The sequence below is a fragment of the Capra hircus genome, chromosome 11, assembly GCF_001704415.2.
Source record: "Capra hircus breed San Clemente chromosome 11, ASM170441v1, whole genome shotgun sequence".
NCBI classification, from domain to species: Eukaryota; Metazoa; Chordata; class Mammalia; order Artiodactyla; family Bovidae; genus Capra; species Capra hircus.
The window spans coordinates 63,319,745-63,608,102 of record NC_030818.1 but is presented as its reverse complement, the minus strand read 5'-3'; the positions used below and the strand labels follow the sequence as shown (position 1 = coordinate 63,608,102).

The 288,358-nt window shown below is 43.3% G+C and overlaps 2 protein-coding genes, 2 long non-coding RNA genes and 1 other non-coding gene across 5 annotated transcripts; 3 read left to right on the top strand and 2 right to left on the bottom strand.

The window, feature by feature from the left end:
* On the bottom strand, positions 48,317–75,976 carry LOC102180861. Its single transcript, XR_310384.3, has 5 exons — positions 75,549–75,976; positions 60,041–60,145; positions 56,861–57,062; positions 52,236–52,391; positions 48,317–48,610 (listed from the first exon to the last, which is right to left on the bottom strand). It is a non-coding gene; the product is annotated as an uncharacterized LOC102180861 (long non-coding RNA).
* SPRED2 (sprouty related EVH1 domain containing 2) lies at positions 76,092–199,470 on the top strand. Its single transcript, XM_018055430.1, has 7 exons — positions 76,092–76,172; positions 79,199–79,871; positions 165,794–165,971; positions 174,676–174,844; positions 177,638–177,702; positions 193,708–193,857; positions 196,131–199,470. The coding sequence occupies exons 2-7, from the start codon at positions 79,846–79,848 to the stop codon at positions 196,794–196,796; spliced, it is 1,254 nt and encodes a 417-aa protein (XP_017910919.1). The 5' UTR covers positions 76,092–76,172; positions 79,199–79,845; the 3' UTR covers positions 196,797–199,470.
* TRNAV-UAC lies at positions 187,312–187,384 on the top strand. Its single transcript has one exon. It is a non-coding gene; the product is annotated as a tRNA-Val (tRNA).
* On the bottom strand, positions 243,801–282,583 carry ACTR2 (ARP2 actin related protein 2 homolog). The gene is made up of 9 exons (XM_018055429.1): positions 282,312–282,583; positions 275,500–275,610; positions 269,762–269,977; positions 266,296–266,368; positions 262,649–262,785; positions 261,221–261,370; positions 258,171–258,316; positions 248,809–248,941; positions 243,801–245,498 (listed from the first exon to the last, which is right to left on the bottom strand). Exons 1-9 carry the CDS (start codon positions 282,357–282,359, stop codon positions 245,328–245,330), a joined length of 1,185 nt encoding a protein of 394 aa, XP_017910918.1. The 5' UTR covers positions 282,360–282,583; the 3' UTR covers positions 243,801–245,327.
* Positions 282,680–283,919, top strand: LOC108637112. The gene is made up of 2 exons (XR_001918754.1): positions 282,680–282,910; positions 283,663–283,919. It is a non-coding gene; the product is annotated as an uncharacterized LOC108637112 (long non-coding RNA).

Below are 288,358 nucleotides of genomic sequence, written 5' to 3'. Positions count from 1 at the left end.
ACCAAATAGCACCAACTCGAGTTTCTCTATCTATGCTGAACTTTTTGAAAATAAATTATAAACATCTTTCCAAAAACATATCCTGTCTTCTTTTAAACTCTTCATAAAATGTTTGACTTCTAATAGATGTTTAGTAGCATTGATAAATGAGTATGAGCCAAGTAAATTAAGAATGGAGGGTTTTTAAGGAGGAAGGAAGGGAGGGAGAGAGAGAAGAAGGAAGGAGGGCAGAAGGAAATAAGAATGGATGAAGGCTTCTAGCCTCCAGACCCTCCTTGTCTCTGAAGGTATAGACACTCAGCTCTGAGCTATGCCTCAGCTTCCAGCACTGCTTTTTGGGAGGCTCTAGGGACTGGTGGTTTTCTAAAACAGATCCAAAAATAAGGAAATGATGTGGTCTGTGAAAAGGCTAAGTCACCCTGTGTAAATAAAACTGGAAAATTTCTGGAGTGAAAAATAATTCCCAAAGGCTAATTAGCAGCCTAAAATTAGTCAAATTAGCCCATAGAAGCAAGGTTCCTCTAGGTCACTGAGTTTGGCATTTCAAGGAAGCGCCAATCCCCCACCCATTGCAGTCACCTTCCACGGCCTTGCTTCTACAAGACCAGTTCTAGTGGTCATGAAGCTGGAGCCACTCAGAGCTGAGCTCAAAGGCAGGAAGAAGTGATGGTGTGACTGGACACCGGGCCAGACATATAGCACCCTGCCACCTGCCGTTCTAACCACATCTAGTGTATCTTAATGGCTGCCTGGCACAGCTTTGGAATTCAAATCCTGGTCAGACACTCTCTAGGTCTATTGTCTTGGGAGAGTTACTTAGTGTTTATGAACCTCAGATTCCTCATGTGTGAAAACAAAAGCCACGGTAAAAAATGATCAAGCAAACGAAAAACAATCAAGCGAACTTCGTATGGCAGCCATCCAGTATTTTTCCTTGCCTGCTATCCATCTCCCTGCTTGCAACATGACTATTCATCTTTCGAGGGACATCTCCTCACTGCTCTAGGCCTATGTGGTTCTGATGAACCCACCTGCATTGAACGGGTTGGCACACCACCAAGATCTGACCCATCAGCATACCACCGCTCAGTTATGACTCCTTTACTCACTGAGACTCTGTCCTGAGACTCGTGTAGGAACCACTGGAAACAGATTTTCTCTCCTCTAAACTTGAAGTTGATAATGTGGGCCTAACAGTTCCGGGGTCACCATGGGGAGAGAGGCTGCCTGAATGAAGCCAAGGCAAGAAGACGACAGAGCACCAGATCCTGATGGCCTCAGTACTTGGACAGAATCGAGCCAGAATGAAGGCCTTACCCAGGGACTGGTTAGTTACAGGAGGGAATACGTTCCACTCTTAGCTCAAACCAGTGTGAGGTGGCATCTCTGTCATATAAAAAGGAAAATACCATGGACTCTGAATCATATGCTTGATTTAAGTTGTGACCCTGTGACTCATTAGCTCTGGGAATTTGGGTAGTTTATTTAATATCTGTGTCTCAATTTGCTTACTAATAAAAAGGACAGCAAGGCTACTGTGAGGATTGTATGAGTGAATATACATAAAGCACTTGTAACAGTACCTGACACCCTGGCACATTAAAAATATTGTATTGGTGTCAGCTATCTTAAAATAATAATAATAATCATGTATATTAATTATATAATAATGGCAACTGTTACTATTATGATTATTTTTATATCATAGATTTTTAGCATTTGGGGGAACATAGCCAATGAGCTTGAGTCAAATCAAGAATTGTTCTGGTTAGTCCTCACAAAGGAAGCAGTCTGAAATTTTATCCAACCCAACCTAAGGTCCAGTTAGCCTTATTGTCTTTTTTGCTAGACTGACTAGACTGATTGGGTGGGGTCATGTTAAAGAAGTATTTAGGATATACCTTAAAAAAAAAATTTTGTCAAGACCCTGATGATGTCTATGTAGGTCTATATAGATAAGATTATATCTATATATAGCTTAGATTGAGAATTCTGGGCCAAGGGACTTTCTTGGTGGCCCAGTGGCTAAGACTCCACTGTCCCAATGCAGAGGACCCAGGTTCGAGCCCTGGTCTGGGAACTAGATCCCACATGTCTCAACTAAGAGATCACATGCTACAGCTAGGGATCTTACATGCTGCAACTAAAAAAAGAAAAAAAGACTGCAGGTCAAGTTTAGGCAAGCATATTTGACTAACTAAGCCTCCACAAGAAGGTGAGATTTGAGCATGGTTTGGGGGAGTAGCAAGCATTAGTCTTGGGGCTTCCCTGGTAGCTCAGAGGTTAAAGTGCCTCCCTCCAATGAGGGAGACCCAGGTTTGTTCCCTGGGTCGGGAAGATCCCCTGGAGAAGGAAATGGTAACCCACTCCAGTATTCTTGCCTGGAAAATCCCATGGATGGAGAAGCCTGGTAGGATACAGTCCATGGGGTCGCAGAGTCCGACACAACTGAGCAACTTCACTTTCACTTTCAAGCATTAGTCTTGAAGTATCTACAGGAAAAGTTTCCCAGGAAGGATGAACGTTTTGCACTGAATTCCACCTAGCATTTAGGAAGAACAGTTGGATTAGAGTGAAGGAAGATGATTACCGTGGGAGATGCGGGCAGGGAGGCCAAACAGGGTCAGCTCATGTGGGAGCCATATACGCCATGATGAAGACTTCAGTTTTTACGTTGTGTGAGGTGGGGACCCAAAGCAGGTTTGGTATTGTGAGTAGACTGCCAGAGAGCAAGCATGGAGCCCAAGGAAAACAAGTCAGGAAGCTGGTCCGTATCCAGGTGAGAGATGATGCTTCTCTGAACATACTGGCTTTATCCTCTTAGACTAGTTTTCCCCTGATGAATAAATTATGTCTCCTGATTGCTTCAAGGCTCACATCATCACAGTTTACCACTAGAGAGCAAATGCCTCCTTCCCTTTAATTCTCCTTAATTCCCTTAAAAACACATAAGGGAAGTCTGGAGAAAAGCATTGCCCTTCTACACTACACTTGCCACTCTTTCCCAGGCATAGCACACAGTTGGCACTCACGGAGTGCATTTTGGAAAATAAATGAGAAGGATATAAACATGCAAATCTGCTACTTGATTGATTTTATGGGATGGGTTGTAAGGCACCATTTACATCCTCTAGACTTGTCTACTTTATGACCTCTGGCCATATGTGCAAAATGACCAGATGAATTTCATAAAGATGGCCAATGGCTATGAAAAGCATGTGGTTATACCCAGAGAACCGAATTCCTGGTTTCATTAACATCTTTTCATTGAGTTATTCTTCCCTAGACAAGTTTGAATCTTAGGCAATATGATAACACCAATGAAAGAAAGAAGCCACTTTTAAATAACTTACCAACATTATTATTCAAAACAGTGAACACAAAACCATCAAGGAAAGTGCAGAAGAGAACAAGAAGCACGTGGGAAAATGTAGAGCATTTAAATCAGACCCTGAAAACCAGAAGCCCAAGAAGCAGGCGTGACAGCATATATTGTTTGGGCTGCAGAGTAGCGATCCATTTATTGATTTTAATTTTTTTTAATTAGTGGCTCATATGTAAAAGTTGAGATATTTCATATGAATTCAGATCTCTAACTTTTCATTAAAATGGTATGCTATGTGGCAATGCTGAAATGCATTCCCTTAAGGGCCCTGGATTTCCTATAACAAGTTCCATCACTCCCAACACATGTTCTGCTTCTGAAATTTACAGTACCTCTCTAGTCCCCATTTTAAAAATTGAACCATCAATCTCTACTTTTTTTTTCTTTTTACAATCTCTACTTTTATTTGGTCATTTTTTATTTAGTTAGCTAGTTACCTATTTATTTTTGGCTGCACTGTGTCTTACAACAGCAGCTGTTGCACATGGACTTTAATTGCACAGAGCAGGGGATACTCTTCATTGAGTTGCTTGCATGTCTCATTTTGGTGGCTTATTTTGCTGCAGAGCATGGGTCCCAGGGTGCTTGGGCTTCAGCAGCTGTGGCTCCCAGGCTCAAAAGTCATGGGCTATTTGCTCCACAGCTTGTGGGACCTTCTAGGACCAGGATCAAACTCATATCCCCTGCACTAGCAGGCAGATTCTTAACCACTGGACCACCAGTTGTTATTGCTTTGTTGTGCTTAGTTGCTCAGTCATGTTTGACTCTTTGCAGGAAGTCCCCAATTTCTACTTTTAAGTGCATCTTCTGAGGAACCATACGAAGCAAAATCCAGTATAGTGTTCTAGAACTAACATGGTAAAAAAAACTCTCAAACCACGGAATGCAAAACTTATGAGTTAGAATGGAGAAGTTTTAAATTACAGGGCAAGAATGAAACAGGCTAATATGTTAATTTTGGTACATCTTTCACAAGTGGAACCTTCAGCCATACCAAATCACAGAGATAAATTTAGAATTATTCAAAGGCATTAGGATTATTAGTTCCTACATAGGAAAATCAGGATTAATAAACTCCTGCCTGTGCAGAAATCAGTTCTCTGGCCTATGTCTACTATTCTAAACCGTAATTGCAAAATTCCTACTGTGGATACATCATAACTAGGAACTGGAGGTGGCCCAAGTTATGAACCAAAAATTGGAAGAGATCACACTAATTTGTGAAACCCAGTACTGAACTGAAATCAAACACTATTTTTTCTAAACTGTGGACTCACCCAAAAAGATTTCTATGAAAATCAATAAAATCCTATTAAATGCATATAAACAATCATTGAGCCAATGTTTTCTAAAACAATTGAACCGAGAACTTTAGAATATTATCTAAGCCAAACCAGCATTTTTTTCTGTTTGCACCTCTTCTGATAATTATCTTTAAAGACCTGCACATTCTTGTTCTGGTTATTGTGCATATCAAAAGTACAGGAAACATTTTTATCAATTATTAACTCTTTTCAATTCTGGCAGACACGCTTTTCAATTCTTGCCAACCAAATACCCATAGCACCCTACTTCTTTAACACAACCCAGATTTATCAAGAAGACAATATACTCAACTTTCTTTTCCTAGCCTCCCTTGGAACCAAGTGGACCATTTGTCTAGGTTTCAAACTGTGAGATTTAAGCAAAAGTTGAGTGGAACTTCCAGGAAACTTTTTTGCCATGGACCCATTCAATATTCTTCCATCTTGAAATTCAAGTGTATCCAGGGCTGTAAGACCAATTTCAGGATGGATGCTGTGCACTAAGGAAGACAAACAGAAATCAGGAAACAGAGTTATCATGCTAGGGACTTCCCTCATGGTCCAGTGGTTAGAAAGTCGTTCAATCGTGTCCGACTCTTTGTGACCCCACAGACTGTAGCCCACCAGGCTCCTCTGTTCATGGGATTTTCCAGGCAAGAGTACTGGAGTGGGGTGCCATTTCCTTCTCTGTGCTTTCAATGCAGGGAGCATGGGTTTGATCCCTGGCCAGGAAACTTAAGATCCCATGTGCTGCACAGTTCAGCCAAAAAAAAATTTTTTTTATTTAAAGAGTTATTGTTGACATCCTATATGTCCATTGCAACTCTAGATTTCTTTCACATGAGAATTTAATAAATCTTCATTGTATAGGAATTGTTGCTTTGAGGATTTTCTGTTATATGTAGCTAAACCTTACCCTAACTTATAAAGTAAGCTAACATCATAGAAAACAGCTCAGTACATCACTTTATTCAACAAATATTCATTGATTATCTACTCTGCCTCAAGCATTGCATTAAGGATACTGATGTATTTAATGCTCTCATGGAACACAGAAGAAAGAAAAATTGGCTAGGCAATTACATCCCAGACCCAGCCCTGCTATTAACTAATGAAGTCTTTCAACCTGGAGAAGCCACTTCACTTTTCTAAGCCCCAGGCCCTTCCTATGTAATACAATGATGTCTGACCAGATTATTCTCTAAGATCATTTCCAGCTCTTCCATCATATGATTTAGCCGGTTTCAATAGAAAGCCAATCATTTCCTCACTAGCCATTGAAACTTGCCACAACCCAAGTTCCCAGAGGACAGTAAAATGACCCCAACCGACTCTCTCCACCCACAGTTGATAAGACCACAGCTAGACAATCACATTCTCCCTTCTGGGAATCTAAAATTGAAACACTGTGATGTTGAGTCAGTTACATGGTGCTGGGCACTTGAATTAAAAGAGTGTAGAATAGGGTAGAGTGTAGAATAGGGGTAGAATAGGGGTAGAATATGTAGCCTAGGGGTAGAGTGAGTGCCATGGCAAACCAGAGTCCTGAGTGAGCCTATGCTTGGGGAGCAGGGACACGAGGAAGCAGGGAAAGTTGCCTGCATGATGGACCAAGAATATGCAAAGGAGGAAAGTCCAATGGTACTAATTGGGCAGTCCAACAAGGCAGATAAAGTCTTAGCTGAATTTTCAATTAAACCACATTTTTAAAAATTTGGATTACTTGTCAAGATTTTTAAAAGAAGAAATTTTGCATGAAATTTTAAATTTCCAGCATCCCTGAATTCATGGATGATCTGATGATATGAGGCCACAGAGATTAGAGCAGGGTTGTCTGAACAAGATGAGCTATGTCAGCACCCACCCCTCCCTGTTACTTCGCACCAGTGCTCTGTATCATTTCTCCCCCCAGTAGGGGTCCTTGTGGGTATTTTAGTTTGAGGTCCTGCCCAAGGCAATGTAGACACGTGAGAAAATGGCAGCATAATCGTCTAATTTCAGTGTGTCCTGTGTATTCCCAGCTCTGTTTAGTAATGGTCCTAGAATTTTTATTAGATTTCAGAGCCAGTAGTGAGGAAAGCCAAGAACAACACAACTGATATCTTAGAACTCTCTCCCCTCTCAAAGGCTCAGGAATTGTCAGAACCAGGTAGTTCTAAAAGTAGAAGGTTAAGGTAGGACTCCCCTGGTGGTTCAGACAGTAAAGAACCTGCCTGCAATGCAGGTGACCCGGGATCGATCCCTGGGTCAGGAAGATCCCCTGGAGAAGGGAATGACTACCCCAGTATTCTTGCCTGGAGGATTCCACGGAGAGAGGAGCCTGGTGAGCTACAGTCCATGGGGTCACAAAGAGTTGGACATGACTGAGCAACTAACGCTTTTACTTTCAAGGCAGGACCAACAGGAATATCGATTAAAAGCAGTTGGAGGAGATTTCCCGTTAGGCCAAGATGGAGCAGCAGCAATCAGTTTTACTCCCTCAGCAGACACAATTGATAACACAGATAAAATATATGAACCAGTTGTTCTCAAGGCATTGGATACAAGGCAACAAAGTACAGCCATCCCTGAGAAACAGAAAAAAAAGATGAGCTCTATGACTGCCCCAGCTTACTGTTCTGAGATAGTTTTTATTTCCACCCCAAATTGGCCAGAACACAGATGACTCTTCAGTGTACACAGATCAGTTATCAAAATAGTCCCTACTCTGGGCCTATAAAACAAATCTTCATAAATTTAAAAGGACTCAAGTCATATAAACTACATTCTGTGACCAAAAGGAAATTACAACAGAAGTCAATATTAAAAATCTATCTCAAAAATCCCAAATGTTTGAAAACTAAAACATTAGTTAACGATTCTTAACCCATGAGTCAAAGAAGAAATAAAAAGAGAAATTAGAAAGTATCTGAACTGAAAGTGAAAACATTTTATCAAATACATCAAAATTTGTGGGTACAACTAAAGCAAAACTAAAAGAGGGAAATCTGTAGCACTAAACACTTGTTAGGGGAAAAAAAAGAAGAAAGTCTCAAATCAACAACTCAGTTTTCTTCCAACTTAAGAAACTAGAAAAAGAAGAGCAAATGAAACCCAAAGTAGATTAAAAAAATAATAATGACAATACCTAAAACTTAAGGAAATAATGCTAATTCTATACCAACTCTTATAGAAAATTAAAGAGGAGGTGAGGAGTCCTATGAGGCCAGTATTCAATGACATCAAACCAAAGGCATTGATTGCATGACACGAAAATGACACATCAATACTCCTCATGAACATAGATGCAAATTTCTGTTTTCAAAATTCTAACAATTGATATACAATATTATATTAGCTTCAGGTGTACAACACTGTGATTAGAAATTTGTAGGTGCAAACTTCTTAAAATTTTAGCAAGTCAATATATAAAAAGATTCACATAACCAAGCGGGCTTCATCCTAGCATTACAAGGTTAATTTCACATTTGAAAATCAATACATTTAATTCACTATGTCAACAACTTTAAAAAGAAAAACCCTGTGACCATCTCAATATATACAAAAAAGAAAATCTAACTTTCCTGCTAAAATTTTCAACAAAGTACATACCAGGAACTTCTGCAACCTGATAAAGAATATCTAGGAAAACCTACAGCTAACACCATATCAATACTTAGTGGTGAAATACTGATTGCTTTCCCAATAACATCAGAAAGAAGAAAGGATGTTTGCTCTCAGCACATAGATCCTAAACTGAACAGGCTCTAGCCACTGCAAATAAGCAAGACAAAGAAACAAAGGTATCCAGGTTGGAAAAGAAAAAGTAATATTGTCTTTATTCACAGATGATGTGATTATCTATGTAGAAAATCCTACACAACCTACAAAAATAGCTACTAGAATTAATAAATGAGTTTAGTAAAGTTTCAGTGTGTAAGAGAAATGTTAAAAAAATAAAATTATGGGAACTCCCTGGCAGTCCAGTGGTTAAGACTCCAAACCTCCACTGCAGGGGCACAGGTTCGATCCCTGGTCTGGGAACTAAGATCCAGCAAGCCAGGTGGTGTGCCCCTCTTCCTCATCCCCAAAACTCAAATTACATTACTATATACTAGCAACAACTTATAGGACATAGAATTTAAAATATAATATCATTTTCAATATCATTTAAAAATATGAAATACTTAGGGATAAATCTGACAAAAGCAGTGTAAGTCCTACACAATGAGAACTAAAAAACAACATGAAGAAAAATAAAGAATATTTAAATAAATAGGGAGATATACTGTTTTATTGGGTTGGAATGCTCAATGATGCAAAGACATAAACTCCCCCAATTTGATCTAGAGATGCACTACAATTTCAGCCAAAATCCCAATGAGTATTTTACATTACATTGTTAATTTTAACACTAAGAAGCTGATTCTAGAATCTGTTTGTAAATGAGAAGTATCTAAAATAGCTAATTCAACTTGGAAAAAAAAAGACTAAAGTAGAAGACTTACACTACCCAATTCAAGATTCAGTATAAAGCTGCGGTAATCAAGACAGTGTGGTATTGAATTCAAGAGAAAAAAGTAGAACAATGGGTCAGAATGGAGAATACAGAAACAAATCCTTGAAAAAGTGCAAAGGCAATTTATTGGGAAAGTGGAGTCTTTTTGACAAATGATGCCAGAACAACTGGATATCCATATACAAAAACCAGAAGTTTGATCCATACCTCACACCATATTTTAAAAATTCATTCAAAATGGATCACAGACCCAAATCTAAAGCCTAGAAGTATAAAACTTCTAGAAGAAAAGAGGAGAACGTCTTTGTGACCTTAGAGTAAGCCAAGATTTCTTAGGTACAACACCAAAAGATCAATGAATATAAGAAAAAGATCAATAAATTGGATTTCATCAAAATTAAGAACATTTGCTTTCTGGAAAACATTGTTAAGAGACTGAAAGGACAAGCCACAGACTGGCTATATATATCCTGCTTATTTTAACTTATATGCAGAGTACATCATGAGAAACACTGGGCTGGAAGAAGCACAAGCTGGAATCAAGATTGCCGGGAGAAATATCAGTAACCTCAGATACGCAGATGACACCACCCTTAGGGCAGAAAGAGAAGAGGAACTAAAAAGCCTCCTGATGAAAGTGAAAGAGGAGAGTGAAAAAGTTGGCTTAAAGCCCAACATTCAGAAAACTAGGATCATGGCATCTGGTCCCATCACTTCATGGCAAATAGGGAAACAGTGGAAACAGTGACAGACTTTATTCTTTTGGCTCCAAAATCACTGCAGATGGTGATTGCAGCCATGAAATTAAAAGACGCTTACTCCTTGGAAGGAAAGTTATGACCAACCTAGATAGCATATTCAAAAGCAGAGACACTACTTTGCCAACAAAGGTCCGTCTAGTCAAAGCTATGGTTTTTCCAGTGGTCACGTATGGATGTGAGAATTGGACTGTGAAGAAAGCTGAGCACCAAAGAATTGATGCTTTTGAACTGTGGTGCTGGAGAAGACTGTTGGGAGTCCCTTGGACTGCAAGGAGATCCAACCAGTCCATCCTAAAGGAGACCAGTCCTGGGTGTTCATTGGAAGGACTGAAACTCCAATACTTTGGCCACCTCATGAGAAGAGCTGACTGATTGGAAAAGACCCTGATGCTGGGAGGGATTGGGGGCAGGAGGAGAAGGGGACGACAGAGGATGAGATGGCTGGATGGCATCACCAACTCGATGCACATGAGTTTGGGTGAACTCTAGGAGTTGGTAATGGACAGAGAGGCCTGGCGTGCTACAATTCATGGGGTCGCAAAGAGTCAGACACGACTGAGTGACTGAACTGAACTGAAAGGATTTGCATCCAGACGATGGAAAGAAATCTTAAAAATCAATTTAAGAAAGAAAACAATCATATTTTTTTAATGGGCAAGAGACTTGGACAATTCCCCTTGTCCAAAGAGGATATACACATGGCAAATAAGCACATGCAAAGGTCCTCAGCATCATTAGCCATTCAGAAATGCAAACTTAAACCACAGTGAGATACCACTGCACAGTTAGTAGAATGTCTCAATTTAAAAGACCACGTGACCAAATCAATGTGCTGACAAGGATGTGGAGCAACTAGAATTTTCTCATCCATCGTTGATGGGAATGTTACAGAAACAGTCATGTAGGAAAACAGTGAGATGATTCATTTAAAGTTAAATAGACACCTCCTATGGCTCAGTCCAGAGAAGGCAATGGCACCCCACTCCAGTACTCTTGCCTGGAAAATCCCATGGACGGAGGACCCTGGAAGGCTGCAGTCCATGGAGTCGCTGAGGGTCGACTGAGCGACTTCACTTTCACTTTTCACTTTCATGCATTGGAGAAGGAAATGGCAACCCACTCCAGTGTTCTTGCCTGGAGAATCCCAGGGACGGGGGAGCCTGGTGGGCTGCCGTCTATGGGGTAGCACAGAGTCGGTCACGACTGAAGCGACTTAGCAGCAGCAGCAGCAGCAGCAGCCAATGCTGGGGACACAGGTTTGATTCCTGGTCTGAGAAGATCCCACACGCCATGGCGCAACTAGCCCCATGCACCACAACACCTGAGCTTGCTCTCTAGAGCCTGTGTGTCACAACTACCGAGCCTGAACGCCCTAGAGTCCTTGCTCTGCAAGAAGAGAGGCCTCTGCAGTGAGAAGCCCGTGCTCTGCAACGAGAGAGCAGCCCTGCTCACCGCAACTGGAGAAAGCCGCCCACAGCAACAAAGACCCAGTGCAGCCAAAAATAAATAAATAAACTCTAAAATATATATACACTAAGTGGGGGGAAAAAGCCAGAATCCCTCCCCCAAACAGCACAAAATGTATGATTATATTTATGTAAAATTTTAGAAATGCAAACTGATCTATAGCAACATTCAGAAAATCAATAGTTGCCTGGGGGTAGACAGAAAAGTGTAGGGGTGGTTAACATGCTCAATATATTTTTTAAAAATATTTATGTGTTTACTTCTATATTTGACTGTGCTGGATCTTAGCGGTGGCATGCAGGATCTTTAGTTGCAATGTGGGGGATCTATTTCCCTGACCAGGGATCGAACCTGGGCCCACTGCATTGGGAGTGTGATGTCTTAGCCACCGGATCCCCACAGAAGTCCCAATATGCTTGTTATCTTGACTGTAGTGATGGTTTCACAAGTGTGTACATTCATAAGGTATATACCTACTTATCAAATTGTACATTGTAAACAAATGCTATTTATGGCATGTCTATTATACCTCAACAAAGCTGTTTAAAAATACATATAATAGTTTGATCTTTAGGTTCCCTCCCCAACTCTGTGCAACTGGGAAACTGCTCTTCCATAATCTTGCTGTTAGACTCAGGCTATTTTCTAGAGGAAGGTAACAGAAGGCCCAGGACACAGCAGGTACAACTGATGGCAAGGGAATTATGACAAAACATGAAAGTCTATGTACTGAATACTGAGACTGTCAGCCCTCTAGCCCCACTTGGCTCCTGGAACCCTGGCAGCCAGGCCTATCTCCTCCAGGCAGAAGACTGGAAATCTTCTCTGAGCAATCCTATTGGCCCAAGAAGAAAGACTTAAACATCGTGGCACTGGCGATTTCCTAAAGAAACAGTCAGATAACCCTATGGTGAAGTCCACAATCAACAAGCCCCACTCACAAGATCAGAGCTTCTAATTGGCTTTAAAATATACTACTCTTTTACATGAGCAGTCAACTCATGACTATTAACTATTAGAATTTAACTATTCTGAAAACATAAAAGGCATAGAAAAACTACTTGAATGGGGGGCTGGGGAGCATTATTGGAAAGATAGAGAAGCGATTGTGTTCGTTAGGGAGCAGTCATTAGAAAATGCCCAAAATTTAAATTGCCCAAGAAGTAGCAATTTAAACCCATTATTAGGTCATGCAAAGCTAAATATTAAAAGAATTGGCTGAAAAAATTGAAAGTGGTTGCCTCTTGGGAAGGGAAAACAGAGATGGACGAGGAAATTGCTTCAGCAACAAGTCTAGGAGAATTAGGAGTGTCTCTATGTACATCTGTAACTTTTATAAAAACTGGGGGAAAGTCAAACAGAGAAAAGACAAATGTCATATTATATCACTTACATGTAGAATCCAAAAATATGGGTACAAATGAACTTATTTAAAAGACAGAAATAAAATTATAAATGTAGAAAATAAACATGGTTACTATGGGAGTAAGGGGGGATAAATGGGAGATTGGGATTGACATTACATACTACTATACATAAAATTGATAATTAATAAAACAGACAACTGTGTGGCACGGGGAACTCTTCTCAATACTCTGTAATGACCTATATGGGGAAAAAAATCTTAAAAAGAGTGGATATATGTACATGTGTAACTGATTCACTTTGCTGTACAGCAGAAATTAACATTTTTTTAAAAAAAGTTTATTTTTGGCTGTGCTAGGTCTTTGTTGCTGCTTTGACTTCCTCTAGTTGTTGAGAGTGGGGACTGCTCTCTAGCTGCAGTGCGAGCTCTTTTCTTGTTGCTGAGCACAGGCTCCAGGGCATGAGAGCTTCAGTAGTTGCAGCTTCCAGGCTTAAGAGCACAACCTCAAAAGTTGTGACGCACGGGCTTAGTTGATCCAAAGCATGTGGGATCTTCCCCATCAGGGATCGAACCCATGTTTCCTACATTGGAAGGCAGATCCTTTACCACTGAGCCACAGGGAAGCCCAGAAACTAACATTTTGAATAAGCTATACTCCAATAAATATCTATTAAAGAAAAAAAAAAACAGAGGAGAGAAAGAAATTTCAGTTCAGTTCATTTCAGTTCAGTTGCTCAGTCATGTCCTACTCTTTGCAACCCCATAGACTACAGCACACCAGGCTTCTCTGTCCATCACCAACAACTGGAGCCTACTCAAACACATGTCCATCACATGATGCCATCGAACCATCTCATCCTCTGTCGTCCCCTTCTCTTCCCTCCTTCAATCTTTCCCAGCATCATGGTCTTTTCCAATGAGTCAGTTCTTATCAGATGGCCAAAGTATTGGAGATTCAGCTTCAGCATCAGTCTTTCCAGTGAATATTCAGGACTGATTTCCTTTAGAACTGACTGGTTGGATCTCCTTGCAGTCCAAGGGACTCTCAAGAGTCTTCTCCAACACCACAGTTCAAAACCATCAATTCTTCGGCACTCAGCTTTCTTATAGTCCAACTCTCACAACCATACATAACCACTGGAAAAACCATAGCTTTGACTAGATGGATGTTTGCTGGCAAAGTAATATCTCTGCTTTTCAATATGCTGTCTAGGTTGGTCATAGTTTTTCTTCCAGGGAGCAAGCATCTTTTACTTTCATGGTTGCAGTCACCATTTGTAGTTATTTTGGAGCACAAAAAATATAAGTCTGTCACTGTTTCCATTGTTTCCCCATCTAATTTCCATGAAGTGATAGGATCAGATGTCATGATCTTTGTTTTTTGAATGTTGAGTATTAAGCCAACTTTTTCACTCTCCTCTTTCACTTTCATCAAGAGGCTCTTTAGTTCTTCTTCACTTTCTGCCATGAGGGTGGTGTCATCTACATATCTGAGGTCATTGATATTTCTCCCAGCAATCTTAATTTCAGCTTGTGCTTCATCCAGTCCAGCATTTCACATGATGTACTCTGCATAGAAGTTAAATAAAAAAAAAAAAAAGAAGTTAAATAAGCAGGGGGACAATATACAGCCTTGACGTACTCCTTTCCTAATTTGGAACCAGTCTGTTGTCCCATGTCCAGTTCTAACTGTTGCTTCTTGACCTGCATACAGATTTCTCAGAAGGCAGGTCAGGTGGTCTGGTAGTCCCATCTCTTGAAGAATTTTCCACAGTTGGTTGTGATCCACACAGTCAAAGGCTTTGGCATAGTCAATACAGCAGAAATAGAACTGTTTATCTGGAACTCTCTTGCTTTTTCAATGATCCAAAGGATGTTAGCAATTTGATCTCTGGTTCCTCTGCCTTGTCTAAGTCCAGCTTGAACATCTAGAAGTTCATGGTTCATGTACTGTTGGAGCCTGGCTTGGAGAATTTTCAGCATTACTTTGCTGGAGTGTGAGATGAGTGCAATTGTGCGGTAGTTTGAGCATTCTTTGGCATTGCCTTTCTTTGGGATTGGGATGAAAGCTGACCTTTTCCAGTCCTGTGGCCACTGCTGAGTTTTCAAAATTTGCTGGCAGATTGAGTGCAGCACTTTCACAGCATCATCTTTTAGGATTTGAATTCCATCACCTCCACTGGCTTTGTTCGTAGTGATGCTTCATAAGGCCCACTTGACTTTGCATTCCAGGATGTCTGGCTCTAGGTGAGTCATCACAACATCATGGGTCATTATCTAGCTCATATTCAATATTCTCCATTTATGTCATAAATGTCTTTTTACAGCTTGTTTAAATCAGGATCCAAACAAGATCCACACATTGTATTTGTTGGGTTTTTTTAAAGGTTTTTTAAACCAATTGTCTGCCCTCTCATACTTCCCCCAGACCTAATGTTTGTTGAAAGAACTGGGTCATCTGTACTTTTCGAATTTCCCAAATTCTACTTTCAGATTGTATCCTGCTGGTTGGTGTCCCTTAACATATTTCTCCATCCCATCAGGGAGTGGGTCTCTATCTGGGTCATGAAGATCTTTTTTTGTATAGTTCTTCTGTGTATTCTCGCCACCTCTTCTTAATATCTTCTGCTTCTATTAGGTCCATACCATTTCTGTCCTTTATTGTGCTCATCTTTGCATGAAATGTTCCCTTGGTATCTCTAATTTTCTTGAAGAGATTTAGTTAAAGCTGAATAAATCTCTTGGAAAGTCAATAGATAGGAGATGGCCATATATCCCTATTTGCCAAAGACACATCCGATTTTCAGCTCTTAAGAAGGCTCTCTCTTACTCTCCAGATACCTGTGTCACTAACTTGATAATGGGCTTCTCAGGCTGACACCTCCTAAACCCACTGATGGACATTCAGTTCAGTTCAGTTCAGTCGCTCAGTTGTGTCCAACTCTTTGGGACCCCATGAATCACAGCACGCCAGGCCTCCCTGTCCATTACCAACTCCCGGAGTTCACTCAAACTCACGTCCATCAGGTTGGTGATGCCATCAAGCCATCTCATCCTCTGTCGTCCCCTTTTCCTTCTGCCCCCAAACCCTCCCAGCATCAGAGTCTTTTCCAATGAGTCGACTCTTCGCATGAGGTGGCCAAAGTACTGGAGTTTCAGCTTTACCATCATTCCTTCCAAAGAACACCCAGGGCTGATCTCCTTCAGAATGGACTAGTTTTTAGCATCACTTTAACGTGAGTCAGAGTATCCCCCTCCTGATGTGACAGGAAGTTCTCAGCACTGCCTATGAAATATCCTTGCCTCCCTCACAAAAAAGAAAAAGAACTTGAATCTAATCAAGTCCCTCAGTCAGGGTTTCTCAAAATTCACACCTGGGGACACATAATTTCTTGTGTGTACAGGATGTTTAGCAGCTTCTCTGGCCTCTACCCACTAGATGCAAACAGCACCATCACCTGGTTGTGACAATCAATGTGTCTCTACACTTTGCCAAATGGAGGGAAGGAAGGAGGTGGCAATCTCTTCCAGGTGAGAACCATGGCTCTACATCTAAGTACCAACTTCCAGGAAATGGGATGGAGAAATATGTTAAGGGACACCAACCAGCAGGATACAATCTGAAGGTAGAATTCAGAAAATTCAAAAAATACACATGACCCAGTTTTTTCACAAACATTAGGTCTGGGGAAAGTATGGGAGGGCAGATAATTACAGTTTAAAAAACCTTTTTATAAAATCAACAAATACAACATGTGGATCTTGTTTGGATCCTGATTTAAACAAGCTGTAGAAAGACATTTATGACATAAATGGAGAATATTGAATATGAGCTAGATAATATCCGCCTGCCAATGCAGGAGAGTTAAGAGATACAGGTTCCATCGCTTGGAGTAGGAAATGGCAACACACTCCAATATTCTTGCCTGGAAAATTCCATAGGCAGAAGAACCTGGTGGGCTACAGTCCATGGGGTCGCAAAGAGTCGGATGTGACTGAGCACGCACACACACACACACACACACACACACACACACACACACACAGCATTATGGCACTAAGAGATGTTCTTTTTGTGGGTGTGATAATGGTACTGTGGTTGTGTTATTTTTAAAAGCTTTCTGTTACAGATACACACGGCTGTATTAACAGATCAAATGACATAATGTCTGATTTCAAAGGAGGATGTTGTGGATCAGATCAAACAAAAATATCAGACCACTAATGGTTACTGCAACTAAGTAATGGGTACCTGTGCATTCATTAAACTTGCTTCTCTACTTTTGTGTATGTTTGAAACTTTCCATAATATTGAGTTGACCAAAGAGTTCATGCAGGTTTTTGAAAAATCTGAACGAACTCTTTGGCCAACTCAGTAAAAACTTAAGAGAAAGAAAGTCCAACAAAGGAATAAAGCATGGCGTACTAGGAGGCACACGGTCTGGGAGTCCAGAACTTGGGGTTTTATTCCAGTTCCTCATTAAGCAGTCTGGTCATTTTAGTGGGAGAGTCACTTCTCTGGTCTACAGAATACAGGTCTTGAGTTAATAAGAGGTTTTCAGAGATTCCACAGCATGCCTTGAAAAGTGAGTTGAACAGCACCCCTGAGGACCCAAGTCTGAATTTGTAGTGGAGACCCTGGTGGTGTTCTGGCCCACGGCTCCCAGATTCCCTCCTCAGCCCCTCGACTAGTTTAGAAGTAGCGAGATCAGCTGTGCTGGAACATTCTGAATTAGAAAGTGCCTGCTGAAAAAGGCTTGCGTCAAACCCCTCTGAGCGGCTGGGGCTGCAGTGTGAGTAACTTGTCAGGAAAGTGTGAATTACAAGTCAGTATTACAAAAGTGTTTATTTTCAGCCTTTCCAAAAAACAGTGAGAAAGAGGAAGGCATGCATACTAAAGCAGCTGGGCATCTGAGGCCAAAGTTTGCTCTTTCTTCTCCCTCCCTCCCAGCCTCCCACCTAGCTCTTTCCTGTGACCCTGAGGGCAGCGAAGTGGAAGACGGTAGGTGGAGAGGCAGGGAGGAAGGAGGTACAGCCACTCACAGTAGGGGTGCAGAGCGCAGGGCGACAAAAGAACAACTCAAGCCCCAGTCTTCCACCCCCCTGCCGAGCCCTCCTGCCTCAAAGGAAATGATTAATGAGGGACTGACCGCCAAATGCCACAAAGGAAGACCTTTAGAGAAAGTTCTCTGAAACATCCCTGAAAATAGCCTCCAAAAGACCTCTGCCCTTGCTTTGAAGAAGACAGAAACCATGCCTTGCCACCATGGGTAGAGCATCACCCACGGTGAAAGGAAGCCGGGAGTTTGCGCCGATTCCCTCCCCCGTACTCTCTCCCCTGGACCCCAACTGAAATGTCAGCTTCCCTCCCTCAACCTACCAGAAAGGCCCCCCAGTGGTCTTTGGCCCCCAGAGTGACCCTTCGCAAAGGCAAACCTACCCAAGCCACTCATGCTCCTCTTTAAGCTGTTTTCACATACCTCATTTCTGTGGGCTTAAAATTCAGCATCTAGGACCTCCAGCAGACAGTGAGTGCTAGAGATTTAAAAGCACCCTCAGAAATCACAGGAGCCATAGAAGTCCCTGGATAAACCTAGAATGAACGTATGCATGTTTATAACATACATAAGCTGGCCTAGGTGCAGAACAAAGGAATCCTGCCCAGACACAGGGTTCTCGGCTCTAGGCCTGGTCCTAATGGCCTTTCCCACCCTGCACCTTTCCAATCTCCCCAGATCTCTTTAGTTACTGCCCTGCAGAGAGTTATGTGGGAAGGCTCCCCAAATCTGAGAGGCTGCAGGGGATGGAGCAGCTTCAGGAGGGAACAGAGGGTTTATTCCTAAACTGTTGTCCACATATATCACCAATCAAAGCAGTCCAGAGGAAGAGACAAACAAGGACCCGAAAGGTGGAGAGAGCCAGGGGAAGCCAGGAGGTGAGCCAGATCCATTCTGGAGATGAAGCGCAACCCCTGAGGGAGCTTCACAAAAAAATGCTCAATTATATCAGCAGCATAGGAATAAATTCTCCTAAGAAAATACTTAAACTAGTTCAGATTAAGCTACTGCATTGGTTGGCTGCGTGCTCAGCCAGTCAGTCATGTTCAACTCTTTGCAACCCATGGACTGTAGCCTGCCAGGCTCCTCTGTCCATGGGATTTTCCAGGTAAGAATGCTGGAGTGGGTTGCCAGCTCCTACTTCAGGGGATTTTCCTGACCCAGGGACTGAGCCTGTGTCTTTTGCACCTCCTGCACTGGCAGATGGATTTGTTACCACTGAGCCACCTGGGAAGCCCACTGCCTCAGTTGCTGCTGCTGGTGCTGCTAAGTCTCTTCAGTCGTGTCCGACTCTGTGCTACCCCATAGACGTCAGCTCTGCCTTAGATAGGATGTATTTAATTGTGTCAGAATGCTGACGCAACTGAAGTGACTTAGCAGCAGCAGCCTGCCTAACAGTGAGTTAAGCAATAAAGGAATTTAAATATCTCAGGCCACAAGAAGTTTGAAGAAGAAAAATATCTGCTTTGAAACACCAAGGTGTCAGTATGCCAGAATGAACTCCACTATTTTCCAAGTCTCTGCCTCATGGTCATAAGAGGGTTGCCATAGCTCCAAGCGTCACATTTTCAAACAACACCACTCTAAGACAGAAAGGAAGTACAGAAGCAGACTCTTTGTCCACTATATTTTCTCTTTGTTATGAGAGGAAAAAGTACTTGTAGAAGTCACCAGTAGACTAGGTAGCATGAAGTGAAGTGAAGTCACTCAGTCCTGTCCGACTCTTTGCAACCTCATGGACTGTAGCCTACTAGGCTCCTCCGTCCATGGGATTTTCCAGGCAAGTGTACTGGAGTGGGTTGCCATTTCTTTCTCCATGCCTACCGCTAAATAAATCACAGGGAAAGAGAAATGGTCTAAGTGTACTTGACTTAGATCAGCCATGCCTGGACCTGCCTTCCCTGAGTACGGTGTTGCCCTTTAATACTTGGATTGTTAGCATGAAAGAATGGGAGAGGGTAGGAAATGGCCACCACCGGTGTCTACCACAACTAAAGTCCACTTTGACCCCCCAACCTCTTCCTACCACCCTGGTGCAGTCTACTATTATCATTTGGACTGTAGCCTATCAGGTTCCTCAGTCCATGGGTTTTTCCAGGCAAGAATACGGGAGTGGGTTGCCATTTCCTTCTCCAGGAGATCTTCCCTGTAGGCAGATGTTTTACCATCTGAGCCACCAGGGAAGTCCATTCCAGACCTTAGGCTTGTGTGTATGCATATACACCATACACCATAATAAACAGTAGACTTAGAGCATTTAATAGATTTATCATAGTGTGTGAGTGTGTGTGTGTGAGAGAGAGAGAGAGATAAACACACCATCCACTCCAGGCATCTTTCTGCAATCTGCTTCACCATCCAAGGATACATCTCAGTGATCCATCCACATCGATATTTACTGATCTCTTCCATCCTTGTGACTGCTGTACCATGTTCCCTAGAATGGATGTGTTGCCGTTCATTTAGATACTTCCCCGCTGAGAGCCTCTTGGTTATTTTTAGAGCAGCTTCTACTCACTTCTGTGCACGCAGGCACTGGGTGTTCTCCATTTGGCCGCCCAGCCCCTTTCTCTACTCTGTGTTCAGATTGCTGACTGCTATAAATACATGAGCTGGCTCCCCTGTTCTCTGGCATCTGGTTCAGTGAAACTTAAGTGAGTGGCCCGAAATGAGTGTGTGCAAGAGAGAGGAGTTGGGGTGTTTATTCCCCTTGGTCATCTCAGTGTCTGTGATTCAGTGTTTGTGGTGTAGGATAGGCTTAGTGGCTCCATGGCATATGGAACATTCCCGGACCAGGGATCAAACCCATATTCCCTGCATTGGCAGGTGGATTCTTCTCCACTGTACCACCAGGGAAGTCCAGGGATCTTTAATTGGTTGTTTCCAAACAAAAGAAAGTATTTCCGGTTCTCATAGTGCAGGACCAGGAAAATGCCAATCGGCAGGAACACCCCCTCCCCACCCTGCCAGCCCCAGGATCATGATAAGAGCCCAAAGGCTCCCTCTCACTACCATGGGCTCTCCAGTAGCTCACCTCATGCCTTCTCTTAAATGCAACACCAAGTTCTCTACTTTAGACCCTAGATGAATTTAGCAACCAGTTAACATGTTTCCAGAGCTTAAGCACAGCAGCTAAGAATATAGGCTGTGAAGGTAGATTATTTGAGGTTCAAATTCTGACTCCACCGCTCACCAGCTGAGAGGCCGCTTGCCACTGTTCTGTGCCTCCGTTTTCTCACTGGAAGATTGAAATAACCCTATTACTTGTCTCATAGAGTTGTTTTAAAGATCACATAGTGACAGTTGCTCAGTCATGTCCAACTCTTTGGGACCCCACCGACTACCAGGCTTCTTTGTCCATGAAATTCTCCAGGCAAGAATACTGGAGCGGGTTGCTATTACCTTCTTCAGAAAGATTACATACAATCTATCTAAAAATACAACTAAAAGATCTCAACACAGAACCTAGTCTAGAAAGAGCCTTCAGGCAAGCTTATAGATAAGGCTGACTTGACACTATACATGTTGCTGTAGGAGGGGAAAGAAGTCTTATCCTCTCGTAAAGAATCTGCCTCCAATGCAGGGGACCCAGGTTCAATCCCTGGGTTGGGAAGATCCCCTGGAGTAGGAAATGGCAACCCACTCCAGTATTCTTCCCTGGATTCCATGGACAGAGGAGCATACCACATACCATCGGGCCACAACTAAGACCTGATGCAGGCAAAAATAAATAATTCATTAAGTTTAAAAAATAAAAAATGTGCAATTCAGTGGGCTTTTAAAATTTTTTAAATAAAAATAAAATATATCTAAAAGATCTCAACAAGAGCCTAGTCCAGAGAGAGCCCTCCACATGGTAATAGATATGACTCACTCAACACTATATATGTTTCTGTAGGAGGAAAAAGAAGCCATGGCCCTCGCCTCAAGGAGCCTGAAATCTGCTTTGTAAGTCACGAAGAGCCTTCTTATAATCATGGACAACACAGATGACCCCATGTTCAAAGAGCAGATTACCTGATATAAGTTCCAGTGCAACAGTAGTCTGGTGATCCTTTCACATATCTCACTTTTCACATTGCCTCACAGGTTCTTGTCTAGACAGACCTTTGTTGGAGAAAGCTGAGCACCAAAGAATCGATGATTTTGAACTGTGGTGTTGGAGAAGACTCTTGAAAGTCCCTTGGACTGCAGGGAGATCCAACCAGTCCATTGTAAAGGAAATCAGTCCTGGGTGTTCATTGGAAGGACTGATGCTAAAGCTGAAACTCCAATACTTTGGCCACCTCATGCGAAGAGTTGACTCATTGGAAAAGACTCTGATGCTGGGAGGGTTTGGGGGCAGGAGGAGAAGGGGCTGACAGAGGATGAGATGGCTGGAAGGCATCACTGACTCAATGGACATGAGTCTGAGTGAACTCCGGGAGTTGGTGATGGACAGGGAGGCCTGGTGTGCTGCGATTCATGGGGTCGCAAATAGTCAGACACGACTGAGCGACTGAACTGAACTGACTGAACTGAACAGGTTCTTGAGGTTAAATGCCAAACATTATTGTTCTTGTTATGCCCAGTGTTTGCACACAGTAGGCATTCAAACACGATTTATCTAAATACCCAAGGAATGCTTGGATAGCATATCAGAACAAGCACTTCTTTCTTTCCAAATCACTTTGAAACTGAAGCAACTTTTAATTCTCATAACAACCTTGTGAGGTCGTTACTACTATGAGCACCTGCATTTTCCAAAATAAGGAAAGGAGGGATCAAAAAAAGTAAAAAATTAGCATCTTGTTCAAGTCATACAGTCACTTTACCGTGGAGCTTGTCTGGACCCTAGGTCCTTGACCATAAACATAGAGCCTCATCTTCTACAGACCACAATAGTCCATCAGCTGAAGAAATATACCTTCTGTCAAGTGTCTTCTTCTGGCTTCTGCTGTGCTCTCTTTTAAGCTTCCTCTTTGTTCTCGCTAGCTGAGACAGCTGGCTCCAGTTTTGTTTTGTTTTTTTCCCCTTTAGCCAAAGGGAATCCAATTCATTAGGATTTCTTTTCAGGGAGGCAGAGACTCTCCTATTTATCCAAGCTTCTATCAGGCATATAAATGTATAATATAGTCATTAAACTCTGAAATTTATGGCACAGTCATAACCACACACAAGCTATTAAAAAGTTCATTACCTCCAGTGGGAGATATCACCATGCTTACTACTTCACAAGGCCAGAGAAAGTAAGCTCATTGGTTATGGGAAATCTTTGTTTTGTCAAGGAATCCTCCTAAAAGCAGTTATATTACTGATAAATCCTACTTTATTTGTGATGCATTTAAAGGCAATGTTTAAAAAAAAGCTTTTATCAAAAAAAAAATTGCTCTTTGAGAAAAAACTCAAACAATTCTAAAATGTGTAAAGTGAAAATTATCAAGAGAATAAGAACATAAGCCACAACCTGAGAGAAAATATTTTCAAAAGATGCATCTAATAGAGGGCTGATATCCAAAATATACAAAGAACTCTTACAATTCAACAGTAAGAAAATGAACAACCTGATTAAACAATGGGCCAAAGACCTGAACAGACACCTCACCAAAGATTTATAGATGGAAAATAAGCATGTTAAAAGATGCTCAACATCACATGTCAATAGGGATTGCAGATTAAAGCAGCAATGAGATACCACTGCGTTCCTATCAGAACGTGCATGTGTACGCGCTTAGTCGCTCAGTCAAGTCAGAGTCTTTGTGGCCACGTGGACTGTAGCCTGCCAGGCTCCTCTGTCTTCGGGATTCTCGGGACAAGAATACTTGGAGAAGTCATTCCCTTCTCCAGGGGATCTTCCTGACCCAAGGATTGAACCCACATCTCCCCCATTGCAGGCAAATCCTTTTACCATCTGAGCCACCAGAGAAGCCCCGCCGGAGCACAAATTCAAGTTGCTAACAGCGCCCACGGATCTGGAGCAACATGAACTCTCATTCATTGCTGGTAGGAATGCAAAATGGAATAGCCACTTCAGAAGACAGCTTGGCAGTTTCTTACAAAGTTATATTCTCACCATATGACCCTGCACTTTCATCCCTTGATATTTATCCAAATGAGTTAGAAACTTATGTCCACATAAAACCCTGTACACTGATGTTTATAGCAGCTTTATTCATAATTGCCAACACTTGGAAGCAACCAAGATGCCCTTCAACAGGTGAACAGATAAATAAACTGTAGTACATCCAGACAATGGAATATTAATTAGTACTGAAAAGAAGTTAGCTATCAAGCCATGAAAAGACACAGGTGAACTTTTAATGCATTTTACTAAGTGAAAGAAGCCAATCAGGAAAGGCTACATACTGTGTGATTCCAACTATATGACATTCTGAAAAAAGGTAAAGCTATGGAGGTAGTAAAAAGATCAGTGGTTATCAGGGGTTGTGGAGAGGGAAGGATGGATAGAGAGCCCTGAGGATTTTCAGGGCACTGAATATACTCTGCATGATACTGTAATGCTGGATACACATCAGTCAGTGTACACTTGTCAAAACCCGTAGAATGTACAACACCAAGAGTAAACTCTAATGTCAACTATGAGCTCTGGTTGGTAATAATGAGTCAGTGTAGGTCATTAATTGTAACAAATGTACCTCTCTGGTGGGAGATGTTGATGGTGAGAGAGGCTAGAGATATGGGGGAGGGAATGGATAAGCAGTATCTGCATCTTCCCCTCAGTTTTGCTATTCATTTAGTTCAGTTCAGTTCAGTTCAGTTCAGTTCACTCATTTAGTCATGTCTGGCTCTTTGTGACCCCATAGACTGCAGCACACCAGGCTTCCCTGTCCATCACCAACTCTCAGAGCTTGCTCAAACTCATATGCATCGAGTCGGTGATGCCATCCAACCATCTCATCTTCTGTCATCCCCTCCTCCTCCTGTCTTCCTGCTATTCATTTAAAACTGCTCTAAAAAATAAAGTATTTTTTAAAGTGGGTATGCCCCCAAACACACTCCCTATGTGTAATTGTTATTAAATGTTTAATGTATTTACTTCCAGTCTTTCTTCTCAGGCACACATAATGTATGTGTGCGAATTTTTTAAAGGTCAGCACAAGCTACATGAAAATGATTATACCAGTGTCTCCTTATAATGATGGAAATACTTAAAAGTATACAGTTGTTCAAATAAGGAATACAGTTGTCCCTCAGTATCCACAGGGTATTGGTTCCAAGACTCTCCCCCCAACCCCCTGACCCTCAACTCCCCTACCAAGAGTTGTCCCTCAGTATCCACAGGGTATTGGTTCCAGGACTCTCCCCCCTACCCCCCGACCCCCAACTCCCCTACCAAGACACTAAAATCCATGGATGCTCAAGTGCCCTTTGTAAAACTGTATGATATTTCCCTATAACCTATACATATCCTCCTGTATACTTTAAATCATTCCTGGATTATCTGTACTACCTACTATAATGTAAATACTATATAAATAGTTGTAAATAAAATGTGAGCTTCCCAGGTGGTAAAGAATCTGCCTGCCAATGCAGGAGACTCAAGAGACTCCTGTTTGATCCCTGGGTGGTGAAGATACCCTGGAGAAGGAAATAGCAACCCACTCCAATATTCTTGCCTGGAAAAGTCCATGGACAGAGGAGCCTGGCATGCTACATACAGTCCATGGGGTCGCAGAGTCAGACACAGCTAAGCAGCCAAGTGCAGTGTAAATCTATGTGCCATTACTGATGTGTGGCAAATTCAAGTTTTACTTTTTGGAACATTCTGCAATTAAAAAAAAAAATATATATATATATATATACACACATATGCATATTTTTTTGACCCATATAGTTGGTTGAATCCATGTATGAAGAACTCACAGGTATGAAGGGCTGACTCTAGTTGAGTAAACTATGACTTACTGCTAACTGAGCCCTGTACAGTGGAAAACTCGGAGACCACAAGGTAGTTAGAGTAGGGTAGTAGCTGTAGCAGAGTGAAACAGAACTGGATTTAAATTCCCATCTTGCGATTAAATACATATCTTAATTTTCATCTGTACCATAAAAATATTAGTGCTCCCCTGAAGGTTGTTTGTCTAGATTAACTTAAAAGTGAGACTGCTTTTGAAGTCCTCAGCAACACGCCTGGCACCTCAGTGTTCCATCGGCCACAGTCCCTCCTTGAGGGTAGACCCTTATCTCAGTGATCCTTGCTCCCCAGCAGCTTAACTCCAAGCCTGCACAAAGTAAGCAGTAAAATAAATGCTGGCTGAGTTGAATAAATACTTGGCTGAGTAGAATAGGGACTTCCTTGCGATCCCTGGGTCAGGAAGATTCCCTGGAGAAGGGAACGGCCAGCCACTCCAGTATTCTTTCCTGCAGAATTCCATGGACAGAGTAACCTGGAAGGCTACAGCCCATGGGGTCACAGAGTCAGACACGACTGAGCGACTAACACCAATGGTCTTACCATTGGGTAAGACTTCACCCTCCCAATGCAGAGGCCTGGGTTTGATCCCTGGTCAGGTAACTAAATCCCATATGCCCCAACTAAAAGCTCGCATTCTACAACTAAAGATCTGGAGTGCCAAAACTAAGACCCAACTCAGCCAAATAAAAAAAGTTTTTAAATTAATAAAATAAAGTCAATATTTAGAGACAAGCTGTGGGACTTGGGATTTCAAGGAAGACTATATTTAATAGAGAAAATGAAAGGCAGACATGAAGTTGGATGATATAGGGAAGTCGAGGTCAGGGAAGCCGCCACCGCCTGCATGATGTGGCAGCACCATCGCAGGTAACCTCAGGTCCTGCAGCACCTAGGAAGGGACTCCCAAGGGGCTGCCAGGACCTCGCAGACCTCCCCCTCCCCCAGCAATGAGCTCACCTCTGTGTCACAGCTGTCAGTTGACTCACTGAGACAGAGAGAGAGAAAGAGAGCCCAAACCTGGGCAAAGAAATGCAGAAAAGTAAATTCTGATAGGGGAGGAGGGAAGACGCTCATGACTCATCCTGCAGAATACTGCAGGAGCATTTTTTTAAAACTCAGAATTTAAGGTTTTTTTTTTTTAAATAATTTTATTTATTTGGTTTTGGCTGTGCTGGGCCTTCATTGCCATGAGGGCTTTCATCTAGCTGCGCCAGTGGGGGCTCCTCTCTTGTTGCAGTGCGCAGGCTTCTCACTGCTGCAGCATCTCTTGCTGTGGAGCATGGGCTCTAGGGCACGCACGCTTCAGTAGCTGCGGCTGGCTCCCAGGCTCTAGAGCACAGGCTCGGTAGTTGTGGTTCACGGTCTTAGCTGCCCCGAGGCACGTGGGATCTTCCTGAATCAGGGATCGAACCCACGTCTCCCGCACTGGCAGGCAGACTCTCCACTGCTGAGCCACCAGGAAAGCCCCAAGAACAACTTCAGTTTCATATTGCAAACAGCATTGCCCATTGCAGAGAACTCAGCCATAATCTCACCAGCCAGACAAAATCCCTGTTCTAACCATGGTCTTATTTTCTCATGATCTTTTCCTATATCTGCATGCATGTGTCATACATGTCTCAGATATGTAACATATTACCTGTGTATGTATGTGTTTTCCATATATTATACCCTTTTATCATGTCAGTAGACAACCATCCATGACATTGTTAATGGCAGAATAGAATTCCAGTGTCTGGCTAAACCATACTTTATGGAACCCATCATCAATTGTCAGACATTCGGGTCATTTCCAAAATCTTGCTCTCCTAAACAGTGCTGCCAGGAACTTAGAGCCGTGCAGTGACCGTCTGATCCTCTCTCACAGAGGGTGAAAGAGAATGACAGGCTGCCAAATTGACTTCAAGCCCAAACAATCTTCCCCTTCCTCCACCCCACCCCCATGATACCCGGTCCTTTGGAGCTCAGGTGTAAGAAGCCACAGTCAAGACCTTGGATTCCTGAGGATTTGGCCTCCTCCCAGAGGGGTATCTGAGCCTTTTTGGACCCACATAATTAGACACGAGGGCCCTGAAATCAGGCCAGGTCTCACCAATACTGGGAAGCAGATGGAGGAAGTCTTGGTTCCCCCTAACTGCCCTCCCTAGTATTGTCCAGTCTTTCCAAGAGGCACCTGCCCACTGCCTCACTGCCCCATCTCAGCATCTGACACCCTCATTTCTGCAGCTGCAACAGTAGTCAGGCTCTAAAAAGCCATACCTTCCAGTAATGTATATTTTTCAAGAAGTTCCTTTAACATGTTGGGTCAACCAACACGCTTTGAACTAAACACTGTCAGGGGCACAGGTGGGTAAGACATTAGCACTGCCCCCAAGCGGCTTATACTCTGTGGTACAGTTTGCTCAGTTCAGTTCAGTCGCTCAGTCGTGTCCGACTCTTTGTGACCCCACAGACTGCAGAGCGCCAGGCCTCTGCAGTAGTTTCCTACGGCTGCCATAACAAAGTGGCACCCACTGGGTGTCTCAGAACAATAGAAATTTATTGTCTTACAGTTCTGGAGGCTACAAGTCAAAAAGCAAGGTGTCTTCTTCCTCTGACAGCTCCCTCTTCCCCGTGTCTAATGGTTGCCAGCAGCCCTTGGCATTCCTTGGCTGGGAACTTCACCCCTGCAGTCTCTGTCTCTGCTTTCTCACAGCCTCTTCCCTGTGGATCTGTGTCTCTTTGTTCAAACCTCCCTCTCCTTACTGGACAGCAGTGGTATAGGACTAAGCCCACTCTTATTTAGTGTGGTCTCATCTTGCCTACGCACTGCAAATGGAGAAAGCCAGGGTGCAGTAATGGAAACCCAGTGCAGCCAAGAATAAAATAATAAATAAATTTTTGAAAAATGTTTTTAGGAGGATTACATGCTCAAGTTCTGGGTAGATATGGACTTTGGGGGAACACATTCACCTCAGGACACATTCTGATAGAAGCAATGATGAATACAGAAAAGTCATCACCACAGGCACAAAACTGCTACTACAGCTTTAAATGGACCAGGAAGGATCAGATGTGGGAGTGGGCACAGGGTGCAAGGATCTATGAACCTGAGGGTGCCCACGAGGCACCTTTAAGTCACTCTGTCTCACACGTCCTAGTCTGGCTATGCCTAGAAATTCTACTTGCTGTGAGCTCCCACTGGGCTCACTGAAGCCCTCCAGTGGATTAAGGAACCCTTCTTGAATTCTCTCCTGCTCTGCTCACAGCCCCTTTCCTTTGAACAATAGGTTCTGGAGAATATCAGGGGGAAAGACAGACCTAAATGAGGAACGTATAAAGGCAAAATTGCAATACCTTTCCCTCTAGAGTGCTGTGTTTTTACAGATCTTTTCCCTTTCCCTCTGCTATCTCAGGTCGTAAAAGCTAAGGGAGGGGCTGGAAGCAGCAGTCTCCTCTTGGAACCAATCAGCTCACTCTTTTCCTTCCCAGCTCACTCATTGCTTCCCAGGCTGTGACACTGCAGGGCCACCAGCTCTTGCGGAAACCACAAGAACTCAGCACTTCTCTAGAATTCCCAGAGCTGACCTTCAGTGCCAGAAGAGCCGGCAGAGGCTGAGATTTGAGCTTCACCTCAGCACAACCAATTCTTTGCAGAGGCAGCAAGGTTCTCATCAGAGGCATGGGCATCAGACCTAAACCTTCCCCTTGGACCACTCCAAGGAGGTTTATTAGCTTTCTCCACCAGCTCTTGTGACTAACAGGAGTAAACTCATCACAACTGCTTTCATCATAGCCCCCCGGCACATGGTCCCATGGGGGCGAGGACCCCTGAGCCCAGGCTCTCTTCTGCAGGCCTCCTAGCCTGAAAGCTCTCTTTGACTGCTGGTGGAGAGTAGTCTGAAAGCAGCAGGGAGGGAAGCCATTGGGAGCAACCCCCAAGCAATGAATAACAGGAGATGGTGAAGAACACCCCAGCTTTTTGCCCTTGAAGAGAGGCAGGGACAACTTTGAGCTGTGCTTTCTGCCCTTGCCCAGCAGGACTGAGCTTCTGATGCCCGCAGTGGTAACCTATTTATTAAAGTATCCTGTACTGTGGACTTTTCCTGGTGGTCCTGTGGCTAAGGCTCTATGCTCTCCATACAGGGGGCCTGGGTTCAATCCTTGATTAGGAAACTGGATCTCGCATGCCGTAACTAAAGAGCCCTCATGCTACAACTAAGACACAGTGCAGTGAAATAAATTAATTAATATTAAAAATAAAGTATCCTATATTCTCTCACTTCCCTACTTTCTTCCCAGTGCTTTCTGGAATCACCTCCCAAATAAACTACTTGCACTCAAACCCAGGATCCCAGCCCAGCTTCAAGGTGCCCAGCTTAAGACACCCCATGGTGTTAGTGTGCATTTCCCTGTTGAACAGTGATTTCCCTAAGGACAGGCCCCAAATCATAGTCCTCTGAGTACCTGCCATGCGGTCCTTGCCAAAGGCTATATATGCATTACCTCATCGCATCTGCCAAACAACCCTTATTATTTCTACTTTATAAATGAGGGAAGAGAAGCTTAGAGAGTTTAAGTCACTCTGTCCAAGGTCACACAGCTGAGAAGCAGAGCCAGCATCTGAACAAGGAGGTCTCTTTCTGAAGCCTGTACTGTTGATGACTGCTGTCAGGAATGGTATTTAGTTCATATTTAGGGAAGGAAGGAAGGAAGATGCTAACAAGCAACCTTGGAAAACACTGGTACAAAATGGTCACTATTTGGATCCTGAAGATAGGGCTGAAGAGCAGTCAATTTCCCCAACATGTTTAAGATCCAGTGAGGATAAAACCATAGAGCATCCACAATTTCCTCAAGTCCTTTTATCTATTTGTTGTTGTTGTTGATTCAAGAAACATTTATTGATCCTATGGTGTCTAAGACGCTAGAGCAGGCCCTGTGGAGGATACAAATTCAAGGAGTATACCATCTACCAGAGAGAAGGGAGAGTTCGGGGAGGTGTAGATAAAGATAAGGCAAAAATACCTGAAAAGATAAAGTATAACACCAGAGGTATCATTAGGCAGAAGTGAAGCATTACCAAGAGAGGTGATCAGCAGAGGACCAGGCTTTCGGAAGAGAAACTGACCTCTGGGAGCCAGGGCAGATGGACCACAGACAGCTGGAGGATTTGGGGCTTGAAGAATGGAGACAAATTGATGGCAGGAGCTGGGACAGGGAGGGAGAATGACGGGGACAGACAGGCGAGCAAAACCACTGAGCAAAGAAATCTAGGCGATTATTTTCAGCATTCTGCCCGGGCCCTTCCTTGAGTCAAAGCTAACTGGGGGGACGTCCCTGGCAGTCTAGTGGTTAAAAGGTCAGCTTCCACTGCAGGGGGTGTGCGTTCAATCCCTGGGAAGATCCTGCATGCTGTGCAGTGCAGACAAAATATAAAATAAAATAATTAAAGCAAAGCAAAAAAACCTAGGGTTCTCAAAAACAAAAAAAAAAAAGAAAGAAAGAAAGAAAGCTAAAACAAATTAGGAATGAAAGCAAGATGTTTGCCAGAAGCAAAACTGAGGTTACAGAGACAATCCCTGAGGACGTTAGACACATGGTAGTTCACAACTGCTTTTCAAGTCGAGACACGCATAGAGGATCACAGATCACATACACAGAGGTCGCCTTTCCTTCAGGTCTGAAGGGTGACTGAGAATGATGACGCATGTGCCCGCCACAGCTCCCTGCGGCAAATGCTTGGCACCAGAGGACACTGCCTCACTCCCAGCTCTCACTGTTGTACTTGGACCACACCGCCTGGAACCTGGGAGTCACGAACTCTGGGGGTTGAAGATATTTCCCTGAAGGCTTGGCAATCAGCACCTCATCTGCAGCTCCCAACTGTACTGGGGGAGGGTTTGTCCTTTGCTCGCCCTCACCTTCTCCCCAGTGAGGGAGTGGGCAGGGCAGATGGGCACACTGGATGAGAAAGGGAAAAGCTCAGCCAAGCAAGTACTCTGCACGGTTCTGTGAAGAGGTTGGGCATGAAAAGCCTTGTAGGCTCTAAGAACACAGGCAGAACTCACTCAGAAAGACCTCACCCTGGCAGCGGTGTCCAGAGCTCAGACCCCCCTTCCCAGCTATCCTACAACCACCCCCAATAAACACACAGTCTAGGTAAAAGCAACATGTGCTCTGGAAACACGGTTTCAAGACCTACCAGAGGGCTGCTCCCAGGCCTCTCCCAGACAGAAATTCCATGGCCACCCTTCCTGCCAGCTCGTGAGGGCAACTAGAGGTTTACAGCCAGGGTGCTAGGAAGACAAAGGCTGGATCCAGGTCGCAGGAAGTTCCAAAGAGCTTTGCTGTTTACTCAGCAAGAGCCTGAAGCTCAACCAACTCCGGCAGTGGCTAAAGTGACATTGTGCAGCCTACAGGCCTATGCAGGGATGGTTTTCCCCACATGCTGCCACAGACCATGGGAGGGTGGCGGTATGGAGGTTCGTGGGTTGCCCTCCAGCACATGGGATCAGAAGATACCTGTTTCTTCATCCTCTCTTCCCCCACCCGCAGTGTTCCTGTCTTGTATTTCACAAAGCCTCTCAGGAGATAGCCAATTCAGTAACTCATTCCTTAGCTGCCTCTCCCACCTTCTGTTTCACTCTCTAACAAAGAACTCACACATAAGCATTCCCATCAAGCTCTGCTTTTGGAAGGGCTTCCCTGGTAGTTCAGTTGGTAAAGAATCCGCCTGCAATGCAGGAGACCCCAGTTCAATTCCTGGGTCGGGAAGATCCACTGGAGAAGGGATAGGCTACCCACCCTAGTATTCTTGAGCTTCCCTGGTGGCTCAGCTAGTAAAGAATCTACCTGCAATCTGGGAGACCTGGGTTTGATCCCTGGGTTGGGAAGATCCCCTGGAGAAGGGAAAGGCTACCCACTCCAGTATTCTGGCCTGGAGAATTCCACATACTGTGTAGTCCATGGGGTCACAAAGAGTCGGACATGACTGAGCGACTTTCACTTCACTTCTGCTTTTGGAAGAACCTAGGCTAAGGAGCTCAGGAACCTTCCAAGATATCACTGGACTGCTGAAAATGGCTCCCTAGGGCACAGCGGAGTGGGTTTCCTCCATCCTTGCTCACGTTTTTCTCAAATGTGAACCTTTCTATCATAACCAAGCAGGCATTAACTCTGAGACAGGTTCTTGGCACACCCAGCCCGAAGAAGGAGGAGAAAATGATCCATCTACCCACACCGAGAAGGCATGGCAAGTGAATTCTTCTCACCAACTTTCATTTTGTCAGTTCACTAGAACCCATCTTGTGGGAGGGCCACTGACTCACCATGTAAAAATGGGAAGAGTGGTTTCATTAGAAGTGGGATGTTTCACACACTTCTTACGTACACACATCAGGACACAACGTGGGGTGACGTGGTTTGCCTGACATCTAAGTGTCCTCAACTTGATACAGAGATTTTTAACCAAATATAGCAAAGAGGCTTCGATTAAGAATCTAGCTTCTCTTCTGAGGCAGATGATGCATGAGAACTAGGGAGGGGGGTAGAGAAGTGGGGGAGAATGGGAATAGAGTTAAAATAAACCTGAAAGGAAAGAGCAGAATTCTCAAGCAAGGAGGGGAGGAAAACCTCATCTATATCTTCCATCTGATACCTGAATCTGACCATAATGCCTTTCGAAACGACATAGGAAACATCTAGAAATATGTATGTCATGGGCAGGGAGGGAGGTTGAGTTTTGTCTAGGACATGAGAAATAAGATTACAAATAGTGAAGAAAAAAAGAGTAGCATTTAGTTTTCCATACTCATCACAGATCTAAAAGTCACATTTTAATCTTAAGATTTTGTTGTGATTATAACATTATCATTTTTCCATATAAAAAAGTGCAAAGACTAAAACAAAAAAAATATTTTAGAGGTTTTTGGAAGGTATGATCAAAAGAAAATTTTTGCTCTCTGCCTTCTCCCCTGCAACAGGGGCTATCGCATCTCCAGGAGCCTGGATATCAAGTCCTAGAGCATCTTGGAGTCTGTCTAGAATCATGATCTGCGCAAATCCCACTCCTAAGTGTTTACTCAAGAGAAATGAAAATTTCCACTCACAAGAAAACCCATACACATATGTTTAGGCATCTTTATTCCTAAACCCCCAAACTGGGTACCCCAAATATTCTTCAACGAGTGAATGGAAACCAACGTGGTACATCCACACAATGTACTGATAATAATTGTACTATGTACTAATAAAAAAAAAAAAGGAACCAATAGCAGGTGTATGCAGCAATAGAAGAAATAATCTCTCATGCACTTTGCTAAGTCAAACAAGCCAATTTCAAAGGGCTATATGATTCCATTTATTCTGGAAAAAGCAAAATGGACAGAAAACAGATTATTGGATGCCCAGAGCTACTGGTAAATGGAAGGAGAAAACTGACTACAAGGGGGGCCAGGGAATGTTTGAGGGTGATTTAGCCACTCTAAATGTTGGTTGTGGTGGTAGTTTTACAACTGTATGCATTTGCTGCACACAGTTGTAAAACTGCTCATAGAATTGTACACCACTAAAAAGGGTAAATTTTACTGTATGTAAATTATTGTTGTTTAGTCACTAAGTCACATCTGACTCTTTTGCAACCCCAGCTTAAAAAAAAAAAAAGACATGAAGTGTGGGGTCCCCAGCCTGGGAAAAAAACCTCAGGTCCACCACTTTCTTTTGTGTGACCTTGGACAAGTTACTTAAGCTTTCTGGGTCTCAGTTTCCTCATCTGTACATGAGGGTTCAACAGCTCCTACTTCACAGGTTTGTTACAAGGATTCAGTGAGTAAACACACAGCCTGACACCCACTCAGCATCCTATATCATGATGAACATTCAGCCAGGAGTCACTGCATAAAGCCCGTTTCTGCTGGGTCCAGATAGCTCTTCACCAGCCCAGGCCTCCCACCACTTACCCTCTGTCCAGCCTGGACTCCTGGGGGAAAATTGATGCCGTCCCTTAAAACACTGGGAAGCAAGGGTTAGAATTTGGTGTTATTGAAACCTGGCTTTGAATCCCAACCAAAAAGCTGGCGTCTCTGAGGGTTTTAAAACCTCTCTCCTGCAGCCACTAGCTGTGTTCCTCAGAGCCAGTGAGTTCATAAAAGCCGTGGCAGGCGAAAGATGCGTGGGCTCTTGCCCCTGGGTTTGGGAATGGCAACCCATTCCAGTATTCTTGCCTAGAGAATTCCATGGGCAGAGGAACCTGGCAGGCTATAGCCCATAGGGTCACAAAGAATCAGACACGACTGAAGCACACAAGCATTGTTTGACTTCAGGTTCTAATACTTTTCTTTCTTTGCTGTGTGTGTGTGAGAAAGAGAGAGAAAGAGAAAGAGATCCTCCTAGCTAAAACTTTCTATTGTGTATTAATGAAAACCCTACTGCCCAATTAAACTCTTTTAAAGAACTTTAGTAGATTTTCCTAGCAGTCCAGTGCTGAAGACTCTACACTTCCACTGCAGGGTCACAGGTTCAACCCCTAGTTGGGGAACTAAAATCCCACATGCCACACAGCATGGCTAAAATATTTTAAAAAGATTTTCCTTAGTGAGGAAGTTCTATAGATCACTCCATTCACTACATTAAGTAACAAGATGTGCTGTGCTTAGTTGCTTAGTTACTCTTTGCGACCCCATGGACTGTAGCCCATCAGGCTCCTCTGTCCATGGGGATTCTCCAGGCAAGAATACTGGAGAGGGTTGCCATGCCCTCCTCCATGGGATCTTCCCAACCCAGGCCTCCCACACTGCAGGCAGATCCTTTACCATCTGAGCCACAACGGACGCCCTTAATAAGATGAATCCCCTCTAAAGAAGTTTTTATTGATTAAGATCAAGTAGGATGCAGTTCAGGGGCTGGACTGCACTGTGGGCAGGGTTTGTGTGCACTCATTCATTCACGGAGGCAGTCACGCAACATGCGTGCAGGCAGCAGCCCATCTATGCTAGGGTCCCCTGTTTGGAGGGGTTGGGGCTGGGGTGCCAGAGAAAGTCACATCCTTCCTTCCCAACTCTGTGTATACACAGGGGCAGCTACAGACACCTCACTCCTTGGGGTCCTGGGTTTCTCTGCTGTCATTTTTGATGCCCATTCCAGACCCATCCCAGAACCTAGACGAGGGTGGTGTTGCTGCCCTACAGAAGAGGAATGTTTTAAGGTTACCATTTCCTTCCCCAGGGGATCTTCCCAACCTAGGGATGGAATCCAGGTCTCCTGCATTGCAGGCAGATTCTTTACCATCCAAGCCACCAGGGAAGCCCATGTTTTCTAAAAGCAATGGCTAATTTACAAGTTTCCTTTTCTTTTACTGCTTTGGAACTGCTTTGGAACTCTTGTGGACTAGAGAGATACACAACCCCTCAGATGGGGTGGGGAAGTGAGGGGTGAGCATAAGAGGGCAATTGCTATTTATAAATTTTTTATTGCTTAAAAATTTTTTTAAAAATGTCAATGGTCCTAAATGATATCAGAATGTTAGGAGTTCATATTCATGAGTTACAATATACTCTGCACTTCTCATATGTTTGAAATATTTCTTAATAATTTTTTAAAGACATACTTCCTTCTTTTTTAAGTAACTGAAACTGTGGTGTGGGGCATTCTTTTTTTATCATAGAAATGATATTTCTGTGTTTACCTGAGTAATCAATCCTTCCATGCTGATTCTTTTGTCTCTCTGTCTCTCTCTCTCTCTTTCTCCTTCTCTCTGTCTCTTTCTGTCTCTCTCTCCCCTCCAAATATCCTATGGGGTGCTGCCTAAACAGCTTTGATGTTCAAACTGACTTATGACTTAAATCCTAACCGCCAGAAGCACGGTTACTTCAGTTCCTTTAAACGCTTCCTACTGGCGGGTCAGCTGTACCTCAGAATTCCCAGGGTCCTGGACTTCCTGCTGATGGTGCAGCTTTGAGCTCTCTTTGCTCAAGGACAGGTTTGGGAGAGAACTCTCCCTAGCTGGGCTGAAAACAAGAAAAGGACTACATTTCAAAGGAAAGGGGGAGGGGAGGGGTGGATCAGCCTCGCCTCAAAGGCTAAAAATAATCCGGCTTTGTAGACTTCTTCCTCCAACTAGCCTGGGCCGGAAATGGGGAGGGGGGAAGACAGGGTAGGATCTTGGCATCCTGTTAAGTGTGTGCTGGTCAGAAAAGAGTTAAACTGGGATCCTCCATCCCAGGTTTTCTCCCAAATCAGCCTCATAACTAGAGATCATCACTCATCTCTTGGATAATAAATGAAATTATTAATAGGAGAAACCAGGTGGTATTCTATCCATTTGTCCTGCCAGTAAGAGGAAAGCCTAGGCAGGCTGGGGATGCAAGACAGCCTCCCTGAGCCTGTATACTCAGCACACCTGAGCCTGGGCACCTGGCATCTCCAGGTATAGAATCTCCTCCTGGTAAGGGGTTTGAGGGCTAATGAAAATCCAACCCTCTCTTTCTCTAAAGGGTTTCATGACAAAAGAAATAATGGACAGCAACTGTTTTCAGCCTCCTCGAGGAAATCCAAGTGATGTTCCAGGCTACTTGGGTCAGATGCAAGCTGCCCCGTTAGCCTATCACGGATTTTTCTCTTCACTGGGTTTCATTTACTCCTGGAGTGTAAACTCTCTCAGTGAGACAAGGACGCCTTACTGTACAGGAGGCTTCTCCCCCCATACACATATCTGGGTGTTCTTAAACCTGCCCGATATTCTCTCCAGAACAACGACTTCCTTTACCAACAAAAGTTGGAGACATCCAGGAAGCCCAATAGCTGGTGGGCACTGGGGAGTGTGAAAGCTACAACCTGGACAAAGATTCTCGCTTGTCTGCACCTTAGTCATGATCCCGAACTGTGCACTTCCTTGTTACATCCAGTTTTGGCAGGAACCCTGCTAAGTCAAGTTTAACCAGAATGCTCCCCACCCTCAACATCTTATGGGGCCCCTCTTCCTCTACCATCCCCAGGTGACGCTTGGTCACCCTGGTCTGTCTTCAGCAAGAACTCTGTGAGGTCATTTAGCCAGAATCCCCATCACCCTTGATGTTTCCCATTAGTAAATTTTCATCTGCTGACCTCCATTCTGCTCCCTGGCTGTAAATTCCCATTTGCCCATGCTGTATTTTGAGTTGAGCCCAATCTCTCTCCCCAACTAGAAAACCCCATTGCAGTGGTCCCTATAACTGTCACGGTAGAACTGAAGAAAATCTGCCTCACCAACTTTAAGCATCACTGAGGGTTTTTTTTTTTCTTTACCAGTCTCCTCCTGGATCCCTGGGGCAGACATCCTTCCCAGGAATTATAGGCAAGGAGAATTTTCTGCTCCTTTGGATCCACCAGGTAAATGAACTACTTCCCTACAAACTAGTTTTTCTTCAGTGAGATGACCTGTGTGCGGAACCCCACACCACAATTGACTCCAGTAATTCTTCAACATGGGAATCTCACTTAAGAGGGCTCAAGGCTGCTATATAGCCAATTTCCCTTTTCATGGTTGGGAGACCCAGACAGTTCCATGCAACTTTTAAAAACTTGGACCTAGTTGATTTCCTATCTGCGGCCGCACTGGGTCTTTGTTGCCTTGCACAGGCTCTTTCTAGTTGCCGCGAGTGTGGACTACCCTTCAGCTGCGGTGCAGGGGCTTCTCACTGTGGCTTCTTTTGTTGTGGAGCACAGGTTCTAGGTGCATGGGCTTAGCAGTCATGGCATGGGCTCAGTTGCTCCATGGCGTATGGAATCCTCTCAGACCAGGAAATGAACCCGTGTCCCCTTCATCGGCGGGTGGATTTCTAACCATAACGTCACCAGGGAAGTCACTCGATGCAACTTCTGAATGAGGTAAGAAGGCTGTCGTTATCTGGATATGAATGCAAAAAACTGACAGGTTTCTGCCCTTAAATTTCTAAATGTATTCCCTTGAATCACTTAGAAGAAGGAATGTGAAGAGCTAACATTTTGAGGGTTTTCACATTGCCAGGCCCTATGCTCAGCCTTTGCAGAGATCATCTCATTTAATCCCTCCATTTACAAGGGTGGGACTAAAGTTTTAACAGGGACGTGAAATGTTCCATGGCCCCTTTAGCTTCACCAGTGGAGTGGGATTGGAGCACCCATCCCTTAGCTCTGCATCCAGGTCTCCCAACCATGACCTCCAGAAGGGCCCTTGTTGAGATGCAAGTGGTCCATGGGTGGCAAGTATACAAGAATAAACACTGGGATGACACAGGAGATAGATGGGTCCTGGGCTAAGCTGCAGGTATTTGTCCCGGTGTGGACAGATACTGCAAGATAGAGGAGGAGCTGAGCCCTGCCCCAATAAGAGACCACATATATCTCATTCTCAAAGTCAAGGAGGCCTCCCAAACTCTGCATGCGCAGGAAAGCTCTTTGGAGGTGAAAAGGAGAGTGATGTCAACCTACCGATAGGCCTCTTTGCTAGAATCCATCTTGGCTAAGAGATATATGCACACACATGGAAGGGCCTTCAGATAAACTAAATACAGACTCAGAACCAGACGAAGCAAGATGATTGGCCAAAGGGAACCCCAACGAAATGCCCCATATAAGTGATTCAAACTACCACAAGATCATGACCCTCTCTCTGAGCCTGCCCGTGTGTCCATCCACATGTACTCCTTTCCCTGTAATAAACACTTTACTTGTTTCACTATGTCCCATTTCTTTGTGGAAATTCATTTTTATGCAAAGCCATAAAGGCCAGGGCCTTGTCATTGGCTACTGATCTGATGGTTAGGAAATCCTGCTTCAAGCCGCTGCAGGCCAAGTCCACCCAAGATCAGGAAGACATGTGCTTGAACCTCTAGGTCACCTCCGAACTTTTTGTGTGATTGTGAGGAATAGTACAACCTCTCCTGGCCTCAGAGATGAAAACAGGAAATAATGGTATTAGGTCAGTTTCCTTCACAAGGGTGGTGGATGGGTTTTACTGCTAATCTCTAAGGGAGGCAGAAAGGGGTTAGGCAACACAGAAGGGAAGTTATCAAGATTCCTCGGGCTTGCCATGCTTCATAGAAAGCATCCCTTGGCCCCACTGCATTCCTCCTCTAGATGATACCTAGAAGACCAACCCTCCCCACAGCCTTCCTGGGTTCAGTAGATACAAGGGTGTTTAGGGGGGAAACAATAAACTTGAAATGGACCACTTAGACCCTCTTCCCCGGATCTCAGAGGCATCATTTACATCTCAAGGGAAGTCATAGGGGCACCCCTTTTCTGGGTGCTGGAGGCAACAAAGAGGAAATGACTTTTGAGGGCCTAGCAACACAGCCACTATCTTTGAAACAGTCCCAACAGATATGTCTGAGGCAGATCCTGAAGCGGCCTCATAACCAGCATCACACATCGTTGATGTTTGATCTATCTCTTTTAAAATATATGCAATGTTTTCATTCTAGTCCTACCATGCCCACTTCTCTTAATAAAAAAAGATACTTGTGAGGATGTCCCTGATGATCCAGGGGTTAAGACCCTGTGTTCCCAATGCAGGGGCCACAGTTTGATCCCTGAATGGGGATCTAAGATCTGGCATGCTGCACAGTGCAACCAAAAAATAAATTAATTAATTTTTAAAAATATTGGATTATTTAATCAAACTACTTCTCTCTCCCTCTAAAACCTTGAGTAACAGTGTTAACTGCTGAGCACAGTGCTAGAAACTTGACAGACATCATCTCATCTGAGCCTCACCAGAATCCTAATGGGAAAATACAACTACCCCTCCCCCTGCACAGAGGGGGAAACCGCTCTCCAAGTCACTGCTGCTGCGACCACGCAGAGGCACAGGCATTTAGCTGGTGGCCCTCTCTCCTTGGGTATTAGGGATGAATGCCTTCCCCTCATTAAGAGTCTTTGTAAATAAAGTCATCTTTTAAACAAAAGGATATGTGAGAATTATCAATATTACCCTAAACATAATTTCCTCAAACTACCCACTTCTCTACGATTAAGGAGCCCCTCCCACATCTTCAAAAGGCCTGAAATAGAAAATTGGCTTGGGTATTGCATTATTTCAGGTAAAGATTCAGTTTAATGCACTGATTAAGCTGCTTGGATTCAAAGCATGAGTATAGCAGTTACAAATCCCTACTAAGCCACCGTCCCCTTGTGTGATCTTGGGCTAATCATTTACTCTCAGCTTCATTTATTCACCCATAAATTAAAGATAATAATAGGACCCATCCATGGGTTGTGGGGAGGATTCAATGTGCTAAAACACACACACACACACACACAGTGTATCACAAAGTAAGTGATCGATAAATGTCAGATGTTTTTATTAAAGAGATTTTGGATGGAGATTGCTTTAAGCAATTCCTTTTAGTCAACAGTGCCTAAAACCACACTTCTGAGAGTGGATAATAGACTGCTATTGATTTCAAATTCATCTTCAGATATCAGACCAGATCTACTGACATTTGACTATGAAAATGTGATCCCTGAAGCAATGTCTGGAATTATGAGTGTGGCAGCGGGTGTCGCTGTAAAGTCTACTGACTTCTGTCACCCAGCTGAACTTCTTTAGGAATCTGAAATCCATCTACAGGGAAGAACAAATCCACAAAACGACCAGTTGCCTAAAATGGGGTGATCCCTCCAAGACCTTGTCAGTTTTGACTTAAAAATAAATTCACAACCTAAATGTTGAATTATGTTCTATTTGGTGGGAATTTTTAGGGCTTCGAGCCCAAGAGGTAGCATCTCAAGTAACCCTAAGAGAACTGCTCTGAGGAGGTGGGGGGGCGGGGGCAGGTAAGCCAGGATATATAGTTTTGAAACAAAGGGCAAATAGTCTGAATGTCAAAAATTATTGTTAATCAAAGAAAACCAGATATCTCAAGCTAAGGACTTTAGCATCATTCTATGCATGGGAAGATGCCAGAGTCTGGGCTCACTGACATCATTCCTTTGATATGCACCTCAGCCAGCTATCTGGAGCCAATATCCTCTATTTTCACATCCAAAGTTTTCTCAGGGCTCACCTTAGGGAGTGGTGGCAATCTGATAGCTGCTAGATTGCAGTCAATATTCCATTTATTGTCAGCACTAAGCCTTGGTGGCCTGAGAGCACAATGGCCTTGCTCGGGTGGTGACCCTAATCACCCTCAACCCAGACTGAACTGTCAGTGTCTGCGCCCCCCTCCCCTCCAGCCTATAGTCTCATCTCTCTGCTGGAGCAAGAACTCACAGAGACGGGGCCATACAGGCTGCAGTGGTGGGCATACTAACTCTGACACATGGAACGTGTCCTGTAAATCCTTTCAGAATGAATCAATGGGAGGCTATAAAATTCTCTCCACTCTTCCCTAGGATATATCTGTGTAAGCAGTGCCAGTACTATGGCCTGTATATACAGGTCAAAACAAGAGCTTTACAGGTCTTGCAGCCTTCTTTTTCCAGATCTGGTATATATAGTTGCCTTTCAGCTAAGCGTAACCTCAGAAAAAATCAGGTCATTCAGGCACAATCTTTATATTCTTTATGTATTTTTAAATATTTGTTTCTATTTATTCATTTATTGGGCTGCACTGGGTCTTAGTGGCAGCAGGTGGGATCCAGTTCCCTGACAAGGGATCAAACCTGGGACCCCTGTATTGGGAGGGCAGAGTCTTAGCCATGGGACCGCCAGGGAAGTCCCTATGTATTTTTTAATTTTAATTACATATGTATCTTAGTCTCCCTGGTATTATCTTTCTCAAATATTTCTTTAGCTGGACTAATTTAGACTAGTGAAAGAGAGTATTTTATGTTGATTCCATTAGCTTTGGTTTCTTGATCTAGTTTCTGAATTAGGAGAAAGATGGGGAAGGGGAACCTTTCCACAGCCTTCTAGACTTCATCCTCATGAGAGGACATAGGAGTTATGACTGTCCTCCCAACACTGTCATTAGAGTGTGCTCTTGTCTCCCCACTCTGATCCTCTATATGAAGACAGCAGAGAAGTAACACGCCAAATGAACTTAATAAGAGCTTCCCTCCATGGACTTCATGGAGCCTGAATCCCCTACCCATAAATAGATTAGTCTAGTGTCCTGACAGAGACCCTGGATTTATCATCATTGACCCTGCCTCTTGCTGGCTATGACATTTTAGATAACTATTTAAATTCCCTAGGCCTCAATTCTTCATTTATAAAAGCAGGAGCAGCCTCCAAAAAAAAATAATAATAATTTTTAGTGTTCTGTGTAGTACTAAAGTCTGGATCGCCCTCCACAAACACAAGGAATGATTAGTCTCCCTGGAAAATGCCCTCCATCCCCACAGCATGAGCTGGTGGGAGGCTTTAAGAAAGAAACTTCCTAGGGAAAGAGAGAAGGTACCAGCAGATCACAGATCATGTTCAGAACAAAAAAAAAGAGGCTGCAGAACTCCCTGAACTGTCTCCCCAAACCTTCATGAAGACGTGAGACTTTCTCCCTGAAAGTTGCCTTTCCCATGGGAACGAATAGAAGCAGCAGTTGTCCTGAAGTCCTACCAATGGAAACCTTTGGCTTGAACTAGAAGCTCCTAATATATTAACTAATGTAGGAACTAGCCCCCTCTGAAGGCAGAATATGTCCAGAGTTGCTTAAAGAACTAATAGTACACCCTGTGCTCTATAATCCAAGGCTGTTTGGGGTCTTATAAGTACAGTTAAAAAAGAAAAAAAATCAATGCTCTCAGCAGCCAGAAGTCATTAGAGTTACTCAAACTTTTCTTCAACATATGTAGCCATTGGTTCTGCTGGAGTCTGCCTATGGCATTTGGGCCTTGTGCAGACACCAAACTCTTCAGCCAGCAGACAAAACATAGGAAGCTCCAACCATCCAATCAAGAGACCAAGAAAATATGGGTCATAAATCTCTGATTCTTCCACCGCTCACCAAGGACACGATCTGGCCATCTTCTGACCTTGCTGATGGCAGCTTTGGGGAGCTGGGATGGCCCAGGACTGCTTTCCCTCCTCTTTCTCTTAGTTGTACCCTAAGACTGTGGTGCACAAATATCAGAGAACTTTCTTTTTCTTACAAGAAAGGTGTTCAGTTTTCTCAGAGTTACCTGAGAAGTTTTTACCAGTTTAATGCCTCAGCCTTAATCCTGAAAAGGCTCCATCTCAGAACTCTCTTTGCCTTTGGCCATGAGCAGGCTCCCGAGATCCCCCCATAAGTCTTGCCCTGCCCTCCGGTGCTGTGAGGGTTGGAGGTCACAGGAGCACGGCCTGCCTCTGAATCTGGGTTCCCCAAGGGTCAGCTCTGCGGCCGGGGCTCCCTGCAGTGAACTGGTAGAGCATGGGGAGGGGGCTGTGTTCTCCCAGCTGGTGACTGGCATGGTGTTCCAGGCCCCTCAGCCTCCATCCTGGCACCACTGGGTCAGAGATCAATAGCTCAGCATCTACAACTCATTCCAGCAGATCAATTGGGAAGCTCTGCTGTAGAGCCTCTGCCCTCTAACCCATGGTTTCCTCATCTGCAAAATGGAAGCATAACACCAACCACACTGGGTGCTTGAGCCCATGAGATTATTATGGAGGCAAAGTGCTCAGTACAGTGCCTGGCACACAGCAGGCAGTCACCAAAGCTGGTGCTTTCTCCTTGCCCCCTCCTCTATTTTGAAGTCCACTACTAAGGCCTGCAAGAACCATCTGATTTTCCAACTCTCAAATGGTATCATCTGTCAAACCTTGTAGAGAACTAGGATGAAGAGTGCCTTTCAGCCTTTCTTCTATTAAGAAAAAATTATCCTCTAAGGCAACGTTGCAAATCAGCTGTGCTGTGTGGTGTCGCTCAGTTGTATTCAATTTTTGGTGACCCCATGGACTGTAGCCCACCAGGCTCTTCTATCCATGGAATTCTCCAGGCAAGAAGACTGGAGTGGGTCACCAATTCCTACTCCAGGGGATCTTCCCACCCCGAGTCACTTGTGTCTCCTGCATTGGCAGGCAGATTCTTTACCACTAGCCACCTCGGAAGCCAGTAAGTCAACTACACCTCAATCAAAAAAAGGAGAAAAGAGAACATTATCTAACGCCCTTCCCATGTTGCACGACAGCCTTTCTAACAAGCCCACCTGCAGGTTATCCGATGCTCTACAGAGAGGTTCTCTAAGCGTGGCACCTGGATCAGCATCTGAACCTGTTAGAAATGCAGAGTATTGGGCTCTTCCCGGGACAGATTGAATCAGAAACTGAAGCTGGGGCTCTGCAATGTGTGTTTTATAAACTATCTAGGACTGCTGCACTGGTCTGAGGAAACATAACCTTGTGCTTACAAAACTGCCTGAGACAAGTAGCTATACAACTGTTGGCTGTCACAAATTAGCATATGTAAATCTAAGATTGCGGTGATATATACATTGGAACCAAAGCCTCCAATCAGAGATCCAGTCAGAGGACTGGAGATCTCATTTTGCTGTGCTTAGTCACTCAGTCGTGTTCAACTCTTTGCAACCCCATGGACTGTAGCCCACCAGGCTCCTCTGTCCGTGGGATTCTCCAGGCAAGAATACTGGGGTGTGTTGACCTGCCCTCCTTCAGGGGATCTTCCCAACCCAGGGATCGAACTCATTCATGTCCCTTAAATCTCCTGCACTGGCAGGTGGGTTCTTTACCACTAGCACCCCTTGGGAAGCCCCTGGAGATCCCTAGCGAAAGCCTCAGGGCTACCACCAAACAGGCAGACAGAAACCAGGCAGGCAGAGGGCGGCACAAGCCACATGTGGTTGATAGGCAGAAGGAAACTGGAGGCAAGTCTGGATGAGACAGACTCAGCTGCATGAGGCCTTAAGATCATACCTAGGAAGGCTCCAAGCCACTGGGACAGCTTCCGCCTTCTAGCTAAGACTCAGGTCTCAGGTGGGAAAGGGTGCAAAATAGGTGAAGGGGATTAGGAGGGACAAATCTCCAATTATAAAAAAGTCATGGGGATGTAATCTACAGCATAAGAAATACGTCGATAATAATGTAGTAACTTTGTATGAAGACAGACAGTTGCTAGACTTCTTGGTGATCGTTTCATAATGTATATTTCATAATCATTTCATAAGGTATCATTTCATTTAATAATGTATGCAAATATCCAGTCACTACATAGTACACTATGTAGAAACTAAATTAGTTAAACTAACTTAATTAGCATAACTTAACTAACTTAATAAAACTAACTTAATAAAAACTTAATAAAACTAACTTAATAAAAAATAGGGAATTCCTAAGGACTTTGACCTTCCACTGCAGAGTGCGTGGGTTTGAATCCCAGTTGGCGAACTATGATCCCACATGTCATGTGGCCAAATAAATAAATAGATAGATATTTTAAAAAACTGATCTCATAGAAACAAACAAACAAAAACGAAAGAAAACAAAAGCTAAACAAGAAGACTGATCTCCACTGGCTGACACTTTTAAGTCCTGAAGATCCCAGGCTTACCTGTCTGTCATGTGCTGTCTCTCCCAGGTTACTGGTTGAGGCTCACTTCCCAAGCATCTCCTGGAGAAATCATGTTAATAGAAGAATCACTTTCTTAATGCTATGAAAGTTGTGAGTTCATCATACTTCAAATCATTGCCAACTAATGGGCTTCCTTGATAGCTCAGTTAGTGAAGAATCCACCTGCAATGCAGGAGACCCTGGTTCAATCGCTGGGTCGGGAAGTTTCACTGGGGAAGGGATAGGCTGCCCACTCCAGTGTTCTTGGGCTTCCCCTGTGGCTCAGCCGGTAAAGAACCTGCCTGCAATGCGGGAGACCTGGGTTGGGAAGATCCCTGGAGAAGGGAAAGGCTGCCCACTCCAGTATACTGGCCTGGAGAATGCCATGGGCTATACAGACTATACAGTCCATGGGGTCACGGGGAGCCAGACACCACTGAGTGCCTTTCACTTTCAGTGAGCTAGCACCACCGGTACTCCTTTATTTGAAAAAATTTATAGATTGTTTTAAATTTTGATTGAGCTGGGTTTTATTATAGTGCACAGGCTTCTCTAGTTGTGGCACATGGGTTTAGTTACCCCCAGAATGTGGGATCTTAGTTCCCCAACCAAGAATGGGATCCTCGTCCCCTATATTGGAAGGCAGGTTCTTAACCAGTGGACCACCAGGGAAGTCCCCATTGGTGTTCCTTTTAACTGACTTTATTGTTCTGTAACCACTGAGAAGTATTTAAAAGTTTTTGATTATTTTTTTTAAGCACTGACTAGGCCAAGCTGGTAGTGTGGAAATGCGTTCTATTAATACTTGGTGAAAAAAGGGAGGGGAAATGGCTGAAGAGAGTGAGCCGGTGAGCAAGCCGGGAATTGTCAGGCACTGCAGCTGGGTACATCCTGCTTGGGCTGCCTGAAGGACTGACTGAGGAATAACTGGCAAAGCTCTGTGGGCTGAAGAGTATCTGTACAAAGCATGCATGATATATAAAAAGAGAGAAAGAAGGAAGCAGTAGAGACGCTCTTGAGGTTGTCTGGATTGGTATCGAGATATGGGTACCTATGAGAATTTGTGGAACAATCTTAAAAAGATCTTATAGTTTTCCAAATGCTTTTGTGTAACATTCCAGGGACAACACTTAGTGAGCTTTTGCTATGAGTGAGGTGTTAGGTCTACAAGGAGGACTTGAAAGTCCTCAAACAGCTCATGTTCTAGTTATTAGCATATAAACTCACCTGTATCTGGCCTATGGAATCCAAGTGAAATGTTTGCTGCAATCAGACTGATAGCATGTTGTAGATATATTTGCAGTGGAGAAGACTGGAAGATCAGCTTAATTTACCCTTTATAAAGCAGAATGCTGGGGGAAGCAATTGAGAGCACAAAGTCTGGAATCAAATTATCTGTTCATTAGCTGTGTGATCCTGAGCAAGGCATCTAACCTCTCTGTGCTTCAGTTTTCCTCATCTACAAAATGGGGATAATAATAGTACCTACCTGAGAGGGCAACTGTTCGAGTTAGTTAATAATATATGTAAGGCACCTTGGAGAGATCTTGTGCTGTGTGCTTGGTTGATTGGTCGTGTCTGACTCTTTGTGATCCTATAGACTGTAGCCCACCAGGCTCCTCTGTCCATGGGATTCTCCAGGCAAGAATACTGGAGTGGGTTGCCATGCTCTCCTCCAGGGTATCTTCCCAACCCAGGGATTAAACTCATGTCTCCCGCATTGCAAGCAGATTCTTTACCATCTGAGCCACCAGAGAGAGATCTTGACACTTAATGAACACTACTTGTGTTAGCCATCACTATCTTTAGTTTGTATCAATTTGGAAATCAACTTGAGAGGATATTTTACTCAGCCCTAGTTAAAGGAACGACAGCAGGGTGAGAAAATGGAGACGGCAAGGAGGTAGTCTTGCAAGGTCATTCAGTCAAGACATTGCTCTAGAAAAAAGTCCTGGTATCTTATGGAATCCCAGCACATCCTTTCTTGGTGAGTCAGAAACTGATTTTGGCGGGCTCTGTCCACAGGTTTATGTTCTGGCATGGTGCCTACACCTCTACCCCTTTGTGGTCTAACACCCCAGAGAGAAGTGGATGAACGCCATTCTCTAGACAAACCAAACCAGTAAGGAGCCATGTTAAGAAGCAAGTTTAATAAAACAACAATAACAACAAAACACACTTCATGGGGGAGCCCTGCAAATAGAAAGTCAGTCCTTGACAGCCATCCAGAGTGAGTTCCACAGCTGGGAGCCATCTGTCTGATAAGTCATTCAGAAAAGCTCCCCATCCTCAGGTCTTCAAAGATGAACGCCTGTCAGCAAGAATGGCCGCAGCTGCGTGCAGAAGCCTCAAGGCCCTGACTTCTCTTCCTGGCTCTGATGTCCCTTCTGAAGTCATCCAGGCAAGTCACTTAGCCACTTAGTTTCCCTATCTGGGAAAAGGATAAACCATTCAGGTGCCTTTTGTTCCTCCTTATCTCCCTAGGGAGTCTAAGGTATCTGTGTACCTAGGAATCCTATCTAAAGTGTCCAGTGTTACAGAAACCAACAAAATGCTTGGCTAATTGACCAACAAAATGCCTGGCTGGATTCATTGATGTTTCAGGAATTTGAATAACTGGAGGATGTGGGAGTACATGTTGGGTCTGGCCCAGTCTTGTGTGATACTCATCTAGTGATATAAACAAGGGAGAAAATCGTGAACCTATCCTTTCCAAAAGATACTATTCTGAAGTATTACTACTATCCTCTGGTTCTTGAACCTATACATGGCACATTCTTGCTCACTCCTAAATGGAAATAATTTCTCTCCTTTGCTCTACCCACTGTGCCCAGTAAGAGAAACGTGAGGCTGCTGCTGAAACCAGTGTGGCTTGGAAACAACCTTATTATAAACCAAGTCTTCCAAGTTTTGAAGCCACAGGGTGTGTCAACAGGCACCCACCCACGCCTTTTTACCACTTCAATGGAAAGCAAGCTTAGCCAGAATTAGAGGATTTGAAGCAACCAAAGAAAGTTAAAGCCAAAGAGAGACAGAGTGGGATTGTCTTAGTGGTCTGCTTTCAGACCTCTTTACACTCCTGCCTGATCAAACAATACGTCGCTTAACGATGATTCGGACTTTATCTGGCATTAGAGTTACCTGGCAGTGTAGCAGTGTTAGTCGCTCAGTCACGTCCGACTCATTGCAATCCCATGGACTGTAGCCCACCAGGCTCCTCGGTCCACGGAATTTTCCAGACAAGAGTACTGGAGTCGGTTGCCATTCCCATCTCCAGGGAATCTTCCTGACCCAGGGATCAAACCCGGGTTTCCTGCATTTCAGGCAGATTCTTTACTGTTTGAGCTACAAGAAAGACCTTCAGAGTTACCTGGGGAGCCTATTAAAATTCAGATTGCAGGGCCTACCTTAGTAATTTTGAATTCAGAAGGTCAGAGGGACCTCAAAAATTGCCTGTTTCCTACAGATTTGAAAGAGATGCTAGCACTGTCCATCCAGGGAATCACATTTGGAGAACCACTAGGTCAAAAGGTATATTTTTACAGGCAAAAAATCTTATGTTGTGTCCAATTAGGGTGACCAGGTGTCCTGGTCTTCTTGGGACTGAAAGTTTTCCTTGAATTCAGGACTTTTCAGTGATGAAAGTGGGATGCTTCTGAGCAAATGAGGATGGTAGGTTGCCCTAAAAATAGAAGAGATGCCGATGTCCTATCTTTTTAAAGTTTGGATTAATTCAGTAGGCTAACTAGTTAGTTAAGAATTTATACTAAGTCCCAGAGGCCACATATGGGGATATTAAACAAATTCAAGAGAACAGTTGTAGTTCTTGTCCTCAAAAAATTTCCAAGATGAGTAACACATTTTTATTGACTGCCTACTTATCTGCTGGGTATCGGCAGGGGGTGGGGATGGTATATTGGTACATAAGATAACACATTTCTGATGCTGGGAAAGATTGAGGACAGGAGACAAGGGCATCAGAGGATGAGATGGCTGGATGGCATCACTGATGCAACAGCCATGAACTTGGGTAAGCTTCAGAAGGTGGGGAGGGACAGAGAGGCCTGGCGTGCTTCTGCTCATGGTGTCACAAAGAGCAGATGTGACCGGGCGACTGAACAGCAGCAAGATACACATTTCACCTGCCCTCATGGAGCCGACTATCTAATGGGGAAAACAGTGAGCCCAGTAAACAAAGGTGAAATGGAAATAATTTGCACCCTGAAGTAGAGTTATAAGGCTTAATCGAGTTAATGTCTGCAGACTACAAAAGGGAACAGTATGTTACAATTATTATAATCACATGACCCAAATCTTCTGAAAAGTCCTGATTTATGAGATCATATTTCCCAGCGTTTTTTTTTTTTTCCCAGAGAGAAAAAAAGTGCCAGGAAGATAGAAAGCAGGAGAACTGAGACTTAGTTCTGGCTGGGCTATTCACTTCCGTTTGACGTTGAAAGGGTCATTAATGTCTTTGCTCCTCAATTTCCACGTAAGAATCGGATGAAATATTATTGTGGAAACACTTTCAATATCAACAAACTGATTTATCTGGAAGGCAATTTATTTGGAAAGATATCACATGAATTCGAGCATCACAAATTCCCTACTGCAGCAAAAGTATTCAAATCAGAATAATTATCAAGAACTGTGGTTCTTTTATGGGAATGTTTTTAAAAATATAGAGAGCCTTCTTGTTCTTTCGTTACCAAGTTGTGTCCGATGCTCTTGTGACCCCATGGACTGGAGCTTGCCAGGTTCTTCTGTGCGTGGGATTTCCCAGGCAAGAATACTGGAGTGGGGTGCCATTTCCTTCTCCAGGGGGTCTTCCTGACCCAGGGATCGAACCCAAGCCTCCTGTATGGCTGGCAGATTCTTTACCACTAAGCCACTATGGAAGCCTATATAGAGCCTAGGTGAGTAAAAGTTTTCACTTTAAAGGAAGGAGTTTCATGCTTTAAGAAGAGATTTTTCTGAGGACAAGGGGAAATTTTTTGAAGACTTGAAAATTTGCACCACTCTATTTGAATTCAAATTTCTAAAGCCAGAGATTCTAACAAATACCTAAGTAGAATTAGGGGGAAAAAAGCACGTCTAATGTGTCTTCTATTTTTTCATCTTAAAAAATGTGTTTTTTGTAAAGTTGAAAGCTATTTAAGTACATTTTCTAAGGCTTCCTTTTTTCTTCACTGGGTATACGTATGTGCAGGCATTCTAGGTATATAAAGATATATATCTGAATCATGTTATCCCCTGCTGTCAACAATTAAGTAGCTTCCCAGGTGGTGCAAGTGGTAAAGAATCCGCCTGCCAATGCAGGAGACACAAGAGAGGTACGTTTGATCCCTGGGTCAGGAAGATCCCTTGGAATAGGAAATGGCACCCCACTTCAGTATTCTTGCTGGGAGAATTTCATGAACAGAGGAGCCTGGCAGGCTACAGTCCATGGGGTCACAAAGAGTCAGACACAATTGAGCATCTGAGCATGGCCCTTAAATTAAGGATGAAATTACCCTGGACTAAGGATTGTCAACTCTGGCTGCTTTAGCTGGGGGTCCCTAAAAAAAGAAGACAACCAGTATACCTACCTAGTCCCTCCTCTGACTGAATCAGAACCTTTATGGGTAGTGCCTGGATACTACAATTTGTAAAAGCCACGTGAAAAAAAAGGTGGGGGTACTCCCCTGGTGGTTCAGTGCCTAAGACTCCAAGCTACCAACGCAGGGAGCCCTAGCTCAGTCCCTGGTCAGGGAACTAGATCCCACATGCCACAGCTAAGACCCGGGGCAGCCGAATTAAAAAGAAATAACTGAGAAGCCGTGTGATCTGGTGCTTGTTGCCTCTCTGGTTGCCCCTGCCACTGCCCTCTCCTCCCTGGCTCTGCTCAGCCTCCCTGGCCAAGTCCTCGACCCTGGACGTAGTCCAAGGCTGTTGCACCTGCTGCTCCTCCATCTTGGCTTAAGTTTTCCTTCCCTGACCTGCCAGCATCATACCACATGCTCCTAGCACTGGGCCTGGCCTCCTTAGCCCATCTCATGGCTGCCTTGCACACTTACCTGTGAGATCCTTGAGATCAGAGGCTGGTTGGTTTCTGCTCAGTATGTTTTCCCAAGCTCCAGTGAAGTGCTTGACAAAAAGAGGCGCTCAGTGCTGATATCAAAAGTGGAAGATGAATGATAGGATGGAAACAGTCCAATATTTTATGTCACGGGCTTTAAGAGATTAAAATATATATTATATAAATAAATATAATATGAAATATATATATTTTAAGTCATATGCAAATCTAAAGAAGTATTGTCATAAAACATTGAACTTCATTTAATCTTAGCTACAGCTTCCCCAGCCAAGCTTCAAAGACAAGCATCATTTGGAAAATAAAACTACAGAACTAATATAACGAGCCATATCCTGTTGAGAGTTATTTTGGGAGGTGCCTACAAAAGGAGGGTTGTCTGCTGCCTTTTCAAGGCCACGATAGGGATCCACAGTTTGAGGCCTCCCTTCCAGAGAGATTGTCTGAAAAAAGAGTTAGGCCTCACGGTAACTACATGCAAATCCCGGTTCTGCTCTCATCCTGCTTCCACGGGGGCCTGACTGTTAGTTGGTCAGTTAGTTCATAAATAATGTACGCATGCATCCTCAATCCCTCAGTCATGCCTGACTCTTTTGAGACTCCCTGGACTGTAGCCCACCACGCTTCTCTGTCCATGGGATTTCCAATATTCAGCAAGAATACTGGAGTGGGTTGCCATTTTCTTCTCCAGGGGACCTTCCTGACCCTGGGATTGAATCCAGGTCTCCCGCGTCTCCTGCATTGGCAGGTAGATTCTTTACCGCTGAGCCACTAGCTGTTCCTAAATCCAGAAATGCAAATTGACTGTGACTTCAGTTCACATATTCATAGCTTGAAACCTCAAGAGCTTGAGTCTGCCATAGCTGCTGCTGTAAGCCTCTGAAAAAAGCCAAAGCTGCTCATCTTAAACAATTAAACTGTTAAGCCACAAAACAGAGAACTGGGTTCAGATCCTACTTCTACCTCTAATTACCAGTGAAAGACTTTATGCAAGTTACTTAACCTTTCTCTACCTAGTTTTCCTTGTTCCTAAAAAGGGTTTAATATTAATAGTACCGTCTCTCATGGGATGGTTGGTAGGCTAAATGAATTAATACACATGACATCCTTAGAACAGTACCTGGCACATAGTAAATACTCAGTAAATATTAGTGACTATCCCTGTTGTTAGCATTTCAAGTGCAGCTTAGACGAGGAAGAGGTTCCTGGAGTGGGGGCGGGGGGGGGGGGGGGCGGCGCGGCGCTTTCTACCGCAAGCCAAGCCAAGCGCCTGTTCACCAGGGAATTTCAATCTGAAAGGAAAGGAAGACAATCTGTTTTGCTTGCAGCTACCAGGAGCAGAGCTCCAAACTGAAGGAGAAAGCCCCCAGGCTTTTAACTAGGGTAAATATGTGCCAAGAGAAATGCGTTTCACTTGGATTATGCCACCAGAAAAAAAGGGAGGGGGGATTATATGACCTACAGATGCCCTTAGCTTTTAGTCAAGATGAATGTGAAAAGGAAGTATTGATAAAAGCCATTTCCTGCAGCTCATCCCAACATCGATGCCTAGCATTTGTACCCCATTTTGTATAGAGCAGAGCTCTCTATTTCTTTTTATTTGCTTTGAGCAGAAGAGAAGCAATCCCACACAAAGGAAAGAGTGCCAAAGGGAAACCAGAGGCTGGAATTCCCGGTTTAGTGTGACACCCACCTTCTCTGGACCTTGGTTTTCTCATCTATAAAGTATAGAAGATGCACTAAATTCTCCCCAAGGTCCATTCCAAGAGCAAAAGAAAAATACTCAAAAAGACTTAAACTTTACAGGAAGGGGGATTAAGCTCTAGAAAAGAAAGCCAAGGTGAGTGGGGATGTGGGAAAGAGGGTAGGTTAGGGATACAGGAGTAGGTTGCAGGATCTCCTACAAAAGGAGTGTTGTCTGCTGCCTCCTCAAGGCCACAGCTTTCCAGCTTTCCCTATAGTCAGCTGCTGTGAGACACAGGTGTGGGCAGCATGGGGACGCTGGGGATGGAATGGGGGCTGGAGGAGCTCTGTAAAGTTCTGTTGTAATCACGCTGTTTTTTCTTTACCCTGCCATGATTTGTTATACATGCGTAACTTCGGGAATAAACTGCTCTCAGTTCTGACCCGCCTCAAAACTGAGAACAAGAGCTCTTGGCTCAGAATTTAGTCAAGTCCCTTCCAGGAAGTTCAGGAGGTAAGAAAGTGTCTATTCAGAGGTACCTGGCTCCTTTCTTAACCCTAGGATCTTGTATTACCTCTGAGAATTCATGCTTGTCTATAAGAGGGGAATGTGAAATGTGTGTATATGTCTGTATCTAGGAGATCCAAAATCACCCACCTACATTTATACAATGGAATATTACTCAGCCATAAAAAGGAATGAATTTAAGTCAGTAGTAGTGAGGTGGATGAACCTAGAGTCTCTTATACAGAGTCAAGTAAGTCAGAAAAAGAAAACAAACATATATTATTGCATATGTAAGGAATCTAGGAAAAAGGTACTGATGATCCTAGTAGGGAACAGACTTGTGGACACAGCAGGGGAGGGTGAGGGTAGGACAAACGGAGAAAGTGGCGCTGACATATATACACTATTGTGTGCAAAATAGATAGTGGTGTTGGTGGTTTAGTCACTAAGTTGTGTCCAACTTGGGAAGTTGCTAAATAGCACAGCGAGCCCAGCCTGGCACCCTGTGATGACATAGAGGGTGGGATGGGGGGAGGGAGGGAGACTTAAGAGGGAAGGGATGAAGTGAAGTGAAGTGGCTCAGTCGTGTCCGACTCTTTGCGACCCCATGGACTGTAGCCCACCAGGCTCCTCCGTCCATGGGATTCTCCAGGCAAGAATACTAGAGTGGGTTACCATTTCCTTCTCCAGGGGATCTTCCCGACCCAGGGATTGAACCCGGGTCTCCCACATTGGAGGCAGACGCTTTAACCTCTGAGCCACCAGGGAAGCTTATATATGTAATTATAACTGATTCACATCGTTGTACAGCAGAAACCAACACAAAATTGTAAGTAAAGCTATTTTCCACTAATTAAAAAAAATAAAATCACCCACTGAAATTGTCAGCAGAATGATGGGAAAAGCTAAATGTCAGCTTAGTGGGAAATGCCCATTCCCCACACAAACACCCATTCCCTGCACCTTGGACCCCAGAAGGAGAGACAGAGAACAGACTACATGCCCCAGGTAGTCACTGGTCCAAGGAGGATGAGAGACACATGAAACATAGCTGAATCCAACCTGGTGCTTGGATCCCAGAGTGAACAGCCAGCCTAGCTCAGTTAAGCCAAGCCAACCCGTAGACCTATGAGCATGCAAATAAAGGACTATTGTTTGAGCTTCAGGATAATTAGTTAGACAGCATAACTATGGTGTTAGCAAACTGATACACCACTTTATGTCATAGGAACCCAACTCTAGAAAAGGCGGGGGAAGGATAGAGGCTGACGCTTTGAAGTTACACAAACAGCTATCGTCGTTCAGTCGCCCAGTTGTATCCAACTCTTTGTGACCCCATCGACTGCAGCATGCCAGGCCTTCCTGTCCCTCACCATCTCCCAAAGTTTGCCCAAGTTCATGTCCATAGAATTGGTGATGCCATCCAGCCATCTCATCTTCTGGTACCCTCTACTCCTTCTGCCCTCAATCTTTCCCAGGATCAGGGATTTTTCCAGTTAGTCAGCTGTTCACATCAGATGACCAAAATACTGGAGCTTCAGCTTCAGCATCAGTCCTTCCAAAGAGTATTCAGGGTTGATTTCCCTTAAGATTGACTGGTTTCATCTTCTTGCTCATCTCCTTGCTGTCTAGGGAACTTTCAGAAGTCTTCTCCAGCACCACAGTTCTAAGACATCATTTCTTTGGCACTCTGCTTTCTTTACATAAGCAGTAGGTAACTATTTTATCTGGTAAGCTATGCTGATTCACTCATTCACTTATTCATTCATTCAAAAGATATATAATAAGCCACCTTTCTATTGAAGGACGGAGGAGAAGGGGATGACAGAGGATGAGATGGCTGGATGGCATCACCGACTCAATGGACATGAGTTCGAGTAAACTCCGGGAGTTGGTGATGGACAGGGAGGCCTGGCATGCTGCAGTCCATGGGATCGCAAACAGTCGGACACGACTGAGTGACTGAACTGAACTGAATAAGCCACCTACTATGTTTTACACACTGGGAACAAAACAGTGAATAAAATAGATGGAAATCCCTGCTCCATTGAGCCTGTATTCCACGGAGCGTGTATGTGTGATGCATTTCCTACAGGCGTCCATGAGCAGAGGAAATGGTTTCAGAGCGTCTCTACCTTGGCGCAGCCAACTCATTTACACTTGTTTAGCTATTACACCACAGGCTTTTAGCCATTCATGCCACCCAACTTAGTTCCCTTCTCTACTTCTCTTTTGAAAGGAGTGACTTGCCCTGAGTTCCTACTATTTGACAAGCACTAAAGCTACATCGCTTTTAATCATGACAAAATCTTTAGAGTGAGGTTAACAGTACAGATTTCCCCCACTCTCCAAAAGGAGAGTGTTCTGTGAAACCTTTCGTAAGTCGAAATGGTGTAAAGCAAAGAAGCAATTACCTTAGAATGCATCTTGCTAACAGATACAGAGTAAATGCTCAGAGACACAACTAAAAGCAGTGGGGCTGGATGCTGAGATGCTGAGAGTGGTTCCCAGGAAAGGAGCTTGGTGGTTTCACTGCTGCTGTTTGAGGTGCCTTGCCTCTCCGCTGGCTCCAGCAAAACCAATGTTGAATGCCTTTTTCACTTTTTACCTTTTTGTCTGAAAAATGAAAATCCTCTTCAGATTTCTTGCAGTTATAGAAAACAGTACTAATGTAGGTCTTTTGTAAAATTGAAGGGGCATAAAAGCAAACTTTCCGAAAGTAGAGGATACATGTATTCTCATTATCTGCTTCAGGAAAGAGATGAGAAAGGTCAAGTCACACAGCTGAGAAAGACCTGGGATTTGAACCAGCTATGGATAGCTACAAAGTCCTCTTTGGATGAACCTTATTGTCTCTCATAAGTCTGACATTGCCCTGGAGGGTTTTACTCTAAAAGAAAATGTTCTCTAATGTTAGATGGTGTAATGAAAATGGTGGTTTCTGGTGACACCTCTATGACTTCATCTTTTCTGACTAAATAAATTAGTTTCTTTTTTTCCGATTCATATTTCATGAGCACATGTGGTTTAAGCCAACTAGAAATTCTTGAAATGGCTACATATCTCAGAACATGGAATCCTAACTAGAGCTTCAAATTTCTGGTCCAGAATCTAATCCCAAACCCTACTCCAAGAAACAAAAACAAAATACAAAGCAACAGAAAACTGTTTGCCCTGGAATAATAATTTTAGAAGTCAATATGAATAATCAAATATTAACGATAATGGCTCTATGGACCAAATTTGAACATTAAAAACAGTGACAATAAAGGATTATAACACTGAACAAAACAATAAGGAAAGGAATCTAGAATTCAGAGTTAAACATTTTTAAAAGGTGGGATGGGATGCTTTTTCAACAAATAAATGATAGATAATAAGTGTAGAAGGAATGAAATAATCAGAATATTACCATTTTGCAACCACTGATGAAATAATGAATGCTTTGAGCAAAGATTATCAGTAGTTGCTAAGCCACTGGGTGAAATGTTTGGGGAGAACAGGATATTTCTTGGTCTCAGAGTACTACTTCTCTTTTATTCTTCATTACTGACAAAGGGTAAAAAGTACCTTTACAACAGAAATATCTGATGGGCACCACCAAAACCAAGCAGTCAAAATTAGCATCACCAATAACAGGGCAAATTGACATACACCTCCTGAGGACTTGCAATGGGAAATCCCCAAAATGTCCATGTTATGTTCTTGCCAAAAAGTATTTATCCAGAGTGCCTGATCACAAGGAAACAATCTGGCAAGTCCAGGTTTAAGCCATTCAAAAGGACAGCTGGTCTGGAATCTTTAAAAATGTCAATGTCGCGAAAGACAAACAAGAACAACAGATGAGGAGACTGTTCTAAATGGCAGGAAACCAAAGAGCTATGGCAAACAAGCGCAAAACAACGCAACAGTTGATCCTTGATTGGGTTGAGGGTGAGGGGCATGGAATGGGAAAGACTTTTAAAGATCTTTCTGGAACAACTGGAAAACTTGGGACTTTCAGATAATAATATTTCACTAATTTTAGATTTTCTGGCTGTGATAATGCGATTGTGTTTTATAAGAAGATGCTTTTCACCTTTTGGAAAAGCATGATGAAGTGTTTGCAGTGAAGTATCAAGTTGTCTGCAGTTTACTTTCAAAAGGTTTACCACGTATGTGGATGTGGATAGTGAAGGGGTTCAGAGCCAGCCTCCTCGAAATGCACCATTTCACCATGCAAATTATTTTGAGCTGAAGATAATGGATACCCAAAAGATGAAGGAAGAACTTTTTCCCTCCCCTTAACTGCCTAAAAGAATGTGGATAGAAGGCCTGGCTCAGAGACAGCAATTACCAGAGATAACGTTCATCTAAATGACCTATCTGTCCAGCATGTGTGCGTGCTAAAGTCGCTTCAGTCGTGTCTGACTCTTTGCGACCCTATGGACTGTAGTCCCCCAGGCTCCTCTGTCTGTGAGATTCTCAGGGAAGAATACTGGAGTGGGTTGCCGTGCCCACCTCCAGGGGATCTTTCCGACCCAGGGATCGAACCTGCATCTCTTATGTCTCCAGCACTGCCAGGCGGGTTCTGTACCACTAGCACCACCAGGGAAACCCATTTGTTTGGCAGGGCAACCACCTAATTGCCAAACATCTGCTCTTCTTGCTGTCCTGAAACTTACCCCCCTCCCTTTTGAAGTCCCAGGCCCCTATCCCATTACTTATCTCAGGGTGGCATCTAAGCTTACAACCACTCTTGCCCTCAGGTGTCAGATTCTTATGGGGGTCCCATGTGTATGTAATTAAATTCATTTTGCTCCTGTTAATCTGTCTTACATTAATTTGATTAGTAGACCAACCAAAGAATCAAGAAGAGTAGAGGAAAAATTTTTCCTCCCCAACATTAGATAGATAGATAAACAGATAGAGAATAGACAATCTCAAGTATGAAAGAAGAAAAGAGAAGGATAGAAAAGGAAAGCAAATGTTAACAACTGTTAATCTAGGTGAAGAATCCATGGATTTCATTGCTTTTCCGTTCAACTTTATTATGTTTTTTAAAATTCAGAAAAAAAATGAGGGGCAAAAAATAAAGCTGTTGGAACAGAAGACATCTCCATTCCTTACCTTGTTGGCATTTGAACAATGCCAGGATCTGAAACAGATCATCCTTGGAAGATGTGTTCCTGTCTGAAGCCCTGGGTCAGGTCAACTGTCCTCACTGCAAACCCACACTGAATGTCTAGCATTTTAGTTCTGTGCCCTTGAAAGCTGACCATAGGGCGCTGGCTCCTTCCTTGAATCTGGGTCATCACGATGATTGTCTGGGGCTGGCTTTGACAAGACAAGAGTATATTGGGCATTGCTGGGAGACTGTGAAGGGTGAGTCAGGAAAAGGAGGAGATGAGGGGGCAGAGAGATGGGATGTTTGCAGCCAGGAAACAGCTCAGGGAATGTGTGGGAAATGTGGAGGAGGGGAGTCTGGTAAAGAATGAAGGAGCAGAGGCTTATCTAAAACCACTTTGATACAAACACAGCAGCGGAAGGCTTGTTCAGTATTGTTTATTTACCTACCACAGGTTCCCACTGTGAAGTAGGCAGGCACCACTCACCTGCATGCATTTCCTCATCCTGCAGGTAAGCATAATTCCTTCCATATTCTTTCATCCAAGCCATCCTTTCCTTACAAACAGCTGGTCTTCTTCAAGTTAATGTGCCTAAAGGAAGGAACAAAAAACTTTAACGTTGGCAGATGTGTGGAGGCAGATGGTAGGAGGGCACAGGTAAAAACAGGAAGACCATTTTAGAAGTTTTACAGGTATCCCAGTGATGGGCAATGGTGGCCTGGACCAGGGGGTTACAGGAGAAGTGGTCTGAGGCAGTCAAACTCTGGATGCAGTTGCAGGCAGAAGTCAAGTGTCACACTGCTGCCTGGCCTACAAACATCACCAGCCCCTCCAAAGTCCCTTCAGCATCCCTGTCTCTGTGGTTTACATTCTTCATTAACTGAAGGGTTTGGTTTTTAGAGCCACAAAGGAATTGGAGTAGACAGTTGAAGACAAATCCATCTTTGATCCTGGAAACTCAATTCAAAGAGCATGCCTTCTGATAAAGATGAGTCAGCAACCTCAGAGGAAGTTGGATTCAGCTCAACAAAAGGTTCCACCTTCTCCAGGAAGCCTTACTTCGCAATGTGATGCCTGCCTCCTATGTCAAAGGCAGTCTCATCTATACCAATATCTTATCTGACATGAGTATCGTACTTGACCAACGTTTTACACTATTTGGAGAGGTCTCTCCTAACTCCTGGACTAGATCACACTCCCTGTTCTATTTTCCCATAGTGTCTTAGTCTTCCCCTGTTATAATTCTCACTATAGTTTGTTGTAGGTATTTGTTTAATTATCTGAGCTTCCCAGGTGGCTCAGACAGTAAAGAATCTGCCTGCAATGTGGAAGACCCAGCTTCAATTCCTGGGTCAGGAAGATCCCCTGGAGAAGGGAATGGCAACCCACTCCAGTATTCTTGCCTGAAGAATTCCATGGACAGAGGAGCCTGGTGGTCTACAGTCCATGGGGTCACAAAGTCAGACACGACAGCGATTAACACTGAATTTGCCTTTCTTGCTAAATTGAAAAGCTTTATGAGGAAAAGAAAATGCTATACCCCTGGGACCTAACATAGTGAATTCTTGAATTCTATTCAAGAATAGAATTTATCCCTACAAGTGAATGAATAAATAATTAGTAACTTTTAATTTTCAAAACAACTCTTGCCAGGTGGGTGTTATTGTCTCCACTTCATCAATGTGGGGAAGGAGCTATTGGAAGATGGTCATCACAAAGTTAGTTAGTGGAAGAACTAACTGGCAGTGGTAACCAGGTCCCAATCCTCTCCATCACAGTCTACTTGGAACCTACAAGAAACACCCATTCATTTAGTCACACACTTTTTGATTATTCCTTACATGTCAAGCTTTACTTTGGGACTATATGCTCATGGAGGACATACTAAAAGGAGTAAGATTCATGTTCAGATGTGGGAAACAAGAAGCAGAGAAATGGACATGCAGATACTTAATTGCATTATAGGGTAGTCAGTACCAAGGGCTCTCCTAGGAGGAATGTCTAAATCTGCCTGGGTGAGGGAAGGTTTTAATGGGTCCATTTCATTTGGGTTTGGGAAAAAAAAAAGTATTTGTCTAGGAACAGAGCAGGAAAGTTTATTAAAGGATAAAGCTCATCACTGGCATCTCCAAAGTTGAATAACTTCATTTCCAGCTCTGTTACTGACTCTCCATCCTACTCAAGTCCCAGAAGCTGGCTTCAGGAAACGGAGGAGTCAGTCCCAGGACTCTAGGCTTGCTTAACTCAAAAATAGTCAACACAACAGGAGACCCACAGTGCAGAGCCAGGGTGTGTTATAGGGCTCACCTACTTGGGCCAGCATACATAGATTAAAACATCACCTATATGAATGACATTTGTTGGATTCGGGCAATGCTCAACTCTCACCTTCACCCATGTGGCTCCAACATCTCATTTCAATTGATATATAAAATTTATTTTTGCTATAAATAAAAAAGTAGGTTATCAGGTCATCTGACATGGAATAAAGTGAGTTACAACTTGCTGTGAGTAATAGAGCACCAGAGCAAGGGAAGACCACTGGTTTATTGAAACCTAGGAAAAGTCTTCTCCTAAGAATATAACACCAGCCAGGGCAGTCAACCATCCTTCTGAGATGTGGCGCTGAAGGCAGCCGAGAGACAAAGGTTAATCTGTGAGCACTGTCATACCACACTAGGAATTAGGGACCAAGGGGCAGCTATTACCATAAACAGTTAATTGACAGGAACTTTTAAAATAAGAAGGCTTAGTGATCATATTTACATTTTAGAAAGATAATGGACAACAGTATGTTAGGGGAGCAAAGGACAGAGGCGGGGAGATTGTTGAGAAGGTTAATGAAAAAAAATACCATGAGAGATGATGAGGCATCTATCCGGTTAATGAGAATGAAGAGGAGGAAATGGATTCAGAAACTATTTAGGAAATACAGTCATCAAGACCTGGATGACTAATCACATATCAGGGGTAAGAAAATAGGAAGAGGAGAGGATGACTCCTAAGTTTCTGACTTGGGAAAGTATTTGAATGGTGGTTAGAAGAAAAGAAAGAGAGAGGGGGAGAGAGAAAGAGAATCCTTTGTGTGTGTATGTGAGTGTGTTCATCTTTGTAACTGTTGAAGTGATTGTGGACCACAGACATAGGTTTACAGTAGGTAGCTGGATATGTGATCTGCAATTTAGGAGAAATTACCTGTTTATGCCTGTGGCTGATTCATGTTGATATAGGGCAGAAACCAGCACAATATTGTAAAGCAATTATCTTCCAATAAAAAAAGTAATCATTTAAAAAAATTCACCACATTTACTTTATCTCTCATGCATATTTACTATTACATACTTTAGTATGAAATTGAATTGAATTGAGCATGGGCTGTAGCCTATCAGGCTCCTCTGTCCATGGGATTCTCCAGCAAGAGTACTGGCGTGGGTTGCCATTTCCTTCTCCAGGGGATCTTCCCAACCCAGGGATCGAACCCTGGTCTCCCACATTGCAGGCAGATGCTTTAACCTCTGAGCCCCCAGGGAAGCCCACAAAAAAAAAAAAAAATTCAACTTTCCCTTACGGTACTTGTTGATTATCGGTCTCGTGCCGGTATTTAGCCTTAGATGGAGTTTACCACCCGCTTTGGGCTGCATTCCCAAGCAACCCGACTCCAGGAAGAAAAATATTTATTTGGCTATGCCAGGTCTTAGTTGCAGCATGTGTGTCTAGTTCCCTGACCGGGGATTGAACCTCGGCCCCCTACATTGGGAGCGTGAAGTCTTAGCCATGAGACCACCAGGGAAGTCCAACAAATACAGGAAGTTTGCTTACCTCCTCTGTTATCCAGGCCAGAACACTGGAGTGGGTAGCCATTCTCTTCTCCAGGGATCTTCTCAACCCAAGGATCGAACCCGGGTCTCCTGCACTGCAGGAAGATTCTTTACTCTCTAAGCCACCAGGGAAGCCCCACTTTAGTATGTACTTCCTTAAAATAAGGATCTTCTCTTACATAACCATAGTATAATCATCAAAATCAAAATATTAACATTGATCCAATGTTATTATTTAAACTATAACTTTTGCCAGTTGTCTCACTCCCGGGCTTTATCACAAAGAAAAATATATTTTCCAGTCCAGGAAACCAGCCCAGAATCAAACATTGCATTTTGTTGTCATGTGGCTTTAGTCTGCTTTAATCTAGAAAGGTCCTCAAACTGTCATCTTTCATATCACTGACATTTTTGAAAATCATAGGGCAATTGCTTGTAAAACTGTATTTCGGTTTTCTGTTTTCTTGTGATTCTGCTTACATATTTTTGACTAGAATCCTACAGAAATGATATGATGTCCTCCTCTGGGCATCATTTTAGGAGGTGCATAATTTTGATATTAACTTTGATCACTTGGTTAAGGGAGTAAGATGATATTGGTCAGATTTCCCTTCTACAAAGTTACTGTTTCCCCTTTGATATTAAATTAATGAGAATGTGGGGAAGATGCTTGGCAACTCCAATGAATGTTGTGCTGCTGTGTGTGTGTGCTCAGTAGTGTCTGACTTTTTGCAACCCCATGGACTGTAACCTGCAAGGCTCCTATGTCCACGGAGTTTTTCAGATGAGAATACTGAAGTGGGTTCCCGTTTCCTTCTTCAGGGGATCCTCCCAACCCAGGGATTGAACCTGCATCTCTTGCATCTCCCACACTGGCAGGTGAATTCTTTACCACTGCACCACCTGGGAAGCCTATAAATGTCATGTTTCTCAGCAAATTTTCATCTGCTGGTTTTAGCATTCATTGACGGTGCCTGAAATAATATTAAGGTGCCTGCAAAACAGTGATTTTCTAATTCTGTCATTCATTCTGTAACTCACTACTTTTCTTTTTACTATATATTATATAGACCAACTTTTCTTCCTCCTCCATTTATTTGTTTGTTTCAGTCTCAACTCATGGATTCCTAGTCTATTCAGTGAGTTAAAGTCAACAACTATCTTTACATATTTTGATGCTCAAATTGTTGCAGGTTTGCCGTTACGGGCCCCTTTAAGCTGAATTCTGTGTCCTTTTGACATGTACCCATCCTTCTTTGAGCACTTTCCTTATTTGAGATGATTATTTTTAATAGGGCACAATTTCATCTTGATAAAATCACGCTTCTGTTTGCAAGGAACAATAGGAGAAATGGAGATTGTGTGGGCCACCAGTTGTATCTACCACACCTGGCTCCTCACCATGCAAGAGCTGGTGGCTTGAATCCAGGCCGACAGTCTTGCTCTGTTCTTACAAAACAAACTTGCACCCACATTTCAAAAAGAGCCTTGAGGCCTTATAATTTCATCCAAGCCTTTCCTCACTGTTATCCTTTACCACCATCCAAAATGAGTGCTCCTAGGGCCAAGGCCCTGTGTTGTACAGTTCCAGGGGTTGTCATTCATATTAGGGACTATGAATGACCTACCAGAGCAAGGGCTGACAAACTATCTGTAAAGTGCCAGATAGTAAATACTTTTAGCTATGTGGGCCATTTGGTCTTTGTGTAAACTACTCAGTTCTACTCCTGGAGTGTGAAGGCAGCCATAGACCATATGTAAATGAATCAGCATGGCTGTGAGCCAGTAAAACTTTGTTTATAAATACTGACATTAAATTTCATATAATTTTCCTGCATCATGAAATACTATTCTTAATTGTAATTTTACAAATGTAGAAACCATTCTCAGCTGGTGGGCTCTACAAAAATAGGCACCTGGTTAGAAATGACCGTAGTGGTCCACTCCCTGCTCTGCTCAGCCCAGAGCTGTCATAGGCAGTGGCCCTGCCTCCAGCCAGGTCTCTTCTCCCTTATCCTAATCTCTAACCTGCCACCCTGCTCTGGGTTTTCTTTCCAACTTCTGCCCTCTCCTTTCTCAGGCCTTTTCCTCTGTGCCCCAGAACCTCCATTCAATTATAAATAAACTTTCCTTTCACCTTTTAACCCTCTAGTTCTGTCCTTAACAGCATAGCCACTGTATTCCCTAAGGAACTTCCTTCCTCTGTTGAATTCTAGAACCGATACTATTCATTATCCCACGCCTGTGGGCATGGGAAGTGGTGTTGGCACTCCCCATATTCCTCATTCCTACTTCGAAAGCTTTTTTCTTCCACCCTCTCCAAAAACCTCTTCCTCAAATAATAGCTAACACACCCTGGGTCAGATTTTCCCAAACTCTAGCAGGTATGTACCATTATTATCCCCATTTTGCAAGGGCACAGAGAGGTTAAAGGTCAATCAGCAGGGCCAGGATTCTAATCCCACCAGTTCGCACTTACTACCAAGAAGTTACATTGCTATTTTTTTTTAATATTTATTTATTTGGTTGTGCCAGGTCCTAGTTGTGGCAAGTAGTATCTTTAATTGCGGCATGCAGAATCTCGTTACCTGACTAGAGATCCAACTCGGGCCCCCTACATTGGCAGTGTGGCATCTTAGCGACTGGACTGTCAGGGAAGTCCCTTCATCATGATTATGCACCATGTGGATAACTATCCACCATTCTAGCCCACTCTCCATTAGCAGTTTAGTGCATGGGCAGACACAGATGCACACAACTTAAGTTGTTTGAAGAAGATTTAACAGAGGAGCAATTTATAAAACGATTTATAAAAGTGTAGGGCAGTCTTCCTCAACGTTTTATCATTATCATCCACCCTAAGGAGAAAAACTAAATCAATTTACTGGTAACTTTACTAATTAACTAAATTAATAAAATATCCAGTTCACCCCAACCCAATCGATTCTTCCCACTACAGTGAAAGTTATCTAACTGGAAACTGTGGGTGCCTCTGGGACAGCGAACTGCGTGGTTGGAGGCGGGCAAGAGGAAGACCTTTTCAGCTTTTGAATGTGGTACAATAGTCATGTATCATCTAATTTTAAAATAAAATGTAATTTTAAAAATTGACCTAAAATGCAAATATGGTCATTCTTTCTCAGGCTCCCCATCTGCCTCCAAATCCAAATCCAAGTCCATTCACACGTCATATCAGGCCCTCCAGCATGCTTCTTTAGCCTCATCTGTACCACTTTCCACCTTAAACCCTGTGTCTAGACATGTGAATTACTGAAAAGTGAATGCATTCCCTAAGCAACTTTCTTCCTTGGCTGCCAGTTCTTTTTATATCAGGCATCCATTTTTTGTATGGGCTTCCCTAGTGGCTTAGATAGTAAAGAATCTGCCCGCAATGCAGGAGACCAGGGTTTGATCCCTGGGTTGAGAAGATCCTCTGGAGAAGGGAATAACTACCCACTCCAGTATTCTTGCCTGGAGAATTCCATGAACAGAGGAGCCTTGAGAGTTACAGTCCATAGGGTTGAAAAGAGTCTGACACAATTAAGCAACTAACACTTAACTTATCTGTTTTTGTATGCTTACAGCTTTTACATCTTTAGCACAAAAGGCCTCCCCCTTCCCACTCTCCTTCCTCCTGGTGAATTCTTCTTCATTCTTCAAGATCCAACTAAAAGAACTCCTCTGGACTCCCATGAGAATAGCTGCCCATCTTCTCCTCCAAGCCACCACTCTAGAGTAGGTGATTAAAAGCACAAGCTCTGACGTCAGACTTGTGTGGGTTTAGATCCTGGATTTGTCACATACCAGTTGGTGACTTTGGGCAAGTTATTTAACTTCAGTGCTTCCGCATCCTTGTTTGTAAAACGGAGATTAAAATACATAGTTCCTCTCTTAGAAGGAAAGTATTCATTCAGCAAATATTTCCTAACTATCTATCATACATCAAAACAGAAAAAAACTTCTGCTATGGCATAACTTAGATTTTAGAGCAGAGTTTGGCAAACTACAGTCCCTGCACCAAACTGAGTCACCTGTTTTGTAGAAAAAGTTTTCTTGGAACACAGCCATACCCATTCATTTATGTACTGTCTGTGGTCACTTTCTGTGCTATACTGGCTAAGATCAATGGTTGTGACATATATCACAGGGCTGGCAGAGCCAAAACTATTTACTTTTAAGAAAATATTTATTGCTAAGAAAAAGTTTTTTAGCTCCTGCTTTGGTGAAATTGAGTTCATATATGTAGTTTAAAATTTAAAATCATTGCCTGGCACTTGGGAAGCTCTCAGTAGATGCCAGCATTATTAACATTACTGCATACTCTTACAATAATGCTTAGCTGCTCAGTAACAGAGAAGTAAAGAGGAATCAGAAGTTGACAGCGTGGAAGCTGCTGGAGGAAGAGTTTTAAGAAGGTGGAAGTGGTCAGCTAGGTTAGGTTACCAATCAATACTGAAGAAAGATTGCCAGATTTAGCAATCAGATAAAGAGATCTAACCCCAGAGCAGCTTGGGTGAAGTTTTGTCGTTGTTTAGTTGCTAAATCATGTCCGCTTCTTTCTCAACCTGGTGGATTGTAGCCCGCCAGGCTGCTCTCCATTTCCTTCTCCAGGGGATCTTCCCAATGCAGAGATTAAACTTGCCTCTCCTGCAGCTCCTACACTACAGGTGGATTCTTTACCACTGAGCCCCCGGGCACCAACAACAATAAACCTCAGAGCAGCTTGTGTGAAGTGGTGAGAACAAAAGCTAGACTATGGTAGGTGTAGGAGGGAATGGAAATGAGGAAGAATAGATAGGAAAGTACAGATTATACAGCTACGGGAGAGCAAGCACGGAGATAAAAATGAACACATTTAATCTGCTACCAGCATTTTAAAAGATCTGCTAACCAAAAATATCAGGTTTGCTATGTTGGAGTATCTGATGGTTTTTCTGCTCATCCTTTACTATCTGAGCCACTGGGGAATCCGCTAAGATGTTTGATGTTGGGTAAAATGTTAATGGTTAAAATTTGAGTCCAGAACTAGAAGACAGACTTTAGGCAGAACCTTCAAGTCCAGGCTATTAAAAGATTTATGATGATGTTGCTGATGATAATGTTTGTTCTTATTGTGATGTTTATCATTGTGTTAACTGGTGTGAAATGAGAATTCCAATGCAAATGATGATGTAAGTTTGCTTACAGATTATTTATTGTTAATTGTGAAACAAAAATGATACAGGCTGTTTTTCATTTGTTCATCCTATAAATATTTTCTGAGTACCATGCGTGCCCTACACATTCCAACAATAGGTGTGTATAGAACTTAGCTAATTTGGTCACAGCTTTTCCTGTTCCCTCCAGGAACTTATGATTTAGTTGGTGAAAAAGGCCAGTTCAAATGGATTCAATATTTGTTATAAATGCTAGTTTAGGAGGGTTACAGTAGGGACTCAAGAATAAAATAATTTATACAAAACTATTATTCCAGCTGTCAATTATTTGCCAACTATTCTTACATCTATACATATGTGCATTAAGACTAAAGAGAATGATGTCAACTCATAGCTGCTTTCTAGAAAACATGTATGAGACATTTAGGGTTCTGAACATATGCATATTATCACTGAGGTTTTTGTTAAGAATCTACAAAAGAGTATGTTTAGTATGATCTTATTTTTGTTAAAATACATATTGTATTTTATTCAAATATATACTATATAAAGGAACAAAGTCTATAAAGATCGGAGAAGGCAATGGCACCCCACTCCAGTACTCTTGCCTGGAAAATTCCATGGACTGAGGAGCCTGGAAGGCTGCAGTCCATGGGGTTGCTGAGGGTCGGACACGACTGAGAGACTTCACTTTCACTTTTCACTTTCATGCATTAGAGAAGGAAATGGCAACCCACTCCAGTGTTCTTGCCTGGAGAATCCCAGGGACGGGGGAGCCTGATGGGCTGCCATCTATGGGGTTGCACAGAGTTGGACACGACTGAAGTGACTTGGCAGCAGCAGCAGCAGCATACCAAGGAGATAGGATTATTGAAATGTTATTTCCCTTGCAATATTTTTTTATACTTCAAATATTTGTACAGTGAACAGGGCTTACTTTTATAATCACAAATAACAAGGGAACAAATCATCACATGTTAAGAGCACACAACCTATCAGTTTAGTTCAGTGGCTCAGTTGTGTCCAACTCTTTGTGACCCCATGGACTGCAGCACACCAGGCCTCCTTGTCCATCACCAACTCCCAGAGTTTACTCAAACTCATGTCCATTGAGCCAGTGATGCCATCCAACCATCTCATGTGTACTGGTAAAAAGTAGCTTAAATAACAAGGATGTACTATTACACATAACATAGAGTCCAGAGATAGGTAAGTTCCAAGTCTGGTTAACTCAAGAGCTCAACAACTTCAGGATTCTTGGTCAGCTCTTCTTTGACTATTTTGGTTTTCACCTCCTGGGAGCGCTTAACATCACTGGTAGAGGGGAGCACTCCCTCTAACCATATATCTCTCTTTTGTTCATAGATTCAAATCTTTCCTGAATTTCCCTAGCAGACACCTTTCATTTTACTGGTCACCCTGTGACAGTTCAGTGTAAGGAAGAACAGGGAAAAAAAAAAAAAAAAACACCACCTAGTTGAAAAGAAGAAACCATAGCCACTCCGAAACCAAGAACTAGAGAAAGGGATTATCATCACTGCCCTAGACCAGCAGTGCTCAGTAGAATTTAACGTGAGTAAAAATGCAAGATAAAAATGTACAGCTCCCTGAGTAGTTTTTGGAAAGCCAAAAGCAACTTTTCATTTTCCCTTTTAGGAATGAGCTTCCACATCAATAAGCAACAATACCTCCCATCGCCATAACTAGAACTAAGTGCCAAGGGTACATCCTGTATTATTCCAACAAAGGCACCTTAGTTATGGAATTTGGACTTTGAGTTCCTGAAGTATGATTCTGGATTTGACCCTGACTATCTGTGTGGTTTTAACGGAGTCCCTTGGCTTATCTGATTTCCTGTTTCCTCATCTTAAACCAGGTGGTTCTTTAATGTTCTTTCAACTTGAGTACTCCATGATTTTATTAATATACTACTGTTCAACTGTGGACCTTCCCAGCCCCTATCTGAAACCAGAAAGCTAGGCCAGCAACACACAAGGAGTCACTCAGAAGGGCACTTTCTCTGATGCCATGGAACAAAATTCACTTTTAGAGGAAAAGAAAGAAGGCAAGACATGATGACTTATCATTCACTTACTCAGTAAGCATTACAGGGTACCCACTCATTAGAAAACATCCTGATGCTGGGAAAGATTGAGGGCAGGAGGAGAAGGGGACGACAGAGGAGATGGTTGGATGGTATAACTGACTCAATGGACATGAGTTTGAGCAAGCTCCGGGAGATGGTGAAGGAAAGGGTAGCCTGGCATGCTGCAGTCCAAGGGGTCACAAAGAGTCAGACGTGACTGAGCGACTAAACAACAATTGTAGCCAGAGTGACTACTGGATAGGAGAGAAAAAGATGTGTTCTCTGCTCTCCATGAGCTTGGGAGACAAGCAGATACCAAATTACAAAAGCTGTAAAGAGCTCTAGGACAGAAGATGATGAGAGCACACAATGGAGGAGCACCTCGCCCAGCTAAGAGGAGGGGACAGACGCTTCCCTGGAGCAAGTGATACTCAACTGAGGTGAAGAGTATTTGGTTTCCTCTCCTGGCATCATGGGAAATTGCCTGGCCTACAGGGCATCTTATCCTATCCTTTATCTGCTTCTCTTCTGTGACTTAACTGTTTTTTTTCTTTGCTCAGCTGTCTGTACATCTGGGATCTGGTGAGAGGTCCACAGGGAAACTTACAGCAAACTGAAGGTTTTTATTTCAGATCCTTCCACCACCATGATTTCTATAATCATCATAATCGCCTCCACTACCATCAATTCCACCACCATCATAATACCTGCACCACTACCTCTCAACTTTTCATCATCACTTCCCCATCAAGAGCACCACCTCTTCCAGCATCAGAAAAGTATACAAGTGAGCTCTGCTTTAATTCCAAAATGATGCATAAAATCTGAGTTAATATAATGAACAAATTAAGGGATGATTTTTGGCTTTGCCAAATTATTCCAACTATAGTAACCTTAAATAAAATTTCCCTAGTGTTTTTTATGTGTTTTGGTGGTTTTGCTTTTTTTAACAAACATTTCAATTATCTAGATCTCTTTAGGGATATACCTATTTTAAGAAGAAAGGCATATCAGAGACAGGCTTTTCCTGCTGAGGAAGAAGGGAAAAGTATAAGTTCATAAGGTCTCTCTTTATTTGCTAAATTATTGAGAAGAGTTTTATAGCATGCACAAATCTATTAAATATTAAGCACTCTTAGTCACTTAGCCATAAATCAATGATTCTAAAGGCAGAGGTTAATTCTATCAATGGTACTCCTATACATAAATAGGATACCTATATGTAGACATATAATACTTTTATTAAAAATATTTATTTAGTTGTATATTTTCTAATATATTTATCATATACTTGTATAAATCATTATAAATCATACGTGTGATCAATGTATATTATTATTATTATAAATATCCTTCTCTAATTGTGAAATTTGTGTTAGAGATTGAAGTAGACTATAAAAAGGTTACAGATTCCTCCCATCCTTGTATGCACATCCCTTGCCATGTGACTCCGCTCCTCTTCTCTTCAGGAAGGAGAGTCTATTTCCCTGGGTCTTGACTTTTGACTCTGGGTTGGCTGTGTGACTTTTCTGGCTAATGAGACAGTATTAACAAATGTGATGCAAGTAGAGGCTTGAAAAATGCATGCACTTTGGGGTTTGCCCTCTTGCTGATCTGGGAACCCTGCCACCCCCACCATGTAATCTAGTCTGGGCAGGCCTTCTAGAGGATAACAGATCGAGTGGAGCAGAGATGAGTTCCTCCAGCCCGACCAGTCAGCCTGCAAATCACCAGATATAGGAGAGCCCTTCCTGGCTCATCCAGCCCTAGCTAAGCTGGCTGAGGTTAGAGCAGTCAGTCACCCTGTTGAAAAACTGGAGACTCATGAGATAATAAAACGTTTATTTGATTTTTGGCCACGCTGCCCTGCATGTGGGATCTTAGTTCCACCACCAAGGATCAAGTTGGCACCCCCTGTAGTGCCAGGAAGCAGAGAGACTTAACCAGTGAACAGTGGGGGAAGTCCCTTGTGGTGCTTTGTTACACAGCAAACGCTAACTGGTAAGGGGACCATATCTTACTGAATTTTGTTTTCTTCTTTTCCTTTTACCCATTCCAAAAAGCTTGGGTAGAATGTTTGGTTTATTGGAGCCACAGTTGCTACAAACATATGATCTTTCATTTTCTTCCAATTCTACAAGATTATGTTCTTTTATATTATGAAACATCCTTTCTCAGTTATGAGCTTTACAGAAGAAAGGGACTGAGGAATAAAGGCAGAAAAATGAGGCATAAGTTTAAAAATGAGAAGGGAACTGGAGATGGGAAATAGGGTGGTGACAATGGGAAGCTGAGGCCAAAAAGAGAGGCTGGTACAAGTCATAAAATGTTGACTAACTTCCTGAGAGAAGTATGTTCTATTAAATCAGAATCTCTGTGAAACTCCCTGGCACTGACCCCAGATGTCCCTATGTTAAATTGCAAACATACATTCTAAAATTCCCTTATGTTCCATTCCTTAGTTCCTCTCAATCGTTTTCACTCTCCTAAATATGGCTTTCTATTTTGGTAGTTAGAATTATTTTGGCTGGAAGTGACAGAAGCCCAGCTTGATCTTAAAAGTCCAGATCATCCTCATGTTTGAGGTAAGGTTGACTCCAGTTGCTCAAATGATGTCCTCAGGGAACTGTCCCTCCATTTTTATGTCGAGGTTCTGCTTTCCTATTTTCTAGCTTCCCTTTATATCCCTCAATCCCCGACATACTTAGTTGATCTCAGAGTTGAATGGTAACAGCTGTCTGTTGGTGACCAAGCCCTTCTCCTTTTATCCCAATCATGTTAAAGACACTAAGATACATCCAATTTCCCAAGTCAATAACTTGGAAGTTATCCCAGACCTTTCCATTAGTCTCCATATCTAATAGGTCAGAAAGCCAACTCATTTCCACCCCACTTGTGTCTTTGGAATTATTTTCCATCTCCGTGGCCAATGCCACTGTGTTTTGTCATGAATTATTATTTCTGTCATGGAAGAAGAAAATTTCTCCCTAACCATCCTTTGCTTCCTGCAAACCATTCTCCATGCCTGGAGTAATCTATTAAAAGTGTTAATCTGAGTCTAGCATTCCCTGCTTAAAATGTCTTATGTAACTTATATATGCTGCTCCATAAGTTTGGGGTACAAACATTATTCCATTTGGGGAGTTTTCCAGTATATCACTTGAACCTCAGCTGCCCTGTTGGCAGAGATCTTGGGTTGAGTTCCCCAGAAACAGAGCCTGGGCTGGGGATAAGTGTTGTTGTTTTAGAGGCCTCATTGCCTCCCTGCCACTGGGCTCTGACTGAGCTCACTCTAATCCATTTTATTATTTGGCCTAATTTATAATAGTCTTGGAGTAGGAGATTGAAGATTGGTATCTTCCCTTCCGAGAGGCCAGGAGATCCTCATGTAAATCGCTGTGTACTTATTGCCAAGCTTGGCCTACTTTGGGTCTCAGAGTGGGGCCTTGATGCAGTCATAAAGGATTCTTTTATGTCAGAGTAAAAAACTCAAATGCCTACAGGAGCCAGAAGCCTGACAGACAGGCCAGCCACCATTCACCAAGAGTCAACTGTTACCAAGCAAGAATTTGGCACTCATAGTTCCTGCATCTTTGGAGTATTTTTTGAGAGGAGCCAAAAATCTTGATTTTTATGTGAAATGGTCTGATTTTAAACTGTTAGACTGTTTTTTTTTTTAAGGTATGCATAAACAGAATTTATCTGGAGCCTTATCTGATCGTGGGGCTATCAGTTTCCAAATCCCCAGACAATGGATGCCCAATGACTCTACGTTTGTGCAACCAAGGGCCCACTGCAAAGAGCTGGGACTGGACAAAGCTCAGCTGTGAACCTGCTACAAAAGATTCCAAGACTTCATGATCGTCCAACCTCCTTTAGCATGACCTCTGTTGCCTCCCAGACTCATCCTTCTCAGCCTGTTACCCTGGCTCCCCACCCTGTCACACCTTGGGGCTTCTGGGTTCACTGGGCTGTCAGTTATCTACACCAGCTCACCTTCCTTCAGGATGTGGCTAAGACACCCCTTCTTCTGGGGAGCCTTCCTTTCCCTGACCTCTGCTTTCTCTCCTGCTTACCTCATGTTTTAGAGGCATTAGCCATTGCCCTAATGCTTTCTGTATAGACTGTTGCCTCACCGGACAGAAAACCCTGGAAGGCAGGACCCTGGGTTCATGGTCCCCTATAATCCCAAAGCGTCACAAAGGACCTGGCATTTTAAACCCAGGTTGGAGCAATGAGCCTCTGGCTTGAAAAATAATGACCAGGCCACTGCCTTTCACTTACCAGAAACGCATTGGTGAAGAACCAGTCATTTATTTTGAGAAAATAAGTCGAAACTTGGTGTTGAAGAGCAAAGATTAAAAAGACAAAAAAAAACCTCTGCACACTATCATTTTTAAAACAACCATGTATTTGTGAAATACAGTTGGGAGGAATAAGTTTTTGTACTTCATCTTTGGACATAGCAGAAGCTTCTAAGAAACAAGAGAGTGACTAAACTGACCCGTGGCACTGCTATTCTTCCAGACCTCAGGGGTCCCCAGGGCTTTTACAGTCAGGGATGTCTGCTGCCTCCGAGAAAGGGAACCAGCTCCTCCGACTGAAGCAGCACTTCTCGGAGGCCGAAGGCGAGTGAGCAGCCCCAGCCGAAAAGACCCTTTGCATAATCTACCTTACAATGAGGCTGGAGAGTTGTAAACTGAAACTCCAGAGGCAAACCATCAGCGGTTACGTTTTCTCGATGAGACGGTGGCCCAGCCCTGTCAATCATTTCTTCTTGCTTTCTCTCCCTCCGGGACATAACACACATACACCCGAGGCTCGGTGGACCGCTGCCTTGACTCTGAGTCTCTCTCCTATACACACACACACACAGACACACACACACACACGAGGTTCGGTGGACCGTTGCCTTGACTTAGTCTCTCCCCTACCTGAAGTGAGCCATCAGGAAGCAGCGAGGTTTCATTCATAATACATGAACTCAAGGGAGCAGGGAAGCAGGAATGAGAGCCTTTCATCTCTGCTATTTAAAATCCCAGCCTTGCAGCTGAAAGGGAAAATGACCCGGGAGTGAATGCATCGGGGATGAAGTAGTCACGATAACGGGACCAGCGAGCTCGTCAGCGGCCCGCCCGTCGGCTATTTATACCGCGCCGATTATGCAATCGGGCTCCAGCCATTCATGCCGGGACTGGGACGCCGCGCCCCGCAGGGGCATCGTTCCCGGACGCCGGGTCAGTTTCTAAGTTTGCATCATCCCCTTCTTTTCGAGAGAGCTTGGGTTTCCATTCCGGCCGGCGGGTCTGGTGCGGGGGAGGGCGGAGCAGCCGGGCTGCACATTCGTTTGGCACACCCCGGCACACACGACTGCTTGTTTAAACAAAAAAATTAAGGCACCCGAGAGCCCTGGGCGCGGCGAAGCTGCGCGCAAGGCTGGGCTCCTGGCAGACCGGAAGGAACTGATAAAGCTGGCGCTAATGATACCCGCTCCCTCCCGGGTCGGAAGTGCCCTCCGAGCGCCGGTCATTGAGAAATACCGAAGGGGCAGGATGAGGGTGAGATGAGGACAGGCGGGGCGCAGCTGCGCACGCCTCGCGGGGCGGGGAGCGGGGGGCGCTGCGGCAGTGGGGGGGCTCCTGAGGGCCGCGGTCGGGCGGCACAAACCACCTTAGGGCACAGTGGAGTCCTCCCCCAACCACCCCCTACCCTGCAACCCCCCTAACTCTGGGGGAGGGCGAGGAGAGTCACTATCACCAGCCCACTCCCGAGAGATTTACACCAGCGCCCAGTCGGACCCCGACGGGCGAAAAGTGGGAGGACGCGAAGGACAAGAGAGAGCGGATTGTGGAGAAGAAAATGTCCGCTTACCCCGCGCCCGTGCGGGGCGGGAGCCGAGGCCGGCTTCCGATTGAAACTAGCACTGCGGGTCTACTGAGCATGCCCGTCCCGAGCCCGCCGAGGGTCGCTTGGGTTCCGGGCTTTCCCGGCGCCCAGCCGGGAGGATTCGGGAGGGGGTGCCCCCTCGCCCCGGACTCGGGTTCGGAGGCGAGTAGGTGGGGGTCCTACGGGAGACTCCGCTGGGTTACCCTGAAGTTGTGAGCAGATCGACATTACTTTTGACACACTGTACGAGACACCCTTGGCTTGCCTGCCCCTTGTTTTGCTGTTTGTCGGGGCGAGACACGGATGGGGGTATTTAGCTCTTTTCAGCAATGTCATTAAAACCCTGAATCCGTGATATCCCCAATTCTGGTAACTATCCAGAAGGCTTTGATAACACCCTGGTATTCCGATCAATAAACATCTGAGTTATTCAGTCAATGCCGCCATTTATTCTCGGAGCTGCCAGTCATAGTTAGCGATTGATGCGGGAGGGGTGACCTGCTTGGGACATTTTCATCAAAAAGATTCGTTTTGCGTAATGAACAAGGCAAAAATTGGAAGGTTTTCTTTACAGGAACATAAAGGACCAGGAGTGAAAGGGAGAGCATTTGATAATCCACTGGCTAAAGGGAAGAAAGTGTTGCCGTTAATCTCGTTTATTTGCAGTGTGCTTAACACAGTGCCTTCATTTTATAGCCATTTAATCCTCCAACAACTCTATGTTGTGGATATTACCTTGTTACTACAGGATAGTGTGAGGCTCAGAGAACTTAAGGACCTGCTGGAGTTTGGCAGCAGAACATCCAAGTTGGGACTTGGTGACTCTTGGACCTTGGAATGTTTTTTTTTGCGCCTGGGTTGGGCCAGTCATTCACTGTTATTAGCAGGGAGATGGATGAATGAGCTATAATGACACAGATTCAGCTTGCCTACCTGCAGAAAATAATCATCTCACCTGTAACCTTGTCATTTGAGTACTCTGAACTAGAGGGTGACGCCCATTGGGTGGATATTTCTGACAAGACAAATGTCCACATTCCTGGAAGTTCAGGAATGACTGAATAGGACTTCTTTCAAACATTGCTGAGAAAAGCAACAAATGGGCAAAGGCGAGAACTGGGTAGATGCCTTCACCTCATGGGGATTTAGATGCCACTGAGGTCTTGCTTTGTTCAGTGCTTTCTCATAGACCCTCAGTGGTCTCAAAGACTGAGAAGGACAAGTGTGGCCTTGGTATCCTTATTTTATAAAGAAACTGAAGAATTGCTAAAAGCCTCACTCAGGGTCTCGGGGCTGCTAGGAAGAAACCAGAACCTAGGTGTTCCTCCCCTGTCTAGTGCCCTTTTTACCACCACATACCAGCACTTAGCATGGAGTGGTTGATTGGGTTTAACCCCAATCTGTGTCCACAAAGATCATGGTTAAGATTAAACACAAAGCCTAGGGTAAACCACTAGTTTTCCCTTGACTCAAGGTGAAAACTCTTAACTTTCTTCAGAGTACTGTGACTCTCCAAATGCATACATATACCCTTTACCTATGCAACATTTGAGGCATATATTTAGTCTTCTCTAAATTGGTTCAGTGATTGCCATTAAGTTAAAATTTTTTGTGTAGTGTCTTGGGACATTCAGGAGAATATAAAAGTGCTTGGAGAGCAGGAAGGAACAGAGACTATATCTCTTGCTCCCTAGCAAGACCCCAGAAGGAAATATTCACTGGCTATGGAATTTCTGGGACCCCTGCAAAGTAGCAATGTGAAGCCCCTAGTTTAAACACCAGAAAGAATTTCAAAACTGCAACAGCAGAGCATCAAGCCAAGCAAAGATCCTGGCACAGGTTGCTTGCCCTTTGCCTAGACAGTGCTGTGTTAAAAAGTACGGGCCTATCCTGGCGCACGGTCCCAGGCCAGGTTAGGAAAATAATTTAAAAACAAAGGGGAGATAGAGCGGGAGCAGGGGTCCCCACCTCACTGTGCCAAAGCCCATGGGGCTGGCAACCTCTGGGCCAGAAACTGGCATTCAAGGGCCTAGGACAAGGACCATCCTCCACCAACCCGAGATTTACTTAGTAATTTAGAAACATATTTGGGTTTGCATTTTAACCTGGGAAAGTCCTTCATTTCTACTGGAATGCAAACGCTCCTGGCTTCTGTTGGATTTTTTTTTTTTCAATGTACAAATAATGATTCCTTAAAAACGCCCAAGCCCCTACCAAGAAAAGAGATCCTGAGATTCAGGTGAAACTGAAAAGCCTCTGCCGTTCAGAATCTTGGCAAATGCACCTGTTCCGCTCCCACCCTCCCGACCCAAGGCGGGGTTAGTTGTTCTTCCGAGGGCCAGCAACCCTCCAGCCACCCCCAGAGCTCCCTGTCTTCCCCCTCCTCCTCTTCCCTCCGATTTTTAATCCAGGGGTTTGGGAAGAGGGAGGGAACCAACCCGAGGCCAGATGTGTGCGAGTCCCCCGCTGCCACCTCCTCCCTCCTCTCGGGCATCTTAAAACCCGGAGCGCTAACGCGGGAGGATCCGGAGTTAAACGCGGCGCAAACAATTCCGCTCCGGGGCTCCTCAGGGAGTGGAAGCCGGGAGGGACTTGGGGGGGCGGGGGAGGGAGGGAAGGAAGTCGGGCATGCTCAGTAGGCCGGACAAAGTTTTTTTTTTTTTTTTTTTTCCTCCTTTTTTTTTTCGGTCGCAAGTAGGAAGCTTTTTGCACTCCACCACCTCTGGCCGCTGGGAAGACGTCATCGCTTCCGCCCTACTTCCTCCTCCTGTTGGCGGTGGTGAGAATCCAATATGGAGTAAATCGGTAGAGTCGAGAGATGGGGCTCGGACTGGGCGCCCTGCACCGCCTTCCGGGCGCACCTCCCCTGGCCGCCGAGCGCTCCCCGGAACCGTGATTGGCCCGGCCCCCCGGGGGCAACCCCGGGCCGAGCCCCCGCCCGCGGCCGGCCCTCTTCCCCTGCTCTCGGCAGTCCCCGCCGCTCCACCGCGCGCTTGTTTTTCTCCTCCTCTCCCCTACCGCCGTCCCCTGCCCAAATCTCTCCGCTCCGCCCGCTCCCGAGCCCTCGGAGCCCCCGCCCGCTTTTGCCCCTCGGCCCTGCGGCGCTCACTCCCCGCGAAGCTTGCCTGTGCACCCCTTCTCCAGACCTCACCCCACGCTCCGGTCGCCCTGCTTCCCTTTCTGCCTTCTGCGGCGCCCCCTTCATCTCTAGCAGCTCCCCCCAACCAAATCAGGCGATCTCCGGAGATGTGAAGAAGGGGGCGGGGGGGGGGTAGGATGAGCGGACAGGAAGATGAAGGGAGCAAAGCTGCCCGCCGCGGGACAGGCGTCTAGGTGAACAGGAAAATGACCGAAGAAACACACCCGGACGAGTAAGTTTGGCCACGGGGTGGGACGAGGGTGCCCCGCGAGGGCAGCGTGGGGGTCGGGGCTGAGGACGCGGGCGGGGACGCTGTTTGGGTGAACTTGGCTTGGGGTGCAGCGACTCGCTGGTCTATGGGGTGTGGGACACGAGATTTCCCCCCTTGTTGATGAAGTGAGGAGGGGGCGAAAACTGCTGCAGGCTGGAGGGGGCGCGCGTTGGGTCGGTGGGCTGGTGGCCGCTGCGGGGGCCAAGGGCGCGCGGGTGACCTCCGGGCGGTCCCCGATCCCTCTCTGGAGACTCAAATCACCCCTCCTCTCGAGATCCTCCGCGGCGGGAGCGGAACACCTGACACCCCCGCTCCGGCTTCCAGGGGTCGGTGGGTTTTGACCCGGTGACTTTTGTAACTCTCCCGCCCCCTCTGCTAGCCCCGCGGTCCCTTCGGAAGCCCACTGGGGCCCAGGCTCCGCCATGTCGTTTTCTTGAATCGCTCTCATTTGCATACCACATTTTCATTCATAAAAAACACTGCGGAGCTAAGGGAAGACTGGGCACGGGTTGCGCTAGGGTCTGCGTGCACCCGGGTCCCCGCGCAGGCCGGCGTGTTGGAGCAGCCCTGGGGCCCCGCGGCGCGTGTGCGTGTGTGTGCACGCGTTGGCCGGCCAGGGACAGGCGCCCCGCGGGGTCTGGGCTGTTCGGGGGGCGGATCCGAGGGTGTGCGGCGGGGGAGGGCAGGAGCCTGCGGGGCAGCGAGCTGCGGGGCCCTTGTGTGTATATCTCTGTGTGTCTCTGTGTGTATCTTTGTGTATATCTGTGTGTGCGCGCGTGCACAGGAGTGCGTGCCCGGCCCGCGGGCCCGAGGCGAACAAAGCTCGGGGCTCTTCGCTGGAGGGGCTCTCCGGCGCACCCACCTCCCCTCGCGGGACCCGTGTCTTCCTTCAGCCCCTGGCCGAGGTGCAGCTTTTTGTGGCCCTGCGGCCGCCGAGGCGGCTTTGCCTTTCTTCTGCCAGCGCCCGAGGCGTTTCCGATCGCGGGTGCGACTAGAGGTTGGGCTTCAGGGCAGGGTGCCTGAGATCGTCGGCCTCGGGTCCGAGCGGTCACCGCATCGCGGCGGCCGCTGCTGCTCAGTGGCTGTGCCCGCCACAGCCACTTTTTTTTTTTTTTTGTGAATAAGACTCTCTCCTTTATTGTCACATGATATCTCTCCCCTCCTCCCCTGCACATTCATAAATCCGGAGCCTGTCTCGGCTCCTTTCATTCAGAGCTGCCATTAGCCAAGGTAGCGGCGGCGCCGGCTGGGGCGCAGAGAGCGGGTCGGCAGCCACGGGAACTTGCCTAGAGGGAGGCCCAGCGTGTGTCTGCGCCGACTTGGGGGCTGCGGATATGCAGCGCCAGAGGTCTTTTGCCCCCGCGAGCATTGAGACCCGATGCAGAGAGGGGAAGTGACTCAGGGCTGGCCAGCGGGGAGGGCTTGTCTTGCAGCAGGTGATAGAATGCTGTGCTGTAAGCATCTACTCACTATTTTTTTTTTTTAGTGCCCCGTTGTCCTTTGGTGTCTGCTGTCGCCGGGCTGGGCGGGAGGGGGTGTCGGGAGAGTTGGTGTTTGGGAAAGGGAATTTCCTTTCTCTGGGTCCCCAGGGAGCTTTGGCTGCAGTAACCCCTAGTCTGCCAGACACCCGTCTTAGAACACCTGTCCCATAAGTAGCCTGAGAAGATCTTAGGTGGTGTGCATGTCCCATGTCCCACCACATCTGTTGGTCTTTCTATGTTAGACCTTTGCTTGGCTTTAATAGACTGTATCTTGAAATGGTAAAATGAAAAATGTTGCCCTTCTAGGGCTGAAATATGGGTGGGGTAAGGAATATGCTGGGCCTTGCCCCCTTTTGGACATGACTATTAATAATAAACAGGTATTTTTATGGGTCCTTGTTTGTCCCTGCACACACAATAGCAGTAGTAGCAGGAAGGGAATGTTGCCATGCTCAGGGCTTGCTGAAGATTGATTGGTTCATCACCCTAGATTGGGGTTCCTTGCCTCCATTCCTCAAGGATGCTGGCCTGGCTGCTTCCTTTCTAGGGCAGGTCAGCTTTGTATTCTATCCCATCTGATATCCAAAGCGAAGGGATTTCAGGTGGAATCACCAACAAGAAATAAATATTTTTCTTCCAGGCTTTCAGAGCAGTTTGGCATGGAACTGGCTGTCCCTACTGCTGTCAGAAGCCCAGTTGAGACAATGGATATTTGAGGATAGGTTCTGGTTTCACTTAGAGAATCAGAAAGCTGTGGCGCCTTAGCCTGCTGCAAAAATGGCCTTCTCTGAATTACTTTTAATGCAATGACCTTGTCATGAGACAAGAAATGCCTGGTAAGAAAATGGACTGCATGGGCTGTATAACTGCCATTTGTGGACACTGTCCATTATATTGTTCATCGTTCTTATGTAATGGCCCATCTGAAAAATTCCTTTTAAATGCTGGTGCCCGGAAGAATGTTTCTTTCAGACTTACAGGGCAATGCTGTGATTGGTTTTCTGTTTTGTTTTATTATTTACTACCACTGTCTCAAGCTCAGAGCTAAAATTTTTGCTTGGTTATGGTAGCCATATTAGCTTAGGTTTTTGCTAGATTTATTTACCACTCCTCTCTATGCATTTCAATCTATTTTCTGTTTTCTCTTCTAATGGTTTTTATGTTTGAGCTTCCTTAGATACCTTTTGGAAGTAGGCAAGGTGTATTATAAGGAAATGACATCAAACTGGAAACTCAAGGGAGATATATTTGTGTCTTAGGTAAAATAGATCTTCCTGATAGCCCACATATATTTAAGGTTTTTATCAAACAGTACAGGTATTTAAATATATTTAGCAATAAATCAGAACCTTGCAAGTAATAAAATCGTGCTTAATTTTAAAAAATATGTTTTGTCTTCTAATGTTCTTTTTTCTGTCATTTTAAAATTAAAGGTGGGATGATTTGGGAGAATGACATTCTAACATGTATACTATCATGTAAGAATTGAATCGCCAGTCTATGTCTGATGCAGGAAAAAAAAAAATAAAGGACAAATATATCTACTTATTGAAATACCAAACGCAAAAAAAATAAAAAAGTTTTAGTTCTAAAAAAAATAAAAATAAAAATAATAAAATAAAAAGATATGTAAAATAAAAAAAAATTACTCTCTAATGAATATACACACATAAATTTAGTAAAGCTCTTTTTGCTGATGGTCCTAAACAATAGCTTCAGTATAAAAAGTACCCTGACCCTTCTGTCCCTCTCCAGACAGAAATGCATGTTAAGATTTATAACTACAGATTTTTTTTCAGTAAGTGAAAATTAAAGATAATTAAATTTAAAAATTAAAGATAATTAAAATAATTCAATAAATTATTGAAAGTGACCTTTTGTACAAAGGAAATGGAAAAAATTTTTTTTAATCATGTGTGTTTCATCTGTATCTTTAAATCACTGGATCATGGCTATGAATGATTTGGAAATTTGCAGACAAAATGAAGAAACTCTTCTCAAGGAGCAGTAACTCAAGAGCCACTCAGCTACCGTTCAGCTTTCTATTTTGTTGCTGATCTCTTCTCGGCAACACACATCTTGCTGAGGATGGATTTATAACTCCTCCCTCACTCATACTTTCCCTAATGTTGAAAGGTTTCCCATTTGGAAAAAAACTTAAAAAGCTTAAATATTTTTTGCTGAACTATTTCAAAGAAATTAGACATTAGAACTGTTATATTCAATTACTTGAGCTTGCTTTCCAAAAGATGAGCATACTCTTATGTGAAACCACAAGACAATGATTACACTTCACAGAATTAAGAATAATTCCCTGAGGTCTTTACTCTCAGTCTCAACTGACTGAAAAATGTCTGATTGGTTATTTCAGCCAAAGGCCAAAGATCCTGCTTTAAATGCATTGTAACATATGGCTCAAGGCTTAGCCATTTGGTCACCTTCTGATCCAAGGCAAGTTACTTATGTCACCTTCTGATCCAAGGCAAGTTACTGATGTATCTCACTTTGCTTTTATCTGAGTGAATAAAATGGGAATAAAAACTGCTGATTTCGTGGAGTTGCTGTGGCAATTAAATGAGCTGCTGCTGCTGCTGCTGCTAAGTCGCTTCAGTCGGGTCTGACCCTGTGCGACCCCATAGATGGCAGCCCACCAGGCTCCCCGATCCCTGGGATTCTCCAGGCAAGAACACTGGAGTGGGTTGCCATTTCCTTCTCCATTAAATGAGCTAGCCTTTGTAAAGCTTACAGCACACACTAGGAATAACACAGGTTTCTGGTGTCGGTTCATCGCTGGACACCAAGAGAGGTTTTTTACAGTCTCACTTTCAAATAACCATGTGAGGGAGGTGTTACCACATTTAACCGATGAGGAAGCTTACATTACTTACCGAAGACAGCAAATATTTTTATAGGACTTTACTCCTTTAGTCTTTTCAACAATCTATGCTGTATATGGTTTTGTTTGCTGTGTAGTCGCTCAGTCATGTCTGACTCTTTAGCCACCCCATGGACTGTAGCTCACCTAACTTCTCTGTCCACAGGATTCTCCAGGCAAGAATACTGGAGTGAGTTGCCATTTCCTTCTCCAGGGGATCTTCTCAACCTGGGGATCGAACTCGTGTCTCCTGCATTGGCAGACAGCTTCTTTACCACTGAGCCTCCAGGGAAGCACATATGGTTTTATTACCTCCATTTATAGGGTGGGGTGAAATCAAGACACAAAGAGGTTAAATAAACCTAGTAGGCTGTCTCAGGAAGGACTGTATTTTCAAGCACCACAAGGTGCTATCTCAGAAGGGCAGAGGGTGGGTAGCTTTAGTCATTCTGACTTCAAAGCTCAGACCGTTTCTGCCAGTCATACTGTCCCTAATTCTTCTGAATTAGTGACATCCTGTCATTGCCATAACTTTTTTCACTTCCCTTAATCTTCCCTGAAAATGCTATGAGGCACATACTGAATTAAAGTGAATTTAAGTCAACTTGGAGTTGTTGCACCTTAAGATAATGGAAGGAATGTGAATTCAGAGTTGATTATTACTGAAATGTTAGCTCTATAGTTATTGAATTAAGAGTTGTGGAAATTAGACACAATGCAACAAGTATTGATCCCTTCTTTTTGCCTTAGCCTTAAAAAAGTAGGTGTGTTTCTCCTCGTGTTTCTACTCTACCAGAATAGAATGCTGGAGTCGACTAGGAATTGGAATCTTGGTCTCTTCCTTAGAAAATCTTAAAAGCAAAACAGAACAAAAAACTTGGAAAGACCTTTAACAAGCTTATAAGCCAGGACATTGTTATTGTGTAAAAAGACATTGTCATTGTATAAAGTTAAGGCCTCTACTACTACTACTACTACTGCTAAGTCACTTCAGTCGTGTCCGACTCTGTGCGACCCCATAGACGGCAGCCCACCAGGCTCCCCCGTCCCTGGGATTCTCCAGGCAGGAACACTGGAGTGGGTTGCCATTTCCTTCTCTGCAAGGTTATAGTCTTGGTAGCTGGTGGGCGTTCACTAACCTCCATCTGCTGAGTTTGTTTCCACAGGGATCTTAACAGATGCTGCTTCCTTTCCAGCTGTACCTGATTCCCTCTGCTTTCTGGTCCCTTTAACCAATAACATATATAAAAAGTGGATCAGTATCAATATGAAAACTGTTCTTCTCAATGGTCCACTCGCTCATGCTGTTTATTCCGGAATGTTCTTCTTTCCTTCTCCAACATGTGAAATTCTGCTCATTCCCTTACTACTAGCCCTGAGTCATTCGTCTTCTGAGGTCCTCCTGGACTTCCCCCTCCCTCACTCCCTAAGAAAAAATGGTGGACTCTTGATAGCACTTTCCCTCCATACTGTATGACAGTTCTCACCATTTAGAGTTGGGTTTGTTATACACAGCTACATCTGTCCCAAAATAGGAGCTTTTGGGATTCAGGGTTACCTCTCTCGCCTAGTTTTCTACTTGTTGGCCTAATACCATCGGGCACATTGTGGTTGCTTTTAATAAAGATCTATTAAGTTAAAAAAACGAATCTGATTATTTTAAAATGTTGTTTTGTCCCTGCTGACAAATGCAATAATTATAATTGTTGTATTTGGTTAACTTAGGGTGTGTGTAAGCCTCCTTCTGAGAAACTCCCATGTTTTGCCTGTAGCCCTTGACGTGTCTTGTGGAAACTGGTCGCAGAACTATCTGGTGTTGGTGATCTGTGATGAAAAAGTCAAAACCATTTTGATTCCAATCACTGTTGTGGGAACTGGGAAATGGAAGAGTCTAAACTCAATAAGCCGGGGCCTGTGTTTTGTGCCTCTTCAGGATAGTGTCTGCCGAGATCAAGATATTAACAATTTGCAATAACTACAGGGTTCTCGTGGAGTCTTAACACTTGAAGTTGGAGACAGCTGTGCCGATGAGCGCCACTGTTGGCAGAGTTCCTATGTTATGGGGTGGAACACAAATATACAGTCTAACAGCAGAATCCTCAGAAACTTGAACAAGATGATAATAGAGGCAGAGCAGGAAGTTTTTGCGTTTGGCTGTTTGTTTTGGCTTGTTTTTTCTTAAGTAAATTGGGCTGCTTTTTTTTTTTTTTTTAAGACCCAGCCATATTGATAAACTCGTTAACTATTGTAAATGTTTCTTTTTGATCAGTATTTTTTAAGGCATTGTCTAGGGCTTTTAGTCACTGGAGTAGGAGGAATATTTTGCACTGGTGGGCAGCATGCTCTGTGAAGCAAACTTGTGTTTTCTGTGTGCCTGCCGTGGTAGGCATGAAAGATGGTTACCACAGCTTGATGTGGTCCCTGTCAGGGGAAGGAAATCAGGCCAGGATCTTAGTAAAACGCTTGATATTAACTGGCATAGGACTTGGCTAAATTAAGGACCAACTGTTTAGTAATTACTCATTTCTCAGGTAATCTTTGTCAACAGTATGTTCACTTGGGGTATGATAGCAAATCCTGCTTATGTTATTTATGCTACTTTCAAAGGGCAGCTGAATATTTATTTTAAAACAGAATTTCTATGTTGATTGCCCCAAGAGCATACAGACAATAAAGAATCAACCTGCAATGCAGGAAACCTGCGTTTGATCCCTGGGTTGGGAAGATTCCTTGGAGAAAGGAATGGCTACCCCCACTCCAGTATTCTTGCCCAGAGAATCCCATGAATGGAAAAGTCTAGCAGGCTATAATCCACAGGGTCACAGAGTTGGACACGACTGAGCAGCTAAGCACACACAAGAGCATACAGGTGAAAAAACGAATTTTTACTTCACCCTGGCATTTAGCAGTTGTGATTGAAGAGATAAAAAAAGATATGAGCACCTTCAAAATGTATGGGTTTGGCTCCTCTTTGTAGAAATAACGATTTTTCAAATTGCGGTTCCATTCTTAGATTTATTTCCTGTGGTCCATTCATAGGTGCTTAAAACTTAATTATCAGGCTGAGTTGTTAAAATTGTCTTTCCTGGTTCATCCTTGTCTTTCATTTTCACTGTTTAGTCCTCTTACTTCTTTTTCTCATTGCTTTGGCTCTGGCCTCCAGTATTGATTTTTCTGATAAACACTGTTTATTTTGTATTTGCATCCCACCCTGAGAATGCACCCAGAAGCTTGGCCCATCTGCCCTTCCAGGTGTGGGAATAATAGCTTATTGACTTGTACACCCATCTTCAGGCAGAGTGCTAAGCCCATAGTAGGCTTTCTGCAAACATTCATTGATTGATTAAATGTTCATTAATTGAAAAAGAGTTTTACCCTATATAAAAAATTAAATGATTATTCATATTGTATGTACATCCAGAAAGACTTGAAGTTGTTTGTTTTTAAACACTACCAAGAGGGGCAGGGTGCCATTATGGTGGTGGCGGAAATGTGGGCTTTGGGGTCATTCTCTACTTCTTTCCTCTTCTGATGCTTACTGTCAGTTTGCTTACCTATGTAGTAGCATCCTTTGCTCTCTTGCTACCCCTGTCTGGTCTAGAACTCATATTATTAACAGCGTTCAAATTCTTTCTAAAACAAAGAGTCAGTAGGCTTGTGGGGGGAATGGATGAGGCTGAGAGTTCTCTTAGGAGTAAGCTGGCTTATGGCTTGTTTTGTCTATTTGTGTGCCATATTGGTGTTTGTGTTTATATTTCCATCCAGGGAATAAAGTGGAGGCTCGACCAGAGATTTAATCATCTACATCCCAATAAGTTTACTTTTTTTGGTAGAACTTTTAAAGCTGAATAAGTGTAAATACAGTCTTAAACAGAATAATTAAATGTCTCTCCTTTGTTTAATAGGTTAAATCAAAATCTGGGATTTTTCTCAGGCTCAAAATTCTGAAACAGGTCTGCTGTGCCTGGACGGTGTGCCCTGGCCTAATGCTACTTCTGCCCCTGAAGGCTAATACTTGTCTTTGCGTTAGACTGTGGGTCAACAAGTTTCAGGCTTCCCAGGTGGTGCAGTGGTAAAGGATCTGCCTGCCAGTGCTGGATACACAGGAGACTCAGGTTCGATCCCTGGGTTGGGAAGATCCTCTGGAGGAGGAAAGGCAACCCGCTTCACTATTCTTGCCTGGAAAATTCCATGAACAGAGGAGCCATGGGGTTGAAATAGAGTCATACATGACCGAGTACGCATGCACAGATTTCAGATTAGGAGTTTGCTCTTTGTGAACCAGTTCTGTTCTTACATGTCTTTTTATACCAAGGAAAAGTAGTGGATATCAGATGACAGGTGTCCATTGGAAATGTGGTATTCTCTGAATCTAAGGAACTTCACTTTAGAAAATACTTGGCCACCAATTGAAAAGCCATGTATAAATTATTTATTGGATCAAATAAATAGTAGTTAGGGTGAGACTGGAGGAGAGGGAGTGACTAGCAGCAGAGTGCCCTTCACTTACTTCACAGTGTTCCAGCCACCTTCCTACCAGACAGGACCCCAGCTGTGGCTCAGAGGGAGCCTCTGCCCTCGGGGAGCTTGCATTCTAGGGTGCAAGGCACTTCCTTGTGCCTAAAGGGTGTGATGGCCAGAGTTATCTGGATGATGGGCTGATGATGGACTGGCCAGAGGTGTTTCCCCTCTTCATCCTTTGCAGAGTTACCCCTCAAGCTGCAGGCGTTGGGATTCCCAGGTTTAGGGTACAGGGAACTCCTTGTCCAAAGCGTTAGAGGAGCTCCACACCCTTCCCAGATCCCCTAACAAATTCTTAAGTCATTTTTAGGGTGAGTGTGTGTTGTGTGTTCATACACATACACTCATGCACTCAGATGTGGATGGATTATGTCCATGAATCAACAGTGTCCACAGCTGCAGGCGAAGAAAAGATTCAGCCAGGTTAAGTATCTTGTCTGAGGTCACAGAGCAGGATTTGTTAATTTTACCCAGGTCCTTTGACTTCACATCTCGTGTCTGTAGAACAACTATTTATAAACAACTGCCTAGAGCCTCAGTTTTTGCAAAGAATTTGTTGCGTGTACAGTTTGACTTATATTACCATTGAGCAAATGAAATTAGAACTCTGTAAAGGGCTTCCTTAGTGGCTCAAACGGTAAAGAATCCACCTGTAGTACAGGAGACCCAGGTTCGATCTATGGGTCCAGAAGATCCCCTGGAGTAGGAAATGGCGACTCACTCTAGTATTCTTGCCTGGAAAGCTCCCTGGACAGAGGAGCCTGATGGGCTACAGTCCACAGGGTTGCATAGAGTTGGTCACAGCTGAAGTGACTTAGCATGCATGCACAGAATCCCGTAAATGCCTCAGGACAGTGAGGTGACATTTCTTCCTCGCCTGTTCAGCTCTGTGGAGCAGAGAACCAGTGCCCACAGAGATGGCATTTTCTGTACTGATACAAAGAGCAGTTCTACAGAGACCGCTTTTGGAAAGACAACCAGCCACCTTGCCCTTGATGGAGTGTGTGTGAGCAAGATAGTTAACGAAGCTTGCTGTTCATTAAAACCTGGTTTTAGCCTAGCTATTTTGAGAAGAGGATTAAACCTGAATGTGCAAGGGAATCTTATAAAATGAGGATTCTGGTTCAGGAAGGCCTGAGATACTGCATTTTTAACCAGCTTCCCGATGCTGCTGGTGCAGTTCCAAGGACCCCTGTTTGAGTAGCAAGAGCCTGCCTTTGTGATGACGGTGAGCTCCCAGCTGCCAGGTTTGTGTCTTCAGAGGCAACCTCACATACTTGGCATTTGAAACTTGCTGAAGAAGCTCATTGGTCAAGAAGGTGGTGTTTCCACGCAGAGAGATATTATCAAGGGCCTGCCTTTACCCATTGTTGGCAGGACTTTCAGCTTTGAGGTGTAGCTTGATCTTTAGATGGTAAGGTGCTGGAAGAATTTTTTCTTTTTTTATGACTTAAAAAGTTCTTGGTGAATGCCAGACAGCCCAGGAAATCCATCACTGAAAGAGAAATAGGAAGTCCCAGCACTTTGTATATAATGTCTGTCAGCTGGCATTCTGCACCTTCCAGACGAATCAGTCTCCTATGGAAAACCAGCCGCCCCGGGAGCAAGCACACTCAGCCCTAGAAGAAATCACAGGAAGTAATTAAACCAAGAAGGTCAGAGAAAGAGGAAGTGGTTGTGTTGTTTCTGATGCGAATAGCATTGTTGTCCTGGGGATCAAGATGATGATGTTTAAGTCTTCTGGAATGTGACTGCTTGGGGACTTGATTGTATTTAAATTGCAGCCCTTTTAGTTTATTCTTTTAGACAGCAATCTAGTTAGGAAATGAATTGCTGTTAGGTCTTATCAGGAATCCCCACGTGCCTAAACAGAAGTCTTAGGCAGCAAGTTGCTTATAGCTTAGCAAATTGCACTTAAATAAAATGAATGTCAAGACTATTAGAGGTTAATTTTAGGTGTCTGGAGTTCTCCCTAATTCTCCTGATTAAACACTTTAACATAATAGTTTCCTTAATTGGAATAATGATAGAATATTAGCATGCATATTAAACCATTTACCCAAATTTGAATAGGGTTAAAATGCAAATTATCCATCACTTGTCAGCGCTTACTCTTTAGAGATAATTCCTGGGGAGAAACTTAAAGTGGCTCTCTACCTGAGGCAGCATTGCCAGGAAAGCCAAGAATAGACCGGAGGACTAGTGTAAGACCCTTCTCCCCCAGAAAAGAAGTGCTGGAAATACCACCGCCTGTGATAGTAGTCAATACAACAAGAAGATAGATGGAATGAGAAATCTGAAGTGAGCTGACTGTGGACCCTCTCTGGTGGTATCTTCATTGGCCCATTGGTATATTTCAGAGGAAGGTGATAAGAGACTTAAGGTCCTTCCCCAGCATTTAGGGGCTTCCCTGGTGGCTCAGATGGTAAATAATCTGCCTGCTGTGCAGGAGATCTGGGTTCGATCCCCGGGTCAGGAAGATCCCCTGGAGAAGGGAGTGGCAACCCACTCCAGTATTCTTGCCTGGAGAGTCCCATGGACAGAGGAGCCTGGCGGGCTACAGCGCATGGGATCGCAAAGAGTTGGACATGACGGAGTGACTAACATGCACACCCAGCATTTAGGTATCCACTGCTGAAGTCTTGAACCAATGCCTCTACCCAGCAGTTGCCCAAATGGCTGGGGACCCATAAGCACTTCAAGTGTTGTTTGTGAAGCAAATATGTATATAACATCACCCAGTGGAGCAAATATGTATATAACATCACCCACATACGTGTATTACTCTTTTATGCTGTTGCATTTATAAAATAATAAAATATAACCTCAATAAAATACTACTGCATTCATGGTGGATGTTTGTCATATTTTTCTCAACTCACAGTTATTAAAAATACGGCTATAATTTCTGGGGGAAGAGCGCTGGTCCCCGAATTTTTCTGCCTTTGCATACTTACACTTAGTTGGGAATCATTGCTGTGACCCTCATTCTGTATGTAAGGACATGAGTGTGGTCATTCACGGGGCTTCCCAGGTGGCTCAGTGGTAAAGAATCTGCCTGCCAAGCAGGAGACCTGGGTTCAGTCCCTGGGTTGGGAAGATCCCCTGGAGAAGAAAAAGACTACCCACTCCAGTATTCTTGCCTGCAGAATTCCATGGACATTCACGTGGGATGCATATGCAGAGGGTGTGTTTATACTCCGGGCGGATTGAGGCTTGGGTGGAAGGTCTGAAGGAAAGCTGGAGGTCGGTGAGGGGAGTTGAAAATGAGTCAGGACCTTCCCCGACAGAGACTTGGTACAAAGTTGGGTCTTCTCGTAAGGAGGAGGGCCTGGGGGAGCTTGTCTTCTGTCTTCCAGCTTTCCCCTCTTTCTCCTCTTGCATTTATCGAACACCTGCATTGTACAGCACACAACTCTCTATTGTGGGAAAAAAGGATACACCCAACAGGAGAAGCTTTTGAACGGATACCAAGTAGCAGAGCAGATGGGGAGCAGTTTGCCTTGTGCAGCAAGTTCTGGGAGTTGGGAAACTTCAGTCCCCTTCACTTCTTTGCCACCAATGTACCCAAGATGTCAGGGGGTCTCTCCAGACTTGGCTTTCTCGTCTCTAAAATAAAGGGATTGAAGAGTATAGTAATAATACTGAAGAACTCTCGTAGTTCCAGTACTGTAGGAGAGTTCTTTTTTTTTAAAATTATTTGTTTATTTTTGGCGGTGCTGGGTCTTCGTTGCTGCTTTTCTCTCTGTGGTGCGTGGGGTTCTTGTGGTGGCTTCTCTTGTGGTGGAACATAGGCTCCAGGGCGCAGGGGCTCAGTAGTAGCAGCTCCTGGGCTCTTGAGCACAGACTCAGTCATTGTGACACATTCAGTGGATTCTTTACCACTGAGCCACCAGAGAAGCCCCAGAGTTCCTGTTTTAAGAAACCTTTTATAAGTATAATATTCTTTTTAAAAATAGAGATAAATGCAAAGAAGTTAAAGTACTTCTTGCTACGCTAGCCAAGGGGGGAGTTCACTTTCATCCAGGTGAGTCTTGAGTTTTAGCCGACTCAGGTAAGGATGGTGGTGGTGATAGTGGGGGAGGGGGCAGGTCAGGCAGGTTGGAGAGGAGGCATCCGGCGTCCAAAGGCTTCTTCCACAGAAATTCCACCCCTGGGTATATGCTGGGGGAACTCGGAGAAAGAGCTGGTCCAGGTAGGTGAGGCTAAATTTTAGGTTTATTGCATGCCAGGCTATCAAAATCCATCTTTGAGCTTTCGTTCTTTAGGTGGAATGGTGCTGTTTAAAGTTCTGAATCAAAGAAATGATAAAGTGGTTTACTGTTGGTAAATTCCAATTAGTTGGAGGCTACGGGCTAGGCTGGAGTCAGAGAGGCCTCTAAGAGCTGTTACCCCACTGGATCTGGGCAGGGCTTTCCTTCTGGCTGTAATGAACTGCAGCAGGCACTGCTCTAGGAATCTTTGTTCTGAAGAGGTTGTTATGTTTATTGGAAGATAGGGAAGCTGTGAAATTCAAACCAAAGTTAACCAACCTACTTTGTAGATCAAACTTTTAGGCTAGTAAGAAACCAAGTGAGGTTTTGGGTTTTTCTTTTTCTTTTTTTTTTTAATTATTGTTTTTACTACTTCTTGTATTTTTACTATTTCTTTTTTTTTTTTTTTTTTACTATTTACTATAGTTTTTTCACTATTTTATTTTATAGTTTAAACTTTTTTTTTTTTTTTAAGTATTGTTCCTCCTGCAGGAACACGGCACTGCTCAGTTGAAATTGCCCTTGTGAAGTGGAGTTGCCCTTTCTCAGTAAAGTAAAATGGTGGCAACTTGACCATAAAATTGTAGAGCTGGAGAGCAGCTTAGGACAATGCGAGCTCCCTTCTTGCAGTCCAGAGAGGTGGAGGGATGCACCCAGGGCCACACAGCTGGTTGGCTCTCTGGGATATGTAGGCAAGCAGCTGTCATCTGCCCTTGGCTCCGGGCCTGTTTTGGGTGTTCTGTCATTCATTCATGACACTTGTTACCCTGAAACATTGACCTCTCTGGACACCAGAAAAAGGTGACGGAAACTTGTTCAGTTTAAATAAACGTAGCCCGTGTTGCCGAGGAACCATCAACATTGAACAGGGTGCCAGCCTTGGTCAGCCCCTGAACACGTGGAGAATAAGGTGAGCTGCTGTTCCTGTGTGGTTCACCTTCGGGTGGTAGGGGGTCCCGTATGTGTGTTTCAAGAACAGGAGGGTAGGGAGTGGAGGCACAGGAGTGTTTCATTCAGCTCTCCATCCTGGGGAAGAAAAGATGAGGCCTTTGATGAGACGTTGACATACATGTGACCAAGGTTTTTGCACCTGGGCACTAGCAAAAATGTCTGAAACTTCGCTGACGCTTGTCCTTCCTCCCCACCTCCAGGGACTTCTCTCCTCCCCATGTGTTTGCTTTGAGGTTAACTGCCAAGGCGATGTGGTCATAGACAGCAGGAAGTAATATATGATATGCAGGTCTCAGGGGTGGGGGTGGGGGGTTGGTGGATACCAGCATGGGAAGGGTGCCAGTTTTGGCTCACTAGGGTGAGAGCTCCGAACATTTCTAAACCAACAGGTGCCTGTTAGAGCAAAGAGAGGGAGGGAGAGGGAGGGAAGAGTTGACGAGCTAGTCATATAATGTGTATTTTTAATGGTAGCATGTTTATTTTAATTTTTGTAAGGCTGCTGCCCTACAGGTTAACTCTGATAAAATTGGGATTATCCTCTTTACCGAATGAGATAGCTACTAAGTGTTATGACCGTGTAGAAACCTAGGCTTGAGGAAGAATAAAAATCTCCAAACCAAGACATACTCTCCTCAAGAGCCCACAATCAAGTACACATGCTGGGAAGCATGTGCCACCTTGCCATGATGAGACGATCCATTTCCCAGTCCTGCTTTGGAACTATAGTTCTCAGTCAGGGCTCCTCTTGGATAACAAGATTCATACTGCTTGTGTCAGATGGATAACGTGTACTTGGAAAAAAAAATTCCTTCTCTTGGTATTCTGCACCCTCCCCCTTTAGTCTCCATCAGCTGGGCATCCTTCTTATTCATAGAGTAAAGGATCCCTTGTGAGACCAAAGATTGCTTTGTGGGGTTTCAGGTTCCACGTCCCAGTGCTTTTGGATCATCCAGACCATCAGGGCGGTTTGCTTATAAATAATTTGCCCACAGATCCCTCCTTCCACAATCCTCTTGTTCCACATGGAGCAGTGCAACAGTGACCAGGAGATAGACCACTGTGGCCCAATCTACCCATGCCTGCAGCCTGAACCAGAACTCCTCCCCAGACTGTCCTAACAAGGGCAGTTTATCAGTTTTAACAAGAGGCCACAGGAGGAACATACCCAGCTTGGTTTGGCACACTTTCTAGGACACAACATCTGTCTGTCTTTCCACTTTCACCTTGCTCCTCCCTAGACCAACTGAATTAGAATTTCACCCTCACATCCTGTGTCAGTATTCCAAAAAATCTAGATTATACTGTGTCTTAGACTGATCAAGATTTGGAAGAGGGGAACACCCACCAAACCTAGAGGGCTATGACCAACTAAGATGGCACCACCCAAGCCTTCCTCTTTTGGAAGATCCCCCTGGATGATGGGTGTTAACCAGACTTTATTGTGATGATCATTTTTTAGGTATATACGAATAGCAAATCATGTACACCTGAAACTAATATAATGTTAAATGTCAGTTGTAGCTAAAAAAAAAAGTTCCCGTATCACTGCCCCTGAGTCATTTACTGAGTCATCTGTCATACAGAAGGGAATTCAAGTCACACACGTCCTTATCAGGGGAGGGGACCATTGCTGTTTTCCTTCCCGCTTTCTTCATGATTCCATCTCATTCATGTTAGTAAATCATCTCTTAGGGAGGAAGATACCAAACTGATATTACATGTAAAGTGAAACCATAAGAGACAATGCAAAATAAATTCTAATTGTTGATTCACGAGGCCTTTTTTTTAACGAACCCTCTAAAGCACACCAAAAAATCACCTACAGCTGTCCAAAATTACGACTGTTTTTTATTAACTTTTTAAAAAGTTTGACTGAAACTTTAAGAGCCCTAATAATTTTTTTCAGAAGTTTTCCTTAGTGATGTAATACAGATGCCTTTAGGATATGAATTTAGCTATTTTAATTAAGTAGTAAATACAGGAGTGTTTTTTTATTTTGTCTTTTGGTGGGGGGCAGGTAGTTGGGTAGAATGGGGCCAGTTATTTTACAGGAAACAAGAATAGTTCTTGAATTTGATTTTTGACAAACCTTTTGTTTTTATGAGACCGGCATCTGTTTGAATTTAAAGGAAAACAGATAGAGAATCATATGCTTTACCTAGAACTGAAAAATACATTGACTTAAAACAGATGTCGCTAACAAAACTGATGCCAGGTATTAAGATTGTAGCTTGTCATCTGGAACTGTGGCACTGGATGCAAATGTGGGAGAGGCTGAAAAAGTATTTTAATATCTTAGGAGAAAATGTGAAGGGCACTCTTAGAAATGGGATAGAGTCTTGCACAACAGTATGAACGTATGTACTTAATGTCACTGAACCATACACTTAAAAATGGGTCCAGTGGTAAATTTTATGCTGTGCATATTTTGCTACCACTGAAACAGGTTATTATTATTATATTTTTAATGGGACCAAGTCAACTAATGACTTCATTAGAAATGTCAGAGACTTCTTTCTGGAAAAAATGGCCGTCTGAGCACAACTGCGTGGCCTAGAGGGCCTCAGACATCAAATCAATTTCACATCCTTACCTGTAGGTTTCCAGCTCCTATCAATCTGTGCCTAGTTCCCTAGGCTCCCCTTTTCTGCCTCCCCCCACCGTAAAATAAAAGCTCTGCTCAAGAAGTTGGAGGCAAGATAGACTTTGAGATGAGGCCAATGGTGCTAAAGTTTGTGTATCGCCTAAAGGTTCTTGCAGTGAGTGTATTTCTTCCTAAACTGAGTCTTGAGAAAGGGTTGGAACCTCCCAGAAAGCTTTCAAGGTCCAGACAGCCTTGCAGGAGAGCTCACAGCAGAGCTGGCCTTGGGTGCGAGTGCTGTGGGTGATGAGCCCTTCCCAGGCAGGAGAACAGGATCAAGGGGAGGCTGGCACACTATTGACCAGGAAGCATCCGTGGGCGAGCACTTCACGTCCAAAGAAAGCCTCAGTGGTGACAGCCATATGGGACGACCGCACAAAAGAAGTAAAGAACCAAAGAGGTGTGTCGGCCCTTCTGCCTTTCCTCTGTTTGGAAACGAGAGGAGTCAAAACCTGGCAGGTGAAATTCATAATCGTTTAATTTAAACAAACGCAGGAGAACGAATGTGTGCTGAGGCCATGCCGATGAGAAAAACAACTCGCCCTTTGACCATGTTAGGCCCTTGTTTATGTAAGACTTGCTGTTTTCCTCTCTAAGTCGTTTTGCTAGTAGCCCATTGGTGGAAACTGGGTCCTTAGAGGTTCTGAAATGGCATACGCCTTGAGTGGGAATATTAGCAACTTCTATAACTTTGGTGAATTTTGCAATAAAAATACCAAATCTGTTTTACCTGCAGTTCCTCACTTTGGTTGTTGGAAACTATAGTCCTTTATGAACTGTTTGTAGATTTGACACTTTCTGGCCTTGGGAATACTCAAGTCACCACGTCTGACACTTAATTTGGCACTCTTCATGTTGAGTAGGAAAAAAGCAAATGCTGTCATGAACTACTTTGATAAGCTTTGGGGAAAGGGTTACTCGTGATTGAGGGCATATTTGCTCATGTGAGAGCACTCCACCCTCAACCCCCACCCCACCCCGGGGATGGGAACGCAGGGTCTGTGACGATCTAGTAAGTGCAGGGCTGGTAAGTAGGTGCTGTTCTGCTGCCCCAGATGGCCCTTCTCCCTCTGCCCAGATACTTCCAAGATAAGGGGCCCTCATGCCAGGTGACTTGGGTATGTGGCCCTGATCGTCAGCGAGCCCATCTGTGGAACTACTGTCCTCTGTGGCCACAACAGCCGGCTCTCTGCTGTTCTGATCCACCTGCTGATACATGAGGAGAGCTTCTGCTGCCAAGACACCGTCCCAGTGTCCTTATCACTGTTCACGTCCAGCCGTGTGTCTTATAAAACAGGGGTCCAGAATTGGAGGTGTTTCTCCAGCTGCCTCAGGCTCGTGAATGCTGTGGGTGTTGATGTCGCCCTGACATGGGGCCTATGGTCAGTGTAGACAGATAGGGCTGTATGTGTGGAAAATGTGGCTGCCTGTGCTGAACGTGCACCCTTGACTTTGTGGGTGGGTTTCAGCTGCTCTGGGGGAGCTGATCTCTGCCCCATTCAGAAGCATAAAGAAGGCTCTCCTGGTGCCAGCCCGAGAACTTGCTGGGGTCAATTATTGCTCTTGGATAAGGGGCAGGGGGAGAAAGGGAGTTCCCTCCTGCTTCAGAAGATCCCTCCACTGCTGAATGAAGGACTCTGGTCTTCTGTGTTCCCCAGCTGGTATTCTTTAGTGGGAATGAGGAAGAACAGGTAAGAAGGTGAGTGAACTGCTTATAGCACTGAATCGTAGTTTTTCAAAGCTGGTCCTGGGCCATCTACTCAGAGTAGGTAGTCTGGAGAGCTTGTTAGAATACAGATGTCAGCAGGCCACCCAGACCTCCTGGATCAGCCTCTCTCGGCATGTGGCCCGGAGAATCTGTATTTTTAAAAAGCTCCCCAAGTGAATCCTCTGCCTGCAAGCCAGAGTTTGAGATCTATTCCCTCAATCGTAATTACATCCTGGATGTTCGTTTTCTGAAACGTCCAGCTACAGAGTACTCAGGAATCTTAAAGGCCACCTTTGTGCCTTACTCCAGCCACCCAGCGCTTTTAATAGTTCCTGAGTGTGTGTTTATACAATCTGCATTTTATGAAGTCCATAAAGACATATTTACTCAACAAGTCACCAGCGCTCCAAAGGTCAGCTTCCCTCGATCTGTATGAAAGGCTCTTAACTCCAAAGTCAATTAACACCAAGATGGAAGCCAATTAAGACAAGGAAGTGAGCTGTTTAGGCTGACACTCCATCCCTAACTTTTGTCCCCTGTTGTAATTTAGTTTTACAAGTTCCTTCAGGCCAGTTAACTTTGCTTAGCTTATGCCTGTGTGGCCCGGTCCAGTGCACAGGTAAAGTGCCGTTTGACAGGTCATCATGTGAGAGTGCTGTTTGAAAGCACGTAATTAAAGTAACGATTAAATGATGTCGTGTCAGCACTTTGGCAACTGACCAAATCAGCCTACCTGCTTGCACGCTGCTGGGGTACCCTAGGAATGCTGGGGAAGGAGGGCAGGGAGACCCAGTCTCCCTCTGTGTGGCTTGTAGAGCCTGCTGTTGGGTGGCTTGCATGCCGCTGGGGTACCCTAGAAAAGCTAGGAAGGAGGGCAGGGAGACCCAGTCTCCCTCGTGTGGCTTGTAGAGCCTGCTGTTGGGTGGCTTGCGTGCCATGGGGTTACCCTAGAAATGCTGGGGAAGGGGGGCAGGGAGACTCAGTCTCCCTCCGTGTGGCTGGCTTGTAGAGCCTACTGTTGGGTGAGTCTTGCCTGGGCCCAGAGCTGAGTCATTCCTCAGAGACTTGCTGGAGGATTAAGTCAGATAACCTGGGTTGCGTGCTCAGCACAGTGCCTGGTACATAGAGCGCAAGCAGTTGAAAAAAAAAAGGCTATCTGCTACAGCTGATGTTGATGGTTATAACATAAAAATGGAAAACCTTGAGAGAACGAACACTTCAGGTTAGCAGGTGCAGTAGGTCAGGAACTTCAGCGGATAGGCGTTCCACGGTGAAGGTGGCCAGAGTAGGCAGCCTCTGGACCCCATCCAGATGCCAGCCAGCCAGGTGCACTCCCCTGAGACCCACTCCCCCAGGGAAAGGTATGGGCCACAGCGCCTTCTGATTTTTACTGTAGATCCAGTGCCTGACACCTTTTCCCTACCTTCTCATCTATGAAATTCTCATCCTCAGGAGCAAAAAGCTAGGTCCCCTTTTGATATGATTTGAGAACCATTTTCATCTATTGAGGTCAAGAACCAAGATGGTGAGTGCAAATAACGATAAAAGGGATACTGCCCGAGCACTGGATGAGAGGGGAGGTTGGGGGAGAACAGAGATGTATGTATATGCGTGGCTGAGCCCCTTTGCTGTTCACCTGAAACTATCACAACATTGTTTGTTTAATCGGCTCTACCCCAATACAAAGTTAAAAAGTTGAAAATTAAGTTAAATTTTAAATGGGAGACTGCCTGAGACGGAGGTGTGACCAAATGCCACGACAACGTTGGAGATCCTGGCACTGCAGGGACAAGGGACAGCCCTATCTAGGCTGTTTGCAGATTCTTTGACATCTGTATGTGAATTTATACTTTTTTTTTTTTCTTTGCATTAAAAATTACTCTTGAAGTCTTCATCAGGAAACAAAGGTTTTATTACTAGAGGTGAGACTGTTGAGGTGGATTTATTTTTTAAAGTATATTTTTTTATATATTTGATTGCGCCAGGTCTCAGTTGCAAGTGGAACCTTTAGTTGTGGCATTCGAACTCTTAGTTGCAGCATGCGGGATCTAGTTTCCTAACCAGGGATTGTACTCAGGCCCTCTGCATCGGGAGCACAGACTCTTAGCCACTGGACCACCGCAGATTAGTGTACAACGTGTAAATTAAAGAGTTGCATTACTGTAGGAAAGCAGGGAGGCAGTAGGACTTCTTAGTAAAGACTGGAGGATTTAGACAAGTGCTATCCAATGCAAATACCACAGGAACTGCTTAAGTGACATTAAATGGTCTGGGAGCAGTGTGTTTTAAAAAATAAGTAGGGGAGATTAATTTTAATATATTTTATTTATTTAACTCAACCTATCTAAATAGTTGTTTCAACGTGTATGTAATCAATAATAAAAAGTGTTATTGAGATATTTTGCATTTTGGGTACAACACCGTCGAAAGGCAGTGTATATTTTACACTTGGAGAGCATGTCGTTTGAACCAGCTGTATTTCAGGTGTTCAGTAGCCCCAGGGGCCTCCTTGTATCAGCACCCTTCTAGACTAAGGCAGGCCTGATGTCACCTCCTCTCTGTTACTTATTAGCCATGTGACCAGGGGTAAATCACCTGAACCATTCAAAACCTCAAGTAAAAGAGAAACCATAATATCTGCTTTCCTAGGCTGTTGTAAGTATTCAGTCAGATGATGTATGTTCCTAAAAGTAAGAGTCCACGAAGAGGTGCTCTGTAATTGGCGTCTATGGTTTTGAGATCTTCACTGTTAATTGCATGGTGGTGGTTTAGTCACTCAGTCGTGTGTGATTCTCGTGACTCCATGGACTGTAGCCCGCCAGGCTCCTCTGTCCGTGGGATTTCCCAGGCAAGAATACTGAAGTGGCTTGCCACTTCCTTCCCCAGGGGATCTTCCCGACCCCGGGATTAAACTTGAGTCTTCTGCTGTTGCGTAGGGTATGGAACAAAGGAGGAGGGTTATGATGAAAGCCAGCATCGGGGCAATATTTATAGGCTGAAGAAAAACTCCAGAAAACCTGACAGACTCCTGGGACTGGAGACTGGGATTTTGTACACAAAAGCCTTGGAAGGGGACTCGGGGGCTGGCAGAGCAGTTTGCCTGCAGTTCTACCACCAGTTTGCTTCCTAGGTGGTTCAGTGGTAAGCAGTCCGCCTGCCAATGGTGGAGATTCAGGCTCAGTCTCTGAGTCGGGAAGATCCCCTGGAGGAGGTCATGGCAACCCACTCCCATATTCTTGGCTGGAGAATCCTTTGCATAGAAGAGCCTGGCCAGCTCAGTCATAGGGTCGCAAAGAGTCGGACTCAGCACACGTGCACACATACTTTTATGGGCTTCTTCGGTGGCACTAGTGGTAAAGAACCCTGCCTGCCAATGCAGGAGACATAAGAGATATGGGTTCGACCCCTGGGTCAGGAAAAATCCCCTGGAGGAGGACATGGCAACCCACTGCAGTATTCTTGTCTGGAGAATCCCGTGGACAGAGGAATGTGGCAGGGTTGCGGTCCATAGGGTCGCAAAGAGTCAGACACGATTGAAGCCACTGAGCATGTACGCAAGGTGTAAACAGAAGGGACAGATCGTGCCCGTCTGTTAAACAGCCCCAGCGAGACAGGAGAAGGGCCCCAGGTGAGTGCGCATGGGGGATCTAGTGCCCCTCACCCATTTGGTTTATTGACTACCAAGATTCTAGACTTTGCCAAAGATTTGTGATGGTGCAAGTTACCCTAAGGGATTCTGACTGAGAAAGAAGTAGGAAAGGGGAGGAACAGAGGCCTGGCCTGGGGTGATGGCATGCTGGGGAGTTACCCTCCACACGTGGGCTATGTCATACATTCTGATAACATCTTTTTTTTTCCTGCCCTTTTAGTCCTCTGCTTCCTCGCCCAGCTTTTGATATTTTTATTGTTCGTTCTGGAGAGTAAAATTACGACCAGGGCGTCACACCGTTTTGTGTTAGTAGTAGTATTTTAAGACACTGCCAAGAGCCAAAGGGAGACTTGTTCTGGAACTGGAGTTCTGGGAAGTTACCTGTGCTCCCCAGGTGAAGCTTGAGCCGATACAGTGTCTTCACAGGTAGAAGAACAGCAGGATCCAAATTCAAGGTGATCTTTTGATTTAAGCAAAACAGACACCAACATCTAGATTTGCAGAGCACGTGCATTCAGGTGTGTGTGACAGTCTTGTGTACAGCAGGTCTCAGCATGGAGACTTCCCTGGTGGTCCCATGCTTAAGACTGTGCTTCCAACGCAGTAGGCACGGGTTCGATCCCTGGTCAGAGAACTAAGATCCCACATGCCACGCTGCATGGCCAAAAAATCTTCTTTTTTTAAAAAAAAGATTCAACATAAAATTACTTGAAATAAGCAGCATCCCTTTGCTCAACCTGGATCAGAGAGAAGCTTTGTGTGCCCTGTACCCACCTCTTTGATTTTACCAGCTTTTCTCCTGCAGCTGTGGCCACACAGCTTCAGGGTCAATCAAACCCCCTCTCGCTGAATCTTTACTTGACAAGGAGAATTTAAATGTCTCTAAAGATTGTCATTTGATGGGTTTTCACTGCATGGGGGGGAGCCATTTGTTGTTGAGAAGTCATTATGATTTGGGAGTTTTTCATTGTTAACATTAGCTGTGAGGTCAGAGACTGCATTGTGGGACAGTTAACCATGAATTAAGTTGCTGAATGCCCCATTTGAGAAAGAGATTCAACTTTCCACTGCCCCAGGTAGTGTCCAATGACTTGGAGCAGAAGCCTGCTTGAGCAGTGGGCGGGCGAGTGGCTGGTGGCAGGCCCTGCCTCACTCAGGTCTGAGTGCAGAATGGCGGATCTTATCTCTAAGGAAGTGGCGGCTCCCTTTATCTGGCCATTCTGGTGGAACAGGTTTGCTCCCAGCAAAGGAGAACTTGATGTTAACTATTTCTGACCTGTCACACCTGCAGCCTGGAGGGCTGGTTTGTCAAGCAGAAGGAAAGGGAAATAAAAACACACCCTGAAGTCTGTGTTGCCACCTGCCCCTGACCTCAATAGAAAAGACCCTCCCCAGAGATTAAAAATTCAGGACGTTTCAGGTGTGGTGCATAGAGGGTGTAGTGGTAGACTTGGTTTCCACGACCACTTAGCTCGTCCTAACATCACTGCCTCTCTAAAAGCTCCTTGACATCTTTGAGACAAGAATGGGTGCACAGATAAAATTGTGGGTTCCACTTTGCAAAACTAGGCTCTTCAATTTAGGGGAGGAGGAGGGGTTGGACACTGGTGTTGCTTTCTGCATTTTGAACATTTTTATTAATTATTCTTGACCGCCACGGAGAGTAAATTCTAAGGAGGTTGAAGGACTGCAAAGTGTGTGGGTGGAGCTTTGGGTGAGCAGGATTAGGAAGCCTACTTTCTCCTGTTTTCTCTGTGGGGCGCAAGCTGAGGGATTTACTGCCTCTGGGATGGTGTTTGTGGCTCCGGGCGTTTTGCCTGGGCTCTGAAGGGCTGGCGTCCACCCCTGGGCTGTTGCTCTTCCAACCTCCGGGTAGCATCAGGAGCTCCAAAGAGTGTTGATCAACAACATCTAGGCCGGAAGTACCATTTAACAGATGGGGACACTAAGGCTCCTAGGAAGTGGAGCCCAGGTGACACAGTGGGATAGCAGGAAGTCTAGGCAGCTTGGTGGCTTTCTGTCCCCACGGGGATCATCCAAATGAGTGCCAGGAAGAAAGGGTGTGTGTGTGGTCGGGGAGTTGCTGCCCATTGTAGGGGTCAGCTTGCAGAATTAGTTTTGAAGTGCAAAAAGCCCCTGTAGGAAAGTGAGGACGGTCCCTGGGCAAAGAGGTCTTCTCAGACAGCAGGGATCCGGGTAGGAGGAGGAGGGCCAATGAGTGTGAGGACTTGTGGAGGAGCTCAGATGTAGCTGCTTAAATTAGTTCAAAGTGAGAAATGTAATTACTATACTTGCTCAAACCAAATGTCTGAACATTGTTATAAAACGAGGTGTAATCACAGAAAAGAGGATTGCTCGCAGCGTTCCTCCCACAAAATCGCCTTTGTGTTCAGCAGAGCCCAACGGGTGCTGATTAATCTTCTGGGGGTGTTGAAGGCCCATTAAGTTCAGGTGTGTGTATTGGACTTAATTGGGTGGGGGAGTTTTCATCCTGCTCCTTTGGACAATCATTCACAGTTACTTTGCATTTGTAACAAATTCATGATGAAGAAAAAAAAAAATCATTTTTTAACATTTTAGCTCGGAATACTTTCGAGTCAGAATAAAAGAACTAAGCAAGAAGGAAAATGGGAATTTACAGCACTGGCCCTTGTTAACTGCTATTTTAGTGATAAAAGGAAAGATGAGAAGGATATTTCAGTAACTCCCTGAGAAACAGCTTTCTCTATCAATGTTTTTATGTCAATTCTGTACTTTCCTCCACCGAACTGAGACGTGCTATAAGAAGGCAGTTTTGAGTCCTGATTCGGCCATTTGTTAGTCAGGTGACCTAGAGCAGTTACATAAACTCTGAGCCTTAATTTTCTCTTCTGGAAAGTGGGCTGATGGAGGTACAGTTAAATATCAGTAGAACACCTGGCACGGAAGAAAATGTGTGGTAAACGTCAGCAAGGTGCTATTGTCATCCCCATCATTTCTAATCATATTTATAAGATTGTGTAAATACTGCACCAGAGATGGGAGGGAAGTGGGGAAAGAAACCAAGAAAGGTTTCCAGGCCAGTTGTTGGGGAGGGAAGGAGAGATTTGTTTGGCAGAAGGAAAAGGCTGATGTCCAAGTTGGGGACCTGTACGTGGGATGACTACCATGCCTGCATTTGCAAGAAACCAGTGCTGAAGCTGAAACTCCAGTACTTTGGCCACCTCATGTGAAGAGTTGACTCATTGGAAAAAACTCTGATGCTGGGAGGGACTGGGGGCGGGAGGAGAAGGGGACAACAGAGGATGAGATGGCTGAATGGCATCACTGACTCGATGGACATGAGTTTGAGTGAACTCTGGGAGTTGGTGATGGATAGGGAGGCCTGGCCTGCAGTGATTCTTGGGTTCTCAAAGAGTCGGACACGACTGAGCAACTGAACTGAATGCGCAGTTTCGTAGACCTACACTTGTACTCTTTGCTGCTCAGTGGCTTCTCCTAGATCTTGTGTCCCAGACTTGTGTGTGTGTTGGAGGGGATTGTTGACTCTCCAACTCCAGAGACCCCAGGTCCACTCTATCTGTGTACCCTAGGGTTTAGTTCCAGGAAGGCAGCGGGCAGTTTGCCTGTTTTGTTTGTTGCTTCATTTAGCGCCTGGTTAAGCAAGATCTGCCAAATGAATGAATGAGATCCAGTAGGAATGAGCATCTAATGTTAAATTATATGTGTTCCTTGAGAAAAATCCCCAAGAAAACTGTGTTTACTGAGACTTCAGCTGTCCAATAAGAGACAAACTTTTTAAAACAACTTGGTTTGGTTAAAGATATGTTGTATATACTTGTGCTTACTTAGTTCCCCTGTAATTCATTAATATATTTAATATATGTGGTTAACTTTGTGAGTATATGTGATTACAGCTTTTAACTTTATTTTACATGGTTGCCTGCCTACACACAATCCTTAGAACTCTTAATGGAGAATATAATTAGCATGAATGTACCTTTTTTTTTTTTTCAAACTGATAATACTGCTGCTTCTGGAATAAAGTGTTTAAATATCATATTCACCTAATTACTGTTCTGACCAGCATAGTGCGAGCAAGTGCCTTGAGGCCCAGGCCTTTTAGACCAGGGCTTGAAAGTGGGTGTGAGTCACCTGGTGGGGGGGTCTTGTTGAGATACAAGTTCCAATTCAGCAGGCTGCAAGCCTGTATTTCTGATGTTGACTGGGGGATTTTGCAGAAACTAATGCCTAGGGCCAGTGATTTGTTTTATAAGTGAATATTGAAGCACCCCTGTTTGAATATCAACAACTTTTTTTGCATGTAATGTATTTATTTGAAACATTGTGTATATCTTACTAAAGCGTTGTAATAATTCGTTAGACTGTGATAGGCAGTATAGCAGGCACCTCTGTGCAGGGAACAGAGTATCTATTACGGGTATGCTGTGTGCTTTACCCTGGAAGAGCAGATTGTGCTTTCTGGCAGCTTTTTAAGTCCTGTGGGTATTACTTCCTTTAGAATATGTTCTTTTATTTTACCTGATAGCGGACAAGGTGGATCTTTGTCCTTGTAGAAAGGACAAAGGAGGGCTCTTGTAGAAATGGGAAATTTCGTAATGTGTCACTTTTGAAAATTTTACAGTATTATACTTGCATTTATAATATACACAAGGTTGGAACAAAAATCTAATGGTGCAAAATGTGAATAATAACAATCATAAGTTGTACAATAAACCCTTGATCAGTTTTAAGCTCTAACAGCTTTGCACGGTGATGTTAATTGTATCACTCTCTCACATCATATTGGTACATCTCCAATCAATAACGTTCCTGTAGCAAAAGACATATACAATAATGTTCTAGTAGCAAAAGACATATATAATGTCTCCAGTCAATGATGTGTTAAGTTTTCTTGATGCTGCTGCAGGCTGCTCTTTGGACCAAATTTTGAGTAGCCAGGCTCCTCTATCCATGAATATTTCTAGGCAAGAATACTGGAGTGAGTATTCCCTTCTCCCAGGGATCTTCCTGACCCAGGGATGGAACCTGGGTCTCCTGCATTGCAGGCAGATTCTTTAAGCTACCAGGGAAGCCCCCTCCTATACTTTATCCTTTCTGGAAATAGTTGTTTCCTTAGGACGGCCATTGTTTGGTTTGTACAGGACAAACAGTACTGCCAAGTATAGCTGCTTTTTGAAACTTGGACGTTTCAGGATTCACTGTGGACCTTGAGTGAAGTCTGATGCTTTATATTTGGCTTCTGGGGATGTATTTGGGATTTTGGATGTAAATCAAATGCTAGTTGGTTCAGTGTTGGTTAAAAGTAAGGATTGTGCCAATAAATTCTTTGGCAGAGGTATAGAATGCCCCAAACATGGTAGATTCATTTCTGTTTCTGAGTTTGACCAAATGTGCTCATCAGCATCTAACCCTTTTTTGGTTACTACTGGTGCAAACTTTCTGCTGTCCTGCAAAGTAAAAACCTTACTTATGATTTTTTTGCATATCTATACCTTGCCTATTGATCTTAATAATTTCAGATGCAGCCGCTTTGTGGAATTAACATTGCTGTAATCCAGTGTTAGGTGTACACTTAACATCTGCTTTGTCTTAAGATGCTGTGATTGCGTAGTGAACTCTGATGGGAATTACTATGTGTTTATTACTAAGGCTTCATCTCCTTAGGTGCCGGAATGCGCCCCCACCCCCAGGCCTGCCTGGGTGCCATCTCGTCTATGGCTTTACGTACCATTCTGTGTACAGATGACTCAGGTTGACTCCTCCAGGCTGGCCATTCCCAGAGCTCCAGATTTGTGTCAGTATCGCTACATGGATGTCTAAGGTACATCTAAATTTAAATGCCCAAAACAGACCTTCTGGTCTCCTAGGGCTTGGCAGCCCGCTCAGCCAGTTCTCCCTGTCACTGACAAATGGCACACCGTTCACTCAGCAGTCCAACTTTAAATCTGGTAGGAGGTACCACTGTCTATTGATCTATATGTTCGTGGTCAGTCTGCCTGTACATGCGCAGGAACCACGTTGTCTTTTCTCTAGTGTATGCTAGTGTCACCTAGAAAGTACCTGAATTTCAGTACAGTAGAATCTTAAGTAGTTGTTAAATTAATGAATGACTTTATCTTGAATGCAAAGAACTTTAGCTTTCTGCCAACAGTTGCTATTTATTCATGACTGGGCAAAAAGTAAAATAACAAAAGGGAAAGTCGCTCGGTCTGTAGGACTCTGTGACCCCATGGAATAATCCATGGAATTCTCCAGGCCTGAATACTGGAGTGGGTAGCCATTCCCTTCTCCAGGGTATCTTCCCAACCCAGGGATCAAACCCAGGTTTCCCGCATTGCAGGCAGATTCTTTACCAGCTGAACCACCAGGGAAGCCCAAGAATACTGGAGTGGGTAGCCTATCCCTTCTCCAGGGGATCTTCCCAACCCAGGAATCGAACTGGGGTCTCCTGCATTGCAGGCGGATTCTTTACCAGCTGGGCTACCAGGAAAGCCCCCCAAATAACAAAATAAACATGTTATTCTTAAAGATTTTTTGCTTTGTTTTATTGTAAAGAAGTCTTTTTACCATGTTGGAAGGTACTCCTAGTAGTGGTCAAGTTGCTACATGTACCTTTAGAATTACCTAAGAAAATGAATGGATATTTATGTTTTAATATCCTGATTGCTTTACCATTTACAATCAGTGAGTGGTCTAAATGTCAGCATTGATTTAGTTAAATTATTGACCCACCATTACTGGCAAATACTTCTTGAGCTCCCACTACTTATGAGTCTTTGTACTTGATGCTAGAAGGGAAAAGAAAAAGTGGTATAATACATGGTGACTGACCTTGTAATTCTGTTTGTAAACATTCAGTCCTTGACTTCTGGTTAAACATAGTAAACTGAACAAGTATATGTATTTATATATCTGCTTCTTCCCGAAACCCTAATAAAATGACAGTGAGGAATGAAAACAGTATGAACCCAGAAACCTCCCAGAGAGATAGCAACCAAATCTTGCAAGATGAAATGCCAGTGTGTGAATGCTGGCTTAGCAGAGATAGCTGAAACCAGACTGCCTGCTGGGTGGGTGGTGCAAAGTTGGGGGTGGGATAGATGGCAGTTTCTGCTACAGAATTCAAAAGGCTAGGGTTCCAATGCAGTCCTGAACCAAAAACTGGGAGTGAAAGACCATTCCATCAGGGCTTGGGAGAAAAAAGAGAACATCACGCAATCCAGAAATCCAGCACAGAACAGAAATAGAGGAAAGAAGCCTCAGCCATGCAGCCAGTCCAGAGGGCGTGGTGCAGAATGGATGGTCCCAGGAGGGGTGGCACTTTGAGCAGAAATGCTTTTGATCCTATTGAGAGCACATTTTTCAGCTCTGGCCCAGGGTGTAGATAAAATAGTAATCGATACACTGAAAAGTAGGCAACCATTTTAAAAGAAGGCCTGTTTTAAATGTAGGAATAAAACAAAGCTTATAAGAAAGAAAACATAACCATCACATTTTACAAGGTCCACTTTAAATATTTATATAATCATACTAAAGTAAAAGTGTTAGTCGCTCAGTCATGTCTGACTCTGTGACGCCCGTGGCTTGGGGACTCCCAGGCTCCTCTGTCCAAGGATTTCTCCAGGCAAGAATACTGGAGTTTGCCATTTCCTTCTCAGGGGATCTTCCTGACCCACAGATCAAACCCAGATCTCCTGCTTTGCAGGCAGATTCTTTACCATCTGAGCCACTATTGAAGCCAATGCACACCACTGTCCCACCAAATCTTGATCTAATTAAAATGTCATATACTATTTAAGGAGGAGTGAGGAGTGAAATTGTGGAAGGTGATGTAAGAGAGCTAAGCCTGAGAAAGTCAGTGGATAATCACTAAAATTGATGACAGAAGGGTTGTGCACCAGTGGTTTCACTCGAAAAGTGTTTGCACCTATATATCCTCTGTGAGGCTGCAGATAACCCTGTCACATGCTTTGGAGGAGGTGACATGTCTGAAGAAGTCTAGCTAAGACTCCCATCTTCAAGAAGCTGGCAATCTGGTTAGAAAGGGCAGAGTCTGAATTAAATATAACTATGTCACCTTGTATTGTGAACAAAGGGTCAAAAAAGTGCCAAAAACATTGTAGAAATTTGATGGGAGAAAGGGGAGATTCATCTCTTTTTTAAAATTTTATTTATTTTTAACTGAAGGATAATTGCTTTACAGTGTTGTGTTGGTTTCTGCCAAACGTTAACACGAATCAGCCATAGGCATACATATGTCCCCTCCCTCTTGAACCTCCTTCCCAGCTCCCATCCCATCCCACCCCTCTATGTCAGAGCTTTACCTTGGTTTTAGGCACTTGAAAGAAGCTTCACAGAAGAGAAGGGGATTCAATTTTGCCTTGATAGATTGGTAGGGTTTGGATAAAAAGGAAAAGAAAGATATCCTAAACCACCTATGCCGGTTGCCAAGAAGGAGAGTTAATATATCTTATTTGTTCAAGAGGGTGGCCTCTGTTGGCTGACTTCTGGCCGGCCTGGGTCATCTTCAGAGTTTCCATCCATGTTGGGGTGAGGGTCTCATAGGCCAGGCCGTGTAAATCACATAAGTCTGGCGAAGAGAGGGTCAGGATATAGTGAGCATCTGTTTCTATATCAAAATTTTTCTCTGTCAGTATTTCATTCAAAACAAAGAAAAGCCAAGTCTTTCCCTTTTCTTACGGCCATGACTGAATTTTTCTTGCATGAACGGTTCTTGTGTTCTTATTTAAAAGAAGAATTTGGCATATGGCAGACCTCCTCAAGCTATCTTTAGTTGGTTGTGGGGTGTAAGTGATTAAGAATGCAGCTGTACTTGTTACCAGCATTTTAAGGAGTGAACTGCTAAGCAGACATGCCTGGTAGAAGTTTAGAATAGCCTCTCGGGATCCAAGATCTAGTTTTTCAAGTGCAGGATATATAAGTTCCTCCCCTCAGGACTGAAGCCTGGAGGGCTGTTTGTGCCCAGAGGCAGCGTGACTTATTTGTTTAAAATGGCTGCCACTCTTGGCTCTGGTAGGGGCAGCCAGGCTTCACTCGCCATAGACAGGAGGAGGCTGACTTCATTTTACTTTGTGTAGTTTGGCTTCAGTGCTCCTTTGGAATAAACCTTTCTTTACTTCTCCGGTGTGTCCCGGGACAAATTCATCTCTGTCCTGTTGCTCAGTTACACCATGGTGCTGGGTCCTTAGTCTTCAAAGCTTGGAACTCTCTCTTGCCTTTCCTCCAAAAATTTGTTCTTTCGCTCAGCAAATATTTACCAACGTTCTGCCCTATGCAGGACTGTGTGGCGAACACAAAGATGAATCAGGCGTGGGGCCTGTCCATAAATGTCGTCAGCCAAGTCCAGGGCATCTTACAGTGGGGCAGACACTCAGGAGCTTTCACCGTGAAGGGCCCAAGAGTAAGGCCACTTGCTGTAGATTTTTAGAAGGGGAAGAAGATTAGGTGGGTGGGTTTCAGGTAAACCCCTCATGGAGAAGGTGACCTCTGGGTTGAGCCTTGCAGGACAGGCTTAGCGGTGCAGAGAGGGAGGTGTTGTAGGTCTAAGTATTTAACACAGATTCAGATTGCAGAGCAAGAGGATGGACAGGGCTCAGAAGAAGAGTAGTCAGTGCTTACTGAGTGCTCCCTGCACTCCAGGCGCTTGACTGAGGCATCACCTTGGTTATCCCAGGTAATCCTCAGAGCAGCTTCTTTCCTGTGAACAAACTAAAGCCAAGGGACTTCCCTGGTGGTCCAGTGGCTAAGACTCCATGCTCCTGGTGTAGGGGGCCCAGGTTCTATCCCTGGTCAGGGGACTAGATCCCATGTGCCACAACCAAGAGGTCTCATGAACCAACTAAAGGTCCCTCATGCTACTGCTGAAGGTCCTGTATACTGCAACGAAGACTGAAGATTGAATGTGACGCCACCAAGACCTGGAACATCCAAGTAAATACGTAGATAAGACCTGGAGCACTTCAGTAATTTGCCCAAGGAAGCTCATAAGTGTTTAGAATGGAAATTTGAACCCAAGACAGTCTGATTCCAAATCTCAAACCTTTGGCCTCTAAGACAGAACAGGTATTGGCCAAGACATGTGAGAGGAAAAGGACTGTTTTGAAAGGTAAGATTTAAAAACAGTGCTTTGGGGCAGATGGAAGAAAACACCTTGAATGCGGAACTCACTCCTCTGCAAGCCATAGGGAGCCATGGATGGTTTTTCACAAGGTGGGAAGGGATTGCTACAGGACTGTAAGGCAGAGACATTTGAGTTTGACGCCAGGTGCCTGACAGCCTCTAATGTCTCACAACCTCTAATGTCTCGCAACCTCATAACAGCCCTTTACGATGGTGTTATCCATGCCCCCTACTACTGGTGGGGAAACAAAGTTTAGTGAGGCTAAGTGACTTGCTTCAAGTGGAATTGGGTAGTGATGTGCAAGATGGATCTGAGGTCAGAGGCAGAGAGATCAGCCAGACCCCTGTGGGAGCCTATGAGAGATGGTGGTAAGGACCGGCTGGGGAGGACAGGAAGTGCAAAGATGGGACACTTAGGGTGGCAGCTAAAGATGGGGTGAGTCCAGTGGCAGAGGTTTCTGATTTCTGTCTTACGGATGCAGTTGTTGGAGGAAAACTGGGGGGTGTCCTTGAGGGATGGTTGGGCTGGGATGAGTGATAGATGAAATCTGTGGAGGGTTAAAGTTGGTGAGAGAAGAGCTTGTGGGAGTGGGGAATGGGGCAACACTGGACACTTAGATCCCAGGTTGGACAAAAACCTAGGATGAAATTAAGGAAGTTGAGCAGGGGCACGTGGATGAGCGGCCAGTGGGCTGGACCCCTGGCAGGATCTGGTGATAGAGGGAAGTTGAAAGATGTGGGAAGCCCTGGTCACCAGACATCTCTGGGCCCCTGTGGCTAGAGTCAGCACCAACCTGAAGCAGTCTCATTTTCCTCGTTTAGAAAATAAACAAACATCACTTGGATTGGCATAAAGTTACCTAAAATAACACATGGAAGTAGCATCATATGAAAATGTAGTGGTTAAAAAAAAATTTTTTTTTAATTCATATAAAAGGACTATCCCTTCCACCTTCTTTGAGTCTCACTGTGGTCAGAACTGGGCTTGATGTGCCAGGAGATAATAAGCAAGACAGCTCAGGGCTCCTGGCAAGCCCAGTATCAGAAATGGACCGAAGACACAGAGGGAGGAGCCCCGCCCCCACGGGCATTCCGTAAACTCCACCCGGGCCTCCACCCGGGAGTGCGCTTCTCTCGGCAAGTTCAAGTGGGTCAGGTGAGGGTTTGATGAGTGTCTATGAAACATACTGATAAGAAACCAGTCTTCAGATAGTGTGTGTTCCTCCATCAGATTTGGCTCGAAGGTAGTCCTCAGTTCAGGGGTTTATTGAGGCTGCTTTAAAACAGAAGGTCCATTAAGCCCTGTTCGTGTCCATTCACAGCGGCTTCCCGACAGAGAAGCCTGTGCAGGCGCCAGCAGCCGCCTCCCGACCGTGACCCACCTCTAAAAGCAGCGCACTTTGCCAGACGCCTGTGAATGTTAAAAGCCGGGATTCATCTGCGGACTCATCTTGCCGAACCTAATGATGTGTAATTGTTTAGTTGTTGAGCTGTGGTTGATCTATTTCTAGCAGCATAGCTACCTGGGAGGAAATGAGAATTTAAATTATCTGCTGGACTTTAAAAAATTTACATCTGAGGAGACGACTTGTCCACAGATGCATATGACAGACGGAAAGCTTTTCCCGCCCTGCCCTCCCCACCAACCCCCCACCCCCGCCGCCGCCGCAGGTAACAGTCACTGTTGATCTTCATTTTACAGTTTTCTTGCCTGGGTACTTCTCCCACCTCCTTAGTAGTCCTCACAGCAACCTTTACTTGTGTGGTTTTAAGCCTATTTTAGAAAGGAGGTGCCCAGGTTCAGAAATTTTGTAGTTTATGCAGATTCCCCAGATGGTAAGTGGGGGAGCTGAAGTCTGGAACCCAGATCTTTCTGACTGCACCATGGCTTTCTTCTCCCTTTATCAGGAGTAGCCTGTCAGTTTGCAATGACAGTTGTTGAATGAATGAATGACTTCTTCAAAAAGATAGTCCATATGCTCCCCAGTATGAGAGGATATTTGAGGTCGTTTTTTGGAGAAGGGGGCCACAGACCAGGAGACATCAAAATCTCTTTTTTATATCTGGTAAATCCCTTTATTATGAGTATCACAAAGGCAAAAACTATGATTATTCAACAAACAGGTATTTAGTAAAACTAGTCTCCAGCTCTGGATTTGGGGTTGGAGGCCCGGGTGGAGGGGCAGGTTGGGGAGAGGTGACCATTCCCCACGTAGTGTGCTCCGCGCAACAGTAGTGCGTCTCTGTGCAGCAGCTAAGAGGGGGCTGAATGCTGTCCTCAGTGTTATTTTGGATAACATGATGCTACATTGTTTTGATCTCTATACCAATAACTTTGTATTAGAAAAATAGCTAGTTAATAGCTAGTTCTGTGGAGAAGGCAATGGCACCCCACTCCAGTACTCTTGCCTGGAAAATCCCATGGGCTGAAGAGACTGGTAGGCTGCAGTCCATGGGGTCAGACGTGACTGAGCGACTTCACTTTCACTTTTCACTTTCATGCATTGGAGAAGGAAATGGCAACCCACTCCAGTGTTCTTGCCTGGAGAATCCCAGGGACGGGGGAGCTTGGTGGGCTGCCATCTATGGGGTTGCACAGAGTCAGACACGACTGAAGCGACTTAGCAGCAGCAGCAGCTAGTTCCATGATCTTTTGCCTTTTGAGAAGGAGGCAAAGGAGAAATCGGTTTTAAACTCCTAACAGGCTCCTCATGGTTCCTTATTTTCTACTATGTAATGAAGGTAGTAGCATCTTTCATCCTTTGAGTTCTGAGACCAGAAGGGCCTGATGGATCATCCCCAACCCACCCATCTCATTGTGCTGCCCTCTGCTTTTATCCCTCAGCCTTTTCCTTCAGCTCCCAGCAAGCCAGACCACACTGAGGGAGCACAGGCCTGGGGAAGGAGGAGGACTGAGTGTCCCTGGCATGTTCTGATTAATCCTATTTATTGTCAAGTACAGTTTTTTAGTGAGCTAATTCACTACTGAGAGTAGGTCCCATGTAAATCCCGTTTGGATCCTGTGGATGTAATTTCTAAACAATTTCCCCATTTCACCATAACTCCATTGTACCACGGGTTTTATGATTTCCTTAGAACGTAGAGCCTCACCTCACATTTTATCTCAAAACTATAAAGTAAATATTTAAATAGTGAAAACCTTAAAATAGTAACCTAGAAGAACTCATAGGTAGATGTTTAACTCATCTTTAAGGGATGAATGATTGCCCACAAATAGAAGTATTGGAAGAAATTACACAGAAACTCACTGATACATCTCCAAACTTTGGATTGTGTGATATCACAAGACAATTTAACAGACATGAAAAGAAAAAAAAAAAAAGTGCCTTGCTTGTGATATGTAGAATTAATAGAACTCTGAAGAGTTCAGGAAATTACAAAAAGAGACACTAAGAAAACCAATAGAAAAATAGATAACTTAATATTTTAAAAAATGCTAAGCTAACTGGCTAAAAGAGAACAATAAAGTTGGTTAAACATGGAACAAAATAGTCATCCCAACAAATTACTAAAGTAATGCAGTGGAAACATAGTAGCAGTTTTATAGCAGTTATTCCCCAACTAATAAAGTAATGCAAATGAAACTATAGCCCTTTCAAGTGTTATTAAATATCAAATAGAAAAATATTTTTAGTACTGGCATGGCTTTAGTGAGGGGGCGCTTTTCATACACTGCTGCTGGAAGTAGAATTTAGTGTGCCCTTTCTGGAAAGCAACTTGGTGATATATATTACTAAGTTCATCTTGATTCAGATAATTTCTGTTGTCACATCCCCCTTTACAAAGGCATTTGTTGTCTTAGTCGCCAAATCGTGTCCGACTCTTTGCGACCCCGTGGACTGCAGCACGCCAGGCTTCCCTGTCCTTCACCATCTCCCAGAGTTTGCTCAGATTCATATCAGTTGAGTTAATGATGCCATCCAGCCATCTCATTCTCTGCCACCTTCTTCTCCTTTGCCTTCAGTCTTTCCCAGCATCAGAGTCTTTTCCAATGAGTCAGCTCTTCGCATCAGGTGGCCAAAGTATTGGAGTTTCAGCTTCAGTCCTTCCATTGAATGTTCAGGGTTGATTTCCTTTAGGATTGACTGGTTTGATCTCCTTGCAATCCAAGGGACTGTCAGGAGTCTTCTCCGGCACCACTGTTCAAAAGCATCAATTCTTCAGTGCTCCGCCTTCTTTTACAGAGACAGGGAGAAATTTGCCCACAGTCCGCACAGTTTTTGACAGAGTCTGGATGTGAACTCAGAGGTCAGGGTTGTAGAACTCCCTTTACTGCCCCTCTTGACGATTACATCATTGCTGCCCTCCACAGGCCACTGTATGGGCCATGTTAGACCGAGTGCTGCTTCTCTCCAGCCCCTGCTGTGGCCAGGACTGCAACTGACCTCCAGCAGAGGAAACACCTTCCCCCCATCCGGAGACTGGGGTGGGGATTTCCATAGCAGAGTCAGTGACCTCTGGAGACAGCGTTCTTTCAGTTTTGCCGCATGATCTTGCAGTGAAGGGCTGGGTCCAGGTGCAGCTTTGGTTATTTCAGGAAACACTTCTCCTTTTCCTTTTTTTTTTCTTGTCAAGTCTGGCTCACCAGTCATTCTCTCTGAAGGTGATTTTGGTTCCTCTCCCCAGACCATCAGACGTGTGTGTGCAACTTACTCAGTCGTATCCGACTCTTTGCGACCCCCCGGACTGTAGCCCGCCAGGCTCCTCTGTCCATGGAATTCTCCAGGCAAGAATACTAGAGTGGGTTGCCATTTTCTTCTCCAGGGGAGCTTCCTGACCCAGAGATCGAGCCCACATCTCCTGCTTTGGCAGTTGGATTCTTATCTACTGAGTCACCCAGTGTATCAGGATACCCGGCTGTATCCAACTAAGACTCTTGATCGCAGTTTGCTTTGTCAGCAGTAGTGTTCTCTAGGTGGTGGATCACAGGTAGTATATATCTTTTTTGCTTGCTTAAAATATTTCTTCAACAAACTTGCTTTACTTTCCAGATATTAAACATGTACTACATTTTTGTTAAACGTATGCAGTTTTGCTCCTGTAGAATTTCCAGCTCCTTTAAAATCTGTGCATAGCTGATAGCTTCTTAACTCTCATTCAAGTTAGAGCAGCTCCATTTCTGTACCTAAAAGAAATGCCTTCAGCCATTGTCTGAACTTGTACCTTGCTGAGAACCCTGCCAGAGTTTCTTGATAATTGTTTGTTTTGTCACATTAATTGAACAATGAGAGGGCACTGGTATTCCTCATCCCTGAGGCAGAAACACAAAATCTCCATTTCTTTTTAGGTGTTTGTTGAGGGGGAGGGATTTGTTTTGCTTTAGAATCTTAGAAATCTGTTACTTGACAAAGTTTTAGATACTTATGGAGACTGAGATCTTTAGGTTAAAACAAAGTTTGAAGTTGAACCCTGTGTTAATGTTTTCAAAGAATCTACCTGGAATCGCCCTCCTGCCTACTTTTTTAGGAGGTAAAAGGGAAATAAAGTAGCAAAGTTATTCTTAATTGTAAAAGTAGAGTGTCTTCAGAATCTTTTAAGTTTCAAGGGAAAGACTGTGTTTCCCAAGGCAAGATGTTCCCTTTAAAAAAATGAGACTAATCTATCTTTGTATTGCTGCCTCTGGAAGGGGTATGAGGCATCTGCTGGGACAAGAAGAAGGGAGAGTTGCCAAATGAATTCCTGACGTTGGGGCACAGCTCTGAGGCAAAGGGCCTTTTCACAGGGCCAGCATCCCTGAGGAGCTGTTAGAAATGTGGGGTCTCGTGTCCCCCTCCCCCATCAGAGGCAGCCCCTTAGACGATTGGCCTGCACTGCCTATGGACACTGGTTGAATTGATGGCTTGTGTGGTTGCTCAGGACAGCAGTTTACCTCTCAGCCAGGGACACGGTGGGGGAGCATGGGCTGGGCGCTAGACTGAGGGAAGATCATATGATTAAATTTATAATAACATATTCTCAATACATGATAAAAATACAGAAATTTGTAATATTGGACCATGTGCTCAAGAGTTTGGGTTTTGTTTTGGGGACCTAGGAAATAACCAAGGACAGACCAGAAGAGACTGTGTGTATGTAAGGGGGAAAATTGCTTTCTCACCACCCTCTCCCTCCACCCTGATTTTGACCCCTTGTCTGTGCTGGTGGAGTCTGCAGAGGACACCGAGGGACTTCCTGTGCCACTGATAACAGCCCCTAAGAGCACTTGATAAACTCCCCAGTGAGGGACACCAGGCCCTCCCAGACGCCCTCATCAAGGCAGACTGCAGAGCTGTTCGTGAAGGTCCTCACTGTTTGAGAAGTCTCCAGAAATGGAGTCACAAGCCCGTGGCCAGGACCTTGGCTAATCTGAGCACCTCCCAGAACGGATGGGAGGCGGGGGTGGGGATGGGGCGGCCCGCCCTCAAGGCGCCCTGGGCTGGCATTACCTCACTCACCTTTTGTCAGCACTGATAATGTCTCTGGCCCTACCCCTAATGGGAGACACGCGATCCTTGCCTCAAGGGCTCACATTCAGTTTTGTATGCTCTGGATTGACTCAGGTTAAACCTCTCCCCTCCAAACACACTGTTAAAGTATGGGCCTGCACACAGCTTCTGGGTAAGGCTGGCTAATGCACTAACCTTGGCCTTGACACCAGCCTGATTACTAACTCAGGGTGGCTTTTAGATGTTTGCTTTCCCTAGTTTTTCAGTGTTTATAGATTCGCTTTTTACCTAAAGTTATATGTTTAGGTTAAAATATGCATTTTTAGTTAATCAGTATCAGTATCAGTTCAGTCACGACCCCATGAACCACAGCACACCAGGTCTCCCTGTCCATCACCAACTCCCGGAGTCCACCCAAACCCATATCCATCGAGTCAGTGATGCCATCCAACCATCTCATCCTCTGTTGTTCCCTTTTCCTCCTGCTCTCAATCATCCCCAGCATCAGGGTCTTTTCAAATCAGTCAGCTCTTCACATCAGGTGGCCAAAGTATTGGAGTTTCAGCTTCAATATCAGTCCTTCCAATGAACACCCAGGACTGATCTCCTTTAGGATGGACTGGTTGGATCTCCTTGGCAGTCCAAGGGACTCTCAAGAGTCTTCTTCAACACCACAGTTCAAAAGCATCAGTTCTTCGGTGCTCAGCTTTCTTTATAGTCCAACTGTCACATCCATACACGACCACTGGAGAAACCATAGCCTTGACTAGATGGACCGGACCTTTGCTGACAAAGTAATGTCTCTGCTTTTTAATATGCTGCCTAGGTTGCTCATAACTTTCGTTCCAAGGAGTAAGCGTCTTTTAATTTCATGGCTGCAGTCTCCATCTGCAGTGATTTTGGAGCCCAGAAAAATAAAGTTAGCCACTGTTTCCCCATCTATCTGCCATGAAGTGATGGGACCAGATGCCATGAACTTAGTTTTCTGAATGTTGAGCTTTAAGCCAACTTTTTCACTCTCCTCTTTCACTTTCATCAAGAGGCTCTTTAGTTCTTCACTTTCTGCCATAAGGGTGGTGTCACCTGCATATCTGAGGTTATTGATATTTCTTCCAACAGTCTTGATTCCAGCTTGTGCTTCCTCCAGCCCAGTGTTTTAGTCTAGACAGATCCTGAATTGGAAACAACTCTGCAGTCTGTGTTTCCTAGGGCTCATTACTTTAATATTTCCAATTTTGATTAATTAAACGCTATAGTATCTTCACTCTTGAGTTTACATGTGCTGAATTACCAAACCTTTCTACCCTAAGTCCTGTTTATTTCAAATATAATTTGGAAGCACTTAACCCAGTATATTTGCAATTTTTGTATTATTTTTCACTCACTCATATTAGAATTGAGTATATTTAGCTGATACTGTCCGTTCAGTAAACTGAGAACTAAGTATGCTTGCCATCATTTTATGTGAAAAATAATTGACGAAGGTAATAAATTATTAGATAAAAAACTCAGAAGCCCCTGATGGGCTTCAACTCAAAAGCCCACTGCTTTTTCCATGGTCATAGCTGGAGAATGGTGTCTATATTCCTTACACAGAAAGTACAGCCAAGAGGCTGGAGCACAGACTAAGGAGGAGACTGTTCTGGTAGCAATTTGTAATTTCCATCTCCTGCATTCTGTACTGACAGCTGGGGAAACCAGCAATGAATGAGTCCTGACCACGTAACCCACCCTACAGAAGCCTTTTAGGATACTCCACAAAATTACCCCATCACAGTGGAGGGCCCTCCAGACCCCACTTAGAGGCTTTATTTTATTGTATTATTTAAAAAAAAAATTTATTGAAGTATAGTTGCTTTACAATGTTGTGTTTCTGCTGTGCAGCAAAGTGAATCAGCTATACATAAACCTACGTCCCCTCTTTTTTAGATTTCCTTCCCATTTAGGTCATCACAGAGCCTTGAGTGTAGTTCTGTGTGCTATACAGGAGGTTCTTGTTAGTTATCTATTTTATATATAGTAGTGTATATATGTCAGTCCCAGTCTCCCCATTCATCCCACTCCACCTTACCCCTGTAATATCCCTAAGTTTGTTCTCTATATCTGGGTCTCTATTTCTTATTTGCAAATAAGTTCATCTGTATCATTTTTCTAGATTCCACATATAGGGGTTTTAGATATTCAGAGTATTTGCTGAATACTTCACAATCGAGGTATTTTTCTTTAATATTGAAATCAGCTTCAGGTTAAAAAAAAACATATACCTCTTAAAGAGCCAACAGTGGGAAATGTTTGCATGGCAGGGAGAGCGGGGCTCTTGAGGGGGTGTTGTAAAAGATGGGAGGCCTGGAACTTCTGAAACAACAAAGTGCCCAACACCCACAGAGTGACATCCGAAGAGCCAAAACCTGCAGTGTCCTTCCTTAGACCCCCACCATGAACCTTGATTTCTCTTCCTCTCTAAACTGGGAACCAGACTGTAAGGATGGAGATATCCTCTTGATAAATCCATGGTGATGTTAAGACCTTACTAGGCTGGCAACGCAGTACTGGGTCTTGGGTAATCAGAGGTAACCTTCCATTCTTAAGAGGGACCTGCACGATAAAGAGGGGAACCAATAAATGAGGAAAGTATAGATGATCTCAATGCCAGGAGAGATGTGACTGAGAACAACTGGTCCAGCCCTCACCCTGTGATTAACCTGCTCATCAGTCATAGCTGCTGCTGTTACTGTGGTTACTCTTACTGAGTGACTTATTGGGAGAGGAGGTTCCTTGAAGATCTTTTAATACCAGAGGACACATATAGTTAATACTTGTGGTTTCTGATACAATATCCTTCCCTTCCTCAGCCTCATCGTCTCCCACAAGAATGATCAGGTGACAATTGCTGGAAAAATCTACCTCGCCTGAATATGTAGAAAGCTGTTTGGGATTTCCAATATTTTTCTTCTTAAAATTGGGTCACCCTTTAAGGGGTAGTGGTGATCATTGCCCCTCTCTTCTCCTCCTTATCTCATTCTGCTTCTTCACTCAGAAGGAACTTAAGGGCCCAAAAGCATTTTCCCTGAGAAGTTCATCATGTTAATGGAAACGAGAAACCATTTCAAGCTTTTAGGTGAGAACCCAAGTTTCTTGCTTTAACCTACTTCCCATTCATAGTTCATAGGGCATTAAATTAAACATGGCTCCCTCTCCCCTTGAGAGGTGGGAGGGTATGCTGGCTCTCCTGTTTCCTGTCCCTCTTCCATTCCTCCCCGCCCCCCTCCCCACCAGAGCTGGCTACTGCCAGCAGGGTGGTGAGATTTCTGCCTCTGTGCCAGCTGGGCCACTTGTGAAGCCACTGCCAAAGTCAATGTGTGCAGCCTTGGTGTCCAGCCAGGAGGTTTCATAACGGTGGTTAATGGAAGTTCCTGTTCAGACATCCTCAAAACTCGTGTGATTATTTCTCTGGAGAACCTAGGCATCTCTTATGGAAAAGCAAACCTTGAGGGAATTTTTTTAAAAAGTATTCCTTTAACAGGTCACTTGGCAAGGTCATAGAAGGCTTTGTAATTGGCTGTTAGAGGCAGAGGGCAGTATTCTAGTGGCTATTTAGTAGAAATTTGTAGAGACCTAGCTTCTCTGGTGGCTCAGATGGTAAAGAGTCTGCCTGCAGTGTAGGAGACCCAGGTTCGATGCCTGGGTTGGGAAGATCCCCTGGAGAAGGAAATGGCAACCCACTCCAGTATTCTTGTCTGGAAAATCCCATGGGCGGAGGAGTGTGGCAGGCTACGCAATCCATGGGGTCACAGAGAGTCGGACACAACTGAGCCACTTCACTTTTCTTTTCTAATATGTGTACCAAATTTTGTTCTGGAAAGGTGGGAGGGAAGAGCACAGAAATGGCTAAGCAATGAATGTGGAGCCCTGGGACTCTTGGCCTAACTCAGATGTGAAGGAGAGACAGGTAAATTAAACCATACTGTGAACCAGTGGAAGGGGCATCTGAGAGGAGGGAGAGGAGGGATGCTGGTCAGTGAGGGTGAGGAGGGTGAGAAGGGTTCTTAGTGGTGGCCATGCCCACTGCCTTCTGGGGTGGGTCTGAGGGAGGCGGGTTGGTGGGGGCCCGCCTCATGGATGTGCAGCCATTGCCACCACGTGGCACTTCAGCTTACAAGGTCCCCACCACAATTTAATGCTCTGCTCTTGCCATTCTAAAATCCTTAGTAATTTTTGAACAAATGGCCCTACAAATTAATTTCCATTTTCGAGGGTCCCAAATCACGTAGCAAGTCCTGCGTAGAGTTAGGGCTGTAACGATGGGCTGGACCAGACTGTGTAGAGCTCTGTCTCATCAAACTGGAAAAGATTTGGCTTTTCTTCTCAAAGCAGCCAGGAGCCATGGAAGGTGTGGTGACAGGGGTTATAGACTGAGAAACGGAGAGGCTGGTGGGGCCAGGTGGGCTGGCAGTCGTGGAGGAAGGCTGATCGTATCACACAGGAACAGATGTGGCAGAAGCCCGGAGGACCACCTTGGGGGAGATGGGACAGCCTCGAGCCCTGGGGACAGAGGCAGAGGGGTCTGGTGGCGATGGCCAGGCTTTCTAGCAGGAATGCGAGAGGAAAGAGGCCCTGAGTGGTGGCAGCGAAGCAGATGTTTTGCAGAAGTGGGGCGAGGCCCTTTCCAGAAAGACCCGGAAATCTCTGGTGGGACGGCTTGTGGAAACACACGCTGCAGCTGCTCCACCACAGCAAATGACCTGCAGATCAAGGTTTTTGTCAGGATCGAGAGCTTCACTAGAACAAATATTCATCCAAAAATAAACTTCCCGTTCTTCCTGTTTTTATAACTTGCCTATTTCCTCCGAGTTTGAGGCTGGTCTCCAGTTTTGTGGGTTATTAATCTTCAGAGGATCAAGACCTCTATAGAAGTATTTCCTGTACATGTTTATCTACCCAGCCCTAAATTATTTTCTCCAAATGATAAGAGAACTTTTCCATACCCGGTGTGTCAGGCTTTTCCTTTGAAGGATCTCGATTTAGGCTTCCCGGCGAGTAAGGCTAAAGCAGAAAAGCTTAACCCATGCTCTGGAAGCCCAGGTGACGATGGGACCTGCAGGGGATGTTGATGGGCATGGTCAGCCCACCTCCACCAGGTTAAAGGTGGCCTCTTTCTGGCCAGGGTCCTCAGGAGATGAATGACAGCTGCCTAGAGCCCTGTATGAGGACATTTAAATGCCCTGCTGGAATTTCCCTGGTGGTCCAGTCACTAAGACGCTATGCTCCCAATGCCAGGGGCCCAGGTTCAATCCCTGGTCAGGGAACTAGATCCCACATGTCGCAACTAATATCCCAACTGAGACCCAGCACAGCCAAATAAATAAATTTTAAAAAACAAACAAACAGATATTAAATGCCCTGCTGTGTATCCACTGCAGAATAATAGCTCTAGAAATATCTCTGCCCCCTTGAAGTGTTCTAAGTACCCCTCAGAGGACCATAATGTGTTCTTGCATCATTTTCCACCTTCCCTCTTCCTTTCACAGATGAGGTATACACAGTGTTCATGACTACTCAGAGAAAAAGAGAAGAGTCACATTGAAGCTTGGGGCCAAGCTCAGACCAGTAGACAAATTAGACCAGCTTGGTTCAGTAGGCCTAGGCACCCTACTCCTCGGCCCAGTGAGTCCACCTCTGGGAGGCTGTCTTTGGTCTCCTGTTTTTTGTGCTTACCAGTACCAAGCTAGCCACTGGTGGGTCTATTTTCAATGTAAGCCTTGTATAGTTCTTTCAGAGGGAAGAGGCTGTGGGGAGCAGGCTCTGTGGGTGGTGTCTTGCGCCTCAGCAGAACTTGGAGGATAGCCAGGGCCTTTCGCTGAGCCCTTCCCAGGTGGGGTTGGGGTGTCATGTTTTGCACCAGGCGCTGCCCTCTCCCCCTTGGCAATTCCAGTGACCAGATTGGGAACAGCCCACTGCTCTAGATCCACACTACCTTAGCTGATGGCCGCCTGGGCTGCTGTGCACTTGAAACAAAGCTGATGTGAACCCAACCTGGGCTGTAAGTATAAAATACACTTGGATTTTGAAGCCTTAGTAGCAAGGAAAAAAGGTGTAAAATACCTCATTGGTAATTCTTTCGTCTTGATGAGTGTCGAAACGGAGATATTTTAGATATACTGGATTCTGTCATCTCTATTTTCTAATAATGAGTTTTGCCACGGTTTCTTGCTTTTTTAGCGTGACTGCTAGAAAAACTTCAGTCACGTGTGGGGCTCATGTTACAATCTATAGGATGGAGCTGTGAGGTCAGCTGCCAGTTGGGGCTTTGAGGTGAATACAAGTCCCAGAAGCTCCTCTCCCTGGTGGCCTGGCTGAGGGGTGACCAGCCCTAACCTAAGACCGCTCAGGGCTGTGGGTGAGACACCCTCCTTCCAGGTAGAGTGTTAACAGCTTAATAAGCAGCAGCAGGAATTTTTTAAAATCCTTTCAAAAGCACCCCTCCTCACTGACTTTTTTCTCCTTAGGCTTCTGGGAAGAAGCCTTTTTTTTCCCCCCCCAAATTCACAGGTCTTCCTCTCTGTCGTCTTGGGACCTGTAAGGCATGGTGAGGTCAAGGGGGCTTATTTTTTTTTGTTTCATTCTCTTGTTTAGATTGTTCCTCTGCCCCCAGTTCAGGCTCCAGTAGCTGCCAGCCCAGGAACCCTCCAGATGGGCCCAGGAAGCCACTATTTTAGACCAGTCCCCAGGTCTGTAACACTCCCCCACTCCCTACCACCTTTCGAGTGGTTATTCAAGTGTAACATATCTTGGGAAAATGCGAAGTAAATGTGAAGCTTAGGAAACCCCTGCTTTGAGAAGTATAGAACCACAGCCAACCTCCTAATGTCAGGACAGCCTTTCAAGAGAAAAGGGGGAAATTCCACTGGTGTTTGAAAACCCCAAGTAATTCCCTGTTACAGGGAGGAGTTTCAGGTTGACTTCAGAGGTCCAGGAAGAACCTGATGGATTGTATAGTTATCATTTGCCAAAGGATATGACAGTCGAATTTCTCTGCTTGGGCACCAGTGCTAACCAGTGGAGTGGGGAGGAGAACCCGGCCCCGAGGTGCTCTGTGATTCTGACATCTTCGGTCTGCACTGCCTGTCGTATACTGAACCTTTGCTGAGAACTAGCGTTTATTAAGTGCTCACTCTGGTGTGATGCTCTTTATTACATGTACACTTAATTGGCATCACAGACTTTAAGATACCCCAGAGTAGGTGCCATTGTCTCTCCATTTTACAGATGGAGAAAATGCAGTTTAGAAAGATGAAATACGTTGTCTGAGAACTCAGCTAGAAATTGATGGGGCAGGGAGAGCAGCTTGGACTGTGCGACTCGAGCTCCGAGTGTTTAACCATAGGGTGTCTCTCAGCACCGCCCAGACCAGCCCATGGATGCGTTGCTCCATTCCGCACAAGCATTGGTTGGTTATCTACCCATCAGTGGTGCAGGCTGGGGCAGGACACCAGGGCAGGGTTCAGTCCTGTGTTGCTGAACTAGCCGGGCTGAGAACTGAATATGTGGGTGCTTCTGATCTTTGCTGGGAGGACAGCTGCTCACCCGGCCTTTGAAATGCTATGTGCTACACAACCTCCTTCCCATGTGTCGTGGTGGAAGGCCCAGGGCCGCCCTGATAGATGTTCTGTTTGCCTCTCCAGGATGCCCTGCCACTGTTGGGTTAGTGCATAAAGGGCAGCTCTGCTGGTGGCTGCTGACGGGGTAAGGTTTGGCAGTGTGCCCAGGGGTTGAGAGCCGTATGCTCCAGAGTCAGACCACTCTTGGTTCTGCTGCTCTGTGGCTTCGTAGGCTGGGTTCTCCATTCTCTGGGTGGCAGTCTCCCCACCAGTAAAGGGCGGATCCTCACAGGCCCTGCTTCAGATAACTGCTGTGGGGTTTCAAGAGGACACACGGAGGCACAGTGTCCTTGGCACGTCAGGTCAGTGTCAACTAACCTTTCATTGTGATTATTATTAATGCCATTTGCAAACTTCGGAACATACTGAAGGACAGGTAAGTCTGACGTGCTGCAGTTCATGGGGTTGCAAAGAGTCGGACAGGACTGAGTGGCCGAACAACAACGATAATGCCACTCGATGCTGCCTCATGGATTTTAATCACATAAAAAATGTACCATAAGATGTGAGCATGTAGCTTGATTTTTTGGTTGTTTTAAGGCAACTGTATCAGAGCATATACTTTTGTATCTGAGTATGTACCTTGGTACTTGGCATTTATCTTTCAAAGCTGTGATCAGGAGCCTCCATGCCCATCTCCATCTCCCAACCAATTCTTGAAACATTTTCAGAAACCTTTTTGGAACTCTTCAGAAGAAAAAAAAAAAAAAGATGATGATATTAAATATTTCTGTTGTAAAGGCAGGTAGATTTTGGAAATGGCCTTAAGTTCATCAGAGCTAAGTTTGGTGAATAAGTCAAGAATAAGCTTTAGTGGATGGATCTAATAAGAAATGATGCTTAGCCAAAAAGTAAGGATTGCTCTTTTTCTTTTTCTTTTTTTTTTTTAATGGCTCATTTATTGTAAGACTAGCCATGAAGGTAGTTTCAGAAGAAGGATTCCAGGCAGCTTTGGCTTACAGCATAAGCCAAACAATAGCATAGTCTTCTAGGACAAAATTTTAAAGGCAGGGGTTTGAGGGTGAGGGGGCACTATTGACTAAGATCTGTAAGGCAGTGTTTTAGAAGTAAAAATTAGTCTTACTTACACCTACTGTGGGCTTCTCAGGTAGCACTAGTGGTAGAGAACCCACCTGCCAATGCAGAAGACACAGGAGAGGCAAGTTCAATCCCTGGGTCAGGAAGATCCCCTGGAGGAGGACATGGCAACCCACTCCAGTATTCTTGCCTGGAGAATCCCTTGGACAGAGGAGCCTGGGGGCTTAGAGTCCATAGTGTCGCCAAGAGTCGAATACAACTGAAGATACTTAGCACACACACACACACCCCTACTATGTTAACTACCAGCTGAGTTGGCCTTGCCTTTGGCACTTGTGTAGCTTCTGATGGAGCTGGCTGGAAGCAGGAGGTTTCCCACATCCAAGGAGTAGAGGCCAAAGTCTGGCTTTGGCCCTGGGTTGACTTGTATTCCAGGTCTGTTTACCCTTTGTGATACACAGAATTCAAATCTGAAGGTGTGAGTGTGTGTCTGTGTGTGCGTGGGTGTTTCTCTAGGGGAGGGTCCTCAGCTTGGTGTTCTTCACCAGGACTCTAAAGCGGGGCATGTGAGAAAGACTCCTCTCTCCTTCTGGGTTCCATGGAGCAGCTGGTGAGTGGCTCTCAACTGAGGTTCACCAGGGCAGAGGACAGCTGCATGTTCCCGTGAAGTGACAGAAGAAAAGTTCAAGGATTTTGTATCTTTAGGCTCATGGTGACTCACAGGTTCATCCAGGAAGGCTGGGCCACCAAAAGCCTTTGGATTATTTCCTACAGGTGAGAGTGAGTGGGGCCATGAGCAGTTTATCTTGGAGGAGGTGGCTGTGGAAAAAGGCTTTGGAATTTGCTCTGCTGTCGATTGCCAGGCTGATGATGGTGTCATCGCGTTGCCTGGGCCTCATTTCTGTCCTGTGTAAAGAGGGGATACTTCAGGGTGGTCGTGAGGGAGGGTCAGAGGGTTCCCATCCATGAGGAGCATCCACAGATGGACGCCCCCCACCTCTTCCAGGGCCCTGAGAACGACACCAGAATGAACCCCATTGCCACAAGAATGTGGGCGCAGGCCCACAGTTGTAGAGCAGAATATGCCACCTGTTGCAGGAAAATTTCCCCAGTCCCTCTGTGAGGTGAGGCTCATACTCCCAAGAGGAGAATTGCCACTTCCTCTCTGCTTTGAATAAGGCCAGCTGTTAGGGCTCCATCGCCCAGCAGCTCACACCCATTAAGCTGCCTAAGACCAACCAGCCACAGAAGCTTTTCTGTAACGAACACAGTCTGGCATCAGCAGGACGCACGTTGGCCCTTAATGCCGGGTGGGTGAGGGCAGACAGTCAGTGGAACACTGCCTGTGAACTGCAAGCCAGATAACAGGTCCTCACTTGTCTGGATTTAAAGTAGGCCCAGCTTCTGGGTTTTATCTATTTGCCAAGTCCCTGTTTTGTTTTGTTTTGTTTTGTTTTTAACTATATAGCTTTAGTGTCATCTTTAATTGCACCAGTAATTCAGGGAAGCTTGGCCCGGACCCCAAACTTGGGGGCCCTGGAGAGATAACTGAGTAGACTAAGGGGGGGGGGGCGGCGGTCACAGGTAGACTCAAGCAGAGAGCAACCAGCTGTCCCATCCGCTCACATTTACTTCTGACCTTTTCCTTAGCCACTCTGTTAGGTTTCTGGAGCAAAGATTCTCAAACTTTGCTTGTCCATTAGAATTGCCTAAGTAACTGAAAAAAGAAATCGAGAAATCCAAACCATACCATGCCCTCAAACAATTACCAAAAAAAAGACAAAACCCACAGAACTCCCAACGTGCAGCCAGGTTTGAGAACCATGTCTTACTTGACAGGAAAAAGACTCTTCTGTTACAGGTACTTACTGAGTTGACTTGCTTTTGTGTGGTCACCAGCTCTTACCATCTGGGGCCGAGGTATCACCCCTAGGGGTTGAGCTGCCTGTTCTCATCAGTAGTGAGGTCTCAGTGGAATTTAGCCATTATAACAACCGTTTTCTTATAAAGTGATTTACATAATCTCAAAGATAAAGAAGGCAGTGTAATGGACACCATGTACTAAAGACTCAGCAGTCATTTATCACACACTTTTAGGGGGAGGGGCGGACGATAGGGTGGGGTGGGGTATTTTAAAGCAAATTTCATGCATCATTTCATCCATAAATCTTTCAATATGTATCTCTAAGAAATAATGACCTAAAAATATAACCATAATACTATGGTCACACCCAAGAAAATTAACAGTAATTATGTAATTTTACGTAATAGCAAATCCATCTTCAGTTTTTTTCCCCATTTGTTTTAAAAATGCCCTTATACATTTGGTTTGTTCCAATTAGGGCCCAAAGAAGCATAATTCATTTTTAATGTTTGACCATAACCCTGGGGTAATTAAGCCATCACTGTGTGCAAACACAGGTAATGATGCGTGTGACCTCTGCAAGAAGGTGTAAATGGCATTTGGTCTCTTCGGTACTTTTCTTAGCCCTTCTGGTGGGACCTTGACCTGTCATGGAGGAAATGCTCATTGAGGCCCCAGCCGCAACTACTTGTGTGCTGCTCTGCTTCTGCCTGAAGGCATGTTCCCTTTGGTAAACTTAGAATAGAACCTTCAGGATGCTTGTGAAAAGAGGATTATGAGTCAGCTCCATGAACAGCTTAGAATTTCCTGCTCCTGTGCTGGAGGCGGTGTCTGGAAAGGGCTCAGACTGCCCCTTGGGCTCTCTCTGGGCTCTGCTCAGGGTCCCGTTTGCTGTTGACTTTGGGGGGGGTTACCTGGGATGTAGGCTCTGATGCAAGGAGCAGCCTACGGCCATCCCCAGGGGTGCAGATGGCTCTGTGCCTGCACCTCCAGCCGGACCTTCAGGTTTGGGTTCAGATAATGACCAGGGACAAACAGGGTTGCTCTCCACTCTCTCAGGTAGCACCAGACACCTCATAGTCATTGCTCGGGCACAGTGTCTGTGAGATAGAAGGCTGTTAGAATGGTTGGCCCCTAGAATGAATGAATGGTGAGGCTTTGGGTGGGGGCTGGTGAGCAGGAGAAGGAAAAGAATGTAGAACAAGCAAGCTTTTAAATAATAATTGAATTCCATCTCACTCCTTCTGCAAATGTCGATGGAGTCTATATGTATCATACCAAATCAAAATGTCCTTTTATATACTTCCATAATTGTGTGTGTTTTTGCTTAAAGGGGCTTTGTCTTGATTTCAGATGGTTTTGCAGTTGTAAGATCTTCTTTCTATCTCTGTACCATGGTCAGATAGTTACAGAGCAGTAAGTAGGCATCTTAATGTATAAAGGCAACTCTGATATATAAAGTTGTTCATCACAAGATTGTTTTCAAGGGCAAAAGGTTCAGAAGGGCCTAAATGTTCGTTTTGTTCAAATGTAAAAAGGGAATGAATCAGTTGTCTCTGTTCCCATGTGGAGAGATCGCCAATTAACAAAAAGCAAAATCCAGAACATGTGAACGACATGCTACCTTTTTTGTGAGAAAGGGTGAGAAAAGATAAATTTGCATAAACCCTGGAAGGATACACAACTTTTAAAAGGTGGTTACTACAGGTTTGTTGAGTGGAAGAAGGAACAGGACAGATGGGATGTCATGGTAGTATACCTTTTTATAGTTTGATTTATGAATCATGAATGTTACCTAAGCAGAAAGTGAAAGTGAAGTCGCTCAGTCGTGTCCGACTCTTTGCGACCCCATGACTGTAGCCTGCCATGCTCCTCTGTCCGTGGGATTTTCCAGGCAATAGTACTGGAGTGGATTGCCATTTCCTTCTCCAGGGGATCTTCCCAACCCAGGGATTGAACCCGGGTCTCCCGCATTGTAGACAGACATTTTACCATCTGAGCCATCAGGGAAGTCTACCTAAGCAGAACAGTTAACTAAATCAAAAAGAATAGATACATCTATACTTAACATTGTGCAGATAAATTGATTACTTACTATGCCCTGGCTAATTTGTTTTACAGATTACTGTTACTTAAACAGGCCAGGTCTGTTGAGAAATCGGCCAGTGAAGCTCTGGCCAGCCCAGGGAATGTGTGCCATGTTCTTCCCATGACGCCTTGCTCAGCAGTAGATTATAAATATTTGGTGCTATTCGGCAGCCCATAGGCATTCCCCTTCCTCATCCTGAAATATAAACTGAGCCGACAAGATCCAAAGTTGAAATGTAGGGGACAGGGAAAGTAGGCTGCCTGTGTCCTCCTGCACAGTTAGCGGCTGTCGTCTAAGGAGGAGGCGTGGTGGGTAGAGCTGGGAAGGGTGGGCGTGGCTTCCCTTCCCATTCTAGTCTCTCTGGGTGTAATCTTTTGCAAACGTTGGCATCCTGTGCACCATGTTGTCCTTGTTTGTGTTTATTTTCAGCTTGTATTCAGTGGCAGCAGAATCCCTCTGAGCTGAACTGGTCCCACCCTGATAATGTGGAATGTTCTAATGTTAAGACTTGCTCTTCATATCCAGCACATTCTCTGTACCAGAGACAATTCCTCCGGGCCCGAAGGAAACAAACAAATGAAGTCCATGGAACAGTTTTCTCCTTGTTGAGTGGAGAAAGAGGAGCAGAGAGGATATTTGGGGCAACTTCAAACAAAGAACACATAGGAACAAACCTTGTTCAAAAGCACTCTGAAAGGCGAAATTCAAGGACGCGTAGGACCTATTCTTGGCTCTGCCACAAACATACCTTTTATATTTTATTCCAGTTTGTGCGTTTGGGGCTTACTTTCTGGTTTTTTGTTTATAAAGTAGGTGGGACCCGCATTCATTGTCCATTCTCCCTCACTGTTCCATCTTAGCCATCTGATACTTGTTTTAATAAGATTTGAAGGCTGTCCTTTTAAATGGCAACCAAGCGAAGAGAGTAAGTCCTCCTCTGTCCCTCTTCTTCCTCCGGGGAGTGCCATACTGAGTACTGTGCTAGGGATGGGTGCCCGTCAGGCTGAGGTTCAATCAGGGACATGTTATCTCTCCCATATGTCTCTTCCTCCTCTGAGTTGAGCTTTACACATGATGAAAATCACTCGTGGTCATAAGTACCCTTGACAGCTCCACAGGAGGCCAGCATGCAATAGTTTACCTCCTCCCTCCAGTCTTAGGAAGAAGGACCACTGCTTTGTTTTGTGTGGGTTTTTTTTTTTTTTCAGGACCACTGTTTTTATGATGGAGCAGGAAATGAGGTGGTCAGCTAGCATTTAGAGTCCATGTTGAGAGATGAATATGTACTGCATCTTTATTTTTTATTTCTATTTATTTTTTTGGCCACGCCACATGGCATGTGGGATCTTAGTTTCCTGACAAGGAATGGAACTGGTACCCCTGTGGTGGAAGCGCAGAGTCCTAACTGCTGGACCACCAGGGAAGTCCCTGTACTGCGTCTTTAAATACCAGAGTCACATCAAGCGGAGCAGTGGACCAGGAGACACACGTGGACGAAGGGTCCCCAGATCTCTGCCGACACTGGGGGCTGTGTTTCCTCCAAAGGAAGAGCCCCTTCTGTCTTTAAATATACCCAGCCTCTTGCTTCTGTTCTCTGGCTGAGCAGGTGCTGTTGAATTTGGAGGGTTAACCATGAATATGTGAGACTTCCCTAGAAGCCACCTTCACCTTAACTAGCTTCACCCGGAGCAGGGTCCTTTGTTTGGTGAAGTACTTTGAATTCTTTCCTCCCCTCTGCCAGCAGGTTTTATCGTGACCACTCTTGGGGTTCCTGGGAAAGGGAGACACCTGAAGCAATTTGTATGCTCAACGCCTGTGCCTTCCCTACATTGACCTCAAGAAATAGGTGCCTGTATGAGTGATCTGTAATCTTTATCTGATAGTTGCAGTACATTGACCAGCAAGTCCCAACTCAGGTTCACTGGCCCGGTTTTTAAATAATCAGAAGCACTTTACAGAACAATGAGTGACTTTGGCTAACCTGATGGTGATTTACTTAACCTGCCACCGGAGAATTCTAGTGCAGGGACGTATTCTGGACACTGTCATCTGCTTTTCTTGTTTTGGAATCATCTGATTGCATTTCAAAAACCGGAAGTCAACAGTGTGACAGAAAGTAGGGATGATTTGGGGTTCAGCCAGGTAGGTAATTCTCAGTAGGGAGTGATGAGCTGAGTGTCACAGGTCTCAGGCCCATTGCTTTCCTGCTGGTACAGCTATATCTGAATAAGAAATGTGGCTACTGGTCTTAGTTGCCTCCTCTGTCAAATGTGGCTGGTATAGAAGTAGATACCTCTGAGACTCATTTTAGAATTCTAGACTGCTTTTCTGGTTTTTAGTTAATATCTAAGGCTTGTGTGCATGCTAAGTCACTCAGTCACATCCAACTCTGTGATCCTATGGACTGTAGCCCGCTAGGCTTCTCTGTCCATGAGGATTCTCCAGGCAAGAATACTGGTGTGGGCTGCTCTGCCCTCCTCCAGGGGATCTTCCCGACCCAGGGTTTGAACCCACATCTCCTATGTCTCCAGCATTGGCAGGCAGATCCTTTACCACAAACACCTCTAAGGCTTATAAGGTGCTAAACCGGTAAATTACGTACTTGCCCTTTGGGGATGCTGAACTAAAATGGGGGGAAAAAATCTGGCTAAGCCCTGCACACATTATCTTTTGTGTATTTTTAAATCAGAAATGAATAAATAGAAAAATTGGGAAATATTATTTCCCAATTATTTTTTAACAGGATTCAGGTAGTGGCAAAGAATTTATTAAATTAGTAAACACGCATCACATAACTTTAGACGCAGGTAGTGCTCTTAAGTTCTACCACCTAGATGTCATCTCAGGTGAATGTTTTTCTTCGTATTCCCTAAATGCTCTGCAGTTAACCTAATACTTCTGTAAACAAGAAAAAAATACACATTTCAAGAGTTTGTCACCACCTTTCTGTCATTTCTTCCCTTTCTATAATCTTCATCTCCACCCTCTATTAAGCAATAAAGGATAGTGTGTCTGTTGAATGAATGAAAGAAATTCAATCTGCCAAGGGTTTACCATTTGCCATATGCTGAGCTACAAAAGTTAAAAAAAAAAAAAAAAAAGAAGGGGGAAAAAAAAATCTCAAGCATCTCAAGTCCAATGGCAAAGGTGACATGCAGATCCTAGAGAGATGCTGTCACTGTGGTGGTGATAGCCATGAAGATGAGAAGAAGTATGCTGGGCTGTTCCCCCTCTCCAGTCTGTCTGTGATTACAAGTTGTGTGAGATTGTAAGGCTTAGCACCTGCCTATAACACAAGCGTGGCTACTGCTGACTAAGGAAAAGTCAGTTCTAGCTTTGGCATGAGGTTCCCATCCTTTAAACAAGTGGGTTAGTTTAAGCTGGGCCTGAGATCCAGGGCCAGGACCACAGCTGTGCCCCCAGCTCCCCAGTCCTGACCCTCCGGATGGCCCAGCTCTGCACTCCTCTGCCTTCTCTGTTTGCTTGCATCACTAGGCAGCTTTCTGGTTCTCAGTCCATTCTCCGTACTACTTGGGAGCTTGAGAGGCTAAACTAGTTTAAGCCCTGAGTTTCCTACACAAGGAAGGGTCTCTGCATCCTGAGGTCATAAACTAATGCTAAAGTCAGGCCCAAGGTGTGAAGTGAAGTGAAAGTCGCTCAGTTGTGTCCGACCCTTTGCAATCCCATTTACTATACAGTCCATGGAATTCTCCAGGCCAGAATACTAGAGTGGATAGCCTTTCCCTTCTCCAGGGGATCTTCCCAACCCAGGGATCGAACCCAGGTCTCTTACATTGCAGGCATTCTTTACCAGCTGAGCCACAAGGGAACCTACTTGTGGCCCAAGCTACAGCTTCCCAATAGAATAAATTTGCAGGGTTTCTAATCCAAGTCATGTGTGCCATGTACATAGGCGGATGATTAAAAAGTTACTGTTAGTTCTCAGAAAAGATTTCTGTTTCCACAGCCAAATATCTGTGGAGCCATCTGACAAATAGGTGGCTACCATTGTCTTGGATAACTTTTTGGTGACCAGTAGCAATCAAGGTGAGTGGTTAGATTCCTCTTCTGAAGACTATCCCTGGAACTATACAATGTTTGAGCGGCTTCGCATCTAATTCTGGCTGCAAGTTAGGAAAACAGCAGGGTGGGCTGAGCTGAACTGATGGAGATTTGGGTCCAGTATGTTCAGTCTGTGCTGCGATCCTCATGATACAAGTGTACCTTGAGGAATAAGCCTCAAGTGTTAAGCAGATTTCAAGCACGAAGTGAAGAAGTGAAAAAGTGTTAGTTGCTCAGTTGTATCTGACTTTTTGCGACCCCATGGACTTGTAGCCCGCCAGGCCTCTCTGTCCATGGGGTTTTTCAGGCCAGAATACTGGAGTGGGTAGCCATTCTCTTCTCCAGGGGATCTTCCTGACCCAGGGATTGAACCCAGGTCTCCTGCATTGTAGGTGGATTCTTTACATCTGAGCCACCAGGGAAGCCTAAGCAGAGATTTCAAGCATAGACCTACCTCACTGTTCAGCCTGGCGGATGTCAGGCTCACTGGATAGTTACCCCTTAGGCACTCCTGTGTGTGTTGAGAGAGAGAATGTGTGTATGTGTGTCTTTCTACATCTTGAGGCGACTTCATCCCCAGAACTTAAACTTCCACCCCCTAGAAGCTTGGCTTCTGTCTCCAGCCCAGATCTCTGAGGCCAAGTCCTGTTGCCCTGTTAACTTAGTCCAGCCTGGAAGGTAACATGATCTGATGGACGCCTGGCCTGTGGCCCTACCATGGACCCAGACCCAGAATGCTTTTATCTATTCCTTGCTCATCAAGTCCATGGGACCTTCAGTAATTTTCCAGGGTGGCGTTCCCATATTTCTGATGTATTTCAGAGTCCTTCTTTTATCAGTCTTGTTTGTAGAACATCCTGTTCTGAAAAAAACTCAGACTGTCTAACCTAAGTCGACCTAGTCGCTCATCCCTCTTTTCCATACAGGCCAGGAACAAAAATTGTGGCTGTGTTGATATAGTCATATAGCACCCCACCTCAAATGGGCACTGGGTAAATGAGAGTTGCTGTTGCCTTTCCCTAAAGATACCTGGCTGAATCCACAGGGCTTCCCTGGTAGCTCAGACGGTAAAGCGTCTGCCTATAATGTGGGAGACCTGGGTTCGATCTCTGGGTTGGGAAGATCCCCTGGAGAAGGAAATGGCAATCCACTCCAGTATTCATGCCTGGAAAATCCCATGGACCAAGGAGCCTGGTGGGCTACAGTCCATGGGGTTGCAAAGAGTCGGACACAACTGAGCGACTTCACTTCACTTCTGAATCCATAAGCCCAGCTCTGAAAGGTTTTCACATCATGTGGTCTCTTTAAAAAAAAAATCTACTTAGGTTAATAGCTCATATGTGTTTAATCATTGCAGATCTTCCGGCTCTTACCAAAGAAATCCCTAAATTAACCATGAGCTTTGGAGAGAGTCTTTCTTTACCCCTGTGCTAGACAGTTACACTTTAAAGAACACAGCTGAACACTGACTTGGCGTCAAGGGATACATGTTGCTCTGTGTGCCATCTCTGAACTGCTGCTCTCAAGATGTAACAACAGAAACCGTCTGCCTTCCTTCTCTTCCTTGACCAGCCCCAGCCCAGCCGTCATCCTTCACTTTAGTATGTAATGCAGGCCATTTTCTATTGCACTGACCTCACAGGGATGTTGATGTTTGCCAGGAAGGCAAGTGACCTCCAGAAAGACTCTTAAGTGCACCCCAGATACAGTCTCTGTCCCAGCAGCTGGCTACGACTGCTTTTTTTTTTTTTTAATAAGATAACTAACTGAAAGCAGTGTGAATGGTTTCTTTTGTTCAGATTTCCTCTCCCAGAGACCAGTCCCAAGAGTCCCTTCACCTGTGTTATCCATTAATGCTGTGGGTTTATTTTCCCCAAATAAACAAGCATTCCTGCCAAAGAAAACAGGCAGCACGATGGATGCAGTGATACATCTTGGGACCAGCCTTTGAGACGTGTTCTTCATTTTTTCTGGGTTGGTCCACAGTCTCCTTACTGGACTCCTGTGGGCAGCGGCCATGTTGGAGCAGCCCCCCATTTCTGAAGGCCCCTCAGGCAGTATGAATCCCGCCCATGGCTATCCAGCCCTCTTGAAAGCACCCTTCATTTCTGTTGGCACAGCTTCCTGAATGCCTCTTCCAGATCATCTTTCACCTCTTGCCTGAGGCTCTGGGGACACATGTGGTTTCAACATAATGCACAGATGTGACTTGGGGGAGGAGAATTACAGCTGTGGACTCACATCAGCTGGGGTCACTGGACTCTGAAATAGGGGAGGTCAGGAAGGAGGGGAGGCAGAAAAGACCAGCAGACAACCTCAGGCTCTGTAGATTTCCCCACCCGCCGTGAGACAGAGTGCTATGGTGAGTGTTCTACATTGTAAGGAGAGCATGAGCTACACAGCTCATGTGGACCAGATCATCATAAATAATACTCGTGCATCTGGTTCTAAATTGAGATATTAAGCAGAATAAGGGAGCAATGACCAAAACTTCTATAGGGAAAAGACCTGGTTCTTTATCCACCCAAATTGTGGTCACAAGGGGGTCGAAAAACTTTTTCTGTAAAGGTCTGGATAGTAAACATTTTCAGCTCTGGGGACCATATGGTTTCTGTCACAACCACTCAGCTCTGCATTTATACCTCCGAAGCGGCCACAGATGATAGGTGATCAGACCAGTGTGGTGACTGGCCACGATGTGCCTGCCCCTGACAGTCTAGGTTCATAAAACTTGCAGACATCCTCATCATTGTTTGCATAAAGGAACGAGTGCTCTGTAAGTGGCCGGGCCATATGCTAAGGACTTGTTGTGTATGATCACATTTATCCCATTCAGAATGCTTCTCTGAAGTTGTTAATAGTATTATGCCCATTTTACAAAGAAGAAAAGGCTTAGAGAAGTTACTTAAGTAAGGGCCATACAGGATTTTGAACCAAGATCATTTAACTCCAGGCTCAAGCTTCCTGATATCTCAGCTGGTAAAGAATCCACCTGCAATGCAGGAGACCTCGGTTCAATTTCTGGGCCAGGAAAATCCCCTGGAGAAGGGATAGGCTACCCACTCCAGTTTTCTTGGGCTTCCCTTGTGGCTCAGCTGTAAAGAATCCGCCTGCAATGTGGGAGACCTGGGTTTGATCCCGGGTTGGGAAGATCCCCTGGAGAAGGGAAAGGCTACCTACTCCAGTATTCTGGCCTAGAGAATTTCATGGACTGTATAGCCCATGGGGTCGCAAAGAGTCGGACACAACTGATCGACTTTCACTTTCAAGCTCTTTACCACTACACACACAGTCTTTGGTACCTACATCATTGACATTCACATTTACTTTTATGCTTTTAAATCTTAACATTAACCAGTATTTGTACTTTAGCTACCACCCTCCCCATACATACATACACATAATTGCTAAAACTCATATAATTTAATATATTGCAAGAATTAAAATGTTCTTCCCAGTGAGTTCTGCTTCTTAACACCCCAAAATCAGTGCTGGGAGATGAATGTGTGAAGAACTAGGGGATTAAGAAGTCAAAGATTTCCAGGCTGGCTTTCCCATTCCAAGGCCCAGTACTGATAATGAGTAAGGTGAAGTGGAGCTGGGCCCACGCTGCTCCTTCAGATGTTCTTGCCCAGGGACTGCCCCCTCTTAACAGAAATACCAACACCCAGTGTGAGCCATCAGCCTGCCCTGCACAGGTGCAGGGTCCTCAACTGGCACGGACGGTAGCAAGGGCACCATCGTGTGGTCGGGAAACCTCCGGCAATCATCAGCATGTGTGTGTGTGTGTTAGTCCCTCAGGCCTGTACAACTCTTTGCAACCCCATGGACTGTAGCTCACCAGGCTTCTCTGTCCATGGGACTCTCCAGGCAGGAGTACTAGAGTGGGTTGCCATTTCCTTTTCCAGGGGATCTTCCCGACTCAGGGACTCTACTGGCATCTCCTACATTGCAGGCAGATTCTTTACCGTCTGAGCCACCAGGAAGTCAGCCAAATAGAAATCTCCATTGTAAAGCACAGAAACCAAGTCTGGACATCTATTTTGTTGTTACAAGTGAGGTGAGTTCTGAAGAAAACTTAAAGATTGGGAGGGGGAAGCATTCTGTAACCCATGCTCTACAGCAGTAGTTCCCAAAGTGCTTTCTTCAACTCTTAGGGATAGGAATGGGTGAGGGGTTCCTGCAGTCAGATCAGTTTGTGAAGTGCAAGTCTAAACAAGCAAACAATATTCTTGAGGATATAGTGTATTCCCAAAATGTGTGCTTGGGGGCCAGGGGGGTTGTTTAGCTTTCATTTTGGTTTTGTAACCTATTATTAAATTGTCTACAAGGAAGACCCAATGAGGGGTCCTAATCCAGAGGCTTTCCCAGTGTTCATTGTTGTTTAGTCACTAAGTTGTGTCCAACTCTTTGCAGCCCCTTGGACTGTAGCCCGCCACACTCCTCTGTCCATGGAATTTCCCAGGCAAGCATACTGGAGTGAGTTGCCATTTCCTTCTTCTGGATCTTCCTGACCCAGGGATTGAACCCGCATCTCCTGCCTTGACAGGCAGATTGTTTACCACTGAGCCACCAGGGAAACCCTTCCTAATGTTTACATTTAGGTCTAAGTTTGTTTTTTTTTTTAAATAGGCAAGGGTAGCAGCAGCAAAACTATGGTGGTTATTAAGTCCATAAACATCTTTTGGTAACAAGGGTTATATATTTTCCTGTGTTTCTGTGTTTAACTTTATTTTGGAGCTTGCAGCTTTTCTCTAAGTGTGAAATGGATAGTATGAAGAACTCCTTGATATCCAAATCTCCATTTGTTAACATTTTACCATATTTCTCATATTCTCATTCTGTGTCTCTGTGTTGCATTATTATTGTTATTACTCTTGTATTTTTAATTAATGGAATATGAATTCTACAGTTCTTTAATGAACTATGGATTTATTTCTTCACTACTCATGGAAACTCAGATTAGGCTGGAAGTTAATTCCACCCCCTCCCATTTTTACCTGTGGCACTAAGGTCAGTTTTACTTTGCAAGTATGTGAAAGGTTATTTTTAATCAAGGGGACCTTTTGATAAGCCTGTAGCTTACAGTCTAATTGAGGAAAGAATCTCAAAACTGGAAAGGCTTCAGTTCCGGGCCACACGGTTCTGAACATTTTGGATTTGTGAGGGTCGCGTGATATGGTATGGGGCCCATCATAACCGTTTGCAGCCAATTTGCAGCCCTCTTGGGCCCAGTCCCTTGAGGACTGGGTTGGCTGTTGTCTGAGGTGGGAGCCTCGGCCTGATCCTTCCTCCTTTCCTATCATAGGACCTCTGTCTTTCCAGTGTCCTGTGATGACTTGTCGCACTTTGAGAACGGACCTAGCAACACAGACGTCTTTTTAAACAGCATCTAGTTTCAAGAGTGATTTCCTGTAACATACATTGGAGCTTCCATATATGGGTTTTTTCTGGCCATAAAATCAAAGCTCTCTTCCTCCTTCTGGTGGTTTAAGTAATCCAATTTGAGCATAAAGTGAGTCTCCTAAACGTTGTGCCACCTGGTTGGTGCGAGAGGACTCAAATCAGATTTATATAACCTTTACTGGATACTTTCCAAAACCATATAAGGAAGCTGGCAGGTCACCTCTCCCTTGTAATGTCAACACTGAGCTCACAACGAAGCTGGGGCTTACATCCTCAAAGAAAGCGTGAGGAACAGCCACCAGACAGGCTTGGGAGGTGAAGACACCAGGCATTGGTTCAGGGAATGGGGGCAGCCCTCACAGTGGCCTCAGGACACGTGTATCATGCGGTCCAGCTGGGAGCCCCCACACCCACCGGGCCACATATGATGCCCCCATTGACATGTATGGTGAGTTCATACTAACTAGAAACGTGTCAGTACACTTAGACCACAGGAACTGAATTTCTTTTTTAATTTTTGAAAACATTTTGTTATGCAAAGTGTCAAAGATACTCAAAAGAAGAGAGAATAATGGAGCCGATTCCCATATACTCACTAAACAGATGCAACAGTAATCAAGATTTTGTCACATTTCTTTAAACTTCCCTTTTGTGGGGGGGCCAAAAATATTTCATAACAAATCTCAGATATTATAGCATTTCATCCCAAGCATACTTTTTCTTTAAAGTAGACATTTTGTAAACAAAGTGCCGCTACCCACCTAACAGCATTATGCCAGGGACAAAATTTTGACGTGTATCTTTTTTTTTTCCCACAAACTTGGTAACCTTACAGCATAAGAACCAAAATGCCTGTGCTAATTTCACTGACAGCTTAAAAGAGGAGGGGAGGGGTCTTTGCTTTCAATGCTAAACAAAATTATTTGGGGATGGGGCAGGTAAACAACTTGTACTTGTGGTTCTCTAGACTGTAGTCTTGGGTATTGAGCTGTGCCATTTACTCCCCTGGTCATTTCACAGTATCATCCATGATTGATCATCGTAACTTACAGGAATTTTTTTTTTAACAATATTTTAATTGGAAAAAGCATCTGTCAGCTGTCAGGCTTCCAGCTTCCACTTTTGAGAAGCAGGATGTTGAATGTGAGTAATGACACAACAGGCCTATAAAATGCGGACTAACCCTCGGATGACTCATCCAGTGCGATGCAGTATATTTGTCAAGGAGACTGAATCATATATGGGGGGAACCACTTCTCAAGCAGCCAGCTGGTTCTCAGGTCCGCAAGAGCTGATGCATTTTTATCAGAAGCGCTGTAGTAGCAATAATGCTAATATCCAGCACTTGGGCTCTACAATGTAGAGGAAATGGCATCACCCGCCAGGTATGTGCTTACTGTTTATATGAACTTTATTTTCTTGTGGTTTCTCCTCTGCCTAACCTTTCTGGTGTCTGCTTGTAAGATTTCTTAAGGGAGGGGGGAATTATTCTGATTTTAAGTAACTAAAGTGTGTGTGTGTGTGTGCGTGTGTGTGTGTGTGTGTGTTCGTGCCCACGTGCAAGGACAGACAGGTAACCACTGGTCTTTTAATCGACACAGATCTCTTATCCACTCATCTCCCTTTCTGAAAACAAATTTCTCCTTACATGTTCAGATAGAAATGGTGTTAACCCAAACCTTTAGTAAGCCTTAAATGATACTGCCTAGGAAACAGCAGGGGTGGTATATACCTTTTAAGGTGGGGAGTGGGGTAGCTTAAAACAAACACACGAAAGAATAAAGAGAAGATGCACTGAGGAGGTACTCTAGTGATAAAACTATTGTGTTTATTGTGTTGGATTTTTGTTTCTAATACTGTGCTTTTTCTTCTCCTCCAAGATGGATGACTTAGTGCCAGAAAGCTTTATTCCTCTACTAAGTGAATTATTTTTTTGCAAGTCAAAATTTGCTCATACTGAATTCATGCATTAACTTCTAGGTGGGAGAAAGGGTGGAGGAGATTGGTACCAACATTTAATTATAGCTTTCACATGATCTGAAGGATTGTTCTGCATAATTGGGAGGCTGTGTCGCCTGTCTGACCCTCTCTTCACTCACTAAATTTAAACAATGCCTGGCTAGTTAAGGCACATATCTTGTTTATTTGAGTGTATTAAACATTCCTATCTGTGTTGACAGTCCATTCAGCGTCTCCTCATATTTTATAAAAATACTTTTTGTATCCTACGTGTTAGGGACAGATGCTATGGTTAGTTTATAGCAGTACTATTTATACTTTTCTGGTCTGTCTGTCCAGAATGACTGGGTCAGGACCCGAAACACAACTGCCCACAAATTTGCCTAAGATTTAGTATTTGTAGAGCAGCCCTGTCTGTGGTGGTAAATTCTGTTATCACTTGGAGAGTGTTAAACAGATCTGGGGTTACCAAGCTGGAAAAAAAGGCAGTCTTTTTTTCTCTTCCCCTTTCTTGTAAAGCTGGTAATAATGACTTGTTTTCCTTGAGGTATGTGTAATTTAAACTGTCGGTAAATGTGTTAAATTTACTTAATACATTCAGGAATTGGGATGGTATGGTGAACCACCATGAAATGGGTCTGTTCCGTGTGTTTCTGTGTGTTTTGTAGGTTAGTTGTTGTTCAGTCATTCTGTTGTGTCCAACTCTTTGCAACCCCGTGGACTGTAGCCTGCCAGGCTCCTGTCTGTGAAATTTCCGGGCAAGAATATTGGGGTGGGTTGACATTCCCTTCTCCAGGGGATCTTCCCAACCGAGGGATCGAACCTGTGTCTCCTTCATTGGTAGGCGGATTCTTTACCACTGAGCCACCAGGGAAGCCCTTTGTAGATTAAGGGGTACACTTTTTTTAGAATGGCCAATTTGTTTCTGGAGACACGACCATCTCCAAATTTCATTAAATTTGTCTTCTATAAGCGAAAGCCACCTGTTAGGCTGTAACATGCTAATTATGGTGAGGACAATAATGAGGAGGAACAGTATTTGAAATATGTGGGGGTTTTGCTAAGAATTTTCCTGCCCACATCTGTACTGCTTATTTTTATGTGTATGTCTACACAGGCATATATAGTGAATATTTAATAATAGCACTTGGTGATATTAAAAAATACTTCAGATTCAGAGTGAGAGTCCTTTTCATTCCTTCTCATTAACTTTTTTTTTTAAGTTATGGAAGAAACTCTTCTTTAAAAATGTAGCTTGAGCTGAAGCCTGAGTTTTGCCATGTTTATAGCGAGCAGGGTTGTCTCTCCAAGCCTTGGTGGGATGCTACACTCAGCCCAGGGCTCATTTTGTTAAAAGTCTTTAGAAAAAAAATGTGACTTAATGTGAATTAAGGGGAGATTAGCTAATTTGTCCTGATTTTGCTAAGATCGTAGACTTTGATATCTTTTTTTTTCCCCTCTTGAGGCCTACAGAAAGTATTTTAGGCAAGTATATGAAAACATTTGCAGTTCTTGATTTATTGGTGTTTTTCTATGTCTGTGAAAAGGTCTTGTTCTCCTGTGACTGGTGCAGTTGAGACTAACTCAGGTCTTGTCCATGTTATTTCAGGGCAGCATAGACTTCTTTTGACGTCAGTTACTTTTTACCCTCATGGCATACTGAGCTCTACCATCCGCGGTGATAGTCATCCGTGCAGGTTCTAGCAGCTCTCGGGAGCCCCTGGGATGTTAAGCCCCATGAGCCTCGGTTCAAAGTGGCCACCTGGTTTTCAGATGCCTACTCTCCCTTTTGAGGGAGGGGGCGTACGGAGCACAGGTGGTACCTAGCGTCCCCATCCTTCAACGTGGGAGCGATTAATAGACATTGAATGAGATGCTGCCCTTGTTCAGAGCTCTGTGCTGGGTAATGTTAAATTTTAAAAGGCTGTGGTCTGGGCCTAGCCCCATCCTTGCTTTCATTCCCTCTTTGGTGGAGATCCATCATTACAGGCAACAGTTTCCTCCTGGGTTTACTAGAGTCCAGATTCTAAAGCCACTAATTGCTCTGTGTAGAAGCAACGTTTAGCTCTTCCCTTCTGATTCTTATGAATCTATCTTTTCTTGGATGGCTCTCACATCAGAGAAAGAACTGCCCTACTCAAAAATTCATTTGATAGTTTTGGTAGCTGTGTTTTCTGAGCCAAGTAGACTGATAGCCTTGGACAAAGAATTTTTTTCCCACTTCTTCCTTGAGGGGAGTGGCAGTCAAGGAGAGTGAATTCTCCAAGTTTATAACATCATGGATGTTCAAGTGGCACTGATTAGTAAACACCAGGGGCAATCTTTCCCAATCTTTGAATTTTAAAGACCCCTCCCCTTTTGAGCATCTATTAAAATTATATTCTAATGACTCAAAGCTATAATGAGCTCAGTAACCATTTAAAAATACTATAGATTATCTATCAAATTAAAATACTTATTTGTATTTAGAAAGACTTGTTCGGTGAGCCTATGGTCTGCTCTTGCAGTGCTTGGTGAATGATTTATGGATGTCGGGTTATAACTGTAGCCCCAGGGGAAGGCTGGATCTGCCTGTTGTCCATTTCCTGGTGTCCTTTGCTCACTGTTCTGCTATTACACCATCCTCCCCACATCCGGGGTTTATGGCCACTCTGCCCTCACAGTGGGTGGGATTACTAACTGCTGCTGCTGGTGCTAAGTCACTTCAGTGTCCCCATAGATGGCAGCCCACCAGGCTACCTCGTCCCTGGGATTCTCCAGGCAAGAACACTGGAGTGGGTTGCCATTTCCTTCTCCAATGCATGAAAGTGAAAGTGAAGTCACTCAGTCTTGTCCGACTCTTTATGACCCCATGGACTGCAGTTTACCAGGCTCCTCCATCCGTAGGATTTTCCAGGCAAGAGTACTGGAGTGGGGTGCTATTGCCTTCTCCGGGATTACTAGCACTTGTAGATAAATCTTCTATCGTTTATCTGGAAATATCGACTTTTCTGTGTGGCTCAGAAAAGCCAGCGACAAATACAGAACAGGCTAATGGCATCAACTCTGCTCTTAAGGACATGTGAATGGAGTGGATGACCACTCTGTTATCAGACCAGCATGGACTGTTAATAATCCTGAGCATTCTTCCAGGTATAAGTTTGCTGACAGCCTGTTTGCCTTGTCATCTATGCCCAGATTGACTTAGGATGGAGAAGGGACAGTTACAGAAGCTATGCCCATTCATAATTGGATTCTAAATCACCAGAATTTTTTTAAATTAAAATTTATTTTTAATTTTTGTATTGTTTGGCCACACTATGCAGCAGATGGGGGTCTTAGTTCCCCAACCAGGGATCAAACCCATGCCCCCTGCATTGGCACCGCAGAGTCTTAACTACTGAACTGCCGGGGAAGTCCTCCAGCATTTCTTCATGGCTAATGATCACCAAAGAGCAAGCACATGCCTTGACACCTGGGTGGCACTTCAGCCCTCAGAGAAAGCTCCTGGCCCACAGGCAGGCTGCCTTCCTTATGCACACTCTGAGCGAAGCCCGGGGAGTTCTCTGCGTTATCTTCACAGAGCTCTTTGCAGAGAACCACAGCAAGATACTATCTCTTTCCAGATTTCAGCCCCAAAGATGACTGTTCATTTTTAGTGTTAATTCATAGAATTGTAAAGATACTCAGATTGGAGACGTCCAAGTTGGATTTGGCTGTTTTGTGGCTTTCTTTTAAACACTCATTCCTTGTGCCCATCCAGTGGAAGAGATGGGGTGCCTGCCATTGCTCTGGCCCCACAGGGCCTGCTGTTTGACTGGGCCTCTTGAATTCCATCAAATGGAGCGCAGACAGCATGTGTCATAGAGGCTGCTTGGGAAGGGTAAGGAGCAAAATTAGTGTCTGTGGGTGGGCATGTGTTCTCATCACATCGCCAAAGAACTGCAGTGTGCAAAATCTGGCAGGAGCTCCTTCCAAAGAAAAATAAAACAGCCCCTCTTTCTGCTTTGAAAAATATTAAAAAAACATCACTAGCCCCCATGTTAAAGAAATGGAATCATTAAAAATGCATCTGTGCGTATGTATGTATGTTTTAAATAATTTGAAAAACTGAGGTTGGAATAGAAATAAAAAGGTACTCATCGTAAAAAATAGTTTTTAGGGATTCTGTCGCTCATTTTGTAAACATGACAAGCTTTCTATTAGAACATAATTGGCCAAGGATTAGGGGAATTCGTTAAGAGTTACCAACTAGGGGAAAGCCTGTTATGCTTAACTTCTGTTCTTCTTTGAGAGGATTTTGGAAGAAAAGCTATTTTTTGACTCAGGGAAGCCAATTACAAAGGAAATGTTTGTGTTTTTCATGTATGCAATTTGCCTTGTATCCCAAGGAACAGAAGGGTATGCAACACTTAAAGTTGTATTTGAAACACAAGGTCTCCCTTTGATAGTTACCATGAGAAGGTCTGACACTTTGTTAATCTCTCCTCGTGGTATAGAAGAATATTTCTTAGATTAAAAGCATGCTCATAATATGTGTAGTTTGCACAACGGATATATACTACTTTCATATTTAGGGGAGAGTTTGTAGGGGTTTTTTAAATAGTGGTAATGTGAGGGCAACAGAAATGTTCTTTAGCCAAAACCCCAAATTTATGAATTTCACATCATTTTTGAGTATACCTACTTCCAGAGCCCCCTTTTTATTTCTCAAGCTAATTGACTTTCTGTGTGTGGAGGGGGCAAAAAACATAAAATTTACCATCTTAACCATTTTTAAATGTCCAGTGTGTTCATGTTAACTATATGTACATTATTGTACAACACATCTCTGAAGCCTTTTCATCTTGCAACTGTAACCATTAAACAACTCCCATATCCCCCTACCCCAGCTCTTCACAGCCTCTATTCTGTTTTCTGCTTCTCTGAGTTTTACTACTTTAAATACTGGAGTTTAAAAGTGGAGTCACGCAGTATTTGTCTCTTTGTAACTGACTTATTTCACTTAGCATAATATCCTCAGAGTTCATTCATGTTGTAACATATGGTGGGATTTCTTCCCTTTTTAAAGCTGAAAAATATTCTGTTGAATGTGTTTTCTTTACCCATTATCCCCTGATAGACATTGAGGTAGTTTCCGCCTCTTGGCTATTGTGAATAATGCTTCAGTGAACGTGGATGTGAAATTAATTGCCCTTTGAAATAGGATTTGACTTTCAATAAATGTGAGGGCTAATTCCTTGTGTACAAGCACAAGAAAAGGTGCCATCATGTCCGATCACCCTTTTCAAGTTGGCTCAAGAGCTCCCATATCCTGAGTTTCTCACTGTGGGAAATGGCTTGATATGGAGCAGTTTTCAGTCCCGGATGGGATATTTATGCTTCCTTCAGGGATCATGACATCCCTAGGGATGAGCTTAGTCCTGGGCAGTGGCTGAAACACACTGGTGAATGAGCTGGACTCTGGGTAGTTCTTCTTGATGAGACGTTAGGACAGGAGCCCTTTCATCCTCTCCTGATACTAGATGACAGCCTGCAGCATGGCTTCATGGTGTTGTGATTGCATCTGTTGGGCCACCCAGACTGCCACCTTACCTGTAAAGCTCTCTGCTGGGAGAAGTTGGCCCTGGCTGCTGGGTTGACTTGCCTTGGGCAGTAGTCTTTAGGTATTGCTGAATGCATGACCAAAAGCTTGGTTGGGCTCCCTGGAGTAAGTGTGTTGGTGATAGCCAGGAAAAAAGCCCAAATTCAGCAGCTTATTAGCCACCAAAGCTCTCATTATCTGCGAAGATCCTAAGTCTTACAATCAAATGGCTATCAGTCTTCCTCACTAGCCCTACAGTTTCTTGGAAGTTCTTTCTGAACTCAAACTAGAATACTCTCCTACAAATGAAATAGTATTTTAAGGAGATGGTGTTAAACTATGAACCATCTTGGTAGTTAGTTGGCCTACACATTCTCCTTACCTCCCAGTTCTTTTTATGGCAGGAAGGAAACTTCACGGAAGCACATGTACCAAGAGCAGGGCTCTGTTTTGTAATATCTCAGAAGGAAATTGCCCTCATAGATCAAATCCTGTCCCTCTGTGTGTAAGTCAAGGACTAGCCAAGGGTGGCTACTACGCGATGACCCTGTGAGCCTTGCCTTTCTGATTAATTACTGTCGTTGCCATGGTAAAAGAAAAGAACGGTGACACTCGTTTACGTTCCTAAAGCACTGGCACTCTTACGGTTGTTACACTGCATTGAAACCAGTCCTTGGGAGTCCACATCACTCAAGAGCTTTCCATTTGGTTTGTCTGCTTGCTTGCTGCTGCTGCGTAGCTGCTCAGCTATGTCCGAATCTTTGCGACCCCATGGACTCTAGCCCGACAGGCTCCTCTGTCCATGGAGATTCTCCAGGCAAGAATACTGGAGTGGGGGCTTTCCTGGTGGCTCAGATGGTAAAAAGTACTGGGGTGGGTTGCGATGCCCTCCCCCAGGTTATCTTCCCAACCCAGGGACTGAACCCAGGTCTCCCGCATTGCAGGTGGATTCTTTACCCTCTGAGCCACCAGGGAAGCTTGGTGTAAAGATTCCTCAACCTTAGTAGCAGGTGACTGTCAGGCTGCTCTGTTTTGAGCTATTCTAGATATTCAAGTAGTGCCAAATTCCAAGGCCCCAAAATGAAGCCTACCTCTGGAGTTTAGGAGTTTCTCCTTGCTTGTCCTGTCTCCCCTACCCCACACCGAGGTAGGGAAACTCGGCAAAACCCAGCCAGAGCCGAGTAAAACTGGCTGTTTCCACACAAGGAGGGAAAGAGAGGTGTCTCTTAAGGAGACTGTCAGTGAGTGGTAAAAAAAACCATTTGGGAATGAGTCTGTGTCAGGTATTTTAGGAATTGATTAGGCTTTCGTGCGCTGACGGGAATCAATCCTGCTGCTCACCATTTTATGTTGTTCTGTGGGGAAAATACGTTTTCTAGTTTCAAACAGCTAGTTTACAAGAAAGCTTTTGGGCCAGAACTCAGTTGTGACATTGAAGCAGCCTGGCCTCAGTGTGAAGTGTGAAGTGCACAGTGCTGGTTTGTCAAAGGTCTACAAGTCAGTGTCTCTCTCCATCTTTAAGTTATGCGGTTGCTTCATTACCTTTTCTTAACATTGTCCCCCTTTCTCTCTGAAAGTAGAAAAATTGGTATTGGAGCAACTGTCTTGGGTCAAATGATAAAGCTTGTAGGAAGAACCATTTGGGAAAAGAGAGGCATGTCCCTTTTCTCTTCTTTGCCTGAATTTGCTCCATACGTATGTTTTGGAGGTTTTCCTCCATGTGGCTAAGGGGAATCTCACATCCGTGGATGTGTAAACCCAGCTAGATGGCTAGACTGCACCTGTTTTGTTCCAAGATCTTATTGTGTGTGTGCGTAGTTGCTCAGTTGTGTCTGACTCTTTTCAACCACATGGATTGTATCCTGCCAGGCTCCTTTGTCCATGGGGATTCTCCAGGCAAGAATACTGGAGTGGGTTGCCATGCCCTCCTCCAGGGGATCTTCCCAACCCAGGGATCAAACCCAGGTGTCCTGAACTATACGTGGATTCTCTACCATCTAAGCCACCAGGGAAACCCAAAGATCTTATTAAACTTATTAAAACTCAATTTTCATCGTTTTCTTACTTTTTTGTAGTACTTCGATACACCAGGTTTGTTCCTGGGAACTTTATAATTGCATAATACTTGCAGTGAGGAAACATATCTGTTTATCTGTCATGGTTTCAGATCTTTGTAGTTTCAGACTTTTTCTTCACTTCGAAAGATGTTTTCAGTTGCATTTTACTGCTGAAAGTTTTCTGATTTGCTTTTGTAGAATATTTCCTAACGCCTCTGACATGACTTTACAGCCATGTATTTTTTGTTTGTTTTGTTTTTTAAAAACACACTTTATTTTTAAACACTTCATTTTATTTGTTTTATATATTTATTTATTTTGTGGCCACACCCATTGACATGTGGGATCTTAATTTCCTGACCAGCAATCAGGAACCCGAGCCCCCCGAGATGGAAGCATAGGGTCTTAACTACAGGACTACCAGGGAAGTCCTTGGCTATGTGGCTTCTTTTTAATGCATAGTTAAAAAGAGGCCAAAGATGACAAGGGACCTTCAAAGGTCATTGGGCCCTTCCCCCTCATTTTAAAATAATACCTGAGAAACTGGGACTCAGTGGTAGAATCTGGACTGTCTCAGCCAGGAGGGAGAAGAGGTCATTTTTGTTTAGGGCACTAGTTACGCCATGTAGATCCCAAAACAAGAATTGCCTCTGTTGGTGTGAAACTGCCAAACTAAGGAGGACTTCCCAGCCCTGCCCCCTAGCTCTGCCCTTTCTGCACGTGGCCATGCTATTAGTGATACCTCTTGTTTTCTGTTTGATGTTTTTAACAGTCAGTTCTGTATTTTAAGAGACCCATGAGAAAAGCCTCTCTTATATACTCTAGACAATCTAGCTGAGATAGGAGACCTTTGCCATAATTCTGGACCTCTTTAAAACAAGGCGTAGAAGGCGTAGGAGGTCTGGGGTGGGGATTGTTTAGTGATTGGATCTTAGCCCTTTATCTGTCCCTAATGCCAGTAACCTTAAACTAGTCCCTTCTCCAGTCTGGACTTTTAATTTTTCCATCTAAGTGAGGGGTCTGGAACAGATGGTTTCCATGATTCTTTCTGGCTTTAAAGGTGTGTAACTAAATCGTGTGGCTCTTGACTAGTAATAATTGAAGACCTGAAGTGCCCCTGCAGGCCCACCTCTACACATCTGGGAATGGAAGGGATCTAGAAGTCTTTAGGGAGAACAAATGCTCCACATGTGCTTTTGTTTATTTGGTTTTTCATCTCTGATGAGGGAGGTGGCAGAATTCTAGGAGGAAAGGAATTAAATGAATTGGTAATTCTTGCCTCTTGAAACGGTGTCCATGTTCAATGGATCGTAATCCAGTCTGCTTGTCACTAACAGAACATGCTGATTTTCCTCCCTGTGGATTAAATTATCACCTCCTTTTGAAAACAGATCTTATTAAGGACTGATTTGTAAGAGATTTTGTAGGTTTAGAATTTTGTACTACCATAGGTTGATAAAGTAGTTTCCCCCAGGTGACTCCGTGGGTAAAGAATCTGCCACGATGCAGGAGACACAAGAGACGAAGGTTTGATCGCTGGGTCTGGAATATCCCCCGGAGAAGGGCATGGCAACTCACTGCAATATTCTTGCCTGGAGAATCCCGTGGACAGAGGAGCCTGGTGGGCTACAGTCTATAGGGTTGAAAGAGGGCGCAACCGAGCACAACCGTTTGGCCATGGTTTGCTTTGGAGTGGAGAGTGGTAGGTGGCAGGTGAAAAAACAGGAAATGTGTCCTGGATAGCGTGAGGAGAAGCAACCAGATTTTTCACTACCATTATCAGAGTCTTCTAGGTTTAGTGTTGATCTCCATCTAGAATGAAGTGTTAGGCGCTCAGTCATGTCCGACTCTTTGCGACCCCATGGACTGTAGCCTGACAGGCTCCTCTGTCCATGGAATAGAACACTATAAATTTTCTCTCTCTCCTATGTCTTGAAGTGTTCAGAAGAGTTGAAAGAAGTATACAGTCAATACTATAGCCTACAACCAACATTTTACTGTTACTTCTTTATCACAACATAATCTATCCATCCATCCATGCATCTATCCATCCATCCCTACCTCCCTTGGTCTATCCAAGATCCTGTGTTATTTTCCTATGCATTTCAAACTAAGTTGCCGATATTGTGAGCTTTGTCCCTAACCGTTTCAGCATGTGGTCATTAAGCTCTCTCTTCCTTTTTGTTTTCTCTAATTTGTTGGGAAAGAAAGCGAAGATTTTTGAGAAAGTCAGGCGCGGAAGTTCAAGGGCTGCAATTTAAAGACCTGAATTGGAGATAATTAACTTGAAATAACTCCCTTTGCCATTTGTGTTTTGAAGCACCAATTTTTCTATTACATGTGTACTTTAATGTGGTGAGAGTTAATTTTGTTTAGTAACCTAACATTTCCATTAGCTGGCCTTTGGGGGTTTAAATGTGGATCATAAATACCATTTTTGGAAGGGTGTGTAAAACAGAGGGAAAGTCAAAGAAAATTATTGCTTTCGGAGAAAAAAGTAGGAGAAGAAAGGGTTCTTCAGCAGCGGGTCATTTTGTTTGTTTCAAGTTGGTAATCCTTTGATCTTGATTAATTATGAACTCCACTGAACTCCAGGCTCAGTGAAGCAGCAGACAATAAAAGCAAAATCTTAAACCTAGACTCAGACTTTGGCCTCTTGCCTGCCAGAACTCTCTCCCCACTTAACACTGTATGATCACCCTGAAACTCACCCTTTAAGATAGAACCATTTTAGTCTGTAAGTAGATTCAATCTATTTTGGTTTGAATAAAATAAATTTCATTTTTTAAAGTGGTGTATTCATGTCAGAATTGTTTATGTTTTAATGATTTTCGAGAATAACTCAGAAATCGCCATTAATTGCCTTGAATGTTAATGAACTTTTGTAATAAAATTTCACTATAATTTCCTAAAATGTTTTAGGTGGTCTTAAAATATCCATGTTAGCTATGTTAGAGAATCTGTGTATAAGCCTATGATAGAATTAACATTAAAATAAGGACTTTGGGAAGGTCACACTGCTATGTTTAAAATGGATAACCAATAAGGATCTCCTGGATAGCACAGAGAACTCTGCTCAACGTTATGTGCTAGCCTAGATGGGAGATGGTTTGGGGGAGAATGGATACATGTAGATATATGGCTGACTCCCTTCACTGTGAAACTGCCACAGCATTGTTGTTCATCGGCTAGTTAGTTGCTCAGTCGTGTCTGACTCTTTTCAACCCTATAGACTGTAGCCTGCCAGGATCCTCTGTCCATGGAATTCTCTAGGCAGGAATACCGGAGTGGGTACCCATTACCTTCTTCAGGGGCTCTTCCCCACCCAGGGACTGAACCCAAGTCTCCTGCATTGCAGGCAGATTCTTTACTGTCTGAGCCACCAAGGAATCAGTTATATCCCAATACAAAATAAAAAGTTTGAAGTTTGGGGGAAAAAATAAGACAATCATTAGATCTACCTATTAAAAAAGTAAAACACAGCTACATTGATATATTTATCTTGTTATTTCAATAACTGTCTACAGCCTATGTGGTTCCTGAATGTACCCGGAATGAGAAAAGGAATGAGAAGTCTAGGCAGATTGGGGACACATTCAGGTGGGTCTGACAGCCTTGCCTGGTGAAGGAGACTTGCCTTGAAAGAGTTTAAATCAGAATTATCCCCCTCATGCTAGTATAATTGTATTTTGCGATGTGACATCCCAGAGAATTGTTTGATACTGGGTTTTTACAAAGAGGTCTTTACCAAAAAATTTTTAACTTTTTTGAATTCAGTGGAATTGTACATTTAAAAAAAAAGCTTTAGTTGTATTATATTTACTTCCAATTCTAAGAATTTTTGTTGGTGGAGGAGGGTAGTATGAGTTACTTTCCTAGAGCCAGTATTTTAAACTCAAAAATAATTTAAAATCCATCCCAGGGACTTCTCTGGCAGTCTAGTGGTTAATACTTCACCTTTCAGGACAGGGGATGTGGGATTGATCCCTGGTCAGTGTGTTAAGATCCCACATGCCCCAGAGCCAAAAAACCAAAACATAAAAACAGAAGCAATATTGTAACAAATTCAATAAAGACTTAGGGGGAAAAATAAGAATGGTCCACATTAACAAAGAAAAAGTCTTAGAAAACATAAAATGCATCCAGAGCAGCAGGTATTACCTACAGTGTAGATACTTGAAGGGCTTCCCTTGTGCACTAGTGGTGAAGAACCTGCCTCCCAGTGCAGCAGACGTAAGAGGATTTGATCCCTGGGTTGGGAAGATTCCTTGGAAGAGGGCATGACAAGCCACTCCAGTATTCTTGCCTGGAGAATCCATGAACCGAGGAGCCTGACGGGCCACAGTCCATGGGGTCACAGAGTCAGACACAACTGAAGAGACTTAGCATGCATGCGTAGATCCTTGACAAATAAGGATACAAAAGTCCCAGTGGTCAGTCAAGCAAATAATCTACCTAGGATCTATGGGGTACCAGGAGTCTCCAGTTGCCTGGACCCGCAAGGGTGGGGAAATTAGGATTTCTTCTACTAGTAGAGATTAGAGCAAACCATTTTCAAATTTCAAGAAAAAATGATTACTTTCTTCACTGATTGTTCATTTCTGATGATGAACGACCACGCCCGTCCTGCCCCATCTTCTCCAGACTTGACCTCAGCCAGGCCTGTCTTCTCCTAGTGTGGAGCATTACTCACCTCAAGAGGTAGTCGCTCAGGAAAGTTATATTGACTCAGGGAGAGATGCCAAAGAGCCATTAAAAAATCTGTCTTGGACACAACTCCTAAAATTGCCTTTCGGGTGCTAAGATTTACTTCAGCCAACACTTCATTGCCCAGGTTTGAAACTGCCCAGTGTTATGGTTTTACGTTGTACATTAATAGCATAACAGCCCTAATGCCTTTATCTTTATTGTGCCCCAGTTAGAAGTGGTCTGTCATTATGGATATTATAGAGTTAGTATTCTTGAGGTTTCTGAATTTAAATGTAGGCAGGAAAGGTTTTTTGGCTGAAGGAAAGAAACAGAACTATAGCTCCGTCCTTAAGGTACTGGATATGTTAAATAAGTAAAATCAAAAGGTTTGGGTAAGAAGATTTTTCCAAAAGAAAAAAAAGTCAAGAGCCACAGAAATAGAATCTAGCTGAATCACCCTTTCTCTGTGGAGGCTATATGCATCCTCAAACTGCAGGTGATAAAAGCTTAGAGGTTAAATTTCAAATTGTGTTTTAAAGACAGTACAGTGGAGTGATTCTGATAGTACTTTGTAAATCTTGCTGAGAAGGAAGCCCCAAAACCAGTGTTTTATAAGGTCACCTCCAGCACACCTGGGCACTGCCGTGTGCATCATCGCCTCCCGTTCACAGTGTGGAGAGGTTTGCCCTTGAAATTGAGGGTGTTACTGAGGCGAGGGGATGGGGACCACCAGAAGCTCTGACTTGCTTTGGCCAGCTGTAAGTGTTTCTAGCTCACCAGAGTGCTCCGCGGTCGGTGTTTCCAGGCCTCAGGGATGTCAGAGGACCCCTAATTGTCTCTGGAATTTCCTCAACTATTTCCTCCCAGGCCTCTTAAGCCTCTGTCAAGATCATATGTTTAACTTCTAGCCCTGATCTTTGTTCCTTTGTGTCTTGGCTTCATTTTCTTTTCTTGGCCATTATGGGTCACGTGAGCAGCAGCTACCCTCTGCTTGGGGCAGCCGGCAGAGTCCATGCCTGTGGACATCCTCTGGGTGTGTGTTTCAGCCTCACGTGTCAGGGGTGTTCGGTGCATGTATTTTTCTGGCTCTCATGGCCTGAAAGTGTCAGGTAGCACTTGGAGACTGGAAAACGCATCTCTTCACAGCACATGGTAACGTAAAGGAGAAAATTGCAGATAATATTATAAGCAAAGGCATTGGCATTTATTTTGAATCACTGAAACACTAGTATTAAAATTCCAGCAGGAAAATAAAATACTAGAGGCCTATGTCTAATATAGTTCAGCTTGCTCAGATTGGTTCTAAAGAATGATTTATAAATTGTTAAATTTAAGAATCATTCCTATTTCAAGTGTCAATTGTGTGGCAATGCCTTTTGTAATAATAGAGAAAATGACCCCTTATATGTGCGCTAGAAAACAGTATGTGGGTGAGGAGGTCTGTTTATATGCTTCAGGGTAGCTAGGTAGCAAGAACAACAGAGATGCTGGACTTACATGGGGCACGTGAGGATGAGAAGGGGCATACCCCTTCAGTGTCAGGGTAGAACATGGACAGGAGGGCTCCAGTGGCCTTGCAGGACAGCAGAACTCACTGGGTATGATGCAAGATTAATGTAGGGATTCCTAGGGAATTCCCTGGTACTCCAGTGGTTAGGAGGAGCTTCCCTAGTAGCTCAGCTGGTAAAGAATCTTCCTGCAATGCAGGAGATCCCAGTTCGAGTCCTGGGTCAGGAAGATCCACTGGAGAAGGGATAGGCTACCCACTCCAGTATTCTTGGGCTTCCCTGGTGGTTCAGCTGGTAAAGAATCCGCCTGCAACATGGGAGACTAGGGTTTGATCCCTGAGTTGGGAAGATCCCCTGGAGAAGGAAAAGGCTCCCTACTCCAGCATTTTGGCCTGGAGAATTCTATAGACTGTGTAGTCCATGGGGTCGCAAAGAGTTGGACACAACTCTTCCACTTTCACTTTCCAGTGGTTAGGTCTCCTTGCTTTCACTGCCATGCCCTGGAGTTCAAATCCCTCATAGGGGAACTAAGATCCTGCAAGCCGCCTGCCAAAAAAATAAAGTGGGAATCCCTAAAATATTTTCTAATTATCTTCACTCCCCAGATTCTGAGCCCAGCACTAGTAAAGGAGGAAAACCTATTCAATTCCACAGTATAGGCAGGAACCTCCCGCTTTCAGCCTAATTAGTTCCTGGATGAAGGTTATATCCCCTTGTCGTTGCAAGGCAAACACCCACCACCATCGCCTTCCAGGTATCGTGTTATATATTGGGGTTCCATTCTGAAAACTCATTACATACCATTTTAAAAATACATAAATGGATCACAAAGATAAAACATATAAAAGTGCTGCTGTAATCTTCTGGGGATTAGACAAGATGAGCGACAGCGTCTCAGAAATGCAGGGACACAATGAAGATTGGATGGAGAGCCTGCTTTCTTCTCTGGGTAAATCTGATGCCTTGGCAGAGGGCCCTGGCGTCATCCAAAATTACAGTGTTAGTACCTGTTTGAGGTACATGGATTCTTTTACTAGTAGATAATGGGGTAGGGCGGTTTCCAAGACAACTCCATCAAGTGTACCTCATGGCTTATTTCATGGGTGTTAAGTAACAGAGGAGGCCTTTTTCTTGAGTGATCTTAGCTCATGTTTTAGCTCCCCCAACTCTGATTTCACGTAAACCAATTCTCTTCCTTAATGTTCAGAAAAGTCCTTCTCTGCTTCTTAGAGGCTGCTCATTAGTATTTGAGAGGAGAGCTGGTGCCTTCACCAGAATTGGCTCCTGCAGGTCTTACATCTCTAGCTGCTTTTCTTATCACTGTTGCCTGTAATGGCCTAACAATACAAATTTAGACAGTAAGCAAGCACCCAGTCCCAATACTTCATGGCAAGTAGATGGAGAAACAGTGGAGACAGTGGCTGACTTTATTTTGGGGGGCTCCAAAATCACTGCAGATGGTGATTGCAGCCATGGAATGAAAAGAGGCTTGCTTCTTGGAAGAAAAGTTATGACCAACCTAGATAGCATATTAAAAAGCAGAGACATTACTTTGCCAACAAAGGTCTGTCTAGTCAAGGCTATGGTTTTTCCAGTGGTCATGTATGGATGTGAGAGTTGGACTATAAAGAAAGCTGAGCACCAAAGAGTTGATACTTTTGAACTGTGGTGTTGGAGAAGACTCTTGAGAGTCCCTTGGACTGCAAGGAGATCCAAATAGTCCATACTAAAGGAAATCAGTCCTGAATGTTCATTGGAAGGACTGATATTGAAGCTGAAACTCCAATACTTTGGCCACCTGATGCAAAGAACTAAATCATTTGAAAAGATCCTGATGCTGGGAAAGATTGAAGGTGAGCAGAGAAGGGGACGACAGAGGATGAGATGGTTGGATGGCATCACCGACTCATTGGACATGAGTTTGAGTAAACTCCAGGAGTTGGTGATGGACAGGGAGGCCTAGCATGCTGCAATACATGGGGTCGCAAAGAGTTAGACATAACTGAGCAACTGAACTGAACTGAAGCAGGCGAGCAAGTGTTCTCTGCTTCCAGGGGTTTGAATAGAGCTGAAAAACCACATTATCGCCATGCATAAAACTCCATTATGTACAGCTTTCCTTGCCTGTAAAGTATGGGTTATATACATTTCTAAAACCAATACAGCACTTAAAAAAAATTAAGTAGTTGATAATTAATAGAACTCAGAAAACCACCACCCACTTAAATAGAATATGACCCATACCTTTGGCTTCTTAGCACATTTGATCCTGCTGACATAGTCTGTTGATTCTTTTTAAAAAGATGACAAGATATATATTTTATGCACCTATATTTTATACCTATACCTAATGCTTTAAATATATATGTATATACACACAATTTGGTGAACTCAGAGAGCTTTTCTAAATCTATAAGCACAAGGAAGACTCGAGGTTGGTATGGTGGGAGCGGCTAATTGCAATGATGAGTGCCCGCCCCCCCCACCCCAACCGACCACCCCACCACCCCCACCCCCACCCCCACCCCCGCCTGGCCCAGGACGTAGTGTTATATTTGGCTCAGCTGGCGGCTAGGGGTTATGCTGAGGCCAAGAGGGAGCCTGAGAGGCGCGATCCTTGCTAATCCCTCTCAAGGTCTGGTGAAGTGGAGAAGGATAGGAAAGAGGGCCGGGAGGAAGTGAATGTATGTTTAGCATAATGGAGAGATAAAGGAGCCCTGTAATCAGACAAGAGCGGGCTAAGGAAGGAGGCGAGTATTTATGGAGGATGTAAAAGCTCCATCTCTGAAACTGATCGGGGCGGGGTCAGAGCAGAGGGCCAGTTCCCAGATGGCAGATGGAATGATTCTCCTCTACAGGTGTGCCTGAAATAAAGGCTCGAACCTGTTCTTTATAAAGCTGCCTTGTATTAATAATTACTGGAGGTCCATTTGGGGTTTCCTGCTGTTGTCCAAGGTCTGACAACCTCCCTGTCACTCTGTTCTCCGACAGCTGAAAAAGGCAGGCAGTCGGGAAACCCAGTCCTTGGTGGTTAAGAAGGCTGATTTTTTTTTTTAAGAGAATTTACTTTTATTCTGTTTTTATTTGTTGTTTTTTTGGCCACACAACACGGTGATATTAGTTCCCCGACCAGGGATTGAATCCCGGCCCTCAGCAGTGAAAGTGCAGACTCCTAACCACTGGACTGCCAGGGAATTCCCAGGAGGATGTCTTTTAAAGGGTGTGTGTGTGCGCGTGCACGCGTGCGTGCAACCCCATGGACTGTAGCCTGCCAGGCTCGTCTGTCCCTTCTCCAGGCAAGAATACTGGAGTGGATTTGCATTTCCTTCTCCATTAAAGGACCTGATTTGTAGTTAAAGTCAGCCTTCCAGCAAAAATAATTATGATGGCTATAATCGACCAAACTTCTCACATCAGGCTCTTGACCTCTATTACTGCCTGTAACCCTCAGGACATCCCAGTGAGGTATCCTCTCATTGTTTTTTGCAAATGAGGAAACTGAAGCTCAAAAAAGAGGCTTCTTCAACTACTGAGGAAGCCAAAGCAGTGCTGACCTGTCTGGCTCTAAACATTGTTTACAGACAAGATGATGCCTCATCACCATTTCCTCCAGTTCCTTTGTTTACTTCTGTAGTATGGTCTAGACAAGGCCTGCTTTTATGCTGAGGAGAACTTATTAGAACATAAAGGCCTGAGATCCAAAACTACTCGTACCACCTGGGAATCAGCACCCCGAAATAATTTAGCTTTGCATTTGTTCTTTCTGCCCCTACCCATCCTACCAACAGAGAAGGCAATGGCAGCCCACTCCAGTGTTCTTGCTGCAGAATCCTGGAGATGGGGGAGCCTGGTGGGCTGCCGTCTATGGGGTCTCACAGAGTCGGACACGACTGAAGCGACTTAGCAGCAGCAGCAGCATCCTACCAAAGGATGTCACCTATGTCTGCTCCATGTTGAGTGATCACAAGACAGCAAGTCCTGTTTTTACAAATAAGGCCACCTGTGGGGACCATAAAGCTTAGTCATTTAAGGAACCACCTTTGGTCAGATCCCCAGCCCAATCTGGAAAAGCCAGTATTACTCAAAATGCACCTAAAGAATATGGCAGTGTTTGGGTGGTGGTCAAACACCATTCGTAATGACTTTTTTGTTTGTTTGTTTTGGGGTACAGCCAATTAACAATGTTGTGATAGTTTCAGGTGAACAGCGAAGGGACTCAGCCGCAAATGTACATGTATCCTTTCTCCCCCAAACTCCCCTTCCATGCAGGCTGCCATATAACATTGAGCAGAGTTCCATGTGCTACACAGTATATCCTTGCGGGTTATCCATTTTAAATGTAGCAGTGTGTACATGTCCATCCACAGCTCCCTATCTATCCCCACCCCCACTGCTGCCACCCCCGGCAGCCGTAAGTTCGTCCTCTTTCTGTGAGTGAGAAAGTCTGTGAGTCTCTTTCTGTTTGGTAAGTTCCTTTGTATCATTTCTTTTTAGATTCCACATATCAGGATTGTCATACTATATTTCTCCTTCTCTGTGTAATGACATTGATTCTTACGGTCAGTTTAACTCAAGTTCAGACACTAGGGCTCCATTCAGTTGGTGTTTGGACCGGTGCCTGGAACTTCAGCAGTTCCTCATCAGTTACACTGGTTGAATAGCTGAAACTTTCAGAAGCACAAGGTGGAGGTGGTTTTTGACAATAGCGTTTTGGGGAAAATTTCTTAAGCATACCAGCAGCTTTTTCTTGTACAGATGAAGAAATGAATCTGCTTTTGCCTTTCCTGCTGCTTCCCCCGCCCCACAAATAAACCCCACATCTGGTCTAAACATGTTGTTTAATTCTTTCCAGAAGGCAGCAGGGAAGGTGGGAAGGGAGTGTACCTCCTTTATACCTTTCTGGTAGGAGAGTTCATTGTCCTCTCTGTTCTGGGTGGGGTGAGGGCCTGGATAATGTAAATACACCACAGATAGGAAGCAGTTGGCGTGCGGCCATGCAGCTGGGTTATCCAGACATCCTTCACAGCCTTTAGTGCAGCACTTTATCCCCCCGCCTTGTTTTAAATAGCCAGTTGCCTCAGTTAATGCTGGCTGTTAGGGTTGTTGCCAGAGGAGATGGGGGCTTTCGCCCCACCTCACCTCCAACATACACAGCAGATCACAGAGAGGTCTGCTGTTGGGAAGGGGCATCAGAGAAGTCAGGGCAGCAAATAAGATACTGCAGACCACAAGCAAAGGCCAAAATGCACCGGCCCCTCTGCTCTGGAAGGCAAGGTTGGGGTGCTTTTTTGATGAATATTTTTTTTTAATACTTTTTGGGAATAAGTTGATGGCACTAACGTAAGTAATGCAAACTTCCCTTTTTCGTTTACTTAATCCCTTCAAAGGAAGGGAGAAAAGCACACAGCTGCAACCAAAAAAGTAAAAGCGTCCTTTAGCAAACGGTGTGGAGCGTTCCTGTTACTCACCTTGGCCATTTCCTGTTGGGATGAACCCGCAATATGTTCATAGAAGATTTGAGAAAGCTGTTTCATACTGGAGAATGACACATTCTGGAAACCCCTAATTTTTCTAGAATAAATGGGGAAGGAGGAGGAGCATCTTTTCAAATTGTATGTAACTAAACAAATGTTCTTAATCTCTCTGATCTAAAGTAATATGCATGTTGAATCCTGAGGTGAGTGGATTAATGATAGAAGCCGTGTGACTTTTTGAATTCAGTGTTCCTGTTAATAAAAAGGAAATCTTTAGCCTATCCCAGTTAAGCTGTTGTGGCTCATAAGCAAATGAGTATTGGAACACTGTATTTTCTCAGAGATTTTGTTAGCTACAAACTTTTTTTTGAGCCTGTTTACAAATATTGTCAATTTAACTCCATCATTCCACAACCCAGTACATATCAGACATCACTCTATGGTCTCAGGATACAGCAGTAAACAAGAAGGGCAAAGTCCCTGCCTCCATAGGGTTTACATTCTAATTGGGCAGAATGGGCTGACAAATAGGCAGATGTTGATTTAGTGGTACATAGAGAGACGAAAGGGAGGAGGGGACGACAGAGGACGAGATGGTTGGATGGCATCACCAGCTCAATGGACACGAGTTTGAGCAAGCTCCGGGAAACGGTGAAGGACAGGGAAGCCTGGCGTGCTGCAGTCCATGTGGTCACAGAGTGTCGGAAACAACTGAGCGACTGAACGGGGGTGGAGGGTGGTACTGGACAGAGAAGTCTTCTCTGATGAAATAAGCTTGGACAGAGATGGGAATGAAAGAAGGAAATGAGCCTGGTTGGTGTGTGGAGAGAAGGGTGGGAAATGGGGTTAGCAGTGAAGGAAACAGCAAGTACACACCCTGGGGTAGGGTGTGGAATGTGGAACACCAACAAGGACAGCAGGACTTGGGGGTTGAGCAAAGAGGGGAGTCAGATAAGCCCTAGATTTTTACTTTTACTCAGGGTAATATAAGAAGCTATGGGAGGGTTTGAATAGACTGTCTTAATCTGAGTTACCTTTCCAGCTTGTTTAGAAAGCTGGGCAAGAGTGGAAGTAAAGAGACCAGTTAGAAGGCTGTTGGAATTGTCGGAGAAGTGTTCTAGACATATTTCAAAGGAGGAACCAGCAGGATCAGAGGTGTCGGGAATCACGAGTTCAACCTTAAAATGTGTTAATTGGGGTGCCTGCTAGATGCAAAAGCAGAGAAATCTCATGGGCAGTTGGCATTACTCATCAGGAACCTAGGGAAGAGGTCTGGGTATAGAGATGTGAACTAGGGCACTGTTAGCGCATGGAAAATATTCAAGTGTTGTTGTTAGCCCTAGCTTGGATCAGGGATGGTTTAGCCACAGTTAAAGGGGGAGAGGCAGCAAATACTGGTACCAAGTAGTAGGCATGCTCTTGGGTGCCAGTGCGGGGTCTCTTCAGAGCGGGTCTATTTTCTTGATAAAATGAAAGCAAGCTCTTCCATCATCTGAGAGAGCGAGGGCAAGAGAACATGTGAAGCAGTTTTCTTGGGGATGGATCAAGGAAATGTAGCAGGATGCTGGGTGGACACACTCGGGTTTAGTGGTCAAAACTAGACCTATGAGCAGAGAAGCGTGGGGTGTTTCCCTCTGTGTGCTGCAGCCTGAGGGCAGGTATGGAGTTAAGTGGATGGTAGGACTTCACCAGGCAACTTCACCGAGCAAAGAGAAGGCAAACACGTTTAGGTTTTGCATGAGAGCATCGCAACAGACCGTGGAATTTAAGTTGGATAAAGAATCAAGTGAGAACATGAGCATATAGAGCACAAGAGATCATTGGCCCCAGTGGGGTGACAAATGGTTGGAATCTAGAGGGTGAACTGCACTGTTGAGAAATGGTGGCTGGGGTGTAGGATGCTGAAGACTGACAAGGTCAAGAGAGTGACCTAGGCATGAGTGGCTAAGACAAGGATATTGAAGGAGAAGAGTTCCAGAAACTGAGAGGTCAGCGCATTGGAAGGATCCTAGGTGTGAATAACTCCATTATGAAGAGTCATACCAGAGGTCATGATGAAGAGATGGAGGGACAGTCAGCCCACTTGCTAACATCTCCAAGGAACCAGGGGACATGACCAGAGATCTGAGGAAGACTGAAGAAATGCAGGGTGGGGGGCAGGCCGTGGTCAGACTTGCGAGCTTCAGAGGGACTGGAGAGAGCCCTGTAGCCTGCAGTAGAGGTGAATACCCCCACCCACCATCTAGGCTCAGAGGGGAAGGAAGGCAGCCACGTGAATGGGCCACGTGACTCAGCCAGAGCACATATTCATTTCAGTTAAGAGAGTGAAAGGAGGGACTTTCCTGGTGGTCCAGTGGCTAAGACTCCATGCTCCCAATGCAGGGGGCCCGGGTTCGATCCCTGGACAGGGAGCTAAATCCGGCATGCCTCAGCTAATACCCAGTGTAGCCAAATTATAATAAAGAAATATTTCTTTTTAAGTGAAAGGAGCTTATATGAGATACCTGGAGTAGTCAGATCCATAGAGATGGGGAGTAGGACGGTGGTTGTCAGAGGTTGAGAGAGAGGAGAATGGGGAGTTACTGTCGAATGGGCACAGTCTGAGTCTCCATGAAAAAGTTACGGAAATGGATGGTTGATGTTCTGTGGATGGCCACAGAACCGTGCGAATGTGCTCAGTGCCGCGAAGTGATACACTTAAAATGGCCCAAATGGTAAACGTTCCGTTACATGTGTTTTACCACAATAAAAGCAAGTGTGAAAGGGAGGACTGAGGAAGCAAAAGGGATGTTGGCTCTGGAGTCCCAGGGGCACCATGGGAGGGGAGTTGGGTCACAGTAGTGGATGAGCTGCAGGGGGTGGTGGGGAACCTGGGTGGCTTTGCCTGTAGGGGTGAGTGAGGTGAGGAACGTGGGGCAGAGGGGTGGTCTGAGTGGTCTCCGGCAGATTGCAGGGCGCTTGGTCAGGCTCTGAGCACTGGGTCTGGGGGGTAGAAAGAGAGAGTTCTGTGTTACTCTGCATTTTTATTTCCTTAGAACCTGGTACCCACCTCGCATATAGATGTTGGGAATATATGTCTGAAGGATTAAAAAAAAGGAATGTTATAACAAGAAAGAAAACAGCAGGAGAGAATTTAATGGCCTTGTAAATGTCCCAAAAAGTGATAGAGAATGAAAAGAAGCTAGAGTTGGTCTCTAGAGGAGAAAGAGGATTTTTGGCCAATGTGCAGAAGAACTTATTGCGAAATTGAAGTTTAGACTGCAAAAAATAAAGTCATAAACAGAAGGCTTCACATGTGTAAAGGATATTGGAATTGAAATACTTTCCCGCCTGTATAAATGATCCCATGGTGAATTTGTGATTTGGGAGTGGGTTATTCTCCTCTAATGCTAAATCAGATTATTAGCTTTATAAAATATTAAACCATGGTCATTCATTATAAACCAAGTTTTAAGGTTTGAAACCGTAATGTCCTCTTATGTTAATAGATTTGTCTTTCCTAACTTAAAGATACTAAACTGTAGATAGCAGTTCTTTCATTTTATTGTTAATACTTCCACCTGGAAACTGGAGAATGTTATGCTTGCATACATTCTCAAAGACTCACAAATATTTTTTAACAACCGGACATCTTTCTTTTTTAACTTAAATATTATACTGAGTTTAAGAGTTTGGGTTTTTTCCAAACTTGAACATTGACATGGGTTACCTTTTAAGGGTGCTGCCAGGCATAGATTTTCTTTTGATGAGTCCCAAAAATGCTGGCTGTGGTCGCCTTGCTCTGTGAAACACATCCTTCAGCTCCAGACCATTGTCATGCCCCATTCTTCTTGTTGTTGTCGTTTTAGTGACAGCTATATTGTGCGTGTCAAGGCTGTGGTTATGACCAGAGATGACTCCAGCGGGGGATGGTTCCCACAGGAAGGAGGCGGGATCAGTCGCGTGGGGGTCTGTAAGGTCATGCACCCCGAAGGCAATGGACGAAGCGGCTTTCTCATCCATGGTGAACGGCAGAAAGACAAACTGGTAATGGCAGACATCAACGCGTGGGTTAAATAGTAACGACTGATTTCTTGATGTTAAATCATAGCCCTTTTCCTGTAGGTATTTTTCCCCTTCTTTCTCTGGCTTCAAAATCTTGCAAGAGCTTCCAAAGATAGAACTCCCAGAGCTGGCAGCAAATTGCAAAACCTAACCCAGGCTTTCCAGTGTAGTCACTTTCTACTACACACCATATAACTCAGATGCTTAGAAGTGGTGCATTAGGCAGTCTTATTTGCGTCTTTGATTAATTAAGCTGTCTTTCACTGTAGCAAGATGTTCGAAACAGAAGTATGTTCTTTATTATGAATCACATTGTAGTGATCTGTGAAGTCAGAGTTTTTTTAAACGGTTGGGTTTATTCATGGAGCATGCCATCAAGGTCGGGCTGGTGAGAGGTAGAAGGCAAAGAGGAAATGTCGTCCTGATAATTTTGTTACTTCTAAATTAATGTTTATCTTAAAGATACTGCAGCTTCTATTTCATCAGCTAATGAATAAAACATATTTGGGGAAAGAAAGTAATGGAAAGCAGTGGCATTACACTTCTGTGATAATTCTGTATGCTTAAAAATATGCTCTTTGGAGAGTACTCATGATTTCACAAGGATGGGGGCATTGATAGTTTATAACATACATTTTCATGAAGGAATTGAATGTCCAGTTCTGTTATGAAGGAATCTATGATATGAAGGGAAATTGAGTGTCTAAGTCTATTTTTAATTGGTGGCCTTGGACCTGGAAGAACATGGTCCTCTGTGTATTTGATCCTGGAATGTATACTCCACAGCCAACCATTGATTCAAAATGTGCAGGACCCCAACAGAGAAAGTACAAAGACACCACAGGAATATATCTGGTACATTTGAGACCCTTAACAGTGGCATCTGTTGAGTTTTATGTGCTAGGTATACAAATTTAATCTTCTTTTGCCACCACTCCTTAGGGTTTATAAAGGTTTCAAAATACATAAGGCAGAACAATTTCTAAACATTATATATGGATTAATAGAAATGGTGTTTTCACACTTGATTCATTTCTGGAAATGAAACAGAAATTTAAAGGGAGAATATTTTAAGAAATGTGGCCATTAAGAAATTCCTTACATAATAGTCAAATAGTTAAAACATTCTCGTTTATTAGATATTCACAATAAAGGCATTATACACTAACCAAAAAAAAGTAAAATACCCTTTATCCAGCGTTTCCTTAGGGGCTAATGACAATGCTAGCCCTTCAGTTAAGGTACATCATTGTATACAGCAGCTTGTATAGTTACATCTGAAGAAACTAAGATTCAGAAAGACTGCTTGTTCTGGGTCCCATTAGGGGACCTGAAATGGGTATTTGATTCCCTCTCACCCTGACCCCAGGTTTGATCCCTCAGTTGGGAAGATCCCCTGGAGAAGGAAATGGCTACCCACTCCAGTGTTCTTGCCTGGAGAATTCCATGGACAGAGGGGCCTGGCGGGCTACAGTCCATGGGTTCACAGAGGTGGACACGACTGAGTGACTAATACCCTGAACCCAAACTGAGCCAAAGTCACATGTGCACAGCCACTTTTAACCCTTTGGTATAGTTTTTCCCCTGTGTGCATATTTTTATTTTTACCTAGCTGTAATCAGAGCTCGTAAACAGTTTTATATATCTCATAAGAAATTTTCCATGTTGGTGGTATCAGGTTGATGTTCTGTTGTTTATTTGATGATCTCCTTAGTGTCAAATATTAAGATTGTCTGTCTCCCCCTTACCCCTGTATTTATCTATCTGCATTTTCCACACTTGCTGTCTACTTGGAATAATTTGGGGGGAGGTCAAATTTTTATGGCTTTTGATACTTACACAAAGATTTGCTTCCACCATATACGAGAATTTTCTTTAACACATTGAGGCTCAGATATTTTAAATCTTTACCGATTTGATTAGGATAACTGTGGCATCTTATATTTGATCAGCAATAAGATCGAATGTTTTTCTGTCAAACACTGTGAATTATCTGTCAAACACTGTGAATTATCTGTCAATGTCCTTTGCATATTTACTTTTTGGGGCCTGACTATTCTCCTTGATATGTATGCCCTCCAAGTATAACAAAGATAATCGTCTTCATCTGCCATTTTTACTGCAGATATTTTTATAATCTGTTGCTTGCCTTTTTTATTTTAGTTGGTGTTGTTTTCCTACAAAAATTTTGAGAAAATTTTTTCACTTTTTCCTTTTTATTTTTATTGTTAACTACTTTTATGTTAGCAGATTATCTGACCTGAACAGTTATATATTTTTAGGTCTGTTTTTCCTGGTATTTCTGTGGTTTGTTATTAGAATATGTCAACCTGAAATAGCCTTTAGATTGTCTATTAATAATTCAGCCCCTTCATTTTATAGATACATTTATAAACTTGTTTCTTATCACTGGCTTGAACATAATAATTGTAAATTTCTACAATTTCGTTTGAGGCCCTTTATGTAAATAATCTCAGTTACATTCCTGCCACATTCTAAAGGAGGAGGATACAGATATTTCCAGTTTGTAGTGGGGAAACTCAGTGCTCCAGGAAAGAATCCACTTCCCCAGTCTTAGGCACGTAATCATTAGAGACAGCTCTTGGACCATTTCATTATGAAGCTAAACCTTGGTCCCTCCATTCCAGCTCGGCATGGGAAGAGGGCGGTCCTGGCTGTGGACCAGCTTCTGTTGTGTGTTGGCTGTTGCACAAGGATTGTGTGCTTCATCCCTTCCTGTCGTGTTTCTCCATCACTCCCTCTCTCTTCTTGTCCCCTTTACGTTCTGTGACTCTGCGCTTTGGGACTTTTATAAATTATATCACCCATAATAAAGGGGTCTGTAAGTCACAGCCCGTACACCTAGGTGTGCTCCTTCATCTTCCCATCCCTCACTTTCCCAGTTTCACGTGCTGGTAAATTCTGGACTCCTAAAACACACACACACTTTTGGTCAAATGATGACTCCTCCTTTGGCCTCCAGGCTTCCATAGTGCAGCACTTCTGCCCACTGGAGGGTATGAATACTCCAGGAAGCTGTGCAAACAGGACAGGTTGTTGAGGACACCCCCCACCCCACCCCCGCCCCCCGCCCCGCCCCCGCCCCCGCCCTCGGTAGTAGAAAGGCAGCGAGAAGGTGGAGATCATTTTTGGAATACAGAGAATGGATAGTATCAGAGTTCTCAGTATTCCAACCAGAACACGAAGTACTTTCTCAGGTAGAAACCGAGTTGTCAGTAGATTTTCCAGGGTAGTGCAGTTCCTGAATTCAGCACATTGGTTTTTGTTATTGTTATTTGAATTTTGTGTTGACACCTGTGAACTTGTGTTGATGCCATGGTTTCTATGGGGGAAGTCTGTGTTCCAAGTATTCATTCACCAAGTTGTTTCTTTTTCTAAGTTGGAGACAGTCAAGTTTTCCTGAGAAGTTATATGCAAATTAAAAATTGCTGAGTTGAATCTTATTTTGATGGATTAGATGCTTTTGCTTCTTAAATGAATCCTATGAGAAACTACCTTATGAAGATTAATCACAGAATCTAAAAGGTTGATCGTTCCAGTGCAGCTCTGTGAGCACTCCCACACACATTTAGTGGGAGTTCCAGCTGGCAAAACTATTTGAAAGGCAATTTGGCAGGATATTAATTTTAAATGTGTATTCCTTTTCACTTGGCAGTTCTGCATCTAAACCCTATCCTATGGAAATAGACTTACCGAGCTTTATAGATAGCTGCAGTTCTCAGACATTTTTGGCCTCAGAATCCTTTTACTCTCTAAAAATTTATTGAGGACCCTAAAATGCTTTTGTCTGATAGGCTATAAGCTACTACTATTTACCACACTAGCAATTAAAACTGAAATTGTTAAAAATCTTAAACAGTAAGGTTAGCATAATTGACATTGTTTCTGGCAAATAACTATATAGCTATTTTCCAGGAATAAAAAAATGATTAGAAAAATAGCATTGCTTTGCATTTCTACAGAGCTCTTTAATATCTAACCTAGTAGAAGATAGCTGGATTCTAATATCTACTCTTGCTTTCAGCCTGTTGTAATATGTTGTTTTGACTGAAGTATATGAAGAAACTCCAGCCTCACACAGATATGCAGTTGGAAAATGTAGAACTATTTTAATAGCCTTTTCAGATCATCATTGATATATTAACACTTCGATCTAAACCAAAACTCAGTTCCTAGTAGTTTCTTAAATGTGGACTCTGAAACCTTTTCAGACTCTTATTACATTAAAATCCACTGATTCACCTTTCTCTTTGCATCAATCTTTTACTCATTCCTGATTTTGTAACATCATGCCTTGGTCATTTGGAAAATAATGGTTTACTGAGTTACACAGATCTTCCAAATGTTGATACGCTTAACTCTACAGTATCAAAAAAAAAAATCACATTTCTTAATATCACCACTAATATCATTTAAAAAGTCTTTTTAAGTATTGACAAGCTGTCCAAAATTCTAATTTTTCACTTGAAAGTTCAAATTTTATTATTGTCAAAAAATATCTCCTTGTTTTGCTTGAGGTGACAGGCTCACTGTGTTCATCTTCAAAAAAAGTACCTGAGTCTGAATAACCATAGTTCATCTGTAGGTTGTTCTTTCAAGTAAACCCGATGATTCATGAGAAAAGCAGTCAGTTCAGCTCACAACGGCAGCAGTTACACACGTTTTCCTCAAGACAGTCATCACTCTTCCATATGAAGCGGAAGTAAAAAGGCTCTGAGAGATCCTCTTCCCTTTCCAACTGTGCATTTGTGCAAAGCCCGAGTTTCTTCTACTTCAACCAGAGCAACACATTACAGCAGATCAAGTGTGGACACAGACAGGCGAATCCAGTTACATGTGCATCCATTTCATCACACAAAGTGAAAGGTGTGTGTTCATGGGTCACGATTTCAGTCATTTTTAACTGCTTCATCAAGGACAACCCTACATAAAACTGGCTTTTTTCCTACTGTGTGTGCCAGTGGTGAATCCAGTGGTTTTGGTACTGTTTGGTGCCACTGCCGGACCTTGACTGAGCCTCAGCACAGCAGTTTTACCCACTGTTACTTTTGCAGCATTAGCAGGGCTGGCAGCACAATGGAAAAGCAAAAATGCATTAATATATGGAGATAGTTCTGCCATCCTGAACCCCCTGAAAGGACCTGGGGTTGTAGAGGGAAGGCTCCCAAGAGCCCAAATACCAAACTTTGAGAACATGTTCAAGGATGTTCATTTCAGCATTGTCTTTAAAAGTGACCAGTTAGAAATAACCTTGAATGCCCATTAGTATGGAGAATGGCAGAATAATTCTCATATATCGTTCTGAGGAATATTACGCAGCCACTAAACAGAGTCCTTTTTTACCTTCCTGTATTTCTGAGACATGAGGAAAAGGCAAACTGAAGACCAGTGTATAGATGGGGCTACATTTAAACAGACTCACACACACAAACTTATGTGAGTACATAAAGAAGCTGCAGGAAGGGAACTAAGGTAGTGCCCATACTGTCATTGGGCAGCTCTGGAGGTAGAGAGGTGTCGAGGGGAGAGAGCTGAGCAAGAAGGGAACCTTCATGGACTCCGGTATATTGAACCTTCTGCAGTATGGATTTCTTTTTGAGGCCCTATAGAGTGTAGCCCTCCAGGCTCCTCTGTCCATGGGGATTCTCTAGGGAAGAATACTGGAGTGGGTTGCTATGCCCTTCTCCAGGGGATCTTCCTGACCCAGGGACTGAACCGGTGATTCCTGTGTCGCCTGCACTGATAGGCAGGTTCTTTACCACTAGCGCCACCTGGGAAGGCCCCTTCACAGGCTGCTGCTGCTAAGTCGTTTCAGTCGTGTCCGACTCTGTGTAACCCCACAGACAGTAGCCCACCAGGCTCCCCTGTCCCTGGGATTCTCCAGGCAAGAACACTAGAGTTGGTTGCTATTTCCTTCTCCAGTGCGTGCATGCATGCTAAGTTGCTTCAGTCGTGTCCGATTCTGTGCGACCCTTTAGACGGCAGCCCACCAGGCTCCTCTGTCCACAGGATTCTCTAGGCAAAAGTACTGGAGTGGGTTGCCATTTCCTTCTCCACTTCACAGGCTGGTAAGGTTTTAAAAAATGGAAGAAAAAAAATAAAGGAACACCAGTGACTATTGCATTTTAATCCAACTAAATGACCACAAGTTTCATAAAATGTATTCTTTGGTTCATCACCTAGAATGTTATTTACTTTCATCACAGATTGTGAAACAGCAAAATAGTATTTGCTGGAAAGGACAAGACAAAGAAATTCTGTTAAAAACCTCTCTCCCATCCAAGAGTGCTTATTAGGAACTGTATTTGCATTTTATTGCATGTGGTTAGACTTTAATGAAAGCAGGTGCTCTAAAATAAAGCCAACTCTATGAACTCAGGTGAAGATTAATGTAATTTTTTATTGTCAAATGCAACAGATACAGTTCAGAAGACAATAGTATGTACCAGTCTGAGAATGTTAATACCTTCAGATGAGGGGTGAAATACCTTCAACAAGAATATATAATCACTTATTTTTCTCCCCATGCCTCTCATTGAAAAAGCCATTTTTAAAAGCCTTTCTCAAGTTTTAGTCAAATTCCCAAACTTCGTTTTAGAGGATTAATACCTATTATGCCAAAACTTCACTAAGGTGTTATACCTGTTATGAAGATTATAGCATTTGAATGTTATCATTTTTTTCATTAAACTTACATAGATATATAATGATATAATTTTGTTGAAGAGGATAAAGAGATTTAAGAGGATAAAGAGATGGTATCTGGTCTCCTCCCCATCCCTCCTCCCACGTAGTTTAGGTGGCTAAACTTTACTTTTCTAAGAATTTATTACACTTCTCTAGGAAAATGTACCTTTGGAATAATCTTAAACTCAGAAAATGTCAACGAAAGACTAATTTTTTCGCCATAAAAATATGGAGAAACTGGAAATGTTTGTTTTTACAAAAAAGTTTATTTTGAGATTTTGCATTGAGACTATTAAATTCTAAAATAGATAACATTTGTTAGCTAAAGCCTTGGTTATTTGGATTTCCCCAATTTGGAATGGGGCTGGGCTGACATTTAATCATTGCGCTATTCTTAGGGGAAAATGGCCATAATAAGCAATTTAATCATAAATAGAACTGTGTTGAGGGGACCATTGTCTTCCTTCAACACAATGGAATAAAGTTAACTGCTTGCAATGCTTGGATAGGCCAGTTTGACTATTATTCTCATCTATTAAGTTAGAGAACATTTATTAGGTAATACTTAATTTCTGTTTGCTTAGATGTATTCTTGAAATTTTATTCATTTAAAGATATTCTCTAATTTTTATTAATTTCACTCTTTCACTTAGTCTAAAACTTATAGTGTTTCATTTCATTAAATGTAGAACTTTGCTGAACAAGATCAAAGCTGGTAAAACTTAGCGAAATCATTTGACATATACACTAATGAAACTATAGAAATAAATATTGTTGATATTTTGGAGCTATCTATGAATAAAGAATGGAGTTTACATTGACATGATTTCAATGCCTCTTTTATTCTATAATACTGAACTCGGATATCTTTGCCGGCAGTAGCACTCTGTACATAGAGGGAGTTATTTTATAAGACATCTTGATCTTTTTACAGTCTAGTTAAAGGAACAAGGCTAAAGCACATGAAACTCTTAGAAAATAATATGAAATCAAGTACTAAGTTGTGAAGGTGATAAAAACTGAAGTAAAAGAGTAAAAAAACATGATGCAATATCCTGGTAAGTATGTACAACCCTTTAGGTTTCTCACTGTTCAGTGTTTTCAGAGCATGTTCGTGTATATGTTCTCATTGATAATGTTGGTGTTATTTCCGCTTTGGAGATAAAAAGATCAAAGGTCTGAGACAATCTCCTCCAAGTCATAGCTTAGTGAAAAGGCAGTTCTGAGACTAAATTGTTAGAAATTTGGAGAATGTTCTAATAATCCAGATAAAAGGTTTATTAGAGACCTTAGATCAGGGTGGTATCAATTGAACCAGGGTTGATACAAAATATACTGAAGGGAAAATGAAATGTACTTGGTGTTTAACATAAACAGGGGATAGAGCAAGCAGAAGAGGCAAAAAGAAACCATGGAGATTCAAGCCAGAGAAAATTAACAGAGGTTGGCCTTGCTAGATAAGAAGCTGGCATAGGAAACTAAGGGCAGCGATCTCAGAACAAGTTAGGTATTTTCTCAGCTTGTTGAATTTGAGGTCACTGAGAAACAGCATTAGGACGGGAGAAGGAGGATTGAGAGTCGTGAATACAAAGGCCCTGAGGGAAAAGCAGTCAACCTAGAATAGGGCAAAGCCCCAAGACTGGGCCTCAGCTTAGAGCCCCTCTCTACCCCACTCCACCCCTCCACCCGCCTCTAGGGGCTGGAGGAAGGAAAACGAGTAAAATGCAGAGCATGGTTAAGGAGCAGAGCAATACAGCAAGGACCACCAAGGTGGGGATGTGGGGAGCAGCAAGGAGTGGATGCTCAACAGAAGCAGGCAAAGCCTTCCTCTAAGAAGGCTTCACAGATGCATGAAGGCTGAGGCGGGGGGCGGTTCATCAGTTGCCATCAAAAACAGTCATTCCTAGTTAGATTTTTGTAACCAGACACCATCGTGACTATTTAAAAAGTAACCCACCTGTGTATTTCAATCCTCCAGGTGGTATTGGAATGCTATGTGAGAAAGGACTTGGTCTACACCAAAGCCAACCCAACCTTTCATCACTGGAAGGTCGACAATAGGAGGTTTGGACTGACTTTCCAAAGCCCTGCTGACGCTCGAGCCTTTGACAGGGGAGTGAGGAAAGCAATCGAAGACCTAATAGAAGGTATTGAATTTATCACTGCATTCTCAGTGGGGCTGTGGGGCTCTTTTTAATCCCAATTGTCTGCTATCACATATTTGTGGATTATTTGCAGGAGGGTTGGGGGCCAGGTTGGTAGAGGCCAAAACTTTGGGAACATCCAAGGAGAAAAATATTCTAAGTGACAGTGCAGTGGAGAAGGAGATGGATTTCAGAATAATGGGTGATTCCAACTGGTTTTTTAGACTGCTCCGGAAAGACAAGTTCTGACATCCATGTAAATGACTTTTTGATATATTTCACCTTTTCCTGAGAAAATAACTTGGGTGCAACCTGTCTTGGTCCAGAGGTGAAGAATGGATTCTAATGGGCCCAGAAGAGGCTCTAGGCCTTCCCACTGTTGTATAATGAGGGCCCAGGGGTACGGCTGCCACTGGAAAGGAGAAGGAATCTGTGACTCCTTAGTCTGTGAGTGAGCAGCTGGTGGACACTGAAAGGCTCTTGGGCAGTCAGTTCTCAAGGGCTTTTCTAGTGTCCACTGATGCAAACACACAAATTCTCCATTTCGACACATTCAGTTATCAAATCAGAGGTTTCAAGGTGTCATAGACAACCTGTGAACAAAGAAATATCAAGCAAGGCGCAGTAAAGCCATATTCAGAATTTGGTTAGATTAATCACAAAAGAATATATATTTCATGTGTATAAGAGAGAAATGTTTTCTAAAGTCATTTTCTTCATTTAGGGGAGAAGAGAAAAGCAGATCTCAAAAGAAAAAAAAAATCTCTTAAAATCATCAGGGAGACAATTCTAGCTGGAACAATGAATCTGAGAACTGCAACCACTGGGGTGGACAAAATGAGTAGAAACCAGTGTTGACACCCTACGTCTGACACAATTAGATAATATTTAAAATCTTATTATTAAACATAGCTTTTAAATGTTTAGATGGAAAAAAAATGTTTAGATGAGAAACTCGCTCCTGTATTATTTTCTTTTAATTAATGTATTTATTTGGCTATGTTGTGTCTTAGTTGGAGCATGTGAAATCTTTGGTTGCAGCATGTGGGATCTAGTTCCCTTGCCAGGGATCGAACCCGGCCCCCCTGCATTGGGAGCACACAGTCCTAGCCACTGGGCCATCAGGGAAGCCCACTCCTGTATTTCTGAGAGAAGTTTGTACTATGTCCATGTGCTTAATCACTGAAGCCACTCACAAAATTTGGTTCTCTTAATTTTTTCTCATACATTCTACCAGCTCTGTTCTATCAAACTTGCTTTAAACATTGACGGACTAGAGTGACTCAAACAGTAGGGATCTAAGAGTCTCAGAGAGCAATAGGAACTGCACACGTGGTATTGTGGGACTTGTTTTTCCTCCTGTGAGCCTTCACTGGGAATTTAAATATTTCTCATGCCATTCTGAGCAAGTCTTTTGAGTTCAATTTTATGTAATAGCAAAATACTTTCTAAATGTGCATTTCATAAGGCCTAACCAAGAAAAGGACTTCTCTGGTGACTCAGACCGTAAAGCGTCTGCCTACAAAGCGGGAGACCCGGGTTTGATCCCTGGGTTGGGAAGATCCCCTGGAGAAGGAAATGGCAACCCACTCCAGTATTCTTGCCTGGAAAATCCCATAGACGGAGGAGCGTGGTAGGCTACAGTCCAAGAAAAAGGAGATGATACAGACTGAATTTCTCTTTTGGGACTCTGTCACTTATGCAAATTTAAGTATGTTTTCGCTTTGTGGCCATTAACAGGGTTAGTGAATTTGATCCACATAAATGGGGTGCTATTAGAAGGGAAAGGAAGAAGTTACATGATTTGCCTACCGGGATGAAGAAAGAAATGAACAAATAAATCAGTTGAACTGTAAATAACCATTTCATTCCCTGATAGAATAAACTGGGTGTGTGTGTGTGTTTGTTTGTTTGTTTTCTTTTTGACATTATCCTAAATGTTGACCTGCAAAATTCACTGCCAGTATTGCAAGAAAAAAGCCTTTATGCCCAGGTACCAGTTTAGAAGGTGGCTTCTCCCACAGTCTGGGGTTTATAGTGTCTAAATTTCAGAAGAGGAGGCGACCATACTAGCTCTTTAGTTCACATCCCTTTGTGGGTAAATGAAGAGCCCAGAGCTCTAAGTCCAGTGTCACAGTGCGATGGTGGCAGGTCTAACCTGGGGTCCTCTGTCCAGTGCCTAGTGGTCGGGGGGACCTTGTGAGCCGCGGGTAGGCTCTCTGAGCACCACCTCCTCGGCGCCTCTCTGCGTGCTTGTTCTCTGCTGATCAGTGAGGACGTTTGAGGGATTGATTTGGGAACAACAGTAAGCAAAGTTCATTTAGGGAACATGCTGGCTTGAATCAATGAAAGAAGAGCAAGTTAAAAGTGTGTAAGGACTTCCCTAGTGATACAGTGGTTGAGAATGTGCCCGATAATGCAAGGGACACAGGTTCGATCGCCGGTCCAGGAAGATCCCCATGCCATGGAGCATCTGAGCCCAAGCACCACAACTGCTGAAGCCCACACACCTAGAGTCTGCCGCGCAGGAAGAGCCACCACAGTGAGAAGCCCGTGCATCGCAACAAAGAATAAGCCCCTGCTCGCTACAGCTAGAGAAAGTCCACATGTAAAAAAGACCCAGTGCAGCCATAAATGAATAAATAAATTATATTTAAAAATTAAAGCATTTAATTCCCAAGTAACATTTCTGCTGGTGATCCACATATGAAAGGAGTAGGATGTGGTTCTTTAAATGACTGGCTTTGACTTATCCTCTTTGGAAACTTTTTTTTGTGGTTTTTGTGTCTTTTTTAGGCTCAACAACATCATCTTCCACCATCCACAATGAGGCTGAGCTTGGTGATGATGACGTTTTTACAGTAAGTTCCCATGGTCTTTTGCTTTCCACATGAATTGGTGAATAATCAGAGGTTCTGTTTAAGGGCATGAGAGACACTTGGCAATTTGACATTTGCTGTTGCTGTTGGGATGTTGTCAGGGAGATCTCTGTCTTATCATAATTTCGCTGCCCTGGATTTGCTCTAGCCCCTCATGTTCCCATGATGCTACAAGGCGTATGGTGTCCGCTCTCCTGGAGCTGTCCAAAGCACTCTCCCAGTCTTCCTTCACATTTAGGGTGAACAGCCATCCTGGTTTGCCTGGGACTGTCCTAATTTTAGCGCTGAAAGTCCTTAGTCCCACAAAAGACATACTTCAATCCCCGGCACGCTGGGACAACTGGCACCCTACTCTTGGAGTCTTCCACTAACCACCTCCCTGGCATGGAGGGGGCAGGGGAGCAGCCTTCCTGATGAGTGATTAAACATCTGATAAGAGTCCTGAAGGCTGAGTTGAGGTTAGGGCCAAATGTACTAAGGCAGGAAATGGCTTGGATATTTTGACATAGCTGGCGTTAATGGGATGTAACTGGAGACTAAATGATTTCTCAGCTTGCCCCTTCACTAAAATTCTGTGCTTCTAGAAGTTAGACAGTTCAGAGTGCACCTGCCATGTGCTTGGTGCAGTGAGGAACTGCAGGGCAGCATTTATTTCAGAGTCTGGGCCTTGACGCAAAGGAGGAAATACATTTAAATTGTAACCTAGGATACACATCCAGTAGACACCCCCAAACCAGATCATATTTAATGCCCTGCATTCTGATTTTTCCCTCTTCTGTTTTATTTTCTTCTCTTTCATTATTAAACTTTTCAAGCACACAGGAAAATTTAAAGACTAGTACAGCGAAAGCCTGTATACTCCGTATCTAGAGTCAGCAGTGATAACATTTTACCCCGTTTGCCTTATCTCTGCATATGTGTCAGCTTGCACACAGGTATTTTTTCTGTTGATCCAGTTGAAAGGAAGTCGCCTCTAAATAGTTGAGCATGCATCTCTTAAAAAATAAGATATTCTCCTACACAACATCATTACTGGACCTAAGAAAATTAACAGGAATTTCATAATATCCTCTAATAGATCCCCAATAATTTCTTAGTTGTCTTTTATAAGCTGTTTTTTTTTAAATTTAGTATTTTAAATATTAGTTGCAACCTTGTAAACGTGATTCCTGACCCATTCATCCTGCAACTAGTGATTTGAAAAATGCAACTCTGGGAAGACAGAGGTGGGTGAACCCGGCTCCATCCCTCATGGAGGTAGCCGGATGGTTTGGACAGGGAGGATATGGCCCTGTGAGAGGCTTAGAAACTGGCACAGACTGTTAAATCCTCTGGCCCAGGATGGGGCCTGGGGGTCAGAGAAGACCCCTGGGAACTGAGGCTGGACTTTGGTGGTGTTGGAACAGGGTTTGGAAAGGGGCTTCAGGGCGGGGGCGTGAAGGCGACAACGTGGTGAGTTGCCTAAGCGTTGCACACCCCCCTGACATGAGCAGAGAGTGCTTGTCAGTGGCAGTTGGGGGGTGAGTGTCAGGAAGTGAACTCAGTTGTGCCTCCATGGAGCGGCTGATGTGATGCACTCTGAGCAGGCTTCCTATAGTGCTCCAAGCAGATCCTCTCAACAGTTGGCATGTTGCTTACATCTGTTCCTTTGTCACGTTTGAGAGACAAACAACAGCAGGCGGGTTAAAAGGTGGCTTCCTGTGCTCCAGAGCAACGCTGTCATCCACAGCTGCTTCCCAGCTACCTGCCAGCATGATTTATGGAAGCGGGAGCGGGCGAGAGGGACTGGGGCCATAGAAGCCGGCATCCCTGCTGGCTTTGTCCTTTAATCCACAGGGAATCGATGTGCTGTTCTGGGTAATGCCGAACGCCTGGAAGGGTGTGTAGGAACTGCCCTGCTGTTTCCAGGCACTTGGAAACTCACAGCGGGAGAAGCACGGCTTCATTGTATTCCCTGTGGGCCCTACCGTACACAGTCCTCACCTTCATTCCACTTGTTTATACACAGGGGCCTCTTAATAACAGTACCTCACTTCCCCAAGACAAGCCCAGCCATGAGGCCAGTGACCATTAGCAACATCCCATGAAAGGATGGGAGGGTCGTCAGGGGCTGACGCACCAGGTTTCCTGTTTGTTCACAAGTTCCCTGTCATGAGATTTTTTTGTCCTAAGAAGTCAGGGATGTCTCTAAAAGCTGGAGCCGTGGAAGTGAGCAGCCAGGTTAACTCCTATAGAGTCTACAGCTTCCCAAGGTTTGTTGCATTCTTAAACTGATATCGGTAAGACAGATGATTAGGACTTTGAACTCATTTAGAAAGAGTATAAATGGTGATAGACCCTCTTACAACTTATGATGAGCCAGAAGGAGAATTTCTAAGAGAATAGTGTGTATAGGAGAAAACCTTCAGAGGCATAACTTAGGAACCAGGAGATCTGTTTGTGCTGCTGGAGCCAAGGGTTCCCTCTATTTCAAGGCATTCCTTGGGACCAGAAGGAAAATAGGACACTGAACAACACATGGATGCATGTTATATGTTGGAGGATGACGTGGAGGAGAGGGTAACCCCAAACCCCCCCGGTGGAGAAGTTGTTGGGCTTGGATGCTCAAAAAGCATGGGCTGTCTCTGCTCACAGTTTCCTGACTCCCAGCCCCTAAACCAGCCTGTCTTCTCAGGATGGTAGAACCATGTTGCAAGTGCTCCACGTGAAATTAGCATCCAGCTCAGCATATGTGCACACACGTGCAGACCCACACGTAACTGCCCATGCGTTGCTAATTGCCTTTACAGTCCTCCCATGCCCCTCCTGCCACCAGCCTGGTGTGTGTCCACATCTTTGCCGACGGAGCCACCACCAGAGACTCCAGATTAGCGACTGCTCTGGTTTTCTGGGTCTTGGACTGTTTATCCATCCATGTGTCTTACTGTTTCACCCTCAACCAATTGTTTTCTCTTCTTTCAAATCCTATAGCATTCTTGTTTATCCCTCTCTTGCTCCTTAAAAGCCTGCTTCTTCTTAGACTTTCACATTTTATCTGCTGAACAAGTGACTTTACTTCGCTCAAAGCAGGTTATTCATCATTATAGTTCTGCAACCCTATAAAGCTTGGCTGTATAGGTGCTCGATAAATGGGTGATCTGAACCCCAATATACTGTATACAATCACAGGGTTTCATATTTTATTCATTGTTGTTATTCAGTCACTAAGTCATGTCCAGCACTTTGCAACCACATGGACTGCAGCACATCAGACTTCTCTGACTTCACTGTCTCCAAGAGTTTGCTCAAACTCATGTCCATTGAGTCAGTAATACTCTCTAACCATTTCATCCTCTGCCACCCCCTTCTCCTCTTGCCTTCAGTCTTTCCCAATATCAAGGAAAGAGTCGGCTTTCAAAAAGCATCAGCCTGTGCTTTTTGAGCACCCAAGCCCAACAACTTCTCCACCAGGGGGGTTTGGGGTTGCCTCCTCCTCCATGTCATCCTCCAACATATAACATGCATCCGTATGTTCCAATGAGTCGGCTCTTTGCATCCGGTGGCCAAAGTGATCATTGGCTTGTTATCCTGCACAGTTAGTCATTTCAGTCGCGTCCCCATGGACTATAGCCTGCTGGGCTCCTCTGTCCATAGCATTTCCCAGGCAATACTGGAGTGGGTTGCCATTTCAAGTGGTGGTTTTGAGGGATTCTCAGTAGCTTTATGTCATTTTTCTTGCCGTGTTTTCTGTTGCGTCCACAGCTAGGAGATGAGGTTCTTGAGCATCATCACCCAGTCTCACCCTTTGGCTGTTAATGCTCCTTGTCACCTCCCATCCAGCCCCGTCATCTCTCCTCCCTGGCAGACCTCAGTTACTGTGATCCATCCAGGTGAACAGAAATACCGAGCTGGCCAGGCATTAAATGGACTGGGGGGGGCGGGCATGGATTCCAATGCCTGAGTCACATGATGCAGGTTTATGAGTCACGCAAAGAATATAAAGCAGTGACAATAAGGCTAGCAGCCTGCAGTGGGCATTTGGAGGCGTCGCCGAGAGTCAGCATGCTCCTATCCATGCCCCTGGCAGACGGCTTTCTCTCTTCAGAGCCAGGGATCCTTGAGAGGGACAGCATGGAAAGACCCTCAGCTCTGTTCCCTCTCATTGCTTTTGTCTTGTGAGGGAGACGTGCTCTAGTGTGTCTTGTGGAGAAGGCCCCCATGAACTCGAGAGATGAGCAGTATGGTGCCTTGGAGGGGCCACGCTGATTTGCTCCCTGCCTGGGGCTGATCACCCAGATCCCTTCAGTCGAAGCCTCTGGGGCCAGAGGGTTTGGAGCCCTTGGGGAAGGGGCTAAACAGAGATGGGGAGAGAATGAGTAGAAAAAATGGACTGTATAGAACTAGAGAGGCTCTGGGTTTTGTGGTCATTTAATAAACAATTTTCTAAATTCCTATTTTGTAGGCTTTGGTCCATTGAAACCTGGTGGTTTATTTACTGCCACAGAGCTCTAAAATCACTTCTGAATGTTATTAGCATCTTCATAGCTAGACAAGGAGAATTTTAATACGATCTTGGGAGAATGCAGCTGCAGGGTACACGGACTTCCAGAGCAGGCTCACTGAGAATCTGTGGTCAAGTGCTGTCAGTGCTTCAGCTGTCATTGTGCTGAGTGGCTGGATTCTGGCTCTAAAGCTGGGGGATTAGGGAAATATTTGCTTTATAGAAAGATGCTTGGGGGTGTATGAAATAGCTAAGTCCTCATCTTCCATAATAAGAAGGTCTTAAATAATATCTAAATCTTCAAATCAAGAATGAGAATAAGATGGCATTGAAAAGATGGAGAGAAATGCAAGAAGAACCAACCACAAGAACTGGGTTTATTTCTCTGGGGCATGAGAAGCTGTCTCACTTGCCTCACTTGGAGAGGGGCAAGATTGCTATTTGAGATATTAAATGATACACATGTACTGATTTTTTAAAATTTATCTTTAATTGGAGGATAATTGCTTTATAACATCATGAATCAGCCAAAAGTATACATATGTCCCTTCCTTCCTGAACCTCCCTCCCACCCCTCTGGGCTGTCACTGGGCATTGGCTTGAGCCCCTGTGTTAGTTACACAGCAACTTCCCCCTCACTCTCTGTTTCACATATGGTGATGTATGTTTCAGTGCTACTCTCTGAATTCATCCCACCCTCTCCTCTCCCTGCTGTGCCCATAAGTCTGTTCTCTATGTCTCTGTATGTTCTCCTGCCTTTTAAATAGGTTCATCAGTACCATATATCTAGATTCCATATATATGTGTTAATATACAATATTTGTTTTTCTCTTTCTGACTTACTTCACTCTTTATAACAGGCTCTAGGTTCATCCACCTCACTTTAACTGACTCAAATGTGTTCCTGTTTATGGCTGAGTAATGTTCCATCGTCTATACGTACTACAGCCTCTTCACCCATTCATCTGTCGATGGACATGTAGGTTGCTTCCGTGTCCTAGCTATTGTAAACAGTACTGCAGTGAACACTGGGGTACGTGTGTCTTTCTCAGTTATTGTTTTCTCAGGGTGTATGCTGAGAGGTGGGATTCCTGGGTCATATGGTAGTTTTATTATTAGTTTCTTAAGGAATTGCCATAGTAGCTGTATCAATTCACATTCCCATCGATGGTACAAAAAGGTCCACTTTTCTCCACACCCTCTCCAGCATTTATTGTTGTAGGTTTTTTGATGATGGCCGTTCTGAGACTTTTTTAAAAGGGAAAATGAGAGGGAGTTTTCTCAGAAAAGGGGGTGGGGGGGCATGTAGTCAAGGGAGAAGGGGGAATCCAGTAATCCTGATTAGCTACAGAAGCCCTGATTTCCCCTTCTGGGGGCTAAAGGAACTGAAGATACACAGCAGAGGTTGAGTCCTGTGCTCGCAGTGTTCCGCTCCTCCCGACTGTTTTTCTGCCTTGTGTTAGGAAGCAGTGTGCCCTAATGGCATGCGAGAAGTAGGGGAACTGATGCGAGTCAGCTGGAAACGTTTGGCCTGCGGGGAGGCGAGAACAGCTGTGGACATGCCAGCTCCTCAGAATTCTAGGTCTCGGAATTGAAAGGGATCTTGAGTTCACATCAGACAAGTCAGCCTCCTTCCTTCTGGCAGACAGAGTAAGATTGGCCTCGTTTTATAGACACAGTCATGGAAGCCGCTCCGTGTCAGGTGGAGGACTTGCCTGAGATGCCCAGGTAGTTCACAGCAGAGGAGCAGTGAGGACCAACTCCTCAGCGTTCCCATTCATCACTACCATTTTTCCCTTCCTCTGCTGAATAATTACATTCATGGTTTTCCAGCTGTCCTATTTTTTATACATCATCCTTATACAAGAGTTAAGTTTTAGGGTTTTCTTGGACCTGAGTTGGAAAGGGGAGAAGAGATGAGAGAATAAATATGTGACCGGTGCCCCGTGTGGCACATCCAGATGACAGACTTGAAGCCTGAGCAGGTGTTACAGCCCCCAAAGTCCCCGGAACAGCAATAGGAAGGCATACCCTAAAACAGGTTTAGGTTTATTCTCCCACCTCAGTACAGCTGCTGGATTGGGGCAGCCCTTCTCCACAGGGATTCCTCACGCTTCACAGCATCCGTCCTCTGTAATGAATTACCTTCTCTTCTCTGCAGCTGGAATAGCACTAACTGTGTACGGTCCTTTGCATCATTGGGAAGAGTCATTCACAGCATCTTGTTCGGGTTGGAATTCTCTCCTAGAATCCAGTTAAGACAGGCTGGTTATATTTGTAGTGTCTCATTGTCCTTTAATTTCTCAGGTAGGCAGTCCTCCTTCGTGTAGGAAAAATGTCTTTTACAGCATCATCAGCTTTTAGCCATGTGTTTGCCGAGACTGGAAAATGTAGTTCTTCCTTGTGCCCTGTGCTTGAACTGGTCACATCCTGTTTATCACGAGCTGCATCTGATTACTTTCTGGCTATTCAGAGCGCTTGCTCCTAATGACATCTCCAACCCCTCCTGCCCACCCCAGGTGTTTCTAAAGCATGACTAGAACAAGTAGTTGAAACCAAAATGTGAAGCGGCAGGGGTTTTTTTGTTTGTTTGCTTGTTTGTTTGTTTGTCCTAGGTGAGCTTTGGAGTCTGCAAATTGTGGTTATTTTCATTCTTGATTAAGTAGAAAAAATAAATTTGTGGAATTTAGTAAATGTCAAGCTTTTACTTAACAGGAGAGTGCAGAATGCCACAGAACTTTCCTTTTCTCAAGTTTGTTTTCCACCTAATCCATCCCCAGCACACATGAAATCCAAAGGCAAATCTACCAATTTTTAATAAATGGGGTTGGTTTTCTGTTTTTCTAAGGGGATTTTGAGGGGGTTAGTTATTTAATTTCTAATTTTTTTCTTTGCACTGGGTCTTCATTGCCGCACTTGGGCTTCCTCTAGTTGCGACTAGGGGACTCCTTTTCCTTGTAGTGCTCCAGCTTCTCATTGCAGTGGCTTCTCTTGTTGCAGAGCACGGGCTCTAGGTGCACAGGCTTCAGTAGTTGCAGCTCAAGGGTTCAGTAGTTGCAGCGCATGGGCTCAGCTGCTCCGCACATGGAATCTTCCCAGACCAGGGATAGAACCTGTGTCTCCTGCATTGGCAGGCAGATTCCTATCCACCGTACCACCAGGAAAGTCCAGAAAGGGTATATGTGATTCCTGCTTAGGCAGAGTTCAGAGGCTGGGGTTCTAAACATTTTTGACACTTCATTTCTGCAGATAAAGTCACCAAGACTTGAAGAAGTGAATTTCTTGTTCACTTCTTGTACCCAGCTCCATCCTTTGTTCACCTAGAATGCAAACTCCAGATCTCCTTGCTGCCTTTCAGAGAATGTTGAGAAAGGGAAATATTTACTCAATAAGTTTCAGTAGATTTCACATATATGAAATATACCATATTCTCATCATTGCCAAAAAGCCACCTAAATGATGGACTTTGTTGGCGCCAAACCTCAGCTGACTGTTCAGTGTGATTCGGGGTTCTGCTATGCCCTCCTGGGAGCCCCAGTCTCATTTTAGAAGATCAGTTGATCAAAAGTGTTGTTGCTACCCTTGGGATTAAGGGGCTAGGATAGAGTGGGGTAGGGAGAGAATAAGTAAAAGAGAAAATAGGTTGCAAATGTAAATTAATTCTACAAAGTTTAACTAGTAAAACTAATCTATGGTGGTGTCTTAAGAAAAGCAAAAATGTTTTGGGGGGGAAAACAGCTATGCTTTGTGACTGACACCAGGGAACAGCGTCCCATAAATGCTGCTGGCTGAGACCCAGCCCTGCATACGGTGGCATGGAAATTCTCAGAAGACAGATGAGAGCTGCTTTATCTTCTGAATGCCAATAATTATCAAGCTCACATTGCATAGTAAGATGAGGATCTTTTATTCAACATGTAATACCTAAAGTGGCTAAATTAAAGCATTTAAATGTCTAAGGCTCAAAAGCTTTGAAATGCTCTCAATTTCAGGAAGGGCAGAGGCATTTTGCTAGTCCACCAGCTTGTGTCTTTGTTTACACATGTACCATCTCATCTGTTTAAGCTGTGGATAGTAATATACTACTATTTCCATTTTATTAATTGATGCAGAGTACATGCTCAAGGTTACCCAAAACCCACTTCCTGCTCACAGCCCTGCCAGTGAAACTAAGCTGTGGGTTTGAGAGTCCTTTCCTTTCATGTCAATATTTTACCTAACTTCAAAATTTAGAAACATAGAACTTCTTTTTTAATGTGTGGGAGTTTTGGTTTTGTTGTTTTTGTTTCACAATTGACAAATGCCCACTTCTTCCTCTGGATCCTGGATGAGATAACGTCTTAGAGTCTAGGACAGAGTCATCTCCTTTCCCCCAACCAGCTGCCCCTCTCAGACCTACACTGCCTGCTAGCTAGCCCGGTTTCCTGCTCTACTTGCCTCTTCGAAAGAGAACACCTGGGACCAGTGTAAGCCCTGAGGACAGGTGAGCCAGTGCTACCTGTTCCCAAAGACCTGTTGACAGAATGGGGGATGTTCTGTTTACCAGAGGGGAAAAGGATTGACCATAGATAGGCCTGCCATTCTAGCTACTGAGTGGAAAGGCTTGCTTTGTTCAACCCCAGATCACCTGAGCTAGCAGCCTCCTGACACCCACACCCATCCACTTCACTGTCTCCTGAGAGGCAATAACTGCCCAGGGTTCCATGTGATCAGTGCCGCCTCCCCGTCCAAGGTGGAGATGGTGAAGAATCTGCCAGCAATGCAGGAGATCAGGGTTCAGTCCCTGGGTTGGGAAGACCCTCTGGAGAAGGGAACGGCTACCCGCTCCAATATTCTTACCTGGAGAATTCCAGGGACAGAGGAGCCTGGCAGACTAGAGTCTATGAGGGGTTGCAAAGGTTCATTCACGACTGAACTACTAACACTTTCACACTTTTACTTTCAAATGCTCATGTGTATAAATAAAATGGAAACCCTTGCAATAGGAAGAATATTGCTTTGGTGGCATCAGTGGCTGAACTATATTTTGGTGGTAAGCTGCAATAAAAATAACACAAATTGGGGTCATAACTACAAGTTAGCCATCTTTAAAAATTCAAAATATCTGGAATTCCCTGGCGATCCAGTGGTTAGGATTCTGCGCTTACATTGCAGAGGGCCCAGGTTCAATCCCTGGTCAGGGAACTAAGATCCCTCAAGCCAGGAGGCAAAATAAATAAACAAATAAATCATCTGTAAGACAGGGCAGAGTCCTACTTTTATTAATCTGAATCAGTCCTGCAGCTTTTCTTTCCCCTGTGGCGATGACTTCTTAGTTTTTCACTGAGGTGTAGTTGACACACATCCTGTGGCTCTTCATCAACTAAGCAACAATCTTAGCCAGACTCTCCTGTAACATTCTGAAGAGGAAGGCAGAAGGATCACACATACAATTTTCAGAGCTCAAAGAAACCTTGGAGATCATCCAGGGCAACTTCTTACTTTACACCCGAGGACAGAGGCCCCCAGAGCTTCAACAACTATCCCGAGACATACGTCCTCGCCTGGCCTGGAGTCAAGGTTTCCCAGTTCTCTCCGAGAAGAGCTATTTTTGCTTAACGTTTCTGTATGATTCCTGGATGACGCAGATTGGCTCCTTAAGCAGTGTCTTCACTTTATTTTCTGTGCCTTATTCAAAACACATAGGCCTGTCACCCTTCAGAAGCAGCTGCTCGGAGCAGGCTCGGCTCTGCCTGCTGTGTGTTCACAACAGCTCATGTGCTCCTGAGGACACAGGGAGGATGAGGAGGCTGGACTTGTGTGCTTGCCTCTCTGGGGGTAGCATTCCTCCCATTTGTCTCCATCCCCAAGAGGGAGAAGAAAATGAATGGTTGCCAGCCTTCCAATGTTTCTGCTACCAGTGTGGACTTGGTCAGGCTGGTCGCATCTCTTTTTATTATTTGGAAGTTCCTGGCACCCAGTGTTTCATGTCTGTACCCTCTGACTCTTGCTTCCACCTCCCTTCCCTTTGTTTTCTCAGCCTCCTGTGTTTCCTTATTAAAGTCTTGTCTAACTGCCTTGTTAGAGGGCTTCAGAACCAGGCCACGCAAAGCTTATTACTCAAAATACATGCTTTTCTATAACCATAGAAAAATTTGAAAATGTAGTCAAAGGTATACCCCTTGAAAGGAGGACTAAATTTAGGTGGTTAAAAAACATAACTCCCATACATAAAATAGATAAGCAAGAAGGATGTACTTTGTAGCACAAGGAACCATATTTAGTATTTTTTGATAACCTATAATGGGAAATAATCTGACAAAATATATATGTGTCTGAATCACTTTGCTGTACACCTGAAACTAACACAATATTGTAATTCAACTATACTTCAATTATTTTTAAAAAAAGAAACAACTCCCCAAAGTATAGAAAACGGTGGAACACTGCCTAGCTCAGTTTGCAGGACTAGCATACCCTGCTGTAAAAATGGGCAAGAATTCAAGTAGAGAAAAACCGGAGTCAAACTCACTTATGAATGTAGATGTAAAGTTTTAAAGCAAAATGTTACCAAATCACATTAAATATTTGTAAAACAAATTTAATGAAAGACCAGTAAAGTAGATATCCCAGGCATGCAAAGATGGTTAATATTTAAAAAGCTTAACTGTTTGATCCATACATTAATGAAACAAAGGTGAAAGACCGTAATCATCTCAATAGACACAGAAGAACCATCTGGTTACCTCCAGTATTTTTCGGTGACAATCTATAGCAATCTGGTCTTCCCCAGTGGCTCAGCGATAAAGAATCCACCTGCTAGTGCAGGGAGACGCAGGTTCGGTCCCTGGGTTGAAAAGAGAATTCCATGGACAGAGGGGTCTGGTGGGCTACAGTCCATGGGGTCACAAAGAGTTGGACACAACTGAGCACACACACTTTGCAATCTAGAATACAAAGAGACTTTGGAACTTTATAGCCACTCCAGTTATCTGGAAAGGTTATATACGACAGAGAATTGTTAGAAGTTGTCCCATCAAAGTCAAGTTCAAGACAGCAAGAGCCATTCTGTTTTTCCACATCATGCTGGAAACCTTGGCAAAGATACAGTAAACAAGAAGTTACAAATAATGGAAAGAAAACCAGACTGTCTTTTGTGGGTGATAGGAATTTGCTTAGAAAAACCCAGAGAATCACTGGATAAAACACTTGAACTTTATAAGGAGTTAAGCAAGGGGACCGGATCACAGGATCAGTAACTTTTTTATAAAATCAATAGTAACTGTTTCAAAATGAAAATAATTAATCTCATTTTGTTTTTATAGTTACCCTGAGGACAGTTCTAGCTCCATTTTACAGATGTGAAAACTGGAGTTAGAGGTCACCTTGTCCAAAATCAGACAACTTACAATTAGCAGAGAATTGATTCAAATCTAGTCTGCCTGGATTGAGACCGTGATATTTAGCATTATGACATTGCCTTGCATTTCTGTTGTTCAGTGCTTCCTATTAGGTTACAGGCCTCTTAATCGGACATCTCTTTAATAGCAGGCATTGACAGTGAGCTGGAGTCACACCCAGACCCAGAGGCAAGGTTTTCTGGCAGCATACATGGAGGTAACAGTGGTTGTGCTCACACTTTCATGTCGCATGGGACCTCCCACAAGTAGGCGGCACCCCATGGCAGTGTCTGGCCTTGTTCACAGTGGGTGACATCAAAGGCTGTCTCTGACTGCTCTCTCTGACTCAGGAAGCCTGCACCGAAGCCAGCCCACTAAGCAATCTGAGGTCCCCAAGCACAGAGGACCTCTGCTTTTGTTCTTCTTGAGCTCACACCTACAGCACTTCAGAGATTTCCCCCGCCCCACCAAGAAGGCGAGTTGAAAACGGCAGCCAGTATTTCCAGGTTGAAGGTGAAGCTCTCGGATTAGTAGGTGGGTGGGTGTCATGAGCTTGTGCGCACAAGTGGCAGGCATGTTCTAGAATCTTGTTTGTTGAGGTGCATATGTGTACAGTCCAGTGACTGCTTTTTTCCACAAGCAGAGAACGGGGGCATTCATCCAGAGGTGTGTATGGTGAAAGGTTTTCCCTCTTGCCTCTTCTTGGAAATACCCTAATAATACATTCCTTTTGCTGGTAGACACTTGCCTCTTGACAAGATTTATCTGATATCACAGATATGCAATAAGCCTCAGCTTCCGATGGAGCCTCTTCTGCATGCTTTAGCCCAGAGCAGTCGGTCGAGGGAGGCAGTGCACTGATAGCCCGCCCCAGTCTTCTGGCCTCCCTGCTCCTCCGTAGAGGTCTGTCATCAGATTAGGAGATGTCGAAAGGCCTTTCTCAGTCTCACGTTCTCTGAATTGTCAGAAAATGGTCCAGGAAACTTTGCACTTGACTCTGCAATGGGGAGAGGCTGGTCCAGGCTGGGGAGGAAGGCTGGGAGCGTCAGAAGGGGGCGTCTGATTGGCTGAGGATGACTAGGAAGTACCGGGTGTGCCTCATTTCTCAGAATGACTTTCGATACATTGTTAACCTGGACGCAGGTCACAGAAAACAGGGTGGGTTGGGGTAAACAGATGACTAACACCGAGGTGACTGTGATGTGTGAACTGGGTTTCTGAGAACTAAATGCCAAGTGCATATTACAGTGTTTAACGCTGAAGTAGCTTCTAACCTAAGATGTGACTGTCACATGGGTACTGGATAAGAGTTTAACCCTTGGATTTGAATCATACAGAAGGGCCCTTATCTACTCATTCAGAAAGTATTTACTGAGATCTGTAGAAACCTTTGTATTCTGAGACACCACCCCTTACCACCTGGGTCTGTATAAATCAGGGCATGTCGTCTTACTTGGTAGAGTTGTACTTGTGTTAATCTCACCAACATGAACACAGAGCAGGTGGCTCTTCTGGGCTTGATAAGCCGCAGTGTGCTGCAAGGAGATCCCAGTGGGCTTGGCGGACGGGGCGTGCGTTTCAGTCCCCCTCTGCCAATGGTAGCTTGCCATAGTTGGCAGGATCCTGAATTTCTTCAGGTGTCTGTGTTCCTGTGTATGACGTGGAGACGATATTTTGCCTGCACTGGTGGATTCACGTGTACAGTGCCTGGCACATCATAAGCCTTCACATAGTATGAGACTGTGAAGGATTGTATGCTTTGTTGTACTGTCAATTTGCAACCACTCGTGTTAAAGAGGGCGGCAGTACCTCCAAAGACGTAAGGAAAGAGGGTGGGTGAGAGTTAGAGGACAGACCTGAATTTGAACGGAAGTAAAAGTTCTGTATGTCTCGGTTTGGTCTCTTTCAGTTTCTGGGATTTGAGGGGTAAGTAGCAACTCTTTCCTATCAGGGTTCTAAACCAATTGAGAAAAAAAAGTGAAGAGACCCTTTATTACTGATGATGTGAGTCCCAGCTTACATCTGCAGGAAGTGAACATCCCAGGACTGGACCCTGAGATTAGACAGACCTGCCCTACCAGGCGCGCATGCGCTGGGTCTCCATACCCTCCCCACAGTGGGTGGGCCCTCAACCTTCCAAGTAGACCACACAATCCCAAGAAAGGTTGCCAGCACATGCTATTTGCCAGTTGGGTGGCTCCCAAGAGGCAGAGGAGAGAAGTAGCAGGCTCTGAACACCCTGTTCGACTCTACCTGCTGTGGAGAGGATTGAAAGGGACAAGAGAGAGGCCAGGAATGTGGTGCAGGTGGAAGGCTGCCACAGAGAAGGAATCGGCAGTGGCAAAAAAAGAAAGTGCACCCAACGGATGAGCCCCGTCCTTCTGGGTTAAATCACCAAAGGGAATTGGCCCTCTCTATGGGACATCCTAGGGTGGATCAGGATTCAGGCTTGGCTGGATCCAGAAGTTCAAGTGGTATCTGTGGGATCCTTCTTCCCTTGGTTTTTTGCTTCACTCCATCCTCAGGTTCTTTCTTTCCCTGCACCTTCACCAGGATTCCAGGCTTACAGGACCCTTAGCTCTTAACTAGATAAGAGACAAGCATCTTCTCTGACCTGTCCATCAGAAGTCTCTCAGGATTGCCTCAGGGAGAAGTGTGTCTCCATATCTGAATTAGCCACGAGATTGTGGGATTGGAAACAGGCATCACCCCCGCATCACACAAACCAAATAGAATTAAAAATCCAGGAGGGCTGGGTTTCCAAAAGCATGCTGCACATGTCCACCAAGCTTTAAAAATTAATGTCAGTTGTGCTGCATAGAGGAAATACGGGTGTCTTTTCTTTTTTGGCCACACTGTACAGCGTGTGGGATCTTAGTTCCCCGACCAGGGATCAAACCACACCCCCTGCAGCAGAAGCCCAGAGTCTTAACCACTGAACCACCAGAGAAGTCCCTGAGTGCTTTTTCTTTTTCCTGAATACTTGTACTCCTATTTTCCTGAGCATTTATTACTTTATAAGTGACGACGTAGTGGAGGGGCAGAGAATAACTCTCATAAGTCTATTTGTTTTAACCTTGCCTTGCCCTGGAAAAGATCGATGACACTAACAAAAAACAGTAAAATAAAAGGATATAAATAAGCATATGGGGTAGGGGGGATATAAGAATGAGAAGCAAGCAACAACTAAGGAGTTTCTAGATATCTATCAGAAATAGGACACCTCAATATCAAGGAAAATCTTTTCATTTGTGAAAAAAAAAGAAAATAAAAGAAGTAGGGTCCATTACTCTAAGGAAGAAGGTAGAGTGGAATGAGGATAGGATTCGCATGGGCCCTGGTTTTCAAGGCAATTGCCCCAGCTGCATTTGACAAAGCCTTTTATGAGCGTGTGGCTGCTGGGCCCCCAAGGTTGTGGAAAGTGACCATCACACCTGGGATCACCTGGGGGTGTAAAGCACCCGAGGTGTTCTGAGAGACAATGGGGCCTGGGCTCTGCCCACAGCCACAGTCTATTCTGATACCTGATCACCTTCCTAAGACCTTCATGGAGGCTCCAATCTGAACTCATCACCTCTACTGGGAAAACAGCTCTGTTCTCACCCTCCAGAGACAGTGACCCTCAGGCTTGCCTCCAAGCCAAAGATTACAAAATTTTTTCCTGGAAAGCCAGTACCCATGATACCCCTGAGGTATCCTTATCTTTGAGACTTTCCCAGGCTGGGCTTAACCCCACAAAGAAACATATGGGTTTGATTTTTTGCTTGTTTGCATTTCCTCTGCTTGACCAAGGACCTCAACCAGGGCCACAAACAGTGGCCATTCTTGATCAAACTGGAGCACACCCGCGAGTGGCCTGGTGTGGCAAGCCCTGCCCCAGAGCCGGTCGCTGCTCCCACAGTTGAGAAAACAAACCCAGCTTTCCAGGGCTAGGGGGCTGGGTTTCTCTGCCCATCATATTTAGACAACCTGGCCCTTCAGGGGTCCTCCTGCCTCCCACGGCCAGGATAAACTCAAGATTTCGGGAAGTCCAGCAAGACGCCACAAGTGGGGGTAGATGGTGTGTTAGTTTTGGGGCGGACTTGGTTTTTGTTTTTAATTAACTTGTGGTTACCTCCTTCTACACAGACAGCTACAGACAGTTCTTCTAATTCGTCTCAGAAGAGGGAACAACCTCCTCGCACAATCTCCTCCCCCACATCCTGTGAGCACCGGAAGGTTTATACCCTGGGTCACCTCCACGACCCATACCCCACGGACCACTATCACCTCGAGCAGGTGAGCTGGGATCCTGTTCCTTGGCAGTCACAGGGGTGACCTGATCTGAAACAGCCGCCTTGCCCTCCCTTCAGCTGCATGCCCGAGCCTAGGCCTCTTCTGTTCTCCTGCTCTGTTCCCCCATTCCATATTGGAGGTGGTACAGGCAACTCACCCTCACTCAAGGGTTTTCTGTGTGCCAGGCACCTTGCTAAACCCTTCATGTGATTTATCTCCTTTAATCCTCACAGATTACCCAGAAGTAGGTCTTCTGCATCCCTAGTTGATAGATGAGGAGGCTGAGGCTTAGGGAGAGGGTCCCTGGTGGAACAAGATTGGATGGCAGACTCTGCTCACCCAGAATGCTACCCTGCCTCCTGCATTCCTCTGTCCAAAGGGTGTGAAAGCACGGAACCACGATTGGTACCACAGAATACTGTATGTTTGGGCCGAAGGCCTGGCATCATGGGCTGCAGGCCCCAGCTTCCTTGGGGAGCTGTAGCTGGAATTCAGTAATACAACAAATATTTACCCAGCGGCTGTTTTTTGGAGGAAGTTCGCAAACTGTGGGATGTGGACTGGTGCCCATGTGGGTGATGTGGCCACCAGTCTGCTTTGAAAAGAGAAAAAGCACGAGGCACTGAGGTTTTATAACATAAAGCTAGATTTATATGACTTTTTTTCAAAATTGTTTTATTGGGTGTGTGCTTCCTAATATTTTGGCATGAAAATGTTCTTTTTGAAATCACAGTATGGTAGCAATAGATGGGAATTGACTTTTTGACTCTCTTTCGAAATAATAGCAAAGACTGTCAGCTCCCAAACTTTGTTTTGAAATACTGCAGGATTGTATTTTTTCCAAAGTTGGGGAAACTCTGACGTCAAGAATCTGGCAGGAATTAGGACAAAGCCTGTGAGACATGGCCCTTGCCCTCAAGGAGCTCACAGTCTGGTGGGAAGTGATGGGTAAATTTAATTAGTGTGTGCTAAATTCTAGGATAATATTATAATGACAATATTGGCAACAGTCATCATGTGCATCCTGTGTGACAGAGTCTGTGCTTACACCATTTAGATTCTTTCTCTTTGTTCTCACAGTAACCCTATGCAGTTTGATCATCAGGGAAGCAAAGTCCGAGGCTTAGCAACTTGCTAGTAAATTCTGTAGTCTGAAGCCATGCTTCTCACTCTTTAAAAAGCCTTCATGCTCAAAGGGCTTCTAAGGTGGGAAATGTCATTGTCTGCCACTGGGATGCCCTGTGCAAGGCAGGCTTACCTGGATCCACTCAATAACTGTATTCAGCACCTGCCACTCTGGACAAGGCACTGATGCAAACTATAGGAGGCCCACCACAGGGATAACACTTTCATCATAAGGGAGAATGCGAGTTAGGTTTGAAATCTAGACAGTGTGGCTCTGGGTCCAGCCAGCCCAGGTGCAGATTCCACTCTGCTGCTCACCACCTGTGAGATCCTGGCAGGATTCAAACACCATCGGCCTCTGGAACTTGTAATCTTACACTCTGTGTATTTGAGCATCTTATCTCCCCAGCCTGATTACAAGGTACCTGTGAGCCTTCATTGTCCCTGGTATCCACTTTGGCTTTTTTGAACATGACCCACAGTGAGACACACATTCTATATCATGGACTAGTATGCACTTGTTGAGTACACACAGAGAACAGACGTACTTACCTTGTAATGGTCAATGCACTCCAGAGTTCTTCCGCTTCTCTGGGAAAAAACAAAAGTCTTGAGAGAGGATGGCCTACAAAAACAGGTGAAACTAATCTAAGCTGTTAGAAATCATGCTGCCAGTGTTCTTGCCTGGAGAATCCCAGGGATGGGGGAGCCTGGTGGGCTGCCGTCCATGGGGTCACACAGAGTTGGACACAACTGACTTAGCAGCAGCAGCAGTCACCATCACCTTAGTGGTGGGAGGTCACAGAAGGGAGATAAAGATATTCTAGGGATATCTCAGGTCTGCTTTTGATCTGGGCATGTTCAGCTTCTGGAATTTCAAACTTTATTCTCACAGTGTGTATACCTACCCACATCTATAGCAAAACTGCAACAGAAAGGGGGGAAATGCCAGTCTCGACCCATTAACATGATTTCCTGACCCAGGAAGGGATTGAGACAATTTGAAATACGTCTTTGACCCGCAAGCTGTTAAGTACAGGATGGGTCTGTTTCTTCAAGAAATGCCCTTTGCCAAGGTGAAGGATGCATTGTTTGAAGATTGGTTTGTTTAGCTGCTGCGATAAAGTAACGTCTCCTTTTTCCTGGGGCAGCCGATGCCAAGGCCCTTCCGCCAGGTGAGCTTCCCGGACGACGACGAGGAGATCGTGCGCATCAACCCCCGGGAGAAGATCTGGATGACCGGCTACGAGGATTACCGGCACGCCCCTGTGAGGGGCAAATACCTGGACCACACGGAGGACGCGGACTCCTACGTGCGCTTCGCCAAGGGCGAGGTGCCCAAGCACGATTACAACTACCCTTACGTGGACTCGTCAGACTTTGGCCTCGGCGAGGACCCCAAAGGGCGTGGGGGCAGCGTGATCAAGACCCAGCCCTCCCGGGGCAAGTCCCGGAGGCGGAAAGAGGACGGGGAGCGCTCCCGGTGCGAGTACTGCCGGGACATGTTCAACCACGAGGAGAACCGGAGGGGCCACTGTCAGGACGCCCCCGACTCCGTGAGAACTTGCATCCGCCGGGTGAGCTGTATGTGGTGTGCAGACAGCATGCTCTATCACTGTATGTCGGACCCCGAGGGGGACTATACAGACCCGTGCTCGTGCGATACCAGCGACGAGAAGTTTTGCCTCCGGTGGATGGCTCTTATTGCCTTGTCTTTCCTGGCCCCCTGTATGTGCTGTTACCTGCCTCTGCGAGCCTGCTACCACTGCGGAGTGATGTGCAGGTGCTGCGGGGGGAAGCACAAAGCAGCCGTGTGACTCGGTTTCCCTCCCAACCCCCTCCCGTCCACAGCCCCAAGGGGACTCGTCTTCTACATCCTCTCATCTCTCCCCCCGCTCGCGGGTACCCAAGGCGCCTTTCCAGCCTGGGGAGCCCGCCTGGTGGACTCTGCACCCCCGCCGCCCACTCTGCATCAGCCACACCCAGGCACGCGCGCACAGTGTTCTAAGGAAAGGACCCTCTGCCTAGACGCTCCTGTATTATTAACAATCTGTAATCAAGCTAACTATCTCATACAGGTGTTGATTTCATGTCCTTCCTGCCCACCTCGTCCAGTTTCAAGGCGCCTGCAGCAGGAACTGCTGATTTTTTTGGTGGGGTTTGTCATGTTTTTTTTTTTTTCCGAGAGCTCCAAAGGCCATCTTCCTCTTGGTTCTAGCTTGCCTATTGCTAACGAGCTTGCTTCCTCAGGTTCCTGTGGTAATGGATTGTCAGAATGGTGAAACCCTACCAGATGTATTTTCGAACCTGCAGTCAGTTACTATGTATAGGAGGTGATCTAGTTAACAAAATTCTACCACAAAACCAGATCGCTTTAACGTTTCTAAAGCCAAACTTCCCATGTAAGCTGCGGTTTCTGTCTAGAGCCCATCATCTTGTCTCTCTCAACCAACACCCCCAAAATCTGTCAGTTACTCACTGATGCAAAACATTCACTCCTAAAATGACTGAGAATTGAGCCTTAACTTCAGATTAACTTGTGAGAATCAGGAAAATCCTTTAAACTGCATTGTATCCTCTCAGACCAGGGCTAGAAAGGGGATTTCAGGTTTCTCTGAGCCTCCCCACTGACCCTAAAGTAGATCTTTTTAAAATTATGTCACCACCACTTGTAAAAATTTAGCAATACCAGAAGAAAACGCTAATGAAGTAAGAAATTTTGCTCATTGTTTTGCAAACCAAATAGTCTCTTTCAGACAAACCAGTGTTCTCCTGAACATTGTCCGGTTAAGAAACACTAAGGTTGTGGTAAGTAAAACTTTAAAGGAGCTTTCTTTCCCCCCAGTGGCTATTTTCTATTAACTGGGGGAGATTTTAAATGTCATCAATTTGAAGAGTGGTGAGTTGCATTCTGTTCATGGGTTTGTCATTTTGTTTTCATTTTGGACTCAAAAAAAACATTTCACATCACTAAATTCTTCATTTATACTTGGGAAAAAACAAGGCCATATATAAAAAACCCTTCCAATGCCTAAGTGTCTTTCTCCTGCAACCCCAAACCCAGACTTGCCACTTTGAGTGCATGGATGGTTAGTTCAGCAGTCTGGGTCACCTGTCGCCTTGCCACGTAGGAGGCTTCTAATCAGCTGGAAAAGAGTATTTTTCTAATATATTGCAAGGAATAGCCAAATCTTACTGCAGAAAGGGAAAAAAAAAAAAGTGAAGAATGGTTACTTATACCTCGCATTGTACAATCAGAGCACCGTGGAGAGCACAGGGGACAGGCTTGTTTGCACCGGCTGTCCTTCCCGCCGTGATCTTCCTGTGGCTGCTGCCAGCTGAGTGCACAGCCTCGTTCCTCTCTCCCCACTCCCCGCCCCCTCAACCATCCCTCCTCTACAGCACACAGGACATCAGTCTCCAAGGAAAGGGACTTTTTTCCCAGTCTGCCAATCATACTGGGAAAGTGCTGGCCACGCTTACCTTCATGGGAACGTTCTCAGCTTACCTGAGAGTGCTTTGCATTTCTTCCTCAGATCATCCCTGTAAATACCCAGTGTGCTTACGAGTTTGTTTGGTAGGTGTTTTTGTTTGTTGGAGTGACTGATTTGGGTCTTCCGGTCTGGGAAAGGAGCAGAGGTCTATTAATCTGGTGGTGCAAGACAAGAACCACTTCCCAACCTGGAGAGCATCTAGAAAACCTTCAGCCAGCCTCCAAATGCTGTTGAGAGACCATCTTCTCCCCCACCCCAACCCCCATCCTGAGGCATCTCCTCAGGGTCTTCTCAAGGTCTCCTCTCTACGAAGCACAACACTAATGTATGTTCTGTTAGACCTCAGTTCACGTGTCCCTATTTATTTCAATAAGAACACACCTATTCCGGCCGCTTCTTGTTTGCCATGTCTGTCTAGCCATCATCTGTTTCTATCTTCCTTCACCCCTCGTCCTTTTCCACCCCTTTGAAGAGTTAATGCTGGTGAATCTTAGGCCGCGTATCCTTTTTGGTTTGTGAAGAAGGCAGCGGTTAAGGGCACAAGGACAGCCGTGGGGACATTTTATGTAAATACGTCTCTCGAGTTGCCGCACTGCAGCCAAACAGTGTGTAGTATTTTCCCAGTCAGCTTTGCCATACTTAACGTCAATCATCTGAGAGAAATTATTCAGATTTTATTTTTGTATCTGTGGTAACAAAACATTAACCAAAAGATTTTCTGTTTGGAAGCTTCCCCTGACCCCAACTACGAAGCTATTTGCTCACATTAACAAATTAAAGTGCCTGAAGCATAATTCATTCTTTACCTGTATACTAAAAACCCCGTTGTATTGATTTTTTTATAATAAGCCTTTTTACCTCTGTGTAAAAAAATATATATACAAGTGTATGATGTACATTTTAGTTCTTAACTTTTTTTTATGGTTTCTAATATGTATGACCAATGTAGCCATTGCTTTAAAATGTACCATGTAAATATAAACACATCCTATCAGATCGCTGGCTTTGGGCTGTTTCTCTGGCTGGAGACAGGGTGGCATTTGAGTCTCTGCGGACATGGGAGCTCTCACACACAGGATGGGAAGGGGCTTCCTTTGGAGAAGGATGTGTGGACACCGGTCTGTTTTTGTGAGGCCCTTCCCGCCTCTGGTTATGTCATATTCCCCAGGGGAGACAGCAGCTCCTCGGGCTCGGATGCCTCAAGTGAAAAGAATGCTGTATGTCACCACCCGGGGAACACCCCCTCCTTCTCGCCTGGCTTCCCCCACGCGTGCTCCTCAGAGGGAACAGCTGTACTTCCTCTGAGTTGTTTTCAACTGGTTCCTGCTGAACCTTTAGAATGTGTGTGTGTGAAGTTTGGAACACAGTTTCTCACAGAACTCAATTGTTAAAACTACAAGATCCTTAGTCTCTTCAGAGTGGTTTGATTTTGGTGATATTTGGCCCACTTTCAGTTCCAAATGGGTTCTTTGGATGCTCAAACGTTACATGCAGTGACAACACCTTGGAGAAAATGAAGTGTGGGGTCTTTTAAGGGTCACAGAAGAACGTTTCAGCTTATTCTCTGGAAAGCCGAGTAGCGGCCTTAAAAAGAGATGTGTAGAGGGGCCCCTTCATCCTAGTCTCAACTCTTCCCAAAAGGAGTGACATTTCCAAACTGCTGGCAAAGATGAAAAGCAACAGGAGATGCTGGAAATTAGAAAGTGAGGGGAGAGAAAGAAGCCATGAAGATTGGTAATTAAGAGATCATTAGAGAACTTCCTGAGAGTTTGTACATAAATTAGGAGGCGCACAAACCAGATTATAGGGGGTGAAAAGTCAACGTGAAGGGCATGTAAACATGGACGTCAAATGTAAAACATGTTTCCAAGAAGTTTGATGGTAAAGGAATAGTGGGAATGCTCTGAAGGACAAGAAGAAAAATAATATCTGCTGAGACAATATGTATACATTTACCCATAACCATCTGAATAAATTGCTCTGATATGAAAAGAGAACTTGGAAGACACATCCAGAGTTGCAGGGGGCTCAAGATCACCTGGCCCTCATGCCACCCCACAAGGCATGTCCCTCCCGGTGTCTCTGGAGCTGAGAAACGGAGGTTTAGAAAGGGTAAGTAACTGGGACCTCCCTGGCGGTCCAGTGGTTAAGACTCTGTGCTCCCAAAGCAGGGGGCATGGGTTTGATCCCTGGTTGGGGAACTAAGATCCTACATGTCCCACAGTGAAGCTGAGAAATAAAATGGCTACTTTCTTTTAACAAAGAAAAGAAAAAAAGGGTAAGGAACTAAAGTAACCTGTAGTCACTTCCCTGGTGGCTCAGACAGTAAAGCGTCTGTTTACAATGCGGGAGACCCAGGTTCGATCCCTGAGTTGGGAAGATCCCCTGGAGAAGGAAATGGCAATCCACTCCAGGACTATTGCCTGGAAAATCCCATGGACAAGAGGAGCCTGGTAGACTACAGTCCATGGGGTTGCAAAGAGTCGGACACAACTGAGCGACTTCACTTCACTTCACCTGTAGTCATAAGAGGCAATGACCCAACCAGTTTGGGTTGACTGACTGCAGAGCCTAGGTCCTTGCCAGGCCTCACTGTTAGCTCTGCTCACCCCCTCCCTGTTTGTGGGCTTAAAAAGTTGGCACCAGGCAAGAGCCTTGCCTACTCCTCCCTGTTTCCTGGGGCCCATCAGGCTGCTACAGGATTAGTTTGGTGCCCTACGTGCTCACCCAGGAGCTGGGCACACTTTATCCACCATCTGCTTCAACCCTCTGTGGAACAGTCTCTACTTCACAGGTGAGAATGCGGGGATAGAGAAACCACGTGAACCCGGTCCCTGGACAGTCTTTCTGCCATTACCAGCCAGTAGCCTTTGGGCAAGTGATGTCACCCTTCTGAGCCTTGGTCTCCACGGGTGTAGCAAGTGAGATAATACACACCGAAAGCACGTCGTGAGACTCAGTGATTAAGTTCACCTGTCATTACAGCGCAGCATACAGGGTACGCCTTCCTTTCTCAGCTTCTCCTCTGTTCTGGAACTCTGGGAAACCCCAAGAACTGGAGAGGACGCCGTCTTTTGAAGCACATGAGGCTGAAGCCATTATGGAATTTTGTGAGTATTTAGACCTACAAAATATGTGTGCTGCGATTTCCTTTTCTCAGCCTCTCTGCAATACTAAACTAGGTTTCAATTCCTTGCTGGCCCTCCCAGACCCCTTCACAGCCCTCGTGATGGCTGCAGAAGGGCGCTGAGCTGGCTGATTCCTCAGGAGCCAGAGCACACAACTTGCCTTTCCGACTGCCTCCTGAACCCCCGGCCCCTTCTGTGGCATTTGGGGTGTGAGTCAGTGGCCTCATCTTCTGGGCCTCTGTTTCTCCTACTGCTCTCCCATTGCTAGTTACCACTCACTCTTCATGGTGGGCACCTCCCAGAAAATCAGACCTTCCCAGGGAAGAGAGTGTTAGTGAAGAATTCTGATGCCCAGGGGCTAGAGGTGGTTTGTTGTTTGAGTACAGCTTTCGAGTGCATCCTTGTGAAAGAGTGGCCAGAGCTTATAGAAGTGTGCAACTGCCTGCAGGCATTCTGACTGCAGGCCCACTGGGCTTTCTGATTTGTGGGGTTAGCTGGTTAGAAATATCACACTGTGTGTGTGTGTGTGTGTCAGTCAGTCGTGTCCCAACTCTGCAACCGCATGGACTGCAGCCCACCAGGCTCCTCTATCTGTGAAATTCTCCAGGCAAGAATACTGGAGTGGGTTGCCATTCTCTTCTCCAGGGCATCTCCCCAACTCAGGGTTCAAACCCAGATCTCCTGCATTGCAGGCGATCCTTTACTGTCTGAGCCACCTCTTCAGGCGCAAACCAGATGGGTGGAATGAAAGGAGAGGACACTGGTGTCATCTTGCACCACCAGATACCAGGTGATCTTGCAAATCAGGGCCCTGCCATGTCCTCAGCTAAAGAAGCCACTAGTGTTAGCGGTTCCTTCCAGGCAAGCTGACCCCTTGGCTGTGTTGGAACCAGGGTGCAGCTGGGATTGGAGGGAGGAGAATAGGTGACATGCTCTGTAAATTTATAAAGAGGAATCAAGCCAGTTATGTGACAGTCACACTTCATATGCTTTTCTTCTCACTGTGTCTTATCTTTTTATTCCCCCTAGTTTTGGGGGAGGGCTCTGATTATTATAAAAGTAAATAATACACATAGTTATAAAAGTGTCATAGGCCACAGAAGTATAAAAATGAGCATCTCCTGTGGGCCTGTTCATGTCATCTTCCCTGTCTGTGTATCTCTGTGTCCAAATTTCCCCTGTTTATAAGGGTATCGAGGCTTCCCAGGTGGCGCTAGTGGTAAAGAACACACCTGCCAATGCAGGAAACTTAAGAGATGCGGGTTCAATCCCTGGGAGGGGAAGATCCCCTGGAAGAGGGCATGGCAATCCACTCCAGCAGACTTCCCTGGAGAATCCCATGGACAGATGCGCCTGGTGGGCTACAGTCCATAGGTTAGCAAAGAGTCAGATACAACTAAAGTGACTTCGCATGCATGCGCGTCTAAGAGTATCAGTCATTAATGGATCAAGGTCCACTCTGTGGCCTAATTTTAACTTTATTATATATCTGTAAAGACCTATCCCCAAATAAGCTCACTTTCTGAGGAAAGAGATCAGGTCTCCATATGAATTTGGAAGAGACACAATTCAACCCATAACACTCCTCTGTCCCACCCAAAATAAGCTCTGTGCATCCTTCTAGATTTTTCTGTGAATTTGTACACAGATGTGTGTATGTGCACACATATTTCTCTTTGGAGAGGAACAAAAATACAGCTGTGCATCTACCTACACTGCTCGAAAGCCATTCTGTGCCTTCTGATTGGAGAATTTAGTCCATTTCCATCTCATAATTGTTTGATATGTCTGTGGCCATTTTGTTGTTTTCTGACTGTTTTGTCGTTTCTCTGTCCCTTTTTTCATCTCTGGCTCTCTTCCTTTGTGACTTGATAGTTATCTTTAATGGTATGGTTAGATTACTTTATCTTTTGTGTGTCTGCTATGGGTTTTTGCTTTGTGGTTCCCATGACACTTACATATAACCACTTATAACAGTCTGTCTTAAGGTGATGACAATTTAAGTTTGAACATATTCTGAAAGTCAACATTTTTAATCTCCCCACACTATGTTTTCTGTTTTTGCTGTCATATTTTACTCCTTATTTTGCGTATTCCTTAACTAATTATTATAATTGTGGTTATTTTTTTTTACTACTTTTGTCGTTTAACGTTCATACTAGCTTTATAAGTGATTAATCCACTATCTTTACAGCATTCCATTATTCTAAATTTTACTATATAGATATCTTTACCAGTGAGATTTATAGTTTCATATGTTTTCCTTTACTAATTAGTGCCCATTCTTTAACAGTTCTGATAGTGTTAGTTTAATGACAGTGAACTCCTTTAACTTTTGCTTGTCTGAAAATCTTTATCCCTCCTTCAAATCTGAAGGACACCGTTTCTGGGCACAGAGTATTCTTGGTTGGAAATTTTTTCTTTAAGCACTTTGAATATATCATTGCCACTGCCTTCTTGGCCACAACGTTTCTGCTGAAAATCAGCTGATAGTTGTGAAGTAGTTCCTTGTGTATAACAAGTTGTTTTCCTCTTGCTGCTTTTAAGATTCTCTTCTTGTCTTCAACTTTTGACATTTTAATTATAATGTGTCTCTGTAGACCCATCTTATGTGCTGCCTATAAGAAATTCGCTTCCTATAGAAGGACACACAGAGACTGAAAGTGAAATAATGGAAAAGGGTATATTCCATGATATGGAAATCAAAGGCTAGGATAATCTATTCTTATATCAGATAAAACAGACTTTAAAACAAAGACTGTAGAGGACTTCCCTTGTGGCTCAGTGGTTAAGAATCCACCTTGCAGTGCAGGGAACACGGCTTCAATCCCTGATCAAGGAACTGAGATCCCACACGCCCTAGAGCAACAAAGCCCATGAGCTGCACCTCCTGAGCCTGCACATTCTGGAGCCCATGTGCCACAACTGGAGAGCCCATGAAACACAACTACTGAGCCCGCCGCCACAACATGATGCAGCAATGATCCTGCGTGCCGCAACTAAGACCCGATGTAGCTCAATAAATAAATAAAACAAAGACTGTAGCAATAAACAAAGAAGAGCATTATATAATGACAAAGGGATCAATCCTATAAGATGATATAACATTTGTAAATATTTTTGCATCAAATGCGTGTGTGTGTGTGTGTGTGCGCGTGCACGCATGCATGCTCAGTCATGTCTGACCCTTTGCAACCCCATGGACGGTAGCCCACCAGGCTCCTTCTTACATGGAATTTCCCAGGCAAGAATACTGGAATGGGTTGCCATTTCCTTCTCCAGGTGATCTTCCTGACCTAAGGATCAAACCCATGTCTCTTGTGTCTCCTGCAATGGCAGATGGGTTCTTTACCAGCTGAACCACCAGGGTTCATGCATGCTAAATCGCTTCATTCGTGTCCAGATTTTTGCAACCCTGTGGACTATAGTCGGCCAGGCTCCTCTGTCCATAGGATTCTCCAGGCAAGAATACTGGCGTGGTTGCCACGCCCTCCTCCAGGGGACCTTCTCGACCCAGGGATCGAATCCACATCTCTTGTGTCTCCTGCACTGGCAGGCGGGTTTGTTACTACTAGTGCCACCTGGAAGGAAACCCTAAATATAGAAAACAAATATTAAAAGACCTAAAGTGTGAAAGAGACAGCAACACAATAGGGGACTTTAATTTTCCACTTTCTTCAATGAATAGATCATCCAGACAGAAAATGAGCAAGGAAACAGCCTTAATCAACATGTCAGATCACGTGAACGTAACAGAAAAATATAGAACGTGCCATCCGAAAGTAACAGGATACATGTTCTTCTGAAGCACATGTGGATTTTTTTCCCCAGTATAGATCATGTTAGGCCATAAAACAAGTCTTAATAAATTTAAGAAGATCGAAATCATAGCAAACATTTTTTTCAACCATAACGGTATGAACTAAGAATGAATTGCAGTAATAAAGCTGGAAAATTCACAAATATGTGGAGATTATACTACCAAACAACCAATGACCAAAGAAGAAATCAAACGAGAAATCAGCAAATACCTCGAGACAAGTGAATATGGAAATACAACATACCAAAATGTATGAGTGCCATGTGCTCAGTCATGTCCAACTCTGCAGTCCAACCAGGCTTTGCAATCCCACCAGGCTCCCCTGTCTCTGGAATTCTCCAGGCAAGAATACTGGAGTGGGTTGCCATTTCCTTCTCCAACCAAAATGTATGGGGTGCAGCAAGAGCCGTTCTAAGGGGGAAGTTTATGGCGATAAATGCCTACCTCAAGAAACAAGAAATAGACAACCTTAATTTATACTTCAAGGAACTACAAGGGCTTCCCTGGTGGCTCAGTGGTTAAGAATCCGCCTGCCAATGCAGGAGACACAGGTTCAATCCCTGGTCCAGGAAGATCCCACCTGCCATGGGGCAACTAAACCTGTGCGCTGCAACTACTGAAGCCTATTCACCTAGAGCCCGTGCTCTGCAACAAGAGAAGCCACAGCAATGAGAAGTCAGAGCACCACAGCAGAGTAGCCCCTGCTCATCTCAACTAAAGAGCCCACACACAGCAACAAAGGCCCAGTGAAGCCATAAATAAAATAAATAAAAATAAAAACAAGAAACTACAAAAAGAACAGCAAATGAGGCCCAAAGTTGGCAGAAGGAAGGACATAGTAAAGATCAGATTGGAAATAAATGAAACAAAGACTTAAAAGGCAATAGAAAAGATTAAGAATGCTAAAAGATTTAAAGTTCTTTAAAATGATGAAGCTGCCAAACCTGTAGGTACACTCATCAAGAGAAAGAGTGGACTCAAGTAAGTAAAATCAGAAATGAAAGAGGAGACTTTACAACTAATAGCAGAAACACAAGGGGCCTTAAGCAACTACTATGGATAATTATACACCAACACATTGTATAACCTAGAAAAAAAGATCTAAATTTCTAGAAGCATGCAACCTATCAAGATGGAATTGGGAATTCATTAGTGGTCCAGTAATTAGGACTTGGTGCTTTCAGTGCTGTGGCCTGGGTTCAATCCCTGCTCAAGGAACAAAGATCCCACAAGCTGTACTACACAGCAAGGAAGGAAGGAGGAGAAAGAAAAATGAATACTAATCCTTCTCCAATTCTTCCCCTAAAAAATAAAAATTAAGGCTTCCCTGTTGGCTCCGCGGTGAAGAATCTGCCTGGGCAATGCAGGAGGCTTGGGTTTGATCCCTGGTCCAGGAGGATCTTACATGCAGCGGAGCAACAGAGCCCATGCACCGCAACGACCGAATCCGCACACCTAGAACTTGTGCTCTGCACAAGAGGAACCAGAGTGACGAGCTCATAGCCCTCAACTAGAGAGTGGCCCCTACTCACCACAACTGGAGAAAGCTTGCACAGCAACAGAGACCCAGCACAACCTAAATAAAATTATAAATAAAAGAGGAGGAAACACAAACTCATTTTATAAGATCAGCAGTGCTCTAATGCTGAAACCAGACAAGGACACCACAAGACAATTCCAGGACAATAAGCCTGATAAACATAGATGCAAAAATTCCCTACAAAATCAGTATACACATGACAGCTGCATTTCTAGACATTAATAATGAATTATCAGAAAGACAAATTAAGAAAATAATCCCATTTACAAGGAATAAACTGCCTAGGAATAAAATTTATCCGAGGTGGCAAAAGACCTAAACACTGGAAACTGTAAGACATTGAGGAAAAAAATTGGAGAAGATGCAAATAAACGGAGAGATATTCTGTGCTCACAGGTTGGAAGAATTAACATTGTTAAAATGTCCATAATCCCCAGAGTAATCTAAAGACCCAATAAATCCCTATCAAAATTCCAATGGCTTTTTTTCATAGATATGGAACAAGAAATCATAAATTTTGTGTAGAACCGCAAAAGGCCCTGAATAGCTAAAGCAGTTTTGAGAAAGAAGAACAAAACTGGAGGCTCTCTGATTTCAAACTGTATTACAATGTTATAATAATAAAAACATCATGGCATCAACATAAAGTCAGACACATGGATCAATGGAATATAATAGAGAACCCCAAAATAATCCTACACTTACATGGTCAATTTATTTACAGAAAAGGAGCCAAGAATGTAAAATGGGGAAAGAATTGTCTCTTTAACAAATGGTGGTGGGAAAACTGGATAACCAGATGGATAAGAGTAAAGCTGGACCACTAGATTATACCACACACAAACATTAAGTAAAAATGGACTAAAAACTTGAACGTAAGACATGAAACCAAAAAACTTCTAGAAGAAAATGTGGGTGAAAAGTTCTTTGACCCTGGTCTTGGTGATAATTTTTTGGATTTGACACCAAAAGCAAAGGCAGCAAAAATAAGTGGGACTACATCAAACTAAAAAGCTTTTGCACAACAAAGGAACCCATCAACAAAGTGAACAGGAAACCTATGGAATGGGAGAAAATACTTACAGATCATATATCTGATAAGGGGATAATATCCAAAATATATGACGAACTTATACAAATCAATAGTAAAATCACAAACAATCTGATTTATTAAAAATGGACAAAGGAAATAAATAGACATCTTTCCGAAGAAGACATACAGATGGCCAACAGGTGCATGAAACAGAGCTTATTATATTAATAGTACATTAATCATCAGGGAATTGCAAATCAAAACTACAATGAGATATCACCTCACCCTGGTTAGAATGGCTATCACAGAATGGGGTATGAATCAGACGAAAAATAACAAGTGTTGGCAAGGGATGTGGAGAAAAGGGAACCCTTGTGCACCATGGAAATGTAAATTGATGCAGTTGCTATGGAAAACAGTATGGAGGTTCCTCAAAAACTTAAAAATAGAATATAAGATCCAATATAATTCCATTTCTGGGTGTTTGTCCAAGGGAAGTAAAAACACTGACTCAGAAAGATATATGCACCCCAGTGTTCATTCTATGAACAGTATTTACGGTAGCCAACTACACACACACATACACACACACACACTAGAATATCACTCAATATTATTCAAAAGCCAGAAAGCTTGCCATTTGTGACAACATGGATGTATCTTGAGGGCATTATGCTAAGTGAAATAAGTCACAGAAAGATAAGCATATATAATTTCACTTCTATGTGGATTCTGAAAGGAAGAAAGAAAATGATCTCATAAATACACAGGACATATTGGTGGTCTCTAGAGGGAGGGAGTGTGTAGCGGTCCCAACGGGTGAAGGGAGTCAAAAGGTACAAACTTCCAATAATGAAATAAGTCCTGGGAATAATGTTTAGTATGGTGACTATAGTTAATAATCTATACTGTATATTTGAATGTTGCTAAGAAAATAAACTGTAACAGTTATCACAAGAAAAAAAAATTTAACTACTTGTGGTGATGGACTTATTGTATTGATCCTTTCACAATATATACAAATACTTAATCACATCTTGTACATCTGAAACTAGTACAATGTTATATGTCAATTATAGCTCAATTTTTAAAAAAACTATGAGAATATAGGTTTCGTCCATTAAGTCAGACATTAAAAAGACTTGCAAATGTAAGCCCGTGACTCTCTTCTCACTAAAATATTTTAATTTGGAAAGTAGTCATTTTTCTTTAAAAATGTTATTTATATCAACATGCAAAGGGTTTATTATGTAAATAAAGTTTTAATAGATACTTTTAATTTCTCAATTTCAGTTTCTAATGTAATTATATCAATAACTATACCCTAGTCAAGCTGAAGCTTTTTGAAGTCTTCAATAATTTTTGTAATGGGATCCTGAGAACAAAAAGTTGTGGCCTCTTCCTCTCCTTGGTTAACAGGCTGTTTCTTAATTCTGCCCTTTTCCTCTTCAAATGCAGTTTTGACTCTGGTTCTTTGGGGGACTCTGTATTATCTTCTTATTTTTGCCAGCTCTCATCGTATCTCTTCTTATATCTCAGACTGTTTTGTTCCTTCTGCTTCCTTCTTCGGCCATTTCCATTGAGACCATATCTTCCTGCATCTCTCAGAGGACACGCTGCAGCCCTTATCTAAGATCAGCATCTGTTTCTTGTAGAAAAGTCAAAAACAGTCATGTTCACAAAGGTCTGCTGCCTTCAGGTCTTGAGGACAGTTTTTCTCTCCTCCAGGCTCTATGTCTTTCCATTGGTCCCTTGCTGGAATTTTTCCATCACCTTAGAGAGCCCTTTATTCAGATTCAGTCTTGGCCATCCGACGAGGTAAATGCAGTGTCCTCAGCCTCCCACTTGGGTGCTGGCAGTTTTCTCCCGGGAATCGAAGCCTGCTTGACTCAAACACTCATGCTGGCGGGACTTGTCTGGGGTGCCTCTGCGCCACGCTAGGGCTATTCCTCTGCTCAGCTCTCAGGATCTCTGATCAGGTTGGGCTGGAGAATCAAATGCAGCTTGCAGATCTTTGAGCAACCATTCCTAGCACCCTTCCTGGCTTTGTTTGTTTGTTTCACCACTGTAGGTGTTACTTCCTCTAGCGATTAAACCTCTGAAGATGACGCACGCCTTCAGCCATCCTTCTCTCTCACTGTGCTGCTGCCTTGCCATTTAGAGAGAAGCCGTAAAGGAGGATGAAACTAGGCTTTGACCTTGAAGATAATTCCTGCCTACCCAGGTAAAAGATCACCACTAACAAATAATTTGAGTAAAACAAAACTGTTTCCTTCCTGCATGGGGGCTGTCGGTCCCATTCTGGCTCAGAGGGGGCAACCCAAGTGGTATGAAATCCAAGAATGTTCTAAATGCATCCCAGTGGACAATGTGGTTAGTGAAAAATCTGCCTGGAGCTTGGCTCCCAGCCTCCTCTTTGGTCACAGGGCCATTGCCAGGTTCCATATTTGTGTGGGACTTTCTGGTAATCTGAGGGGATGCTGTGCGGGGTATCAGGTGAGTCTGGTCTGCTTCTGCACTCACCTGGGTGTCTTTGGGGTTATATTTGTGGCTTGATGCAAAACCCTTCTATGTTTTTGTCTTCTTTTGTCAAGCCTGGGTAACAGCTACCTCTGTCTCTTGCTCACCATGCTCCATTAGTAACTGTGGTTGCCTTTTGAGCATCTTCCAAAAGAACCTTTCCTTGCCAAAAGGGAGAAAACTGATCATGTCTGCTCAGCCTGAAAGCTGACATTGTAGGCCATCACAAAACCATCCTGTGCAGTGTGCAGTGGAGGAGAAACACGGGACCCGCGGCTGCGGTCCCTTTCTGACTCTCCCCTCTGGGGCCAGGTTGTGGTGTGGTTCCTGCATGCTGCTTTTGAATGAATGTCTTTGCTTCTTTGCTGGCTTGATGCAAGGAGCAGCAGCCACTTTGAAGATGTCTCAACTCGATGGGGCCCAGGTATTTACATAGTGGGCTTTCATTCTACGAACAGTGTGCGCCTCTGCAAATATTTTAGGCCTCCCTGCATGCTTGCGGGCCCCTAAGTGCCATTCATCAGCTTTTAAGTTTGTTTTGCAGGCAACAAGCCACTGAGAGGGAGGCCTGACTCAGAGCACAGGGGGCCTGGCTGTCTGCTGCCGCCACCTCCTACCACTGCAGACTTGGCAGGGAAGGAAGCAGTGGGTTTTACAGCTGGTGTTTTTGGTTTGGGGAAAAAAAGAGAGAGAGAGAGAGAAGAATTTTTAAAAAAAACACCCTGCACATGTAAAATGACACTAAATGTAAGTGTGTATGCTGTATTTTGGACGAGAGAAACTGCATGTTTTGCATGATTCATCACTCCTCCTGATGATAGCAAACAAGGTTTGCACTCAGCCCCGTGGTATTTCGGGAGTTTGTTCCAAATGCTCCGGAAAGACAGGGGGAAGAGGTTCCTCGCCCCTTCCTCAGAAGGAGGGCCGTGTCTGGGCTAGGTTAGGGCAGTGAGGCTTTGCTTCTGCTCCTCTCTTCCAACTACAAAGATTCTCATTTTCCTATCAAAAACTGGGTCAGCTGCTCCATGGGTGCAGGGGGACCAGGGTGTGGGGATAGGAGAAAGCCAGGCTTTCCTGGTCTGACTTGAGCCTAGAAGTATGTGTTGACAGCGTGAGATGGGAGTGCCCTGCCCTTGCTGCCTCCCAGCAGGTGCGTTGGGCTCCCGGGAGGTGGCCGAGCATCACCAAGGCGGGGCAGCCGGCAACCAGGAAGATGCAGTCTTTCTAGGATTCGGCCTTTGCAAAGTCACCAAACCATGGTGTGCTGCACTGAGGCTGACACATACTTTGGCAGGGGTGATGGGGCTTCTGCCCAGAACTGGGAGTCCCCAGGGTCAGACTGACCTTCAGGCTACAATTTGGCCCAGAGGAGGAAGGGCTGAACAGTGGATGGTTGGGGTGGCCTCTCTGGACGGATGCACGGCCTGGGACCACTGGGGCCACAAGAAGCAGGCTGACCCTGGGACCAAGGGCACAGTTAGGGCACTGAGGGAGAGTCTGGCAGCAGCAGGCCCAGGCACCCCACAGCCCTGCCCTCACATTTACTGTGAGTGGGGAGGACCTCTTCACGGCCTCTGTCACAGGCACACTGCAAGTTCACTGCCAAGATTAGGCAGCCCTCAGAGCCTCATACTTCAGAAATTCAGAACTTCACTTTTCCAAACCTGCGTTAGACTCAAGTTGGACAAAACAGAGAGCTGAGTCCAAATGTTAAAATAATTAACTCTATCATTAATTTTTATTTCTTACCTTGAGAGGCAGTTTCAAGCATATTTGCTTTATCAGAAGATCTCAATAATAGACATTTCTCCAAAGGAGATATGCAGATGACCAGTAGGCACATGAAAAGATGTTCAACCTCACTCATTTTTAGACAAATGCAAATAAAAACTACAGTGAGGTACCACTTCACACCAGTCAGAATGGCCGTCATTAAAAAGTCTACAAATAAATACTAGAGAGGGTGTGGAAAAAAAGGGTAAACCTACACTGTTGGTGGAAAAGTAAGCTCATGAAACCATCATGGAAAACAATATGGAGGTTCCTCAGAAAACTAAAAATAGAAGTATCCTATGACCCAGCAATCCCCCTCCTGAGCATATATCTGGACAAAGCTATAATTCAGAAAGATACATTCACCCCAATGTTCATAGCAGCACTATCCCCACAGTAGCCAAAACATGGAAACAAACTAAATGTCCATCAACAGATGAATGGGTAAAGACGATGTGGTGCATAGATGCAATGGAATACTGCGTGTGTTTGTGCCCAGTCACTTCAGTCGTGTCCAACTCTTTGAGACCCCATGGACTGTAGACCACCATGGACAGAGACTCCTCTGTCCATGGGATTCTCCAGGCAAGAATACTGGAGTGGGTTGCCACGTCCTCCTCCAGGGGGTCTTCCTGACCCAGAGATCAAACCCACATCTCTTATGTCTCCTGCACTGGCGACAAGTTCTTTACCACTAGTGCCACCTGGGAAGCCCACAACGGAATACTATTCAGCTACAAAAAATAAAATAATGCCACTTGCAGAAACATGGATGCAACTAGGGATTATCATACTAAGTGAAGTAAGTCAGAAAAAGACAAATACCGTATCACTTATATGTAAAATCTAAAATATCGTAGAAATGAACTTAGCTACAAAACAGAAACAGACTCACAGACATAGAGATCAGACTTGTGGTTACTAAGAGGGAGAGGGGGGAGAGGAGGATGAACTAGGAATTTGGGGTTAGCAGATGCAAACTATTACGTTTAGAATGGATAAAAAAGGTCCTACCATATAGTATAGGGAACAATATCCAATCTCCTGGGATAAACCATAATGAAAAAGAATATTTAAAAAAGAATGTATGTACATATATAACTGAGTCACTTTGCTGTACAGCAGAAATTAGTACATTATAATCAACATTATTTAATTAACTTCAATTAAGACTTATTAAGATTAAAAATGTATTTGTGTCATAAAATATGATATTATCTTTGCTTCTCTTAACATATAAAACACAACCTGATATTGTATTAAGCCTTGAAAATGTGCTAGTGTACCACAATTGAAAATAAACACAATCTGAGGATTTTCCCGGTGGTCCAAAGGTTAAGAATCTGCCTGCCAATGCAAGGGACACAGGTTTGATCCTTGATCCAAGAAGATCCCACATGCCACCGAGCAACCAAGTCTGTGCACCACAACTTCTGAGCCTGTGCTCTAGACTCGCAAGCCACAGCTACCGAAGCCAACAGGCTCTAGAACCGATGCTCTGCGACGAGAAGCCACTGCAGTGAGAAGCCTGCGCACTGCAACAGGGTAGCCGCTGCTCAGAGCAACTAGAGAATGCCCCCGAGCAGCAATGAAGACTCAGTGCAGCCGAAAAAAATACACTGATAAAAAACGTTTTAAAAGAAATACCCATATTGAAGGCATAAAATTGACACTAAATTTCAATTTATATAGAAAAAAATATTTGCCTTATAATAATATTCTAAGGTTCATTTGTTGTGTGGGGTTTTCTGTATGTGTATTTTATTTGGTAATAAGATAGTTAAGAAAAAAAAAAGTCTGCTGCAGAAGAACTAGCAATTGAGTAGCCCCTAAAAGCTAATACTGGTTCCCAAGTGAAATGAAAGTGGCTGAGTTGTGTCCGACTCTTTGAGACCTCATGGACTATACAGTCCATAGAATTCTCCAGGCCAGAATACTGAAGTGGGTGGCCTTTCCCTTCTCCAGGGGATCTTCCGAACCCAGGGATTGAACCCAGGTCTCCTGCATTGCAGGCAGGTTCTTTACCAGTTGGGCCACAAGGGAAGCCCAAGAATACTGGAGATGGTAGCCTATCCCTTTTCCAGCAGATCTTCCCAACCCAGAAATTGAACCAAGGTCTCCAGCATCACAGGCAGATTCTTAACCAACTGTACTGTTATTAACAATAGTTACCACAGGCCTATTCATGCAACCCACATTCACCTGGCCCCACTAGGCTGTGGCTTGACAGACACACGTACTGGTCAGGGTGACCCATGTAACACCCTCCCCCCACTGCCTCACCTTTCACTTAGGTGTGGCCACCTGCCTATATCTGGCCAATGGGCAATGAGTGGAAATGACCTAGAGAGACGTTTAAAAGTCAGCTGTTAGTGGGACCCTCCTGTGTTCTCTCCACACACCCACAGCACTGCACAGCCCTCATTCAGGGCAATCATAGAAGCCACCCACTAAGGTGAAGAACCATGAGGGGAAAGCAGATTGGGTCACTGAGTCACTACAAAATGAACAGCTGACATGGGGAACAGGCTGAGTCAGAAACTGGATGAATAAGAAAAAATAAATCTTGGTATTTGGCCAATATGATTTTGGATTTTTTTTTTTTTTTTACCACCTAAGACTGTCCTGACTGATACAAAGACAGCTGCAGTTTCTATGAGAAATTTTCAAATGAGACAAAAAGTCAGCTTCACTCAAGTGAAAGGAAGACAAAAGGTGACCAGAGGATGACCCCTCCCCCTTCTAATGGCTCTTGCACATCCTCCTCTGGTCTCCAGAGGGGATTCAGGGGCTTTTCAAGCCTCACTACGGCCTAGAGAAGAGGCAAAACTCTGTTGAGCAGCCTTTCTTGATTCATGAGGAGGCGGTGGAGGGGGCAGTGGATGAGGAGTTGAAGACTCGGCTCTGGCCCTCTTGGGCAAGCTGCTCCACCTCTCTATACTTCAGCCTCCACCCTCTTAGGTGTGACAGGCCCCCACCAGCCTGGGGTGGCAGCAGAACAGATGGCCTCTGCTGCCTATGGGTGATGGGATGAGATGGTGGCTGGAGAGAGGAACCCCTGCACTCAGCATTCCTGTTCTCATGCAGAAATGTCCCTGGGGCACCTGGCAGTGCTGAAGTCTGTCACTATCAAACCGAGAGGGCAGTACAGAGGGGATGTCCCAAAGCCAAAAGCCTGCGTGTCCCCTGGGTGCCATCCGCAACACCCTAGAGATAAGTGCACTTGCCGCATCAGTGATCTGAAAGTGACCCCAGCTATGCCAGGATGTCATCTTGCTCTTGTGATCAAAAGCAGAACGTTGCTCTCACATACAAGCAGGGGCATTTAGCTAAGAAAGACCAAGAAAAATCTAGAAAGCCCTAAATGTCTCTAAAGAGCAGACTGGTTAAATTTTGATATATCCATGTTATGAACTACTATGCAACCATTTAAAGGCCAGGCAGCTGTCTCCATACTAGCGATAAAGCCGTCCAACACTGTATTGACTGAAAGAAAGCCCAGTGCATGCAGTAAGGAAAGCACACAGCCATTGTACACGCGCACATTTAGACACACAAGCATGTACACGTCTTTGTGTGTATTCTGTACAGCTGGAAGGCAACACAACCAATCAGCAGTGGTGGCTGCAGTGGACTGGGATCTGATGAGACAGAATTAATTTTAACTGTAAACTCTTTCATCCCATCTTTTACCATGTGAAAGCGAAAGTGCTAGACACTCAGTCATGTCCGACTCTTTGCGACCCCATGGACTGTAGCCCGCCAGGCTCCTCTGTCCATGGGATTCTCCAAGGAAGAATACTGGAGTGGGTTGCCATTCCCTTCTCTAGGGGATCTTCCCAGCTCAGGGATCAAACCCAGGTCTCCTACATTGCAGGCAGATTCTTTATCATCTGAGCCACCAGGGAAGCCCAGCCTTTACCATGTATAGATATATTTGGTTTTCCTTATAGTTTTTTGTCAAAGAAGAAAGGAAACACTGGCTTTGGATTGCAATCCTAGATTTCAAGCCAAGCGTCATGTCATCATAGCTGGTGATCTCAGGCAAACCTCAGTTTCCTCATCTGTAAAATGGGGATAACAGTAGTGCCTCCCTCACTGGATTGTTGTGAGGATTAAATGAGATCATGCCTAAGAGTTGTTTAGCCCAGAGCCTGGCACCCATTAAGCATTCTTGGCATCCATTCATGACACCCATTAAAGCTATTTTTGATCAAGCACAAAGCTCAATGTCCATTTGACCACAGGGCCCAGATATCTGACAGAATCATTAAGACCATTCCTTGAAGAGCAAGTGTTGGTATTGGTTTTAATATTTCATCACCTGGCAGCGTCTTCTGGAAAACACTCATTTGCCCCTTCCTGTGCCCTGCCCAGCCTGCTGTTAACAGTCTCCAAAGCCTTCTTTAAAAGTGTGCTTCTCCATATGGTTTCCTAAAACTCCTACTCAATAGACAGGGTTGATGTATAGCTGGGTGGACATCCTTTTCTCCTTGAGCTTTTACAGAGGATGTGAGTGGAAGGGCTCTTCTTACCAATTAGAGAGAAAAGACTCTTGAAGCCATTATGTGTCTGACACCAATTCAATTACCCCGTCCGTGGCCTGTGCAGCTCAGCACTCCCTCAACTTCATTAGCGCTGCAGCGCTGCCCCATCCACCCTTCTCTGAAAGTCCTGCACCACAGAGGATGAACTCCATTGCGACAGGTCACTGCAGCATTTCCACCTCGTGAACAAAAGGGACCTCCCGGGCTGAGAGGAGGGCCCGCGTGAGGGTGGGGGGCCCGGTACAACCCTACCCCAGCCTGCTTCCCAACACTGAGTTTCAAGCGATCTTAGAAACAGCCTTGGTGCTCCCAGGTAGGTGAACACATCTCCACGCGGGGAGGGTGGGCCACCCCAGTTCCCAGGCACAGAAGCTCCTGCCTTCGGGACCCTTTCAGACTGCACCGTGGTGGTTCATCTGTATCCTTCATGATAAACTGGTAAACAAATTAAGAGGGGGTAAAGAAAGAAAAAAGGAGGGTCAAAGAATGAAGACAAAGGAGAATTGGAGAGAGAGATGTTCCCTAAATAATTAGGGAAAGAAGCAAAAGCAGAACATACACGAAGACACAGAGGAAATTCAGCTGATTATCATTTCTAGTAAAAGACTGACTGTGATTTGTGGTAAATACTCTCTGGAATAAAACCAAAAGAGGAGGAAACTGAGGCTTAGAGAGGTCAAGTAATTTGACAAGGTTAAGTGACAAACCCAGTTTTCTCATCTGATTGAAATGAGCCCTGAAAGTCCTTCCTCCAAGAAAAAGTAAAAATATAAACTTCTGTTTCCGGGGGACTTGCCTGGCGGTCCAGTGGCTAAGACTCCATGCTCCTAACACAGGATGCCCGGGTTCAATCTCTGGTCAGGGAACTAGATGCCACATGCCCCAACTAAGAGGCCACATGCCCCAACTAAAGATCCTGCATGCTGCAATGAAGACCCAGTGCATAAGCGTTTTTAAAAATAAAAAACAAACTAAAAATTACTTCTATTTTAAATAATAAATATTATTTATTTATAAATAAATAAAGAATATAAAACCGAAAGATAAACTTCTGTTTCTGTTCTGCAGTCTTAAGAAATTCAGCACCTTTTCCAGGAACAGAAGCAGCCTGTTGTATGCCTTCCTTTGCTGCACAAAACTATAAGTGAGTAATTTTTGTATTGAAAGTGAAAGTGCTAGTAGCTCAGTCGTGTCTGACTCTTTCCAACCCCATGGACTATAGCCTGCCAGGCTTCTCTGTCCATTGGATTCTCCAAGCAAGAATACTGGAGTGGGTTGCCAATCCCTTCTCCAGGGGATCTTCCTGACCCAGGAATCGAACCCAGATCTCCCGCATTGCAGGCAGATTCTTTGCCATCTGAGCCACCAGGGAAGCCCATTTGTGTATCAGTCACATTAAAAACTGAAGATTACACTAAATAAAAAAAGCAATAACTTAAGAACATGGGTTGTATAGCCTACTTTGTCCTACTCTTTGTGTAAGCAGAATAGCTCTAGTCTATCCTACTGCTCGACAGCCGGCCACAACTGCTTTGCTTGTCTATTGTACCAAGGGTTATAAGAGGAAAGGAACTGTGCCTTACACACCCATCAAGCATCCATTCCTGACCTGATTGCTGAAAGTAGGAAGTGCATCCCAGGGAGACTGTGTTTTTACAAGCTGCAATCCTGGAACCAAGGGAATGCTCTTGGAAGCCCTGGTTGGCACCGAGGGATAGGCTGCTTGCGTTTGAAAAGACCACTGGGCTTGGACCGTGAGCATCTTGGCATCATCCACAACAGAGTAGAGACCAGAGGCCCTTCCCCTTCCGAGCAGCTGTGAGCTACTGGATTCATACGGAACCATGGAGGAAACGGAGAACATTTGCCTCCTGAACTAGGACTGAATGTGAACGCCTCGCTGCCATAGCCAGTGGAAGCTCACAGTTCTGCTTAATAAGGAGGACAAAGTAATTATGATGGCTCTGTATCAATAGTCAGGAACTAAAAGTCATATCAACTACATTTGTTTCCCTGGGGCCCAGCAGATGTCTTCGCACACAGTAGACGTACAATGCATGAATAACCAATCCTTGTGAGATCTTCAGTCATCAGATGAAAATTCATTTCCTTTTCATAACTTCTACTATTTTCAGAAGTAGAGAGTAGGCTCTCACCACTTAGAAAATTGTTCACTCCCAGGAGAGAAGAGAAATTCTTCCTTGTATCACATACGACTCCCCTGCTCCATCCCTCCCATGGCTTCCCCTCTCACTCTGAAGAAAATCAGAGTTCTCACTGTGACCTTCACAGTCCTACAAGGTCTTGCACTCACTGTCTCTCTGACCTCATCCCCTACCACCCTTCCCCTCTTTTACTCCCTTAAGCCACACTGGCCTCCTTGTTGTTCCCCAAACATGCTCCTGCCTCAGGACCTTTGCACTTGCTATTCCATCTGCCTGAAATGCTCTGCCTTGAGATCTATGCCTGGCTTCATCCTTGACTTCCTGTAGGTCTCTGCTTTATACTTACACTTTAGAATAGCTTTCCCAGGTCACTTTATCTAACACAGTGGCCCCTCTCCATCTCCCCATCTCACATTCAATGCTTACACTACTTTATCTTCATAACATTTAGATTATATAAATAGATAGAGATATAGATATGACGCTGTTATTTATTTGTAGCCTGTTTCCTCATGACAGCAATAAGGGAAAAGATCTTATCTGATTCCCTCCTGAATCTCCAATGCTTAGAACAGTTCCTGGCACATAGCAGAAACCCAAGAAATATTTGTTGATTAAATGAGTGAAGTTAACCAACAAATTTGATGGCCTAGGCTACCATACCTCCTATGGATTCTCTCCAAGTGAGGTCTGATTGGTATAAATTTCAGAAACAGAATATTAGAGCCAGAGGAGATCTTCTGAGATGGTCAGTTTCTGCCCTTATAGAGCCCTGCAGGGGCCGGAGCGTGGACACCCAACACCTGCATGAGGCCTGGAACTTTCCGCTGATGGTAAGGAAGCCACCTTGATGAAGAGAGATTCCCAGCCCAGGGCTCTGTGGGGTGTCTTCTCCACCATCACTAGGCTCAGAGCAAGAGGGAAATCTCATAGATGGTGAGCGCCGTTCCGAGAAAATACATTTGGGAAATCCTGGCCACGGCCAGTTTCTTTACTTCCCAGGGCCTAGGTAAGCATCTGTGCCTTGTGATTTTCCCAGGTGGGATGACTTTAGATTCTTTTCTCAAACTTTTTTTTAACCCTTTTCTGGAGAACTGTTTTTGTGGGATTTGTGTACTCAGGAACACAACTTGGAAAACAGTGGTCTCATGATTTCTTCCTCCCAAAGTGCCATCTGAAGGTATGTGAGAGGCTGTAGGACTGCCGGTTGCTTTGCTTACCCAGAGATGGGACTTTTCTTTGCCACAAAGCCAGGCTTGCCAGCATTCTCCATCTCTTGGAGGAACCCCAAAGCACACTGCTTCCTACATTCTTTCTGCCTCCTTCAAGGTCCCCTAGACCTGAACCAGTTCCTTTCAGCACCTCTGTGCTCTCCACATGTCTCACCAGGCTCATCTTTCCCTCTTCTAAGCATCACCTTCACCACCTGCCTCCCACCTATCTCCTGAGGCCCAGCTGGGAGAGACTCCTGGAAGCGCCCCTCTGCCACGCCCTGCAGGTAGCCACCTTGCAGGGAAGCACTAGAATAGCTGGTGAGCCTCTTAAAGGAGACAAGCAGGTTCCTGAATAGTATATAAAATACGGACACATTGCTGGCAAGTTCACATCTATCTACACAGAGAAAGAAGAGACTGGGAGATGTCTGTTCTTCACAAGGGTGATGGTAGTTATCTCTGGGCAGTGGGCTCTGGGGTGGTTTTTCCCTCCTTTTTAGGTTAGCTGTATTCTTAAATTTTTCCATGTGTGTTTTAAAGGGGAAAAAAGCTCAAATAAGTGTTACAGACTCTGCAGCTGTCCTCCCGTTCCTCAGTCACTGCGTGACCTCAGAGCACACAGCCTCTCGTGTTCCTCATCTCAGAGACGCCCCAGCTCGCTCCCTCTCTGAGGTTCTCCGGGAACCACCTCTGTTCTGTCACTAGATTGCAAGCAGCTGGAAAGCAAGCAAGCTCCTCTGTGTCCCACCTCAGCGTCCTCCTGCAGGCCCGTGCAATGCCTTGCATGCTGCAGCATTGTGACTTTTTATTACTGCAGGTGCTAAATAAATCCTCAGTGACGGAGCCCGGAGCCAAACACATTTATCCTTGTCACCTCTCCAATTCTGTGCGGCTGGGATGGAGCCCAAGGCGCAGGAGACGCAATAAATCTGCTCTCTGGGCTCCACCCGTTTCTCCACCAAGCAGATGTGGTTGCCGGGAGCCAAGGCTGGAGTGATGGACTGAGGCCCTGTGAGTTGGGAGTCCCAGGGAAGGGCTGGCCAGCTCCACAGATTCCCCTCCCAGGAGGTGTGAGAGTTGGCTTTTGGCAGTGATTTCCCCAGAAAGAAGGAATGAGGCCCTGACCAGGTGCAAAGGCAGCAGGTAAGAGTCATGCCTGGACTCAGCTCTGCCTCATCCTGTGGTCCCCACCACTGTGAGCCAGGACAATTTCTATTACTGCTTGGGCCTCAGTTTCCCCATCTGTGAAAAGGGACAATAGCACCTATGTTTTGGATTATCATGAAAATTAAATGAGTTCTTGCCTGGAGAATCCCAGGGATGGGGGAGCCTGGCAGGCTGCCATCTATGGGGTCGCACGGAGTCAGACACGACTGAAGTGACTTAGCAGCAGCAGCAGCATGGATGGATAATCTAGCACACAGCAAGTGCTTATAATGATTAAGTGGTATCTCTTAAAATGATCTGAGAGACTTCCCTGGTGGTCCTTAAGACTTTGCCTTCCAATGCAAGGGTTGTAGGTTGCATCCCTGGTTGGGGAGCTAAGATCCCACATGCCTTACAGCCCGAAAACCAAAACATAAAACAGAAGCAATAATACAATATTGTAACAAATTCAATAAAAACTTTAAAAATGGTCTACACCAAAAAAAAAAAAAAAAAAAAGATGGTTTGAGGGTCCAAAGCTAGTCCTAAATGAGAAAGTAGCCTCTAGGTGGCTTAGCATTCAGGGCTGGCTTACTGCCTAGGAGCCCCCCACCCAGGGCTATCCAAGCTGCTGTGGATGTAACTCATTTACAGCAAGATTCAGTATTGACACTGGGGGCCCCATCTTCCTCCTGTGCTGTCCAGCCCTGAACTGTCTGTGTGCCAGACATCTGCTAGGTATTCCACATCCCTTGCATAGGGAGGGCATCCATCAGGGTGCAGACGAATAGACTGGGTCCAAAGATACACAGCACGGTGAGTGGTGGCGTGGGGACTAAGTGCTGCTGAGTTACTCCACTGAAGTCTGCTCACCCTTATCTTGTTTTGCAGACTCTGGAATTTTCCATGCCATTTGTTTTACGCCATTTGTAGCAAAAACGTCTCAATGCATCTTGGGAAGGAATGTGCTAATGGTACTATATACAAACTGGCTTCTCCCACATCTTAGCCACATGAAATGCCACGCCTTTAAGTAATTCTGAAACATTCTTCTCAGGATATTTGCGGCACAGGGCGGAAGCCGTTGTTGCCTCCTGGCAGCTGTGTTGCTCTGGGTTAGGGACTCTGATAGTGAGCCGGAGCTGGATGCTGACTGAAGTGTTTCTACCAAACCCTGTGGGTGACTTGGACCCTCCTCATTGTTCTCTCAAAACTCATTGTCAGATTGGAGGGGAGAAGACGAGATCCACCAAGTACTGAACTAACGTTTCCTGACGTGAGGAAATGGCCAGGTGCTTGGTGACAGCCGCTTGAGGAGCACAGCTGGAGGGTGGGTGCGCAGCCATTTAGACACACTAGAGTTTCACATTTGACCTCTGGCTTCCACATGTGATTAAGGGACAGAAAACTTTTCAAAGCCATTTATTATTTACATAACTAGTTCAAGGGCAATGGTGGACATGGCAAATCCAAAGTCTACCTAGATTACTACTTTTTTTATTTAGGTCAGTGGCTTAGTGCTTGTTTAACAAATATTTTGCAAATTCCTGTTAGTATCCCAAATGAAATTCATGGATTATATAAGCCAACTGTTGTTGTTCTTTAGTCTCTAAGTCATATCCAGCTCTTTTGCAACCCCACGGACTGCAGCCTGCCAGGTTCCTCTGTCCGTGGGGTTTCCCAAGCAAGAATACTGGAGCGGGTGGCCATTCCTTTCTCCAGGGTATCTTCCCAACCCAGGGATCGAACCCACATCTTCTGCATTAACAGGCAGGTTCTTTATCACTGAGCCACCAGTGAAGTCCATAAGCCAACTATACACATTAAAAAAATATTAATGTAATACCCTAACTTTAACACAGTTTTTAATGTGAGAATTACTGACATGGGGTCATTTAACTCTTGAAGTACTATCATGCACACTTGTAGCTGTTCAGCAGCATCCCAGGCAGCAGCATGTTCAGCTGCATCCCAGGCTTGTAGCTGTTCAGCAGCATCCCAGCCTTCTACCCCCAATCATGACAACCAAAAACTCTCCCGATATTGCCAAGTGTCCCCTGAGGGGAAAGTCACCTTCCATCAAGAACCGCTCTTCTGATATAAAAGATAAACAGGTGATAATGTATAATCAAGTAATACATATTTCAAGATATACATGCTCAAGTATGGCTATACTGGGGCACACAACAAAGCAGCCATTTCCTCGTACCTAGTGACAGTGAAGGGGCTTGGATTCAAGAGAAGTAAGAGCTGACTCACTGGAAAAGACTGATGCTGGGAGGGATTGGGGGCAGGAGGAGAAGGGGACGACCAAGGATGAGATGGCTGGATGGCATCACGGACTCGATGGACATGAGTCTGAGTGAACTCCGGGAGTTGGTGATGGACAGGGAGGCCTGGCATGCTGCGATTCAGGGGTCTCAAAGAGTCAGACACGACTGAGCGACTGAACTGAACTGAAGAAGATCATAAGTTCTTTCTGTAAGAAAAACAGGAAACTGTAATGGTAGTGGTATCAATGGACATTAGAAGGAAAATGATTGTTAGGCTATGTAATAATAGAGAACACTTCACTGTATATAAGTGGAAGAATAAAATAACTATAATTAAAAACGGAGACAGTATACTAAGATCAGCTATAGACTCAGTCATAAATGAGCTGGGACTTATTTTATCAGTACAGCATCAGAGTGGTTCCCTACCTCATGACTAGGGATATCACTATAGTGATGGAATCTCTAGTATTTAGCAAGAACTTGGGGTTGTATCCCATGAGAGGATGGACTGAAAAAAGGCCAAGTGATAGGAAGACCTCTGGGGAAGGAATCAGAATGATGTTGATGAAGAATAGACCAACTGAAAAGTAATTTGAAAGTGAAATTCTTACAACCTTGATTTCTTATCACATACCTATGTGTGTGTGTATACATATGTGTATATATATATATGGCAATATTATAACAATATTTTCAAAACAACAATGAAATTCATGAGCTTCATTTCACGAGTCTGCTCATTTCTATCTGGTTCGAGGTCTTTTCAAAGAAATCTCAAATCACTGTTTCATGTTTCAGTTCATTTCACTGCATAGTACTGCCTTACTGCATTGAAACCCTCTTCAGAAAATTTTGTAGTTAAAAACGCTTAATGTGGGGCCTTCTCTGGTGGTCCAAGGATTAAGAATTAGCCTTGCAATGCAAGGGACGTAGGTTTGATCACTAGTTGGGGAACCGAGATCTCAAGCCACAGAGCAACTAAGCCCACACATTGTAACTACAGAGTTTGCGTGCCACAGTAGAAGACCTCACATGATACAATGAAGATACAAGGCAGCCAAATAAATACCAACTTATTTTTAAATTTTTAAAATTAAATTAGAGAAAAAAGAGACCTTCCCTGGTGGCTCAGTGGTAAAGAATTCGCCTGCAAATGCAGCAGTCACAGGTTCAAGCCCTGGTCAGGGAAAACCCCACATGCCATCGAGCAACAAAGCCTGTGCACTGTAACTATTAAGCCCACACTCTAGAGTCCGGGAGCTGCAGCTACTGAGCCCACAGGCCACCGCTGCTGAAGCCCTTGTGCCCTAGAGCCTGTGCTCAGCAACAGGAGAAGGCACCGGGGTGAGAAGCCTGTGCATCACAGCCAAAGAGTAGCCCCCACCCACCGCAAATAGAGAAAAGCAATGAAGACCCAGTTCAGTTCAGTTGCTCAGTCGTGTCCGACTCTTTGTGACCCCATGAATCGCAGCACGCCAGGCCTCCCTGTCCATCACCATCTCCCGGAGTTACTCAGACTCATGTCCATCGAGTCCGTGATGCCATCCAGCCATCTCATCCTCAGTTGTCCCCTTCTCCTCCTGCCCCCAATCCCTCCCAGCATCAGACTCTTTCCCAATGAGTCAACTCTTCGCATGAGGTGGCCAAAATACTGGAGCTTCAGCCTTAGCATCATTCCTTCCAAAGAAATCCCAGGGTTGATCTCCTTCAGAATGGACTGGTTGGATCTCTTTGCAGTCCAAGGGACCCGGACCCAACACAGCCAAAAATTAACCAATTTAAAAAAGGGAAAATACTGAAAATCTAAAAAAAAAAAGAGAAATGCTTAGTGCATGGAGTCAGCAACCTGTACAGTGTAAGTTGCACCATCATTGCCAGACAAGGTCTTGCTTCATTTGAGTTTCTCTCTGTGGAATGGTCTTCTAAATTATTGGGCTTTTCAGTAACTTTTTAGAACTTAATTTCAGAATTATCATGTTCTATGTATTGCTGATTTACCTTTGCAGTGTTTAATATGGGAGAATATTCAAAAGTCACGTAGGACGTGAAACAATTCTTCTTGTATGAGACTTTCCCAAACACTGCAGGACACCCAGCTTCCTCCTCATCCCCAGATGCCAATGGGCAGGTCAACCAAAGACTACATCCACCAGTTTCCAAAAATGCCACCTCTGGAGCACCTCAGCTTCTGCTGATCATCCCAGGCTTATGAGACCACATCCCAGATGTGGATCACTGCCACCCAAGACCTCACCGACAAGCATCCGCTTCATGGACACAGATTCACACGTCCTTCCCACCAGCTAGTGTTGGGGGCATAACATGGGTACTTCTATTATCTCCACTGCTAATATCTTTACTACCTATAATACTTCTATACAATTTTTATTAATCATGACTCACTCACTGAAACCCTCCATGAATGGTACTAACAAAGGTAAATGGATAACATTTGTTGAGTGTTCCCTGTATGTTAGACCCTGGATGTGTTAGTTTTGCTACTTCATTCAAGCTTCACAATAGCCCTATTGAGGTGAATCCTGTTATTAGCCACATCTTATAGAGGAGAGGTTTGGTAACTGGGCCAAAGTGACCTGACGAACGAGTGGCAGAATGAGAATTTGCACCCTGGCTCTTACTCTATTTGTTATACCATTTCCCCAGAACTGTGTTCTCTGTATTCAATTTAAGTAAAATGGCAAACTTATACCTATGGTCAATTCATCTTCAAAAAAGGAGGCAAGAATATACAGTGGAGAAAAGACAGTCTCTTTGGCAAGTGCTTTTGGGAAAGCTGGACAGCTGCATGTAAATCAATGAAGTTAGAACACACTCTAACACCATACACAAAAATAAACTCAAAATGTCTTAAAGACTTAAATATAAGACACGACACCATAAAGTTACCAGAAGAGACATAGGCAAAAACATTAACGTAAATCGTACCAATGTTTTCTTAGGTCAGTTTCCCAAAGCAATAGAAATAAAAGCAAAAATAAACAAGAAAGAAAGAAAGTGAAGGTGCTCAGTGATGTCCGACTCTTTGCAACCTCATGGAATGTAGCCTACCAGGCCCCTCTGCCCATGGGATTTTCTAGGCAAGAGTACTGGAGTGGGTTGCCACTTCCTTCTCCAGGGAATCTTCCTGACCATGAGACCTAATCACATGTATAAGCTTTTGCACAGCAAAGGAAACCATAAACAGAATGAAAAGACAACCTACAGACTGAAGGAAAGTATTTGCAAATAATGCAACCAACAAGGGCTTAATTCCCAAAATGTACAAATAGCTCATACAACTCAATAACAAAATAAACCAAACAACCCAATTTTAAAAAGGGTAGCAGATCTAAATAGACATTTCTCCAAAGAAGACATATGGATGGCCAATAGCCACTTGAAAAAGTGCTCAACATTGTTAATTATTCAGTTCAATTCAGTTCAGTTCATTTCAGTCGCTCAGTCGTGTCCAACTCTTTGCGACCCCATGAATTGCAGCACGCCAGGCCTCCCTGTCCATCAACAACTCATGTCCGTCGAGTCAGTGATGCCATCCAGCCATCTCATCCTCTGTCGTCCCCTTCTCCTCCTGCCGCCAATCCCTCCCAGCATCAGAGTCTTTTCCAATGAGTCAACTCTTCGCATGAGGTGGCCAAAGTACTGGAGTTTCAGCTTTAGCATCATTCCTTCCAAAGAACACCCAGGACTGATCTCCTTTAGAATGGACTGGTTGGATCTCCTTGCAGTCCAAGGGACTCTCAAGAGTCTTCTCCAACACCACAATGCAAAAGCATCAATTCTTCAGCGCTCACCTTTCTTCACAGTCCAACTCTCACATCCATGCATGACCACAGGAAAAACCATAGCCTTGACTAGACGGACCTTTGTTGGCAAAGTAATGTCTCTGCTTTTCAATATGCTATCTAAGTTGGTCATAACTTTCCTTCCAAGGAGTAAGCGTGTTTTATTAGATAAATGCAAATCTTCCCTGGTGGCTCAGATGGTAAAAGCGTCTGCCTACAATGTGGGAGACAGGGTTCGATCCCTGGGTTGGGAAGATCCCCTGGAGAAGGCAATGGCAACCCACTCCAGTACTCTTGCCTGGAAAATCCCATGGACGGAGGAACCTGGTAGGCTACAGTCCATGGGGTCGCAAAGAGTGGGGCATGACTGAGCAACTTCACCACCAAATGCAAATCAAAACTATAGAGAGATATCACCTCACACCAATCAAGAATAGCCTTCATTAAAAAGTGTACAAATAATAAATGCTGGAGAAGGTATGGAGAAAAGAGAATCCTCTTGCACTATTGGTAGGAATGTAAATTGTTGTAGCCACTATTAAGAACAGTATGGAGGTTCCTTAAAAAACTAAAAATTAAGTTATCAGATGATCCAGCAACCCCACTCCTGGATATCTAGAAAAGACAAAAACTGTAATTCTAAAAGAAACACCACAATGTTCATTGCAGCACTATTCACAATAGCCAAGACATGAAAGCAACATAAATGTCCAGACATGTAAGTACATATAGAAGATGATATATAATGGAATACGATATATTCCATATATCGATGATATATAATGGGATATTACTCAGCCATAAGAAAGAATGAAATCATGCCATTTGCAGCAACATGGATGAACCCATAGATTATCATGCTAAGTAAGTCAGACCAAGAAAGACAAATATCACGTGATATCACTTATATGTAGAATCTAAAATATGATACAAATGAAATTATTTACAAAATAGAAACAAATGCACCGAAATCGAAATCTAACTTATATTTACCAAAGGGGAAATTGGTGTCGGTGGGATAAATTAGAAGCTTGAAATAAGCAAATGCAAATTTATAAAACAGAAAAACAACAAGGTCCTACTGTATAGCACAAAGAACTATATTCAATATCCTGTAATAAACCAGAACAGAAAAGAATCTGAAAAAGAATATATCTTATTCAATTTGCTGTATGTCAGAAAGTAATACAACATTATAAATCAACTACATTTCAATTTAAAAAGAGAAAAAAAGAATAGCAGCAAAGCATACTTTTATAAAAATTTGTATGTGTTTATACCCAAAGTTTTTTGAGTGAGCATAGTATACCCTCAGCACAGTCCCCTACATTACCTGTTCAATAGTCGTATGTACTTAGAAGAATTGGAATGGAAGAAGGACTATTTGGAAAGTGACCTTTGCAGCCCTGAAAGATACCCCATTATGAAAGAAATATTGAGCTAAATTCACCATACCCAGAATGGCAGACAAGTTTCATCCCAAGTCAGCAAATTGATTGTTTGTGGCTGCCTAAGTTTGAGAAGGACCTTTAAGGCACGTTGGAGGTATCATCAATTAGTAATGTCTGCCTTGGCTAGGGAAAGGGCAGGCAGTAGCCCCATGTCAGAAAGTTATTGTCCCTGCTTCCCTAGGCAGGAAACTGTACACTTCGAAAAGGGTTTAAAAAATGAATAGAAATTTTTGGTGCAATTCTAAGTTAACCAGAAAACTCCAGTTTTTCAGAATATCCTTCTCATGTAGCCATAGAATCATCAAGGTAAGAAGGATCTTCACAATTACTTAGACTTATCCACTTTAGAAATTTGCAAAAGAAGGAATAGAAACAAGAAATGAATTTTAGGTGATGAATTTTAAGTTCACCAGAAAATTCATTTCCTCTGAATATTCTATTCACGACTCCTAGATGCTGAAGGCAAGGAAGAACATGTGAGATTATTGAGGCCTGTGGTTCTCAAATTTGGCTTACAGTGGAATCACCTGGGAACTTTTGAAAAAGTCCAATGTGTCTGGGTTCTGATTTCATTGGTCTAGGAATAGGCCCAGGAACTGGCATTTTCTTAACATTTCCCTCCTGGTTCTAATATCCAACCTGGACAGAGAGCAACAGATCTGGTCAAACCCCTCATCCTATAGATAAGGAGATGAAGGCTGAGAGGAGACAGTTGGTTTTCCTGGGGATGGAGCTGGGGTAGGGACAGCACAGATTCTGGTCTGGGTGTGCAGTGAACCCTTGGTCCTTGAGGTTGCAGAGCTGCAGTCCTAGAGCCCAAGTCAGTCCCGTAACCTGAGTCCCATTGGCCCTTTCCCTGACAGCCACTCCTCCAGCCAAGTGTGACCGCAAGCTCAAGACAGCAGCTTTGTTGCTGCCTCCACCCCCTGCAGTGAATCCCTGGGTTGAGAAGATCCCCTGGAGAAGGGAAAGACTACCCACTCCAGTATTCTGGCCTGGAGAATTCCATAGACTATACAGTCCATGGGGTCACAAAGAGTCGGACATGACTGAGTGACTTTCACTTCACTTGGGAACCAATATTAGCTTCAGAGGCTTCCCGGATGACTCAGAGGGTAAAGCATATGCCTGAAATGCTAGAGACCTGGGTTCAATCCCTGGGTTGGGAAGATCCCCTGGAGAAAGGAATGGCAACCCACGCCAGTACTCTTGCCTGGAAAAGTCCATTGACGGAGGAGCCTGGTAGGCTACAGTCCATGGTGCTGCAAAGAGTCAGACATGACTGAGCAACTTCATTTTCCTTTCCCTTCCACTCCCTGCTCCTGGCATTTCCAAAGACATCACCAACATTTCCCATTGGGCCTCTATAGCAAGGTGTTTCCTGCCTCTTCATAGGCATCGCACTGTATGACTTGCTGGTCCTTGATGCCCCTTCATAGCACTGGAAACAAGAGTGGGATCAACAAACCACCTGCTCTACAGTAATCTTTAAAAGGTGGAGGTAGGAAATGAGACGTGTACTAAAGTTTGTGCAAGGTCTCCTGAGCGCCAAGCACTGTACATATTTATCTTCTTAATGACACTGGAAGGGAAATAGTTTTACTCCATTCCACAGATGAGGAAAGGTGGATCTGAAAGGTTAGGTGATTTGCCCAAGGTCACACGGCTAGTGAATGGCAGTCAGAATTTAAGCCACTTCTCAAAATTGCCCTCTGCAGCCTCCTCCATCAATGCAGTGTCCCAGTCCCTTAGAAGACAAGGTATATCATCCCACAGACTGCTTATTGCTTAAAAGGCAAAAACGGTCACTCTGCAATAGAGAAGCCTGCCCACGCATTGATCAGGTGAACAAAAGGAGCCGTAGCAGATGGGCACCACCCAAAATGACTTATGTCACTTGGCCAAGGTTACACAACTTGAACCTAGTCACAAGGAAACATCTGATGAACCCGAATTGAGGAACATTGTAGAAAATCACTGGCTTCTGTTCTTCAGACATTTCAGTGTCCACGTCAAAGCTGAGGAATGGTTCCAGAGTAAAGAAACAAGAGAGAGACATCTAAATGCTGTGGGTGGTGCGGGATTTGATTCTGCACTGGGGTGGGGGACATGCTCTGAAAGTTTGTTGGGCGGGTTGACAAAACTGAAATATGGAGTGTAGAAGAGAAAAAAATTACTGTAACAGTGTTAGATTTCTTGAGTTTGATTGCCGTACAGTGGCTCTGTAAGAGAATATCTTGTTCTTAGGAAATACACACTAAGAGATTAAGAGATAAAGGGCACGATGCCTCTCAAATCATTCAGAAAAAAGTAAATATTGCGACAGTGCTTTTGGTTGTGGTGCTGAAGAAGACTCTTGAGGGTTCCTTGTATTGCAAGATCTAACCAGTCAATCCTAAAGGAAATCAACCCTGAATATTCAAGGAAGGGCTGATGTAGAAGCTCCAATACTTTGGCCACCTGATGTGAAGAGCTGACTCATTGGAAAAGACCCTGATGCTGGGAAAGATTGAAGACAAAAAGAGAAGGGAGCGGCAGAGGATGAGACGGCTAGATAGCACTCAAAGGACATGAATTTTAGCAAACTCCCCAGAGATAGAGGACAGAGGAGCCTGGTGTCTACAGTCCATGGAGGTCACAAAGAGTTAGACTCAACTTAGTGACTGAACAACAATATTTCTTATGGTAGCCAGCAGAGAGCTAAGCCTATATAGTAGAGAACGAATTTTGAATCTTTGGTTTTATTTGATTAAATAATTCTACAGTCCCCTGACATCAAGGAAAATATTTTGCAGTGTGGCATTCTTAGTTTCTAATGCTTCTGCTTAATTTCAGAGGAGACACAAATAATTCTGATCCTTCACCATCTGCCTCCTTACTCAACTCACAGCTTTTCTAGGAAAGGGGGAAAACCCTACTATGAACTTGTCTTACTTTACATTCATTTATAAATTCCTCCACATTTCCTGGAAATTTATTTGGGATTTTATTACTCTCATCATATTAGTAGGGTGAAAAATACAAACTCAGCAGGACGTAGCTGAGTACACTCTCTGCTCTCCTTCTGACCTTCCGTTCCTATGAGAATCTTAAGTCGGATGCTCACTCTACCAGATGGAGGAGAACTGAGTGGAGGCTCTCACTTGAAAAAGAAAGCCATCTTTAGTTTGACAAATTCTGAGCCAGCCTCTATTCTGCATGGTATACAGAGCTCTTGTAAAGGACATTTGAAAAAATAAACACATTCTATTCTACTGAACTGTTTTGGAAATACCTCCATGTCCTTCAGTGCAAAGTATAAGACAGAATTGCATCCTGGCCACTTGGGGCAGGGAGTACCTATACTATGGGCTTCTCAAGTGGCTCAGTGGTAAGGAATCCACCTGCCAATGCAGGAGACGTGGGTTCAATCCCTGGGTCCAGAAGACTCCCTGGAGGAGGAAATGGCAACCTACTCCGCTATCCTTTGCTTGGAAAATTCCATGGACAGAGGAGCCTGGTGGGCTACAGTCCCTGGGGTCATAAAGAGTAAGACATGACTGAACAACTAAGCACGACTGTATATACGTATATTAGTTAGGGTCTTAACTGCAAACAACATAACCTGCCCTGGATGGTTTAAGCAGAAAAGAAATTACTAAGGGATACTTGGGAGCTCACTCAATTACTAAGGGGACCTCTGCCACCTCCCCTTCCAAACACAGCCTCTGCTGCCCACATCTATGACCCTAGGCCCTAGATACCAGGTGCCTTGAGTTGCTCTGGTGCAGTCCTGTGCTGCATCCAACCCCCTGGGCAAAAAACTATTCCTCTGGGGTCTGCTTACTAAGGAGTGTCTGAAAGACAGACCCTCCCTGCAAGAAAGGCTGGGAGGCATTAGTGACCTCTGTCTCAAGCAGGCAGCACTTACAATGTAGAAAAGCCACTAAATATGGGAAGAGAGTTCCTAAGATGCTTGGTGGCTACAAGCATCATGACCAACATCCCCGGATACAGCACCAAAGAGGCAACAGTCAACCCAGGAAAAGTGCCCAGCTGCTAGGTTTTCTTCACGCGCACGAGTCTACTGTGCTTGCTTTTGCACGCACTGCCTTCTCTCTCTTGTTCTGGCCTTCCAAGGCTTATTTTGAACATGAACAATAAAATCTGGAAACTCCTCAAATCTTAAAGTGAACTTTTTGAGGAGACTGGAAATAATAACTGTTTCAAGCACCTGGAAATCTGTTGCTTCCAGATGAGAAGAAGGGGCCCAGAAAGGCGGGGTTTGGCCACAACTGCTGTGTCTGTGCTGCTTCCCCAGTAGCTCAGTCGGTAAAGAATCTGCCCACAATGCCCGAGACACAGGTTTGATCCTTGGGTCAGGAAGAGCCTCCGGAGAAGGAAACGGCAACCCACTCCAGTATTCTCGCCTGGAGAATTTCATGGACAGAGGAGCCCGGCAGGCCACAGTCCTTGGGCTCACAAAGAGTAGGAGACGACTGAGTGACTAAACTATTGCTACTGTATCTGTGCTACTGGCCATGAGCAGGGTCTTCCAGACTGCGCCTTGCATTGCATTAATTGATGGGGGGCCAGAGAGAGGAGGTGAGAGGAAGGAGGCAATGATTATGAGAGGCACTTTGCACTGGGTAGATAAAGTCCGCCCCCATTTCCTTCCTGTGAGACTTCCCTGAGACTCTAATACGCTGCAAAGGAGGCTCAGGCAGTGATGCCCTAACTCGCTGGACCACACATAACACCTGGCCCGTAAGGTATCCTGTGGGGACTTGGGTTTTACCAAATACTCTTAGGGAAATACCCTATGCTGTCTCTCACCCAGGTTAGAGCCCTTGCAGAACACTTGACTTCTTCCAATTCAAAACTCAGCGAGTTTCATGCAAATACAAGTGAATTTAAATGTCACTGGCTCTTCAGACCTGTTTTGAGGGCTACTTAAAAAGGGAAGAAAGGATGACACCTGCAGACACGTAGTTCCTTTCAAGTTCTCTTGAATGCCTTGGGAAGTTTCTTTATGTCCTCCACTGTTTGATGTAGGAAATGCTGCTCGAGGGTTTTCAACAATGAGACTCCTAACCTTACATGCAAACTTTACGATTAAATGACTGTAACTAACACAGGGTAAAAGAATGCTATCCAGTGAGGAAGAAAGATGCTTCCTACAAAGTCAGTACATCGGAACTTTCAAATGTGCATACGTTGCACAAACTGAAACAAACATTGTCAGGAGTTGGTTTTGGTTGTTTTCTTGTTTTGGTTCACTATCAACTTGACAGATCTTCAAATTAATTCAACACATATACAAGTACAGAACTTGCAAAAACTTTGGCTCCCATGCGAGCTGGCCCTCAAGCCTCTCACCAGAACAGCTGCACTAGGCTGATATTTGCAATTGCAACATACCATTTGGCTTAATAATCCTTGGCACCCTTTATATTGAGATAATTTAGTAGCCTATGAAAATGCCCACCACTCCTACTTTTTAAAGGTGTTTATTTGGTTCTATCCAAATCGTTCAATGTTAAGATGTCAAAAAAACCCCATCTCTGACGCGTTGCCCACAGCATCAATCCTGAAGAATCTTTGATTAGAAAAGTACTGAACTGTAAAGGTCACCAGGCAACAGTCCCCTTCCTCTAAGTTTCTGCTGGAGACTGCTTCATTTGGAATGGGTTTTGATGAGCACTTGAGAGATCATCTCATACTTTTTATTCATATATTCACTTCTTTTAAACCGTAGTTGTTTTTTTTTTAAGTGATCAGTTATTTTCAACTAAATCAAATAATGTATATTTCATCCTGTCATGGAAAACTGAAGGCAGACTGGCAATATAAATGGCCTTGTGGTAAAACCTGCTAGATACACTTGTAAACAATTTTTGTCTAGTACTTGATGCATCTAAAGATTCAGAAGTATAAGAGGAATCTGTTTCCAGGATCTCTTTAAACCAAGCCAGGCCCTCCACCCTCTCCATTGCTTTTTTCCTGGTATTTCCATTTCATATGAAAACATTTAACCCAGGTCCCAACCCTCAACTGTCCCATGAGTATGTGAACTACAGATCCTTGCACATCTGAAATACTCTGCCTGCCGCTTTTTTTGGTTTTGCTTTGTTTTGTTTATCCTACACAACTTCCTTCCTTCCTTCCTACCCCTGGCTCCCCAGGGCTTTTAGAGATAGGCTAACCACTAATCACGCCCTCCTGCAGCAGCCAAGGAGAGCCAGACTCCTCCCTCTGCTCCTGGCCAAAGGGGGATGAAAACAGTAATGGCCATCTTAAACAGTACTGCAGGGATCTCTGGGAGACATCCTTGAATGCAGGGAGCAACACAGCAGCCCTGAATGGGAGCAGGGTCACGGTCTCCAGAAGGCAACATCTCTTCTATGGTTTAGCCTCCACAGACGGCTGGCCTCCCATTAGGTCGTTCCCCCATGGATGACAGTCACTCTGAGAGCTTGCTCACGCACTCGCCACGCTCCCGAGCATTCCACACAGGGCAAGTTCTCAGCAGATTTAAGTGATTCGAATGTTTCCCCTCCCCAAGTGTTCTTTTCAAGGGCCATTTGGATTCCAGGGGCCACTGCTAACCATAATGACTGACATTCTTTCCATTTCTTGCCTTCCTGTTGGGAGTGGAAATTTTGAAAACTCCATGGATGAATTTGTCAAGTTCTGATCTAAATTCAGGGCCAGAATGAACACCTGCTAGGCAGACTACCCCCCTTCCCACACCCCACAAAAAAGTCTGAGCTTGATAAATCCTCAAAGTGTGTGTGACAAGCCCCTCCGGATCTAAATGCCTTTGCCCAGCCGACCACTCACTCACTTGTTCACTCCCAGTATCCACTTAATTTTCTTCATGGGAATGGTTTGCTATAAACAGAAGAACAAGTTCTTACGGAGCACTTCATATCAAAGCGCTTTTTAAATGGCACTTGGGATGTCAACCACTCCGTCCGGGCTAGGGCACTTTACTCATCGGCCTGGGTTAAATAAAGGCACACAAGAGACAAGTGCTTTTTCCCAAGGTCTCTGAGGGGTGGGGTCATCAAGGCTTGGAGAGACAGACGGACTTGATGACCATCACGTGGAACTGCTGCACGGTGGTGGTGAAGCCAAGGTCGTGCAGTCAGATAGATGCTTGGGTTCACCTCTACCTCTGAGTTTCCTAGCTCTGAGCTCCTGTTCCGGTGACTTTATCTGTTATCTGTTTTCCTATCTACAAAGTGAAGGTAATAAATCTGACTTAAATTACAAGAGAATGCTGGTAAAGAGCCTGAGGGACCGCACCTGGTTCCTAGTGTGCGCTGAGGAAAGGATGATGGGTGATGACCATTACAGCTTTGTGTCGCCACTTCATCCTTGTTGCTAATGCTTCCTGTGTGACTCCATTAATGAATGTAGGGCCTGAAGACCCCTGTTGGCTCAGCTCACAGAAAGCCAAAGAACTTTAAAAGTTCAAACGACACTTAGGCAAGATAGATTCTTAGAGACTTCCCTGGTGGTCCAGTGGCTAAGACTCCATGCTTCCAATGCAGGAGGCAGAGGCCCAATCCCTGGTAGGGGAACTAAAATCCTGCATTCCGCACAGTGTGGCCCCCAAATTTGAAAGATGTATTCTTGTTCTCTGAAAGGCCTCAAACCATGATCCTTTTCCAAAAGGGACTGCAAACAAATGGCACTTGAAACAGATGAGACTGGCAACACTTTCTTTTTTAAGTAAAATTAAGGTGTAATAATACAGGAAGCCGAGTTTCTCAAGGCATATAGTAGGGGGGAGAAAGACAGAAATTAATCAGGAATCCAAGAGTCCCTGTTGGTGAAGTTCTAGACTGGACAGCCCTTATCTTCATTGTTAGAAAACTCCCAATTAAATGAAAGCTTTGGGGGAAAAAAATGCCCAGATTTTTATCATTGAGGGTGTAGCTTAATTCTGAACAAAACTTCCGAGGTTTCTGATTCATGTTTTTCCAAGTGCAAATGTGCCCTTCTGAGAGGGTGACCTCAGTTTCTGCAAGGAGGGCCAGGTATCTGCGCCATCATTAGCTCCCCAGGAGGTTCTCAGGCACCCAAAAGTTTGAGAAGCACCAGCCTGAATGTCGCCAGAAAGGCTAGGAGGGGAAGGGAACACCTCGGAGACTTGGAATTCTCTCTTGGTCCGAATGGAATCATTTTACACCGACACTGTCACAAATCCAGGAGATCTGGGTAACAGGTTTCCTCATTTCTCCTTGTAAATCAGCATGGATGTTCTTGGCCAGCCCTCTCCTTGCAGGGTGGGCAGCTGTGAGTTAAAACGAGGGGCTTATCTCCTCTTCGTCTCCTAACCCTGTCCTACCTTTTGCAGATGTAACTCTTTCCCTGTCTGCTTCACAACTAATTGTTCCAGCAGACAGACAAGCTGCGAGCCTGCAGAAAACAGGATATATTCTTGGAAGTAATTACTGTACTAAAATTGAGTGGGGAAATGCCCCAGCTTTTGAATAAAATCAGCTAGTGAAGCAGCATTTAGTTTTGTTTGGCAGTTAATAAAGCTTGAGTTCTAAGAGTTTAAGGTGTCACTTCACAGAATGTGGGAACAGCAAAGGTTTTTTTTGTGATTGGGACCGTATTCAAAAAATTTCCAGTCTCAATGATTTGACGGCCGACATGGGGGTGGGAGGGCCGTAAATCTAAGCCTCTCTAGACTCTAAACACATGGGAATTTCATTACATAAATCTTTCCTGTCATATATTTGTTCAAAAGACCCACAAATGCAACAAAACAGAACTTTCATTTAGAATGCTCAAGGAAGACTTTATTTTTTTTAAAAGACCTTGCAGAGTTCCATTGGCTGACACCACAAATCTTGGCTTCTTTTGAATGGGATGAACAGAAACATGTTTAAGGCCTAAGGATGCTACATATATAAAATGGAAAAGAAAGATAATTTTCAGCCAACTCTTTTTTGAGAATAGACTTATTCAAAACTTAAAAAAAAAGACAACCATGAAACTGTCACACCATTTTAAAAGAATAGTAGCATAAAGTCATAAGACTGTTTTCCAAGCACCGCCTCCACTTGTGTTCAAGAAAAGGCAAATAGCAAATCCACATTGTGAACAGCAAGCACTCTGCTTTGGGGAACCTTGTAATTTTGCAATCAGTTTTTACGTCCCAAGAAAATGTACTGATAGCAGTCATTACCAGGGACGGCGGAGCCTGGTGGGCTGCCGTCTACGGGGTCGCAAAGAATCGGACACGACTGACGTGACTTAGCAGCAGCTGCAGTACTATCAGACGTGGTGCTTAAAAGGTTGAACGATATTTGCTGTATGCTCTTGGGTGAAATGGAAAATTTAAGAGAACCTATCATGGTGAAAACAGTAGGAATGAGATATGCAGGCAAACAAGAAAATGCATCCAGCATCAACCACACACTCTCCATCCACAGAAAAGGCTAAAACTTACCAATATGGGCTATGTAAGAATTAGGTTCAGAAGATAAAAGTCACTTCCTACTCACCCAGAGGCTCCACCAAACTCCTTAGAGAAGGTTCCCAAGTTGAAAACTAACCACCCACTCACCTACAGCTGGTTACCTGTTTCTCTGGCACATGGTACTCACCTGTAGCTGGTTACTTAATTCTGATACAGAGTAGCTACACGGCCTCCTGTCTCCTCTCCATTCCAATCTCTGGCTAAAACTGTTCTCACCAAAAAGAGCAAATGCAAGAGTAAGTTTTTGTTTCTCTTTCTAGTAGCTGTCAATTAACATATTAAAATTTCACAAACTTCCTAATTATGTAACGAACTGAGCTTATATTTGAAAAAAAAGAAAATCAAAACCCAAAACAACTATATATAGGGCTTCCCTGGGTAGCTCAGGTGGTGAAGAATCGGCCTGCAATACAGGAGACCCTGGTTCGATTCCTGGGTTGGGAAGATCCCCTGGAGAAGGGATAGGCTCCCCACTCCAGTACTCTGGCCTGGAGAATTCCATGGACTGTGTAGCTGGTCTCCACATTGCCTCCACCTTCCCTTGTATGTTAGTTACATGGAACTTGAAACAGATTTCTTCTTCAGAGTAAAACTAAGTCTGTGGTAGGTGGGCTCCTTGACTCGACTGCAAATCATTTCAATCCATCGAGCTGCTGGACTAACGAGTTCAGGGAGCTGGGAACCACGCAAGTCAGAAGCTAAGGAGAAAACATCTCTAATAACAGTAATTTTGGAATAAGCACTGGATATTTGACCACTTCCAGCACCCAAGTCGCATCTGTCTACTTGGGCCCCAGGAAAGCAAGCTTGCCCTCGTGACTTCTTCACTTCTCAGGAGCCTGCCTGTTTTCCCCAGTAGACTCAGGCCAAACTTACAGACCTTCCCTCCACTTAAATCACAAAGAGCTGCTAATCTTCATTAGGCATCTGTTTGAGTTACTGGACTCCCTTTTAACTCTCACAAATGTGTAAATGTGCTTTAACCGGCCCATAAGTATTTGCATTTTGAGCGAAACATATTATCACCACCTAAATTGAGGATATGTTTGGGGCAGTGGGGTGGAGGACAGTTGGTTTCTAGGGCTTGTTCACTTCTGAACCTGTTTGTGGAAAGCGCTAGAATTTTTCAGAAGAGCAGGACAAGAGCATGCAGGTGTGGGCCCTGGGGAGTTAAATATCCTGTTAATATCCTACAGCAGGGGATCGAGAGCTTTGGCAGGGCTCAGAACCACCAGCACAGCTGGGAAACAAGCAAATACTCAAACCCCAGAGTCAAATTTAGTATGTCAGAGTGGGGCCCAGAAATCTGCACTTTCAAATACTCCATGTGATTCTGACTTCAGAAAGATATCGAGGGGCAAATAATTTGTGTTTTTAAAAATTTTAGGTAAATACACCCTAGCTACTTAATTTTCTATAGGACACTTAAACATTAAATTCCACCTAAGCTGCTAGGTAGAAACAAGCAAAACGGCTTCCCTCACTGGTTAAGATCCTTTGAATTGTACCTAGACAATAGTTTTAGGTTCTAAACCTATATTCCTTGTCAATAGTTATTATATTTAACTAATGCCAGATGCTTTCACATGTAGATAAATCTAAGAAAACATATACAAACATACACACACTTGGAGGTATATCAGAGATTTCATATTAAGGGGTCAAATGTGTATTATCAACTTATTTTCAATATTTGAACCTCAGTTAAGGCCCAAATTTTTTTTAATTTTTATTTTATATTGGAGTATAATTGATTAACAATGTTGTATTAGTTTCAGACATACAGCAAAGCAATTCAGTTATACAGCTTATCTATTTCAAATTCCTTTCCCATTTAGGTTAATACAGAATATTGAGCAGCCGTCCCTGTGCAATCCAGTAGGTCCTTGTTGATTATTTTAAACATAGCAGTATGTACATGTCAATCTCAAATTCTCAATCTATCCTGCCTGCTCCCACTTCCCCCCATCCCCTATAACCCTAAGCTGTCCTCAGAGTCTGTGAGTCTGTTTCTGTTTTGTAAATAAGTTCACTTGTATCTTTTTTAAAAAATATTCTACATATAAGTGATATTATATGATATCCACATAGCTACAAATGAAGGCCCAAATTTCTTACACTTCAAACACTAAGATGGCATGAAATATGAAAACATAAAAAGTTAATAGAACTAATTCTCACTCAGGAAATCCTTTGATTTTACTTCCCATAGACAGGAAATTTTCTTGTGCAGGATAGACCTATAATAAAAATTCCAACAACCCCTGTACAAGGTACTCATTTAACAAAAAAGATCAAATTAAAATGTCAACCTTTAGTTGGTATTAATATCTTTATATTTGAATATTTGTGATTACTTTTTTATGCATGGAGTTCTTACTCTTGAGAGTTGGGGCCCTGTTTCAAACCTTTGTTCAAGGAAGTACAAAGCAGCTGACTAGTTTCCTTTTTACTAATCTTAAATAAAACAAAAAAAGCATTCAACAGGTAAAAGCTCAACTTGATGTTAATGGCAAAAAGCAGTGTTCTCAGGGGTCTACCTTAGCCTTGAAAACTGTACCTTATCCTGTGATTGGTTTCTGCACATCCCAAACCTTTCTAGTTCATGGAAGCCTTGTTAAAATACTCTCTAATTCATCTGTTTCAAGGGAAATTATTTGCAGAGTCCTTTCTAGTCTTTCCCTTTTCCTCTACTGGGTAGGAGGAGTTGAGTGTAGGTATGAGAAAGACAGGCCAGGAACTCTGTTCTGCCCAAGGGAAGAGAAACAGGATTTGATGGGGCTTCTCTAGTGGCTCAGATGGTAAAGAATCTGCCTGCAATGCAGACCAGGGTTTGATCCCTGGGTCAGGAAGATTTCTGAATGGCACTCCTATACGCTTGCCTTGAGAATTCCATAGACAGAGGAGCCTCACAGGCTACAGTCCATGGGGTCACCAAGAGTCAGACTGAGTGACTAACACTTTTACTTAACCCAGTTAAGATATTTTACATCTGCACATAACAAAAACTGAGATACAGTAGGTATAAAATTTATTTTTTTGTCATTGCTACAGTGAAGATGACTTAAACAAAAATATAATACCTTCTTTTTCCTTAACTTTATATCTTATTTAATCAACGAAAAGCAAGATGCTTAAGGATGCTTTTAAAATGTTAAGTTTAATATGAAAAAAAAAAAATCACTGGAACTTACATTTGGCCCTCTAAAAAACGGGTTCCACATCTGAGGATTCAATCAATTGCAGATTGAAAATATTCAGGGAAAAAAAAATCCAGAAAAATCCAGCAAGCAAAACTTGAGTTTTCTGAATGCCCTAGCAACTGTTTACACAGCCTTCATATTACATTATCAGACAAAATCTAGGAATGATTTACAGAACACAGGAGGATGTACGTAGGTTACACATAAATACCATGCTGTTTTATATAAGGGGCTCTGGAGGCCTTGGATTTTGGTATCCTTGGGGGGACAACACGTGGGTAGTGTCCTGGAACCAATTCCCTGCTGATGCTAAGAGCTGCCTTATTTACATCCTAATTCAACTTTTATTCTATAGTTAAAGTTACTGCAATATGGTGGGGTTAAAAAGCCCGTAATTTGGCCTTTACAAAGTACTTAACACTTTCCTAGGTCCTTCTCCCACCTCCACTTACCTTGGATGTAGCATTTTCAATTTTCTGACAGTTCAAGAAATTTTAACTGGAGGAAAAAAGTGATCCTACAAATACCCCATGTACTGTGGGTCGTTGGACAAGTCCAAGGTTAGACAGCATGTTAAATATTGAGATAAAATCAATCCTTGAATTTCTGGTTCACTTTTAGTTGGGTACCCTCCGTTCTAAAATCAGCAGTAATCACCACACTCAATTGTACAAAGTTTGCAGTCAAAGTTTGTGTGTCGAAAAAAAACTGTGAAGAGCACCAAGACATTCATTGTATCCACAAAGATACCTAATACAGGGCCTGAGATTTTCTTTCTCTGTTAGACGGAGAGAGAGGTCACATGACAATTTAGGTGACCAGGAAGAGACTGCATATGACACACCAGAGGACGTCCTGGGAATTCTGGCAGTGAAGGGGAGCCATGAGATTCTAGCATTCAAGTTCATGGAGAAGGAGAAACAAAAATACCTGCATCTACGCCTCAAAGGCTAGTATAAAAGTAAGAAAGAGTTGGCTTAATAAATTTTCATCTGTCTTTAGCTGTTTTGTTAAAAATAACATGCCTAAAAGTCTGCAGATGTGAGCTAAAATGTCCTTGAGAAGAGGCATGTTCATATAGGTCTCTCAAGCATTTCTAACACTGACAAAGCCTCCTTAAATCTTCCAGGAGACAAAACAGTCTCCTAGAGGGAAAAATGTCTCTAATAGAGCTTTAGCTATGACTTGCTCTTATTCTATTTTTTTCTTATGTATTTAAAATCATTTCAGAAATAAAGAACATACCAAAAGGTAAGTTCTTTTTTGTCAAATAATTTGACAGTGAACTGAACTTGGCTTAACAACTAGCATAAAGTTGTCAATCTGTCCTGTGTTAGCAAAAATGAAAATTTGAATAAAAGCAAGAAAATGAAACTAAAGAGAAATACTATCGAGAGGAAAAACAAAGAAAAAATTCGAATGTACTTTGAAAAATCTGATTTTTTCCTGCAATCAAAAAGAAGTGTATTTATGTTAAAATCAGGATGTTTGACTTTCCATTGATCTCTCAAAATACTTTCCAGATATTGTTGACAGTGCTCAGAACTGTGTAAAAGCTAACATCCAATACCATTTTAAGGAAAAAAGTTCAAATGTAGGACTTATTTCTAAGAAACCCTTCTCGAAGGTCAAGGCATTGGCAATTCTAATTTTAAAAGAAAAGAATTTTAAACATCATTGGGAATTTAAGTGACAATGGTTTTCAAGAGCTATAAATCACATCTCTTTTAAAACAGAAAACATTTTCACTTCTGAAGGGCTTGTACCTGACAACTCCAATTAATGATATTTCCCCACCCCACCCTCAAATCACTATACTAAATGCATTATTTCACCTTAGAATAGGAAAATTTAAAAATGTAATTAAAAAGTTATACTCTCTATATATTAATACATTTTAATGGTCATGTTTGATAGCAAAATTACAAAATTAAAACCAAATTCTACATTCAAGGGACAAATGTCTTCATTGTTTTATTTAAGAGTCTATTCCATTCTTTGTTGCTTTCTATCTCCATATTTTAAAATCATGATCAAAGGTCAGGAGTCAATCCATTTACCTGAAATAAACAACTGGTAGATACTAGTTCTGCATTTATGTCCTTTAACAACTCAGTACTCAAAAGTCTAGGGGGATTGGTAAGTACATAATTCAGGGACATTTTTGAATTCCAAAGTAACTGACACCCATGTCCCTAAAATCTCACAGACATCATTCATAGGCTTATTCACGTGTACTGAAGCATGTCCAGCATGCAGGCAAACTTCTTTTATTTGTTCAAACTGAGGTAAAAGAGACAAAAAATACATAATATTAACAGAAGTGATACAATCTCTTATTACTTTATTTTTCAATTTAGAAGGAATTCAAGTCTGGGTACTATTTGATATTTTTTTTCAGATACCAAGCAATACCGACAGGATTCATAAATATGCTTTTCTGACAGGAAAGTCTGCTAACATTTACAAAATACCAACTTTTCTTTCAAGCCTAAGATGGCTAAGATTTAGTAGTTATGATTTAGTTTTTTCAGTACAAATACATATCTAAATCTTGATTTTCGGGGGGCCAACATTTTAAATAGTCATATTTTACTCCACTTTCAGGTTTTAAATCAAAACATACCAACAACAAAAGAAAATTAGTGAAAATTACCCAACTGGCAGGAAGTCCCATATTTCAATGTTATTTTTAACCCAATAATTATAACCTACTGCCAGTAATTATTTATATGTATCTACTTGTTTTTATTAAATAAGCACTGGTCGGTTATTTAAAAGAATTTTTCAAGAATGGTACTTGGCACTGGGTTACCTTAATGCTTCTGGTATAAACAGAAGCACTTAGAAAAAATACCAGCTCTTAAGCACTTTTTGTCTGAAATTTGAATTTCCAAAAGCATTTTTTCAATGTTACTTTTCCACTGATAGATTCTAGGGAGTCTAATCCCAGCTGACATGGTTAATTTTAAAAAACAAATAAAAAATCCCCAAACCACATAATAACGGGACACTACACCTGCTTTTCACATCAGATAGAAACAGTTCCAGGCAGACCAAAAGTAGAAGAAAACCCGCCAAATCAAAGTATTGTAAATAAAGTTCATCTCCCGTACCCTAGAGCAGAAAAGCTCAAAAATCAAAAAATGAATATCAAAAGACTGCCCCTGTTCTCCACACAAAAACCCACCCGAACAGTTTAGTTCTGAGCCTACCATTTCCCTAAAATGTTAATACCGGAAGCTTCAAGGTACTTAAAGCGGCAGCAGTAACTGTAGAAAGCACCACACTACAGAGGAAACTCCACAGAGGGTTCAGCAGCCGCCCACCCAGTCCTGACCACCCCCTCCCCAGTAATATGTAAAAGCTCCTGTTAAAGTTTTTTTCTTATGCTAATAAAGGCATACCACCTAGTGTGCTAAAGACTAAAACTAGCAGCATTAGAGCAGTAAAGTGAAAATAGGAAGCCTACAGGAATGATCTAAATGCCTACCGAAGAAACAAAGCAGCAGAGAGGACCCTTGCCCTCTCCTGTGTTCGCAGGGAAGTGGCAGAATTAAACAGTCAGAGTCACCCACACTAACCCAAATTTAACACAGCTTCCGCAAGACACCAGAATAAAACCTGACCTTTCCAGTCAGAGGGCACAGACAGACAGGCCTCTTCCAGGTCCTGGAGCTGAATGAGTTCAAAGACTGGCAGTAATGGAAAAAAAGAAAGCACATTAGGGCGTGATGGGAACCAGCTTCACAGTTTATCGAACCGTCACCCCGAGTTTCTCCAACACACGAACACCCTTTTCTTGGTATTCCTGTCGGGTCATCCAGAAGTTGTCTTTGTCCTTCATGATGTCTGCTAGAACTGCACCTCCTAGGAACACCATGTGCTTCCTGCGGGGCGGGTCTTCAATGCGGATCTTGAATTTCTAACGAAAGAGGAGAAAGAAAAATGTCACACGTGCATGGCGTTTTCTATCTTATGAAAATGACTTTTTCTTAAATTCTCATAAAGGTCCTATGATGTATACATGTGAAGGAGAGACCCAACTCACAGTCAGGAGATCGCAAATCCATCCCAGTGTGTTTAGAACATTCCCTGCTTACACCTGTGGCCCCATCGTTAACTGCACCCCTCATCACTCTCAAAACCATCCTGATATGAACAATGAATTCCACGGTCACCCTACCAAAAGCCCAAGTACCGGAGCGCTGACTGTGACAGGTGTCTCACTGACCGGCAAATCATCCAGCCAGCTATCAAGTGAAGAGTTGGGATAAGAGGACTTGTACTTTCTTCAAGGTCTCATGCCCTTATGATTGTAGTCCCAGGCAACAAAGAAAGATTTAAGTTCTTATAAGCAAAGCTCACTTTCTATTGTCTCAAATTCAAACGAATGTTTGAATAAACAAGGCCAAATATGGTCAAGATAAATTATGAGGATGTTGGAAAAAATGAACACAGTAAACAAAATTAAAGACAAGCAGGAAAAGCTTTGCACTCTGTAGCCACTCTCAGCTGTCTAACAAGGAGAGACCTCCTTCTGTACGGTAAGTCAACACATGAAAGAGAAACCTTAAAATGAAGTAGCAGTTTTATTTACAAAGTCACAAATCGTGCAAAAAAACTCGAAATAACTATGTCATCTTAACTGTCTTTATGTCACATACATGAACTGTAGGATCTGTCATAATATATGACATAGAAAAACACCTGTTTACTGATTAATTCTGAGGCTAACCTATTGTTCTAACTGCTCTAGTTACTTTTTTACTCCTAGGCAGGGGCCAGCAAACTTCTTCTACAGGGATCAGAGGGAAAATACTCGAAGCTCTGCGGGGTCTACTGTGGCAACAGCTAAAGGCAGCCAGAGACTGTGTGACAACAGGTGGCACATTAGGCGACAAGAGTCCGCTTGGCCACGTTCCCAAAAGCTTCATTTATCAAACAGCCAGGTCTGGCCTGGGGCTGTGTTCTGGCCACCCTGCTCCTGGGGAAACCTGGCTAGCCTTTGAGGACACCGCTGCCCCTGCAGCTTTTGCAACGGGCTGCTGTTTCTCACTACTGCCATTCCAGAGACCCTCAGAAACTCGCCCTTCTGGGCCATTCCAGCCACCACTCTCTGGGTCCATGGTGTCTACAGAGCCCCACGAGGAGCAATTCTCCTCAGACCTGCTCGGTGGCGCGTGTGCGTACTCTCTCCACCACATCCTGACACCATCCTCAGTGACCCTGCCCTTCTCTGCCTTGCTTGGTAGAATCCCATTTCAGCTGATCAACTCTTTCTTCTGCCCCTGCCCCCAAGCAACTGAGTGCAGGATGAGAAAAAGTCAACATCCACCTTAAGCTTTACCTCAGCTGAGCCCCTCAGAGATGCTCAGCAACCCCGCGACATTTCTCTTCTCTCTTCCACTCTCTAAGACACCACTTCACACCTCCTCATTTATTTCACAAACATCTACCAGCTTCCTCCCTCCTCTGAGAGCCTCCTAACCCATACTGCAACGGTCACATTTCTTCCTCCCTTTCCTCAAGCATGTACTCACCTCATCAGACTTAATGATCCTTTAAACAAATCAGATACTACTTTCTCTGCTCAAGATCCTCCCAAGACTTTCTATCTCAATAGAAGGAAAGCCAAAATCTTTACCATGGCTGAACAAGACTTGCGTCCTGACTACCTTCCTCTTTTTGGGGTCTACCATGTGGCATGTGGGGTTAGTTCCCCACCAGGGGTCGAACCCATACCCCCTGCAGTGCAAGTGTGAAGTCTTAACTACTGGATCGCCAGGGAAGTCCCCTGACTGCCTTTCTGCACTCACCTCCCAGTCCCCTCCCTTGCTTACTCTGTCCAGCCATTCCTACACACTCCCCATAACTCAGGACTGTTACTACTGCCTGGAAGATTCTTCCCCCCAGAGAGTCAGGCTCCTCATTCCCTTCAGCCTTTGTTCAAAAGTTATCTCATTGGGCCCCTTCTCTGACACACCATCTCCCCAAATCACTACCACTTTCAAGCCCCTAACCTGACTTTTCCTCATAGTGCTTATTACTAACCAAAGTATTATTTACAGACTAAAAGCAGAGATTTTTAGTTTTGTTCACCACTGTTTTGCCTAGACAAGTGTTTGGCACATAGAAGGAGTTCAAGAAGTATTTGCTAAATAATCACCTAAGACTGACTTTAAATTATATGTATAACTCAATAAAACCACACAGATGAGTCAAGTACTTCGACAACATGCCTCCTTTAAGTCTTTTAATCTGTTTAATGTATGAGTCCATACAGAATTTAATTTCAATAATTTGAGTCAAAAATGAAAGATGTAATATAGTGTGTCTCCAAATATAAAGCCCTCTGTATGATGTAATCTCATTATCTAAAACAACTGATCAAAGTTGGCAAGATGAACTGCAGAGATTTTTTTTTAAAACAAAATTAAAATGTTTTATTTTATGCTGCTTTTCTTTTTTTAAATTTACATTTACTTATTTTAATTGGAGGCTAATTACTTTACAATATTGTAGTAGTTTTGCCTTACGTTGACATGAATCTACCACGGGTGTACATATGAACCTCAGAGATTAACTTAGACGACTCCTAGTTGAGCACGTAGTATGTACAGATAGTGTACTTCACACAGTCCAGGGTTTGTAGAGAAAAATCAATGTCAAATAACCATCAACTGTTACACCCTGGTTTAAAAATTTTTTTCCATTCTATGTATCAACAACTCATTTAAAGTCTGCTTTAAGAGCTATGATTGTTGACATGGATGCAAAAGAACTGGAGACTATCTCATTGGGGAGATAAAAGACATGCAAAAAACAGCCAGAAAATAATTTTATATCAGAAATATGAAACAGTCCAAGAGTAGCACCGAATGTTGATGACATATTAAAAAAAACCCAACAGCCTTTCTCCACAGTACAGCAGGTTCTTCCCACCCAGATACAGGCACCCTGGTTCCAGGCATTTGTTACAGATGAACCAAAACATGTGTCCCTGGACCCACTGCCTCAGTTCACTGAGTAGAAAGGTGAGCTGGCACTAGGACTGCTGAGACAAAGCTCATCTTGAACCACGTACTTCTTCCTACTTTTCAAGGCTGCACTGGACTGCAGTAGACATTTGTTTACGAAGACTTCTTGCTCCCTCTGGTGGTTGTCAAGATTCACAAGCTATTTTACAGGGTTTTAACAGTATGCTAACAGTTGGAGTACTGACTGATACTTACAGAAAGTTTTTCCACATCACCCTTCAATACTCGTTCTAAGTAAAGCTGTTTAAGCTCTCGTTCCAACCGGGATGGCAGACCGGGGTACATAGTAGACCCTCCAGAAAGCACAATGTGCTTATAGAACTCAGATCTAGGAAGACACAACAGGTATTCATTAGGGGTTTCAGATTAGGAAAACATTATCTCAAGAGTTGCTTTTATTTACATAAGCCTCAGGTGGTTGCTGGGAGAATTAAATAAAATCCAACATGTAAACTGCAGGGCTGAATGCTTGCTATTACTACTATAAACAGATAACAAACTATATATAAAACATTTATATCATTCTGATGACAATACTCCTAAAGTACATAACACATTTTCTTGCAAATATAATTAAGTCTTTCAATAACAACTAGTTCACATAACAAAGGAGCGGTATTTGGGCTGTGCTGTAATAGTGCTTCCATGGAGCCACTTAGAGGTGGCTGTCTACTATAATAAACTATATTCCACCATGACTCCACTTCTAGCTTTTGAATTCTTCCATTTGCCTTTTGTAGTTTTCCCTTTTGTTCCTCTGCTTTGATGCCGCCGGCTATTATTTTTGGTTAGACTGATGTGCTTGCTTCTAATAGCAGTCCTGTCTTTCTTCCTTAAATATGCTGTTGGTCATGATACCAGATAATCAAATCTAAAATAAGTGCATATGGAGTAAAAGTATTAACAGCACAATCTAAGTGAGGGTCAGAGGAGCTTTTTTAGTAAAACTCAGAAGCTAAGTTGTATCCATTTTGGCTTCATTCAAACTCACTTCTAGGTTTTACTTCCTTTCAGGTTCTCAAGCGCTCAGGCTATTGTAATTCTAGCTTCTAGAAGTTTTGTATTGTATTTAATTGCAGATGCACGCATGAATGTAACATAAACTAAACAGCTGAAGTCTAGCTACATGTGGTGTATGCCCATGAGCATTTACATGTACGCTTTCAATACACTGAACATGCAGAACAAAATCTGAGTGCTCCAACTTTCCAACGCTAGCAATGTGGAAAGGGTACTGAACCTGACTCCAGTGCTTTAGCATCACCAAACTTTAATCACCACCAACAGGTATGCACTTTTAAATACAATCTTGCTATTAATGATCATTACATCAAGGGACAAAAGCATCTACCCAATCCCCACTATGAGAACTTATCATAATTATGAAGTCTAGATTAGACTTCTGATCATCTTCCATTAGATTTATAGCTTGTTCTAAGCCAATTGCTATTTTTACTAGTTACCATTATTGTCCTGTTCCCCAGCCTCCCACAAAAATTAGGCGGTTATTTCATTAGGGTTAAATAAAGAAGTAAGTAAACACTTGCTTAGTAAAATGTTTCTGAGTGAATTTCTCAACTTGGGTGAAGAGGAGAGCTTTCTGTGACTCAAACTCAAGCTGCAATAAAAGATTATAAATCTTCTTATACAACTAAATAAAACCAAAATTTTGTGTGGCCAGAAACACCAGAAGAGACAAATGAAAAATTACAAAGTATCTGCAAATGGATCACAGAGCTCAAATAAAATGAATTTCTTTAAAAATTGAGAGAAAAAAAAAAATTACAAAAATTTTACAGATAACAGGTAAAAGCTACAACCCAATAATTCACCAAGAAAAGATATAAAAATGGTCCATAGGGCTTTCCAGTTGGCTCCAGTGGTAAAGAACCTGCCTGCCAATGCCGGAGACGTAAAAGACTTGGGTTCAATCCCTAGGTTGGGAAGATGCCCTGGAGGAGGCCATGGTAACCCACTCCTGTATCTTTGCCTGGAGAATCCCCATGGACAGACGAGCCGGAGGGGCTCCAGTCCAAAGGGTTGCAAAGAGTTGGACACAACTGAAGTGACCTAGCACACAACACATAGAAAACTATATGCAACTTCAATCTTAAGAGAAATGCAAGTTTTTTACATTGAGATATCATTTCTCATTCATTAGACTGACATGCAAGTAAAATGCTGACAAACTCTGTGAATGCTGTAGTGTCCTCAGACATGACTGCAGGAAAGAGAAGGGAATTGAGCAATAACAAAACCACACGCATTTGCCTTTTGACCCAACTATTTCCCGCTCAGGCATTTTTTTCAGGACATATATTCCAACAAATCAAAGATACAGTGTGTGCAAGGTTATTAATTGCAGCATTATCTGTCAGCATAAATACTGGACCCTACCTAGATGACCAGGATTCACTGAAGAAGCCATTATATGTACACACTGGAAAAAAAGAACAACAACAACATATAGGAAGTGGTATAAGATTGTTAGGATATATTAAGAGAAAAAAACGAAGTTCAGAAGAGTATTTACAGGATGCTACCTCTTGCGTAAGAAAATAAGAAATAGAGAGAGGAGCACTACGGTGAAAGACAACAGGCGGGGAGAGTAATACTTCTGAGTGTCCTTTCTTTGTTTAGTTTTGACAGCCTCTTCAGAAACCAAAATTAAAGATGAGCTGGGAATATCCTGTGCCACAAACCAGAATGAAATAGAACGTGCTCAAAAGAGATGAGGGTGCGAAGAGCCCCTGGAGAAGGAAACAACACCCCACTCCAATGTTCTTGCCTGGAGAATCCCACCAATAGAGGAGCCTGGCAGGCTAGAGCCCATGGAGTCCCAGAGTGTCTGACATGGCTTAGAGACCAAACAACAACAAAGGACACAGAAGCCTGCCTGAAGGGGCTCTCATAGGCCAAATTACGAACAATTTAACAATTCAAAATGAAATAAGGCAGAGATAAGAAATTATAATCCACTGAATAAAATTACAAGTCCATACTGATAATTAACAAAAACAAGGGAGAAGGAAAAGCAGTTCCTTATGCAAGAATGCCAACTAACAGACACACAAGGAACGACAGAGTTAGAAACACCATCTTTCTGCGACCATCACAATAAAAATGGACTTAGGAAAAATCACCAACTGATGACAAAAGGGGTGGAAGTCAGAAAATGACGAAGAATAGGAGATTTACATGGTCTCTAAAGTGTTTTCCGGCTCCTCTGGTGGCTCAGACGGTAAAGACTCTGCCTGCAATGCAGGAGACTCAGGTTCATTCACTGGGTTGGGAAGATCTCTTGGAGAAGAGGATGGCTACCCACTCCAGTATTCTAGAGAATTCCATGGATAGAGGAGCTTGGCGGGCTACAGTCCATGGGGTTGCAGAGAGTTGGACACTACTGAAAGTACTTTCCCACAAATTACTTATACATCAAGAAAAAAAAGAAAACCTATACAATGGAGAGGACGGGCTCAAACAAACCTTGTATGCACCAGGACCCAGGGACCTCACAGAGACTGAGACAGAACTGTGTTTGAGCGTCTCCTGTGGAGGCATGGGTCGGCAGTGGTCTGGCGCAGGGACAGGGGCTCTGGGTGTGGATATAGCATAAGTCCTCTTGGAGGAGGTCGCCATTAACCCCACCATAAAGCTGCCAGAACTTACACAGGAATGGGAAATAGACTCTTGGGAGGGTTCAACAGAATCTTGTGCACCAGGACCCAGGAGAAAGGAATAGTGACCCCACAGGAGACTTGCCTATGGGTGTCCAGGAGCCTCTGGCAAAGGCGTGGGTTGGTGGTGGCCTGCTGCAGGGTTGGGGTCTCAGACTGTAGCAGTACATGCATGGGATCTTTTGAGGGAGGTCAGCATTATCTTCATTATCTCCACCATAGTTTGGCCCCAGCTAAATAGCTGGGCTCTTCTCTGGTGGCTGAGACAGTAACGTATCTGCCTACAATGCGGGAGACCTGGGATCGATCTCTGGGATGGGAAGATCCCCTGGAGAAGGAAATGGCAAACCACTCCAGAACTCTTGCCTGGAAAACCCCATGGACAGAGGAGTCTGGTAGGCTACAGTCCATGAGGTGGCAAAGAGCTGGACACAACTGACCAACTTCACTTTCACGTTCAAATAGCAGAGAGGGAACACAGCTCCACCCATCAACAGAAAATTGGATTAAAGATTTACTGAGCGTGGCCCAGTAATACCTGAACCATGAACTTCAGATGTTCAAGCTGGTTTTAGAAAAGGCAGAGGAACCAGAGATCAAATTGCCAACATCCGCTGGATCATCGAAAAAGCAAGAGTTCCAGAAAAACATCTATTTCTGCTTTATTGACTATGCCAAAGCCTTTGACTGTGTGGATCACAAGAAACTGTGGAAAATTCTGAGAGAGATGGGAATACCAGACCACCTGACCTGCCTCCTGAGAAACCCATATGCAGGTCAGGAAGCAACAGTTAGAACTGGACATGGAACAACAGACTGGTTCCAAATAGGAAAAGGAGTATGTCAAGGGTGTATATTGTCACCCTGCTTATTTAACTTATATGCAGAGTGCATCATGAGGAACGCTGGGCTGGAAGAAGTACAAACTTGAATCAAGACTGCCGGGAGAAATATCAATAACCTCAGATATGCAGATGACACCACCCTTATGGCAAAAAGTGAAGAGGAACTAAAAATCCTCTTGATGAAAGTGAAAGAGGAGAGTGAAAAAGTTGGCTTAAAGCTCAACATTCAGAAAACTAAGATCATGGCATCTGGTCCCATCACTTCATGGCAAATAGATGTGGAAACAGTAGAAACAGTGTCAGACTTTATTTTTTTGGGCTCCAAAATCACTTCAGATGGTGACTGCAGCCGTGAAATTAAAAGACACTTCCTCCTTGGAAGGGACTTCCCTGGTGCCTCAGGTGGTAAAGCGTGTGTCTACAATGCGGGATCTTCCCTGGGTTGGGAAGATCCCCTGGAGTCGGACACGACTGAGTGACTTCACTTTACTCCTTGGAAGGAAAGTTATGACCAACCTAGATAACATATTCAAAAGCAGAGACATTACTTTGCCAACAAAGGTCCATCTAATCAAGGCTATGGTTTTTCCTGTGGTCATGTATGGATGTGAGAGTTGGACTGTGAAGAAGGCTGAGCACCGAAGAATTGATGCTTTTGAACTGTGGTGTTGGAGAAGACTCTTGAGAGTCCCTTGGACTGCAAGGAGATCCAACCAGTCCATTCTAAAGGGGATCAGTCCTGGGATTTCTTTGGAAGGAATGATGGTAAAGCTGAAACTCCAGTACTTTGGCCACCTCATGTGAAGAGCTGACTCACTGGAAAAGACTCTGATGCTGGGAGGGGGACGACCGAGGATGAGATGGCTGGATGGCATCACCGACTGGATGGACGTGAGTTTAAGTTAACTACAGGAGTTGATGATGGACAGGGAGGCCTGGCGTGCTGCAATTCATGGGGTCGCAGAGTCGGACGCAACTGAGCAACCAAACTGAGCATGGCCCCGCCCATCAGAACAAGATGCAGTGTTCCCCTCAGCCAGTCTCTCCCATCAGGAAGCTTTCATAAGCCTCTTATCCTTTTCCATCAAAGGGCAGACAGACTGAAAACCACAATCACAGAAAACGAACCAATCTAATCACATGGAACACAGCCTTGTCTAACTCAATGAAACTGTGAGCCATGCCGCGTAGGGCCACCCAAGACAGACGGGTCATGGTGAAGAGTTCTGACAAAATGTGGTCCACTGGAAAAGGAAATGGCAAACCACTTCAGTATTCCTGCCTTGAGAACCCCATGAACAGTATGAAAAGGCAAAAAGATAGGACAGTGAAAGATGAACTCCCCAGGCTGGTAGGTGCCCAATATGCTACTGGACATCAGTGGAGAAATAACTCCAAAAAGAATGAAGAGATGGAGACAAAGCAAAAACAACACCCAGTTGTGGATGTGACTGGTGATGGAAGCAAGTTCCGATGCTGTAAAAAGCAATACTGCATCTGGAATGTTAGGTCCATGAATCAAGGGAAATTGGAAATGGTCAAACAGGAGATGGCAAGAGTGCACGTCAACATTTTAGGAATCAGGGAACTAAAATGGACTGGAATGGGTGAATTTAACTCAGATGACCATTATATCTACTACTGTCAGCAAGAATCCCTTAGGTGAAATGGTGTACCAATCATAGTCAACAAGAGAGTTTGAAATGCAGTACTTAGATGCAGTCTCAAAAACGACAGAATGATCGCTTCATTTCCAAGGCAAACCATTCAATATCATGGTAATCCAAGTCTATGCCCCGACCAGTAATGCTGAAGAAGTTGAACGGTTCTATGAAGACCTACAAGACCTTCTAGAATTAATACCCAAAAAAGATGTCCTTTTCATTAAAGGGGACTGGAGTGCAAAAGCATGAAGTCAAGAAAACACCTGGAGTAACAGGCAAATTTGAACTTGGAGTACAGAATGAAGCAGGGCAAAGACTAACAGAGTTCTGCCAAGAGAATGCACTGGTCATAGCAAACACCCTCTTCCAACAACATAAGAGAAAACTCTACACATGGACATCACCAGACAGTCAACACCGAAATCAGATTGATTATATTCTTTGCAGCCAAAGATGGAGAAGCTCTATACAGTCAACAAAAACAAGACTGGGAGCTGACTGTGGCTCAGATCATGAACTCCTTATTGCCAAATTCAGACTTAAATTGAAGAAAGTAGGGAAAACCACTAGACCATTCAGGTATGACCTAAATCAAATCCCTAACGATTATACAGTGGAAGTGAGAAAAAGATTTAAGGGACTAGATCTGATAGACAGAGTGCCTGGTAAACTATGGACGGAGGTTTGAGACACTGTATAGAAGACAGGGAGCAAGACCATCCCCAAGAAAAAGAAATGCAAAAGAGAAAAGGAAAGATATACCCATTTGAATGCAGAGTTCCAAAGAATAGCAAGGAGAGATAAGAAAGCCTTCCTCAGTGACCAGTGCAAAGAAATAGAGGAAAATAATAGAATGGGAAAGACTAGAGATCTCTTCAAGAAAATCAGAGATATCAAGGGAACATTTCATGCAAAGATGGGCTCAATAAAGGACAGAAATGGTAGGGACCTAACAGAAGCAGAAGATATTAAGAAGAAGTGGCAAGAATACACAGAAGCACTATACAAAAAAGATCTTCACGACCCAGATAATCACACGATGGTGTGATCACTCACCTAGAGCCAGACATCCTGGAATGTGAAGTCAAGTGGGCCTTAGGAAGCATGACTACGAACAAAGCTAGTGAAGGCTGATGGAATTCCAGTTGAGCTACCTCAAATCCTAAAAGATGATGCTGTGAAAGTGCTGCACTCAATATGCCAGCAAATTTGGAAAACTCACTAGTGGCCACAGGACTGGAAAAGGTCAGTTTTCATTCCAAACCTAAGAAAGGCAATGCCAAAGAATGCTCAAACTACCATCCAATTGCACTCATCTCACACGCTGGCAAAGTAATGCTCAAAATTCTCCAAGCCAGGCTTTAGCAATACGTGAACCATGAACTTTCAGATGTTCAAGCTGGTTTTAGAAAAGGCAGAGGAACCAGAGATCAAATAGCCGATATCCCCTGGATCATCGAAAAAGCAAGAGTTCCAGAAAACATCTATTTCTGCTTTGTTGACTATGCCAAAGCGTTTGACTGTGTGGATCACAACAAACTGTGGAAAATTCTGAAAGAGATGGGAATACCAGACCACCTGACCTGCCTCTTGAGAAACCAGTATGCAGGTCAGGAAGCAACAGTTAGAACTGGACATGGAACAACAGACTGGATCCAAATAGGAAAAGGAGTATGTCAAGGCTATACACTGTCACCCTGCTTATTTAACTTCTATGCAGAGTACATCATGAGAAACACTGGGCTGGAGGAAGCACAAGCTGGAATCAAGATTTCCAGGAGAAATATCAATAACCTCAGATATGCATATGACACCACGCTTATGGCAGAAAGTGAGGAAGAACTAAAGAGCCTCTTGATGAAAGTGAAAGAGGAGAGTGAAAAACTTGGCTTAAAGCTCAACATTCAGAAAACTAAGATCATGGCATCTGGTCCCATCACTTCATGGCAAATAAGTGGGGAAACAGTGGAAACAGTGTCAGACTTTATTTTGGGGGGCTCCAAAATAACTGCAGATGGTGACTGCAGCCATGAAATAAAAAGATGCTTGCTCCTTGGAAGAAAAGTTATGACCAACCTAGACAGCATATTAAAAAGCAGAGACACTGCTTTGCCAACAAAGGTCCATCTAGTCAAGGCTATGGTTTTTCCAGTAGTCATGTATGGATGTGAGAGCAGTACTGTGAAGAAAGCTGAGCGCCAAAGAATTGATGGCTTTTGAACTGTGGTGTTGGAGAAGACTCTTGAGACTCCCTTGGACTGCCAGGAGATCCAACCAGTCCATCCTGAAGGAGATCAGTCCTGGGTGTTCATTGGAAGGACTGATGTTGAAGCTGAAACTTCAATCCTTTGGCCACCTGACGCGAAGAGCTGACTCATTTGAAAAGACCCTGATGCTGGGAAAGACTGAAGGCGGGGGAAGGGGATGACAGAGGATGAGATGGTTAGATGGCATCACCAACTCAATGGGCATGTGTTTGAGTAAACTCCAGGAGTTGGGGATGGACAGGGAGGCCTGGCTTGCTGCAGTCTATGGGGTCGCAAAGTGTCAGACACGACTGAGCGACTGAACTGAACTGAACTGATACAATGGAGAAAACAGGAAGCTTCACCAGGAGTTTAACACTAATATCACCAAACAGGAGCAAACTGACATCACTTCTGGATGTGATAACCTAAGAAGGACACATCACTTAAGCAGTGTTCCAGCCAAAAATGCACAATCTAAATTTAATCATGAGAAAACATTCATACCCAAATTGTAGTCTGCAAAAATATCAATGTCATGAAAGACTGAAGAATTATAACAGATAAAAGGTTACTAAGAGACATGACAACTAAATACAATGTGTGCTCTTACTTCTGACCCTTTACCAGAAAAAAGAAAAACTGTATAAAGGACATTACTGGGACAGAGAACGAAACTGAAATATGGATGGCAGATAAAAGTACATTAGCAATCAATCCCCTGAACTCAGTAACTGCACTGCGGCTATAAGAGAACAGCCTCCTAAGAAATACAAAGTAAATATTAAGGAGTAAAGAGGACTTACATATTCAATCTATTCTCAAATGACTCAAGAACAGGAGAGAGAGAGAAAGGGAGAGCACACAAACACGTAGAATGCTAAAATCAAAAAAATGGAAAACTGGGTAGTGTACAGGAGTTCTCCGTTCTATTCTGGAAACTTGCAATGTTTAAATTATTTCAAAATAAGTTTAAATGGGCACTTGTGACACAATGATATATGTCATTCAACAACCAGTGTCATCCTATCAAAAACTTGGGTGAGACAACAACCTGGTCACTCTAGCTATTTATATTCCATCTATTTCTGACAAGCTTCTTTGAAACAACCATTTCTAAAGTACCTGGTATCAATGTCAGCCGCCTGGATTGTGTTAAAAAGCAATTCAGCAACACCTACTCCCTCGACATTGATCAAGTGAGGCTGAAACAGAGCTTCCGGTGCTTCAAACCTCTCTCCCCCGACTTTGATAATGCGGCCATCTGGGAGCTAGAGACCAAGAACAATCAGGTATCAGTAAAAGATTTTGAAAGTTCCCAGTGTTCTTTAGATGCTAGTATGCCTGTTTTATAACCAAAATCATTAGCAATATATTTCTCCCAAAATACATTTTTGAAAAAAGACAAAGTAAAATACATTAAAATAATTGTTTTTATTATCATGCTCTGTTCTGCTTTTGAAATGATATGTCCTGCCTCCAAATAGCAGGAATTTCTTGAAAGAGTCACTAATACACAAATGTGTGATGTCCACTGGTGTGTGCAAGGGAGCACTACAGATACCGCTGATCACCCACAGCAACTGGACTTCTGCCGGAGTCAATGCTGCTTCTCATTATCACTTTAACATATTTTCAAGTTTATAGAGATTTTTACCATGTAGCACAGACACATTCAATTAAAAATTTTAAATTTCTTTCAACAAATAATTATTCTGGGGAACTATTTTTTTTGCCATCAAACACTTTATATCACGTGTGAAACTTCTATCAAATCATTTAATCCAAGGAAAATCTTATAATCAAAAAAGTTCAAGGACGCTAACCTATTTTTTAGCAGGCAATTCTGTTGTATCCTACTTACTAGGTTCTATTAAATTTTTAAATAGATAAATATAATTTTAAGAAAATAAGATTTAAGCAACTGGTAAGATACCACTAACATATGACCCTGCTAACCCTTAAGTTACATCATGTTTATGTTTAATTAAATGAGAAATGTTAAACAAAAACTCTCTCACAATTCATAGAATTGACCTAAGTAACAAGCATGCTGGTATATACTGGCATTCGACACATTTCTATATGACAGACCAGAATTAGTTTTACATTAACATTTCTAACAGTGTATCAGTTTAAAATAACGTAATTATAATAACTATATGTAGATCCCCAAACTCACTTTCCAACATGACAAAGTATCTCAAAGCAAGTTCTTAAAGACATTTACTCCATGTTTGCTCTAACTGTATACAATCACATCTTTCAAAAACTCCACAATTATCTTTTTATAAATTTAATCAAATTTCTTTTTTTTTAATTTAACAAAATAAACGCAACCATCCAGTGACTTTAAAAACCACATGAAATCACCCAAGATATATGGAAAAGCTTCATATGACAGAGTATCATTAGCATAAAACATCTATACCTGGACAATGTGGCTTTTCTCAAAGCTCTGGCTGGAGATCAACCCAGGGCCACCTACCCTAGGAACTACTTACCTTTAGAACTGTTAAAACTGTATGCCTCCCAATTTCTCTGCACCAAACCTTATCCTATACTCTATTTGTCCACTATTTTCCCTCTTCATCAGTTCCCAGTTTATTTGTCACAAATACTTTTGTAACCTGCCTCAAATTCTGAGAAAGGAGGGGAGAGATAAAACATGTTTTGTATTTCTAGTTCCCTTATCCTCTGTCTCATGACACTTTCTTCCAAAATCAGGTAGACAATAAATTATAAATCTAGGGCAACTATCAAGAAGGCCTCAGGAAAGAATCCATAGGGCAAATCTGTAGATGACTGGGTTGCAAAGTATTGATTTATTGTCTATTTAGATCAGCATCTTCTGAAATGAAACAACATAACTTATAAAAATTTTAAATTATTTTTAAAGTGACTATTTTGTACATATTTATGATATGCTCTGTTTATATGAATTAAATGGTGGAAGAATACTTGCTTTTATTGCCTATCACTCAATTTCAGTTTTGGTGGCTCAGTGGTAAAGAATCTGCCTGCCAAGGGTTCAGTCCCTGGGTTGGGAAGATCCCCTGGAGAAGGAAACGGCAACCCACTCCAATACTCTTGCCTGGGAAATCGCATGGACAGAGGAGCCTAGCAGGCGTCCACGGGGTTGCAAAGAGTTAGATATGACTTAGCGACTAAACAACAGTAGCAGATCAAAGACACAGTGTGGAAGTACTTTATACCCAGATGAAAATGACAGACTTAAGGCAGCAATACACTGAAAATTCAACTCCCCTGATACAAACTATAACTTGGTTCTAAGTATCATTAGTTACAATTTCAAGTTAACATTTGTTCTGAACATCTCATTAAGAAAATACCAAGTCAGGGAGACTGCCACCTACTGAATGGTTAAAGCAATCCTATAGGATGACCATTTTCCAAAGTATCTTAGAATACCAGTCCCATGAAATGCTGAGGAATACCGTAATCATGTACAAATCAGCATATCAAAGGTTCTGAGAAGTCCTTTAATAAAGTGAACTGACTCTCCCCCAAACTTATCTGACAATGTAACCCTTCATTTTAATTTCTGTCAATACCTACTAACATCTCAGAGAAATAACATTATGTGAAACCCATGCTGAAAAATGCTACTCCAGGTACTGCTGCTGCTAAGTCGCTTCAGTCGTGTCCGACTCTGTGCGACCCCATAGACGGCAGCCCACCAGGCTCCCCCGTCCCTGGGATTCTCCAGGCAAGAACACTGGAGTGAGCTGCCATTTCTTTCTCCAATGCATGAAAGTGAAAAGTGAAAGTGAAGTCACTCAGCTGTGTCCGACTCTTAGCGACCCTATGGACTGCCACCTACCAGGCTCCTCTGTCCATGGGATTTTCCAGGCAAGAGTACTGGAGTGGGGTGCCACTGCCTTCTCTGACTCCAGGTACTAGAATCTCAAAATAATATTTCATATCTAACTGTATCCTAAAGTAGAAAAGCAATATATGATTCTTGCCTTATTAAAATAACTAAATCATAGTATCATAATGTAGAAAGACATTAAAGGTCATACATATACAAATTATAACAACCCAAACCCCCAAAGTACTGGATTCCAAGAAAATCTCCTTAAGCACACACCAACAGTCACTGTCGCCCACTTTAAAACCATATATATATATCATACACCAGATATACTTACTGTGTAAGATTCAACCAATACTGTGGTTTCTAAGGCCAGTTTCTGCTCTTGCTCAATATTATATCCCACATAACACAATTTTTCTTTAATCATGCGAACCGTTTCAAAATCAGCAGAATGGTTGAAGGCATAACCCCGCAACAAAAGCAGCTAGTACAGAAAAACAGCAGTAAGTCCACAATTAATCTGAGTGAGTTCAAGTCCACAAAAGGGATTAATGCTAAGTATGTCACATCAATACCAAATACAATGGACAGCAGAACCTTTGCTCTTACTATTTCAAAAAGGAGAATATTACTCACCATAAAAGAATTTAATTTCACTTTCACAGAAAAGTTTTATAGGGAGTGACAGAATTTACAGTTCATGAATAATAAATGGGCAAAATATCTATGAATAATATTTTAGCACTGGATTCCTATAATCTGCAATTTACTCAGTCACTGCCATAATCATGAAATATGACGGACACATATTAGAGGGGCAATAGTATTTGTTAAATAGACAAAAACGAGAATTCAACCTGACAGGAAAAACAAAAACACGATACACATCATAAACAAATTAGACTTTTCACATAAAAAACTAGAAATCCTCTGATCTTTGTGTTTACAGTCAAAAGAAAACCCTTGGGCGATCCTTTGGCAGTCACCCTCAAATAGAATTCTGGCTTAGAATGATATTATAATTCTCATTACCAATCTTATTACTAACCCAATGTCAATATGAAGACTTAACGCGACCCAGAACAGTCTTCCCACAGTAGTACCAGTGACATATTGGACCTTATAATCCTTTGTTGTGGGGGATGCCTTGTTCACTGCAGAATGTTTAGCAGCCTTCCTGCAAAGATGTTAACAACCAAAAAAGTCTCCAGACATTTCAAAGTGTCCCTGGAGGAGTAGCATCATCCCTGATTGAGAACCACTCACCTGGAGAGAATGTACTAACTACAGAGTTCTGGTACAGACAATATTCTAAATCTTTTTTCCCCCACATTACAAAAACCACACATGCTTCCAAAGAGTGGCCTTATTTATATATACTTTATCTAGCAATGTTTTAAAGAATATCATCACTAATTACATTCACAAATAAATTTTAATATACATCTTGTTCAAAGAGGGTTTTATGGCTGAAAGGCTGCCCAAGTTGTTCAAGGAAGTCTTAAGACTCTTCTTCCCCCCTTGACATACTTCTCTTCCCATTCCTCAGGAAAGACAAATTATAATTATGTAATGATGAACTCTCATTAGTACACAAAAGATCATGTGTGTGAATCTCATACAGATTTTTATATGAATAAAGTACTGGGCCACTTCTCTGGTGGTGCAGATTCACTAGAATCCTGAGGTGATACATTCAATGTTAAGTAGATATATATACAAACTTACAAAATCGAATTCCATGATATTCTCTTTTGCTTACCTTGATAAGATATCTGGTAATATCCCTCCCAGCAATATCCAGTCTCCTGGTAAGGTGGGGGAGAGAAAAGCCTTCATACACTGGGCAAATGTGAGTCACACCATCTCCAGAGTCCACCACGACTCCAGTTAATAAACCTGCGGAAGAATCATGAAGTTGTAAACAAAAAGCCAAATCAGAAATCAAAGCCAGCAAATTTCAAGTATTTCAATATTCAAAGATGCTGGCTTCTTTATAATTGATTAGAAACATCACCAACCAAAATGGTCTAAAAGCTAGCATTTCTTTATTATTTGCTTATTGTGCAGTTTATTTCTAACACACAGACACTGAAGTCAGTGTTCTCTCACATGCCTCCTGTGAGACCTTTATTCTAATCATGTGCTCCCTCAGTGATGGGAAGAAACAGACCCCCAGACTGAGGACTGAAAAATACAACATGGTCTTTAATCCTAATTTTAATCTTGATTCCTGAATTCCCCTGAAGTCAAATTCTCTAATGTATCATGGATAACTTTTATGAAAACCACTGTGAAGGGTAATTACACAAGTTAATAGTGAATCCGCTGAAATAATCTAGTTCTTTATTATTATTTCTGTCATATAGTATATTCAAAACTCTGCTGTTTGGAAAATTTCTGTTGATACAAAATAGCTAGAAATCTGAGACTAATTCATCTTGACTAGCCAAAGAATCACTTCAATTATTCACCAGAAATCAAGAAAGACACTGTCAGTTAAACTTTGTGAGTGTGTGCGTTCTAAGTCACTTCAGTCATGCCCAACTATTTGAGACCCTATGGACGGTAGCCCACGCGGTTCCTCTGTCCATGGGATTCTTCAGGCAAGAATACTGGAGTGGGCTGCCATGCCCTCCTCCAGGGGATCTTCCTGACTCAGGGATGGAACTCACGTCTGTTACCTCTTCTGCATTGGCAGGTGGGTTCTTTACCACTAGCGCCACCTGGAAAGTCTCTTTTGTTTCTCATTATGTGCTATTTAACGGTATAAATGGGGACTTCCCTGATGGTGCAGTGGTTAAGACTGCACGCTTCCAATGTAGGGGACATGTGGGTTTGATCCCTGGTCAGGGGCGTGTGGAATTAAGATCCCACATGCTGTGCAGTATGGCCAAAACCAAAAATAATAATAATAAAACGAAAATTTTTAAAAATATATAAAAGTAAAAAAAATATATAAAAGTTAGTGTTTCACCTTTTGTCCCAGAGTTAATTCAGAAAAAAAAATTTCTAAATCACATTTTCTAGCAGTTTTAAAGTCTAATGATACTTTTAACCAGAATATGCATTATCTACAGCTGCTTAAGCTCATTATTTTATCACTGTCCCATCCCTGAATAGACTCTCTCCCTCTTTTTTATTATGCACAAAACATCTAATTTATCTCTGAACACATTCATTCAAACCATCTCCTACTAAGTTCATATAATTTTGACTGATTTTGCAAGTTTCATAAAAAAATCATATGCTGCCTCTTAAGGTTGCTTTCTTTTAAACAAGAGACTTTCTATTGCAAGAAAGAAGAATCCACAGTATCATTAATTCAAAAATGCTCCCAGTAATACCAACTAAAGCACTAGATTATTCACTCTTTCTACTTCAATTCTGAAGGATTCTTTAAAGCTCAGTCTAGTTCTTAACTTTTCATTCATACCCTCCCTGACCATTTTAACCTCTAACTCAGACTCCATAATTCCAGTTATTCCCCTCAATCCTGTACACAATATGCAGTCAAACATACTTTCTTGAATCACCGTGTCACCTCTCTTACTAAAAAACCTTTCCTGGTTCCAAAGGTAGCTTCTTACTTTTTTGATTTAGCTGGTAGCTTTTAGCCACCTTGTTTTTATGCAAGGTGAAGAGTTCTCTTCAGCTAAGAGTTCTTTTGATTAGAATTACTGGATTATCACTTCTCAGAACTAAGAATTCAGTATTTAAACAAAACCAGCTAAATATGAGGAGTTAAGAGAGGATATCTTCTCCTTGGACAGAAATAAATTTATGAGTATTGCTAGAAATATCTATTAAGGTCAATTTTATTCAATTAAAGCAAAAATTCATTTCAGCAGAAGTGTCCCATCTCCACCCCCAACTGGAATCACCAGTTTCAAAGCTTAGATTCAAAATTTTTAATATCTATTTTTCCAAAGTATTTTCTAAAATAAATTCTGAAATTTACTTGAAAAAAATGAAACACAATTTCCTACATGCAGACAAACACTAGCTCCTCAGAACGCCAAGCTCACACCACACTTGGTGAATGAATAAAGCCTCTTTAAAAATTTAATTCTCCCCAAGTATTTTCTTAGTATCTACATGAAGTAGTAAAGACAGGTTTAAAACCTAGTACGTATTCTGACAAAGTGATTTTCACTCATCCATGTGTAGAGTCAGATGGATCACCATAATATTAAAATTTGTTTCCTAACACAACTGACCCTTGAACAATATGGGGGTTAACCTGCATATAACTTATAGCTGGCCCTCTGCATCCCGATTCAACCAACTATGGACCATGTAGTACTGCAGTATTATTTACCACTGAAAAACATCCACGTATAAGTGGAGTCATACAGCTCAAATCAGCACTGTTCAAGGGTCGACTGTACTGTCATACATCACTTAAGTACTAAGGCTTGACATTTAGTTGTCACCTCCTTCAGAAACCTTCTCTGACATGCCAAATCAATTTCTGTATCTTTCCCCCATTAAGAGTCTATGTTCTTGAGGGATCTTTACATTTTAAGTGCCCAACAGGCTCTGTGCATGTATCTGATGGCCTCTTAAGGTCTCCACAAGATTATCAGGATACAGAGTTCTCCCTACATGGCTACTATTTTATTCCCAGTAGATACGGAGGCAGTTACTAATGGCAGTACCAGGAAAACAAAGTAAAAGTAGGTCCACTCCATTAAACCCACTTCAAAAGTTGGGAAGGTACGCTCAAATGTCTGCCTTTTCCTTTAAATCTATTATGTATTTTAAAAAGATAATTTTATATGAAACTTTCTGGCTTTTTTAAACTCTTGACAATTCTGAGAACAGATTCCATGTTTATTTTTCCCTTCAAAAATTTTCTTACTTTAATCTGCCTAAAAGAAGAAACTTTCCGCTGCTGCTAAGTCGCTTCAGTCGTGTCCGACTCTGTGCGACCCCAGAGACAGCAGCCCACCAGGCTCCCCTGTCCCCGGGATTCTCCAGGCAAGAACACTGGAGTGGGTTGCCATTTCCTTCTCCAATGCGTGAAAGTGAAAAGTGAAAGTGAAGTCGCTCAGTCGTGTCCGACTCTTAGCGACCCCATGGACTGCAGCCTACCAGGCTCCTCTGTCCATGGGATTTTCCAGGCAAGAGTACTGGAGTGGGGTGCCATTGCCTTCTCCAAAGAAACTTCCTACTTATAAAAAAAAAAAACTGAGAAGTTTCTTCTTAAGTCCTTCATTGTTTAGTAAAGAAAATAAAAATGTGTACATTTTATTTGACAAACTGTGGAATATTTGAATTAATACAAATATATAAAACTGAGCTTTCTGGGACTTAAAACTTCCTGAGAAATCAAATTCCTCCGACATAAAATACATGTAACAAATGTTTTTGAATTAATGATACTGAAAGTTAAGCTTTACCTACCTTGAGCATACAAAGTCAGGACTGCCTGGATGGCTACATACACACCAGAAAACTGGTAAGTTTCAAACATTACCTGAAAGTGCAAAAGGAAAGGGAAAACATTAGTATTTAGAAATTACATTATAATGTAATATATATGTATTAATATATGCTTTCTTGATGGCCAGAGTGGATTAGCTGATCAAAATAGAATCAAACGACCCAAAAGAATCTTCCATTCTCTTCAGCTGTTTCTTGCCTCTATTAAAGTCCTGCTGTCAGAGAGCCCCAATTTTGAGGACAGATTTTTTTTTTTTTAAATACACACTCAGTCCCCAAGCATTTCTTAAGTGCTACAAAGCAAAGATTTCTGAGAGTTTTTAGCTAATGGCAGATTAGAGTGAAACAAAGTGTTCTGTTTTTGAACAAGACTTTCTGAACTCATGTCCCTTAAGGGAAATGTCTTTTAATTCAAAGACAAACTACACAAACTACTGAACTGCCAACCTTCCCATCCCTTTCCCTCAACCTGGGCCAAGCAAGACTGTGGCTCTACCTCCAGGTAACAAACGGAACAGCAGGGAAACAAGACTAAACAGTTCCCGAATGCTGGCAGATCCAGAAGCTGCTCAGCTGCTGAGTCTCCGCTCCCTAGTGGAGCAAGGCTGCGCTCCACCCTGTGCTGAGGTCCACTGCAGGGATGAGGGGCTCCTTCACATCCTCTCTGCTCACAATGCTGCTCATTGTCTGTATCGCAGGTTGGCCAGGAATATTCTGTAGGATTTTCTCTGTCATCCACAGTTAGCATTCACTGACTGGCAGTGCAGACTACCACTACGAATATCTGATATTTAGAAATTTTACAACTGACCACAGTAAGAATGATATACAATTTAAATTTTTACAACTCTGGGGAATTCCATAGTGGTCCAGTGGTTAAAACTCTGTGTTTCCACTGCTGAGGGCACGATCTCTGGTCAGGGAACTAAGATCCCACATGCCATAGCCAAAAAAAAACAAAAAACCTCTCAATCACTATGCTGTATACCTGGAACTTAACACAGCATTGTAAATCAATCATGCTTCAATAAAACTAAATTAAAAAAATTTTTAATCGTAATAAATAAATAAATTTTACAACTCTGAAACACAAACTCATCAATTAAGCAACTAAATTTTCTGACTAGTATTCTATTCCATCATCCTTTATCCTCCTGCTACAGGGACGAAAATGGTATACAACTGACCCTTGAACAACACAGGTCGTTCTGAATTGTGCAGGTTCATTTAATTGCAGATTTTTTTCAATAAATGAATACTACATCATCACATGATCCAAGATCAGCTGAATCCAGGGATGCAGAACCTGGGATACAGAGGGCAAATTATAAAGTTTTACACAAATTTTGACTGAGGGGGATTGGCACCCTTAACCTTGTGTTGTTCAAAGGTCATTTGCATTTATCAACTGTATTTGCATTTATCAATTTGACAGTCTGTCAAAATTTATTTTTATTCATAAGATCATTAAGAAGTATTTGTAGCTGAGAAACAACTTCCTGAATGAGATTAAAATGGGGCATTATCAGTCATAGTCAAATTTCTATTTACAAGTAAAAAAGAGCATTAAACGAAGAGGAGACCTTAGAGTGTGTAGTAAGACTAATTCCTGTCATTTCTGCAGATTAAAAAAAAATCTGTCCTAGTCAAATAGTTAGTTAGTGGATGACAGATATGATGTTATCCACTACATAGCAAATGCCATCTCCCTGAATTTTCACTTGAAAGAAAACTTGGTTTCCATTCTGCTACTGTATTATTTTTTTGGAAGAGGTCTCCTTGTCTGGTAACCTCTTGATTTAATACAAAAATATCTCTACACTCTGTTTTTGCAATGCATTGGTAAAAATAAAGAGCAATTATAAATGACCACTTATCCATTACAAATGATTAGTAACTATAAATCATTTAGAAAGTATAAAGCACAATTAAAATATAAATACAATAAAGCCCATCTTTCGTAGTTTCAGGGGTAGCTAGGAGAAAAAAAAAAAAAAAATAAAATATGAACCGTAAGAAATGATATGGATTCTGTAGCTAAAACCACAATCTCAAAATTTGAAAATACAAAAATTTTAAATCTCTTCCAAAATTTCCATCAACATCTCAACGTAGTCAATGAGTAAAACAAAACATTTACTTACATTAAGCAGTATCTGGAAAGCTAATAAAATCCAAAGGAATTAAAATTTCCTACCTCATATATAACAAAATGAAAGAAAACTGTTGAAAAGTTACCCATCTCAAGTATTAAGAATGCAGACTTTTTGCTCTTTAACTGCCTATCTCGTTACTGTTTCCACCTCCCTTCCCGAGCCCTCCCATCTCCCTGGCCCTCAGCATTCTCCCCACTGTCTGCTATCACTTCTTTGGTTAACTATATTATCTATATCCTCGTGACTCCCAAGTTTATACCTCCAGCTTCAGACTTTTCTCCTGAACTTGACCTTATACATGTAATCATTTTTGCTTGGATGTCTAAAGAAAACCTAACATGTCCAAAACTGAACTCCTGAACCATCTCCCTCCCAAATCCTGTTCTACTCTCAAGTGAAACTTTCAGTTACCTCTCTATCACATGTATTTAAGAAATCGGGATCTTTTTTTGGCCCTACCTTCAAAACAGAGCGACAATCTGGCCATTTTTCATTACCTTCTCTGCTATTACCCCTAATCCTAACCATCATTATCTGGTGTCTAGATAACTGAGAAAGTCTCCAAACTCGTCTTTCTTCTACACTTGCCTCCTTATGTTCTACATTCAACACAGGAGCCATAGAAACCTCAATCTGTAATAGCTCCTCCTTGTAGTAGCCCTACATTTCACTCAGAGTTTAAATCTAATCTCCTGTAAGAGCCTACAAGGCCCTGGATGATTCAGCCCCATTATTTCTCGCACCTCATCTCCCGTTGCTCTCCCACAGTGGCTTCCTTGCTGACTAATATGCCACGCTTGGTCCCATTTCAAGACCTTTACACTGGTTACTCCCTTTGCCTGGAATGCTTTTCCCCCAGTTAGTTACTGGCTAACTCCCTCCATTTAAATATCACCTTACAGACACGTACTACCACAACCTATGAAAAATGCAGCCTTCCTACATGCCCGATCTCCCTTACTCTTTCCCACCCCTCCTTTAGCATCTAGTATCATCTAATAAACCATTCAATTAACTCTTTTTTTTTTTGGTCTGTTTTCCCCTGCTAGATGGTAAATTCCATAGCAGCAGGATTTTGGCTTTGTTTACTGGTATATTCTACTTATAATGACTAACATATACTTAGGTGCTCAATAAACAAGATCTGGGAGAAAGTAACAATTACTCTTATTTCCTTTATTCTCAACAACAGAGGTAAGATAAAACAAAAAAATTTGCTTTAATATCACATCACAGAAACATATACATGCACAACCCATCTAAAAACTTACCTCTACAATCTTCTCTCTATTTTTGGTTGGGTTCATAGGAGGTTCTGTGAGTAGAATTTTACAATTCCTGGTATCTATGTTAAGTTTTTCTGGTCCAAATGTGTAGTCCCATAGGTGTTTCATGTCATCCCAATTTCGTACTATGCCATTTTCCATAGGGTAATTAACTTCTAACATCGAGCGTAATTCACTTGCCTCATCACCAACCATAAGATCCTAGAAAATTATAATATCAAAGCTTTAGACCAAATTTTTGCATAAAATACCACCAGAAAATTATCCTCTTATATTTTGGAAAACTGGAGAATAATTAATTTTAATATTTCTGGCACTTTCAGATAAATTTCTTCATTCCACAAGTTAAAAAGTTGATCTTTCCTTTCATGAACAATGTCTTACAAATCTTAATCATGAATAATAAGTTTTTATGTACAATGTGGTTTAAATCAATAAATTGACCTTACCTTTAATAAATATGTTTCCAAAAGAAGAGCATTAGCACAAATAAACCCCACATTTTCATATTTTGGAGGGGTTTGTATGAGGTTTCATCTCTTTCTTTTGCTCAAATGTTCAAAAAATAAGGCCTGTGATATGTGAGATAGCATATCAGGGGAAAAAAAAACTTGCAGAAAAATGCTCAACGCATGCAGCACATTTCTTTTTACTAAATATCAAAATGATAAGTGTAGTACTATGCAGCATAATGAGAAGCAAAAAATAAAATGATTTTTATTATACTTTAATAGTGGATATACGCACTACAAACTTGTAAATTTCACAAACGCCTACCTAGATATGTCCCAATTAAAACTGAAATTAAGCTTCAATATGTGCCTCACCAAGATGAAAGATAATTTGTAGAGATATAAAAAATTAAGATACAGAGAAGAAATTCTTCTTTAAAATTATCTCATAAGCAACATTTCCAATCTTAGAGTAAAATACTGGAAAACTATGCTATCACCCAGGAAGCAGAATACTCACAAGTCTTGTCTCCAACGAGCACATACTTAAGATGACCCACATTTCAAAAGTCAAATTTTATGTGTATAAGGCTAATGATGTCTCAGAATTAAATCTTACTTTAAAAACTGGCTAGTCGAAATACTAAATAATCCTGATTTAAACACATACTGATGAATTTAAAAAAAAATTCTAGTATCAAAATAGCTACTATTTGCTATAAGATCTTAAGATGTTTTAAAACAGAAGTTTAAATAAATATATGACTTTAAACTTTTTTTAAATAATGATTTTTAAAAAAAGAGATAAGAAAGAAACCAGGGTAAGGACTCTATTTAAAGACAATAACAACCAAAAAAAAAAAAAAAAAAAAACCACACTGGAAAATCCACTGAAAGCAACAAAAAGGAAAAACAAAGTTAAAGCAGATGCTAGAAATACTCACTAAAATGTTTCTATTGCAACTAAATTGCACATAAAATTAATGCACCATGCCTTTATACTCAAACTTCTTAAATATTAACTATTTAAAATGATCTGATACAAAAATGAAAAACTAAAAATCTTATATTAGATAACTCTACTAAATGACATGCATTTGTTGAATTACTTAGAAGAATACTGTTAATTTCAAATACACTGAAAGACAAGATACACAGATGGACTGACAGATGGATAAATGGATAGATATGTGATATATCAGTATAGTAAACATTAATGTCAGAATCTAGGTGATGGATGTATGAGTTTCATGGTAGAATTCCTTTAAATTTGCTGTGTATTCCAAACACTTCATAATAAAATGTCAGGGGGAGGAATCTATGTCTCCAAATACCTATATGACTTCTGGCCATCAATATAATTTAATATATAATGTTAGTTATTTTTTTCTGGAATGTGTATTTCTTTGTGTTATACAATGTAATAATAGATTAGATAATTAAGATGGTTTATATCATTGATACATATTCACAACTGTATTTCAACAAATTTAGTATAAATCTGGTCTAATTACATCTGACTATTTAGTTCTTATTCCATGCAAGAATAGGGGCCTACATATGTCTGATCTAATACCAACTCAAAATAAAAGTGTCGTGTGTCTACTTCTAGGGCACACATACTATGAAGAATTAACTGAAAGAAACATCTGGCATCAAGTATCTTACCATCCCTCTGAACAAAGAGGACATTTAAAATGGAAGAAAACAAGTGTTAACTTGTCAAATCAGTGCAAACATTCTTGAATAACTCAAGCTACTTAATTCAAAAACTTATCTAAAATTTTATTTCAAAAAATCCTAAAACATAATTTTCCCTAGAACATTTCAATTTCCAAAACTCCAAAATGCTTAGAGTTTTATGGAACTTGCCTTCATCTTCAAGGTCAAAATTACAAGCGGTCAGATGAGGCCTTGGTTTTTTTTACCACCCACCTCATCACTGGACCTCAAGTGACATCACCTATTTACCACCCACCTCATCACTGGACATCACCTATTATCTGAAAAAGTGAAAAATTACAGTAACTGTCTGAGATGCCATTTTAAAGGCATTTATATTTTATGGAAAGCAAGCAGTGTAGATGCGATACGCCAAGAATCATTCTGAATAATGTCACCTCAAATTGGAAATTAGAGCAAATATACTTTAAAACCACAATTAAATTCCTAGAAAGAACTTTCATAAAAAACATTAAAGAGTTCTCTGCAACTACTGTCTTTTCTTAATCTCCTTAGGATTTTAAGACAAATGTATGATCTTATTTAGAAATAATTTCCAGTTTTCCATGTTTTTGTTTATTCAAAAGAAAACTTGCCACTAGTTTAGTTACTGTTACTAGCTAAAACACTTATCACTAGAAAGGCCTGATATTTATCTCTGTCAAAGTTACTTACAAATAATATTAAAAACAAATGAGAATATCTACTATAGAAAAACTTAAGACTATCACAGAAAAATATAATAAAAGACTCGACTGCTGGGATGTGTCCAGTTCTAGTTTAAATGAAAAAGGCACAATGGTATTTATTTAGAGGGAAAATCCACTGTCAATGGAAAAGTCTTACAAGACTTTGACCTTTTTCTTATTTATAATCAGGTAATGTAAAATCTGCTCATAAACAAGGATAATACAGGAAACAAATCAATCTTTTTCTCTCCTTTACTATTTATAGTTCATTGGCACATTACAATCTTACCTAGTTTATTAAATACACGTATGATACTGTACCAGATGCAAATATATACATATATAGGCTATGACAGGCAATGTTCAATTTAACAGTGAATTGATCCAAATGCAACAACTTCACCCCACTTTTCTGGATCACACATATCCTAAAGAAAGCCACTTGGTTTCTATCATAATGCACACTACATTCCATTTTAATTGTAACATTCATCTACAAAAAACACAAGGAAAACAATTCAAAACTATGTTAGTAATTAGTTCTGGTTTGGTCCATTGTATGCAATCAGGAGAGTATAGGACTTAATTAGTTGCTACCAAATTGAAGCAATGAAAAAGGTTAAAAATCAAAGTACTTAGAAATTAAAATATGGAATCACCCCCCTCCCCAATACTAAAGGGACACAAAACAACAACTACTGTCCCACCAAGCAAAAGTGGAAAACAAACAGAGAGCATGTGTGTAACCTCACTTACCATCTTTTTGTTATTCTACTTCAACAGGTCAAGAAAGGTGAAGAGAGAGAAGGTAGAAGTAAGAGTCAGAAAAGGCCTAAATAAAATCCTCACTGAAATTTTTAAACATACAAGCAATAGAGACAAATTAGGTCGAGGCAGATGCAGTTCTACTACAGTTTACGGAGTTAATAATTAGGGCCAAATTAACATGGACAGTTATTACTCCTGAATGAAAGTTAACTCATTAAACAATTTAAATTTCCAGTTTTCAGTGTACCACATTTTAGGTAACAAGACACAAAAAGTACAAATCAATCCACTAGGCATATTCCAAATTTGAAATATTCCAAAAAAGTCAAATTTCTTTCATTTGTTACTGAATTTAAGTACCTTAATTAAGGAAAATAAACAGCAGAAAAGGTCTAGCTGAGTAGGGAAAGGGTGTTTAGAGTGTTTTTCCAAGCTCTAGTAGTCAAGTTAAATTTGACACAGTTCTCTTTTCTTTCACTGTTTTCTACTGGAAGAACAAATTAACTTGAAAGACTTAAAAAGATTAAGCAGATTGAACAGCAGTAAACCAACTTAACAGACTGACAAACCATACAAGCAAATGCTACTGGGGAATTCCTTAGCAAAAATGTCTTATTTGAGTATCACCTAGACTCATTTCTATCACTTGCCCTTAAAAAGAAAGAAAAGTAGGAGTGAAAAATATAGGTAATTATTTGTGACTATGCTGGACAATAAAAATAGCTATATGTGATGTAGCTTAATACCTCAAAAATGTTATTATCCGTAAAGTATATTAAAAAACCATTCTTCTTTAAAAGGCTGATACTGAATAAAAGTGACTTTCAACATTATTACAAAACTGTATCCTTATCACTATTACTAGCTAAATTTTAAGCTGAAGTTCATTTAAGATGGAATTCAATCAGAACAAAAGGAGTTAACAAAAACAGAATATGGGATTCTATAAAATTCCCAAAAGACACTAAAAAAAAAAACACCCCCAACCAAGAAACTCTCATATTGAGTATCCCTTCTGATTATAATAAAACAGAGGCCAGAATCATTCACTCTTTTAAGTCTTTGAAAAAATTATCACAGAACCTAAGTTTCAGTTTGTATTTTTATTCATCGTGTAACTCAATCCTCTAGTCCCAACAGCAGAGAGCTCTTCAGCAGCAAATGTCTCCTATCTATTACCAGCTTTCTAAACACCTCAAACAAACGTCCCAGAGATGGGTAACTTAACTTACAACCTAATAAACTCTCTGAAGTCTTGTCAAGGACTGTCCAGATAGGACCAACGATGCTAGTCTGTTCACAAATGATTCATAAAACGGCTTCTAAATTCTACTACATTTCGTGTAATCTAATCTGATCCCTAGGCTATCTGAAGATTTTAAGTCAAATGGTAACCACTGACTTTTGATTGTTCTTTTTTTTCTCCCTTCTAAAATATTGTTAACTCCCTTTTGATTTCCACCTCCTTTAATAGAAGATAAAAATCTATTAAGGTCCAGTCTCATGTTAAGAATGGTATGTAGGCAATGACAACATTCCCTCCCTTCTTCTCCTTGTCCTAAGATAAATGATGCAAGGTCAAATAAAGACTTGCACAGCTTCCTCCTGCACACTGTGGAAATCAGTTATTATACTGGTGAAAAAAGGAACCAATAAGATGCACACTCTATTTTTCCTGAATAGCTATATAAAAATGTAGGGATATCAGGCCATGAGAACATGGAAGAAGTTTCAGCTCCCAAAGAGACACTAACACTGAATGACAAATATATGGAATTGAAAGACATAAAAGTACCAGGCTGATTTCTTTTAAAATTATACTATAGGACTTTAAGTCACTAATACAGCATTTACATCAACATAAAAATCTTATTTTTATTGTATTCAGAGAGTAATGGCATCAAGCTATACTTAAAGTCAGACGAAATTACTTTCAGTTTCTGTACCTTTCTTCACGTGTTGATAAAAATTTTAAATATAAGAAATTCGGCCCTCCTCCTTTGCTTTCCAAGGCATCACATCTTAAAACTGCTTAATTCAAAGAACATTTCAGTAGGTTTTGCTCCTCATTTATCAATAAATAAAATATTACCTTGATTTCAATGTTTCCCACTTTGGTGGTCGATCTGATAATAGGTCTTCCAACCAAAGCTGGGAAGATATGTTCTGGAAAGTTAGAGCCTGCATATCCACACTTCACAAACTGGAAAAGAACAGTAAAAAGTGGGTTAGCGTCAAAGTATTTACACTATTATCCATTTAAAAACTGTATCTGAAAAGTACTGTTTGCATTTATATAATATCCTAAACTTTTGGTGCTTTCAAATTACCCAAAGTAATCACCCCGTCTATCATATCCTCCATTTATTTCCTCCATGGCCTGACTACTGGAGTTCCCATTTTTTGACTGGTTAACTCTTAGGGAAAGCCTCAAGGGACCTAAGCTGAGCAGTGCATGCTGGAACCTGCTGCCTTGATGCACAGCAAGGAAGGGACAAATTCATTCAATGAATGCTAAGGATTTTTAAAAGAAATGTCAGAAAATGAACAGAACCAAAGCAGGCTTTCATTCATGTCTGGGAATTCACTTAAGTACCACCATTTTCCAAAATGGGGAAATCAAATGGCATCTGGACCAGCAGCAAGTTAAAATAAACGTTTATTAGGCATTTTTGGCTATTTACATTTTTATATTCAGAGAAACATTTAGTAATACCAGGTGACATAAGTTCATATTTAGATAGTATACTTCTCCAATGAGGATGTAGCATTGATTCTAATAATACTTCCACTTTACGAATAAGAAACAGATACACTAGGAGATTTAATGACTACAGTAAAACTGAAAATAGAACCAAGGGTTTTTAATGCTCATATCAATAATGCAGTCTGTTTGGTCTTATTTTTAAGAGCAGCCATTACAAGGAAAAGGCAGTTAAAAACTTCAGGGTAGGAGGAAGAAGCTATATAAGAGGAGCTGTCATCAACCTCTACCATTCCCTTAACAAGATTTTGTGCAACGTACAGTATACTGTGCAAACACTTTTGTGTCTACTGATGAATCCCAAGCACCTAGAACAGTGTCTGACACATGCTAGGTGCGTATTATTTAACTGATCAATAAAAATGAAAAGTTTTGCTGCTGACTCAAGAGTACAATAGTATGATTATTTTAATATAGAGAACATGTTTAATATTGAGACAATCTATTGTTCCATGGATCTGGCACCACATTATCTTAGAAGAATTAAGGAGAAAAACAATACTTGAATGTGACATATGACGGAAATAACACAAAAGTGGACAGAAAGCTGTTACATACAAGGAACTGTTTTGTTTGATGGTGGTAAAAGCTAGCAACAACCTGAAACTCACTGACTTCTGACTAACTCTCTAAAACACAAAATTTTTCTATTTCAAAGACAACCTTGTTGGAAACGATACTGATGAACCACATTTAATTATAAATAGCCTAGAACATTCTGCCATGCATAACTGCAAGTCTTTTAAAAATAGTGCTCTAAAAAAATATGTTAAAATCATGTCTTCATCAGACTGAAGCTACTAGTCTGAAAAAAATCTGTCTAAAATTTAAAAATTGCACATTTCCAATACCACCTGAATTCATATCCCCTCATTCATGTTCACATTTTAGAATTTACATAAAATATACTGTTCAAATAGGTTTTCTTCCAAACCCACAAAACCTAGTCCTGCTCAGTTTGCCACTGAACCTACGTTTTCTAAAACCTAAAACATCATGATACGATTCTTTCCGGATTACCTTCCAAGGCTGAAGTTAGTGTGATATGATGGCATATGCAATAGATATCCTGCTTGCTCATACCTACCTCTACTTGAATAGTGGTTGATAGTAAAGAACAATATACTTCCCACGCTAAAAAAAAGCGTTTAACAGAATTCAGAAGTGTTAGTTCATTTTTCCACAATATCTTCCCAAAAAATTTATTAATCTGACCCAGAAAGAGTTGGAGCAACAACTGCTGCAGAGGAAAAGAATACTTAGTATTTTCTAGTCTATTCAAATTAAAAGGAAAAAAACCTTTCACACTCATCTCTTCTAAATCAAACTCTCTAGTCCTTAAGCCAAAAGCCAGTTCACTTATTGTGAACTGAGAGCAGATGTTAGACCAGATAATTTCTTCTCATTATGCCACTACATTCAAATTTCTACATAAATAAAATCTGTCATGACCACCCGACAAGTCATAATTTATACATATATTTCAAATATAAACAGCAAAAACAACATAAACATTAAACTTTTATGCAGTGACATAACGAGCAGATAAACACACTGCTGCTGCTGCTAAGTCGCTTCAGTCATGTCCAACTCTGTGCGACCCCATAGATGGCAGCCCACTAGGCTCTGCCATCCCTGGGATTCCCCAGGCAAGAACGCTGGAGTGGGTTGCCATTTTCTTCTCCAATGCATGAAAGTGAAAAGTGAAGCCGCTGAGTCGTGTCCAACTCTCAGCAACCGCATGGACTGCAGCCTACCAGGCTCCTCCGTCCATGGGATTTTCCAGGCAAGAGTACTGGAGTGGGGTGCCATTGCCTTCTCCGATAAACACATCGTAAAACGAATGAAAAAAAGAATCTACACATTTGTAAAGGCAATTTTCAGCATAGTAAATGTAAACCAATGATTTAACTGAGAAATCTTAACACTAGGTGAAGGTGGGAGGAGGAGCCTGGGATGGAGCCTAAGTCAAGTCGTGTCTGTCCCATCCCCCCCATCTCCCCACCCGACCAGGCAGTCAGGAGGGTGAGGAGGTAAAATGCTTGTTCGAGCATATTTCACAGGACAACATATTTGCCAAGTGCCTAAAGTAAGAAAACAAAAATTAAGAATTCCTAAAACTATAAAAATAACTCTGAACTACTATTCCTGTGCTTCATTAAAAGATGAAGGAACTTCTCTGGAGGTCCAGTGGCTAATACTCTGCATTCCCAATGCAGGGAGACCAGGGATCAGGGAACTAGATTCCACATGCCACAACTAAAGATCCCATATGCCATAACTAACCTAGTGCCACCAAATAAACACATTAACTAAAATAAATATTTTTTAAAATTATTTAAAAAATGGAAAGTTGGCTTTTAGTTCAAATTAAAGATAGCAATCACTAATTAATGAAATTATTTATTCTGATTAAGCAGTAGCTTACTGGAAGTAGATGCTGCCACAGTAATCCAGTGCTAGCATTCCTACAGGGAACTAGTGTTTGGTCTAAATGGCAATAGCTGCACTACATCACATTATTTCAGATGTCAACGCAATAGCAGTTAAAATAACAAGAATATAATTAAAATGATCTATTTCTCAGTAATATATAACCAACAGACAACCTGGCATTTCCTTTCTTACAAAAAAGCCAGTATTTTTTAAAAAATCTAAACCATAAGGTAATAATATACAAAGAAAATATTCTTTTCTAAACTACTTGTTTGGCATAACTTTAATTCTTGAAATACCTCCCCCCACTTCAATCATTTTAAGACCTCATGACTTAGTTCTCTCACTGTGTGCAATAGGGCTATGTTTAAGAAATAGACTTTACCATATATAGTTTCCTCTTCATAGCACTGTGGTTTAAACAGGCTCCCTTACTTCCCACTGAGTCATCAAATGGTAAGAACATGAACAATATAATTTTCTTTCAAAGAAAAAAAAAAGCCCATGTACATTTGCTGTAAAGGTATCTTTCTCCCCTCAAAAAACAAACAGATTTATAAAGCTTCATTTGGGCTTATTTAATTTGTATTTTTCCTTTATTACTTTAAATAAATGGCACTGATAAAAATAATTTAATTGCATAGTGATTACTCTGATCTTAGATCACCAAAATATTTATTCTGTTTATTCCAAAGCATTTTCAAGGGCTAAACCAAATCTACTTTTGATTTGGTTCTACTTCAAACACGCCTAAATCCAACATATAAATTTGCTTAAGCCTGATAAAGCAAGCTGTAATCAACTACAAACATGAATTGTAAAAGTACAATTAAAAAAAAAAGTGTAGGTATCTTAACACTACAAGCTACTCTGTGTCACTGGACCCTAAAAATTATACCAGTCAAGCAGCAAGCACTCGAAAAGTCTTCACTGTTGGTAAACTAACTCAACGTTGATGAAATCACCCAAGTCTGGCAAAAGAATACACAACGTCAGGGGCCTGGGCCCAATCCTTGAAAGGCACCTAAGCTGAAGCAGATCTCCACATCTTCACCTATCTGGCCACTTTCCGCAGCTTTATGTTAGGTGGCGGTTTACACAGGCTCCATTTTAGGTCTGGATGGTTATGAGGATGAAGTGCATAAGGTATTGGAATCGGATGCGCTTTCCTCCTCTAGGAGGCCCTACAGAGGCACTGGTCAGCTTGGGAGCTGGAGAGGTTGAGGAGCAGGACCATAACCTGGCATGTGATCATAAGAACTCATCTACCCTGAGGGCTTTCCATTTAGGGCCTGCCAGAGAGGCTTAAAAAAAAAAATCAACTTCTCAAATGGCCTATAATTTTAAAACCTAAAATGTGTTAAGAGGCAAGTTGCTTCAGAATAACAACTATTCTCATAAATTTTTAGAAACTAAATTTTAGTATCTTCTTAATCACAGAGGAATCATTAGACCTTCAGGTACCTAACTAAAATCAACAGGACTATGAAGTATAAGAAATACAGACTCTAAGTGGCTCCTAATTCTCTAAATTTTCAGAAATATCACAGCATTCCTGACTACGTATTACATCAGAGCTTTCTTCATGGAGTTTCTTCATTAAGTCAATCATGTCCTATAGAAAATCTGGATATTTAAAGTAATTAGAAATACAATGCCAAATATTACACAAGGCTTTGTTTGAATTAACTACACTTTTCTACTTATGTCACAATAACTTATCTTTTGTCTTAAGGAACAAGATTCTTAAATTATAGATTAGACATAAGGCTAATCAAATATACAATGAGTTTTGTAACAAGCTAATGAAACAGTAACATAAAACTAATTATGGGACTTCCCTGCCAGTCCAGTGCTTCCACTACAGGGGACGTGGGTTCCATCCCTGGCCAGGGAACTAAGATCCCCACATGCTACAGAGCCAAGAAAAAAAAAAGCTTAAGAACAAGAAAAAAAAGATTTTTAATTGCATATTATGAAATAACATATACTACAAAAACTGGTTTCTCTGTCCTTCAAAGAGGAGGAATCCATTAAAATATAACTGACTTCAATTTCTAAAAAAAAACAAAACTAACATAGTCACACAAAAAATACATTAGTATCAATTTTTTAAAAGATTTACATTTATTTAGATGTCAATTTGAGACTACAGGGGGGAATTAGGCCAATTTTTTTTTTAAAAAGCACCTTTAAACTGAGTTTTAACTGCAAAAGGAACACATTTATAATTTCATTTAAAGACAGTTTAACATTGCATGGTTTGTTAAAAAATAAAGAACATTTTCCCAATAACTGAGTCATGAAGTCCTTCCCACCTGACCTCACTCTTATCCCTAGTCTCACGGATAACCACGACGAACATAAATTTCTCACAAATCCCTTCAAAACTTTCACATACACATATACATTTGTGGACACATAAATAGCTTTAATAAAGAACACGCACATAAATGGAAGCTGCCTCTTTTTAAGTACTATGCTATTTTGTATGAACGTTGCATTAAATGATAACACTTCTTACTCTCATCCATTTTCAACTTAGTTCAGATAAAGCTAGTATAATCACTGCTTGTAAAAATTCAATCAAAGGCAGTATTATGGCGGTGAGTATCAGCTCTTTTTTCCCCCCAACGATCCAGTTTCCAAAGTGACTTGAAGTTCATACAAAATCTATTTTAATTCATATATTACATTTATGGAAGGAAGGGGATAAAGTGACAAAATACTGCAGCTTCAAAATGGTTACAAATTGCTTTAATGCAGGGGGAAGTGATCACTACAGAACTCATCCAAAATAAGTAACAGTTCTGTATTCTAATTTGCTGACTTTGCTGCCTAAAAAAATTTTTTTTAATTGAGGGGAGGGGCGACTGAGAAACAACTTTCAAATAATGTCTAAATCAGTGTTTTACTCCGATTTTTACAATTATTTGCATTTTAGGATCTTAAATACTAACATTAACTGTAGTCTGCCAATAAGGGAAAAAAGGAGGAGGGGTACCCAAACTTCCTAAGGTTAACTTCCCTAAGGTTAGTGGAATTACTACTTGGGCCTTAAAGGATCAAGATCAACCACGGAAACATACTGGTCTCTGCGGGGCTGCACCTGGGCCAAATTCAAAACGTAAATGATGCACAGCCGATCTGGCCTTCCATTCTCTCAGAAAACAAGAAAACAAAACAACAAAAGCCTCAGACACTGCGAAAGGACTGAGGTTCATTGCATGACAGCAGTTCCCTTTTTTCTTTAAACCCGTTTCCTGCCTCCTGTTCCGTATCTTCAACTCTACAGGAAGAGCAAGGCCTCTTGGTCTTTTTCCTTTTTACACATCGGCGACCCTGGTGAGTGAAGCCCTTTCGCAACGCACAAGCGTAGCCTTTTACCCCTCCAGCCCTCAAGCCAAATTCCTGCGGCTAGAGCGCTGGGCCGTCCCCGGACCAGTAGCAGGTGGGAACCCCATCCATCGCCGGCCTCGCCCGCCGTCCTGACCCCGAGCTGCGGGAGTGCCCAGCTCGGGGCTACTAAGGGGTCCAGTCCGCTCGAGCCCCACACCCACGCGGGTGGAAAGCGCTGGCCAGCGCCCCTCGGCCCGGGCGGCAGAGGTCCCAGGGGTGCAGCTCCGGGCGCTTTAGGCCCGCGCGCCCCCCGCACATCCGGGCCCCGGCCTGTGGCCGCTGCAGCCTCCCCGCCGAGCGCTTACCCCGGTGCCGTTGTCGCACACCACCACCTTCCTGCCCTGGCTGTCCATCGTCCTCCCGGAAGAGAGCCGGAGCCACAGCCGCTGCCGAACAACCTAGAGCACCCACCGCCCGTCTCGTTCCTCTTCCTCCTCCTCCCTCTTCCCGGCCCCGCCTTCAGTCTAACGTTTCTCCCCCAACCGGAAGTGACCGCCGGGTCTCACCCGCCACCTAACAAACTGCCTGCGCGGAAGAGGCGGGGACGGGAGGAAGGAGGCCGAGACTGGCAGTGGTGCACTCCAATAAGAAAAAAAGGAGCCCGAGGCCCCGCCTACGGCGCCAGCCCGGCTTCCGCGCCTGCTCCGCCTTTAGGGTCGCCGCCCTTCCGGGTTCTTCCTGTGGGTGTCTTGTTCCCGACCCTTTGGTGGGCAGTAATAGTAGCCGAGCTGGCAGGCGGTTTCCCCTGCTTTATAAGGCTTTGCAGGAGTTCGGGGTTTTCCGACTGCAGGCAGATGAAGGACAACGGTCTGTGGCGAGAGGGCATTGGAATGTGACAGAGAAGCCTGCCGGCAGGGCCGAAACGGAAGACACCCTTACTATCCCCACCATTGAATGATACTTGGTGTGTCATTGCTTCTAGGCCTTTTCAGCGGGCAGAGCTGGGATGGGTATAGACACATGAAATCGTGCATTTATACAGATGCCCCTGATTCCAGTCCAACCCATCTCGTCCGGGTTTGCCGTTAGGTGAGCCTCACTGCTCACCACTTCCCTTGTAGCAGCACCATATTGCTTCACACCTCTATTGTACCTGTTTGAACCCAGGCTCTCGACTTTGAAATGGGGCAACCCTACTTTCAAATACGTCCCTGCCAACGAAGACTAATGTGATCTGGGCCTACCCCCGTCTATTTACGGGGATAGCAGTCGCTCTTCCGTGGGTGGTTGTATGCTTAAAGGAAATGGCAACCCGCTCCAGTATTCTTGCCTGGAAAATTCTATGGACAGAGGAGCTTGGCAGGCTATAGTCCATGGGGTCGCAAAGGGTGGGACAGGACTTAGAAACTACACAGCAAAGTAAGCAATCCATTCAGTGGACGCTATTTACTATTAATTTCATGTTCTTAAACTCGAATGTGCGTGCTCAGTCGTGTCTGACTGTGATCACATGGACTGTGGCGCGCCAGGCCTCTCTGTTCCTTGGGCTTTTTCAGGCAAGAATACTGAAGTGGGGATCTTCCCAGCCCAGGGGTGGAACCCCACTCGCGTTCATTAGCAGGGCTGGAGTCTCTACCGCTGAGCCTCTTGGGAAGCCCTGTTAAACTTCTGGTTCTCTCTATAATGCTCCTGCCTTTTTTCTTTTTAATCAATCAGGAGACTTATGCTCTCAGAGCCGGTTGTCACATCTTTGAAGACTTTGCCGATAACCTCCAAGATGCTCTTTATTCTCTTTTCTTGCTATTATTTTACCGTGGGTGTTTGAATATTGTGCTTGTTACACTCAACAAGTATTTATTGTATGAATGACATTAATCTATTTTAAAATGCCATCATATTTGAGAGGTGAGAACTAGAACTGTGCCTTTCACTTGCTGTACATGTGTATTGACAATAAAACTTGGATGATGAACCCCCAGTTCGGTATTATAATACTAGACTGCTTCTCAGTTTCACTCTGTCCTTTTATCAATAGTTTTCAGACTTCATAAAGACGAAGAATGCTTTATTTAAATTTAATCTTAAATGGAAACCAGGTATATTAAAATAGATCAAAATATGCGAGTTCCATGGTGGTCTGGTGGCTAGGATTCTGTGCTTTCACTGTGGTGGCTTGGGGTTCAGTCCCTCGTCAGTGAACTGAGATGCCACAAGCCGAACAGCCAAAATTTGAGGGGGGAAAATAATCAAAATAAAACTCCATAGTTGTTGGAAGTTTGAGAATTTAGGATGGCTGGATCATGGAAAAAGCAAAGGTTCCAGAAAAATATCTATTTCTGCTTTATTGACTATGCCAAAGCCTTTGACTGTGTGGATCACAATAAACGGAAAATTCTTCAAAAGATGGGAATACCAGACCACCTGACCTGCCTCTTGAGAAATCTGTATGCAGGTCAGGAAGCAACAGTTAGAACTGGACATGGAACAGACTGGTTCCAAATAGGAAAAGGAGTATGTCAAGGTTGTGTATTGTCACCTTGCTTATTTAACTTCTAGGCAGAGTACATCATGAGAAACGCTGGACTGGAAGAAACACAAGCTGGAATCAAGATTGCCGGGAGAAATATCAATAACCTCAGATATGCAGATGACACTACCCTCACGGCAGAAAGTGAAGAGGAACTAAAAATCCTCTTGATGAAAGTGAAAGAGGAGAGTGAAAAAGTTGGCCTAAAGCTCAACATTCAGAAAACGAAGATCATGGTACCTGGTCCCATCACTTCATGGGAAATAGATGGGGAAACAGTGTCAAACTTTATTTTTGGGGGCTCCAAAATCACTTCAGATGGTGACTGCAGCCATGAAATTAAAAGATGCTTACTCCTTGGAAGAAAAGTTAAGACCAACCTAGATAGTATATTCAAAAGCAGAGACATTACTTTGCTGACTAAGGTCCGTCTAGTCAAGGCTATGGTTTTTCCTATGGTCATGTATGGATGTGAGAGTTGGACTGTGAAGAAGGCTGAGCACCGAAGAATCGATGCTTTTGAACTGTGGTGTTTGAGAAGACTCTTGAGAGTCCCTTGGACTGCCAGGAGATCCAACCAGTCCAATCTGAAGGAGATCAGCCCTGGGATTTCTTTGGAAGGAATGATGCTAAAGCTGAAACTCCAGTACTTTGGCCACCTCATGCGAAGAGTTGACTCATTGGAAAAGACTCTGATGCTGGGAGGGATTAGGGGCAGGAGGAGAAGGGGACGACAGAGGAGGAGATGGCTGGATGGCATCACTGACTCGATGGACGTGAGTCTGAGTGAACTCCAGGAGTTGGTGATGGACAGGGAGGCCTGGCGTGCTGCGATTCATGGGGTCGCAAAGAGTCAGACACGACTGAGCGACTTAACTGAACTGAACTGAAGGCTACAGGGAAATCTGTCTTCCCTGCATCTGCTTCTGTAGTCACTGAGGTACCTCAGCCTGCTGAACTTTGCAATAGTTCATAAATTACACATCTTACTTTCGTGGCCAGGTGTGCTGCAGTCCATGGGGTCCCAAAGAGTCAGATATGACTAAGCGACAGAAAACTAACAACTTTTGTGGCCTGAGTGCTAGTACTGTGCAGTTTTTCTGGAAGTTTATTTAATTGGTGTCAGCAAATTGAATTCAAGCATTTCTGTGTCCTTTTACTTTTCCTCTTTATGAAATTTAATGGATTACTAATTTTTACTTTTTAAGAAGTAGCATTTGTTGTTCTGATTATAAAATCAGTCCATGCAGATGTTAGAAAATATCAACAAACACCTATGCTACACTAATGAAAATGCAGTAAAACCCCTTGATTATGCAAATTCAGGTATAACACTCTTGGTGATGCTCCTGTCTTCTGTACCAGCCTCATCCTGATCATTTCACTTTCCTCAAAATAATGTGACCTCACATTTTAGGTGATTGAATTGTGTGTGTGTGTATGTGTCGGGTCGTGGTTGTGCTGTGGTCCACAGCGTGTGTGCCGTTAGTCGGGTTTGTGCTTTGTCTTCATGTCTCATTAAATGGTGTTTTTCCCCCATAGCAGTGAGTTGAGTTGGTGTATCACTATACAGTTACAGGAGAAGGCAATGGCAACCCACTCCAGTACTCTTGCCTGAAAAATCCCATGGATGGAGGAACCTGGGTGGCTGCAGTCCATGGGGTCGCACAGAGTCGGACACGACTGAAGTGACTTAGCAGCAACAGTGTGTGTGTGTGAAAGAAGGTTTCATTTCTAGACTTCTGCTGAAATTTTATGTATATTACTCTGCACATAATCTTGCTAGGCAGGTATTTCCTTTTTACATATGACAAAATGGAAGCGTTAAAAAAAATAAAGTCTCCCAAGATCTACATACAGAAATAAATATATTTATATATGCCATCAGCAAACAATCTGAAAATTAAAGAGAACAATTTTATTTACAAGAGTATAAGAAAAATCCGAATAAATATAATAGAAATAATTCAAGACCTATACACAACATTGCTGAGAGAAGTCAAAGATCCAGGTAAATAAATATACCATTGTCATAAATTGAACACTTGTTAAGATGACAGTTCTCTTCAAATTGATCTACAGATTCAATATAATCTCTATCAAAACCCCAGCAGTCCTTTCTCTTTTTAGAATTGACAAGTTTGATTCTAAACTTTATGTGGAAATGCAAGGGAACCAGAATACCCAAAGCAGTTTTGAAAAAAGTGAAAGAGGCAGACTTCCACTGCTGCTGCTGCTGCTAAGTCACTTCAGTCATGTCCAACTCTGTGCAACCCCATAGACAACAGCCCACCAGGCTCCTCTGTCCCTGGGATTCTCCAGGCAAGGATACCGGAATGGGTTGCCATTTCCTTCTCCTAGACTTCCACTATCTGATTTCAAAACTTACTCTGAAGCTGCAGTAATGAATATAGTGTAGTATTGGCACAAGGATAAATGTATAGATCAATGGAACACAAAAGACAGCCCAAAAATAAACTCTTAACATTTATGGTCATTTGATTTTCAACAAATGTGCTGAAACAATTCAATGGGGAAACCAATTTTTTTTTACACCAGTAGCGCTGAGATAACTGAATATGCAGGTATGCCGCTGCTACTCAGTCACTCAGTCGTGTCCAGCTCTTTGCACCCCGTGGACTGTAACCCACCAGGCTCCTCTGTCCATGGGATTTCCAGGCAAGAATACCAGAGTGCGCTGCATTTCCGACTCCAGGGGATCCTCCAGACCCAGGGCTCAAACCGACGTTTCTTGCATCTCCTGCATTGGCAGGTGCATTCTTTACACCTGGAAGCCCCAAATTTCCGTGTGTAGTGGGAAAAGAACTTTGATCCTTACCTCACATAATACATAAAAAATTATTTCAAGCAAATCTTACGCCAAAATGTAAAAGAGCTAAAGAGCTACATAATTTCTGGAAGAAAACAGGAGAAAAAAAATTATTTATTTTGGCTGTGCTGGGTGTTAGTTGTGGCTCTTGGGATCTTTGTTACAACATGCATGTTCTATCTAGTTCCCTAACCAGGGATCAAATGCAGGCCCGCTACCTTGGGAGGACTTCCCCAGGGAAGTCCAAGGGGAAAAATCTTTTGATGTTGAGTAAAAAATGACCTAGATATGACACTAAAATCATGATCTATAAAAGAAAAAAGTGATCTACTTAGTAGAAATGTAACACTTTTAAGTCATGTGTTAAGAAAAGAAAAAGACTAGCCACAGACTAGAAGAAAATATATGCAAATCACATAGCCAACAAAGTACTTGTATCCAGAATAAATTAAGAACACGTAGGGACTTCCCTGGTGGCTCAATAATAAAGAATCTGCCTGCCAATGCAGCAGACATGGGTTTGATCCCCGATCAGAGATGATCCCACATGCTGAGGACCAACTAAACCCATGTGCCACAACTATTGGGCCTGTGCTCTAGAGCCCAGGAGATGCAACTGCTAAGCCCACATGCTGCAACTATGGAAGCCTGAGTGCCTAGAGCTCATGCTCCACAAGAGAAGCCACCTCAATGAGAAGCCCATGCACCGCAACCCAGCTAGAGAGTAGCCCCCACTCTCCACAGAAAAACCCATGCAGAGAAAAGAGAAAAATCCATGCAGCAATGAAGATTCAGCACAGCCAAAAATAAATTTAAAAAAAATTTTTTTAATACTTATAACAATAAGAAGATACATTATCTAATCAAAAAGTGGACAAAAGATTTGAGTAGACGTTTCACTAATGAAAATATACATGTGAAAAGATGTTCAATGTCATTAGTCATTAGGGAAATGATTATGAGATACCACTTTATACTCACTAGAATGTCTATATTCAAAAGGAGAAAAGAACACCTATTGGCAAAGATTTGGAGAAACTGGAACCTTCAAACAT

What these genes read in the sequence shown, in the direction of transcription:
- SPRED2 (XM_018055430.1), top strand. Translation starts at nt 79,846, where the DNA reads ATGACCGAAGAAACACACCCGGACGA. An exon ending in AACGGCAGAAAGACAAACTG is followed by an intron (nt 165,972 to 174,675) that starts GTAATGGCAGAC and finishes TCAATCCTCCAG; the next exon opens with GTGGTATTGGAATGCTATGT. An exon ending in AATCGAAGACCTAATAGAAG is followed by an intron (nt 174,845 to 177,637) that starts GTATTGAATTTA and finishes TGTCTTTTTTAG; the next exon opens with GCTCAACAACATCATCTTCC.
- ACTR2 (XM_018055429.1), bottom strand. Translation starts at nt 282,359, where the DNA reads ATGGACAGCCAGGGCAGGAAGGTGGTGGTGTGCGACAACGGCACCGGG. An exon ending in TATTGGTTGAATCTTACACA is followed by an intron (nt 258,317 to 261,220) that starts GTAAGTATATCT and finishes CTTGGTCTCTAG; the next exon opens with CTCCCAGATGGCCGCATTAT. An exon ending in GCGGCTGACATTGATACCAG is followed by an intron (nt 248,942 to 258,170) that starts GTACTTTAGAAA and finishes GTGTCTTCCTAG; the next exon opens with ATCTGAGTTCTATAAGCACA.